The sequence below is a fragment of the Dipodomys spectabilis genome, unplaced genomic scaffold (assembly GCF_019054845.1).
Source record: "Dipodomys spectabilis isolate Male_0828 unplaced genomic scaffold, ASM1905484v1 ptg000414l, whole genome shotgun sequence".
NCBI lineage: Eukaryota > Metazoa > Chordata > Mammalia > Rodentia > Heteromyidae > Dipodomys > Dipodomys spectabilis.
In genome coordinates, this window is record NW_024871091.1 from 2,479,377 (window position 1) to 2,747,143 (window position 267,767).

Here is a 267,767-nt window from a genome sequence, read left to right on the forward strand (position 1 = left end):
CCATTTTGTCCAGTGGCATTATAAGCAATTGGCTTCCTTATATTCTTAAATTTCCAAAAGTATCATATATATCATATATGTATTCACCTTGATCTTTGCTTCTTATAATGCTTTCTTTACGATTAGAAAGAAAGGAAGCCGGGTACTGGTGGCTCACGCCTGTAATCCTAGCTACTCAGGAGGCTGAGATCTGAGGATAGTGGTTCAAAGCCAGCCCAGGCAGGAAAGTCCATGAAACTCGTATCTCCAATAAACCACTGGAAAACCAGAAGTGGCGCTGTAGTACAAGTGGTAGAGTGCCAGCCTTGAGCTGAAGAGCTGAGGGACAGCACCCAGGCCCAGAGTTCAAGCCCCACGACAGACAAAAAAAAAAAAAAAAGCATACAATTTTTTTGTAGATTGGGGGATATTTTTTATATAAACTGTCATGAAACCTGAAAATAAGGGCAGTTTTATTTCCTCCTAATATGTGCACGTGCAATTTCCATTTCTTGCTTTATTAAGCTGACTAAGGCTTCTACTGCTGGGATAAATAAAAATAGAAAAAGCATAGATCTTTGCCTTCCTCCCAATCTTACGGGAAAAACAGTCTCACCATTAATTATAATTATAGCTGCAGTATTTTTGGGGGGGAGGGGGTCTGGTTGTGGGGCCTGAACTCTGGGCCTGGGCACTGTCCCTCAGCTCTTCAGCTCAAGGCTAGTGCTCTACCACTTGAGCCACAGCGCCACTTCTGGCTTTTTTCTTTGCTTATGGGTGCTGAGGAATCGAACCCAGGGCCTCAAGCATGCAAGGCAAGCACTTTACCACTGAGCTACCTTCCCAGCCCCAGCTGCAATACTTTATAAATGCTCTTTACTAAGTTGAGAAGGATCCCCTATATTTTTAATTTTCTGAGAGCTCTTTTAAGAGCCTTGTACAAACTAGGCAAGCACTCTATCACTGAGCTATACTCCCAGTCCCTCTGGGATTTTTTAAAATTATGAATGGGTGAAACATGTTGCCAAATGAACGTTCTGTATCAATTTGTTATTTGACATAATCATGCATGTTTTCTCCTTTGGCCTCTTGCCATGGTACATTACCTTTATTTTCTAAAATTGAACCAGCTTTGCATTCCTGAAACATAAATAATGTAATCATGGCATATAATCTATTTTATACATTACTTGATTATATTTGCTAATATTTTGTTGAGAAATCTGACATCTAAGACCAAGGTAGCTTTGAATTGTACTTTCCTCTTTTTTAGGCTGTCTTTATCTGGTTGTTATTAGGAAAATATTGGCTTCACATGATTTGACAAGTGAATCATCTCATTTTCAAGAAAAATTAAATCTCCAACAACAAATCCTCAAAGAAACAACTGCCCGATAAACAAGTGGGCTAAAGACTTAAAGGGAAACTTCCCTGAAGAGGAAATAAGAATGGCCAATAGACACATGAAGAAATGCTCAATCTCTCTAGCCATAAAAGAAATGCAAATCAAAACAACATTGAGATTCCACCTCACCCCCGTTAGAATGGCTACCATCAAGAAATATAATAACAACAGATGCTGGAGGGAATGTGGCCAGAAGGGAACCCTACTGCATTGTTGGTGGGAATGTAAACTTGTTCACCACTTTGGAAAGCAGTATGGAGATTCCTCAAAAGACTCCACATAGAGCTCCCCTATGACCCAGCAATCCCACTTTTGGGCATTTACCCAAATGATCACAAACAAGACCACACTAAAGCTATCAGCACAACTATGTTTATTGCAGCATTATTTACCATAGCTAAGATATGGAACAACACAGATACCCCTCAGTAGATGAATGGATCAAGAAAATGTGAGATATATACATATATATAATGATATATTATATATATATATATATATATATATATACATATATATATATATATATATAATGGAATTCTATGCCTCCATCAGAAAGAATGACATTGCCCCATTTGTTAGGAAATGGAAAGATGGAAAAAATTTTATTAAGTGAAGTAAGCCAGACCCAAAGAAACATAGGTCCTATGGTTTCCCTTATTTGCAATAACTAGTATATGTCTGGGACAAGCAGAAAAGGTCAAAAGCTATGTATATTATGACCAGATAAGATGATGTTAAGTGAAATGAACCCCAAGATAGGGACACAAGTGGGTTTTTTCTTTCTTGCTATTGTTCCTAATGTATTTATAATGTTCCATTGATTTTTTTTTTTGTTTCTTTGTATGTTCCTTCCCCATAGTATAACCCCTGTTTTCATTGTATTTGATATCAGTGCCCTGCATCTTGTATATACACTTCTCTAGCTTGAGGGAGGGGAAGGCAAAAAACAAAATGCTTAAGTAGGGATACAGGTTGACCCATTTTAACAATGAGATATACAAGACACTATGTTGAAAAACAAACTTTAGCGGGGCGCCAGTGGCTCACACCTGTTATCCTAGCTACTCAGGAAGCTGAGATATGAGGATCATGGTTCAAAACCAGCCCGGGCAGGAAAGTCTGTGAGACTCTTATCTCCAATAAACCACTAGAAAACTGGAAGTGGTGCTGTGGTTCAAGCGGTAGAGCGCTCGCCTTGAGCTGAAGAGCTGCAAGACAGAGCCCAGGCCCAGAGTTCAAGCCCCACGACCGACCAAAAAAAAAAAAACAACTTTACAATTTAGGCTGGGAGAGGGGGAAAGGGGGAAGGGGGGAGTGTAGTTGTGGAGGTGAGAGGGAAGGAAGGGTAGGGTAAAAACAAAGGAGGAGGTAACAATGCTTGGTAGGAAATGTATTCATTACCTTGCTTGTAACTGTAACCCCTCTGTACAGTATTTTTACAATAAAAATGTATTTTAAAAAATTTTAAAAAGAAGAGATAGTGAAGAATTAGTACCATGTATTCTTAAATGTTTGGAATTCTTCAGTGTAATGTTTTTGTGAAACCTCTTTTGTCCAGTGTTGTAGACTATACTCAAGGCCTCAAGATTTTAAGCAAATAATCTATCATGGAGCTATGTCCCCAGTACTTGCAAGATTGTAAAATATAATGTAATTTCTTTAATTATGGTAGGAATGTCCATATTAGCTATTTTGTGTTGTTTGAATTTTTAAGCTATTTTGTGTTGTTTGAATTTTTAAGGGAATAGAGTCGTGGTTATATTATTCCATTATTCTTTAACAGTTGAAGGACCTCCAGTAATATTGTTTCATTTCTGATAGTCAATTTGTATGTCTTCTCTCTTTCACACTCTTCCTTCTCTTTTCTTTGTTCTTTGAAATAGTATATACAAGGCTGGCCTTCCACTGGCAATCCTCCTATCTCACCCTCCCAAGTGCTAAACTTAGACATATGTGCACCTTACCTGATATATCTTATTTCTTTTTATCTTTTTTTGGATTGCTACTTTTATTTACATTTGTTTTATTGTTTTTATTTTTATGGTTTTCCTGTTTTCACTTTCATTTATTTTTTATGTTAATCATTTCCTGTCTTGTTTGCCTTGGATTTAGTTTTCTTTTCTTTAACTTTGTGAAGTGATCACTTCCAACATAGACTTGATGTCCTTCCTCTTTGCAATTTTAAGTATTTGATGTTATGATTTTCCATCTCAGTACAACTCTGCATACATCTTTGTTTTCTCGTGTTCATTTTCATGATACTGTAGTATGTTATGAGATTCCTACTTTAATGGCGCCCTCTTCTGTCAGCACAGTAAAGTCCACATAGCTAGTAGGTTTTTTGGGTTTTTTGTTTTGTTTTGTTTTGATGATAGGAAGTGTATATGTGTTTTCTTATATTGTAACTCACTCTCTCCCTTCTCTTTTTCTGTGTGTGTCTCTCTCTCTGTCTTTCTGTCTTTCTCTGACTCTCTCATACACACACAGAGCTTGAGCTTAAACCTAACCTCTTCAACTCCACCCTGTACATGTTAGGCAAAGATTACACCATTAATCATCTACATCTCCAGACACTGTAAACATTTTTAAAAAGGTATTTGAATAGGGGTTTTGTCTTTGGCTTTTTATCATTCCATCATTCTATTTCCAAACTGTTCTTTATTTTACCTTCTTTCTGATAATCTATCTTTTACAAAGATTACTGCTTCAAAAATTGCACATGTCTTCACATGTCTAATTCTTTGTCTTATGATCTATGTTGTGACCCATCTAGACACTTTATTTTTTTAAAAATTAAGATGAACTAAGTCTGTCTTCTGATGGTGGCTTTACATATCTTTAGACCCTCTAGCTATTTTCCCTTCACTACAAAGCCTTTTAACAAGGCAAGTGTGAGGAGGGAGAGAATAGGAGTGATAACTCACTATAATTTGGTGGCACTTCTTTAATTTAGACTTAGTTTGAAGTTTGGATATTTTTCTCAAGTTTGATTTTGTATATTGCTTTCAGAAGGAATATTGGGAAATAGGAACCATTATTGTCTACTATCCAGAAATTCCCTATCATACACAATTCTAAAAATAGACATATATTATTGCTGATGGCTATGACAATTTTTGATATAAATACATTTTAATTTATGGTAAAAATAGACAACAAGCTAATAAATACGTGGGAATAATGTATAATTTTCCAGGTTTCCTGCTTCTTCCAACAGCAATGTTTTGGTTAAAAGACAAATTCTTCCTCCTTCCTTAGTCATCTTCACTAACTATAATACATCAAGAAGCTAATATGCAAATTGTTTTATTTGTATTCTCCAAAATGAAATTAAATCATGTAAATATCAACGTCTCTATGTTCTGACTTAATTAAAACATTTCAAGGGTAAATTGCAGCGTGCTTTGTTATTCTAATTAAGAGCATTTGCTGGATTTGGAAAGATAAAAAGCCCAGAATACATTCCAAAGTTCATCCATTTAGATCCTAGTACCTCATCTTTCACAGTCACTTTTGGGGAGAACTTAGTTTTTTTTTGTTTTGTTTTGTTTTTGTTTTGTTTTTTATTGTGCAAATACCTTACAGAGGAGTTACAATTACATGAGCAAGGTAATGAGAACATTTCTTATCAAGCATTGTTGCCTCCTCCTTTGTTTCCCCTTCCCAACCCTTCCCATCTCCCCCACCCCACCACCCCACCCCGCCCTCACCGGAGAACTTGTTTACTACAATTATGAGCGTGAAAAAATAAGCCTAAAGATGTCTGGTTTCATCATGGCCATTGTACAACATTATACTTTTTTAAATGATGCTCACTAATAAAATTTGAAATAGTTTACTGGCCATACTCTCTTTTCACCTTTTTCAGAATGCATGACATCAAAGTCAATATAAGAGATTGGAGTCAATAAAAGGTGGTAGTTAAGAGGCACAATTCACATAGGCAGAATCCCCAGATTAAAAAAAATCCAAGTTCTGCCACAGTCTATATGTGTGACCAAGTTACTAGACACATCTATAGTAGAAGAGATAGTAATGCTATTAACAGCACCTATGTCAGACAAGGCATTGGTGGCTAAGGTATATAATCTGAGCTACTCAGTAGGCTAAGATCTAAGAATAAAGTTTGAAGCCAGACCAGGCAGAAAAGTCCCTAAGACTATTATTTCTAATTAACCAAATAAAAACTTTAAACTATATCTACTGCTGAATAATTGCCACAATTTCACTGCCAAAAAGAACATTAATTTATTATCTTACTATTTCTGTAAGTCAGAAATTTGGCACTGAGGGATGGGAAGGTGGCTCAGTGGTAGAGTGCTTGTTTTGCATGCATGAGGCCCTGGGTTCAATTTCTCAGCACTACATAAGAAGAAAAAGCTGGAAGTGGTGCTGTGGCTCAAGTGGTAGAGTGCTAGCCATGAGCTGAAGAGCTGAGGGACAGCGCCCAGGCCCAGAATTCAGGACCCACAACCGACAAAAAAAAAAGAAAAAAAAAGAAAAAAAAAGAAATTTGGCACTTAACAACTGAGTGTTCCTTATCAGATTCTCTCATAAGCTAAAATCAAATTATTGATAAAGGTGATGTCCTGTTTTCCTGAAGGTATAGGTAATATTTAGTTCCCTGTGATCTGTGAAACCCATGGCTTCAGTTTGTTAAGATCCTTGTCAAAATGGTTTCTTCAATACGGTAATGTCTTTCATCAAAGTCAGTAAGATAGAGAATGCTAAAAAGCAAAGTCAATAAGATAGAGAATGCTAAAAAGACAGAGATTACTGTCTCTTATAACCTAATCACAGAAGCAATAACCATCATCTCTGCAATAGTCCATTAGTTAGAAATAAGTCACTAAACTAGCCCCCACTCCAAAAGAGTAACAAACTGGATTCAGGGATTGCTGAATAACATCTTAAAGGCTATCCATCACAATTTCTTAAAAAAGAATATATTATATATATATTATAATACGGCACATATGTTTGAGAATATTGATTTTTAAAATCAACTTACCTAGATTTATATGCTGAATGACTTTGAGCAGGTAAAAATACTTCAGAGTCTCAGTTATTTTATCTATAATATGGAATAATAATAGTAGATAAAAGATATTTTAGGGAGAATTAAATTGTGAATATTTACTTTGCTTTAAAATCAGAGTACTTAATAAATAGTAGTTTATTTTACTCCCAAACTGACAAGACTATTAACTTAACCAGCTAGTATGTTCCATACACCACTGATCAGATGAGTTAGAAAATATAAACATTAAAGAAGACCACTTAAAACTGTTACTTGCCGTGCACCAGTGGCTCACGCCTGTAATCCTAGCTACTCAGGAGGCTGAGACCTGAGGATAGCGGTTCAAAGCCAGCCCAGGCAGCAAAGTCCATGAGACTCTTATCTCCAATAAACCACTAGAAACTGGAAGTGGTACTGTGGCTCAAGCGGTAGAGTGCTCACCTTGGGCTGAAGAGCGCAAGGACAGTACCCAGGGCCAGAGTTCAAGCCCCACGACCGACAAAAAAAAAAACTTGTTACTTTTCCCTCTTAGGACCATTTGTGCCAGACACTGGTGGTTCACCACATCTGTAATCCTAGGTACTCAAAAGTTGATCTGAGGATCATGACTCAAAGCCAGCGTAGGCAGGAAAGTCCGTAAACAATAATCACCAATTAAAACACGAAATAGAGCTGTGGCTCAAGTGGTAGAGCACTAGGCTTGAGCAAAAAAGCTTCAGGAACAGTGTCCAGACCCTGAGCTCAAGCCTAAAATAAATAAATGAAATTTGTCATTTCTGCATATAAATGAATGAATAGAAAATAAATGAATGAATGAATGAAAATTGTTACTTTTGCCTAGATTCTCAGCTCAATTTTAGTGTGTATGATACTAAGACCCAGATTAATAATGACAATTCGACAACTACATATATCATATGTAGTCAATATGTCATGTACGTCAGTTTCAATCCAACTAGGCATCTACAATGTATATATAAATTAAGAGCTTTAATTGAAGAATTGATCTTGTTTTCTTGATTTTTACTGTGGTTATTGAAATCTTTCTTTTTTATTTTTAATTTTTTATTGTAAAAATACCATACAGAGGGGTTACAATTACATGAGCAAGGTAATGAGTACATTTCTTTTTTTTTGGAGGGGGGTCCAGTCGTGGGGCCTGAACTCTGGGCCTGGGCGCTGTCCCTCAGCTCTTTAGCTCAAGGCTAGCACTCTGCGACTTGAGCCACAGCGCCACTTCAGGCTTTTTTCTTTTTTCTTATGTGGGGCTGAGGAATCGAACCCAGGGCCTCAGGCATGCAAGGCAAGCACTCTACCACTGAGCCACCTTCCCAGCCCCGTGAGTACATTTCTTATCAAGCATTGTTGCCTCCTCCTTTGTTTCCCCTTACCATCCCTTCCCATCTCCCCCACCTTTCCAGCCCCACCCACCAAAGTTGTAAAGTTTGTTTTTCAACATAACTTCTTGTACATCTCATTGTTGCAATGGGTCCACCTTATCCCTATTTAAACAATTTGTTTTTCCCTTCCCCTCCACAAATTATACCAACATCAAATACAGTGAAAACAGGGGTTATACAGGGGGCGGGGGGGGGGGGCAGGGGACATACAAAGCAACAAAAAATCATCTTATAAATATGTTAGAAATAATAGCAAGAAAGAAAAACCATTTGAGTCCTTATCTTGGGGTTCATTTCACCTAACATCAACTTATCTGACCTATGAGCTTGTTTTTTGTGTAACTTGGAAGGATATGGTCCCTTACTTCAAAGAGCTCATAGTCCTATGGAGAAACAGGTAAGCCTGGGTAATAGTAAAAATGTAACACACACACACGCTGTGGCAGAAGTTGGCATAGGATATTCTGGGACACGGAGGAGAGGGATCAACCCAATCTGGGGGAGTGAGAAAAGGTTTTCTGGATCTAAAACTGAAGGTGTCCCTTTCAAACAGTTCTTGGGAAAGTTTTTGAAAATTATAAAGCAACTGTGCCTCACAGACGAAGTGCTTATTACAGGGAACTAAATAGACAAAGCAGCATTCCTGCTTGAGCAATTTGTATAAACACAGAAATAGCCTGAGGTGAAAATATATGTGGGTTCTTGAACAGTGGTCAATGGCTAACCACCATCTGTCTGGGGCCTGGAAGGAAAGGGACTAGAAGATCAGAGACATGTAGTTCTGCACAGAGGAATGTGTACTGACACATGGGAATGGATGTAAATAGGCACCACAAAAGTGGCACTGGAAACTAAGCAAGTAGACCAAATAACTTTGCCAGACAGCATTAGCCTACTCCAGAACTTGTATCAGAAACATGAATGCAATGGTCATGGCAGAAAAAAAAAACAACTATGTATGGACCCAGCTGAACATACCTCTATTTGCTAATCCAATCCACTATTAATGCCTTTGAACTCAACTTGTTACAGCAGAGGTGAAACACTGAGTCTCCCGTATGGTAATATATCTTGAAAAGATCTACTGGTCTCTTGATAGCAAGTTGACTATATTTGGCCCTCTCATGCTGGAAGGGTCCACAGTTCAACCTTACAAGGACAGATGTTTATCCAGATGTTTGCCTCAGATGTTTGCTTTTCCAACTTGTAGAAGCTCAGCCAACATCACTATTTGTGAGGACTCTTATCTTACGGAATTCCTGGCGCATAAGTCTAGCATCTGGGAGAAAAGTGTGATCTCCCTTTCAGGATGTGAGGAGACAATAGAGTCAACTTCCTACAAAGTGGCCAGTACATTTATTTCAAGGAATAGCAACTGTACCAGAAGCTTGGTCTTTGAGTTGTTCATGCTGATGCTGAAAAGAGATCACAAGAACTCAAACATGTCTTCACTGTTCAGAGCATTTTCTTCATATGAATTTTAGAACTTTACTTCAGAGTGCTATCTTTAATGCTACTACTTTCACATGAAAATATTGCTATCTACTATCTCCCTGATATCAGTTTCTTCATGTCAGCTTTGGAGTTGAAAGCCCATGCCCATGCTCTTTGATACCAGTCACAGAGAAGGCAACATTTACTGGGAATTTTCTCAGTTACACGCTTATACCCATAGTTCTTGTCTTCTATTCTAGACAACTGTCTTGATGCTAGCATACTAGTTGATTTTTTGCATACTAGCTGCTGGTGTGTTTCTTCAGTCTTAACCATTTTCAGTGCATATATAGGGAGTAAGCAGAGACTCCATCAATCTCTTCTTCCTCTGTGCTTTTTTCCCCCTATTGTCAGCGCTGTTCTAGCATGGTTGCATATAAAGCAGATAGGGTTTATTTTTCTGCTCTAAATCAAACAAAATAATCTGGTAGAGATAATCTTTAAATGTAACTGGACCTTGTAAATTCTTAAATACTTTGAGCTTGAATGGAGTAATTATTAAACACATGTTGACAGAAGTCAGAGGACTGAGGGCTGAGAAGGAAGCTGACAGAACATTTTGTCCACCCTCTTCATTTTACTTATGGAAAAACCAAGGGACAGAATAGGAATATCACTGGAGCAAGGTGACAAAAGCCAGGCTTAAAATCCAGAGGTTGTCTTTTCTCAAGTTAATGTTCATTTAACTGCACCATAATTTCTCCCTACTGACAATTTTTCACGTTGTAATTTATAGAAATATTGTTGTGTTCTTGTAAATTGAATTAGGTCGTATAAAAATAAAGCTTTTGGCAAAAATGATTTAACAGCATTATAGAAGCTTTGGAAAGCACAGGGAAAACATAAACCTTCTTGTCCTAATGCAGCATTTTGGTAGTGGCTCAACAGTGTCATAATTTCAGCTGTTGTAAGCATTTCACCATGCATTCACTCTTCATGTTTTCTCTCCTTTCCTTCCTTCCTTCCTTCCTTCTTTCCTTCCTTCCTTCCTTCCTTTCCTCTTTCTTTCTTTCCTTCCTTCTTTTTTGCCAGTCCTGGGGCTTGAACTCTGGGCCTGGGCATTGGCCCTGAGCTTCTTTTGCTCAAGGCAAGCACTCTATCACTTGAGCCACAATGCCAGTTCTGACTTTTTCTGTGTATGTGGTACTGAGGAATCAAACCCAGGGCTTCATGCATGCTAGGCAAGCACTCTACCACTAAGCCAATTTCCCAGACCCTCCTTTTCTTAAACTGGTTCCTTCTGCCTGACTTCATTTTTAGCTTAAGTCTGCCCTGTGTGCACATTTCACACTTCTCTATACTAAAACTCCAAGTCTTGGGCTGGGAAGGTGGCTCAGTGGTAGAGTGCTTGCCTAGCATGCATGAGGCCCTGGGTTCGGTTCCTCAGCACCACATAAGAATAAAAAAAAAACGGAAGTGGTGCTGTGGCTCAAGTGGTAGAGTGCTAGCCTTGAGCTGAAGAGCTGAGGGACAGGGTCCAGGCCCACAGTTCAAGCCCCACGACCGACCAAAACAACAACAACAAAAACAACAACAACAAAAACTCCTGGTCTTAATGGGGCACATAAGGCCCACACCTTCACATTTCAAGAGAACATTAAGGATGGGTGAAGGTGGATAAGGAAGGAAATACATTGTAAAAACACTGCTAAGGTAGAGCCCACGTCAAATCCCAATTGGTTCCACAGTGATGCTGCTCTACTTTCTCCTTGTTGAGCACAGCCACTATCAATACCATCAGGATAAATATTATTCTCATGCTTCAAAGATTCAGGATAGGAATTTAACACTTGGGGGGTATATCAAGCCTTGAGGCAAGAATGAAATTGTTTTTATTACTAAAATACATTTGCTTTGAAATATTACATTTGTCCTTGTTTTTAAGAAAACAAAAAATTGAAATTGCAGAACAGAATAGTTGAACTGCACTGTATGACCATTTTACATAGTTCATGAGAACTGTGTGCTAAACAAAGCATTCCTTTACTGGGAAAACAAGTTATTTTTAGAAGTGAGCTGCATTTAGAAGGAAACGAACTTTAGACAACAGACCTCTGAAGCTTTGCCTCCATAACACCTCAGGAGACCACCTGTCCTCCAGAGCATTTGCTTTCCTCCTGACCCCCTCACTTCAGCTCCCAATACTAATCCCCTCTGAAGACAGTTTACTTGTATGGCTCCAATAGTCCATTAATGAAAGAATTCTATGCCCTTGACACGTGATGAGAAAGGGCTTTGGGGGCAAGAAAGCCTTCCAGGTGTCCCTTACAGCCCACCATCCTAAACCCTTGCCACTTCCTTTCCTGAGACTGGTCTTCAAACTCCTACTAAATGCGGTCAGACTTTGGAAAGGTACTTTGAGATATGACACAATTTGCAGGCTATCCAAAATTGTTTACACAATTTCAAAATAGCTCTTTCAGTAAGGCTTGTGTAAAGCTTCAATGTTATCTCAAATTCCACTAGAACGTTCTTAGGAAACCAAGCAGCCAGCAATTAGCTTACAGGTTTTTTTTGTTGTTGCCCAACAATCAACTTTGGTGTGTTTGTTTATCCGTTTGCATCTAGGGTAACTGGCCTTTGAGCATGAAATTAAAAACATGTTACAAAGCAGTTAGGCCTATTTCACTCATTAGCACTGTGACCTGACAATCCACTTTCTTAACAACAACAAATATGGAGGCAGACATAAATCTAAACAAATTCTCAAGTTGTTTATCAAATAATCATCCAATGCCATACTTTAACTAAAAATGTGTTAAACAAGTTCCTGCTCTCCTTCTAATCTATCTAAGTGATTTCTCTTTTTAAGTAGGCCTAGCAGGAAAAGGAGAAGGTATTTTAAAAGAAAAGAGTTAATTAAAATATGAAGTTTACAGACCTTCATGATGAATATAGTGAAAATATAGCAACGATCTCACTGGCTCTAGCATGTATCAGCCAAACCATTTACAACCTCTGGGACCCAGCTTTTACTTCCAAATCCCTTTCAACGTCAAAAGTCTATGTTCATTACATTGAAACCCACCTTGTACTGCTGATACATGCTAATTTTGAAAATTATGCCATTCTAAGTACTGTTGAAGAGAAAGCTATTTCTGAGACAAGATTTCTACATTTTCTATATGGTTCCCAATGTCCACCTACTCATTCCAATAACAATTCAGAGAGAAGTACTGACATTTCTGACAATCGTGATTTCTCCTTGTGAGAAATCCCTTCAGTTTTGTCTTCTACCTTTTGGACCTCTTTTCTTAGATGCATGAACATTTAGGATTTTTATTTGCACTAAAGTACTTGACCCTTTTAGCATTTGAAAGGATTTCCTTTTTATGTAGCAATATCTTTGCTTTGAAATATATTTTGATATTAGCATGCCTCCTCGGGTTTTCATTTGATTAGCATTATCCCAGTATAGTCATATATCATTTAAAGACAGCTATAGTTCTCAGAAGTGTGTTGTTGGACAATTTTTTCATTGTATGAATATCACAGAGTACACGTAAACAACTAAGATGACCATATCACTAAATGATAAACTATGGGGCACATGGGCAGCAAAGATGGCACTGAGAGGAAGTTGAGTGGGCAGAGCCCGAGTTGTTTATATTAAAATCTGATTGGATACCATGATCAGGTGAAGTGACTTCAGTGGGTGAACAGCTCTTGGACAGCAGGGAAAATATTGAAAGCTTAGGTACATGATATAATGATTGGTTGGTCCCTTTTCCTCCCCTTTTATGTTCCCAGGTTTTTTGCTTTAAAAATGCTTGCTGTGTGATAATAAACGAGTTCCTGCTTGACTTGACTCCCGGCTGTGTCTCACTGTCTCCGAGGCTTAGGGAGGCTGGGGAATGGGTGAGCGGCACACTTACCTTCTTTCCTCGGACCCTGTTCTCCTTGGGACGGACAAAGACCCAACAATAAACTCTTATAAAACCACCATTGCAGGTGAAGTCCATTGTTTTCTAAAAGCTCATGATGTCCGCTGGGTACTGGTGGCTCACACCTGTAATCCAAACTACTAAGGAGGCTGAGATCTAAGGATCACGGTTCAAAGCCAGCCCAGACAGGAAAGTCTGTAAGATTCTTATCTCCAATAAACCACCAGAAAACAGAAGTGGCACTGTGGCTCAAGTGGTAGATTGCTAGCCTTGAGATGAAGAGCTGAGGGACAGTGCCCAGGCCCAGAGTTCAGGCCCCACTATTGACCAAAAAAAAAAAAAAAGTTCATGATGTAGCAAATAACTGTACATCATTTTTCACCATTTTACTGCTTTTCTGGCTTTGAGGTATAACTGAAAAAATAAAAATTGTATACACTGAAAGCATACAGTATCATGTTTTGCTATATTGTATATATTATAAAATAATTACCATACTCTAGTAATTACCATACCCATGTTCTCACATAGTAACATAGTATGTTTGGTAAGAATACCTAAGATCTACTTTCTTAACAAATCTCAAGTACTTAATGTAATACAGGAATATTAATTATGGTCACATAACTACATTCACATAATATGGGTCCCCAGAACTTGTTTGTTTATTTATTTGTTGTGCCAATGCTGGAGCTTGGCTTTTTCTTGCTCAAGGGTGATGCTCTATCACTTGAACCTACAGCTCCATTTTCAGCTTTTTGGTGGTTAATTGGAGATAAGGGTCTCTTAACTGGAGATAAGTGCCCAACCCGGCTTTGAACTGTGAGGTGAGGCACTAGTACCCAGCCAAAACTTATAACTGCAAATTTTCACCCAATGGCCAACTTTTTCTCATCCTTTTACTTTTAACTTGTTGTGTCTTCATATAAAAACAGGTTTCATATGGAAGAATAAAGTTGGTCTTTGCTCTTTTTTTTAAAATTATTTTATTTTATTTGTGAACATACTGTACAGAGGGGTTACAATTACATGGGCAGGATAATGCATACATTTCTTACCAAGCATTGCAGCCTCCTCCTTTGTTTACCCTTCACCTCCCTTCCCAGCCTCCCCCCTGGTCTTTGCTCTTTTAAGCTAGTATTTTCATCTTTACTTTTAATCAAAACATTTAAGCTGTGTGTGTGTTTATGTGTGTGTGTGTGTAATGTGGTTACTGATGTACTTGAGTTTAATTGTATCATCTCATAGAATTTTTTTCTCATTTGTTCTTTTTCACCTTTTTATCTTTATCCTGCCTTATTTCAGACTGTTTATTTATGATTTCACTTTATATCCATGAGACTTGTTTCATTGTTTTAGCCACTGATTGAATTTATTAAACATATCTTCTTACCAAAGTCTAATTCTGATTGTTATTATACCATTTCACAGGTAGTAAAAGAACCATACAATAGTAAACCTTTATTTTTCCCTTTATGCCCTTGGTTCTTTTTTTTTTTTTTGGTCGGCCATGGGGCTTGAACTCTGGGCCTGGGCGCTGTCCCTCAGCTCTTCAGCTCACAAGGCAAGCACTCTACCACTTGAGCTACAGCGCCACTTCCGGTTTTCTGGTGGTTTATTGGAGATAGGAGTCTCACAGTCTCTCCTGCCCGGGCTGGATTTGAACCGCGATCCTCAGATCTCAGCCTCCTGAGTAGCTAGAATTACAGGCGTGAGCCACCAGCGCCCGGCTATGCCCTTGGTTCTTTTGCTATATATCATACTTCTACATGCATTATATAATCCCACAGAAAGTCTACCTATCTCCCTGTGTTCCCACATCATGCAATGTGGCTTAGAATCTTTCCCAAGATACCAAGCTAAGACATTTTAGTTTTCATGTTTTTTCATCTCCCAGTTTTTTATTTCCTGTTTTCCTACATCTTGAGACTAGTGTTTCATATACTTTGCTTTTCCCCCATTTCTTCACATGAGAGAGTAAATGCAGTCTATATAACTTCATATTACTTGGAAGCTGAAGTCCAAAGGTTTTATTGGTACTAAGCATGCAACCCAGGGCCTCATACATGGTTGGCTCCTTTGTAGAGCTACACCCTTAGCCCCTTAATGTACATTTTTACATGTACACATGAATTCCCCAACTCTTAAAGAGACCTTTTGAGTCTGGTTGGTGAGCCTGTTTTGTCTCAGGACCAGATTAAAATTAGTATGTTGATTGATGTTAGACAAATAAGTGAAAATTTTGTTTCAGCTAATGACAGATGAGTTAAGTCCCAGTTGTGTGAAAGAAAATTAAGGGAAATGGCTTGTTGCTGAGCATGAGCAGATCCATAAATAACATGCAAGACCTGAGTGACACTGGCCAAGGATTACAGGAGAAGTAGAGTGGTAACAGTAACAGAAATGAAGGGTGATTCCTCATACCATATAGAGCTAAAAGCAAACTTCTCTTACATCATGGCTACTCAAATCTTTATCTTGTTTTTAGTAAGCTCTGTTTTTAGTATCTGTATGTTGTAGTTCCATGGGCAAAATCTGAGTTAGAACACCAGACTCAATGAGAAGTTAAACCTCTCAAAGGAAAAGGTCATTCTAATTTACAACCAGGGTCTCTCCCTGTACTAAGCCAAAGAAATAGAAGCTGATTTTGAGTTGCAAAGTTTCATTCCCATACATCTTTAGAAGTCTGTTAGAGAGCTCAAATGCATCTCAAAAAGGAATTTTAGGGTTGTTAGATTATCAAAGAAGAAATGACAATGGGCCACTGATAGCATGGTAAGAAAAATATTCTGAAATAACCTTCTGGAAACTCATCCAAGTATGAAAGCTAGGTGATAAAAGATGAAAAGTTATGAGACCCAGTTTGAGCCAGCTTGGTTTCACCATAACATATGGTGCAATACCTGAAGGCTGGTCAGAAGAGGTCAAGAGTGGCAGGTGAGTTGTAGCAGATGACACAGGTTAACTCAGGCAAAATATAAGGAAGCTAGAGGTGAACTATCAAATGCAAGGATAAACACATTGGGCTCCATCTATGCAAGTTTGGCTTCTGTTCTAGTCAGGCAATGACCTCTGCCTAATGCAGAACCCCTCTTGTAGTGGTTCTTCCACTTGGAGCTCTGTCCTACAAAGTAATTCAACTTAGTGCCACTAAATTTAAAGTTATACAAATTTGACAAACTCCTAGAAAACCACAATGGCATGCCATTGTATGTTGACTACGTTGGCCAAAATGTAAAGTTCTAACAACTTTATTTTTTACTCACCTTTAGGATTTGAAACTTCTTTTTTGGTCGTTGTAGAGCTTGAACTCTGGGCCTAGGCGCTGTCCCTGAGCTGTTCAGCTAAGGACAGCACTCACCACTTGAGTCACAGCACCACTTCTGGTTTTCTGGTAGTTAATTGGAGATAAGAATCTCAAGGATTTTCCTGCTCTGTCTGGCTTTGAACTGCAATCCTCAGATGTTAGCCTACTGAGTAGCAAGATAACAGGTGTGAGCCACTGGCACCAGGCAGGATTTGAAGCTTTTTATTAGCATCAATTAGTTGTATAAGGGCATTTCATGCTAAACAAGTAATCTACAACTTGCTATACCTCAACCCTCCATTCTTGTATCTTTCAGAATCATGCAAAACTAGTACTATAAGCCTCTGAGATAAAGCATCAATAAAAAATTAGGAAATGAAAAAATACGTCAGGTGAATGGCTATCCAAGGGCAGAATGGCAGGAGTATAGAATAAGGAGCACACAGTGAGATTCTGTGGTATTAAATGGTATTCTCTAGTTATCTGGAAGGTTCATACATATTCATTTAGCTTTATAAACTATATATATTTATCTACAAATTATATGATACATAAATACATCATCAGTATGCATATAATCTATATTTCATTAGGAAACCTGTGATGTCCTAATGAAAGTTTTTATTTTATATTTTCAGTTTACAGTCTATTTATTTTCCAAATCCACTGGCTCTGCTATTTATAGCTGTGAGAACTTGGACATGCTACTTAGCCCCTCCAAGCCTCCATAGGCTTATCTGTGAAATGAAGATTGTAATACAAAGGTAATGCCTACCCAGCTAGCTATTGGAAGGATTGCTGTGAAAATTTCATATCTAGCATCCAGTGAGGGCTAGCTTCTCTGAGGGGCATTGCGTTTAGACTAGCAAACCCTCTAGCCTGAACCCGTTGTAAAGATTTAGTGAAAGCAGTCTGTCATTCTTGATCTGTGGCTCAGTATTTGCCCACTTCTACTCCGCACTCCATGCAAGGAAAAACAGATCTATGAGAGCCCTTTTCAAATGTAACCTTGGGCTGGCACTAGTGGGGCTCATACTTGTAATTCTAGCTACTCAAGAGGCTGGGATCTGAGGATCACAATTCAAAGCCAGCTCAGGCAAGAAAGTCTGTGAGACTATTATCAACAGATTAACCACCAAAATGCCGGAAGTGGAGCTATGGTTCAAGTGGTAGAGAGCTAGCCTTGAGTAAAAGAAGTTCAGGTACAGCGCCCAACCCCTGAGTTCAAGCCCCAGGACTGGTGTGCACATATGTGCATAAACACACACATAAAATTTATATATATATATATATATATATATATATATATATATATATATATATATATATATATATAAACCTTGGATTGTAGTCTCCTTGGTGCTCACACAATAGCAAAATAGGAAACGAATTGTGAAATGGATCCTTCTAATGATGGTCAAGACCTTCTAGAAAGCAACCTATTACAATGCTATTAATGTCAGTCACTAAACAAATTAAGACTAGAAATGGAACAACAGTTCATTCAGATCCAACTTGCTTCTCACCATTTATATGGTAATGACTAAAATATACAGACACTTCCCAAACTTATTTTCTAGTAGTATGGAAGCTTTCTACAGGTTCTTATCCAAGAATTATGCCTATATGTATGTGTTTGTGGAAATACTTGAAGGCACAAATGTATACATGTGTGAGCATGTGCAGACAAAAATCAGACATACCTTTGCACTTGTTGGCTAAGCACAGGAGCATAGAAGGCAAATTGTCCTTGGCCTTCTCACTGACAATGCTCAAGCTTACCAAGGGGAGGTATACTGAATTCCAGTAAACATAGTGCTGTGAATCTATCTATAGATTCCTATATCTCCTCTACTTTTTCCTTGATAAAGGTAAAATACTAGATTTGATTGGCAACCCCTCACTTTCACTTCTTGGAGCTTTCTAGACTGATCCTCAAATTCCATTCAGTTCTTGATTGTTGCTTTTAATTTCCTAAGTATTACATTCCTTTAGAGTGTCAATAAAATGGGCCAACAATAATACCTATTCTGTGTTCCTTTTTCTTTTGTAGACAGGGTCTTGCTAGGTAACCTAGGCTGTTCTAAAACTATGTAGCCTAGCCCTCAAACTTCCAACTATGGGATTAAAGATGTAATCACTAACTGCTTATTTTTCCTTCTCTAAAATGAATAAAAAAGGGCTGGGTCTGGGGGGCTGGGAAAGTGGCTCAGTGGTAGAGCGCTTGCCTTGCATGCTTGAGGCCCTGGGTTCGATTCCTCAGCACCACATAAGCAAAAAGAAAAAAGCCGGAAGTGGCGCTGTGGCTCAAGTGGTAGAGCGCTAGCCTTGAGCTGAAGAGCTGAGGGACAGCACCCAGGCCCAGAGTTCAGGCCCCACAACCGGACCCCAAAAAAAGGGCTGGGTCTGATAGTGTATACCTGTGAGCTCAACACTTAAGAGGTTAAAATGGGGGCTGGGAAGGTGGCTCAGTGGTAGAGTGCTTGCCTTGCATGCATGAGGCCCTGGGTTCGATTCCTCAGCACCACATAAGCAGAAAAAGCTGGAAGTGGCGCTTTGGCTCAAGTGGTAGGGCGCTAGCCTTGAGCTGAAGAGCTGAGGGACAGTGCCCAGGCCCAGAGTTCAGGCCCCATGACCGACAAAAAAAAAAAAAAAAAAAGAGGTTAAAATGGAGGTTTTCTAAATTTGAGGCCAAGCCTAGGTTACATATGAAGTGCTAGGCCACCCTGAACTACATAGTAAGACCGTATCTCCAAAAAGGGGGCTTTTAATACATATTCTTTCATAAATAATCTGGCTTACCCACTGTAGACTTATTTCTAGCTATAGACCCACACTTACCACTTCTTGGTTTTCCCTCATGGAAATGACATTCCTTCAACCATGCTTTAAACATACTGACTTGTTTGTCTGCAGTACAGTCTTTACTCTCTCTTCTGGATTCAAGGAATTCCTACTCATATTATAAAATAAATAATCCAGCCGGGCACTGGTGGCTCACGCCTGTAATCCTAGCTACTGAGGAGGCTGAGAGCTGAGGATCGAGGTTCAAAGCCAGCTCAGGCAGGAAAGTCTGTGAGACTCTTATCCCCAATTAACCACCAGAAAACTGAAAGTGGAACTGTGGCTCAAGTAGTAGAGCTCTTGCCTTGAGCTGAAGAGCTCAGGGACAATGCCCAGTCCCAGAGTTCAAGCCCATAACTGCCAATAATTAATTAATAATCCACCTCGCCTCAAGAGTTGACTCAACCAAAAATTGCCAGTGTGAACAGGCACTCTTTTGGTACACTGCCATGGCTTGCTGCTGTACCCTGTGATACCATGTGGCATACCCTCAGGGCCTGGTGATTGCCTATGAACACTGCTTCCCCATTAGATCTCAAGCTCCTTAAAGCCAGGGGCTATATGTATTTGAGTGTTCACTGCTAACACAATGAAAGCTTCCTGAACAGCATTATATTAAATCAATGAATCAGATTTCCCTTTGTGTCCAATAACCTATCCATCAATAAGTTCTGTTCATTGAACTCACAAAAGATTTTTCAAAGAAATCCATCTTCTTTTCTATCCATACCATTTCTACCCTGCTTCAAGGCTTTGTCTTATCTCACTTAAAATTGTAATGCCTCTTAATTCTCTTTGCTACTTCTTTTACTTGGGCCTGTCCACACAATTCTCCATACTATGGCCATGGTAGTTTTTCTCAAGTCCTCCTCTTATTATATCATTCCCAGTATTTCCCCAATAGTCTTAGAATGAAGTGCAATGTACTGAACTTGGTTTATAAGACATAAAATTCGCCCTGGGAAGGTGGCTCAGTGGTAGAGTGCTTGCCTTGCATGCATGAGGCCCTGGGTTGGATTCCTCAGCACCACATAAACAGAAAAGGCCGGAATTGGCACTGTGGCTCAAGTGGTAGAGTGCTAGCCTTGCGCTGAAGAACTGAGGGACAGTGCCCAGGCCCAGAGTTCAAGCCCCACGGCTAACAAACAAAAAAAGACAAAATTCTCTAGCTTCAAATCTCACATTTTTCTGGTTTCTCCAAGTTAGCACTCTCCTATCACAGTGCCTTTGCATATTTGCCTCCCTCACTTAATATTCTCTATTCTCATTCTCAAAGTTCACTTTTTCTCATCATTCACAACTCAGCCTCCATATTTCTTCCTCTGGAAAGTATCCCCTGACCTTCTTGATGACATAAAACTTGTTATTGTCAGTTCTCCCAACACCTTTAATATATACCACCAAGTTTTACTTTACTATTGTTCCCTCCCCTCAGCTGTGACTACTACTGTTGGAGGAACATAGTAAATCCTCAATAAATACTTGGGAACACTGGTCATTCACAGTGAAAATTAAAAGAGTTAGTCCATTGGGATGCCATATGCTTTCCTTATTGCCACATACCTGTCAGTTATATACACCTTTGCAGGGAAAATTTCTTACATGTAGGTTGTTCGTATGTGTTGTGGAAGCTAGGACTGGCCTTTGCTGCCCTTCTATTGGGTCGGTTTTGCTCCCTCCCTCTATGGTTTCTTCTCTGCTTTTTCTTTCTGCCAGCTCAACAAAGGTGAGCATAATCACTGGAGAGAAAGCCTTTATTGGCCCTGTTTGTTGTAACATCAGGAGAGAGGTAGGAACGAGAGTATCTCTCAGGTTTTCCCAAAGTGAGTTGAGCAGCCTACTTAGGCACTGCGCGGAGGGGGGGGAAGGGGGGGGCGGAGGCAATCCCCATTTGCACCAAATATGGTATGGTCCATTATGCAAATGAGTGTTTGTGTTTGAACCAATCACAGGTCTCCTTCTGGGCTGAAATACTTGCTATGAAGGTAAAATGTTTAAAACTCACCTGACACAGAGAAATACATGCTTCTCCATGGTGACATTATGTATCAGAGTATGATGCAAATTGGTAGTGATGTCATAAACCCCAACCCACATAAAATGCAGTAGCCACCTTGGCACCAGAAACATTGGACAAATAACTGGACATGAATCTTTATATTTTGTTTTTATTTTTGCCTATTTGGACAATCAACTGTTCTGATACTAACCAAAGCGATGCAGTGTCTTACACAGGTACGTTCCTAACCTTAAACTTTATAAATTAGAATCTATTATGTTAGTAATTCAAGGACTTAATTTGAAAACCTAGCCGAGTTTATGGGTACTACGATTAGTAAGTCTTCAAGAATTTCTTGTACAATAGCTAATATTTTTATTTCTGTGTGAAAAATCTAAAGAAAATACGAGCCTAAAGAATACAGACTTAGTATCTTCTTTCCTGTATTTTCTTATTCACTGTCCCAACCAAATCCTATGAATCTGGCATAGGATTTAACGAGTAGTAAGAGGGTACTTTTTTCTTTTTTTGTCTGTTATGGGGCTTGAACTCTGGGCTTAGGCCCTGTCCCTGAGCTCTTCAGCTCAAGGCTAGGTTTCTCCCACTTGAGCCACAGCGCCACTTCCGGCTTTCTGATGGTTAATTGGAGAGGAGAGTCTCACCGACTTTCCTGTCTAGGCTGGCTTTAAACCGCAATCCTCAGATCTCAGCCTCCTAAGTAGCTAGGATTACAGGCGCCAGTGCCCAGCTTGTTTTGTTTTGTTGTGTTGTGGGGTTTTTTGTTGTTTTTCTGTTTTTTTGTTTGTTTGTTTTCCTGAGACAGGGTTTATCCATATTGCCTGGAATGATCTCAAGTTCATGGTCTCAAGAGATCTGCCTCCGTGTCCTGAGTAGCTGAAATTTGTGGGTACATACAATCATACCTGACCAAATAGTATGTTTTGATAAGGATTTGTTCTTGCCCCATTCTCTTTTCTATCACGCACAGTAACAAGTGTACTCACAAATATCCATCGTATACATGTCAAAACACCCTAGGAACTGCACTGAACAAACCATGAGGTGGGGGTAATGCAGATAATTGGACAGATTGGCCAGAGATACATCTCAGATTTTACTTCCACACTGTGGCTGGGGATGTGCTCAAAATCACAGTGAAACCTTTATCATGCTTTAAAAAATAATTGATGGGGCTGGGAAGGTGGTAGAGTGCTTGCCTTGCATTCATGAGGTGTAAGAGAATTCCACACATCCACCCCAGGGGACTACGCAGAAGCAGGCAGGCACAGGAGAAAGATACAATTATAAGGTTTATTAGAGGAGCCATATTTTCCCCAAGAGGGAGCACATGGCCTCCGTCACCATCCAGGTAGCAGGAGGGTCTGGAGATAGGAAGTGAGGCAGATGGGAGTTCAGGTGGGTCTGGGCAGAGAGAAGGAGGGGCCAGCTGTATGGGGGGAACTCCAGGAATGGGAAGGGGCCCAGGTGTGGGAGGAGCCGAGGACCAAAGGTGAGCATAATACTAACATGAGGCCCTGGGTTCAATTCAAGCCGGAAGTGGTGCTGTGGCTCAAGTAGTAGAGCGCTAGCCTTCAGCTGAAGAGCTGAGGGACAGCGCCCAGGCCCAGATTTCAGGCCCCACGACCGACGAATAAAAATAAAAATAATTGATGAAGCTGAGCAACTGAGGCTTATACCTATAATCCTAGCTACTCAGAGGGCTGAGAGCTGAAGATCTCAGTTCCTAGACAGCCAGGGCAGGAAATTATGTGAGGCTTTTATCTCCAATTAAGTACCAAAAAGCTGGAAATGGAGCTTTGTGGCTCAAGTGGTAGGGTGCCAGCCTTGAGCAAAAATGTTCAGGGACAACACCCCGGCTCCAAATTCAAGCCCCCAGGACTGGAATATACACATAAAATATGTGACTTTGGGTTGTAGTCTTCATTGATGAAGAGATTTTATTTTGACAGAGTGGCAAACTACTATCAAGGTGGTAGGAAACCTGGTTACCTAACAAATTGATGATATAATCTCTTTGCAGGAACTGAAAGCTCCATGCCAATGCCGTCAAAAATGGATGATTTTAGGAAACGCTTACTAATTTTCATCATTGGCATTATGATAATAGCCTTTGTGTTCACGTGTTTTTGTTTTCTTCACTACAATTGTATGGTCGATGATGCTGTCAGCTCAGACATGTAAGTATTACACCTTTAAATATAAAATGTAAATAATTTTAATACTTTAAGTTTCATTTTAAAGTTTTATGCCTTTAAATTAAAAATGTGAACCTCCACAGTGGAGGTTTCCTTATTTAGAGTACTTAAGATTAACTTGGGCTTGGAAGGTGGCTCAGTGCTAGAGTGCTTGCCTTGCATCCATGAGGCCCTGGGTTCCAGTCTTCAGCACCAAATAAGCCGAAAAAGCCTGAAGTGGTGCTGTGGCTCTAGTGGTAGAGCGCTAGCCTTGAGCTGAAGAGCTGAGGGACACCGCCCAGGCCCAGAGTTCAGACCCTACGACCAGCAAAAAAAAAAAAAGAAAAAAGAAAAAAAAGATTAACTTTAGACTTTTGAAAGAGCCACCAACCTCCTATGAATAGATACATTTATTTAAATTACAGCCTTCATAAATTTGTCAAATACTTTCTCAACTTTTGCCAAAGCTCTCTTATTCAGGGTTCATTTTTTTTCAAGTTCTTGTACTCTCTTTTCCTAAACTAAATGTATAATGAAAAAAATCAGAAGGAAAAGGAGAGAGATGGGAGCTAGGCTTCCATTTTTTCAAAAGCCATAAAGCATTTTGGGAAACCCATCATTTTAATATTTAATGATACTATTACCTTCATAACTTTAATTTTTGTTTTCATATTAGAGGATTAGGCTGGTCCTTAATACTGGTGTCCTAAATATTTTTCAGTCTAAAGACTATGGACTAAATGTGGTCCCAGTGTTTCCAATACTTTTTAGAGGAACATTGTGAATATAAATACAGATAAATAAATTACTTGATGTTGTAAAGCTGATAGGAATGGCTTTGCTTTAAGAGTCTTACAGTTTTTTCAGTTTTAATAAAAAAAGGTTGGGGCTGAGAAGGTGGCTCAGTGGTAGAGCACTTGCCCTGCATGCCTGAGGCCCTGGGTTCGATTCCTCAGCACCACATAAGCAAAAAGAAAAAAGCTGGAAGTGGCGCTGTGGCTCAAGGGGTAGAGCGCTAGCCTTGAGCTGAATTGCTGAGGGACAGCGCCCAGGCCCAGAGTTCAGGCCCCACGACCGGACCAAAAAAATAAATAAATAAAATAAAAATAAATAAAAAAGGTTAATTTCTGAAATGAGAGGATCTCTCTCTACGATTGTATGTTAGATATTTAATATTTTATCTATATTTATTTATCTAAAATACTCTTAAGGAAAAACATTTTATATAAATTTATATTTGTGATATGAGTTATACCTTTTTCCAGTTCTTATGTTTAGTTATTTTACAAGAACAAGAAAAGTCCAAACCTTTTAGTTGACTTAGTACCCTGTTGTTTCTGTTGATAGTAGTAGAATTGTTTTGTTTACATTGTTACACTCCAAATTTTCTGCATTTTAGGGAAAACAGACCAGGTATTTCAGCTATGTCATCTTATCAATCCAAAATATTAGCTGATGATTTCAAGATAACAAATTCATACAGTCTAGAAAGATACCTAATGATGTCTGCTGGAGAAATGTTTTCTCCACCTCCAAGTGCAGAAATACTGTCCCCACCAAACAGTAATGAAAAGATAATCGCATTCCCATGTCCAGAAAACATATCCATACCATGCTGTGCCGAAATATTAAACAGACCACCAAGCGACAAAATATCATCCAAGTCATCGAAAAAATCCTCCAGGTCACACCACCTGGAAAAAGCACATAGGACACAGAGTCTAGAAAACTTACCCAGTATCCATAAGGTAGACAGCTCAGTCTATCCATATAAGCCATTCGAATTACCTCCTGTAACTAAACCACATTCATCAACCCGGTCAATCAAGTTACCTTGCCTTACTCACTCACGAAATCAAATCTTGTCATGCAAACCATCCAAATCAAGGAAATCAGCTAAGTCACGCAAACGTTTTCATCCTAAAAAATCGAGTATACAAAATGCAGCCATGCTATCGCAACCTTTATTATCAAAAAGATGCCAGTGTTTTAAGGAAAGATGTCTTGTTTGTAACCCTTCTTCAGAATTATTGATAAATAACATTTCTGCGGCAATGAAGAAAAACACACTAAACTTTTATGTTTCGAGCAAGAGACAGTATTATTCTATATTCTACCCTGAAGTAGACTCCAACAACGAATCATACCAAGAGAGCATGAGTAACGATGATTCCATGATGTATGATTCAGATGATAGTGATGCAGAAATAATAATTCTGTGCAATATAAACCGTGATGAAGTTTTCCCCAAACGCAGCAGAAATGTTTAATGGCTCAATAAAAACAAAATCCAACCAAGAAGGATCAAAATTCTACCAACTCTTGTATCTCATCATCATTTCAGCTTAGTTATGGATACAGAGAAAATTCGTCTGTGATCAATAGAAAGATTACATCTATCCATCTTGGAGGCAATTTGTTCTAAAATTAATAAATACACGGCATAACATATTATTGGTGTATTTTTCGTTGTATTTTATTTTATTGCTGGTACTGGGACTTGAACTTCTTTTGTGCTCAAGGCTAGCACTCTACCACTTGAGTCACAGCATCACTTCTGGCTTTTTCAAAGTAGTTATTGGAGATAAGAGTCTCATAAACTTTCTTGTATGGGCTGGTCCCGAACCACAATCCTCAGATCTCAGACCCCATGAGTAGCTAGGATTACAGGTATGAGCCACCAGTGCCTGGCGTCATCATATTTTAGATGCACAAGGTTCTCTCTCTCTCTCTCTCTCTCTCTCTCTCTCTCTCTCTCTCTCTCTCTCTCACTTGCCCGCTTGCTCTCACTCTCTCTCCCTTCCTTCTTTCCTTCCTTTCTTTATTTTTCTTTTCTTTCTATTGGTCCTGGGGTTGGAACTCTGGGCTTCAGTGTTTTCCCTAAGCCTTTGTGCTCAATTCTAGCAGTCTAATACTCAAGCCAGAGCTCCACTTCCAGCTCTTTGTGGTTAATTGGAGATGAGTCTCATGGAGTTTTCTGCCCATGGTGGCTTTGAACCATGATCCTCAGATCTCAGTCTCCTGAGTAGCTAGGATTATAGCCATGAGCTAACTGCACCAGGTACAAGGTTCTTTCCTTTTTAGATATGGTCACTTGAATAGAAACTATAAACATGAGTTCCCATACAAATCTAGCGACTTGCCAAATGAGTACCCTAGAGTCCTTCCCTGGGCTTATCTTTGGATTGAAGCCCCAATCCAATGAAGTTTATGCTTATTACTTATTTTACAGTGCTGAATATTAAACACAGGGCCTCACACATGCTGGTCAGTTGTTCTACTATTAAGCTACATTCTCAGCCTAAAGTTTGTGTCTGGTGTGTGTGTGTGTATCCATATATATATATATAAAATGCAAGGGATTAAACTCAGGGCCTTATGCATGCTATACAAGTGTTCTACCACTGAGTTATAGCCCTAAGCCCTCAAGTCATTTTAATTTTTGTGGTGCTAGGTATCAAAGCAACCTAGGGCCTTGTGTTTGCTAGATATTCTACCACTTAGCTATATGCTTGGTTTTATATTTTAATATGGAATCCTCATAGTTTACAACTGTCTCTTTTAGTGCTTACTTTTTTTTTTTAATGCTTGCATTCACTGGGCTGCTCAAATGAGATTGAAAATTAATCCCTTATATGAAAGAATTAAGAGGTAGGCTTGGGAGGAAGGGAAGGGCCCTGGTGAATGGGATTTGTGCCCTTATAAGGGACTGAAGAGCTCACCTGTTCAGCTATGTGACACATGGCAAAAAGACTCCATGGATGAACCATAGAACTACTCCTTATTGGACACTGAATCTGTTGGTGCCTTGATCTTGAACTTCCAAGAGTTCAGAATTTGTTGTCTATAAGCCATTTTTTGGGGGAGAGGTCTGGTTGTGGGGCCTGAACTCTGGGCCTGGGCACTGTCCCTCAGCTCTTCAGCTCAAGGCTAGCGCTCTACCACTTGAGCCATAGCGCCACTTCCGGCTTTTTCTTTTTGCTTATGTGGTGGTGAGGAATCGAACCCAGGGCCTCAGGCATGCAAGACAAGTGCTCTACCACTGAGCCAACTTCCCAGCCCTATAAGCCATTTATTTAAAGATATTTTGTTTTGCAGCACAGAGTATGACATTTCACATGCTGATTTTTAGCTAAACTAGAGAACTTCTCAAAAAATCATTTCTAATATTACTTCTTCCAAAGACAGGCAGTAAATGTGAAGGTCTGGCCTGCAACACACACACACACACACACACACACACACACACACACATACATCACAAATACATCTGAGAAGCACCATACATTAGTATAAGTGTTGTCCTCTTTGGCACCCTCCACAAGGCTTCTCGTTGTTTTTGTCACTTCAGTACTGCAAAAGATTTTTCCATGGTGTGTACTCTGAAAAGGTCTCAGTTGGAGTTCAGGGACCTCCATTCATTTACCCATTTTTACTACAGTCAGCAGGGGTAGAAGAGCTGGATAAAATTTTGGATCAGATAGTCTAACTTCCTCATTGATTAAGGTTATACTTGCTTCTTTCAAGGGCATAGTTGAGAAAAGCAGACAAAGTTCCTGCATTCTCACCTTGTCTGGTTGTAATTGACTTGGCAGGTGCCAGACCAGGGCCTTGAACAAACACCTCCACCCCCATCCCTCCCTCCCTTTCTCCAGCTGTGACCCATTTTGCATGTCATCTATGTGTCACCATATCTAAAATATACTTGGAACTCAAAAAATTAAATCCCCCAACAACAAATCCTCACCATTAGTTGTTTTCTTACCAACCACCACCAACTTCTTATGAACCCACTCTAAATATCCTACTCTGTAAGAGTGAATCTTTAGCTTTAGCTGAATAAGCCAGAGCTGGTGTTGAGCCAGCTCTCTATTCTCTGAGCCTTTTTTTCCCCTAGTCAAACAACATCTAACAGGTACATACAAAGTGCCAAAATGGCAGGCATTGAATGTGTTAGGCACCGTGCTAGTCCTTTTACATGTCTCAGGTCATAAAGCTGCCTTTTAAGTTTGCTGACTCACTGGAAAGGACTCACAAGAGTCAATAGTGGCTTATCCTCATAGACAAGGTTGATTAGAATAAAAGACTCTAGACCAAGAGCATTAGGAAAAGGCTATGTATCAGGAAGTATCCACAGCATTCAGACATACATAGTCTTTTCGCTATTTCCACATCTAGGGCCACACATGTGGGCATGAGGCAGGACAGATTAAGGAAAATGCATGATTAATAGCAGCCAGGAATTATAAAGCAAATACAATATTTAGAAATATAGAAGTGGGGCTGGGAAGGTGGCTTAGTGGTAGAGTGCTTCCCTTGCATACATGAGGCCAATTCCTCAGCACCACAGAAACAGAAAAAGCTGGAAGTGGCACTATGGCTCAAGTGTAGAGTGCTAGCCTTGAGCTGAAGAGCTGAGAGACAGTGCCCAGGCCCAGAGTTCAGGCCCCATGACTGACAAAAAAATTTATATATATATATATATATATATATATATATATATAATTATATATATATATTCTTTCAAATGTTTAATGAGCAGGTTAATCTTAGAAACTCTGAGCCCAGATAATAAAAGTGTGTAACACCAGGAGTGATTAAACCATGCTAGAAGAGAAAACAAAGAAAAACACTTACCCTACAATTACTTGAAGTCAAACCCTGCCTTTATCATATATATGCCCCTGCTCTCAAAGAGCTCAAAGTGTCTCCCTTTCAGCACATACCCTCTGTTAGAGCTTGCCTGTGCCTTTCTGCTTGCCTCCTTTTCTCCATATTCAATCAACCTCTGCCATGTTTGTCTGCATATTCAAAGCACTCTGCCACGTTTCCTTACCACTGTGACTTGTCTGGAAATTCTTATTCTGGGATCAGTCAAAGACCTGGGAGGGAAACGTCACACACCCTTTCCTGGAACCAGTGACAGGCATGAGTACAGTGTATCTGTCCAGAGAAAACTGTCCACATCTGTGGATCTGAGGCTTTAAAGAATCAGTCACAGAGACATCAAGCCAGGGCAACTGAACTGTACAGTCCTAACAATGAAATCAGATGCTCATACTTCATGCAATGCAATCTTGATAAGCTGAAGCAACTTCATTCATTGTTCTAGGTGCACAAAACATAACCATTAGCCATTAACAGAAGCACATTCTAAAAGCCACATCCCTAGGGTTGGACAAAGGTCAATCATGGTTTCAGGTTCCCTGGAAATATGCAAGAACTGGATAACCACACCTTGTGAGTAAAAACTTCCACACAAATTCTGGTTAAATTCCAACAGTCTCTAATTATATGGATACACTGATGGTTCTTACCCGTAAGTGAGAGTGAGTCTCTAGCTTTGGGAGACAATCTAGCTTTGTCTGGAGGCTCCCCTCCACCATTTTTTTGTTTTTGTTTTTCTCAATACAGCAAGGTCACAGCTAGTAATTGGTTCCACTGAGATTGGAATGTATGCCTGGGTTGTGTTTAGTCTTCCTTTATGTTGTACTGTCTCCACACTATCAGCTACTAGGTGCGGATTATCTACAGATTAGTCTGGTGTGAACAAAATTCTGCCTGACATTAAATCAGTGGGAGCCATTCTTCCAGCCTGATGGGGGAATGGTTTATGCTTGTGCATTTCAGATGTCCCCATGGGCTGTGTCTCTGCATAGAGACTTCCTTCAGGTCCATGCACATAAGATCAAATAGAATTTTCAGATGGCACAAAGTTGCTGCTTATGCATGAAAGTTGCAAAATACAACATATTCATTTTTTAAAAAATATTGTAGGAGCTATAGACTTGATTTTCTATGGGCATTACTTATTTTTTAAAAAGACAAACTATAGGAATAAATAAAATGCAGATTGTTTTCAATTAGCAAATCTCAGTCTTTTAAAGTCACAGACATAAACGTTCTGGCTAATTTTTTTTTAATAGTCTCAGGCTGGGCTCAAAATCTTGATCCTTCTGCCTTGTTCTCTGTAGAGCTGGGATTACAACTGTATGCTACTACTTCCCAATACCAACTTCTTGATAAAAATTTTTAACTATTTAGCATGGAAAACTTTAAACATATTAACAAGTCTAACAAGTAGTGTAATGAACCCCCTTTTAACCATTATTTAGGTTCAATAATTTTGAGTGCAGGTTCATTCTTGTTTGGTTTATGTTCCTATCCACTCCCTGTCATATTGTGTTTCTAAAAGATAAGGTTTTTAAAAAAATACACAAACATAATTTCATTATTTCACTTACAAATTAACAATAGTTCCTTAATAACAAGTATATATTTGTGTTCAAATTTGCCTTTGGCCTCCTAACTTTACTACATTTGCTTTATGTAAATGATTTGGAGCAGTGTTTGAAAGCATGTAAGATTAGTTCTATTAGGCCAGTGTGGTACTTTATTCTTGCAATCCCAGGTACTTGGGAAGCAGAGATTGGGAGAATCCCAGTCCAAGGCCAAAAGAAATCTAATTTGAAATGCTATTTCCTAATTTGGCTTCATATTTTAGGATCCTTTTGGTAGCCTGGAAAAGAACAAAAGTTTTAATTGTGTAGTTTACAGTTTAAATTCAATAGACACCTTGGAAGACAAAGCCAAATAACCTGAACATTAGAGTTTTCCCCATTTTGAACCTAGAGACATGTAATTCTTGAAAACCTGCAAATATTAATCTCTAATAAAAATGACTGAAAGGCACTAATAATGAATGATGATGACATCTGAAGAGCAAGTTACCTGCATGAGTATGTATGTTCCTTTTAAAACAGCACATAAAATTGTGGAGTAGGAGTCTACAGAATATTTGGAGCTCATTCAATATGCAAAATTACAGTGCATTAATAATGACTTCATATATGAAGCCAGTATAGGATATGTAATAAAACATACGGACCAGAAAGCATGGAAGAAACTTAGGAAGGATAAAAAGAAGGGAGAAGAAGGGAAGGAAGGATGATATCCCACTATAAACTTGCTCAAGGCAATAATTTTATATATTTTCTGGCTACCACAATTAATAGTCTCTAAAACTTCTTAGAAAGTCCTGTTTTATGTAAGAGAGTCTTAAATTTCTACTTCCTGGCTTACTTGTAATATTGCCTTACCTCTTATAATACCTTAATACCTTCCCTGCCACTCTCCATTTTTAAGCTTGTTAGTAAGATTCAGGGACAAATGCTGCCTGACTACTGCTTTTTTCCAGTTCACTTAGCTTGGGAGCTTTGTGAAGCAGGTACGGCTCTTGCCTCTCAGACCAGCCCCACCATCTTTCTTTTGAATTAACTTCTTTATGTTCCTCAGCAAAACTCATACTCTGCTCAAAATACAATCCTGTACAATCCTGAAAAGGATTGCATTTTTGCTTCTTTTATTTAGTTCAACCCTTTTAAGAAATCCATTACTTCTTTTTCTAAGGCAAGGCTTCAAATATTTCTCTTTTATGTTTTATATGACATTATATAAGTATCTAGTTGAAAGGAAGCTTGCAGACCCTCAGCTTCATCCTTTTGTGGGAAGGAGGGCTGGGAAGAGCTGGAAAGAATGGTCAGTCAGACCATTTTATTTTTAAAAATCAAGGATGGGGGATGGGCTAGCAGTGGCATTGAGATATTAGACCTAAATTTAAATGGCAACAGGGAGCTTATACATCAGATGTGGGCTAGTTGTAGTAACATCAAGCAGAGATCTACTGTCAATCTTCAGCTTTCTCAATTCTTTCATTTTTATAGTCCCTGTCACACTGTTGGAAATCCCTAAACATCAGAAACAGCAGCCAGGCACAGTAGCTCATGTCCAGAACCTAGCTACTTTTGAGGCAGAGATTAGGGAATCACAGTCTGAGACAATCCCTTGCAGACCCTCAACCACCCAAAAAAGTTTGCCAGACTCCATTTCAACCAATGGCTAGGTATAGTAGGGCAGGCCTGTCATCTCAGCTACTCAGAGAGGTACAAATAGGAGGATCAAGGTCCAGGCCAGACCAGGCTTTGTAAAAGTAAGACTCCATCTCAAAAACAGTTAATGCAAAAAGGATTGGCAAAGTGGTTCAAGTAGTATAGCACCTGCCCAGGAAGTAGTAGGCCCTGGAGTTCAAGCTCTTGTACTAGCAAAAAAGTAAAAAAAAAAAAAAAAAAAAAGAAAGAAAGAAAGAAACAGCAAAAGTAAGGAAATCAAAGTAGGAAACAAGTTCTATGAGAGCACGGGCCAAATATCTTCTTTTGTTGTTGTTGTTCTTGGGGCTTAAACTCAGCCACTTGAGTGTTATCCTTGAGATCTTTTGCTCAAGGCTAGTGCTTTTTGAGCCACAGCTCTACTTCTGTTTTTTTTTTTTTTTTTTGGGTCCGGTCGTGGGGCCTGAACTCTGGGCCTGGGCGCTGTCCCTCAGCTCTTCAGCTCAAGGCTAGCACTCTACCACTTGAGCCATAGCGCCACTTCCGGCTTTTTTTCATTTTGCTTTATGTGGTGCTGAGGAATTGAACCCAGGGCCTCAGGCATGCAAGGCAAACGCTCTACCACTGAGCCATCTTCCCAGCCCCTCTACTTCTGTTTTTTGAGAGGTTAATTGGAGATAAGAGCCTCATGGACTTTGCTGCCTGAGCTGGCTTTGAACTGCAATCCTCAGATCTTAGCCTCCTGAGTAGCTAGGATTACAGGTGTGAGCCACTGGCACCCAGCTCAAATATCTTAATTGTAACCCATATACAACTAATTGAAAAGCACTGACAATATTTTTATCTTTTGTAACCTTAGAAAACAAGAATTAAACATGATTAATTAGTTTCACAATATTTATGTAATACATAGGAATAATCTTTAAAATAAGCAATGGTTAGTTATACCTTACATCAAAGAACTTTCAATTTTACTTATCCATTTGTGTACTTGAATCAAAATAAGACACTGTAAATATTACTGAAAGAAAACAAAATAAATCAGCACTAATATATCATACATATCTAATGCACTTAAAAATCAAACAAATGAATAACATGGACACTTGCTCTGAGCAACTGAAATTTCTTTTTTTTTTTTTAAATTTTATTTTATTTTATTTGAGAACATACTGTACAGAGGGGTTACAATTACATGGGCAGGATAATGCATACATTTCTTACCAAGCATTGCAGCCTCCTCCTTTGTTTACCCTTCACCTCCCTTCCCGGCCTCCCCCCTCCCCCCACCCAATCATACCCCCCCCCCCACACCGACATTGTAAAGCTGGTTTTGACATGACATTTTGTACTTCTCATTGTTGCAACAGGTCCACCTGAATCCTTAAACGACTTGTTTGTCCCCATCTCCTCCACATGTTATACTGACATCAAATATAGTGAAAGCAGGGGTTACACTGTGGGGGAGGGACATACAAAGCAACAAAGAAATAATCTTATAAATGCGTTAGAAACACATGCATGAAAGAAACAAAAACATTAAAATACATATTTAAGGGTTTGTTTTCCTAACAACACATTATCTGACCTTTTCCGCTTGACTCATACCTATACTAGATATTGCAAATAAGGGAAACCATGGGACCTATGTTTCTTTGGGCCTGGCTTACTTCACTTAATATAATTTTTTCCAAGCCTTTCCATTTCCTAACAAATGGGGAAATGTCATTCTTTCTGATGGAGGCATAGAATTCCATAGTGTATATATACCACATTTTCTGGAATGATGTATGAGCAACTGAAATTTCTGACTATAAAAATTTCTTATATATCCTCTATCATAAAACTCTTCCATTATTCATATTTTCTCACAGCAAAATGGACTATTTTGATTATTGTATTCAAATGATCAAAAAGCAAGTAATTGGACAGCAGAAAAAAAATAATGTCATATCATAATCCACAATATAATGTTTAGCCCTGGAAATATGGAGAAATAACTATATCTGTCATATATGGACTTTCTCTAACATTTTGCTAAATGAGAAAACCAATGCCAAACTATTTGACTGCAAGTTGAGACACAAGAAATTGCTTGCTCAGATTCATCAAAATGATAGGAAGCTGCTTATAGAAAAGTTAAGTAAAATTCTTAAATACTAAAAGACGAATGGCTTACATTTAGATTATTGCAATAAACCCAGTCAACTTCTTGAAAGTGATACTTGTTTAAAAAAGGAATGTATCAGTGACCTGTAAATAAGGTTTATTTATTTATTTTTGGTGCAGGTACTGGGGCTTGAACTGAGGGCCTGGGTATAGTCCCTTAGTTTATTTTTTGTTGAAGGATGCTGTATCATTTTAGCCACAGCTCCACTTTGGGACTTTGGTGATTAACTGCAGATAAGGGTTTCAGTGATGTTTCTGCCTGGACTGGCTTTGAACCACGATCCTCAGATCTCAGCCTCCTGAGTGGCTAGGATTGCAGGCGTGAGCCACCAGCATACCCATATAAGGTAATTCTATAAATCTTAGGTTCATTAGTTTCATTGAGAAAGTGGGATTTTTAAATTTCCAAATAAGGCTTTCCATTCAGGTCTCTTGTCATTACTTAAAAAGCCAATAAAATTATATTCCATAGGCAGTTTAAACAGTAGAAGTGGGAGGCAAGGAAAAAATATAGGACTTGAGTGCTCATTCTAAATCCAGTGGCTTGTAGCAAACCAACATGGAGTATGTCAATCTAGTTCATACCACTTTCCTTTTTATTAATCACTGTTATCAGCAAAAAGTCTAAAACAGGGGGCTAAGAATTTAGCTTAGTGACAGAGTGCTTGCCTAGCAAGCATGAAGCCCTGGTTCAATTCCTCAGTACCACATACACAGAAAAAGCCAGAAATGGTGCTGTGGCTTGTGGTAGAGTGCTAGCCTTGAGCAAAAGAGGCTCAGGGACAGTGCCTAGACCCTGAGTTCAAGCCTCAGGACTGTCAAAAAAAAAGTCTAAAATAGGAACTTATGGTTTCTTGGAGCTTTAAACCTGTTAGGTTGCACCTGATTTCCCAAAGAATATAGTTCCTTGTTCATTAACTGGGTACTGGATGCTGGAGTGGAGGGGAAATATATATATCTATATCTCTCTCTCTATATATATATCATGTAATAATATATTATATAATATAACACCAATATCATATATTATAATAAGTATAGCATAGTATATATTATATAAATATATTTTCCCTCCATAATAAAATATATATTATATATGTAATGTGGTCATGACATACTATAGGTGATAGGTATACATGAGGTTTTTTTCCTTTTTTTTAATTTTTTTTAATTTTTTTTTTGGGTCCGGTCGTGGGGCCAGAACTCTGGGCCTGGGCGCTGTCCCTCAGCTCTTCAGCTCAAGGCTAGCGCTCTACCACTTGAGCCACAGCACCACTTCTGGCTTTTTTCTTTTTGCTTATGTGGTGCTGAGGAATCGAACCCAGGGCCTCAGGCATGCAAGGCAAGAGCTCTACCACTGAGCCACCTTCCCAGCCCGAGAATTCTTTTTTTTTTTTTTTTTCCGGTTGTGAGACCTGAACTCTGGGCCTGGGCACTGTCCCTCAGCTCTTCAGCTCAAGGCTAGCGCTCTACCACTTTGAGCAACAACGCCACTTCCAGCTTTTTCTGCTTATGTGGTGCTGAGGAATTGAACCCAGGGGCTCATGCATGCAAGGCAAGCACTCTACCACTGAGCCACCTTCCCAGCCCCTCCTTTTTTTTTTTTTTTTTTTTTTTTGCAAAGCTCACATTTTGTTTTTTTTTTTTTTAATATTTTTATTGCTTCTTTTGAACTGCAAATGAAACTCTATTAGCTTGTATTTTAGTGACAGTTATAGCATATGTGAATTTCTAGAAACTTTCAAGAAATCTCTATCATGTTATTTATGTCATATTGTTTTTTACCTCTTTTATACCACAGCTAGTATGAATAAGGTTTTATTTGATTATATAAAGCCTCAGAAGGCCTGCCACATAAACATCCATGTTCCAAATATTAATTTAAAAAAGTACTCAGGCTGGGTTCCAGTGGTTCACACCTATAACCCTAGCTACTCAGGAGGCTGAGATCAGAGGAGCATTTTTTTAACTCAACCCCTGCAAAAAAAAAAAAAAAAGCCTGTGAGACTCCTATCTCTAAGTATCCATCTAAAAGCCAGAAGTGGATCTGTGGCTCAAGCGGTAGAGCATTAGCCTTGAGCAAAAAAATCTCAGAGACAGTGCCTAGGTACGCCCAGGAGATGCTATAAGGGATAGTGGTTTAGGAATGATAGAATTCACCTTCACATTATATGTGTCCTTCTAGTGTATACACTGAAATTTTCTTTTGTGGTAAGGCCTCACTACATAGACCAGGTTGGCTTCAAATTTATGATCAATCCTTTTGCTTCAGTCTTCAAGTACTGGGACTATAACTGTGCACTACTATACCAAACAATTAGTTAATATTTTAACCTCCAGGACCTTCAGAATGTGTCTTTATTTGGAAGTAGTGTCCTTGCAGGTGTAATCCTGCAGGATGAGGTCATGTTGGAGTAGGGTGGCACCTAGTCCAGTATTACCAGTATCAATATAAAAAGGGGACACTTGGATGCAAATACACATAAAGAGGGTGTCACTTGAGTATTGGAGCTCTGATCCCACAAGCCAAGAAACAACTGTAAGAAGCTAGGATGAATGTCTGGGATAGGTCCTTCCCTAGTACCTTCAGAGGAAACATGTCTCTTCTGACACTGTGATCTCAGACTTCTAGCCTCCAGAGAAAAGATAATAAAATGTTATTGTTTAATCCATCCTGTTTGTAGTATTTTATTATGGTACTAGGAACATACTACACTTGGTGAGTTTGTTATTGTCTTAGAAATAGCTAAGATCAAATAATAGAAAAAAGGAGATGTTCTAGAAAAGGAGGGATTTATCTTTCGTCTTTCATTCATACTACTAAGGCCTCCATATAGAAAAATGAGCAATTAACTTGACTGTAATTTTTTTTTCTTTTTCCTTATGGTGCTGAGAATGGAAAACCCAGGGTCTTGTGCATGGTAGGCAAGGATGGTAGTTTGGATCGACCTTGAACTCATGACCTATCCATACCCCTTTGATCCTTCTGCCTCTACCATCTGAATGCTGGCACTACAGGCATGTACTACCACGCCCAACTTGATTGCATACATTTTAATGTGCATTAGGTTACAGTTCACCAGTAAGGTCACTGCCTTGGAGAGTGATAAATGTTTGTCTAGTTTTCCATACAATCTATGAGTATGTGAAGTAGTCCTGGGAATCTCATCTATTTTTTCTAAAATCCTACTTGGTGGAAGTGGCACTACAGCTCTGTGCCTGGGCACTGTCCCTCAGCTCTTCAGCTCAAGGCTAGCACTCTACCACTTGAGCCACAACACCACTTCCAGTTTTCTGAGTGGTTTGTTGGGGATGAGTCTCATGGCCTTTCATGCCTGGGCTGGCTTTGAGTAGCTAGGATTACAGGTGTGAGCCACCAGTGCTGTGCTGAAGTGATCCTCTTGTATCAGCCTCTCAAGTAGCTGCAATTATACACACATGCCACCATGCCCAGCTTACTTAATTTACCTCCTTTTTTGTTTTGAGACAGGGTCTTGCCCTGTATCACAGGCTAGCCTTGAACTTGTGGTCCTCCAGACTCAGTGTCTGCAGTGCTCAGATTGCAAGTACAATTTCCCTTATTACAGTACCTCTTGGTTAGTTCTTGAGTTTCAGCCAGGTATTTATGAATAAATCAATTCTTTGTAATCAGTATTTTTTCATTTGGTTGTAATTATAATTGTTGCTGTTATTATTATTATTATTATTATTATGTCATGGAGCTGTCATTTTGCATTAAATGCTGTTATTGACAAACGTTTGTTGTAAGTACCCTTTTGACAGGTGCTTTGGCTCAAGGAAAAACCAATTGTGATAACTGTCACTTCCATCCAGATCAGGAGCTAAGGGCACTTTAGTCCTACAGAAGTCTTGTGATTGGTTCAAACACTATCTTTCATTTGCATAAAGTACTGTATTGATTGGTGCTAGAATGAAGGCTCTGTTAAGATTGGTATAGATACCCTTGTCTCTACCCATTTCTGGCTAAAATACTTTAGGTTGCTCAATCCACTTTACAAGCAGCTAGAAAACACTCCTTACTGTCTTTCCACCCCACCACTTTATGTTGTAACATAAGGTCCAGTAAAGGCATTCTCTCTAGTGGTCTTGCCCACCTTTGCTGGGCTGATAACAGGAAGAAAAGGAGCAGTGGATGCAGGGAGAAAGGTGGTCTGGAAGCAAGGAAGCAGTAAAGCTGCAGACTGACAGGAGATGGGGGGGGTAAAGTGGTGGCTGACAACAGAAGCTATATACAGGTAATGGAGATCTGTAACACTTAGGGCCTCACATCATTTGGGGTATGGGTTTGATTGTCAAAGAGACCCTTCTCCTTGCTAGAGTTGTACTCTTAAAGAGATTCTGGTCTTTTGTCATCCCCAGCTGTCAGGGGCTTGGGGCCAGAATCAGGAGCCTAATCCTCGAGCTGGCACCTAAGCTACCAGGAGCTTCTGATTGAACCTCGTGTCACTGCCCCAGCTGTTAAAGGCCAGGGCTGACTGCTGCTGCTGACCATTGGCATCCAGTTCACTACCTGCACGTACAAGAGTGACTGGAAGAGGTTCTCTTCTTAGACACTATTTTTCTCTGGGTAGAGCAAAAGAACCCCGACCCACTTGTTTGTATACTAGCAGCCTCCCTTAATCCCTTGGTTGGGCTCCAGACAGAGGATAGAATTCAATGAGCAGCAAGTCACATTCCAGGCAGACCTTGGGGAAGGCTGGTTGCAGATACCAGTGGGGGTCTGGGCTTTGGATGATGGTCTGGGTCCTGACAAACCCTGTACTGTGGAAACTGTGGGACTTCAGGCATCTGAGTCTCCCTGTCTCTCTGGCTCCCTGCTGAAAAAGCCCTAGGCAGATCAGGAGAGCTGCTTTGGCTGTGTACGCAACTTTGGGCCATCAGAGCTGCTTGTGGCCCTGAGCCTCTGTCCAGCCTTCTAGCTAAGTTGAATTAGACCACCTGCATTTTATCTAGCAACATTAACCAATGATAACAAACAGGAGAATATAGGTAGCAGCTTAATATGTTGTGTTTATAGTTCTTACATTGTATTCCACACTCATAATCACATTTTATTGAGCCAAAACTAGATACAAATCCCTAGGAGCATATTCGTCAGCTGGCCATCAATAGTAATTTCTTGAGAATGTTCAATAAAAGACTTACTCTATGGAGAGAAGTAGAGAATGGTGTAAATATTTGAATTCAAATATGTAGAACAGAGGTTGAGAAGGCATGATAAATAAAGAGTAGGACACATGAGTCAAAACAAAAAGAGGACAGAGAAGTTCTGAAAAACGGGACTACATAGCTGAGGCTGGTGGCCACAACTATAATCCTAGCTACTAAGGAGGCTGAGATCTGAGGATCACAATTCAAAGCCAGCTCAGTTAGGTAGGAATGTCCATGAGACTTTTATCTTGAGGAAAAAAGTAAAAAAGCTCAGGGACAGGATCTAGGCTCAGAGGTCAGACTCCAGGGCAGGTACAAAAAAGAAAGAAAGAAAAAAAGAAAGAAAGAAAAGAAAAAGGAAATAAAAAGAAAAGTTAAGTGTATGCATCAACTTGTCTGAGCTAAAGGGTTCCCAGATCGTTTATAAAATATTTCTAGGTATATAGGTTAAGATGTTTCTGAATTTTCTTAAGTAATCTTATTTAAATCAGTAGATTAAGATCCACTCTCACCAATGCAGATGTGCATTATCCAATTTCTTTGAAGGCATGAATACAACAAAAAGCAGAGAGAAAGGGCAAACTCTATTTTTCTTTAGAACTATGATATTCTTTTCCTGTCCCCAGAGAGAGTTCTGATTCCCCACTGTTCTCAAGCCTCTGACCTTTGAGTAGGAATTACCCTCATATTCTTCTGGTTCTCATGCTTTCACAGTTTTATTTAGTGCCTTTCCCAGGTCTCCCTCATACAGATGGCAAAACACAGATAAGGGGATTTCTTGGTCTCCATAACTGTATGAGCCAGATTCTAACATCTCTTTCCCTCCTTTTATATATGTGTATGTACACATACATATATGTATATATTCGTAGACATATACATATATTCATAAATATCTACTCATATAGATACATATTCATATTGGTTCCTTTGCTCTGGAGAACATTGACCCATACACAGAGAAAATGCAGTCTCAGCAACTAATTGTCATTCAGTGACCTAATTTTATTCCATAGTTCAGACATCCATAATAGTTTGTTGTAATCTTAATAAACCTCCCTTTCTTAAGCTATCAGTCTCTAGTCCTTCTAACGTCTGTTTCTGAACTAAGACTACATAAAATATAACTTCTTAAAGTGAGACTATGAATGACAAATGGATTTCATCTCAGGTGACATTTTGATCTATTGACATGATGTTTAGAGGGCTAGACTGAAATGATGTAGAATAATTTCCAAGATCTGTGACAAAGATTACAATGAGTGCATAGCACTATTTGCTAAAAGCTTGGAAATTGGAAATGCTGATTTATGTGCCATATATTTACCATCTCTGCCATTGAAGAAAACAATTTAGGGCTGGGAAGGTGGCTCAGTGGTAGAGCACTTGCTTTGCATGCCTGAGGCCCTGGGTTCGATTCCTCAGCACCACATAAGCAAAAAGAAAAAAGCTGGGGGGGGGTGCCGGGGGGGGGGGAAGGAGAAGGATTGGGATTAGGGGGGGAGGGGGGAGGCTGGGAAGGGATGTGAAGGGTAAACAAAGGAGGAGGCTGCAATGCTTGGTAAGAAATGTACGCATTATCCTGCCCATGTAACTGTAACTCCTCTGTACAGTATGTTCACAAATAAAATTAAATTAAATTAAAAAAAAAAAAGAAAAAGAAAAGAAAAGAAAAAAAAAAAAGAAAAAAGCCGGAAGTGGCGTTGTAGCTCAAGTGGTAGAGCACTAGCCTTGAGCTGAAGAGCTGAGGGACAGCGCCCAGGCCCAGAGTTCAGGCCCCACGACCGGACCCCCCCCCCACCCAAAAAAAAAGAAAGAAAACAATTTAGATAGTTATATATCATCTAAGTTATGTATGGCTGGGTGCTGGTGGATCACACCTGCAATCCTCTCTACTCAGGAGGCTGAGATCTGAGGATCATGGTTTGAAACCGGCCAGAGCAGGAAAGTCTGTAAAACTCTTCTCTCCAATTAACTACCATAAATCTGGAAGTGGATCTGTGACTCAGGTGGTACAGTACCAGCCCTGAGCACAAAAGCTGAGAGACATTGCTCAGTCCCTGAGTTCAAGCCCAGGACCAGCAAAAAATAGTCAAATGTCAGTGTGTGATTGCATTATGGAAATATGAGGGACACAGAAAGATCCAAAATACGTATTATCTTATGACCTCTAATCATATCAGTTAGCTTAACTTTTGCCTGATACACCCATTCTTTTTACATTTAATCCTTAGACCACCAATGGAAATGAACATGAATCAAATATTTTCTTGGCAGGCATCATTTAAACTATGTTGACATTTAAACAGCTCATGGAAAATATGTCAAAGCTAGAAATGAGTTTTTGTACATTAAAGATCATGAATATTATTTATTATCTGGGTCAAGAACAAAAGAACAAAAGCCAATTGAGAAAATTACCATATATTCCTGATGCAAGCAGCAGTCAAAACCAAACAAGATACTGACTTTTCCCACTAAATAAGAGCCCAGTATCAATATGGTACATTACAGACTGTCAAAAAGTGAAGATGTCTCCACACATCCAAATATGTGCACCATCCCTAAAGTAGAAGCACGACAGAAATTAGTAAGAGTTCTGTGCTTTCGGGAATACCCAGGTGGTAGACTAAGAAATAACTCGGGAAGGCAGTGGAAAAGAGATAAAGAACCTAAGGGTTAGGCTTAAAGAGAAAAGAGGAAAATGTTAATTGGCAAAGCATAAACACAATTGATCCATGAACTCCATTCCACCGTTTTGAGGCGCTTATTTCTCTAAGCTAATTATATTTGGGCAGCAGTGTTGAGAGAGGGAGGGGCTAGGTCTGCTAGAGACTCAAAATGATTAGAGTGGCTTAAACTTCTCGCAGATGCCCGGGTGTCATTGGAAACCTGCCCGGCTCCTAATAAAATACAACTGGCATGGAAGACTGCTTGGCAGTCGAGGGATGTCAATTAGCAGAGAAATAATTTAATTATTAATTATGACTACGGCTGAGCAGGAGTTGAGACATTAAAAATCATAGTCTTACCAGTATTTTGCAAGAGAAGAGGTAATTAACTTTTTGTGAAGAATGACAAAACCATTGTCCCTCTAAAGTCCAATATATTATCTGGTTGCCTGGGTGATTGGAGGCAATCTATATGTGTGCATGTGCATACACACTGGAAGGAAGTGGCTTTATTCAGAATTTTAATGAACTGTATTATATAAGTACTTATTTGATGGAGTTAGTCTTTATTTTAATATTGAAGAATCTCTGATTGACTAGGAAGAGCCTCCCAAACCACTGGTGGTGGTAGCACAAAATGGGGAGGGTGGAATAAAGAGGAGGTATTGAATATTGGAAGGCAGGCCAATTGTAGGAGAGAAGAAATTTGGCCCTTCCCACAGCTGTAAATCGGAATATATTGAGCAGAGTAGTTGGTAAGCCCTTACAAGGTATGATTTGAGAAGACCCTAAAAGTTCACCTAGTGATACTTAAAGTTCTGTCGCTATAGTCTTATTACTTTGACTCAGCATTGCTCCTCCTTTGTGTCTCTTTGTAAACATCTAAGCAATTTTAGAAATTCTTAGCTTGAGCTTGGCACTGGTGGATCATGCCTGCAATCAATCTTAGCTACTCAGGAGGCTAAGGATCTGAGGATGGTGGTTCAAAGCCAGCCCCTGCAGGAAAGTGCATGAGACACTTATTTCTAATTAACCATCAAAAAAGCTGGAAGTAGAGCCATGACTCAAGTGGTAGAGGACTAGAAAAATGCTCAGGGACAGTGCCTAGACCCTGACTTCAAGCTGAAGATAAGCACCAAAAAAGAAAGGATTGAAGAGGTTTATGACATCTCATTCTCTCATTCATAAAGGGAGGACTGTAGAAGTACCCTCGGCATTAGAGGCAGGGTTTAAGAGAAAGCCAGTGATTTCAAGAAAACAGGCTAGAATCTGAGCTAGATTTTCCTGGTTTGCTGATAGGTTCTACTGGAAATTAAATGACTGACCAGGTGAGGATAAGACACAGCCTGTTCATTACCAAGTGAATGTTATAAGACATGCCAGGCCATTTAGTCTGGTGTGCCCAGGAATATATCATCACCATCTTCATCTTGTAGAGAGTGACTGTGTGGAATGAGAAGGCTAGGAAAGCATTAGTTTGATGAATAAGTGGTCCAGACCCTATAACAAGGCTTCTTATCCTATGTGGATGCAGAGTGAGTTACCTATGACCAACTGACTGAAGATAAAAAAGAAATATACAAGCCTGGATTACAAAGAACATGGCATACTGTAAGTCTGTACCATCTAAAAATGGATGACTATAGCACTGCACTTCCAAGGTGAGGCGCACAACCATTGGCTTACTCTTGTAATCCTAGCTACCCAAGAGCCTGAGATCTGAGGATTACAATTCAAAGCCAGACTAGGCAGAAAAGTCAATGAATCTCTTAGCTTCAATTAATCAACAAAAAGCCAGAAATGGATATGTGGTTCAAATGATAGTGCCAGCCTTAAGCACAAAAGCGCAGGGACAGTGCATGGACCATGAGTTCAAGCATCAGAACTGGCATACTGGCGTGCGCGCGCGCGCGGCGCACACACACACGTACACACACACACACACACACACACACACACACACACACACACAAAACACAAGACAGAGAAACCTTTCCAGAGGACAGAACATTGAGCACATTTGGTTGTCTGTCATACCTAAGGAAGATAACCAAAGGCCAAATTTACTCCGATTCTCAGGGAATGAGTTGGCCAAAGATTTAATAAAAAAATTTCTCATAGCAATCTAAACATTGCCATGTAGAATCCTGATATTATATATGCTTTAAAATGGCACGTAAGGCTCATAATGTTTCATGCTACGTGTAACTCAAGAACTTGGAAGTGGAGGCAGAAGGACTAAGAGTTCAAAGCAGCCTGGGCTGGATGCTAAGTTTGAGGTCAGCCTGAACTGACTCCTCCCCGCCCCCCTTCCCGCTGTTACTGGGGCTTGAATTCAGGGTCTGGGCACTGTCCCTGTGCTTTTTGCTCAAAGCTAGTACTCTACCATTTGAGCCACAGCTCCACTTCCATTTTGTAATTAGTTGGAGATAAGAATCACATGGACTTTTCCTTCCCAGTCTGGCTTCTTTCCGTGATCCTCAGATCTCAGGCTCCTGAGTACTTATTACAGGCATCAGTCACCAGGTGACCTTCCTAAGTGGACATTTTGAGACCCTGTCTCAAAAACGTCCCTAGAATTATAGTCAGAAATAATTTCATAAGCCCGGTGCTGATGGCTCACACCTGTAATCCTAGTTACTCAGGAGGCTGAGATCTGAGGGTAGCGGTTCAAAGCCAGCCCAGGTAGGAAAGTCTATGAGACTCTTATCTCCAATAAACTACTAGAAACCCAGAAGTGGCACTGTGGCTCAGGTGGTAAAGCGCTCGCCTTGAGCTGAAGAGCTGAGGGACAGCACCCAGGCCCAGAGTTAAAGCCCTGTGACCATCCAAAAAATAAAAAAATAATTTCATATGTCAGCCAATCCCTTAATTTTCAAATGGGGCAAGAAAGGTTCGAAATGTGTCCTTTGTCCAAGAACAAACCATGGTGACAACTACAATGGACAGATTTTAGATCTTGGTTTAGAGCTCTCCTCCTAACAGCACATAGATAATCATACGCTCCTTTGTCAGCATTTCCTAAGATTCAACAATGTGCCATGTTCTTTCTTGAAACACAGGGACTACAATAAACAATACATTATCCTGGATTACAAATAACTTTTATAGTTTCTGCTGTCAAGAAACTCTTGTGTTCATTCTATGTTTTATGCATGTTGTTGGGTTTTTGTGAATGCTGTTACTTGTGTGCATAGCTACACCCTGCAATAAGAAATAAGTGGAACCAAAATGGCAAATACTTTTGCAAGCAGGCCAGACTAAATGCTTGCTGAAGGGTGCCAAATGGAATTATAAATGCTAGAATCTGAGCCAGTAAGAACTATATGACTTAAAAATAAAACAGACACCAACAGAGAAATTAATTACTTCAAGGTTGGATTTGATTGTTAAGGAGAGGTTGCATCTCTATTGCTGCTGGGAGTAGAGCCATTTTTAATGGATTTTGATGGCATCCTGCCTGAGTCTCAGAACCTAAATGTTGGCCTGGATGAGATCAAATTTGAATTAATTGATCAAGAACGAACACTGGAGGATGGTGCAATCTGCAATTATTTTAAAACAGTACAAAGTAGTTGAAATAGGACAGTGGAGTACCCAAAAGATTCCCTAAAGTGGCACTGTGGCTCAAATGGTAGAGCACTAGCCTTGAGCTGAAGAGCTCAGAGGCAGCCTCCAGGCTTGGAGTCTAAACCCCACGACTAACACACACACACACACACACACACACACACACACACACACACACACACACACACACACACACACACACACACACACACTTTCCATTATGCCAGACTCCTGTGGCTCACTACTGTAATCTGAGCTACTGAAGAGGCTGAGATTTGAGGATTGCGGTTCAAAGCCAGTCTGGGCAGGAAAGTCTGTGAGACTCATCTCCAATTAACCACCAGAAAACAGGAAGTGGCGCTGTGGCTCAAGTGGTAGAGTGCTCACCTTGAGCTAAAGAGCTGAGGGCAGCACCCAGGCCCAGCGTTCAAGCCCCACGACCAATCCCCCCCCCCAAAAAAAGAAAAGCTTCCTTAAATTTATCCATTTATTTATTTGGTGGGTCGTGGGGCCAACTCCGTCCCTCAGCTCTTCAGCTCAAGGTTAGCGCTTTACCACTTGAGCCACAGCCCCACTTCCGACTTTTTCGTCTTATGTGGTTCTGAGGAATTGAACCCGGGGCCTCATGCATGCAAGGCAAGCACTCTACCACTGAGTCACCTCCCCAACCTAAGGTTCCTTAAATTTCAACTCTGAACCTTTGATTCTTGATGAAGAGCTCCTTCCACAATTGCCTATTCTCACAAAAACTAAGCTTTGTTGAAAAAGTCCACTCACTCCCATACACTCTCATTGCCTAAAATCATGTTTTCATTCATTTATCTTTGTCAGCCTGCTTTCTCGTCTTTTAAAAAAAGGGCTCCTTTCCCCTTTCAGACATGAACCCTGCCTTCTCCAGTTTACCCCTTTGTACTGCATCCAATCCTTAGCTTCTCTCTTCTACACAATTTTTTCCTCTCTCTTTTTCATTTGTTGGCTTTTATTTATTGTACTGAAGCTGGAACTCAGAGCTTTAATCTTGGTACCACTTGAGTCACACCTCTATCTCTCTCTATTTCAGTGCTTTTCAAATTGGGTCTCCATTTTTGCCAGAGCTAGCCTGAACCAAGATCTTCTTACTTGAGTTTCCTACATAGCTGGGTTTCTTTTTTTAAATTGTCACTGTAAAGGTGATGGACAGAGGGGTTATAGTTACACAAGTCAGGTAATGAGTACATTTCTTTTTCTTTCTTTTTTTTTTTTTTTTGTGGTCGTCGTGGGGCTTGAACTCTGGGCCTGGGCGCTGTCCCTCAGCTCTTCAGCTCAAGGGGAGCGCTCTACCGCTTGAGCCTCAGCGCCACTTCTGGTTTTCTAGTGGCTTATTGCAGATAAGAGTCTCATGGACTTTCCTGCCCAGGCTAGCTTTGAACTGCGATCCTCAGATCTCAGCCTCCTGAGAAGCTAGGATTACAGGAGTGAGCCACCGGCTTACATTTCTTTTTAAACAGTGTCCCCTCTTCTGTAGTTTGCTCCAAGTTTTGCCCTACCGACCCCCCTCCCCTACAAGTTGTATAGCTGGGTTGCCATTTGTGCACTACCACACACAACATTTTATTGGTTGAGATGAGGTCTTGAGGACTTTTTGCCTGGATTGGCCTTGAACAGCAAGTCTCCTGATTTCCCCTTCTGAGTAGCTAGGACAAGCATGAGACACTGCTGCTCAGTTTCCTCTCTATTTTTAAATATGTACGTGTCTCCTTTAGCTTGGAAAAGAAAAGTTGCTTATTCCTGAAGGCCCTCATAGCTATTAAACAACCTTTTTTCCCTTCCACTATCAAATATTTACAAATGAATGGTTTACACCTAGAAACTCCTGCTATCTGGCTTCCAGCCCAACTACCATTGAAACTGTACTCTGAAAGCTCAGGTAGGATTTCTGAACCATTAAATGAAATTGCTTTTCTCAATTCTTATTTTCTGTGATGAGGAATAGGTTTTTGAAGTTTAAAAGATCTTATACCAAGCGTTAATACCATATTTTCTATGCATACTGGACATTTTTATTTGAGCATCCTCTTGTTACTCCAGTGTAGTTAAAAATGAACTCAATTTCTCTGCTGCTGCCCCCTGAAGTATTTATTGTATGGCCCATTGTGTTCTCTCTCTCTCTCTCTCTCTCTCTCTCTCTCTCTCTCTCTCTCTCTCTCTCTCTCTCTCTGTCTCTTTCTCTCTCTCCCTGCCCAGCTTGATGATTCATTCATTGAACACTTGCTACATGCCCGGCACTGTGCCCCAAATTTTATACACAATTTGTGTTGAAATGAATGATCATTATTTTCCAACTAAGGAAGCCTTAATTCCTTAGTTATTTTGGATTCACCAATCTCTTTTGCCCTATAAGTGAAATCAGCCACCTCAGTTATATCTTCAAAATGCAGTGACCAAAAGCACAGATTTGAGCTGAGTGTGGTGGCACACAACTGTCACTTCAGCACTTAGGGAGGGTGAAGCAGGAGGATGGAGAATTGGACGCCAGCCTGGGCTACATAGAATAAAAATAAAAGCAGTGGTTTAGAGTCAGATAGACCTCTTTAACTCTTTTCTACTTTCTTCTTGGTACTATGGGCCAGTCCCATACTGTTAGTTTCTTGATCTATAAAGTGAAAACTAATAGTTGTACTTATCATTAGCAGGTTAGTGAATATAAATGACAAAATGTGAGGTGAATTTGATGAAAGTACAGTGTAGAAACATCAAAATGAGATCTCTTAGTATGATTAATTTATGCTAGCCCAAAAGAACCAGAAAAGCAATATAAAACAAGAAGTAAATGAGATAATGCGTATGGAGTGTGTCACAGAATACCTGGTAAGTAGCTAGTGCTCAGTAAATGTCTGCTATCACAGGTGACTGCCAAAGTGACCAATGTGGAGACATACTCCTCTCTGAGGAAGTCTATTTAGTATACCTGATGTCTTTACTGTTTCTCTTGGCTACAATGCTCCTCTTCTTTCTCCCCATTCAAAATGTTATTTCTTCCTTTGGAAGTTAATTCTTTTGTTAGTTTTGGGCCTTGAACTCAGGCTTTTTGGCTCAAGGCTAACACTCTACCACTTGAGCCACAGCTCCACTTCAGTCTTTTTGGTGGTTAATTGGAGATAAGAGTCTCTTGCATTTGTCTGCCTGGACTGGCTTTGGATCTGGATTCTCAGATCTCAGTTTCCTAAGTAGCTTGGATTACAGGTTTGAGGCACAGGTGCCTGGCTGGAAATTAATTTTTATTCCTGGAAAGTAATTCATATTCAGAATAAAATATTAAATAGATTTAAGATCCTTATAAATAAAAGAGGAGATGACTGTTCCATCTTTCCCAATTTCTGATCTACACTCTTGGAGGAATCAGTTCTAATAATTGTAGCTTTCTAGTACTTATTTCCATATTTCTACATAATGTACTCACAGAAATGTGTTACTCAGTTTTACATCACAGTGATCAAATATATGAGAGAAATCAACTTAAAAGAGGAGAAATTTATTTTGGCTCATGGTTTTAGTCCATGGTCAGCTGGCTCCATTACTGTGGTGAGGTAGAGCACTGTGGTGGAGCTATGCAGCCAGGAATCAGCAAAAGAGAGACAGGAAGAATCAAGGGACAAAATAACCTTCAAAGGCACCCTGTTTCCCCAGTGACTACTTCTTCCAATCAATCACCTCCCAAGAACGCTATCAGTTTATGAATCCATCAGTAGATGAACTTAGAACCCTCACAATTTATTTACCTCTCAATGATTGGCCACTAACTGGAGAGCAATTCTTCAACACATGAACCATTCAGAGGTACTTCATATCTAAACCAATGTGTGTTCCAGTCCTGGGGCTTGATCATGAGGGTTAGGTGAAGTTCCCTAAGCTTTTTTTTTTTTTGCTCAAGGCTAGCACTCTACCACTTGAGCCACACCTCCATTTCCAACATTTTGCTGCTTAATCTGGGCTAAGAGTCTCATGGACTTTCTTGCCTAGGCTGGCTTTGAACCATGATCTTCAGGTCTCAGACTAAAGCAAGAGGATTACAATTCCAGTCCAGCCTGAGCTATGTAATGAGACTGTCTCAAATATATAAGAAAAGTAAAAATAGAAGGGGTTAGGTGCAATCCTTCATGCCTGTAATTCCAACTGTTCTATAGACTGAGATCAGGGAGGTATTTAGTCTACCAAGTGTTAGGATTACAGATATGTACCACCATGCCTACATTCTTGTCTTTCATAAAATAATTGTCTTCACCAGGTACTAGTGGCTCATGCCTGTAATCCTAGCTACACAGGAAGCTGAGATCTGAGGATCATAGTTCAAATCTGTCTAGGCAAGAAAGTCTACCAGATTCTTATCTCCAATTAACTACTAGAAAAACCTGAAGTGGAGCTGTGGCTCTAAGTGGTTGAGCACTAACCTTGAGCAGACGAACTCAAAGACAGCACTCAGGCCCAGAGTTCAAGCCCCATGACCTACAAGAGAAAAAAGGAAATCGTGATTGTTTCTTCTGTCCCACTAATTTTTTTTTTTTTTTTTGGGTCCGGTCGTGGGGCCTGAACTCTGGGCCTGGGTGCTGTCCCTCAGCTCTTCAGCTCAAGGCTAGCGCTCTACCACTTGAGCCACAGCGCCACTTCCGGCTTTTTTCTTTTTGCTTATGTGGTGCTGAGGAATCGAACTCAGAGCCTCAGGCATGCAAGGCAAGCGCTCTACCACTGAGCCACCTTCCCAGCCCCCACTAATTTTTTTTAAAGATCTTTTATCTGGATGTACTGTTTAAACTCAGAGCCTCTCATTTGCTAGAGGTTCTATCACTTGGGCTATGCCTGAGGTGCTTTTTGTTTTCTTTATTTTTCAGTTTATGTTTGCATTATTCCCACCTCTGATCCTCAGCTCCACCCAGACTTGAGCTCCTCTTTGCCCTACAGTTCTCTGCCTTACAGCTGGTCACTCAGAGTGGTACTCCCTCCCTTTCCCCATCCAGACCTACCTGTGCAGCACCTACCTCACTACTGGCCCCAGACCTACTTGCCACTTGGATAGGGACAGAGTCCATGAACTCCCTCTGCTGAGAGGAAGTTCTAAAAAACTTTATAATACTCTTTCTCCTGTGCTTGCCTGCTTCCACATGGTCCCCTGGGATGGTCGTGAAGGATTTTATTTTTCATTTTTCATTTTAATTTTTGTCACTCGTGGGGCTTGAACTCTGGGTCTGGGTGCTGTCTCTCAGCCCTTCAGCTCAAGGCTAGCACTCTACCACTTCTGGCTTTGTTTCTGCTTATGTGGTGCTGAAGAACTGAACCCAGGGCCTCATGAATGCAAAGCAAGCACTCTACCACTGAGCCACCTTCCCAGCCCAGTCGTGAAGGATTCTTACAGGTTATGGTTTCAAGTTTTTTGTTGTTGTTGTTGGTCATGGGGCTTGAACTCTGGGCCTGAGTGCTATCCCTCAGCAATTCAGCTCAAGGCAAGCACTTTACCACTTGAGCTACAGCACCACTTCTGTTTTTCTGGTGGTTAATTGGAGATGAGAGTCTCAAGGACTTTCCTGCCCAGGCTGGTTTGAACCACGCTCCTCAGATCTTAGGTTCCTGAGTAGCTAGGTCTTAGACCACAGTCCTTTTACCTACAACTTCCTTGTGTAGCTGAGATCATACTGCCCCACCACAAATCCTTGATTATTGATTGAGATGTGGTCTTGCAAACGTTCTGCCCTGGCTGATTTGAACCTTCATCTCTCTTATCTCCACCTCCTGAGCAGCTGAGACCACCGGCATGAGCCACTATGCCCCACCAAGTATTTCTTTTCCTTTCCCACCCTCCCTCCCTTCCTTCCCTGTCTCTTTTTCTTTCTTTCCTCCCTCCCTTCCTTTCTTTCCTATCCTTTCCTTTCTCTTTTTCTTTCTTTGAAATCAAACCCAGGCAAGCTTTCTATCACTGACCTACATCCTCAACCAGCTCCCATCCCATCCTTTAATGGGCAGTTTTAGAATATTGCCTGCCTTTGATACCATGATTACTGGAACACACCTACTTCCCTCTTTTGAAAAGAAAAAAAAAAGACAATATTAGATCATCCTCTATCTATCCCCTTGGACTTGTGCCATTCTCTATGATTACTAACCTCATCTGTCAGTTCCCTAGGATGTAATTAATATAGGCTATTTGGAGCACAATAACAGGGAGCCCTGATCTCATCTGAGGAAATGACATTTAAGCTGAGATCTGAAAGATGAATAGCCTAGGCAAAGCATTCTAGCAGAGACTTTTGCTTACACAAAAGCTGTTAGAAGTAGCTTTAGGAATTCAAGGAATGAAAGGTAGGTAATAGAGTGGAGCCTGGACCCAAAGGCCAGAAATCAAAGAATTCAGGACCTTGTCTATGGTATTAAGGCAGGATTTTTTACTTTCCCTTTTCCTTCCTTTCTTTTCTTCCTTTTTAAAAATATTGGATGAAAGAAATGACACTTCTCCCCTGTCCATTCGTGCCGGATTATGGTTTTGTTGACCAACACTGAAGCAGTTTACACTCCTCTCAGCAGCCTGGCCTAGATCCTATGCCCTAAGGGTGTTTCAGCCTGTCTGCCCTAGGTGAGATTTCGGAGGCTTTGATGTAGCACACCAGCTAGAGCAAAAAGGCAGGGAGTGGAAATGGGGAAGGGCCCCTTTGGGGCCAGCTCAGAAACAAAGCAGCAGAATCAAAAGGTTCCCAATACTCTGTTACCTCCAAGGGCAGCTAGCCTTATCTCTAGTCAAATAGATAATAAAGAGACCACAGTCCCAGTTCCTGCTTCTCACCAGCTGAAGTCTTGGGTTTCTAATACAGTCAGCAGATACATCTGAAGAGTAGTCATAATGTGCTAGGAATCTGGCAGGAGGACATGAGTTTTTGCAGCTCTGTTTATGGAGTTGGTCAAATGAATATGTTAGATGATGGTCTGCTTTTCATAGTCTTCTACAACAGCTTTTGACAACACCTGGGTTTTCTTTGGAATGTGTGAGAAGGCATTAAAAGGGACAAAAATAAGTTCTGCTTGTCTTTGAAAAAAATCTCAAAGAGTGACTGTGAAAGAAAGGAGAGCAGTTCTAATTTCAGGTTCAGTTTGTGATCTCAAAAAAAGTTAACTTTGCATCCATCCCAGGTTTTGCTCAGAATACTTTGATCTGGATGGAATTCCATTTTTGCAGTGGAGCAAATGGGACTTGAGAATAGGTGTTGTACTAGTAGGAAAACAGACAGTAAAACTGTAATAACAAAGGACTATCTGAGCAAGAATTCTATCTCTTGAGGGATCTTAGAAATTACATTTTAAAGTTGCAGAAATGTGTGTGAGAGTAAAGTGAACAAGAAAATTGAGTTTGTAATCTTTTTTCCAAAATTGATCTGTTTGAATTTATAATCAGAATATTTTCTGTGATTTGTTTAATACAATTGGATATGAGAAGATACTATTTTCTACTGGGCACTTGCATTTCCAATATATACATTATTATCTATTTTTTTTGTTATTATTGTTGTTGGCCATGGGGGCTGCTGAACTCTGGGCCTGGGTACTCTCCCTCTGCTCTTCAGCTCAAGGATAGTGCCCTACCACTTGAGCCTGAAGTAGAGGTGACTTGAGCTGGTACAGCTTCTTTCCAGGCTTTGCCTTTGTTTTAGGGATTTTAGGAAAAAAACCCTCTAAACAAGGTTAACTCGACCTAGACTCCAACCAGCCCAGTTCTAGGAATGGAAAGAATGCCTCTAGGTCCCCCTCCCCTTAACAACCTAACCCATCTTGATTGTTCAGTTTAGGACTGACCCATAATAGGTTGTAAGGTGACTCCAACTGGCAACACCACGTGCTTATGGTAAACCTTGCCTTTTGCACATGCTTAAGGTAAACTCTGCCTATTGGCCACCTGTGTGGTACGACTGTACAACACTTTGTGTGATACAATCCCATTGGTCATCTACGCATGACCAGACTAGAACTCATGGATTTTGCCCTAAAAAAACCAAAGAATGGGGGCCGCTCCGGGTCGCAGTATCATCTCCCGAATCTGTGCTGCGGCCCTGGCCCGTCAGTGTGGGAACCTTCTCAATAAAGTTGCTTCTTTATTAACAACTTTGTTGTGGTGGGCTCTGTCACTATGGACGACTAGGTGGGCTTGCCTGCCTGAGTAGGGGTCTTCCTACTACAAGTCACAGCGCCACTTTTGGGTTTTTTTTGCTTATGTGTTGCAGAGGAATTGAACCCAGGGCCTCATGCATGTGAGGCAAGCGCTCTACCACTGAGCCAACTTCCCATCCCCTATTTTTCTACTGCTTTTTTTTAAATTAATTTTTTGTTGTTGTTGGTCGTGGGCTTGAAATCTCGGCCTAGGCTCTGTCCCTCAGCTCTTCAGCTCAAGGCTAATGCTCTACCATTTGAGCTACAGTGCCACTTCCTGTTTTCTGAGTGGTTTATTGGGGATAAGAGTCTCACAGCCTTTCCTGCCCGGGCTGACTTTGAACCTGGATCCTCAGATCTCAACCTTCTGAATAGCTAGGATTACAGGCTTGAGCCACCGGCGCCTGGCTATTTTCCTTCTTCTGCTTCTTCTTCTTTTTTTTTTTTTTTGGGTCCAGTCATGGAGCCTGAACTCTGGGCCTGGGTGCTGTCCCTCAGCTCTTCAGCTCAAGGCTAGCACTCTACCACTTGAGCCACAGCTCCACTTCCGGCTTTTTCTTTTTGCTTCTGTGTTGCTGAGGAATCAAACCCAGGGCCTCAGGCATGCAAGGCAAGTGCTCTACTAGTGAGCCACCTTCCCAGCCCACTTCTTTTTTGTTTTTTTTGGTCGGTCTTGGGGCCTGAACTCTGGGCCTGGGCACTGTTCCTCAGCTCTTCAGCTTAAGGCTAGCACTCTACCACTTGAGCCACAGTGCCACTTCTGGCTATTTCCCTAATTTTTTTTAATTGTGAAAATACTGTACAGAGGGGTTACAATTACATGGGCAAGATAATGAGTACATTTCTTATCAAGCATTGTAGCCTCCTTCTTTGTTTCCCCTTCCCTATTTTCCTATTTCTTATTGACAAGAGATTCTAGATTGATGCCTAGAATGAATATCAATAAGCTCATCCATCCCTCAATTCCACTATCTAGTACAGTGGCAGCCATGTGATGTTTCTTCAGTGCATAATGATTACGTGAAATTTAATTAGTTTATGTACTCAATAAAAAGTAAACATGGAAAATAAGTTCCATTTGAAAACAATTTTTTTTTTGCCAGTCATGAGGCTTGAACTCAGGGCCTGGGCACTGTCCCTGAGCTTTTGCTCAAGGCTAGCACTGTACCACTTGAGCCACAGGACCCACTTCTGGCTTTTTCTGCATATGTGATAATGAGGAATCAAACCCAAGGCTTCATGAATGCTTGGCAAGCACTCTACCACTAAGCCACATTCCCAGCCTGAAAGCATATCTTTGAAGAGAGCAAAACTTTAGATCACCTATGAGCAAAATCAAATATCCTAACATGATTATAAATTTAACATAAATTAAAACTCAGTAGATATAGCCGACATAGCGTCTAGTGGGGGCAAACACGAGGAATCATATTGGGGAAAAGACAAATTCCAGTTGTAGAACTAGAGGTTTTGTCTGCAGACAACTAGGACCCTTTGGGAGGAAAAAAAAAAATTCAGGTCTCCTACAGTTCACTTTATTGAGAATAGAGTCCTGGTTGATCACAGAATAAAGTTTAAATTTTTATAGCTCCTTTTTGAAAATCCTTTTGGATTTTATGGTGTCTATCCATAAGCCCTGAGCGATTATGAGAACTGTGAGTTCTTTTCTTAGGATGACCAACACTTTCAGACTGACCTTGCTTACTATCCCGGACTTTACCCTGTTCGCCCTTCTAAAGCCTTCCCCCTTTAATCTGTTTGTGGACTTGGTCAAATTTCCAAGTTGTCAGGAAAGTTTCCCAGAAAAATTTCCCCAACCATTTCACATTTTGATGTGTCCTGTATCCTCAGGAAATCGCTGTGATGGGCTGTTGGGACAGTGGCTTTGACAAAGAAAACACCCAGTAAATGATTTGTGGAAATGAATGTAAACCCCAGAGGGCAAAAGGAGAAGTATATTTTGGACCCTAAAGGAGGCCCAAGTGCAGCTGAGACTAACCCCAGACTGGCTGGAAGAAAATATTACTCAACTTCCCAGTTATTTATTTTTCACTTTTAGAGGAGGATCTGCAAGCTGTCCTACAACCTCGCTTCCCCCCTCCCTCCCTTCCTTCCCCTCCCCCTCCTCCGGCTCTCCCCCCTGCTACTGAGGGCAGTGCGAGAGGAGAGGGATATGCCACAGAGTTGGCAGTTCTAGATTCAGCTTTCATTTTAGTTTATAAACTTTTCTGATATTTCACTTGTTAAGGAAGGGGCTGAAGGGTATAGAGGATTTCCCGGCGCGCCGATTTTGCATTGTAGAGAACGTTTCAAGTATTACGGGGCTTAGCCTCATTTATCATTTTCACGTTTCTCACAGCTAAAAAAACCCACCGACTCTTGCAGATCTAAGCACGCTGGTGCCGAGAGGCTGCTTGTTTGGTTCCAGTGGTCTGAGTCGCTTCCTCCTTCAAACCCTGTGGGCAAACTCGGAATGGGCGTATGGGGGAGCTCCCGTCCCACAGTAGCTAGCGTTTGTACGCCCGTTGGACTACAACACCCAGCATGCTCTGCTAACGTTGCGAGGGCGAGGGCGTGAGAGAGAGGGAGGGGGGGGTAACAGGGAAATCCCGCCCTGCTGCGCAGCAGCAACGACACAAAGCCTGACTTTACAACCTTACAGAGAAAGTGGAAGTAAGAGCGCATAGGTGGGGAGCCAGCAACCACACCAAGGGGGAGGGGGGGGGGGCAGTCGTGTAGGTGCATACGGAAAGGGAGAGACCCTCATCTTTCTCGATGAGAAGGGGGCGGTTTGACTAACGAATCCCCTCCCTCACCGCCCCCTCCCCTTTCGCGCCCCGCCCGCGGTAGGGTCTCCAACGTGCCTCAGCCGTTATCCCTCGCGGGGAGCGGGTGTTCTCCCGGCGGGGAAGCGGGCGGTCCCTCCGCCTCGCAGGCTCCGGACGGGCCAGCGGGCTATGCTGAGGGTCCTCAGCCCGAGTACGGGACGAAAGCGCGCGGACGAGGAGGGGCTGCGAGTGAAGCCGCGCAGCCAACGAGTTAGGGCCGGAGTGAGGACGGCTCCTCACAGTGACCAGGGAGTAGTGTCGGGCTGTGGCGAGGTGAGGTGCGGGGAGCCCCAACTAGAGTCCCCTGTGTCCCTACTGGGGACTCCGCGGCGGCTAGTGGGGAAGAGGGCGGGGGAAGCTAGCGTCGGGAAGAGTACACACAGCGGGGTGCCGAGCCCGAAGGTGGCTCAGAGCTCGGGGCGGCCCCCCTCCCCGCAGGAGGAGCCTCGCGCTTCTCCGCCATCCCTCCCCCGCGCGCCGGGGTTCGCTTCTCGGCCGGCTGCTGCCGGAGCGGCGGGGCTGGGGCCAGATAAGGGGGAGCGACGGGGCCGCCGCCCCCAGGACGGGCGGGCGGGCGGGCGGGCGGCGAGTTAGGCGGGGCGGCGGCGGGGCCTCGGACGCGGGGGCTTGGCGGGGCGGGGAGCCCGGAGCCGCGAGGAGGGCAGGCGGCCGGCTGCTGGCGGGGCAGCCCTCCTAGCTGCCCGCTTTGCGCCGCCGGCCCACGCCGCAGTGTGTTTTGTGGACGGCGCCTTCCCAGACAACCCGGTAGACGCCAGCGGAGCTCGTGGCCGCCTTCGACGCGATGTTTCGCCGGAGCCTGAACCGTTTTGTAAGTACAGTCCCTGTGCTTCCCCGCGTGCGGCCGCGCCATCCCCTCCGCGGGATCCCTGACAGCCCGTCTCCCAGGTTGGGGGAGGGGACTGAGCGATGCCATCCCCCTCCCCCTGACTATTTCCCCAGTACACGACCACCCGGACGAGTGGCCGGGGGGCCGGGGCAGGCGAAGGCTCCGGCCCCCCACCCTCCCCACCCCAGGACAATTTCATCTGGGCTTTCGCGGGCCGCTAAGAACTCTGCCTGGTGATTGGGGTGGGGGGTGGCTCGTCGAGGGGTGATGGGGGGGATCACCCAGGGGACCCCTCCATGTGCTAATTACTCGAAGATGGCGTTTGATGATCTCCGAGGGAGCTTTCTTTTGTTTCCCCCTGCCACGAGCACATGGAGGTAAACCCAGACCTGTCACCGTGGCCCAAAAAGAGGAGCCTGGAGCCCGGGGAACGGCAGACTGGCGCTGGGCTCAGCCTGGGCCGGGAATGTGTGTTTGTGGGGAGAGGGGGGAGGTCGGGGAGACAGGCAGCTGGTGATCCGAGGCCAGACAAACTTTGGGGAACCAGCCTAGGAAGCGCACCCTTACGGAGCTGTAGAAGCCAGGGCTACGGGCTGCGCGGGCTGGGGGAGGCCGGGACGCCCGGAGGCTGCGCATGGCGCTGCCTGCCTGCCGGCGCCCTCGCTCGTGGAGGACCAAACTCCCCAACATCCACCCCGTGAGAAAACGCAGACTGCGGCGGGGCTGCTCCGATCGTGTCTCTTCCCCACCCTGATTCCGCCTTTGGCCGTGGGGGAAAGCGATTTCGATCTACTGACTTTTTTTTTTTCCAGTGACCTGTTTACTCCTAGAGGGCTCATTAAGAATGAAGCAGAGTCGGAGTGGTTTACTTCCATGCTGCTATTTGTAGTAACTTCCTTAATTTCCACAGGAGGTGGCGGGAATAGGGTTTTATTCTGCCAGCGGGGTAACAGAACGAGTTCCTCTACACATTTTGATTTTTTGTTTTTTGTACTTAAGCAAAAACGTCGAAGACTCAGCGCTTCTCCTTTCGCTCAACACTTGAGAACTGTTTAGTTCTCTTAATGCAGTTTTTCCTAATCAAAACAATGCACGTACAGTTTTCATAGGTTATATGGGTTTGCTCTCATTTTTCCTTTACATTTCTGTACCCTAAGTAAAAGTCATATTTGTACATCCCTCTTTTATGATATCATCATCACAATCCTACTGTTTGTCCCCCCCCCCCCCAAATGTTTACTTCACTCTGAAACATGCATGAAGTTGGGGACAGATAATTGCTGGTGGCACATAGCAATAGTTTGGAAATATAAAAGATCTTGAAATCCATGGAGAATAGCTTGAATGCTTTGCTGCAGCGAGTGACCAAAATTTGCTTCTTACATCTAGCATGAGACGGTAAAACAGCGTTTTACTTCATAGTTCTGTTTCACATAGGTTCTTGTGATTTTGAAGTGTTGTTTCAGGGTGACAAAAAGGGAAAGGTGACAGGAGAGCTAATTCTAATATTTAGGATAAGGATTATCTTTTCCCATACATACCACTTTGATGTTGGAAAATAAATGGGCTCTGAGCCATATTAAATTCACTAGTTGAACATTGAGGTAATGAAATCTCATTTTTGAAAGGATGTACACATTTGGAACCAAGGAACCCAAGCTTTGCTCTAAAAGCCCCCTTCACTTTGCTTTTTTTCTGAAGTGATCTGCATTGTATCAGAGCCTAGTAATTAAGCAGTGCTGGCCCATGAAGCTAGGGCATGCAGTAGAATATGCAGCAGTTGCTGAGGTGCCAGCTTGCAGATTTGAGGCTAGTTCTTTTCATCCTCAACCCAGATATCCGCAGAGAATCACTTTTCCTCATACTGAAAGGAGATTTGACCTCATTGTTTCACCTGAGATGCCCAGATGCCCACATTTTCCTGCACAACCATGAGTATGGTAAGTCCTAGCAATTTGTGCTAGTGCAGTAAGCTGGAAGGTTCTTAGGAGTTTTATCTGGCTTTTGTCTTAAGGCAAGAATAAAAAAGAAACAAGCCCCTTGGTCTGAATGTATTACATATATTCAAATTCTTTTTCTTAAAACTTGGCTATAAAATTTTGGAGGGGCAAATTTTAGATCCTTCAGATCAGTAAACCACATCCTATTCTCGTCTTTTACCTGGCACAGATTCCTTGAGGGGCATTCCCAATTAAATTACTAAAAGGCTAAAATTAAAGATTTAGGTGGGACTTTGAGACCTGCAAACTATATGTAGTTCACGATGTGTACTGTCCTTTTGATTCTTTTAATATTTTAAAGACTATAAATTCCTTCTAAATTCAATTGTGTTTTTTAGCAGACTTCCACAGTTTTGAAATTAGCTTTGAATATTAAATCACAGTAGTGTTAATTGTAGTTGTCAGCCATTGAAAACTAGAGGATTACATAATAGAAGAGAGCTTATTTTATATTTCAAATCTGATATGGAAATTTAGAATCTTATCTTCTATAACTCATTTGTGTTTGTGGACTCATTTTAAAATGTCATTTATTTCTCTAGTTTTACTAGTTTCAAGCTAAAAGAAATAGTAAAGAATTTCAAGTTTTAAAGACATGGCCTTGACTTCTTTCTTCTTGATAATCATGTTTTCCCTTTCTGATAAATTATAACTTAGCTGTTGACAATAATTTTTTGAGACAAAGTATTGCCCTGTTGCTAAGGCTGGTCTCAGCACTCTTTGTCCTCTAGCCTCAGCCTTTCTAGTTCGAGGATTAAAAGCAAGCCTTACTGTGGCTTTTTTTTTTTTTTTTGGGTCCAGTCATGGGGCCTGAACTCTGGGCCTGGGTGCTGTCCCTCAGCTCTTCAGCTCAAGGCTAGCGCTCTACCACTTGACCCACAGCACCACTTCCGGCTTTTTGCTTTTTGCTTATGTGGTGCTGAGGAATCAAACCCAGGGCCTCTTCCCAGCCCTGGCTTTTTTTTTTTTTTATGATATTGGGGCTTGTGTTCAGGGCCTGGGTACTGTCCCTTAGCTCTCTTGGTCAAGGCTAACTCTACCACTTCTGGTTTTTTGGTGGTTAATAGGAGATAAGAGTCTCAAGGACTTTTCCTGCCTGAGCTGGCTTTGAAATGTGATCCTCACATCTCAGCCTCCTGAGTAGCTAGGATTAAAGGTCTGAGACATCAGCATGTAGCATGTCCAAGCTGTGTGTGTGTGTGTGTATGACAGTTTTGAGGTTGAAAAAGATTGGTGAATTTGCTGTACAGCATTTTAGGATTTAGGCATGTGGGAAGTGTTTTGAAAGATTTAAAAGTTGCCTGCCTATGAGTGGCATAAGAGCGCTGTCTGTTCTTAGTCAACATCTCCATAAATACAATAAATTGTAGCTTTCTCTATAAAATTTATGTCTGACCAGGCACCGGTGGCTCATTCCTGTAATACTAGCTACTCAGGAGGCTGAGATCTGAGGATCGTGGTTCAAAGCCAGCCCTGACAGGAAAGTCTGTGAAACTCTTAATCTCCCATAAACCACCAGAAATCTGCAAGTGGCACTGTGGCTAAAGTGGTAGAGCACTAGTCTTGACCTGAAGAGCTGAGGACAGTGCCCAAGCCCAGAGTTCAAGCCCCATGACTGACAAAAAAAAATTATTTTATTTCCTTGAAAAGCGTATTGACAGCATAGACTAGTTGAGATTTGAGTCTCAACTAGACTTCTTTGCTATCCTTTTATTCTAATTAAAATTCCTAATGAGCATAGAAATTTTTTAATCCTATGTAAAACTTAAAAACCTGTAGATTTATTGACAGTCTTAAGAATTTTTCCCTTTTGAGTGATTATGAAATCATTTCATGCTAAAGATTCAAATAAGACATTTTTGTGTGTGTTTCAGTACTGGGGCTTGAAATAAGGGCCTGGGCTATTGTCCCTTATTTTTTTCTCTCTACCACTTGACCCATAGCTCTGTCTCTAGCTTTTTGGGAAGGGGGTTGAAGTTATTTGGAGATAAGCATCTTTTAGTCCTTCAGCCTGGGCTGGCTTGGAACCATGATACTTACATGTTGGTTTTCTGAGTAGCTAGGATTACAAGCACTAGCCACCAGTGCCAGACTCAAAGGAAACACATCTTAGTAAGTTAGGGGCCTTGACCCAGAGGACATTGTAACTTTCACTTGTCAGAGGGTGCTAGTTCATATTGAATTTCTAGGTGGTTGACAATGAAAGCTTATTGTGTCCGTGAAAAACTGTAGTAAATTTATCTTTCTGATTCTGGAAGTTCTCAAACTGCTTTGGTTCCTAAAGGTTGTAGCTTAGTAATATCTTATAGAAAATGTCTTACCAAAGAGACTTGAAAGAAATTAAACTGCATAAGGAAGAATGGAAATTACAAATAAGACTGAAAATGCAAAATAAGAATTAATGAACTAAGTAGCTAATTTATTACTTTCAGTCCAACTCAAGGCCACTCTAATGAAACAGTATATGGAGGTAATTAACAAAATAATTCAGGTAATTGCTTTTCTTCTTCCCGAAGCAGGAAAGTTTTTAATTTATTTCTTCATTAAATTATCAGGGTAATTAAACATTTTTTTCCTGTTTAATTCCCTAATAACCTTGACCTGACATTGCTGAGTGTGGAAATTGTTGATTTTATTTTGTTGCGATTGGAGGTAAAGCTGCATGTGTATATTAAAATGTTTTTACATTTACACAATGTTTTTGCATTTACAAGGCTTCTACATCTTGGCTCCTACCAGGTAGTTCAAACACTTGTAGGTTTAACAGTTGAACTTGACCCTACCTAAAAGCAACCTTTATATCTTATTGCATTATAATTGCCTTTTAACTTGTGTAGCTCCCTAGACAAGTCTTTCCCAAGGGGAAGACATTATATGTAATTAATTGCTTTCCTACACACCTGGAGGAGGAGCCCCAATTGAGAAAGTCTGTTATAGTCTGAAGGGAGCTGGAGGCAGGGAAAGTTCATAGTATATCCTTAGCTTCTAGTACAGTACCCAGTGCCTAGTAGGTATTTAATAAATATTGAAAAAATATTTTATATTACTTAGTGATCTGTAGTAGACATGACTGAAGAATGGATTTACTACTTTTGTAAGAATTAGAATAAATAAATCTAATGCTCAAGCCATAGTGACCATGGCATAATCTTTGTTAGATGATTCAGGTGTTTGTGTTTTTGGGAGCAGTATTTCACTGAACAAATATTTACTAAGCACAGATTCCTGTCTTCATGAGCTTTATTGTCATTACATTCACTGCTATAGATATAAAAGGTGTGATGACAGTATGTATCAAATAAATTTGTGATACACAACAAAATTCAATTTTCATGAATTCATTACTGGTATATACTTGTCTTTTTTTTAATGTGCTGCCCCTGAAGCTTGAACTTGGCCTGGATGTTATACCTTAGTTTGCAATGTTTTTGCATTTACACAAGTCTTACAAAGGTGTCCACATCTTTGCCTCCTACCATCTTGGCTTAAGACTGGCAGTCTGTCACTTGAGCCACAGCTTCATTTCTGGCTTTTCTGTGGTTAATTGTAAATAAAGGTCTCTCAACTTTATGTGGAATGGCTTTGAACTTCAATCCTCAGATCTCAGTCTCCTGAGTTGCTAGGATTACAGTGGTGCCCTGCTTCATTTATCTTTTTTTTTGTGTGTGTGTATGTGTGCAAGTAGTAGGACTTGAACTCAGGACCTATGTGCGCTCATTCTGCTTTTTTACTCATGGCAGGTGTTCTGCCATGTGAGACATACCTCCACTTCTTGCCCTTTTCTGCTGTCTTTCTGGTCTGTCTACCTCATTTGGCTTCGAACGGAGATCCTCAAATCTCAGCTTCCTGAATACTTAGGATTATAGGTATAAACCACTGCCTCTCAGCTTCATTTGTTTTGCTATTAAAAACAAACTGTAAAGTGTGCCATTTTCTGCTTTGGATGTCAGATAAAAGTGGTTTGCTACATTTGATACCTTTGGTTTTATGTACACATGACATGGCATTTTGCTCTTTTCAAATAGATGCTAGGCTGACCTTCTTCAACATAGGAACTAACCACTACAACTTGAAATCTTTACATAAACGAAAGAAGTCCTCATTGTGCCCCCCATCTTATTGTTGATTAAGCAACATGAAACTGATTCTTTCCCAAGTATTGTCAATAAGGACTTTTTGCTTGTTGTTTTTGTTTAAATATTGCTAAGAATTCAGCCATTTAGTGCCTATTGTTGAGTGCCTATGTATGTATCATATAATTTTAAATGTTCCTAATGGTTTTCAATGTTCCTAATGGATTTTTAGCTGAAGTAAGATTTCAGCAGGTGAAGTTGGCCATTTTCATACTAATGCAGCTGTTTAGATGAGCTTATTTCCTTTACCTAAGCTGCTATAATGTGGCCAGAGGCCTGGAGAAAAGCTTCAATCTCCCTGTGTCTGTTTGATATGCAAAGAACTGTAGATGCAAATTCTGGTTTATTGAATAATGGAAAAAATCATCAAGGCTAACTACTTGTCTAGCATGGTTGATCAGTTCTCTCAACATGCATAGGAAACAAAACAATTTTTTTTTTTCCTTCAAGGTGCTAGTTTCCCCATATGTAATACTTTAGGGGGCACTTTTTCTTACCCTTTTCTGTGGTGTTGGGATGTAACTCAGAGCCTTGGGTATGGTAGATAAGCACTGTCTGGAGTACTTTAAAGCCTCTTATATCTGGAATCCTCGAGATTGGGGCAGCTTTTCTTGTATAAAGTTCTGGGCTTTCACAAGTGAATTATTTATTTCTATTTACATCATATTTACCTTCTTGGCCTGGTACAAGTGAAGATAGAGGTGATCATAAAGCAAACGTATTAGTATAGCTGCTGCATATGTTCACTGCAGCTTAATGATGAATGAGCGCACAGCACTGCAGATATGGGCACAGGATGGCCTATGCCAGCATGCTGGCAATAAGCCCCTCAATTACTGCAATATATGGATGGATTGCTGGTTTGGCTGACTTCTTTATTATTGAGGAAGATGTGGTTTAGATGTGGGTTAGAAATGGTGTTACACTAAGGATGTCCAAATTTATTTGAGTAATTTGTATTTCTGAGGTAAAGAATATCACTGATTTTTATGCTCCATACTAGAATGGGAGAACTGGTGAGAACAGGTATCATTTGTTTTTTAGGTTCTACTGTATATTGTCTTAGTATTAAACAGGCATTACTTTGCAATTTCCTTTGTCTTCACCAAGGTTTTCTTAGAAGAACCAGAACAGTGTTTTTGACAATGATTTTATAGCTAACACAAAATCAGGCAAACAGTAGATGCTCAGTAAGTACCTGGCAAATGTTTTTGAAAACATAGGTTTAATCAGTAATAACAGGTGAAAAATGATCAGTTTGAAAGTAGTCACCAAAAAGCTTCTGCATTTTAGAGTAGGTTGCAGAAAAGTATGTAGCTCTGAAAATGACTTCTTTTGCAGTGGAAAAATATTCCACTATTCATATTTTCAATGAGAAAAAAAATTATATGCTTAAAAAGTGATCAGGGACGTGTGTGTGTGTGTGTGTGTGTGTGTGTGTGTGTGTGTGTGTGTGTGTACACACATACATGTGTGCTCCAGTATTGGTGCTTGAAATCAGGGCCTCCTGTTCTCCCTTAGCTGTTTTTGCTTGAGGCTGGTGCTCTGCCACTTACTTTTTTTTTTTTTGTCAGTTGTAGGGCTTGGACTCTGGGCCTGGGCTCTGTCCCTCAGCTCTTCAGCTCAAGGCAAGTGCTCTTCCACTTGAACCATAACACCACTTCTGGTTTTCTGAATGGTTTATTGGAGATAAGAGTCTGATGGACTTTCCTGCCTGGGGTGGCTTTGAACCTGATCCTCAGATCTCAGCCTCCTGAGTAGCTAGGATTACAGGTGTGAGCCACTGGTGCCCAACTCAGCCACTTATTAAGACACATGTACACTTCCAACATTTCTCTGCTGATTTGGTGATAAGAGTTGCAGCAACTTTGCTGCCTGGGCTTTCTTTTCTTTCTTTTTTTTTTTTTTTTTTTGGCCAGCCAGTGAACTTAGGGCCTGGGCACTGTACCTGAGTTTCTTTTGCTCAGTGCTAGCACTCTACCATGTGAGCCACAGTGCTACTTCCAGGTTTTTCTTTTGATGTGGTACTGAGGAATCAAACCCAGGGCTTCATCCATACTAAGCAAGCACTCTGCCACTAAGCCACATTCCCAGCCCTGGGTTGACTTTTGATTTCATTGTTAAGATCTCAGCTTTCTGAGTAGCTAGGATTATAGGTGCAAGCCCATCTTTTCTATTCACCACGATTATCCTATTTTTTGTCGATTCATAGCATACTATAATTATGATACTATCTCCACCTTCTAGAATTAGAAGGAAACATACTCACTTTGTTAAATGCAGTTGATGACACTTAGTTTTCCTGTTACCACCAGCACATCAAATCTATTTTGAAAACCAAAGCTTGTATTGTTAATTCTCTTGTATTGTTAATTGTTTCATTTTGTGACAAGATCTCACTATGTAGGCCAAATTGGCTTTGAATTTATGATCCTCCTGCCTCAGCCTCCTTAGTAGTAGGATTATAAAGCATATCCCACCACAGTCAACTCATTTATATCACCTGACTCATTGTGCTATTTAGGATGCTATTTAGTTTTTGGTACTGGGAATGTAAGGTACTTTCCTGTTTGTACCAGTTACCATTAAGAGGATGAATACCTATGAAAAGAAGGCTACGATCTTCAGAGTTTGAGGGATTTAGAAGAACCTGTGTGTAAAGTGCGCATCAACCTTGTTAAAAGTTCATGTAAATCCTACTTCTGCCATTTACTACCTAGCTTGATAAAACTATTTCTCAAAACATAGTCCTTGTGCTGGTGGCTCATGGCTGTAATCTTAGCCACTTAGGAGGCTGAGATCTGAGATTGCAGTTCAAAGCCAGCTCAGGTAGGAAAGTCTGTGAGGTTTATCTCCTATTAGCTCCAAAAAAGCTCCACCAAAAGTGGAGCTGTGGGTCAAGTGGTAGAGCACTGACTATGAGCAAAAAAGTTCAGGGACAATGCCCAGTCCCTGAGTTCAAGCCCCAGGACTAGCACATGAAAAACATGGACTACTTGTAAAAAAGTCATCCTAGATACTTACTGTAAGTACAAAAGTCATCTTGGATACAGATTTTGTAGCCTCAAACCTACTGAATGAATCTAAGCTCCAAAAAATTATGTATTTTTTGTTTTATTTTTCTTGGTTTCAGGGATTGTACTCATCCTCACAGTTGCTTAGCTTCCTTGCTGGTGCTGTGCAACATGAGCCATGCCTCCACTCCAGCCTTTTGCTAGGTATTTGGAGATGGAATCTCACAGACTTTTTTCTCCAGTCCAACTTTGAACTGTTACATTCTGATGTCAGCCTTCTGAGTGGCTAGGATTACAAGTATGAGCCACTGGTGTATGGCCAAAAAATTATGTTTTTAGCAAGCCACTGCAAGTGGTTCTTAAGGTCACTAACATTAGGTTACACCCATTTGCCATATAGTAAACACTGCCGTATTCATTTTCTGGCACACTCATTGTTCACCTCTGTCCTTGAGCTTCTTAGAAACTGTATTATGACCATCTTAAAATGGCATAATACCTGCTATACAAGGTTGTTGGCAAGATGTTTGCTGTGTTATTCAATACCATACCCAAACCAAATTCTACCCTCGGGTTTAATGGTTTATTCTAAGACTTCACATATATTCTTACTACTGCTAATACAGCGAAAGGACACAAAGCAAAGTCAGCAAAGGCAAAAGATGTAAGGGGCAAAGTCTGGAGGAACATCACGCAAGCTTCCAACAGTCCTCTCCCACTGTCAACTGGGATATACTTAATTCCATCAGTATAAAATGTTGATAAGGACTTTTCCACTGCTTACTTGAGCAGTCTACACTTGGTATATACCAGAATTTTACTTTCCCAGAAGGAAAGCAGGTATTCAGCATAAATACTACTTATACAGATGGTTTAGGCACAGCATATTACTCTTGTTAGGGTGATAGGAACTCTCTCTGAATCTAAGTCCCTAGATACTAGCCAAGGACCAAATTGCTTATAATCACCTCATTCTCCCTCCTCCACTTTCTGGTGGCACTGGAGTTTAAACTCAGCTTCACATTTCCTAGGCTGGTACTCTGCCACTTGAACTACTTCTGCAGCCTTTTGTACTTCAGTGGGACTTTTTTGCCCAAGGCTGCCCTGGATTGTGCTCCTCCCAGTTATACTTCCTGTGTAGATGGGATGACAGGTACACACCACCACACCCACCTTATTATATTAGTTGAGATGCAATCTCAGTAACTGTGAGCTACCCTTAAACTGAAATCCTCCTGCTCTCTGTTGGGATTATAAATGTGAGTCACTACGATTGGCCTTGTTAAGAGTAGCAATCTCAGGCCTGCTATTAAACTTTTCCACACTATTTCTATGAAATAATTGGCATCAAAGGGAAGTGACTTAGCTAATTGGCAGCTAATCCTACCAGCAACACACCTTCCCATTTCATTGCTGCCCACAGCCATGCTTATGGACCATTTCTTTCCATCTGTTGACAGCATTCACTCTTTGTCACTTGCAGCAGAGGAGCAGCCTGCCTGTGTAAATTGATGCACCCAGTGGGGGAGCCAGGAAGTATTGATGTTTCTGCCAGTTTAGCGTCAACACTTGCTGGTTTCCTCTCTGGAGCATCACCAAGTTCGTGGATTTTCATTTTTCTATCTTTTGGATTTTTGCTACTACCAAAGTCCCTCCTTTACTATACATTTGTCCAGATTTTCAGTGTTCGTTTTCACCATTACATTATCCTATTCTATATGTGACTCGCTCTTAGCAAATACGATGATAGGTAGGTAGCCAATACAAAGATACTTTGGGCTAACACAATTCCATATAGTGGGAATACTGAAGAGGATTTTTTTTTGGGGGGTTCAGTCATGGGACCTGAACTCTGGGCCTGGGCGCTGTCCCTCAGCTCTTCAGCTCAAGGCTAGCGCTCTACCACTTTGAGCCACAACGCCACTTCCAGCTTTTTCTCCTTATGTGGTGCTGAGGAATTGAACCCAGGGGCTCATGCATGCAAGGCAAGCACTCTACCACTGAGCCACTTTCCCAGTCCTTTTTTTTTTTTTTTAAGGCAGTTTAGTAAAAGATACATGGGCTAATAAAAAAATAAAGTTTATGGTTATATTTATATTTTATTATAAGATTTTTTTGTCTTATAATAAGAACTCCCCCCCCCCCCCCGCCCCGATTATTCACAAGTTTCAGTCTATTTTACTGTTCAAAAGTAAAATTAGTAATTCTATTAGGATTTGGGCAAGGAATACAGAAACCACATTGGAAGACGCAGTAATCCTACAGATCATTAGGGAGCAGAAACCAGAAGGGAACTGTCACAAATAAGTAACAGCTGGATAGAAGAGATTATGTAAACTACACCTGTTGTGTAAGCAGTGGGAATGTCCTTTAAGCTTCCCAATTAATGTAGTTTGCAATAATGCGGATTAAGGACTGTATAGCGTAGTGCATAGTTCACTCTGGCTCCTTTCCTTTCTTTTTTTTTTTTTTTTAAGGTGTCTTAGTCTTGCAAGTCTTGACTTGTTACTCAGGCATTTTATTTATTTATTTTGTTGATTGTGGGCCTGAACTTTGGGCCTGGGCGCTGTCCCTCAGCTCTTCAACTCAAGGCTAGTGCTCTACCACTTCAGCCAGAGAGCCACTTCGGGCTTTTTCTGCTTATGTGGTGCTGAGGAATTGAACACAGGGCCTCATGCATGCAAGGCAAGCATTCTACCCTCCCTCTCCCTCTCCCTCTCCCTCTCCCTCTCTAACTCTGGGCCTGGGCGCTGTTCCTGAGCTCTTCAGCTCAAGGCCAGTGCTTTATCACTTGAGCCACAGGGCCACTTTGGGCTTTTTCTGCTTATGTGGTACTGAGGAATTGAACACAGGGCCTCATGCATGCAAGGCAAGCATTCTACCCTCCCTCTCTCTCTCCCTCTCCCTCTTCCTCTTCTTCTTCTTCTTCCTCTCCCTCTCCCTTTCCCTCTCCCTCTCCCTCTCCCTCTTCCTCTTCCTCTTCCTCTTCCTCTCCCTCTCCCTCTCCCTCTCCAACTCTGGGCCTGGGCGCTGTTCCTGAGCTCTTCAGCTCAAGGCAAGTGCTCTATCACTTGAGCCACAGGGCCACTTCTGGTTTTCTGGTGATTAATTGGAGATAAGAGTCTCACAGACTTTCCTACCTGGGCTGGCTTTGAACTGTGATCCTTAGATCTCAGCCTCCTGGGTAGCTAGGATTACAAGTGTGAGCCCCTGGCTCCCGGCTTCTTTTTGTTTCTTTCAATATTTTTATTGACATAATTTTGCTGTGCAGAACACACAATCCACAGTTTGTAGAACGTTGGAATTAAAGGTGTGTCACCAACTTGTCTGGCTCTTTCTCAGCTTTTTAATTGTCTATTTATTTAGTCTTCAAAGTCTAGAAGTGGATTCTGGTTATACTGTTTTCCACTGGGGGGGTTCTTCCATTTGCTCTTCAAGTCTCCAACTCTTGATTGTTCATTGAGCTATACTCTGTGCTTAAGAGAGAGATCAGGAGCATCATGGTTCAAGGCCAGCCCAGGTAGAAAAAAAAGTGTGTTGAGACTCCATCTCAACCAATCAAAAAGCTGGGCACCTGTCACCCCAGCTTTATGGGAAGCATAAATAGGATTCAGGATGGCCTTAGCAAAAAGCTTGAGCCTGTTAGAAAAGTAGTGAAAAGGACTGAGTGTGTGGCTCAGGGTAGAGTGCTCACCTTGAGGCACAAAGCTCTCTCTAATACTGAGAAAAGGAAAAAAGAGTCATGACCAGGGAGCTATTTCATGAAATGGATTGTATAAATAAAATTTATTTTAAAAGTCATCATTTGTTGACTTAGGTTAGACATTAGACGTTGGTGAAAACAACCAGGAGAATATATATATATATATATATATATATATATATATATATATTCCAGTTTTGAAATGAAAAGCTGTGCAATTAAAACCCTCTTCTATGAATTCAGGTGTATTACTTGTCAAAGATACTAATGAAGTGGTGTAATCCAAATAAAATCAAATGTAATCAAATCAGAACCCTTATAATTGATTTATAGAATCCATGTTTGGAATAATTCTAAGTAATTATGAAATTTATGTTGCATTAACAAATGTCTATTTGGCTTCTAATATATGCCTAAACTTGAAGTTTTTGAGGTATGAGATCAGATACTTCTTTGTTAAGATGCCTCCAGTAAGCAGCAATATAGCTTTTGGAACAGTCACTAACATTTTAATTAGCTGTCTAAGATGTAATATTCAGTACATATAAAATATAAAATAAAATGCATAAAATCATTTGTGTACCCATTGTCCAATTTGAAAATGAGGACATTAGAAATTCAGTTCTGCTTACCTATGTATTCTGTAGCTCATTCCCCTCCCTCCCTGACATCCTGATAATGGTTAGCTTTAGTTTTGTTAGAATCGTAATGCTTTAAAAAAAATGAGTTTTAAGCCATACATGGTGGTACATGTTTGTAATTCTAGCACTTGGGAGGCAGAAGCAGGAGGATCACTAATTTGAATCTAATCCTGTACCATATTGCAACTTGAAGGGCCTCCTGAGCTATATAGAGATTCTCTGTTAAAAAGTATTATTTAAACTGTGTGCTGGTACCTCACAGCTGTAGTCCTAACTCTAAGGTCTCAGAGTCAGCTTGCCAATTAAGTCCCTACCCTGTGTCCCTACCTGTTTACAAACATCTGTTAAATTTCTATTTCCCTGATGCTGTATTGTTTTCCTGGTGTGACATACAAATTCCTGCCCCAGTTGCAACAGTCTCATTACACTCCTTCTTAGAATGTGTCTCTCCCCTCAATTCTTGTAGCCCACATAACACCTTTGTAACACCTTCTTGACTCCCTCCAGAATGCCCACAGTCCACGTAATGTGACCCATGTGACTGCCCATATGATCCATGTGACTGACCCTAAAATTTTGCTTAAATTTCGCCCATACCTGCCCATGGCTGCTGCCTCCATTCCTGCTTAGAGCAACTCAGCAGTTCTGTCCCCTATTGAAATCTTAAGCCTGGATTCTTCACTCACCTCTCATTTCTTACACTAACTACTCAGGAAACTGAGATTTGAGAATCGTGGTTTGAAGTCAGCTTGGACAAGAAAGTCTGTGAGACTCATCTCCAGTTAACTGCTAAAAAGCCAGAAGTGGAGTTGTGGCTCAAGTGGTAGAGCACTAGCCTTGATCACAAAAGCTCAGAGACAGTGCTTAGGCCCAGGACCTGAGATGATTACTTGGGTTTTTTTTTTCATTTTGATCTTTATCAACATGATTTATATACTTTTTTTTTTTTGCTGGTCGTGGGGCTTGAACTCTGGGCCTGGGCATTGTTCCTGAGCTCTTCAGCTCAAGGCTAGCGTTCTATCACTTGAGCCACAGGGCCACTTCTGGCCTTTTCTGCTTATGTGGTGCTGAGGAATTGAACCCAGGGCCTCATGCATGCAAAGCAAGTACTCTACCACTGAGCTACTTTCCCAGCCCTGGTTTATATACTTTCAATGCAACATTTTTTAGGTTCTTTGTAAGATTTATGTGGTATTCATTTGTTGCACCAGTGAATAATATTTCACTTTGAGAATATACTAGGAATATCCATTCTTTTAATGGCCTAGTTGTTTGCAGAATAGCTTAGGTGTTTGAAGGCTTTTTTGTTGTTGTTGTTATGGTCAGTGGTAAACAGTATATCAGGATATATGTGTGTATGTGTGTGAGACTTATAGGAGATACACAAATATGAACATTTTGGCTCATACAGACATTGAGATATAACAATTGAAGTATCATATGCGTTGGTAAAGGTAAGTGCTGAACTTTATAAGAAGTAAAATGATTCTGGAATGGTTATACTAGTATGCTTTCCCAGAGTGTGAGTTTTTATTGTTTCAGATTTTCTCAGCACTTGCTGTTATTTGACTTTTTTCTTTTGGCCAGTCTTGTATGTAATGATCTTAATTGTTGAGTTTTTTTGATGACTAATGACTGCATATGTATATGGTCCATATACTTCCCAGGTTAAATACTTTTTTAGTCTTGTCACTATTTCCACATTATTCTGGATTTGTCTCAAGGGTGTTTCTGGATTGGAATAACATTACATTAGTATCCTTATATATCTGCCACCTTATAGGCATGTGCCTCCAGGCTAGGCTGTGTGTGTGTGTGTGTGTGTGTGTATGTGTGTGTGTGTGTGTGTGTGTGTGTGAGTGTGTGTGTGTGTGTCCTGGGACTTGTGTGTGTGTGTGTGTGTGTGTGTGTGTGTGTGTGTCCTGGGACTTGAACTTACGGCTTGGACTTTGCCTCTAAGTTTTTTCACTCAAGGGTAGTATTCTACCACTTAAGCCACAGCTCCACTTCTTGCTGGTTATTTTTAGTGGTTCACTGGAGACAAGAGTCTCAGACTTTCCTGCTTAGGCTAGCTACAAACCACAATCTTCAGACATCAGTCTTCTGAATTGCTAGTATTACAGGTGTGAACCACGGCACCCTTAGAGTTTTGCTAACTTTTGCCCAGTCTGGCCTCAAACCACAGTTCTCCTGTGTCTGTTTCCTTACATTGATACCTTTCTTATATTAACTTGTCCATTTTGTACTCAGAACACTAGTTGTTTATTATTTGGTTTGTTTTTTTTTTGTTTTTTGTTTTTTGGTCCGTCGTGGGGCCTGAACTCTGGGCCTGGGCGCTGTCCCTCAGCTCTTCAGCTCAAGGCTAGCGCTCTACCACTTGAGCCACAGCACCACTTCCGGCTTTTTTCTTTTTGCTTATGTGGTGCTGAGGAATTGAACCCAGGGCCTCATGCATGCAAGGTAAGCGCTCTACCACTGAGCCACCTTCCCAGCCCCTAGTCGTTTATTATTTATATGTGCTTCAAATATCCAAATATATTCCCTAACTTATTGCAGTTTGTGTGTGTGTGTGTGTGTGTGTGTGTGTGTGTGTGTGTGTGTGTGTGTGTGTTTTGTGTGTTTTGGCTGTGTTGAGATGGAATCCAGGCCCTTGTATATACTAGATTCTTTTTTTTTTTTTTTGTCGGTTGTGGGGCTTGAACTCTGGGCTTGGGCGCTGTCCCTGTGCTCTTCAGCTCAAGGCGAGCGCTCTACCACTTGAGCCACAGCGCCACTCCTTGTATATACTAGGTAAGTACGCTATCACCTAGCTACATCCCTAGCCTGTACTGAGCTTTTTTCTTTTTGGTCATGGAGCTTGAACTCAGGGCCTAGGCGCTATCTCTGAGCTTCTTTTTGCTTAAGGCTAGTCCTCTACTACTTTGAGTCACAGTACCACTTCCGGTTTCCTAATGGTTAATTAGAGTCTAGGGACTTTACTGCCTGGGCTGGATTTGAACCGTGACCTTCAGATCTCAGCCTCCTTACTGAACTTTTTTGATTTTTTTTCATGAACAAGTTTTTAATTTTAATTTAGTTAAACTTTTGGGACTCTTTCTGGTAATACTTTATATATTTTGTTTAAGCAGTCTTTTCCTGTGCCAAAGTTGAAAAGCTAGTTTCCTGTTTCCCTTTTCTAAGCATTTTAAAGTTTGTTAATGTATTTTTTAGCCTAAGTTTTCAGATCTTGAAATCACAAGGGTTGAACTAAATGTTCCACAACAACCTTTTAGTCTTTGCCATTGTGATTTGAAGTAGATTTAGGATATGTAAGTATGTTTTCAGAGATTTCAGTGTTTTTTTTTTTTAAACAGTAGTAGGATTGAATGCAGGGATCATACTTGTTAGGTAAAGATTCTACCACTTGAGCCTGCCCCAGTCCTTTTGTTTTGTGCTTTATTTTGTTTTTCAGATAGATCATCTTACTTTTTTTCTGGGTTAGCTTTAGACCACTATCCTCATACATCTGCCTCCCAAAGAACTGAGATTATAGTATATGCCACCAGACTGGGGTTGTTTTTGAGGTAAGGTCCTGCTACTTTTTGTCTAGACTGGCCTCAAACCACAATCCTCCTGTTATCTGAATAACTGGGATTACAGACATATGTTATGACGTCTGGCTCCTTTATTAGCTTTTTATGATTTGACAAGGTACTATGCTAAGCAGAGGGGTCTGAGGGAGTGAATAAAAACAAGGGTCGTTCATATTGTTACAGACTTTGTAATTTAACTTACAATTTAAAAACTCATATGCCACAAACACTCATTTTCATCAACGTTTTGAATGAAACAAGAGACATAAAAATAGTATATAGAAACGGATATAGAGAATTTGTTTTGGATAGGGTGGCCTGAAAGTTCTATCTGATCAGATGACATTTAAGTGGAGAGATGAAGGGGTGAGGTACTCCTCCTGCAAAGGAAGTTGGGAGTAGATACTAGAGCAGCTTACACAAAGGCCTTGAGTTGGGCCAGACCCAGGCATATTGGAGAAACTACAAGAAGGTTAATGTGGCTGAAGTGCACATACTGTAGAGGAGGGAGGCATGGCAGTGAATGTGATATAGCACCTTGTAGAGTACTCTTGGTTGGATCTTCTTAAGTCAACTTAAAATTGATTTGCTGATATTGAGGGTGTAATAACAGAATCGTGTTTCATTAATTTGTACTTACTGAGTTCATAAGGATGCACTGGTAAGTAAAACCAAAATCTCTTCCCTCATTTACCTTGCTTGCTAATGTGTCCAAAGGTAGTTTCTTTCTTTTTTTCTTTTTGTTTTTGGGTCTGGTCGTGGGGCCTGAACTCTGGGCCTGGGTGCTGTCCCTCAGCTCTTCAGCTCAAGGTGCTGAGGAATTGAACCCAGGGCCTCAGGCATGCAAGGCAAGCGCTCTACCACTAAGCCACTTTCCCAGCCCCCAATGGTAGTTTCTTAAAGGGTAAACTGATGTAACAAACTCCAGTGGACAGAAATATGTAGTGTTTATTTCTCTGATAATTCAGAACAGTAATTTTGAGCAAATTGGCAGCCTCTATCCATGCATTTATCCAGGGTTCCAGGCTGTGGTAAGACCTGTCTTGGGAATCTAGCTTTCAGGTTCTAGCCAGTAAGAAGGAAATGAATCTAGGTAAGCTTCTTTAGGAAAGTTTAGCAAAGGGATGAGAGATCATATTGCATATATGCCTTTGGGGAAATGTTAGTCATATGGCCCTCCCTTGTCAGAAGACAGGGAAGTGTAGGAGACATGGCTCAAATGGTAGAACACTAACCATGAACAGAGAGAAACACAGAGAATGGATGAGAGAAAGAGTTTGTAGACGGTCAGAACGCAATCTAAATAAAGTATAACATCCAGCAAGATCAATAAGTGTAACATTGTGTGGAAGTCCTAGTGTTGTATGATAAAGGGAAAAATCAAATAGGGAAAGAAGATAGAAAATGTATAGGATGGAGGTTGCAGGTTTTCATAGGGTGACAAAAGAAAGCCTCCTGATCTGTTATTTGGACAAAACCCCAAATAAAGTCTTCTAAGAAATGCCAGTCCAGTTTGGAATAAAGCCTATCCCAATGCAGGGTAGTTTTACATTTCTGAATCTTATACCATCTCTAAGAGTGCTTAGTTAGTGGAAAGCCACCATTACACCATAGTGTCACTCACAGCAAGCAGTAAAAAACCCTACTTTACACAAAGAATGCATCCATACAATATTTTAGACTTGAGTTTTTGTCTTGGCTATTTAAAGTTGATAAGAATACTTCTCAAAGAAGGAAATTACTAAAACCTTTATGCAGCACACATTTCACACTGTTACATATCTGTGATTTTTATGAGTATGATGGGAGTACATAGATTTCAGTGTTAGAAATTAGTTTTGGTCTGAATCTGCTAAAGAACTGTAGCTAATTTTAGTCATTTTCAGTGAGGTTATACCAACTTATTTATTTATATATTTATTTTTATTTTTTGGGGGGGTCTGGTCATGGGGCCTGAACTCTGGGCCTGGGCGCTGTCCCTCAGCTCTTCAGCTCAAGGCTAGCGCTCTACCACTTGAGCCACAGCGCCACTTCCGGCTTTTTCCTTTTTGCTTATGTGGTGCTGAGGAATCGAACCCAGGGCCTCTGGCATGCAAGGCATGCGCTCTACCACTGAGCCACCTTCCCAGCCCCAGAACTTATTTATTTATTTGTAGAGATCCTGGGATTTGAAGTCATTCCGCCATTTCAGCCATGCTTCCAGCCCTGTCAACACGGTTTTAAGGATGCCCTTGATTATCCACATGTTCATTACTATTTTATAGCTCCTTGCTATTTTCCTTAATTCTATTTGAATTCTTCTTTAAATATATTTTAACATAATATACATAAGCATATTTTAAAGACTCTTATTCTTCTAAAGATATGTGCAATAATTTTCTGCCTATTTTTCTTTAATGTCTTTTCCTACCTCTAGCACCCTACCCCTGGGTTGGAGTACGTGGATTACTTTTGGGGTCTTTCTCTCCCTCTCTTTTTCTCTCTCCTTTTGCTAGTAGCAAGGTTTGAACTCAGGGCTTTGCACATGCTTGTCTTTGCTAGTGCTTTACAACTTGAATCATACTGCCCATCTTGCTTTTCCTGGTTAGTTGGAAAAGGAATCTTGAGGATTCTTCTGCTTAGGTTGGTTCTGGACAACGATCCTCCAGATCTCAGCTTCCTGTCTAGGATTACAAAGCCACTGAAACCTGCCTTATCTTTGGGTACTCATTTTTGTTGTTGTTGTTGTTGTTGGTAATGGGGCTTGAATTCTGGGCTTGGGTGCTGTCCCTGAGCTCTTAACCTCAAGGCTAGCGCTCTACTGCTTGAGCTACAGTGCCACTTCCAGTTTTCTGGTGGTGAATTGGAGATAAGAGTCTCACAGACTTTCCTGTCCAGGCTGGGTTTGAACCATGATCCTCAGATCTCAACTTCCTAAGTAGCTAGGATTATAGGTATGAGCCACCAGCACCCAGCTGGGTACTCATTTATTATTTTTTTATTTTTTTTACTTTGGTATATGAGTTTTGTTGAGCTTATCCGCTAGAGTGGAAATAATGTCTGTACAAAACCAAATGTTGTTACTATAACTTCTGCATCACAATTAAAATCCAAACAGTTTTTCAAAAACAGTTAACTCAATCAAAACCCACTACTTCAGAATCAATAGCTTCTTTGAAGCCACAGTAACACTTAAATATGGTTAAGACTCGAATGCAGAAATTTGGTTGGTTGGAAAGCTAATTAAACTTTCAACCTGCTCAAATAGAATTACAAAAAGGCAAAATTGTGTTTTTTCACTGGAATCACCAACACTGGACAGCTGTTAAGAGTATTTAGAGTTCTGAGATAACAAGGAATCCAGGCATCCTTTAGACAATCTTCTGTTGTCCTTTCTTCCCAATAAGAGACTTGTGGATGTGGGGGATAACACCACTACCAGCAATTGTAGCCTTGATGAGAAAGTCCAATTCTTCATCTCCACGAATAGCAAGTTGCAAGTGACGAGGGGTAATATGCTTTACCTTTAAATCTTTTTTTGGTCCAGCTGTGGGTCTGAACTTCGGGCCTGGGCACTGTCCCTCAGCTCTTCACCTCAAGGCTAGCACTCTACCACTTGAGCCACAGCACCACTTCCACCTTTTTTTTCTGTATATGTGGTGCTGAGGAATCGAACCCAGGGCCTCATGCATGCAAGGCAAGCGCTCAACCACTGAGCCACCTTCCCAGCCCTGCCTTTAAATCTTTTGATGCATTTCCTGCCAATTCAAGTACCTCAGCGATGAGATACTCCAGGATGGCTGCGCTGTACACCGCGGCAGTCGCTCCCACACGTCCATGGCTGGTTGTCCTAGATTTCAGATGTCGATGAATACTGCCAACTGGGAACTGCAAGCCGGCTCTCTGTGAGCGGGAAACCACCTTTGTCTTGGCCTTTCCGGAGTCCTTCCCAGCCTTACGACCAGCCATCTCGAATTCTGCTGAAGCTCACGCAAGCAAGGCAGAGAAAAGGCTAGTCGGACACATGGTGAGGCCTCGAACACCTACTCTGTCATCGCACCGCGATTCAAACTGCTCATTTTTTTATACTAATAATTATGTTTTATTAGAGAACTTACAGTTTAGAGAGGTAAGATCTATATATGATGAAAATACAAGACAGAAAGTGATAAATGCCATTACAAAGCTGAAAAGTAAGAGTCAGAGAGAAAGGGCCAAAATGAGTGTCATCTTTGCTTTCACAATTGTGAAGGAAGACAATATGTTAACTTTGAGCTTCATATATCATGCTCTCAAAGGGAATTTTCCATTCTTGGAAAAGAGAAGTATTTGATATGTTACCCTGCTATTTTAAGTTTCTTTTTTTCTTTAAGCCTAGTCTTTTCTCAGGCACAAATAAAGTTCTTTTTCTTTTTCTTCATGTTATCTCAGGGTAAATTTTAAGTCAGACCATGAAAGCATTACTTGACAGCATTTTATAGAACCCTGGAAGTTAGCTTTGAATATTTTTTCTCTTACCAATTTACCAAACTCCAAAGATTGTATCTCCTGAATATATTTAATATCCAATCATAATCCATTACTATGAATTATTTTGGATAATTCTTTTTTTTTTTTTTTTTTGCCATTCCTGGTGCTTGAACTCTGGGCCTGGGCACTGTCCCTGGGTTCCTTTTGCTCAAGGCTAGCACTTTACCACTTTGAGCCACAGCACCACCTTTGGTTTTCTGGTGGTTCATTGGAGATAAGATTCTCATGGACTTTCCTGCTTGGGCTGGCTTTGAACCATGATCCTCAGATCTCAGCGTTATGAGTAGCTAGGATTACAGGCGTGAGCCACTGGAGCCTGGCTGGGATGATTTTGTGTGTGTGTGTGTGTGTGTGTGTGTGTGTGTGTGTGTGTGTGTGTGTGTGTGTGTGTGTGTGTGTGTGTGTGTGTGTGTGTGTGTGTGTGTGTTTTAATGCTTCTTCTTAAGTCATACTAAAAATCCTTAGTGGGTCCCTTCACACTTTGAGAGTAAGATTCAAACTCCTGACTGCCTGATAAACCCTGCCTGCCTATGTAGTACTTCTGACCTCGTAGACTGCAGTCATGCTGACCTCCCTCAAGGCTCCACTCTGCAGTTACTGCATGCTGTTCTCACGGTACTTGTTCCCACTATATGGCATACTCGCTGGAGACTATTCTACTACTTCTGAACTATACTCAAAGAACATTTGGTTAAGGAAAGTCTTTCCTCCACTTACCCTTGACCACTCAATCTCATGAGGTCTCATAACACCTTGTTCTTCTCTTAATGTAGTTCTTTCTGCAGTTATAATTTATAATAAATCAAATCATGGAACAAGATCTTAGCTGCTTCTCTACAGCAGGCTCTAAATGGGCATGTATGTTTTTATTCGCTAAATGGGGCACTGGAATTAATGCTCAAAAATACTTTGTTGCCTTGTAAATCTGGTTTGGGATTTTATTTAGGTCCTTACATTAGATCACTTATTGTTGGAATGTTTACTTATTGTTGGAATGTTTACAGAAGACCAAAATTGTACACCCAGGATTTATTGAAAATACAATTCTCAGTATTTGGCTTAATTGTTAGAGCATTAATCTTTAGTGGAAAAACTCTAGGACAAGTGTACAGGCCTTGAGTTCAAGCCCCAAGACCTGCACACAAACAAAATGGTTTCTTATTCAAAGACAAAATGATGTTTTTCTTACAACTTAGGATAGTATAGTTTCTGGCTTTATATCTTTTTTTTTTTTAATTTTTTTTTTTCAGTCCCGAGGCTCAAACCCAAACCCTTAGGCCTTTTTAAATTAATTAATTAATTAAAATTTTAAAATATATTTTTATTGTGAAAATACTGTACAGAGGGTTACAATTACGTGGGTAAGATAATGAGCACATTTCTTTTTTTTTTTTTATTGTAAAGATACTATACAGAGGGTTACAGTTACATGAGTGAGGTAATGAGTGCACTTCCTCTTGAACATTGTTACCCCCTCCATTGTTTTCCCCCTACCATCCCCTCCCTCCCTACCTTCCCCGATGTTCTTTTTTTTTTGGTTGTGATTAAGTGATTACATAATTTCCGGAATTTCACAGTATTGTGGAATAATGATGCTCATTTAAAGTCACAAGTTCATTCGAACTTTCCTGGAGCAAATTGTCAGTCTGTAACATATAACCGTGTTCACATGTTATACACCATACATGTGATCAGCAGTATGGGGATATTTAGTAGTGGTTTAACCAGATGAGTGGGAGTTCTTTGTTTCTTACATCCTGTTAGTTTTGTCGTATCACCTAACATTTTGGATTTAGCATCCACTTGTCAGGGAGACCATGTACCGTTTGTCTCTTCGCTCTTGGCTTACCTCGATGAGCACATTTCTTATCAAGCATTGTAGCCTCCTGCTTTGTTTCCCCTTCCCAACGTTGTAAAGTTCGTTTTTCGACATAACGACTTGCCTTTTTAAAAAAATTTATTATTATTTTTTAAAATTTTTGCCGGTCATGGGGCCTGAGCTCTGAACCTGGGCACTGTCCCTCAGCTCTTCAGTTCAAGGCTAGCACTCTACCACTTGAGCCACAGCGCCATTTCTGGCTTTTTTTTTCTTTTTGCTTATGTGGTGCTGAGGAATTGAACCCAGGGTCTCATGCATACAAGGCAAGCACTCTACCACTGACCACCTTCCCAGCCCCTGGCTTTATATCTTAAGAAGTAAAACATTCACAGAGTTTGCATGTTTATATATTCTTGGCTGTGTAGAAGTACCAGATCTGTGCTACACCATGAAGCTGTTATTGCTGATGTGTTGGCTGCACTGTTAATGGTCACATACCCTGGTTTTTGGTTTTTGGTTTTGTTTTTGATTGACTCTGTATTTGCTTCATCTTTGACTCAGAGGCACTATTTTGACAAAAACTTTTTTTTTTAACCTGGATACTGTTGGGTGACCCATAGAAAATCAATTATGTTTCTTTTTCATACAACAGGTATCCAAGAATCATTCGTTGATTTCTCACTACTTGATTAGAAACATAGGGCTAGAATGAGGAAGGGAGATAACCAAGAAAAGATATTAAATGTTAAAAAATTAAAATATTTTAGATTTACAGAAAACAACCATTTTCTATATTACCAACAACTTTGCACAAGTGATATACATGTGTCACACTAAGTGAACCAATGTTGATTTTTTTTAATATAAAGTCCATGTTGATTTAACTTCCTCTGTTTTCCTGTCGTATCAGGACCTCATCCAGGATACCATATTATATTTAGGCACCATGTCTCCTTAGCTTCTTTTGTCACAGTTTCTCAGACTTTATTTTGGTGGTTTTGGCAGCTGTGAGAAGTGTATGGACATATTGTAGAATGATACTAAGTTGCAATTTATGTACTTTTCAGAATTAAGAGATTATTGGGTTTTGAGAGGAAGGCTAGAGAGGAAAAAGGCCATTTATACTACATCATATCAAGGGTGCATATCACAAGAATGGCTTAACCACTGTTGACCTAATTACCTGTTTGAAGGTTTCTCCATTGTAAAAATAGTTTTTCTTTTTTCATACTATATTCTTTGGAAACAAGTAACTAAGCATAGCCCAAGAGATTGTTTTCTAAACAGCAGGCTCCAAAAACATCTTTCTTGCTGAGGGAGAATTTCTCCATTGCTTTTCAATTTTCAGTTTTGCTTTTACGTTTTGATTTAGATAGGAGGCAAGTATGTACAGTTAACATGTTTGTTTCAAATGTTTAAATTGTGAAGTATGTTCTGTTGATAAAAAGATTTGAAATGAAAATGAGTATTTTAGTGAATGGTTATTCTGGAACACAACAGGGGACCCTAATGTTTTTGCAAATGCTCCTATGTCTAGCATTGCTCACCCCCCAGCCTCTATAGCCTCCTGTTTGTCTCTGTCTCCTGAGTTGTAATTGTCTGGTAGCTAAAACGTCTATGGAAATATTTGTGTAGATAGAATGGCCCAGTGGCCCAGGATTGTTTTGGTTGGCAAGAACTCACTTTCTAAAATGATTTTTAATGTGTTTGAGCCTCTCTACTGTGTTTCTTTTGCCAAGGTAGATGTAGCTCTAAATATTTGCTTGCCTTGCTAATTCTTGTCTTAATATTTCATAGCTGTGACAGTTCTATTGATCAGAAGAGACAACAACTTGATATGGATCTTTTCCAGATTCTGTTATCTTTAAGAACTGAGAGCTTTGAAGAGAACATTGCTGTAGGCTGTTTTGAACCAAATAATATATTGCCTGTATTATAAAGTAACTGCATTCCTAGAAATCATCATTTTGAAAAATGTTAAAAGATGAAGGAGAAAGATTTCACACAAGTGACAATATTTAAGGACTAATGGCCAGGGTGAGTGCCATAGGGACATATATCTAATAGCCCACTTACTCTTTCCTCCCCCCATCCATAATTCATGCTTTTGGCTCCTAACATGCACTTAAAGCCCTTACCAGAAAGTTGATTCCAAAAGGAAAGGCAACACAGGAAGTAAACAACATTTCACCAAAGTTGACTTTAATATATTAATTCATTTTGAATTTCATTTTGATACAGTAGAGAAAATAGTGAACAACATACTTCACCTTGTTTAGAAGTATTTTAAATAATTGGAGATAATACATCTATCATAAAAAGCAGATATGTATTTTTTCTATATAAACAATCTAAAGTATGGCTAAGGATATCTAAGGAGACTCCTCAATTTTAAGAAATTTACTAAAAAGCTGGGAGTGGAAAGATTATTTAGGTTTACATTATTGCTTTTCAGAGTAGCTCTTCAGTAGCTCATGTATGTGTTTCCCTTGTAGAAGAATGTATTCATTTAAAAATTATTTTCAACTTTTATTAATAAACTTAGTAGAACATAGTTTCAAATTTAGGAAATTTGCAAAGCTGGTACTTAGTATTCTCATTATATACAATATATCTAGTTTCCTTTATTATCATCTTACTATGTTATTAGGGCATATTGTCATGATTAAGGAACCCATATTAATACAATATTAACTGAACTTTATACTTTAGATTTCCTTAGTATGTATGTATGTATGTATGTATGTATGTATGTGTGTATGTATGTATATATGTTAGTCAGTCCTGGGGCTTGAACTCTGGGTCTGGGTGCTGTCCCCTCAGCTTTTCAGCTTAAGGCGAGCTCTCTACCACTTGAGCCACAGTGCCACTTTATATTTTCTGGTGGTTTATTGGAGATAAGAGTCTCATGGACTTTCCTAGTCTTTAATATTCTTTTGTTTGGTTATCTTTGGTTATGATGATATTGATGTTTGTAAGGAGTACTGGTTAGGTGTTTGGAAGAATTTACCTCAATTAGGATGTCTGATATTTTTCTTGTGATTATATGTGAGTTTTTTTCGGGGGGAAGGGGGTAGAGGTTCGAGGAGACCTGAGGTGAAGAGTCATTTTCATACATTATATCTATAGTGCATAGTACCATTTTGACTTGACACTGATTAGATTAAGATCAGTACCTCTCTAAAGTAGTGTTTGTTGCCTTTCTCCCTATAAAGGCATTTTTTTTTTGTCGCTCCTGGGGCCAGAACTCTGGGCCTGGGCACTGTCCTTCAGCTCTTCAACTCAAGGCTAGCCACTCTACCACTTGAGCCACAGTGCCACTTCCGGCCTTTTCTGCTTATGTGGTGCTGAGGAATCGAACCCAGGGCCTCCTGCATGCAAGGCAAGCATTCTACCACTGAGCCACCTTCCCAGCCCCTGCATTCTTTTTTAAAATAGAGAATTGTACTGATTTTCTTGTTTATTGTTCTGGGACAGAGATGTTTTGTGTCATTTATTTATTCAACATAATTTATTGTGAGTTAAATAAAATTCTGTTTATTGTAAATGAGCATTATTAATAACATTTTCAGATATTTTAACAGTTCAGTTATTTGTGATTAATGACTCATATTCTCTACTTTTTTGTTTTTGTTTTCTGCAATGCCAGGGATCCAAGACAGGGCCCTGTAAATGCTGGACAACTGTTCCATCACTGACCTACATCCTCAGCCTTCTGTTTATTTTCTATGCTTTCTTGTGAATATGTTATTTCCCTAAATGAGACCTAGTCTGTCTTCCCTTTTTGTGGTACTGTGGTTTGAACTTAGAGCTTTGTGCTTGCTAGACAAGCACTCCACCACTTGCGGCATACCCATCCATTCTAACACTTGAGCCACAGCCCATATCTTCCTATTTTTATTTTTTATTTTTATTTATTTTTCTTGGTTGTGGGGCTTGAACTCTGGGCCTGGGCACTGTCCCTCAGCTCTTCAGCTCAAGGCTAATGCTCTAACATTTGAGCCACAGTGCCACTTCTGGTTTTTTCTGGTGGTTGATTGGAGATAAGAATCTCGTGGACTTCCATGTCTGGGTTGGCTTTGAACTGTGATCCTCAGATCTCAGCCTCTTGAGTGGCTTGGATTACAGGTGTGAGCCACCAGCGCTGGGTTCTTCCTATTTTTAATATGCTGCAAATACAAAGGATTTTTATAGATTCTAGGGTTTGAACAACCTTCTGCTTATTTACATTTTCTCAAATACTAGGCACAGAAACAGATGAATCTCAGGAAGTACTAGGAAAAAAACTTCACAAGCTTGTTTTATGTTGATTTTTTTTTTTTTTTTTTTAGGGAAGCTTTCTGTTTTTGTTTTTAGGATTTTATTTTTGGTCAGTTCTGGGGCTTGAGTTTAGGACCTTGTTACTGTCCCTGAGCTTTTTTGCTCAAGGCTAGCACTTTACCACTTGAGCCACAGCTCCACTTCCAGCTTTTTGGTGGTTAATTGATGTCTTGTGAACTTTCCTGCCTGGGCTGGCTTCAAACTACAATCCTCCGATCTCATCCTCCTGAGTAGCTGGGACTACAGGCTTGAGCCACCAACGCTCATTTCCGTTAAGGAGTTTTTGACCCAAAAGAATAAATTGGCCACATAGCAGATGAACCTTTATGATGAATTTGATTAATTCTCCACAACAGCAAAATCAGATGGCCTTGCTTGAGGCCTTTTTTGCTTTGGAATTGGGTATCAATTTACTTAACCTACCTAGCAAAGTTCCATTCCATCATCTATCAAAGATTGTGTGTGCATGGGCTGAGAAGGTGGCTCAGTGGTAGAGTGCTTGCCTTGCATTCCTGAGGCCCTGGGTTCGATTCCTCAGCCCCACATAAGCAAAAAGAAAAAAGCCGGAAGTGGCGCTGTGGCTCAAGTGGTAGAGCGCTGGCCTTGAGCTGAAGAGTTGAGGGACAGCGCCCAAGCCCAGAGTTTAGGCCCCACGACCAGACCCAAGGGGAAAAAAAAAAGATTGTGTGTGCAGATGGAAAGAGATTTTCTGTTGTACTATGTATGAGCTCAGTGTGAAGAAGTCAGAAATATGAGTGAATGCATTTAGCTGGTTTTTACTTCCCAATTATAAGAATCTCTGCCAGATTTAGTGCTGCTACAATGAAAGGAGTAGAGGCCATCTGGGTTTCTTTGCTAGCTCTGCCACTGGTTTGTTGTGTAACTTTATTGTATTTTGTTTCCTCAGTGGTCTTCAGATTTTTATGCTGCAGTAAGAGTTATATATAAACCAGAGCATTGCTTAAACCCTTTAAGATTTTTTTTCTTTTGGGTCGGTTGTGGGGCCTGAACTCTGGGCTTGGGAACTGTCTCTCAGCTTTCAGCTCAAAGCTAGCGCTCTACCACTTGAGCCACAGTGCCACTTCTGGCTTTTCCTGCTTTGGCGGTGCTGAGGAACCGAACCCAGGGCCTCCTACGTGCAAGGCAAGCACTTCTACCACGGAACCACCTTCCCAGCCCCCCCTTTAAGACTTTTAAAGTACAAGCCACCCTTGCAATTAATGTTGTGTTCACAGTAAGATATGTGTCGTAAAAATAGTAAAAGACATCTGATTTTCCTATAAATTATATGTAGTTGAGGGGCATGATCTTGACTTGATGTCAAATGTTAGTTTTTCTAGATATGCCACAAATATAGAAATATATCAATTTTGGGGTAATGTCTAGTCTATAAAGCTTTCTAAAATAATGTATTCTGGATTACAGAAGTGTTAAAAAGCAGAAATCTCTGTATCTTGGATTTTGTTCTATTTCCTTCACTCTTTTTGCTTTTCATTCATATTTTTGGGCAACTGTGTTCTATTCACGGGCTTGCTTCATTCTGTCTGATGGTGGAAGGGCTATGAGGGCCCACTGATTTTCTTGTTTACATAGCTTTTCAGTGCAAAGAGCTGGGCCAGGTCAGCCTTGAATGAAGCTTTGGACCCCAGCCTGTCTTGAGTTGAAAGCAACTTTGAGAACCTTGAGCTTTCAACTTAGCAGTTCAGCATGTTTCCTTGTGTCATTCTTACTTTGTGCTCATGTTTTTGTGGGTTTGCTCTTCACTAGCTCCTTGTGACTATGACTAACTAAGCCTTGCATTTTTGTGCCAGACACTAGTTCTGCCTTGTGAAGTTTCAGCCTGGGTACAGCAGTTCCTCCAATGATAAGGAAGATCTTTTAGCTAGACCTCTTAGCATTTGAGCAATGTCAAGACCATGTCTGTGGTTGAGTCTTTGATGCCCAATCCAGATAATGGTGATGTCCAGCAACTACTTGCATTTACAACTTTATTGTTTTATCTGCTTTCGTATTGCTGTGTATCCTCATGTACACTGCTCACCTGTCTGAGCCACTACTCATCTCTCTGAGACCCTACTTTTTGTTGCCTGTCTTCTAATTGTGCATTCTTGTGTGCTTGAGCTTTCTTCTAGGCATTGCTTTTAGGTCCACCTCTGAGCACATTTTCTCCCAAAGTTTCATTAGTACTTCAGAACCTTGAGCCATGCCCTCAGCCCATCTATAGTCTTATTTTGTAGTTATATTTTTCTTGGGGCTCTCAAAATGATTGCTAGTTAAGTGACTTCTATTATTCCTGCAAACCCAGGATCGTGCATACTAGCTTATCCATTCCTGAAGATCTGCCTGCAGCTGTCACTGAATATAACTGCTAAGCAGAAAGAAAGATCCTTTGGGATTTTGGACAACTCTTTACTTCCTCCCCTCCTGATGCTAAAACTAATGTCTACTGTGTCTCTTCAGAACTCTGATCAAGAGAAAGAAAATACACAAAGTGCTTCTTCTATACTCTTCAATGAGAACACTTGTAAAGTGAGGAGAGTTAATACTTGAATAGGTTCTTCTATCATTTATCAGTTCTTTGAATGAGTCATCTACAAAATTAAAAAATTAGTAAGGACAGATAGTGGCTATTTATTATCTTACCCAATAAAAGTACTTTGGTTCTAAATTTCACATTTGTCGCCTTCTTACCAAAAACCTCTTGTACACAACCATATTAACTAACAGTGAGACAAAATTTTGATGACCTTTGTGCCCCCATGCATGTCTTGTTGTCCTTTAATCATGGATACTTGGTTTTTATTTGTTTTTTGTTTTTTTTTTTGGTCGGTCGTGGGGCTTGAACTCTGGGCCTGGGCGCTGTCCCTCAGCTCTTCAGCTCAAGGCGAGCGCTCTACCACTTGAGCTACAGCGCCACTTCCGGTTTTGTGGTGGTTTATTGGAGATAGGAGTCTCACGGTCTCTCCTGCCTGGGCTGGCTTTGAACCGCGATCCTCAGATCTCAGCCTCCTGAGTTGCTAGGATTACAGGCGTGAGCCACCACCGCCTGGCTTACTTGGTTTTGATTATAGATTTCTGCCTAAAATAGTTGGCCATTTCTGAGATTAAACACAATATTTCATAATTGTTATGGTTTAGTTTATATTTTATTTCTTATGATTTTGACATTTCTAGAATTTCATATTGGTGGGATCAAAATGTGTGTCTTTTGAGTCTGGTTTATTTTACTTAACATAATGCTTCTAAGAATGATCTGTGTCATCCCATTTATCCAATTTGCTGCCTTAATTGCTTTGTAGAGACCAACTATAAATGTACTACAATGTGTCCATTTACCAGTTGGTAGGCATTAAATTGTATTCAGTATATATAAGATCAGTGTGAACATTTGTATAGGTCTTTCTGTAGAAGCCTATATCTTTTTACTTAGGCAAATACATAGAAGTAGGATGACTGGTTTTTGAAAGAATGTGTTTATAAGAAATTGCCAATCTGAGTTGGGTACCTCTTTGACTTCAGGCTCACACCTGAAATCAAAGCCAACCCAGGCAGAAAAAATCTGTGAGACTCCATTTCCAATCAGCAATCAAAAATGCTAGACAGGAGAAATGTTTGTTTTCTGTCCAGGCTGGCTTCAAATTATGATCCTTCAGATCTCGGCCTCCTGAGTAGTCAGGATTACAGGTATGAACCACAGATGTCCAGCTGAGGATGGGTCTTATTTTCCCTTTGTGAAGGAAAGTCTCAGAATGTTCCTGATGACAATAAAGCCTACAGTGATTATTGTTCCTTATCTTTCCTAGAAAACTTTTAATACATTTACTTGCTTTATAACCCTACCACCTATTGCAGGACCAAACATCTGATACTCAGGAAATATTTGTTGAACAAATGCATTGGTAGGACATAGGTCCAGGAGCGACATAGTTGGGACCAAATGAACTAGATGAAGAAGGTTCACTGTGTAATTTAAAAGACATCTTTTCTTAATCTCCATTTAGGTAATTATATATTTGGAAGTGGAGGTGTGGTTCAAGTGCTAGAGGCTTGTGTGAAAAAAGCTAAAGGAAAGCAACCTGGTCCTGAGTTCAAGCTCCAGTACTGTCACCAAATTTTTTTACCCCAATAAGTATATAGTTAATAAAGGAATTTATATATATATAAATTATATATATATAAAGTATATATATATATAAATTATATATATATAAAGTATATATATATATACTTTAAGGAAAGTATATTGTGATGCAAAATAGTGGGGGGAAAGGAGTATCATACTAGCAGTTGAATATGGGTCATGTTTGAGACCTTAGTTGAGAATGTTGTTTGAGTATTTGCTGAGAGACTTCTTTCCTGAGAGGAAATGGAATTTTGTTCTTGCCAGGAAATGTGTGATAAAGATCACATCTCATACTATTACTACCAGAATAGAAATTTCCATAGAGCAGAGATTCAGAGAGTCAGCTAATGGTTCATATGTATTTGGTATTCAGTGAAGCTGAACCTGAACTGTTATTCTGTAATGGAATCTGACCAATTTTGACAAGCCAGTTTGTAATGTTTAAATTAGTGAAAACCCATTCATCTTAATATTTATTGACTCTGCTGGGTGTTGGCCATATTTTTGGTATATTTTATTGAATATTTTTATTATCTTTAAGTAGCTGTAGAAAGGAGTTGCATTCGACAAAGCAGTTTATAAATACAGCACATCTTGATTGGTTTCACCCCTTTCAACATTCTTGCCCACCTCCTAATTTTTTAAGGTATGTACTGAATTGTTGTTTGCCAGTTAAGAAAGTAGTTTATGTATACAATGCATCTTGATCTGTGTCATCCCTTCAACATTTTCCTTTGATGGAAAGGAAAAAAAAAACAACTTCTGACCAGGATCCCAAATCTTAGCATCAATTCCAGCTCCCTACCAGTGTCACATGGCACAGAAGGTAAACATGCTACAGATAAGGCCTGAATAAAAAACCTTGTCTTTATCCGGAACTATGGATTTGATCCCTGATCACCATGAAATGTTCTACTCTCCTGAAGTTGGACCACAGTAAGAAGGATGGTATTCCTGTTGTCCAAACCTGAATCTGTTCTGTACTGTGCCCTTCATGTCTTGTTTCCTTAGATTTATCACCTGAAGAGAAGCAAGTTTCTCTGTTGTAATGTGCGGGTGAATAAGCACATCTCTCTCGGGCTCTCTGTGGGGATTCAGTGTGAGAAATACATGCTGAATAATTTGATTGTGCCTATCATAGACTTCTCAATAAGTGGTTTTATTGTTGAATATTATCAAAGCTAAATGATTTGCCTGCCGTGGACCATCTAATAACCTTAAACATATAGTTGCTGATACCTGTCTCATCTCTGAGGTAAGGACATCATTCATGGTTTGTAGATAAGCAAAACTACTTGCCCCTCCACTTTGCTCTAACTTCTTCCTTTGCTTCTAACTTTGCTTCCCTTTCTCATTGACTTATCTCTCTCACTGATTTGTTGTAATTCTTAAAATTTCACATGAATAACTTAGAGAATCCTAAGTGTGAAAATTGAGTATATGATACAACCCTTTCTCTTGTTTTTGTTTTTCCTGATAAGGTCAAGCAACTGTTTGACCTAAAAGCTTTGGCCTTCCATAACCTTTTCCTTTTTAGCAGAATAGTTGACATGGGGTATTTTCCTGCTTTTGCTACAAATACATTTTCTCCATAGAACCTTTTGTGTATCTATACACATCTCTTTCTTTTGCACATCATGATGCTTTTATTCTTTTTCTTTATTACTATTTTTTAGATGTGTGTGTGTGTGTGTGAGAGAGAGAGAGAGAGGAGAGAGAGAGAGAGTGGGGGGGAGAGAGACTGACTTGGGTTTGGACTCAGGGCCTTGTTCTAAGTAAGCACTCTGCCACTTGAAGCACACTGTAATCCCCACCCCTTCTACATTCTTCTCCCTCTCGTCCCTTATCCTCCTGTTTTTGCTGGCTTGGGCATTGTCCCTGTTGTTTCATTCTCAAGACTATCACTCTACCACTTTGAGCCACAGACACAACCTCATTTCTGGCTTTTTGATAATTAATGGGAGATGTCTTACTAACTTTCCTGCTTGGGCTGGCTTCAGACTGCAATCCTCAAATCTTAGCCTTCTGAGTAGTTAGGATTACCAGCATGAGCCACCAGCTCCCAGCCTCTTTAAAAAGTTTGTTCTTCAGATAGAGTCTTTCACTTTTGTCCAAGCTAGCCTTGGACTGTGTAGCTAGGATTACTGGCATGTACCACCATGCCTAGCTCTTTTTTTTTTGTGGTTGTGGGACTTGAACTCTGGACCTGGGCACTGTCCCTGAGCTCTTCAGCTCAAGGCTAGCACTCTACCAGTTGAGCCACAGTGCCACTTCTGGTTTTCTGGTGATATATTGGAGATCGGAGTCGCAAGAACTTTCCTGCCGGGGCTGGCTTTTGAACTGAGATCCTCAGATCTCAGCCTTCTGAGTAGCTAAGATTATAAATGTGAGCCTCTAGTGCCTGGCTGCCTAGCTCTTTAAGCTTTAATTTTTTTTTAAAGTACTAGGCTTTGAATTCAAGGCTTTGCCTTCACTTATCTGGCTTATTCAGTTGGCAATATACCACTTGAGCATACCTCCAACCTTGCTTTTTGCTGATTGTTTTAGCATTGGAGTCTCATAGACATTTTTTTTTTTGCCATGGCTGGCTTTGAACCATGATCCTCTGGAGCTCAGCCTCCTGAACTGTGCTAGCACCCAGAAAATGAAATGCTGCTTTTTGGTTGTAGTTTTTGGTGACGCTGAGATTTGAATTCAGCCCTATGCTCTCACTTGGTTTCCTTGCTCATGACTGGCACTCTACTATGAGCCATTCCTCTAGCCTTACTTTTTGCTAGTTAGTTGGAGATTGAGTCTTGAGGACTGTTCTGCCTGGACTACCTTTGAATATTGATCCTTCAATCTCAGCCTACTGAGTAGGTCGGATTACAGGCATTGGCTTCTGATGTATTTTATTTTTTGGAGTTTTCATTCCTTCTATTCCCTAGTGAAATCATAGGTCAATTCAATATCACTTTAAAAAATTGTTACTGTCCACAAATAAAATTAAATTAAATTAAAAAAATTGTTACTGTCGAGTTGATATATATAGAGGAGTTACAGTTACATGAATCAGGTAATGAGTACAATTCATTTTGAACCATCTCTCCCCTTCTGTCACTTTCCTCCCCACACATAAGATATACAGTTCATTTTCTACATAATGTTGTATTTGTTACAGGGAAAGAAGAGACATTTTTTAGTTGCCATTGTTGCTGGTTTTGTTTTCCTTTATTTTGGGGGAGGAGTGTTGGTTATGGGGGCTGAACTCTGGGCCTGGGCTCTGTACCTCAGCTCTTCAGCTCAAGGCCAGTACTCTACCACTTGAGCCACAACACCACTTTCAGCTTTTCCTGATTATGTGGTGCGGAGGAATTGAACCCAAGGGCCTCAAGCATGCAAGGCAAGCACTCTACCACAGAGACACTTTTCCAGCCCCTGTTTGTTTTCTTTTCCTTTTGTGTGTTTGTATTTGGGAGGGTAAGGGAAGGCACATAAAAGGTGTAAAAGGATGATCAAATGTCACTTTTATGTTTTGTCCCCATCTCAGTTTCCTCAGATAGCTGGAGCCTGATCACTGTGCTCTGTGTTCACCATAGCATTTTTACATGTTTCTGATCCTTTTTTTAATATTTCATTGTATGTAATAAATTCTTTGACCTAAAGTAGGTACTCAAATCTTTGGTGAGTTATCCAGTCTATATAATCCATCTTTAAAACTATTTAAAATATCTAAAGTTTTAAGATTGGTACCAAAACCTCATATTTAAACATATGATCAAGCTTGTTTTTCATTTAAAATATTTCTACTTCACACAAAACAAATGAGTGTTAATTTTTATTTTCTATCAATAAACCATATTGCCTCTGTTTGTGTTTACAATTTTATTCTTCGTAAATGCTTGCTATTTCAATCACATTATTGCTAAACATAGGCTCTTGTGGACTTTTCTGGATACTAGTGCCCTGTTTTTATTATTCCCATAATAATACCTAACATTATTGAGTACTGCACACTGTGATGTCTTTTCTGAGTATTATTTACTGACTTCTTACCTGAATTCCTTACTAGATTAACTTTGCAGGTAAAAAAGTAAACTTTAGAAAGTGAACAAAGTCATAAAACTAAAAATACGTAGAGCTAAGATTCCAATTTTTAGGGCCTGTAATCCTAGCTGCTTAGGAGGCTGAGATCTGAGGATCATGGTTCAAAGCCAGCCTGGGCAGGAACGTCCGTGAAATTCTTATCTCCAATTAAAACCACCAGAAAACCGGAAGTGGCATTGTAGCTCAAGTGGTAGAGTGCTTGCCTTGAGCTGAAGAGCTGAGGGACAGCGCTCGGGCCCAGCGTTCAAGCCCTATGACCGACCAAAAAAAAAAAAAAAAAAAGATTCCAGTTTTTAGACAGTCTTGACTATAAAAGTAATACCTCTGTTTTCTGAAAGTACCGGTCTGTTACTTATTACTAAGAAAGACACTGGCTTTCAGTAGTAGTCTTTTGAAAGACAGTACAGTAGTCTTTTGAAAGTGCCCTGTGGAAGTGTACTATCCATTATATCACTGGACTCTAGCCCGTTTTTAACATACTAATTCCTTCTCTAAATTGTTTCTATGCAAGGCCCTGTACAGCTCTACCAACATTAGGTGTATATATCTGTGGTAAATTGGTGGCAGTTTGGTGAGCCATAGATAGGAAGACTGCTCTTGTCATGTCTCTTCAATCACATAGATCATGATTGCTACCTTAAGGGTTAAGGGTTGTTATAACTTCAACTGATGAACCTTGTGTCTACCAAGTTTCTAAGCTGTGTCTTTAAAAAGAAATTGGTCAATAATGTTAATTTTCTTTCTTAATTTCCCTTTGAAGTGCTAAGACAAAATTAAACTAGTAACAATGGAAGAAACAGTTAAGTAGAATAACAACAGGATATATATCACCCAGTGGATGATATGCAGACCAATGGGAGAAAAACCTAGACAGGGACTCCAGGGAATTGAATTTAATCTAGCAGCTGTGGAGCCTTAGACATTTGGAGAACCATTGATGGCCATAGTAGGTGGGCTTGGTGATGATGTCTGCTCTTACATATGTGTAAATGGCATAACAGTGTTGGTTCAGTTTTCTAAATTAGTATGTTAGCTCTTGCTGGGTAGAAGCTGTAATCTTTCTTTTGACCCTTGGAACTGTGAAGCATAGATATGGCACTGCTCACGTGCCAGCCTTTCTTGTTTATTTAAAGTAATTCTCTCTCATTTTTTGGTGCTGGTCCTGAGGCTTGAACTCAGGGCCTGGGAGCTGTCCCTGAGCTTCTTTATCTCAAGACTAGTTAGTACTCTACTACTTTGAAACTGCGATCTTCAGATCTCAGCTTCCTAAGTAGGAGCACAAGTGTGAGCTACCAGCTCCATGTTACATTTTGGTTTTAAAGCCAACATTCCAATGCTACAAATTGCCAAGGTTTATCTAAAATATTTGTGTAAAAGCTTATTCCATGTAATTATTTCTTGAAACTTAACAACAGCAGTAACAGGAGTTAATTTTTTGTTCCCCTAGCAAATGCCAGATGTTGATTTTCAAACAATGTATATACACTTCCCTCCTGGGGTCTTCTTAGAAGTTATTTGAAGTAGGCACTATCATTATCCCTGCTGTCTAGCTCAGGATACATATGGGTGTGACTTGCAATGTGAGACTTTCTATTCTAAAAGAATTTGCTATATTAGGATTTGAACTGTTTTTGTGCCACATTCATTTACTTTGTAAAGGACAGATGAAAAGTATCAGTCAGGTTGGGAGGGTCTTTCTAGTGATAGTGATTTTTCTCTAAAGTCAATTATACATAATCATTTGAAGGAGAAACCAGCTGATTTTCTCTCTTCAGTTCTCAAACTCACAGTGATATCTTTCTATTGAAACATTCATCAGCTTTTTGTTTTGTTGTGTTTTGTGTGTCAATATTGGGGCTTAAACTTAGGTCCTAGGTGCTATCCCTTAGGGTGTTTTTTTCCCTCAGGGCTGATGCTATATTACTTGAGCCACAACACTACTTCTGACTTTTTGGTAGAGATAAGTGTTTCATAAATTCTCTTTCTGGGCTAGCTTCGGAATGTGATCTCACCCTGATGAGTAGCTAGGATTACATGTATTAGATAGCTATTAGTGTCCAGCTCAAGCATTTTTAATTATATGATTCTGCAGAATTAAGTACCTCCCTATCTAGAACTGTTTCCATTTTGCAAAATAAACTGTACACATTAAGCAATAACTCCTCTTCCCTTTTTCCCCTAATTCCTGGCAAGCACTATGCTACTTTCTGACATTATGAGGAAACCAGTCCTTTTTTTATGTTAAGGGCATACTATTAATCTTCAAAATTAATACCTTTCTATTTAAAGTTTTACATTAAAAATATTACAAATAAAACCAAGATTTACAAACATACACACAGAGTTGAAGTAACAAGTCATAAACATTTAATAAATTCTGTCCCTTGAAGTACTTGAAAGCTGACTGATCTAAAAAAGTAGGCTTGTATTTGCAACTTACATATAAGATAGCGTCACTGAAAGAAATGTAAGCCCTACTTCTTGGTGGTTCCTTCACTTGAGAGAGGGCATCTTCTTTGGAAAGTAAATACTTTTCTTGTCACATGAGCTAAAGCACATTGCTGCATCAGGCTAAAATTCCCATTATGCTCAGTAACTTTTAAGTAGAGTTCTATATTTTGAGATGCTTTAGTTACAAGAAAGCATTGTATGCAAAAAATGTTGATGACAAAGTTAAAACTGCTTTACTTTTTCCTACCAAGAAACTTCTTTTACAAGCAGCTTCTAAAGAGTACATTAGATGACACTACAGTAGAATTATAGGAGAGTCTTTGGGAAGAAAGTGTACTTGGTAGAATGTAGATTACTATTACTGTAAGTTGATATTTCTACCCAGTATCTTAGAGAGTTTTCTAAAAGTTAACTTGATGTAGGAAATTTCTTACATTGCCATTACTCAGTAAATAACTGTAGTCAAAGTCACTTTTTTATTTTTAAAGTTGGACCACTGTGTTTTAAATTGTCAAGTTTTGTTAAGAAATCTGAATTGTGTCAAAGAGCTGGAAGGAGACTTTATAAAGTTTAGATCATTACAAAAATAGATTTCCATCTGTTTATTTTCTTGCGTTAGTGTGTTTGTATCTGGGAGGGGTTATTGTTTCCTTTCCACACATATTTACAATGTATTCCAATCAGTCTCATCCTCTCTTTAGCTTTTTGAGATACAGGCCATATAGCTCAGACTGTTCTTAAATTCACTATGTAATAGATCAGTTTTTATCTAATCATGAAATCAGCAAGTCATTTCTTTTTATTCAGGACCACTATATATCTCTTTTGTTTTGTCTTGCATTTCCATTTACTGTTACCAGGTAAATATTATTGAGCAAAAATTTTCATAGTCATTAGGAATTGTTTCAATTGAAAAATACATGTAGTATAAATTTTTTGCAAAAAGCATAAGAAATTTTTACCCAACTCTAGGTTATTCTAAGTTCTGTTATTCAGAGATAACCACTGCTCATTTTCTTACCTATGCTTTCTGATAATTTTTATGTCTCTATAAGCATATATGTAAAATTAATGCATATAGCTTTATTTTCTACTCCATAGGGATCATTATAATGCATACTATTTTTCAACCTAATATGTTTCTGATGATTAATACTTACAGACCTACTCACTTTAACAGCCACACAATATAATCATTTTATTGTGTGTATCACCAGCATCCATCTCTAGAATTTTCCATTGTTTGCTTGGATAGTCCACAGTTAATTTAAACAGTCCTCTCCTAATGCATATTTATTGGAACTGTTGGGTTCCAATATTTCTTATCATTGTAAACAATAGTATTAATAAACATTCTTCTACATTTTGTTTACCTTTTTTTGTGCTCATTTTCAGGCTTGAACTCAGGTCCTCAGCTTTTATACTCAAGGCTAGCACTGTGCCATTTGAGCCACAGCTTCACTTCTGGCTTTTTGATAGTTAACTATTTCATGGACTTTCTTTCCTGGGCTGGCTTTGAAGTGCAATTCTCTGATCTCAGCTCCTGAGGAGTTAGGATTAAAGTTGTGAGACAACACCCAACCTTTTTGTTTACTTTTTATTTGTAGAATCCTGCAGCAGTTTTTTTGTGCTGGTCCTAGGGCTTGAACTCAGGGCCTGAACACTGTCCCTAAATTTTTTGTTTTTTGTCGGTCATGGGGCTTGAGCTCTGGGCCTGGGCATGCTGTCCCCGAGCTCTTTTTTTGTCGGTCATAGGGCCTGAACTCTGGGCACTGTCCCTCAGCTCTTCAGCTCAAGAAGAGCGCTCTACCACTTGAGCCACAGCACCATTTCCAGCTTTTTCTGTTTATGTGGTGCTGAGGAATCGAACCCAGGTTATGATACCTTCCTAGCCCCATGAGCTCTTCAGCTCCAAAGCAAGAGCTCTACCACTTGAAGCATAGCATCACTTCTGTTTTCTGAGTGGTTTATCAGAGATAAGACTTTCCTTTCCAGCCATGGCAGCTAACTGAAGATACGAGTCTCACAGACTTTCCTGCCCAGGTTGGCTTTGAACCCAACTCAACAGATCTCAGCCTCCTGAATAGCTAGGATATAGGCATGAGCCATCAGCACCCACCCTTCATATAACAAATTTTAAAGAAAAACTGCAGTAGTTGATACCCTCTTCTTTTTTTTTTTTTTTTGTTGGTCGTGGGGCCTGAACTTTGGGCCTGGGCGCTGTCCCTCAGCTCTTGAGCTCAAGGCTAGCACTCTACCACTTAAGCCACAGCACCACTTCTGGCTTTTTCTGCTTATGTGGTGCTGAGGAATTGAATCCAGGGCCTCCTGCATGCAAGGCAAGCACTGTACCACTAAGCCACCTTCCCAGCCCCCCTCTTCATTTATTTTGAGAAGGTCTTGCTTTGTAGCCCAGGCCAGCCTTGGACTTGTGATCCTCTTGCTTCCTGAGTGAATAGGCTTCTGTAACACTACCCATTCATGTTTTCTTTATACATTTGGTATTGTTGCCACCTTGGCTGTTGTAAGTATTGCTTCAGTGAATATGGAAGTGCACCTGTCTCCTCAATCTTCTGATTTTAAATTTTTGGACACATATCCAGAAGTAGGATAGCTGGATCATATTGTAATCATAGTTTTAATTTTTTTGAGGCGCTGCCGTACTGATTTTTTGCAACATCTGTATTACTTTAAATTCCCACTAACTATATAGGAGTTTCACTCTCCTGATAACCTTTTTTTGTTCATCTTGGGGCTTGAACTCTGGGCTAGGCCCTGTCCCTGCGCTCTTCAGCTCAAGGCCAGTGCTCTACCACTTGAGCCACTGCGCCACTTCTGGCTTTCTGGTGGTTAGTTGGAGATAAGAGTCTCAGGGACTTTCCTGCTCCACCTGGCTTTGAACCACAATCCTCAGAACTCAGCCTTCTGAGTAACTATGATAACAGGCATAAGCCACCAGCGCTCGCCCAATATCCTTTTGAACAGTTGTTATCTTTGAGCTCTTTGATAATACCCATCCTAACATGACTAGCTTGTTATGCCTCTGATAGTGATGTTGGAACTTTTATTTTTCAGTGCTGGAGAATCTTGCCAAGAATTCTTAGCAAGCATTCCAAGCATTTTACCACTGAGGTGCACCTGAGCCCAAGCACCTTTTAATGTATCTGTTATTAGTTTTTGTGTCATCTTCAGATAAAAATCTATTTAGTCCCTTTGTCTCTTTTCCATGTTTTTTTTTTTGTTTTGCTTTTTTTTGTTTTTTTTTTTTTACTATTGTTCTTTAGAGGTTTCTTATCGAGTTTGGATATTAGCCTGCTGTCAGATGGGTGGTTTCCAAATATTATCCTCTATTGTATTCTGTTATTTTGTTTCCTTTGCTGTACAGCTTTTCAGTTTGAGATAGTCCCACTTTTCTCTTTGCTTTTGTTATCTTACATTTGGCATCATATCACCAAAATAACTGTCAACACCAATGTTAACAAGCTTTTCTCCTGTGTTTTCTTCTGGACATTTTGCAGTTTCAAGTGGTAGGCTTAAAGTTTAATCTACATTGTGTTACTTTTTATGCATGATGTGTAAGACAGGAGTTCAGTTTAATTCTTTTGTATGTCGATATCCATTTGTTGAAAAAAATTCTTTTTCATTGTATATTCTTTCTTTGTGTGTTGGGAAGGGGTACTGGGTTTTCAGCTCTGGGCCTAGGTGCTGTCCCTTTGCTTTTTTCCTCAAGGATAACACTCTACCAATTGAGTCATATCTGCACTTCTGGCTCTTTGGTGGTTAATTGGAGATAAGAGTCTTGTTGACTTTTCTGTCTAGTCTAGTTTTGGATTGGGATACTCAGATCTCAGCCTCTTCAGTAAACTTGGGATTACAGCCATTAGCCACTGGCTTCCCAGCTTGTATATTCTTTTATTGTGAAGATACTTTTTAATTTGATGCAGTCTTATTTGCGAATTTTGTTTGTTTTCTGGACAATTGGAGTCTTATTTAGAAAATATTAGCCTGTACCTATAACTTTCAAAGTTTTTCTGTAATAGAATCAAAAGTCTGAGGTCTTAGGTTGAATACTCCAATCTATTTGGAGTTGGTTTTTGTACAGAGTACCAGAAACAGGGATCAAGTTTCAGTTTTCTGCATGTGGCATACCAGTTTTGCCAGTACCATTTGTTGAAAAGGCTAACTTTTCTCCAGTGTATATTTTTGGCTTCTTTCTTGAAAATTACATAGATGTAGCTGTAAGCTTTTGTTTCTTGGTCTTCTGTTAACATTGTTTTATAAAATGTCTTCTTTGGTGCCAGAACCATGCTGGTTTTTGTTCTGATCTGTAGTATAATCTGAAGTCTGGTATTATAATACCTTCAGAATTGTTCCTTTTACTCAAAAATTGCTTTGGCTATTCAGGATCTTATACCTCTGTATGAATTTTTTTATTGATTTTTCTATGAAGAATGACATTGGAACTGTGGGGGATTTTTTGTTTTTGTTTTGAATTTGTAGATTGCTTTTGACTGTGTGGGCATTTTTTTTTTTTTTTTGGTTCCGGTCATGGGGCCTGAACTCTGGGCCTGGGCGCTGTCCCTCAGCTCTTCAGCTCAAGGCTAGCACTCTACCACTTGAACCACAGCGCCACTTGCGGCTTTTTTCTTTTTGCTTATGTGGTGCTGAGGAATCAAACCCAGGGCCTCATGCATGCAAGGCAAGCGCTCTACCACTAAGCCACCTTCCCAGCCCCTGTGTGGGCATTTTTAAGATAATAATTTTGATAACCCATGAGCATGGAAGTCTTTTCAACTTTTGGTATCTATCTATCTATCTATCTGCACATATACATATATATAGTAGATGCTTTTATTTGTTCCTAATATATAGATGAGGGGACAGATAAAAGTTTAGGTATTGGTCCAATATCTCACAGAAGTTTTAACTAGGGCTGGAGTGTAACTTTGTGGGAAATTATATGTTTTAAGGCTCTGGGTCTGATTCTAAGCACACCATCACCACACACACACATTATTAATATCCTTTTCTTGGAGAGTTGGTCTTAAGTGTCACCTAGTATATCAGAACATCAATGGATCCAAAGCCTGACCTGTTATTGTACAGTTCCAAGTATCAACTCTTTTTAAATTATTGAATGGAATTTATAAACAAAACATTTTTAAAAATGATTCTTTTATCTTCTTTATAATACTGTTTTTTTTGGTAATTGTAACATTTTGTATTTAAGTTCAATATGTGAATAACTAAAGGAAAACAATTTGTATAGAAGTAGAAACTTCAGTGGGGGGGGTAGGGGAGAAACTGGGAAGAGATGTGAAGGGTAAACAAAGGAGGAGGCTGCAATGCTTGATAAGAAATGTACGCATTATCCTGCCCATGTAATTGTAACCCCTCTGTACAGTATGTTCACAAAAAAAATTAAATTAAATTAAAAAAAAAGAAGTGGAAACTTCAAAACGTTGATCTTTATTAAAGCATAAATCTATTCAGCATGTAAGGTTTGAATCCTCTTGAGTCTGTGCACTATGAACACTAAACAAAATTGGTCTTGACTTTGTGGATCTGACCTACTTAAGACCCTTTTTCACGCCTTGTTTCATTTTTACTAGCTCTAGAGCCCTTCATTTTCTGCAGCCAGGAAGGAAATTGTTCCAGACCTGTAAAGACTAACATCTAATCAGGATAGGCAGCTTTACAAGTTACTTGAAATTTGATACAGTAAATGCAGAAAGCTTCTTGTCTTAGTCTTTTGGAAAATGAAACTATGTATATCTATCGTGATCCATCCTATTTTTTAAAAGTAGTCTTTCTTTAAGTAATATTAGCATGTTTTTCAGGAAAGATGGTGCAGATAGTAGAAATGGAAATGAGCCTGAGTGTCAGCTTTGGGTTAGGAATTACATGTTAGTTGGGTTAGTTTTAGGAATATAGTACGTCTCCCTTTACACATAAGGAAACAGGCATAGTGACCTTAAAAATTGAGTTTTGATCCAAGGTTTTTTGACTTACTATTTTTCATATATTATTACTCATTTGAATTAAAAAATGTACCATTAAGTTGGTATGATGACAGGTTGCTATAATTCAAAGCAGGCCAGCCTGTATGTTACAAGACAGTATAAAAAAATGTACCATTGTTGTTCATTTCCAGTGTTGAGAATTTCTTTTTTTTCTCTCTCTCTTTTTTTGTTTTGTTTTGTTTCTGATTTTGGGCCTTGAACTCAGGACTTGGGCAATAGTACCTTGAGCTTTTTTAATTTTAATTTTTGCTCAATGCTAGTGTACTATCTCTTTTTTGGGGGGGGGGGGGTCCGGTCGAGGGGCCTGAACTCTGGGCCTGAGCGCTGTCCCTCAGCTCTTCAGCTCAAGGCTAGTACTCTACCACTTGAGCCACAGCGCCACTTGCGGCTTTTTCCTTTTTGCTTATTGGTGCTGAGGAATCGAACTCAGGGCCTCATGCATGCAAGGCAAGCGCTCTACCACTGAGCCACCTTCCCAGCCCCTTGAGATTTTCTTAAGTTTAAAATTTTTTATTATCTTTAAGTAGTTGTACCAAATGAATTAACCATTCAGCAAATCTTTTTTTTACAAGTATATTGCATCTTAGTTGATATCATCCCTTTCATTATTCTCTGTTGTCTATCCCAACCCAGACCCTCCCCTCAGATTTTCTAGTTTCATAGAATATTTATTGACTATTATGACTGCATTTTCCCCCTTCTCTTCATTCCTCTACTCCCTTCCCCCTGAACTCCCTCCCACACTTTTCAAGTACCACTTTCTGATAATCAGATTGTTGGACTCTGAGTTAATTTTTTCTAAGAAATTATACCATTTGAATTTTTTATGATAGTCCAGTTACTATGTTTATATGCTTGCATATGGCCCTATATGCAATTACTTGCATTTTATAAATAAGATGTAGCTTTCACATATGAGAGAGAACGTGCTACCTTTGTGTGTCTGTGCCTGATATATTTTATTTAACATATGTTTTTCTAGGTCTCTATATAGGTTATATTGTTTTTAGAAAATTTGGCACCAAAGGCTGAAGTGGTAGATCACTTGCCTAGCCAGTACCACTAAAAAGCTTTTTGGCATAAACCAGGCATGGTAGTGCATGCCTGTAATCCCATTACTCCTGAAGCAGAGGCAAGGAGGATTTGTGCCTATCCTGGGCTACTTAATGAGCTTTAAGTCAATATGAAAATTATTTTGTGGTTGGAAGTATCTTTAAAATGATTATTTTATCTTTCTGTTCTATGCTTTATAGCTAAAACTTTCTTATTTAAAACTTTTTAAGGTTGGGCATATGGCTCAGTGATAGAGCACTTGGCATATCAAACGCTCTGGATTCCATCGTCAGCACTGAAAAAGTGCTTTTGAGGGTTCTTTTTTCTTACGGATTCAACATTTGGGGGAATTTTACACCTCCTGGTAATGTGATTTTCCTAGTGTCTATTCTAACTGGAGCAGTATTTGTATTTTCACCAGTCATTTACTTTTGAATTAAGCACCTTAGTAATTGCATACCACTTGGGCTGTTGTGTGGCCCTCCTGAGGGCTATTTTATACAGTTCTCAGGAAGGATGACAACAAATGTTATTTTCTAAGTGATAGAATTAATAGACAAAAATCACTTTGAAATTGAAGTCCACGGGTAACACAGAATTCTCCCTGAACAAGTCATTATGCAGCATATGCTATAATTATCATCTATCCAACTATATTACCAATAAAACTTGTGATGTCAATTCTGTGTCCTCTTTGTCTTCTCCTCTGGGATATTCTTTTCAAAGTAAGCCAAAATGAAGTGTGTGTGTTGCTCATCCTCAAGAATTATTATTTTCTGTGGTAACTGTTTATTTCACACACAGTTGTGGCAGTAGTTACTCTCCAGGTACCATCTGCTTAAGGCCTTTTAAAAGCTCTACTTTTTTCTCAGGGTAATACTGCTCTCTGGAAAGACTATTTATATAGTGATTTACTTTTTTTTCAGTGGTTTTAGAGCTAACATTTCTTTTTAAATAATATTTTTGTTATCTTTAAGTAGTGATTCAAAGGGGTTATCATTTAACAAATCATTTAATAAAAGTATAATGCATGTTGATCACTGTCAATACCTTTCCTTATTCTCCCCATCTGCCCCAACCCAACCCCTCCCTCAACTCTTTTATTTTTGTTGGTTGTGGGGCTTGAAGTCTGGGCCTGGGCACTATCCCTCAGCTCTTCAGCTCAAGGCTAGCGCTCTACCATTTGAGCCACAGCACCACTTCTGGTTTTTCTAGTGGTTTATTGGAGATGAGTCTCACAGACTTTCTTGCCTGGGCTAGCTTTGAACCATCATCCTCAAATCTCAGCTTTCTGAATAGCTGGGATTACAGGTGTGTGCCACTGGCTCCTGGCTAACTTTTCTTAATTTCTTAGAATATACATCTAATATTATGACTGCATTCTCCTCCCTCCATTCATCTATTCTTCCTTTGGCACCCACCCCCACCTTTCAAGTGCTAATTTCTGGTATTCATTTTGTTGGACCGTGAGTTTTTCTAAGCAATTACACTATTTGAATTCTCTCCTGCAAATACCATATTTCTGTTAATACATTTGTGTTCTCTTGCATACAACAATGAATGCATTTACTTGTATATTTATAAATTAGATCTAGCTTCCATGTATGTAAGAAAACATGTCCTTTGTCTCTCTGGGTCTGGCTTACTTCACTTAACATAATTTTTATCTGGTCCATTCATTTCTTTGCAAAATGATGTAATATTATTTTTCCTAATAGATGAGTAAAATTCCGTTGTGTATATATACCACATTTTCTTGATCCATTCGTTCATTGAGGGGCATCTGGGATGATTCTATATCTTGGCTGTGGTGATAGCCTTACTATATTCTGATTTATAATCTTTTGGATAAATGCTCAAGAATGGTATTGCTGGATCATAAGTACTTCTATTTTTAAGTTTTTAGGAATTAGAACTGAAATTTCCAATAGAGGAAGAAATGTAAGCCGGGTGTCAGTGTCTCACGCATGTAATCCTAGCTACTCAGGAAGCTGAGGTCTGAGGATTGTGGTTCAAAGCCAGCCCAGGCAGGAAAGTCCATGAGACTCTTACCTCCAATGAACCACCAGAAAACTGGAAGTGGTGCTGTGGCTCAAGTGATGCTCTTGCCTTGAGCTGAAGAGCTGAGGGTCAGCACCCAGGCCCAGAGTTCAAGCCCCATGATGGACCCCCCCCCCCCCCGCCAAAAAAAAAGTAAGACCAATTTGGTGTTTTTGTTTTTTTTTTTAATTTTTGGTTGAGTTTTTGTTTTGGAGATACTAAGTTTTGAATTCAGCCTGGCTGCTTGTTAGGCAAGCACTTGAGTCATGTCACAGGTTTTTGTTGTTATTGGTTTATATTTTGTTTTTGGATAATGCTGGGACTTGAACTGCCTGGGAGGTAAGAGTTTCATGGGGACTTTTCTACTAGAGCTGGCTTCAAAACATGATCCTCAGATCTCAGCCTCCTAAGTAGTTAGGATCACAGGCATGAGCCACCAGGGCCTACCCGTAGTTGTTATTGTTGTTATTTTTGAGACAACGTCTTGCTGTGCAGTCTAGATCATTACTGAACTTGTTGATCTCTTGTCTTCACTCCTGAATACTGGCATTGCAGGTATGCACCATCACACTCAGCTTCAATTTGTATTTGTATTCTGGCTCTACCACTTAGATAGAAGAATGAGTCTCTGAATTGGGAATGACAAAACCTGCATGATAGCATTGCTGCGAGAAATGTTATCCATAATTCTGCAAACCTGATTTATTGTTTTGTTTGAGACAAAGTAATATTGTGATTAAATACAACTTGAAGGTCAGTTAAAATACACATCTTGGCTCTGCTTTTCAGATCCCCTTGATCTAGTTTAAGCCTATTAACTCTTAGTTCCCTAGTTTCCTTATCCATAAAATGAGTAAACGAATAGCTACCTACTTTACAGTATTGATAGAAGGATTAAACAAGTCAATGCATCTGAAATGTTTTGAGTAATATTACATTTTCAAAAGATGACAACCATTATTAATGTTGCCTTTGTTTATTATCACTGTCATTATTTCTGCTTGTCAGCAAACAGTATCAATGTTCATTGAACCATCTCACTAAACTGAATTGTCCTTGAGAGGCTGAGTCTCGTATTTTGGTACTTAATTTAAAATGTTTGTGGAATCAATGAATTAGGGAGTAGAAGAATACCCTCATGTTTCTCAGATCTACCCTTTATTTCCCTTTGCATTTCTTTTGAAAACTAATGTCTTTCTCTTATGACTCATGACCCTTGAAGCTAGACTGCCTGTGTTTTCTAAAATAAAAATTCGACATTCTTAGTCTAAAAAGAGGACAGTCTTGTTGGGTTCGATTTATGCTGTTTTGTTGCAGTCTGATTTGCTTTATTACATTTGTGTCCTCTCTCCTACTTAACTGTGAAGCAAGGAAAGGATAGTGTTTTCTTCTTTCCTCCCTACTTGGTCCTCAGCATGCACCATAGTCTGGGCATAGCAGTGCTTGATAAATTATCATTGACTTGAGCAAAGTATCTAAGGGATATGCTAGGGAATGAGTTACATCCTTATACCTTCTCAGATAAAGATAAAGAGATGCCTGTTCACAGAATGTTTTCAAGATTATTAGGAGCAGTGGAATCCAAATCCTATGTATCTTAACTAGAACATTTCAGAACTCAAATTATCCCAGAGTATATGAGAGTAAAGATCCAGGAAAAAAATTTTTGAAAAAGAATTCTCCTTTGCAGAGTTGGATACAGATGATTTTCTTCAGTGTCTATTCTTTTTTTTTGTTTTTGTTTTTGTTGGTCATGGGGCCTGAACTCTGGGCCTTGGCGCTGTCCCTCAGCTCTTCAGCTCAAGGCTAGCACTCTACCACTTGAGCCACAGCGCCACTTCTGGCCTTTTCTGCTTATGTGGTGCTGAGGAATTGAACCCAGGGCCTCATGCATGCAAGGCAAGCGCTCTACCACTGAGCCACCTTCCCAGACCCTTCAGTGTCTATTCTTTTTTCTTACTTCTTAAAACTTATATATCTGTTTTCTTTTGTTCTCCCCTGGTCTTTTTCGAGTTCTTAAAAGATAAAATAAATCGGAAATAACTCATTAGTATGTTGCACTCATTGAATAAGGAAAGCTGCTGCGGTTTTACTCTTGCTGTTTCTCCACACCTGGAGTGGAATAGAAATAAATTCCTTCTTTAATTATAGTCATTAAAGGGCTAATGAACTCTTCTGTTTTAGAAAGCCTTTTCCATTTTCTTTTGTTAAGCACTTTCTTTTCATTTGTGCCATATGCACTATTGATTATAACCATTTATATATCCTTCCAGTTTCAAACCATCTTCTTTGCAACCAGACACATTATATATAGTGAAAATGGTGCTTATTAGGAGAGGTCCTTGTTTTATTCAGTCCCATAAAGGTATTCTCTTAAAAAAAAATACTTGTTCATGTGAAAGTTCAGTGTGTTTGCCCTCTGGTAGGCAACATACCATAGCTATGGTATTTGTCTTGGAATATTTAACTTTGTCTTATTCAGATTTTGGTATATCATATAGTTAAATTTAATCCTGGTGGAAATCTCCCCTTTCATACACAAAAATGATTGTCTTTTGTCTTGTTAAATTAATACATATGCACCTATGAAAATAACAAAAAAACACCCAGGTTTGCCTTGATGGCTTAACACAATGCTTGAATAAAAATGTCACTTTATCAATTGTACATACAAGTGAGATGCAGTTTGATATGTCCACACATGTGCGCCAATCAAATCCAACTTCCCTTTCCTTGCTCTCCTTCTCAAAATTTTCTAATCACTATACTGAAATCACTGTGACTGAAAGGCAGGTCAGTTTTTTTTTTTTTTTTTTTTTTAGCTTCACTGTATGAGGGAGAGCATACACTACTTGTCTTCTGCTTAGATCATTTAACATTATGTCCTCTGGTTCCATCCATTTTGTTGTAAAAGGTAGGGTTTCATTCTTTATGGCCAAATAGTACTCCACTGTTTATTATACACATACATTTTTTAAAAATCTATTCATCTCTTTATGGGTACGTAGTCTGATTCAGTAGCTCAACACTCACATATATTACCAATGGAGTACTGCAATTCTGTTGGGGTGACAGAAATATTCTAAAGTAAGATTGTGGTTATTGCTACAGAATGCTATCAATATATTAGAAATCCTGTGAATAAATTCTGTGGTATATTCATTATATATCAATAAAGATAGTTCAAAAAAAGTATACTCATCTCTATGCTTCTGCTCTAACATTTACTGGCTTAATATTTAACATTGGATAAACTTCTTTCTGTGCTGTACCTTGGCTTTGCTGTCTGTACAATGAGGATAATACTAAGAAAGCCTTTGTTTTGGTCTATATGTAAGGTGTAAACAAGTAAAAATATACATATAACAAAATTGTGCTTTAAAACATAAATCCTCAAATGACACTCAGTCATTGTTGTTTTTGTATTGTGTATAGAGCTTAGAAAACCTGGTGATTGAGGTACATACTTTCAGTATCATTAGCATATGAATTATAATGATTAGATTTCTCAGGGTAACGTAGAACCAAGAACTAAGGAAAGGAACAGCCTCTAGTATTTAATATTTAGTATTTCTAGGAAAATACTAATCTTTAGTATTGGGTCATGACAAGATCTGGCAAGAGAAGCTCAAAAGGAGTCTCCAGAGAAGTAACAGAGATGTGTTGCAGAAGCAAAGGAGAAAGCAGTCCTTCAAGAGGGAAAATATGACTAATGATGTCAGTATCTGAAAGTAGTACTGACTGGGAATTGGGACTGGGATGTGGCTCAATAGTAAAGCACTTGCCTAGCATGACCCTGATTCCATCCCCAATCACTGCAAAAAAAAAAAGACTAGGAACAGTACATGCGTTCACTGTTTGCATTGTGGCAGTATAAGGGCCACAGACATTACATTGAGAGAGTGAAGACACAAGGAAACAAATATAGTGAGTATACTCTTTCTGAATGGTAGTGAGTTCATCAGTAATTATTTGTTGAGGTCCTACTGTAAGAAATTTCTCTTTTCTTTTCCTTCTTTCTTTCTTTTTTTTTTTTTGGTGCCAGTCCTAGAGCTTAAATTATGGGCCTGGACACTGTCCCTGAGTTTCTTTTGCTCAAGACCAGCACTCTACCACTTGAGCCACAGCGCCACTTCTGGCTTTTTTTCTGTTTATGTGGTACTAAGGAATTGAACCCAGGGCTTCATGCATGCTAGGCAAGCACTCTACCACTAAGCCTCATTCCCAGATCCCTATAAGGAATTTCTCTGGGTGCTGGTAGTATACCAATGAACAAATGAAAAAAAATGCTGCCCTAAAGGATAATCTCCCTTTACACTGAGACCTGTAGAGAAAGAGTACGAGATTAGAAAGAAGGTCCTTTGCCAAAGAAGTTGTCTTTTTTTTTTTTTTTTTTTTAAGAAAAGAAATAGAGGTGAAGTGGTTGACAGTGGGGTGTAGGGCTGGATAATACAAAATGTTGGGAAGGTAGAGATCAAGATGTTCTTTATCATCAATCTTAGCGGGAGAAGAGTTTCTCTTCTTAAATTAGAAGGAACTGATACATGTACACTGGGACAAATGAGTAAATAACTGATTTTCTAAGGGGTGAGGAGTGAGGTTACTCATATGAAGAAAAGAGTGTTATAGGGCACTTGGGAGACTCACAAATCTCTGAAGTGGGTTCTTTAAGGTAGGTGGAAATTATGATTAGAGCAAAAGAATTCTGGGACTTGAAGTCTAGGTTTCTGGATGTTGGGTGGTCCATATGGATGATGGAATTTTGAAGTACAATGCAAAAATTGACATAGAGAAGAAGACTGAAAGCCAAGTTTCAAAGTCTTGAAACTGCCAATAAGTGACCTAGAATGTGTGTTTGATAGAGATGATGATGGTGAATGGTAAAGGTCACTAGTGATAAAGAAATACAAGAACTATAGGACTTGACAGTTTCATCAGATGATGGTGAGAGGTGAAATAGACTTGCCAGTGACCTACATGAGTGGAGGGAAATGTTTAGCAGATGGGTATAATAACCCTGATAAGAACTATAGAAGCTAGCATCTCTACATGTATGAGCCTAAAGAGATGAGGTAGTGAGATTGGATTTGTGGACTGTATAAGTAATGGAGAGGAAAGAGGAAACTAACCCTGTGAGATGTAGACAAAGGGTTTATGGGTAAAGAACTGTCTGAAGAGAGCCACAACTCAGAAAATGTGAGTAGTTGTAGTGAAGGTTTTCTGACACATTAAGAATATAAGAAGTATGAGGGGCTGGGAAGGTGGCTCAGTGGTAGAGCGCTTGCCTTGCATGCATGAGGTCCTGAGTCCGATTCCTCAGCACCACATAAGCAAAAAGAAAAAAGCCGGAAGTGGCGCTGTGGCTCAAGTGGTAGAGCGCTAGCCTTGAGCTGAAGAGCTGAGGGACAGCACCCAGGCCCAGAGTTCAGGCCCCATGACCGGACCCAAAAAAAAGAAAGAAATCCCAGAAGATGAAGAAAAGGGAAATGACATTGGAACCTATTTCATAAAACAGTGGCTCAGGCCAAGCACCAGTGGCTCAAACCTATAATTCTAGGTACTTGGGAGTCTGGGAATGGGTGGATCACAGTTCCAGGTTAGCACAGACATAGAAGTTCACAAGACTCTTCCCAACCAGTAGCTGATAACAGTGATACATACTGACATCCCAACCTAAGTGAGAGGCTGAGATTGGATCATGGTGTCAGGGCAGCTCCATGCATGAGACTCTCTCTCCATGGAAGAAAGCTGTGAACACTGTGCGTATTTGTGATCCTAGTGACACTAGGAATCCTAAAAGTAGGCAGGCTAAGGGTCAGAAAAGCAGCAAAATCCCATCTTAAAAACATTTAATGATTACAATAAAAAAAAAACAAAAAAAAAACATTTAATGAGATGTATAAGACACTATGTTGAAAATGAATTGGAGAGGTGGGGAGGGAAGGGATAGTAGGGGAAAAATAAAGGAGGGGATAACAATGCTCAATAAGAAATGTACTCATTACCTTACTCATGTAACTGCAACCCCTCTGTGCAGTATCTTTACAATAAGTATATATTAAAACAACAACAACTAGCCAGGTAATGGTGGCTCATACCTGTAATCCTAGCTACTCAGGAGGCTGAGATCTGAGGATCAAAGGCAGCCCAGGCAGAAAAGTCTGTAAGACTCTTATCTCCAATAAACCACTAGAAAACCGGAAGTGGTGCTGTGGCTCAAGTGGTAGAGCACTAGCCTTGAGCTGAAGAGCTGAGGGACAGCATCCAAGCCCAGAGTTTGAGGCCCATGACCGGACCCCTCCCCCCAAAAAAAGAATATAAGAAGTATGATTAACATGATGGGTTCTACAGTGCCTAGTGTAATCATGAATGGAGGAGAGGGATGGAAGAGGGAGGAGTAGTGTTAAGAATATGGACAGAAAAAAGGAACAACAATAAGAAGACAAGGAAAATAGGCAATTGGATGAAAATCAGCTAGTTGAAATCAGCCTTTAGGTTCCATTCTCACCCACCCTGGGCATCTTCTGTAAATGCCACGAGAGTAATGTGAAGTATCATAAGGGCACGTGATAATCACTCCCATTAATCCTTTCCCTTTGCAGAAGGAAACACACACACATACATAGAGAGGAGGAGAGGGAGAGACACACACAGAGAGGGGACTGTTATTCAGCCATAAAGAAGAATGAAATTATGTCATTTTCACAAAAATGGATAAACATTAAGGCTCAGAAAGGACATAATTCATTTTTCTCCTTTTTTTTTGGTCCGGTCGTGGGGCCTGAACTCTGGGCCTGGGCGCTGTCCCTCAGCTCTTCAGCTCAAGGCTAGTGCTCTACCACTTGAGCCACAGCGCCACTTCTGGCTTTTTTCTTTTTGCTTATGTGGTGCTGAGGAATCGAACCCAGGGCCTTGAGCATGCAAGGCAAGCGCTCTACCACTGAGCCACCTTCCCAGCCCTCATTTTTCTCTTATATGTGGTTGTTACCTCTAAAATACAAACATCATAGGTAAAACATATAGGATTATATGCATATTATCAGCCTAAATAAAACAGGATGTGTGCAAATATGAGTTGACCAGTTAACAGGCAGTGTAAAAAAGAACATCAAAAAATTGTCTGGACTGGGGTATAGATTATGGTTGCGGGAGGTGAATGGAGGGAAGGAAAGAGGGTGATTATAGTCATAATAATCTATGTCCATGTATGAAATTGGGAGAAACGTTCATAAGATTGGTTGGAGAAGGGAGCAGGAGGGAGCAGGTAAGTGATCAAGATGCTTTTTGTTCATAAATGGGCTTCTTAAAGTGCAGCACCCTTTAACAATTGATGCTAGTAAAAAAATGTGTGTATTCTTACCAGTGAGTGGAGACCATTTCTTTGTAATATTTTTATGTATGTTTTATATTTTTTGGAGTTTTTTTCGAAAACATTATTTTATATGATCATATGATAATAGCTATTGAGACTTTGTGAACCTCTCCTAAGAATATCCTCCTTTGATCTCACTTGTGAATGTTCCAGTGTATTTCTTTTTCTTTTACCATCTAGTGTGTTTACTTATGGATTTATAGGCACATTATAGTTAGCACATTATAGTAATCATGCAACCTATGTTTCTTTGTGTCTGGCTTACTTTACTAAAATATTTTTCCAGGTCTTCCTATTTCTTTACAAATGGTACAATGTCATTCTTTCTTTGTAATATTTTATTGTCGACATTCAAATGCAAATCCACCACCCAGTTGCTTTCACATAGCTACTGGATAAGGTTGGGTATTTACCAATTTTTGTATTTATAAAATAAAAGAACATTGGCCAAAGTAAAGCAAATGAGTTGCACAGTGGATTATATGCCTTTGCTGTGGACAATTGCTCAACCTAATCTTACTTAAACATTTACAAAGCTGGTTTTGATTAATTCTTTAATCCTGATTATCATACTCCAGTATACTAAACCAAGTCCAGAGGTGATCATTACTTGGATTTATAACCACTGACACCACAATGTGTTATAATTTAGGTGTTTGAGAATTCTTTGTGGGGAGGAATTATTTAAAAAGGAAATTAAGTGTTTACCAAGTTGGAAACAACTGGGGCATTAGTAAAATTGGAGGCTCTTAGCAAATCCTATTCCATTTTGTTATATAATGTACGAGGCAATAATCAAAGAATGCCTGCCTGATTTCATACAAGAGGCACTGTTTCTGATTGTAAAGCAAGGCATGGCTCTTTGATTATAAAGCTTTAAATGTAAATGTATAAAATAAACTTAATTTTGGAGCCTCACAATAAAATAAAAAAATCTGTAATTAAATTTATTTGATTGAGAATCCTACAACAGCAATCTCTGTAGTGATCCACAACGTCCCTCTTACTGTGGCAGTTTCTTCGATTTAATTATTCCCAAAGTAAATCCATTCAAACATCTTAAAAAAAAAACCTGGGGAAATATTTGGCAAGCATAAGCATATTTAAAGTGATTGCAAAGATTTTTTTTTGAAGTTTAGGTTGTAATAATGATAAAGACTTAGAAAAATAGGGAATTAGCCAGAGTTCTTTTGCCAAGAGCAGTTATTTGGAAGTCTGCCATGGGCCTTATAGAAGGAATTACAGATGAAACCTGTAGTTCCTAAAGGCGAATATACAGTTACCAAATTATCATCTTTATGAGAATTATATGTAATCGTGATAGAGCACTTAAATGTTTAAAAGCTCCACTTAATATAGTTTGTACTTAGTATGAAACATCTTGAGGTCTCATTTTTCTCTACTCACCTGAATATGTGATCTATATTCAGATCCTCCTACTGTTCCACCCCCTACATTAATAGACTTTGTTCTGAAAAAAAAAAAATCCTTCATCTCTTGGTATTAAAAAAAAATCACTTTAATTCTTTACTATTAATAAATTTATAGCAGTTTCTAAATTTCTTAAAACCAGAAGGTCTGGAGGAGTTCCTGATTTAATTCTGTCCCACATTGCCCTCTGAGAACTAAAGTCAAACATGGAGCCACTTCTGTTTAGGGAAATGGGATTTTAGCAGTGCTAAAAGGCAGACTGTAGGCTATGGGCCCCCAAAGGGAGTGGGAATAGCTCCTAAGGTCTAAGGCTGATAGAAATTGGGTGAAAGAGTTGGATCTAGCCCCTGGTAAGGGTTGGTAGTCAGAGAAACTAAGGAGAGGTAAGTAAATGTGTCTACCACGGTGGGTCACAATCTCTTCTTAATCATTTTTATGTATGCTTCTTATTGTAAAGATACTGTACAGAGGGGTTACAGTCACATGAGCAAGGTAATGAGTACATTTTCTATCAAGCATTGTTGCCTCCTCCTTTGTTTTTTTTCTCAATCATTTTGCATTCATAAAAAAGCTTATTTTTTTGTTTTTGCTTTTGCTGGTCTTGGGGCTCGCTCTCCCTTAGCCTCTTTGTGCTCAAGGCTAGTGTACCACATGAGCCACAGCACCACTTTAAGCTTTTTTCTTCAGTAGTTTATTGGAGAAAAGAGTCTTGGGGACTTCTCTGCCTGGACTGGCTTCACTCCTCAGATCTCAGCTTCCTAAGTAGCTAGGACTACAGGCATAAGCCACCAGCACCCGATTGCTTATGTTCATTTGAGTGAGCAAAACTATCAGGTCCCACTTTGATTCCTGGTCTTGGACCTAAAATATGATTTTGTTTTGAACATTCCTCCTTTAAAGTTCTAACTTGGTAAGTTTTTGCTAAATCTGGAGAATAATAAGTACCTACAGGACACTTCTGTAGGGTTATAAACGTGACCCCCACGTTTTATAACTAGGAAAACTGAGAATCAAAGAACGGAGCTGAGATTCAGAGTTGGCTTTGCAGTAAAATAATGTTCCTAATTTAGCATGGAAATGGTTCTTATCTGTGCTTTGCCCATTCCATGTTCTTTAAATATTTATTTTAATTATAAGGATTGGGTCTTTGGTTTAGAGAATTTCACAACTACACATGTCTCTATGCACAAAGATTATTTGATTGGGATGGAATGATAGGAGGTGAATGTCTTTGGTCCACTAGTTCTGGTTCTAAACCTGTGGCCCTTTGTCCAAAACCCTTCATTTCTCTGATGACCTTTTCTAATTGCCACCAGGGCAGGATGGGACATTTCTTCCTGTTGTCTGCCTGTCTGTGGACTTTCCTCTCACTGTCAGCTCCCAGCCTTCCCTGCTTGGCAAGCATTGCAGAGCCACGTGATATACCAGGCTTTGTACATTTGATTACACACACTGTCTGTTTCTGCTTTTAGCCTGTTCCCTACCAAGAGCCCTTTGCTCTGCTGCTGTACACATGCAGCCCTGAACGGAGTCATTTATCATAACCTTTGAGGAGTTTTTAGAAGTTGGTTTTCATTCCCTTTCAGCAAGTATTTTGGATGTTCCATTGAAGTCTTGAGTGAAGTCACATTGTACCATTCTGTCTTTTGTTCATATGCTAATTGTCATCTGGTTAGAGTGACATAATTCATTTACAGAAGTATTCATAAACATTTTTATACTTTTTATTGGCTTATATCAGTTATACAGAGGACTGATTTCATTGTTACATCCACCCCAATGTTTCCACTGTATTCTAATTTCACTGTCCCCAGCCCCCTTCTCTGCTCCCAGCCCCCCTGCAAAAATAGTATCCTAATAGGTTCCCTTGTTGTGTTCATAGTTGTAAATAATCTATTTCTACTGTACTCAGCCTTCTTTATCCTCCCTACCCGAATGGTCATTTTGATTTTGTAAGCTTACCTCCCTTTCTGTTTGCTTTCATTTCACAAAGATTATGTCTCTTGTTTTTATTTCAGTTAGAAAAAGATTCCTGCTGATGTCATTTGTGCTCTCTGAGTTTCAAATGTAACAACCCTGCGGCTGCATTTCAATTATTTATATTAATGGTTACCTTTTTAACATAGCCATTAATTTTTTATCTGTGTTGAAAACAATTGAGTATTGCCAGCAATAGAATGTCCTGTTGTGCTGTATAACAATAATGTACTTTTGAGTATTTATTATGGAAAGGTAGTATTTCACATTCACTTAATAAGTCATTAACATCATCCCCAATTAGATGAGTAGGAATCAGAGACACCATGTGGTTAAGTAACTTAATCCTTTTTGTCTCTTTGTGTTTAGTTATCAGTGTGATACAAATATACTTCTGTGTTTCTTTCACGTATGCCCTACTTGAGTTTTTTTCACCCCCATATGCTTGTACATTGTCCATGGGAAGAGGTGATACACCCTTAGTTTAGAGGTCAGTGAGAGCTAGCATGTAAGGAAAGGAGCAAACTAGTCAAACTTTGCCTCTTATTTGCTAACTGATGTCCTTCCACGTGGTTGAAGGTGAGTAAGTGAAAGGAACATCTGAGAGATGACTGAGTGGTAACCTTGGAAGGCATCTAGAAGCCAAGCTTATGTATTCTGGGCAAGGCCTAGAGAACCATGGGCCTGCCAACAGTTATAAATTGCTATTTTCTTAGTAGCAGGAACATAGTTATACAGGAGAACTGAAAAAAGAATAACTTTACTTAAGAAAACCACATTTTAAAAATAATCTTCCTAAGTTCTGTTATATATGTCAGCTCCAGAGTAAAAAAGTACTTATGTATGTATATGGATATATGTGTAATTTGTGTGTGTGCATTTGTTCATCCTGGGATTTTAATTTAGGATTTTAATTAGTGCTGTTCAAGAGCTTTTTTGTTGAAGGTTAGCACTCTGCCACTTGAGCCACAGCTACACTTCTGAATTTTGTTGTTGGTGGTGGTGGTCGTGGGCTTGAACTCTGGGCCTGGGCGCTGTCCCTGAGCTCTTCAGCTCAAGGCAAGTGCTCTACCACTTGAGCCACAGTGCCACTTGCGGTTTTCTGGTGGTTAATTGGAGATAAGAGTCTCACAGGGCTGGGAAGATGGCTCAGTGGTAGAGTGCTTGCCTTGCATGCATGAGGCCCTGGGTTCGATTCCTCAGCACCACATAAGCAGAAAAAAAAACCGGAAGTGGCGCTGTGGCTCAAGTGGTAGAGTGCTAGCCTTGAGCTAAAGAGCTGAGGGACAGTGCCCAGGCCCAGAGTTCAGGCCCACGACCGGACCGCTCCCCCCCCCCCAAAAAAAAAAAAGAGTCTCACAGACTTTCCTGCCCAGGCTGGCTTTGAACCATGATCCTTAGATCTCAGCCTCCTGAGTAGCTAGGATTATAGGTATGAGCCATTGGCCAGCTTGTGTGTAATTTTATTTATTTATTTATTTTTTTGTTGGTCGTGGGGCTTGAACTCTGGGCCTGGGTACTGTCCCTGTGCTCTTCAGCTGAAGGCTAGCACTCAACCTCTTGAGCCACAGCACCACTTCCAGTTTTCTAGTGGTTTATTGGAGATCAGAGTCTCACGGACTTTTTTTTTGGGGGGGGGCGGTGGTGGGACCTGAATTCTGGGCCTTGGTGCTGTCCCTCAGCTCTCCAGCTCAAGCCTAGCACTCTACCACTTGAGCCACAGCGCCACTTCCGGCTTTTTTTTTTTCTGCTTATGTGGTGCTGAGGAATCAAACCCAGGGCCTCATGCATGCAAGGCAAGCGCTCTACCACTGAGCCACCTTCCTAGCCCTCTCATGGACTTTTTGCCCGGGCTGGCTTTGAACCATGATCCTCAGATCAGCCTCCTGAGTAACTAGGTTTACAAGCATGAACCACCAGCGCCCGGCTTTATGTGTAATTTTTTAAAGAAAACTTCTTTGTTTATATTATCTTTTCTACTGAAATGGTGCCAGAAATTTAGTAGATGCAATTTTTGGTTCCTTGGATCAATAGGCATGCTACCCACAGTTCTCTTTCCTACAATACACCATTCTTTAGAAGGTTCTTTCTTAGAAGAAACACAAAATACAAACAATTTTTTGACTTAAAAAAATTGTGCTGGTCCTAGGACTTGAACTTCTCAACACCTGGGCCCTGTCTGTGTGCACTTTTTTGTTCAAGGCTGGTGCTCTACCACCACCACTGGTGCATCTGTTAATTATTAAGACCTGATGCCCTTAGTTGTGCTAAAAAGTGCAAGCATACTTTAATTTTCATCTTGCAGAATACTGGAATTCTGTTGGGGTTCAGCCAGATTTTTATCCTTAATGTTAGAATTAACTTTCTGATGGTATTCAGAAACTTTTATGTTATGTTTGAGTTTAAAAGTAGAATAAGAATGGACATATACACAGGCTTAAAAGGAAATTGGAGTGAAATACATTGGAATCAAGAGAATTGAGTCTTAAGGAGCATTAATGTTGAGGCTTGGTCATAACTAATCTGCTTGCATTCCACTAAACAATCGCTTAATGAAGAAATCTGTGACTACTGTGTTGGTTCATGATTTAGCTGAAAGAATTTTTCCTATTCAAAGCTTGCCAGGTATTTTTAATTTTGGCTTTAAATTCTTGTAATTGTTCCAGATACTCCCATGTGTGCCTTAGAAATAACTTACTGCAGTTTTCAATTAAACACTTGAATGGAACCCTAAACTTCTATTTGTCCCTATTTGTTTAAAACATTTGTTTTATGAGAAATTGTTTGGAAGCAGTTTGGCCTTTTGTCTGAGCAGTGATTGTTTTTGAGAAGTCATACATTTTGACTGTGTCCAGTGTAGTAAAAATTCTTACCAGTGGTTGTTATTTCTTAAAATTTTATAGCAGAAATCCTGTGTATAAATAAAATTTGTAATTCTATGTAGTTCATTATTTTTAAAGATTGCCCTTAAGTCAATCCTAACCTGTTTTAAATAGCAGTTGTTTTTATCTTGTTTTGGGGGCATGACTTTCATTCTGAGTCTCCACATGTCCCTTCCCCCTGCCCTGGGTTACACGTTTCTTTAGAGTAACAGTCACATTTGTGAAGGCATTCATTCTTTTACACCTAAAGGTTACCATTAAATAAATTGTGATGCTTCTAAATGGGCCTTATAACCTGAGGAAGCCATTGTACCTTCTAATATGCCAACATTAGCATTCTGAAAGATATTCATCTCACCATTTTGTACTTTTAATATTTTCAAAAGACATTAGCAAGCCAGGCGCCAGGGAGTCACGCCTATAATCCTAGCTACTCGGAAGGCTGAGATCTGAGGATCACAGTTCAATGCCAGCTCCAATTAAACACCAGAAAACTGGAAGTGGTGCTGTTGCTCAAGTGGCAGAGCACTTGCCTTGAGCTGAAGAGCTCAGGGATAGCACCCAGTCCCAGAGTTCAAACCCCATGACTCACCAAAAAAGGAACAAAAAAATAAAAAGGCTGGGAATGTGGCTCAGGGGTAAAGTGCTTGCCTAGCAGGCATGAAGCCCTGGGTTTGATTCCTCAGAACCACATAAACATTAAAAGATGGCAGGGGCACTGTGGCTCAAGTGACAAAACACTTGCCTTAGCAAAAGAAGCTGAGGGACAGTGCCCAGGCTCTGAGTTCAAGCCCTAGGACCAGCCAAAAAAAGAAAGGCATTAGCACTAAGCCTTCTGGTTTGTGACTTTACATGTTTTATTTCTCCTTTTTTTTTTTTTTTTGCTTCGAAGCCTGCAAATAAATTACAATATATCATCTCAAATGTATTTGTGAACTATGTTTACTCTTTGTCCTTTTTGTTTGGTAGTCTATTCCCAGCTGGTGGCCAGTGGCTCACCCCTGTAATCCTAGCTACTCCAGTTGCTGAGATCTAGAGGATCATATCCAAAGCCAGATGAGTAAGCCACAAGGATGAGTTCAAATCCTAGTACCACCAAAAAGGAAAAGTTGACTGTGCCTCTTCTGTATAGTCGTAAACTTTCTTGCTTTTGGTTCTCTTTCTTGATTCTAGTCCAGTTGCTGGTTTGACTAACTATAATTGACATATGTGAACCTCATTCTTCATATTAGTAGTTGGATCATTTAAAGTGATCTTTGGATGTTTGTGTGAACTCTACTGTAAGCTCCCTCTTTAGGTTATGTGAGTTTATTTTAAGGATAAAGAAATTGAGACTAAGCTATTTTCTTCAAAACTCATGTTGAAGAAAACACAGGTACAAATAAACATTTTCCAAGGTACTCTTTTCTTTGCTTTTCCTGTCCCTTCTAATCCTTGCTGTGAAATTCACCTATACAGAAGATTTGTTTTTTTCAAAAAGTAACATTTCATGATTGAATTGAAGGCTAGCAGCACTTCACCAAAGAACTTGCTGCATTTTAAGGGCCAGAAATCAGCTATTGCAGTGAAAGGTTGCTTTATTTTCCCCTCCCAATCCCATCTTGCTGCTAATTGAACTGAAGACCTTGTGTGAACCAGAAAACTTCGTTTTACTTTTTTGTTGGGGATTTTGAAAAATAAGCCAATAATAGTCTGAATGTGCTTCTCAGATTATCTAACTTGAACATTTCTTTTCTTGCTAGTGTGCTTTCTGATATTTAACAATTTACCTGGAAAAAGCACTAGTTGGTTTTACAGGACTTGATCCAGTGTATATTTCAACTGGTAGGTCTTTCTAGGAAACTTCTTAACATTTTTATAATGCTGACTGTCACTGAAACTGGAAATTAAATCTTTTCTGGCCATTAAGACACCTCTTACAGTATTAATTTACTTACTATATTTAATTTAATTAATTAACTTACTATAGCCAGAGCTTCATTGTGCTTGGTAGGCAGGCACTCTACAACTTGTGCTATGCTCTCAGCCTTGTTTGCTTCAATTGTTTTTGAAACAGATTCAAGCCCAGCCTGAACCACCATCTTCCTATTTCTACTTCCCACATAGCTGGGATGACAGTTGCATGCTACCACAATTAGCTTTTATTCGTTGAGATGGGATTGTGTTCCCTTTTTGCCCAGGTAGCCTCTCAGTCTCTGTCTGTAGTACCTAGTTCTTATGACTCTTCTAATACTATAATACTTCTGATAATATGAAAAGTACTTTTTGCATGAAAATTTATTTTATATCTCCTAAGTGATGATATTTGTAAAGACATTATCTTCCTCATATCCAGAGGCTCTTTTGTTTGCCATTATTAGATCTGTTCACTGCTGAGATAACAATTCTAGCCTTACAGGACATTTTCACAGAAACTATCTGCTTAAGTCCTTAAATATGTTTTTTGAAGCTTCATTGCTTAATATTTGTCATAAGCAAATCATGCCAGAAACAGAATTGGACATACTTGTATCTTTCCACAATGTCAGAATTTACTTAATAACAAATTCCCAAGCTAAGTCAATTTCATTGGCATTAACTCACCAAGTACTATTGAGGTCACTTGATAGCTTAGGCCCTTGGCAACACAAGTTCTTTATTCTACTTCAACTATTAATATTAACTTTCAGGTCACACACTACAATAATATAGAGGTTACTAGCTAACAAAGCTTTTTAGGCTGGCCACAGGGCTCAAAGAAGCCTTGCCTAAGGGCAAGAGGTAGGGGTAGGGAGGTAGGAGGTATGGGTAGGAGGGGGCGGGGGATGAGATATAGATGCAAAGAATCATTATAGGTGGACAGATAAGATACTAGTAAAGAGTCCAGTCCCAGAGTTATTGTGGCCTTGCCTGGTGTTAAAATGTAGAGTGTCATGCTGGTTCTAGGTGCTGAGCTGATTTCAGGCACAGCTTTGATTTTGAGGCTTACTGGATCCCGACTGAAGGCGATTGAGTGGGTCATGTAGTCAGAGGACGGAGCGAGCTGTTCTGAAGTTGAAGGTACAGAGTTTGGACTTTGTCGTCTGTTCATCTTTGATGTAGCATACACTTCATGGTTTGAGGATAGGGTGGTGTGTGCCATCTCCTATTGCTAGTGTCCCTCCTTTTATGACTCAGCTGGGAAGTTGCATAAATCACTTGATTGATGTTCAATTTCTGGGCCTTGTATTTCTAATATGAGTTAATATTTTTGCCAGTGTTACTGTTGGCATGAAAAAATGATAATTTTGTGTCACATGATCTTCAGGCAGATGATATAGTTTACATGTATAAACAAGATGTAAAGTCATTCAGTTTGGGCACCAGTACTTGGAGTAGAATGGCTTAGTCAAAAGCATTGCTTTACAAAATGGAGTCAAGGCTAATCCAGCCTTAAAGCTGCTATTTTACACATCATAGAGAAACCCAGAGTGAGCTCCACCTGTTCTCTTTAGTATTACAGGCACTTTTGTGGAGGGAAAATCTTCGTGTATCATAATAAATACCTGGATCATATTTTTCCCACTTAAGGTGTTTGCCAATCTAAAATGTTCAATTCAGTTGAACTCTGAAGGTTAATGTGTAGCCCCACTTCTTACTCTTGTTTATTGTAGGTAAGGTAAAGAAATAACGTTTACTGCAGGTAGGGGTAAATAAGTTAAAAAAAAAAACAGACCTTTCCAAGATGAGAAGAGTATACTAAGCTGTGCAAGAAACTGATATTATACAGTAGTCACACTTTTAGCACACAAGAGTTCCTAAATGCAAATTCAGACCTTTGAACTCTTTTGGAATTGACTTAAGTCCTCTGATGCTTCCTTTGCCACTGCCTGTGGAAGTACACAGACTCCTTAAACCACCCAGCTCCCTGGCTGTCTTCCCAAGTTCTTGAAAACTTTGCAAGAAGCACAGGGGTTAGTGCAAGTTTCTTGATAATCTGCAGCCTTTTCAACCACTTAGCAGCCTTAGCATATTTCCACATCAGTATGCAGAAGGTCTCTTCTTTCCCTTCAAGCTCTGAGGTTTGTAGTCTATATATTACTCTATTTTCTTTTCAGCTCTGTTTTTGTTGAAGTTTGGTGTGTTTGTGGGGGGGGTGGGGGGGTTCCTTATACTTGCTTTTGATTTGGATGGGTATTTTTATCCATTTCCTGAGGGCAGTGGTTAATGCTTAGAGCTGGCTTGTCATTTAGCCTTTTTGTCTCTCCTATCTTAAAAGTTAAGAACCTCCTAATTTAGAATTTTATGGCTTGTTAAGTATATGGAATAAAAGGTGTTTTTATATGGTTATACTAAGAATAAAAGGTAAATTTGAGACCTTGTAGGCTTACATGCTCTGTTCATTACTAGATAAGTTTGTATGCATTTTGTGAGGCTGTGGGTTAGGAAAGGTACTGTTGACATTGGAAGTGGAGTTGCTGAGTCCCGGTAGAATGTTGAATATCTAAGACAGGTTACTTGCTATGACTTAAAGAACCAGTAAAATTAAACCATACTGTAGATTGCATCAACATAATGAAAGTCCCAACTCTGAGCTTCCAGAGAAAGTATTGTTCTTATTCATGTTAGCATGACCAGTGCTTTTTTCTAAGGTTTGTTTTTTTTCTTTTTCTTCTTTTTTTTTTTTTTTGCTGTTTATGTGAAGCTTAGTATTTATTCCTATAGCAACTGTTTATTCAGTTAAATGTGCCACCAGTGGCTACTGCCTAATTAGAGACAATCTTTGTGTCTGGAGAAGAATTTTCTGTATTTGTCTTTGATCAGATGTTTAAGAATCCAGTAAATGTGACCATAATTAAGCTTTGAAGACAAAACAACTCAAAACATCCTGTCTCAATCTTGCTTTGCTTGCTCTGGCAAAGGAGGGAGAGACCATTTAATCACTTAAGTTGGGTAAAAGCAAAATCTGAAAAGTGCCATTTTAAGTATCATCTTTGAGTTAGGACTATAAATTGAAGATCAGTATTATTCATGTTAGCTTCCTATTATGAAATGGACTTGGAAACCTCAGCAAATTGATCACTGAATACATTCAAGTGATGTTAACCAAGAAGCTTACTACACTGGAAATGTTCTCTAGCACCGTCTTACTCTCCTTCCTGCACTCCTACCCCCTCCCTTAGGATGCTAATCAGACTTTGAGGGTATTTAAATAGGCATATACAATTTTGATGAAATGTTCTTTCCTTAAATTTTGAATTCATTTGTCCTTTTGGGGACTGATTTTACTAGTGTGTTAAAGAAGAAAATAGCTTTGGGTTTTGGTGTGAAAAGTTTTAAATCATTGCTAAGTCTTGAACTTTTTTTTTTGTTTGTTTGGTTGGTTGGTTGGTTGTGGGGCTTGAACTATGGGCCTGGGCGTTGTCCCTGCACTCTTCAGCTCAAGGTCAGCGCTCTACCATTTGAGCCATAGCACCACTTCCGGTTTTTTTCTGGTGGTTAATTGGAGATAAGAGTCTCACAGGCTTTCCTACCTGGGCTGGCTTTGAACTGCGATCCTCAGATCTCAGCCTCCTGAATAGGTAGGATTACCTGCATGAGCCAACGGAGCCTGGCAGTCTACAAATTTTAATAAGGTCATTTTGTTCGCTTTTATTTGCTACAGAAACTCATAGATCAGTTGATGACCAATAAAAATAATACCTTAATTGTCAAGGATAACATCAGTTAAGAGGATCTACTGATATAAGGCTTGAATTATATAAGAGCTTATAATTTTAATTATTAATGATCTAACTAATTAATGAGCAATTCAGCAATTGTAAAATGAAACTTCAAAGGAGAAATTCATTTTGAACATCTTAAAATGACAGTTGGGGCCACTATTTGAGGACCATTTATATTTTAATCTATTGAAAAACAAATGATTTAAATTAAAGAAAAAATAAAGTCAGGGGGATTGTGACTGACTTCAAAGATGTTAGTTAACAGTGATCACTGTTTCCAAGAGAGTGTTGCATATTTCCCAGTCCCGGTTGCAAATTGTCACCAAAAGAGGTTCCAGAAAAAATAAATATTGAATATTAAATTAAATATCAAAGTATTAGTTTAAAGCCAGTGTGTAGTCAGGATTAAAAAATCATAGATCTGTGGTAAAGTGAAACATTTAAGTCTGCCAATACTGGGAAAACACTGAAAAGTAGGCTTTGTTTCGGATCCTGGGCCAACTTTAAGTCTTATATTGTGGTGTCTTTTTTCTCAGTTCTTATCTGATAGAGGATCTGGAAGCAATCAGGGTGCAAATTATGCTTCCAACAGCTTTCCATTTTTAATAACTAGCAAAGACAAAGGATTTTAACATGGTAATACTTGAACAGAAATACCACCTTACTGAATTTTCATGAGAGGTTATATGTTATTATAAATCATTGCTTTTTAAAAACAATTCATTTTTATTCTATGGAGGTTTAAATCAAAATCACTAGAGGGTGGTTTTTGTCTTATTTCCATGTTAATTCATATGTTTTAGTTATACTTTAAAATATTTTTGATACTTATGTAATGTGTAACGTGTCATTAAATAGAGTTGGTGCTAGCATATTTGAAGTTAAAAAGGTATAATTCCTTGCTGGGTGCTAGTGACTCATGCATATAATCCTAGCCGCTCTGTACCCTGATATCTGAGGATCAAGGTTTGAAGCCCATCTGGGTGAGAAAGTCTGTGAGACTAGTTCTCTAATTAACAACTAAAAGTTCCACAGGTGAAGCTATGATGGATGTGGTAAAGGGTAGCCCTGAGTGGAAAAGCAAAGGGACAGCATTCAGGCCCTCAAGTAAAGCTCAGCACCTGTACATGGGTGATATGTGTGTGTGTGCGCAGACACACTCACAAACACACACACAACATTGTTACTGAGGATATGTGGATGGAAATCAATCCAGCATAGTTTGGACTCCTAATAAATTAAAATGCGTTATGAAATGTCAGGAATCATATATCTGCCCTCCAAGACAATGTTGTCTTGTCATCCAAACGGGATTTTTTTTAAAATGTTACTGGAATTTCTTTGCCTTGGCAAAGGCACCCATGTGATTCCAAATCACAGGAACTAATATCACTGTTTTAACATTCTCCATTAGTAGCACGTGGAAAATTACAGTGAATTTACATGAAATCAGAACTGCCATTTTTATTGTGGGCCAAGCATTTTAAAGTTGCAGGAAATTCTATCAGAGCTTATAGATTCATCAGATTTTAAGGTGAAACAGGCGTAGAAAAGATATCTGTTTCATACCATCACACCGATAATCCTCATGTAGTTCTAAACCTGCCTAGGTATGTCTTACTTTGAAAAACAATCAGAAGTGGACATTCTACAACTTCATTCTTTCAGACCCCTATATCTAACAATATCATTTCCAGGATCTGCACTTCCACAAATATCTACCCGCATGATAATTTCAATCCATTTTCTCCAATTTCTGGTGATGCGGGTCACTTAGGCCTTATTCAAAAGATACAGAGATAGAGTAATATATGAAGAAGCCTAAGTAAAACTAAATGACTTTCAAATTTAAGGAACTCATAAAAGTATGTGCCTGAACATTGATTGTGCTTTTCTTCCGATATTCTTTGACACAGAAGTTGAAGACAATTTAGAATTGGAAAGAACTACTTCTTTTTTGTGTGTGCCAATTGTAATGCTTACTTAAATACAGGTCTTGAGCAATGTTTGGGTTTTTTTTTCATTCAAGGCTGGCGTCCTACCACTTGAGCCACAGTTCTACTTCTGGCTTTGCTGCTTCTGGCTTTGTTCTGGCTAATTGGAGATGAGAATCTCTGGGATTTGTCTGCCTGAGCAGTCTGTGGGTGAACCTCAGTCCTCAGACCTCAGCCTCCTGAGTAGCTGAGATTTTAGGTGTGAACCAGTAGCCCATGACTTCTCCAAGAAAATTTAATTTAAAATAATCATATTTAGCCGGGTAGCATATTTTAGAGTGATTTTTCCTCTGGCTTTCTTTACATTCTTTCTGTAATCATTTTAGAATTTTCACTATTGGCCTTAGAACAATTGGTTCAAGCAAGGGTTTTCCTAATTTTTACTAAGTCAGCAACTAAGAGGATTTTCAATTTCCATAACAAGGTTTTCTTCCTTTTTGCTACTTTGTTTTTCCAGGTTATAGACAAACGTGCTCAAACAAGGTTTGTAAGCTTGAGAAAAACATAGAGAAGTGTGATGAAAAGCTGACTTTTCCCTTTTTTCTCTTGGTCAGTGTGCTGGAGAAGAGCAACGAGTTGGTACGCGCACAGTGTTTGTTGGCAATCATCCAGTTTCTGACACAGAAACGTACATTGCACAGAGATTTTGTGATAATAGAATAGTATCATCAAAGGTAAGTTTTTTTTGTTAACTCAATAGATGTTCATATAGTGAGTCAGCTATTCTGGATGTATGCTTATGAGGAAGCTGGTACATTTATATGTGCATACATGGTTATGCATGCCTGCAAATCATATACTAACTCTGGTAATTATTCCCCTGAGAGATACTTTACTTTAAAAAAAACACATCATTTTGTCCTGTAACAGCTAAAACACATTCACTTGTCTTCCATTATGATGTATACTGCCTTTTGATTATGTATATTATTTAAACCTTAAAAGCTAAGTGGTGGTTTTGGCAGGGAAGGAGAGAGAAGAAGGAGGAGGGCAGGGAGAGGGAGGGGGGAGATAAAGGCAATGGGGGGGAGGGAGGGAGAGAGATAGAGAGAGAGATAGAGTATGACCATGTGTGTAATTGCTGTGCAAAGCTTACTGAGTTGCTTTTGAATGCCTAATTTGCATTCTTTTGGAATGTGTTATTCTGGTAAGACTATCACTTGTATCCTTTCCCTCGCTTTCATTGCCTCAGACTTGAATTGGTGAGCCCTAAAAGGATCTCTTCTACTCAGTCCACTGTTTGACTTAGGTTCCATTGATCTTCTTTCTGGGTAGTGTGTTAAGAGCAGTGGCCCGGAAGTTGGAATACCTGCATTAAAATCCTGGCTCAACTGTTTACTAGCCATGTCTAATTGGCCAAATTAATCATTCTAATTTGTGAAATGGCTAATATTCTATATATGAAAACATCTCTTATAACTCATAGTACCCAGTATTCATTTTGCAAGTATTAATTTGCTAGTCTTTACTGCTGGCTAACCAGCAGTATCTAGCACCTACGCAGTGCTAGATTGCTGGCTCATGGAACAGATTTTGACAATATCCCCTTTTTCATATAACCTAACAAAGGAGATCTTTTAAAAAATGTTAGTTCAGTGAACATTTGTCATCGCTTAAGATATGAAACACAAAATTAAATAATTTATGCCCTTTCTTTAAAAATATAAACTTGCCTAGTATGTGCAAGTTCAATCCCCAACATGTATACATACATTAAATACATATAAAGCCAGGCGCCAGTGGCTCACACCTGTAATCCTGGCTACTCAGAAGGCTGAGATCCGAGGATTGCTGTTCAGAGTTTGGCTAAGCAAGAAAGTCTGTGATATTCTTCAATAAATTACCAAAAAAGCCAGAAGTAGAGCTGACTCTCAAGTGGTAAAGTGCTAGCCTTGAGCAAAAGAAGATCAGGGATAGCACCCAGGACCTGACTGGCCTCCCCCGCCCCCCCAAAAAAAGAAGAAAGAAAGAAAAAGAAAAAACCCTAAACAATGGATCTTTCCTATGACCCAGCCATACCACTCCTAAGCATCTATCCAGAACATCGCAAGCCAGAATACCATAAAAATGCTTGGATATCCGTGTTATTTGCTGTCCTTCACAATAGCCAAATTATGAAAACAGCCAGATGCCCTTCAATAGATGAGTGGATCCAAAAAATGTGGTACCTGTCACAATGGAATTTTACACAGCCACTAGAAAAAATTATATAATTATGTCATTTGCAGAGAAATGGATGAACCTAGAACAAATCATGTTAAGTGAGGTAAGCCAATCTCAGAGGCACAAATGGCACATGTTTTCTCTCTTACCTAAGCTAGATCTAAAATACCTGTGGATATAATAAGTCATACATGACTCTAAGCATTCACACACAGTGAAACCAAAGAAGCATACTCTTAGGGGAGGAAGACAAAGGTGCAATGCCTATGTCCCTATCACCATATAAAATAATATTTATTGAAATGAATTCCAGAAAATAGAAATAAGAGGTAAAAAAGAAATAAAGAGGAAAAGTGAAAATTAAGTAGCCTAATGATTATATTTGTAGACCTGTAGAACACTTGTGGTATATTTGTGTAAAGAGTCTGTTTCCTTTTAATCATATACTATATGCTAAAAGTTTTATCCTCAGCCTGAGTTTTCTATACTTGTGCCCAAAATAGTAGTCTGTTCACTGGAAATTATGGCTTACCCTATAGTATATCTGACTAAAAAATCAAAAGTAGACCATAGATTCTGAATTATAGATTTATAGAGCATAAGGTTTTAAGAGGTTATCTTGTTCCACTCATTGACTTACAGATGGGGAAACTAAGCCCTAGGAAACAATGTTCCTGGCATGGTCACAAAGTAGTTAGTAATAAAACCAAGAACAGAAATACTTAATAAGGCCTGGTGGCTTTGAAGGTAGAGTTCTGTTGGCATTGTGTTTTTTGAATTCCTTTCTTTTTTCTTTCCTTTTGCACTGAAGTGAAATATAAACCATTTTCTAAGGAATTACTGTTTATACAGTGTTTTGTATGGAAGTTGGTCAAGTGACCAACTGACACACTGACAGTGTGACTATTAAGATAGTTAATTTGTTAATTTAATACTGTATGTTATCCATGGAACATTCCTCAATACAATAAAGGCTGTATATGACAAACCTACAGCCAGCATTATACTCAATGGTGAAAAACTAAAGCCATTTCCTCTTAACTCAGGAACAAGACAAGGATGCCCACTCTCTCCACTTCTCTTCAATCTAGTATTAGAATGCCTAGCTACAGCAATAAGACAAGATGCAGACATAAAGGGGATCCAAATAGGGAAAGAAGAAATAAAACTCTCCCTCTTTGCAGATGACATGATCTTGTATTTAAAGAATCCCATAGACTCCACTCCCAAATTACTCAAGCTGATTCAAAACTTTGGCAAAGTAGCAGGTTATAAAATTAACCCCCAAAAATCAATGGCTTTTCTGTATGCCAACAATGAGAAAAGTGTGGCTGAAATTAGGAAAGCAACTCCATTTGTAATAGCCCCACAAAGAATAAAATACCTAGGAATTAACTAAAGAAGTGAAGGACCTCTATGATGAAAACTTTAAAATCTTGAAAAAGGAAATCAACACAGAACTTAAAAAATGGCAAAACCTCCCATGCTCCTGGATTGGAAAGATTAACATCGTGAAAATGGCAATACTTCCCAAGGCTATCTACAAATTCAACGCAATACCTATCAAAATTCCAACCTCATTCTTCAAGGAAATAGAAGAGACAATCCAAAAATTCATATGGAACAATAAAAGACCCCGAAGAGCAAAAACGCTCCTCAACGGAAAGAACACTGCTGGAGGAATATCAATACCAAATTTCAAACTCTACTATAAAGCCATAGTAATCAAAACAGCTTGGTATTGGCATAAGAACAGACCTCAGGACCAATGGAATAGAATTGAAAACCCAGAAATGAACCTACAGACCTATAGCCATCTAATCTTCGATAAGGGAGCTAAAACAATAGAATGGAAGACAGACAGCCTCTTCAGTAAATGGTGCTGGCAAAACTGGTTAACTACATGTAGAAAACTAAAGCTAGATCCTTATATATCACCCTGCACCAGAATCAACTCCAAATGGATCAAAGACCTTGAACTCAAAGCAGACACTCTGAAAACATTACAGGATGGAATAGGAGAAACCCTGGGTCTCCTTGGCTCAGGCCGAAATTTTCTGAATAGAGACCCGGAAACACAACAAATCAAAGGAAGGTTGGACAAATGGGATTGCATAAGGTTGCAGAGCTTCTGCAGGGCAAATGACATAGCTAGCAAGATCAATAGAAAGCCTATGGATTGGGAGAAGATCTTTACTAGCCATACAACGGACAAGGGTCTCATATCTAAAATATACTTGGAACTCAAAAAATTAAACCACCCAACAACAAATCCTCAAAGAAACAACTGCCCAATAAGTAAGTGGGCGAAAGACTTAAAGAGAAGCTTCTCTGAAGACGAAAGAAGGAAGGCCAATAGACACATGAAGAAATGTTCAACATCCCTAGCCATAAAAGAAATGCAAATCAAAACAACATTGAGATATCACCTCACTCCAGTTAGAACAGCAAAAATCAAGAACTCTAACAACAACAGATGCTGGAGGGGATGTGGACAGAAAGGAACCTTACTTCATTGTTGGTGGGAATGTAAACTTGTTCAACCACTTTGGAAAGCAGTATGGAGGTTCCTCAAAAGACTTCACATAGAACTTCCCTATGACCCAGCAATCCCACTTTTGGGCATTTACCCAAATGTTTACAAACAAGACCACACTAAAGCTACCAGCACAACTATGTTTATTGCAGCATTATTTACCATAGCTAAGATATGGAACCAACCCAGATGCCCCTCAGTAGATGAATGGATCAAGAAAATGTGGTATATATACACAATGGAATTCTATGCCTCCATCAGAAAGAATGACATTTCCCCATTTGTTAGGAAATGGAAAGGCTTGGAAAAAATTATATTAAGTGAAGTAAGCCAGGCCCAAAGAAACATAGGTCCCATGGTTTCCCTTATTTGCAATATCTAGTATAGGTAGGTATGAGTCAAGCGGAAAAAGTCAGATAATGTGATGTTAGGAAAACGAACCCTCAAGTATGTGTTTTAATGTTTTTGTTTCTTTCATGCATGTGTTTCTAACGCATTTATAAGATTATTTCTTTGTTGCTTTGTATGTCCCTCCCCCACAGTGTAACCCCTGCTTTCACTATATTTGATGTCAGTATAACATGTGGAGGAGACGGGGACAAACAAGTCGTTTAAGGATTCAGGTGGACCTGTTGCAACAATGAGAAGTACAAAATGTCATGTCAAAACCAGCTTTACAATGTCGGTGTGGGGCGGGGAGGGGGGCTATGATTGGGTGAGGGGGAGGGGGGAGGCTGGGAAGGGAGGTGAAGGGTAAACAAAGGAGGAGGCTGCAATGCTTGGTAAGAAATGTATGCATTATCCTGCCCATGTAATTGTAACCCCTCTGTACAGTATGTTCTCAAATAAAATAAAATAAAATTAAAAAAAAATACTGTATGTTTCACATTTTAAGACAATCTGATTTGCTTTAATTCTCAATCTTTTCTTTTTGGTTGTTTCTGGTACTAAACTTGAACTCAGGGACTGCCTGAGCTTTTTCACTCAAGGTTAGTGCTCTTCTATTTGAGCCACAGCTCCACTTTCAGTTTTTTGCTGGTTAATTGGAGATGAATTTCACGGATTTTCCTGCGCAGGCTGAATTTGGACCCCGATCCTCAGATCTTAGCCTTCTGAATAGCTAGGAATACAGACGTGAACTACCAGCACCTGGCTTAATTCTCAGTATTTTGTGTTTAATTGAATTTTTCCAGATTTTATGTAGATTCACTTTTGCCAGTATTAAAATAGTAATAATAGTGAAATAGGGTATTTAAAAAATAAGAGCTTGTGGAGCAACTAAAATTTTGTTTCCAGAAATGTGAAACCTGGATAAAGAAGTGAACATTTCTACACTGTTAGCCTGACACCTTTTTTTCCTCTGAATATTACATACTTAAAGTTTTTCTAATTAACTACTGATTAACTAATCTACTTTTTTTTTTTTTTTTTTACAAAAGCTGTTGAACTGAAAAAGAGGAACTGGCAATATAGTAATTTCAGAAAAAGAACAGAACCTTAGCATTGTATTCTTAGTATAAATGAATAATTATTATGATCCTGTACATTGTAATGGTGAAGAGATTCATCCCTTGAGACAGAAGATCTGGATTAGAAATTAAAGTTATTTAACTTTCATTGAAATTTTCTTATGTATAAAATAAAGGGTATTAATAGTTTCTCCTCCATGGGATTATAGTGAGGATGAAATAAAATCCACATAAAGCATTTATCATTGTGCTTGCTATCTCAATAAATTATAACTATTGTGCTTCTTTAATTATTTTTGGGTATGTGCCAGTCCTGGGACTTGAACTCAGTACCTAGGTGCTACCCCTCAGCAGTTTTTTTTTTCTTCTCAAGGCTATTGCTGATAAGAGTCTGAGGGACTTTCTTGCCCAGGCTGGCTTGGAACCTCTTCAGATCTCAGACACCTGAGTTAGTTAGGATTACAGGTGTGAGCCACCACCACCTAGTATCTTCTGTGATTATTATTGCAGTATTGCACTAATATAAGTATTTCCTTAGGCTCACATGTTTGCTTTTGTTTTGTTTTTTTGCTGGGAGCAGAGCCTGGGTGTTGCCTCTTAGTTTTGTTACTAAAGGCTAGCCCTCTACCACTTGACCTACAGTTTTCCTGGGTTAATTGGGGATAAGAATCTCCTGCCTGTGTCAGCTTGGAATCTTGATCTTCAGATCTCAGTTTCTTACCTGTGCTAACAAGTGCTCTGAACTAACTTCCCCACCCTGATGTGTTTTGAATGCCTGAAGTGCTTTTTCTTAGAAAGAGGCCTACAGTTGAACTCTGGAGAGACTCATAAATCCATATGTGGAATTTTTCTTCTTGTTTTATCTTTTGATAGCTTATATTTGTATCAGTGTTTTAACTGAGGAAATGTATAATGTATAAAACATGTTAGCTACTTTCCAACTTTGTAGCAAGTGCTGATTTTCTTTATCCTTCAATGATAAAAATAACACTGAATTTGGGTGCTTTATTTACCAATTCTGTCATAAATGTCAGTGCAACCCTGGAAATGAATGTTAGTAATGCAGGGAACAGTGAAGACAAACACTTTGACCTAGTTTAAATTTTATTTACTCCTAAAACTAATTTTCTCTTTTTTTCCCTAGGAGTACAAATAATTTCTTTAGAATAAAAATGTCCTCTGTTCACTTACTAGTTGAATGTACTCTGCAGGGACCTTTGGCAATCACCATATTTTTGTATAAAACTTGGAAATTCCATCTTTAGCAAAAGAAGCAGTGATTGCACCTGCTAAAATGTTTGTGATCTTTAGTTTCCATAAAGTTCTATTTCTTCTAGTTTTTTCCTTAAACATTTCTGGACCTCATCTTGAAGGCTTGTTTCTGTTGGGTAAGAATAAGCAAGTCCCACCTAATTAATTTTGAAGACATGTGCTCTGCCACTTGAGCCACAGCTCCCATTTCTGGCTTTTTTTGGAGTTAACTGGAGATAATTGTTGTACAGTCTTTGTTGCCCTTCAAACTGCAAACCTCAGCTCTCCACCTCCTGAGTAGCTAGGTTTACAGGCATGAGCCACCAGTGGCCCATTTCAATCTCACTTTTAATGAGAAGATTCTCTAAAAAGGTTTCTCTTGAGCCCAGTATTAGCACAACCTTATTGGTCAAAAACAACAACCATTATGATTGACTTAACAGGATTGAGAAACAACAAAATGTGTTCCCTCTTTATATGTTATTACCATCCTTCAAACTCTTTCCTTAATACTTGTTTAGTAAAAATTTTATTTTGAGAACAGAAGGGCAGCCCTCCCAAGGTTTAACTGTTGTTAAAATTTAGCTTAATCTTTTGGAAAATTGGTTCCAAGTGATTGCAAGTGTTAAGTGCTAGTCTGGACCAAGACAACTTTAAAGTTACTACATCAGTGGTTTTGAATGGGTTTTATTTATCATAAGCTGCATTGGAAATTTCATGGGAAGTATGGACTCCCTTTTGCCCAGATAATGAATATTCCTGCTCAATTTGGCACTTGCTTTTGAATAGGAACTCCCTAAGACACTTCCATGGACCCTAGGGAAAAATCTTGAGGTAGCTAGCTAGTGTTTGTAATGTAGCTGCTGCTTTACCTCTGTTTGTCTTTATTCTCCTGAGATGATCTGAACTTTGAGCCCATATAAGCTGTAAATTCCCATAAGCCTGTCATTCACTGGCCCTTTGACTTATTATGGACAGAGACTTTGGTTCAGTAGTTTGACAAAGAATTCTCTCTTCTGACCATGTGCAATATGACGCAGAAACCTTTACCAGAGTCCAGTGTGGTTTTTGTTGATTGAAGTAAAAGACCTTTATGACCCAGGGTTATATGTGCACCTTCTCAGCTGTGTACACATTCTCAGCTATCATGAAGATGGTTTTATCTCTAGCAATGATCAGGACTCTGGAGGTTACCTGACTCAGGGAACTAATTTGTTCATTTATTCATCCAAATGCTTCATTGTCTTAATTTGTACAAGGCCCTTTGGTAAGTGTTGAGGGAAAGGACATAACCAATACATAAGAGCAGTTTGCCTCTATATAAGTCATTGAATATTGAGGCAAAAGCTTAATGAAAACACATATTAACAGTTCACAGTAATAAGAATAGTTATATACTAAGGTAGTATGTATTGGATGATATGAGAACATAATAAGGAATCTTTTGGATTAGAGAAATAAAAATTATGAAACTTCATAGAGATTAATGCTCAGTGAAGCTTCATTTTTCAAAAAGTTATTCTATACCTCTGAATATAAACAGGCATATGTGTGTTTGGAGTTTCAAAGTATTGTATCTAATATATGTTAAGTATATTAAACATTACTTTATGTTTATATTTATGTTATATTAAGTATTACTTTATATGATAGTCTGGACCATATGAGTAATGAGTTAGGACTTTTCTTTTTATTAATATTTTTTTCCTTTCTTCTTTATAGTATACACTTTGGAATTTCCTCCCAAAGAATCTGTTTGAGCAGTTTAGAAGAATTGCCAATTTTTACTTTCTCATAATTTTTCTTGTACAGGTAAGAGTTCCATAAATACCCAAATTCAACTCTGAGAAAATTACATCAAACAATTTCTAACATTAAAAATAGCCTTGTGATTAAAAACAGATAAATTCTAGGGCTTAATATGACTTTATACAGTACAAATTATCTTTTAAATTTTGTATGACATTATAGGTTTATAAAGCCATGGGGTTTGGGAGGTTTTTTTAAAAAATCTCTGTGTGTGTGGTTGGGGGTACTGGAATTTGTGCTCCTGCTTGGCTTTGTTGGCTTTCTGCCACTAGAGCCTCACTTCAAGCTCCAACTTTTTGCTCTTTATGTGTCTATCCTTGTTGACTTCAAACCATGATTTTCAGTTATCAGCCTCCAGAGTAGCAAGGATTCTTTTTTTTTTTTCTTTTTTTTTTTTTTGTCGGTCGTGGGGCTTGAACTCTGGGCCTGGGCGCTGTCCCTCAGCTCTTCAGCTCAAGGCGAGCACTCTACCACTTGAGCTACAGCGCCACTTCCGGTTTTCTGGTGGTTTATTAGAGATAGGAGTCTCACAGTCTTTACTGCCCGGGCTGCCTTTGAACCGCGATCCCCAGATCTCAGCCTCCTGAGTAGCTAGGATTACAGGCGTGAGCCACCGGGCGCCCGGCTGTAGCAAGGATTATTATAGGCTTGAGTCGTCACGGGTATCAGGCTATAAGGTTGTGTTTTATTAGGAAACCTGTGGAGACTTTATTTCATTACTTTCTTTAATTTTTTTTATGGAATTTATTATTTTGTTCATCTTAGAACGATATGTACCATTAAATTTTCTAAATTGAAAATAGTTTAATAGTTTACTTTGTTTGATACCAGTTTCAGCCTGACTGAAGACATCACATCATGTTGATTATCAGTTTGGCTCTTCCCCATTCACTTATTCCCATGAAGTGGGAAAGTCTAGTAGATAAATCTGCTTCTCATTTCTTCTACTATTTTGTTTTAATTTTAGACATGTTAAACTGTGTCTTTCATCTTTAGGTCTATATGCTATTAAAATCTTTCCCTTACCATAATTTCTCCCTAAAAATTTTCTATATTAAAAGTAATTGTGTTCTTATTAGATTTTTCAGAAAAATCTCAATAAAATTTTCTAGATGCTTTGTTGATATTAAGTGCTTCTGTTTATCCACCTTTAGTAGAACTATAATTGAATTTAAGCCTAATACTTAAAACCAGTTATGGGATATCATATAGGAAAGGACCCAGTTTCAGTACTGAATTCAGTTTTAGTTAAAGCACTTAAAAAGATGTCTTATGCCAGATGCCTGTGGCTCACACCTGTAATCCTAGCTACACTGAAGGCTGAGATCTGAGGATCATAGTTCAAAGCCAGCCCAGGCAAAAAAGTCTGTGAGATTCTAATCTCCAATTAACCACCAGAAAACCAGAAGTGGTGCAGTGGCTCAAGTGGTAGAGCGCTAGCCTTAAGCTGAAGAGTTGAGGGACAGCACCTGGGCCCAGATTTCAAGACCCACAACTGACAAAAAAAAAATGTTTTAAGAGACAAACTATGAGGTAGATTCTGCTTACAAGAGTCATTCTGCTTGGTGGACAGTAGTGCATATCCGTTCAATTCAGTTAAGTATATACCAAGCACCTACTGTGTCCCTTTCCATGGTCCAGATAACAAAAATAGTGGCCGGTACAATGAAGATAATGACTTTTTTCTACCCTTAAGGAATTTGTTATTGATGTGAAGAAATATGTATTCATGTACTGTATTAAAAGGCATTCAAGCAGCATGAACAAATAATATTGAGTATATAAAGTAGAAGTTCAGATTTTTTTTCTACCCCAAGAGCTTAAGAAAGTTTCAGAAATTAAGTGATACCTCAACTGAGCCTTCAAGGATCAAAAGAGGCTTACCTGGTGCAGAATTACCTTCACAGCATCTCAGTGATAGGGAAGAGGTTGTACAAAGGCAAGGTGTCAACTGTTTCATGTATATACTTCTGTGTGGCAGGGGCAGGCCTGGCTGGAGGTTGGAGTTGAGAATCAGTGAGTTGTGAAGGCAGACAAATTTACCATCCCTCTCCCTTGAATCTTCTTTTCTTTCTGTATTTCCTATTTCAGTGAATGACAAGACCCACCCAGGCATGTTAACCAGACATCTGCAAGACATCTTTAATAAATACTTACATCTAATTACTTACCAGTTCTTCCATTTTTACCTCTTAAATAACTTTGGCCCTTCTTTGGCACAAATCATTATCTTTCATCTGGATTATAGCAATAGCCTCCCAAATGGACTATCTGCCACTAGTCTTATTCCCTCCAACTTCATCTTTCACAAAGCTTTGAGAATGCTTTTTTCAAGATGCAATTCCATTCCTATGGTCTCTTCCTACATAAAACCTTCCCAAGGACTTCCCATTATTTTAAAGGATAAACAGCTTTCTCTGGCCTACAGGACCCTGCACAGTCTGGCACCTGCCTCCATCTCCAGTTCCAAACACTCCCTCTTGCACAGGCTTTCTTTATTTCCTTACATATTCTGTTCTCCCTCCTACCATGGAGACTGTGCTCTGGACCTAGAAAAGCCCCCTTTAATCTATTTACCTGTAGATGCCTAGTTGTTGCTATTATTATTATTTGGGGCAATACTATAATTTTGATCTTATGGCTTTGCTCTTGCTTGGCAGGCACACTAACACTTGAACTTTATTTCCAGCTCCTTTCTCTTTTATTATTTTTCAAGTAGGTTTCACTTTTTGCCCAGGGCCAGACTATTACTACCTTGCCAGTAGCTGGGTGACAGATACACACCAACATGCCCAGCTTCATTGTTTGAGATGAGTCTTGTTGCCTGGGTCTCCCTTGAGCTAAAGTCTTCCTAATCTCCACCTTGGGGTTAACCAATGCAAGCTGAAAACTTTTTTTGATGTTATTGTCCCTGTAAGCTTCCAGCTACATGAAGGCAGGAGGCAGATCCCTAGAAACTAGACGACAATAGTGCAAGGGCTGACATAGGTGTATTTCAATAAACCCATTTAAGTAAAGTATTTTATCCAACTTGGGATGAAAACTAAGCCTGAATTTTCTTTAACTAACTACTGTGTGGATTGCTTTTGTTTTAATGAAAATTAACATTCACCTTGCTACTAGAATGTGTTTTGTCTGTGTTTGTGTCAGAAATATTTGCAACATGTGATTCCTTTAAATTAGTGGCTAATTTTTATGTTGCTTTCAATTTCTTTTCCTAGGTCACTGTAGATACACCAACAAGCCCAGTTACCAGTGGCCTTCCACTTTTCTTTGTTATAACTGTTACAGCCATCAAGCAGGTAAATTTCTTACTTGTACTTACATCTTCATTCTAATACAAGCTGGTTTTGAATTGTGTTGACTAAGGCTGTTTTTCATATTTGTCTACTGTGGGTAATATCCTTGGTGGGTTTAGTTTTAAATGTGGTTTCCATTGCAAATCTATTAAAATGATAGTAAGGCACATCTTTATTTTATTTTTTCCTCCTGTGTGGGACATAAAGAGTAGATAGGAGGTGCAGCTCAGATGGGAAATGGGAAGTAGATTTTTATTGTGCACTAATTATTCCAGTGTGTTAGGTCTAACTAAAAATTTCTCATTCCAGTAGATTTTTTTTTCTTGTGCTTGCCTATAGCACAGAATCAGGACCACAGATATTTTAATTATCTTTCCTAATGCTACTGAAGGAGGTGGTGGGCAAAGGGACTTTTATTACTATTTCTTATCAGATCTGAACTGCTGCAGACTGAGACGGATGTCTTTGAAGTATTTTGAACATTCTGTAAGCCAGTACCTTTGTAAACTTCCAGATGAAACTGAAAATGTAAACAGGAAACTGGAGGGGCCACAGGGTGGGGTAACATATTTATCACATATTGAGACAGTCCCTAGATCTGATTATTTTTGAACAGACTTTTAGATACTCTTTTATTATCAAAGTGCCTTTTCAAAGTACCCCATGGTACCTTGCTGAATACCTTGCTTGAGTGAACACTTTTGGAAATAAGGTTACCTTTCTGCTTGGGGTTATCTGGTCTTCTATCTTGCCTACCAGGAACTGTAAGAATATTTTATCAAGTGTTCTGTTGCTAAATAAAGACTTTTGGAATGTTCTTTCCCTGAGGCTGTAGGGTTTATTTTCTTTAATATCATAAAATTACCAGTTCCAAGAATAGCATGTACAGTTTACAAAGGCTTTTACGGATTCATTCTTCCCCCAATAGTAGTTAATATTTGGCCCTTCTTAACCACCTTCACAGAATGTAACCTATGAAGCATTGTCATGAGGAACATCAAAATAGGAATGGATATAGCACTGGGGGTAGCTAGTGATCAAGAAATTTTCTTAGACTATTGAATTTTAAAAGGCATAGACCTTTTTATAACAAAATAAAGAAAGCAAATGGGTACAAATAAAGAAGAGGAGTTCATGCTTAAACAAATGAATACTTCCTCCCCTCATTGGGCCTGTCCTGGGGCTTGAACTCGGGGGACTATGCATTATTAATAAGCTTTCCTGGTCAAGGTTAGTTCTCTACCAATTGAACCACTGCTCTACTTCTTGCCTTTTGGTAGTTAATGGTAGATAAAAGGCGCATGAGCCTGCATGCCAGTGGCTCACGACTATAATCCTAGCTGGTCAGGAAGTTGAGATCTGAGGTTTGTGGTTCAAAGCCAGCCAGGCATAAAAGTCCATGAGACTCTTATCTCTAATAAACTACTCAGAAAAACCTGGAAGTGGATCTATGGTTCAAGTGATAGAGTGCTAATACCTTGAGCACAAAAAGGCTTAGGGACAGTGCTTAACCCCCTGTGTTCAAGCCCCAGGACTAGCCAAAAAAAATTCTTACGGGCTTCCTGCCCTGGATGGCTTTGAACTACCATCCTCAGATCCTGGCCTCCTGACTAGCCAGAATTACAGGCATGAGCTACGAGCACCCAACTTTTAATCACCAGTTTATCTTATTGTTTTTTAACCACCAGGTCAGTGGAGATAAGCTGTTTATCTGTACAATGTTTTATAAATTCTTCACCAAAAAATCCTACTTTTTTTCTCTTTTCTATACATAAAGAGAAATATTTCCTTAGAAATGATCAGGCCAACAATCTATAAACATACAGAATAATAAATTTCAAGATTATTTTTATGGGAAAATAAAAGCTCAGTACATTTCTTTTACAAATTGAATAAAGCAGTGAGCATTAATAGTAACTTAGAAAAGTGGAGAATTAGAAAAATAAATCATAGTGTTTTACAGATGAAGAATAAATATTTAGACTAATGCCTGTATTTTATTAATATTTAATTGAGGAGTCTTTTAAAACAATAGGTCATTACTTGTAGAATATTTTGAAACAGTTGCCTGAATTTACTCTTAAAGATAATATTATAAAGATTTGCTATATAGGGTTATAGAAGTTTTTTAACAGCTTTATTTCATTATCTGAGCTTGATAATACATTGATTTTTTAAAATAATTATAGGGATATGAAGATTGGCTTCGACACAGAGCTGACAATGAAGTCAACAAAAGCACTGTTTACATTATTGAAAATGCAAAGCGAGTGAGAAAAGAAAGTGAAAAGATTAAGGTACTATCTTCACTCTTTTTTAATTGTGGTAGAAATGTACATTTTAAAATATAACATGTCGGGGCTGGGAAGGTGGCTCAGTGGTAGAGTGCTTGCCTTGCATGCATGAGGCTCTGGGTTTGATTCCTCAGCACCACATAAGCAGAAAAAGCTGGAAGTGGGGCTTTGGCTCAAGTGGTAGGGCGCTAGCCTTGAGCTGAAGAGCTGAGGGACAGTGCTCAGGCCCAGAGTTCAGGCCCCGTGACTGACAAAAAAACAAAAACAAATAAAATATAACATGTCATTTAGTATATTCACAGTGTTGTACACCTATCAGCATGAGTATTTTCAGCACCCAGAAAGAAACACTGCACCAATGAAACGAGTCACCTTAAATTACTTTCTGTACCCAAGCCCTGGTAACACTAACTTGCTTTCCCTCTCTATGATTTACATACTTAATATATCATATAATGGAACCATATACTATATGACTTCTGTGTCTTGCTTTTTTTTTTTTTTTTTTTTTTTTTACTGAGAATGTTTCCAAGATTCATCTGTTAATTCCTTTTGGAGACTTGAGTAATTTTCCATTTTAAGGATATATCACATTTTATTTACTTGCTAGCTAATGAATATTTGAGTTGTTTCTACTTAGGACCTCTATGTGTGATGCTGCTATGAACATTTTATTTGAACTTCTATTTTTAATGTGGTAGGGAACATACATATGCTAGGTAGAGAATTACTAGGTCTTATGGTAATTCTGTGGCTAACTTTTTAAAGAACCACCACATTTTTCCACATTGGCTGTATAATTTACATTCTCCAAGCAATGTATAAGAGTTTGGGGCTTGAACTCAGGAGGCCCACACATACTCTCACATGACTTTTTCCTCTTGTGGCTAGCACTCTATCACTTCACACTGCCACTTCTGGCTTTTTGATGAGTTTCAGAGTTTTGTGCTTGGACTGGCTTTGAACCATGGTATTGAGATCTCAGCCTTCTGATTAATGGCGATTGCATGTGTGAGCCACCAGTGCCTGACCAAGGTACTAATTTTTAGTACATCGGGCAATTCATGTTTTTGTCAAATTATTTGCTATTTCTCCTAGGTAAGACCCCCTGTTAAATAACATTTTAGAATTTCCATATCAGACATTTTGTTTCCCAGGAGATTTTTTTTTAATTAATACATTACTTTTTAGGACAGTTATAGCTTCATAGCACAGTTTAACAGAAAATACAGTAAGGACTTATTTACTCACTGCCATGCCACACATGCTCAATCAGTGTCATGGCTGAGTCATAATATTCATTCCTTTAATTTTCTTGGTGTAGTTGTACAAATGGGTTTCATTTCAACATGTCAATTTTTGAGCACATCTTGTGACACTTGTTCTTTACCTCTCTCCTTTACTTTCCCTTTTGCTTCTGGGGAAATCTGCAATCCCCTAATGTGATGATTTGGCTTCTGCTGTTTTACCATTTACTGTTTGGTAAATGTGAGGACCTTTATATTTTGTGTTGAGGGGGGAGAAATGCTCTTTTGTCATTTACTCAACAGTGCTCATAACTCATTTTCTGAGCTCTAATGAATATTTCATCTTCTAAGATGTTAGAAGGAGAAAAAAAATGTCACTTTTTCTGCATATGAAGCATGGATTGTGGTTTCATCGTAAGCAACATTAAGTTTATGTAATTGAGGAAGAAAGATAACAAGGAAATAGTATTTGCAAATTAAAGTTTAATTGTTGATGCTGTTGCTCTTGGCTACCAATTAAAATTGGCAAGTAAAATAGTTCCTAAATAGGTCTTAAATCTTTGTCTTTACTTATCAAATTAGACTGCAAAAGAGGACTGGCATATCATATATTAGTTCAGCATTTCACAGCCAATTTGTCCATGTCAGTATGCCATATGTTGACATCCTCTTAATGTGGGTCGGCTTTTACCATCAGCACCCATCTCTAGAGAAGGTTTTGTGCCTGAAGGAGTTGTACAAAAAATCGTATTTATCATTTTCTCTGTGTAGTATGCTATGAAAAATGTTGGGAAGGACCCCGCCTGGGAGATTTCTTAATATTCCTCCCCAAGGTGTCTAAATATTCACATTGAGATTAGAGTTACATAATATTAATAAAATTAAAATTAGCCTCAATCAGATGGTTAATATGTGCCAAGAGCTTTGATTACTGCTTTCTTTGTATCATCATTTCATAGATACATCAATCTTCTGAGATAGTTGGAATCATCTAGGACACTTATTCTGACGTTAAATAGTTAAGTGACAGAATTGGTATATCAACTCAAACTTAAAAGTCCAAACTCTGTTAACTTATGATTTGTTTCCTGCCTTGGACTAAATTATTCATGCTTTATTTTCAGTTTTTTCTTCTTCTTGAGCTCTGGATACTTGATGATAAATTATTTCTCATTGTTACATTCATTCATCTGATAACAAATTAATTTTTGGAAAATTGACCTATATGAAGTGCTTTTTTTTCTTCAGAAATAGCATGGGGAAAAGTTGATGACTAAATTTTTGCAGGGTATTTTTTTTTTGTTGGTTGTGGGGCCTGAACTCTGGGCTTGGGCACTGTTCCTCAGCTCTTCAGCTGAAGGCTAGCACTCTACCATTTGAGCCACAGTGCCACTTCTAGCTTTTTCTGCTTATGTGGTGCTGAGGAATTTAACCCAGGGCCTCATGCATGAGAGGCAAACACTCAACCAAGCACTCAACTGAGCCAACTTGCTAGCCCCTGATGACTCTAAATTAACTGTTTTTTTAAAAATTACTTTAAAGAAGAAATTGTCACTCAGCAGTCATAGCTGTTATCTTACTGCAGGCAAAGTTGGTAGAAATATGCATGATGCAAAGTGAGATTGTGGTTACTAAGTGGTTATGAAGTGCCTAAATTCAATACGTGTAGATTTCCTTCCTTCATTCATGCAGTGATTCTGGCCATTGGCTTATGAAACATTGGTGCCAGGAATATAGAGAACACATGGGCATCAGAACTGCTTATTAGGGATAAAGATAAGGACTTATTCTGTGATCCCAAGGAAGAGTTTTGAATGTTGAATAATCTTTCATTTCTTTCACATGCTAAGATACTCTCAAAACCCCAAAACTGAAAACATCTGTTACTACTGTTTTGACTTTAGTGTGGGGTGTAATGAATTCTTTGTTTGGAATTTAAAGTATTTATATTAATTGTGCTCTTTGTTTTAGGTTGGTGATGTAGTTGAAGTACAAGCAGATGAAACCTTTCCCTGTGATCTGATTCTTTTATCATCCTGTACCACTGATGGAACCTGTTATGTCACTACAGCCAGTCTTGATGGGGAATCCAATTGCAAGGTAGACCAAAACTGGCCTAAATATTTTAAGCTCATGATCGTTAAGTTATACAGTGCTGTTTCCCAATATTCCCTCATTTCCTTGTTTTTCCTAATCAATGTAGAGGCAGGCATCATATAATTATCTTTTTTTTGGGGGGGGGGTCCGGTTGTAGGGCCTGAACTCTGGGCTTGGGCGCTGTCCCTCGGCTCTTTAGCTCAAGGCTAGCGCTCTACCACTTCAGCCACAGCGCCACTTCCGGTTTTTTTCTTTTTGCTTATGTGGTGCTGAGGAATCAAACCCAGGGCCCCATGCATGCAAGGCAAGCGCTCTACCACTGAGCTACCTTCCCAACCCCATATAATTATTTTTAACTTTTAACTAAATACTGATCTTGGGGGTATAGGGTGTTGTTGGGTGGGGGAAAACAGCACACACCAAACAAAAGCTACCACAGTTTTAAAGCTCTACTTAAATGTAATATTGACACAATCAATTTAACATTTTACTTAGGCTTTTTGAAATCCTGGGGGTTGAACCTCAGGCCCAGCACATGTGAATCAGGGACTATAACTTGGCCCAAGGCTTTTTTAAAAATAGGAATAATTGGTAGGTTAAAACAGTATGATTACAGAATGACTGTCTACTTTAACCTTGCAGGTTCATTTGTTTTTTATTCTAAAAGTCATGCAGATATGAATATATCATACATATATACACACACATTTAAAAAATTACTCCTGGGATATAGGAGACCATACCTGGGGTAATTTTATTTCTTCTTTTGATCCTTTAGAGTGTAGTTTAGCAAATGTTTGTTTCAGTACAACTAGAAATAATTTTAAGAGCATTAAATTTTTTCAACATAGGTGATAACTTATTTCTCTGGTACATTCTAGCACACTTACTTCTTGCCTCTCATCTAGACCTCCATAGAATGTGAAGATGTGTCTTCTGTGCTGCTTTTAAGCAGTAATTATAATAATGTTCTCCCCCTGGGTATATCCTTGTAGGGCTTCTCTATTCCCTGTAAAGTTGAGGAATCAGTATGTGAAAGAACAACTTTATCTGTTCTATATTTTCTGATTCTGTATTTCAAAAATATTGCAAGAGTCATATTTTAGGGGAATGTCAAAATAGCAACAACAAATCTACCTAAATGTTCCCTAATATTGAAAACAAGGTTTAGAGGAAGGAAATTTTTTGATAGTTTTCTTTTTATATTAATGTGAGATTTTCAAAAATCAATGGATTGGTATAAATATAGCTCAGGCAGTTCCATTTTACTCCCCAAGGACTGTGTCAACAGGCCTTCCCTTCTGTGTAAGCAGTGTACTTCTTAAGTCTGCATTAACTTTTGTTTAGATCTTTGTAAATGGGTTCATTGGAGCTTGAGTTTTGGATGAATCAAGTACATAATAAATACTAAAAAATATTTCTCTCTAACAAGATACTTCGTTTTCTTACCCCTCCACAAAATATAGCCATTCGTATAGTGGAATTATTAATGATTTTTTGTTACTGTTGGCAAAATTTTTGCAGTTAAGACTAAAATTATTCTATTCAGTTCAGGTGTGTATATTGGCATTGCTCTACACTACAGTGGGCAAAATAAGAAATCTCAGTTCTGTAAATAGTAGAAGGAATAAATGTATTATATTTTCATGGGGTTTTATATGCATGCTACAAGTACAGTACTGTGAACTCTTAGTACCAAGAAGAGCTTTAGGTTTTTTTTTTAATCTTTGAAATCCCTTTACAACAGATTTACTTTTATAATTATTTGTAATATATTTAAGGATAATACCATCCAACGTATTTGGTTAGATATGTACATCAATATTTGTACTAATCTGCTGAAATCTTTTACTTATATATACATATATTTATAGAAGCATTTGTCTGTACATTTATGAAAAGAAGCACTATTTTTGTATTGGCTTCTTTTGCTTTCATCTAGACACATTATGCAGTACGAGATACCATTGCACTGTGTACAGCTGAATCCATTGAAAACCTCCGAGCAGCAATTGAATGTGAACAGCCTCAACCTGACCTCTACAAGTAAGAATAACCTGCTTTCATTTTACTCCTGTCCGTTGGCTCTACTTTTTGCCACCAGTGTTGCAAAAGAAACACCCACTATTTACCAGCCTACTCTCATGTATGTTTTTATGAGCTGTTCCTCTTTTTGGCAGGGAAGTGACTCAAATCAGGCTTGTTCACTACCAGCTTAAGAAATCAATTGTAGATTCAGGCATCCCATGGTTTTCTCTATTATTTTTGTTACTTGTAAACTGGATATCTGTCATACTTTTAAAATTATGTTATCCCAAACGGCTGATCTATCAAACTAATGGAATACCCAGAGTTAATTAAAACAAGAATAAACCCTTTTACACACTATCCAACATTAATGCAAAAAAAAGGATTGGAGGATGTGCAATTATTAAACACTGCATTCTTTCTTATAGTTATCATAATGAACTGAGGAATTGCAAATAGGTTGTTTCTTCTTCACAATAAATAGTTGATAGAACTGTAAAATGGTATAATTTCTTTTGTTTCACTCTACCCTGGCTCTCTGGAATAGATTTGCTAATGATATAAAATATGAATACATAGAACTGGGGCTGGGAAGGTGGCTCAGTGGTAGAGCACTTGCCTTGCATGCCTGAGGCCCTCAGGACCACATAAGAAAAAAGCCGGACATGGCACTATGGCTCAAGTGGTAGAGCGCTAGCCTTGAGCTGAAGAGCTGAGGGACAGCACCCAGGCCCAGATATCAGGCCCCACGACCAGATCCCCCCCCCCAAAATAAATATATATATACAACAAAACAATATATAAATTTAAGAGTGCTAAATATAAAATATTCATTGTAGATTGTAAAAATTTGGCATTTGATTTTTTAAGTCTGGTTAGTTTAGCTGATTAAAGCATGGTACTGACACTATAATAGTTTTTATCCCCATGTGGCCTAATTAATTTCATTCTATTCCACTATTTCAGATGGCATCCTTTGCTCAGACTAACCATCATGGTTTTTTTTTTGTGGGGGGGGGGGGGGTTGTTTGTTCTTTTGGTCAGTCATGGGCCCAGGTGCTCTCCCTGAGCTCTTAAGCTCAAGGCTAGTGCTCTACCATTTGTGCCACAGCGCCACTTTGGTCGTCTGGTGGTTAATGTTAGGGACTTGCCCTCTGGGGCTGGCTTTAAACTGCGATCCTCAGATCTCAGCTTCCAGAGTAGCTAGGATTACAGGCGTGAGTCACCAGTGCCCGGCTTAATCATCTTGTTGACGTATACTGTTGGTCATAGAACCAAGTTGTTGGATGTGGATTCCTCTAAGACCTAACAGGGAGGAATCTCATTGTGAAAACAATGCCTTCCTTTCCCATCATTCCTTGTTTCCTGTTTTCCTTTTTCTTTTATTTCCATCTTGATCCTATGAACAAGGGCCACAAAGTACAACAGCTATTCTCTGTCTTCAAAGAGTTCACATTGAGCAAAGGAGATAAATACAGGGCTAAGCTTACAGATGACAGGCAAATGTGAGTGCACAGTTTATGGAATCAGAGAAATGGGATATGGATAGATATATCTATAGATAGGTAGATATATCAATAGATAATCAATATATCTACATATATATGTACATATATATCTACATATATAAATCAATAGATATTTATATGGACGTGTGTATATAAATGTATCTATGCAATATATGCATACACACTTTTTTATATTTATAGAAAAACCCCATTCATTTCAGTTATCTTAAATATGAAGGAAAATTTTAGGGCAGACAGACAAGGTTATTTATTATTTATGTCTAATTTCTCTAGACTAGACTGAAGAAGCCCTTTGCAGTATGACTTCAGATTGCCTTGTGCTTCTCTCACCTTAGATGTAATCACTTGCAGTGTATTTGCCTCCTCACTTACCTTTCTTAGAGCAGTCTGTCTGTTTTTGCTTATTACTGGCTCTTCATCACAGTACAGTTCCAAGTTCCAGCACAATGAATATATAATTGATGAAGGAGCACACCTTTATATTTTGTGTGAAAATATTTCTGCTTTTGTATAATGACAACACTGTACTACAAATCATAAAACATCAAATTTTTATTAAAGGGAGTATTAGACCTTTTTATCATGTTATTCAGAAATGCTGTATAGAATGGTAGGGTCAAAGTCATTATTGAGATCAGCTGTAAAATACAGACTGGACAGTTCAAAGATTGTAATCAAGTATTCATTGTGAGGTTAATGCTGTGATTCAAAACGTTGTCCTGAGGCTCACAATACCAATATATCCTGGGAACCTGAATCAGAAGCTTAAGAATGGGACCCAGAACTCTGGTTTGTTAAGTCCTCCCATCATTCTAATGTATACTCAAGAACTGAACTAAATCTTTTGAATGTTGTGGTTTTGCACCGTAAACATTTCTTTGCATGAATCTAAAATAAAAATTCCATTGTGCATATAATGGTGTAGAGTAGAATCTTGTGTGCTTGCATAATGCCAAGCTGAACTTCAAAATTACTATAGAATCTTGGTTTACATTATTCCAATCCATAATATTGTGCTGAAGATTAGACTAATATGTTATTGCTCCATCCTAGCTTTCCCTCCAGAAATACCATTTTGTTGTTCATTCAGAATCTTTTTTTTTTTTTCTGGTCGGTCATGGGGCTTGAACTCTGGGCCTGGGTGCTGTTCCTCAGCTCTTTAGCTCAAGGCGAGTGCTCTGCCACTTGAGCTACAGTGCCACTTCCGGTTTTCTGGTGGTTTATTGGAGATAGGAGTCTCACAGTCTTTCCTGCTCAGGCTGGCTTTGAACTGTGATCCTCAGATCTCAGCCTCCTGAGTAGCTAGGATTATAGGAATGAGCCACCGGCGCCAATCTGTTCATTCAGAATCTTAATCTTGTCCAATATTTCTTTTGTGAATCAGTCCCATATTGGTGGTATTTGGATTTCACCTACCTATTGAAAACATAGTTGCTATTATGTTCTCTTTACAGGTTTGTTGGACGAATCAATATATATAGTGATAGTCTTGAGGCTGTTGCCAGGTTAGTTTTTCTTTTAATCTATCCTTGTGGGAAAAGGGTGGTTTATTCTCATAAAATAACCAAATACCTTATAGAAGAAGATATAAAGATAATAAGTTACTAATCTTGTGGTGGTAGAGTCTTTGTATTAGGGGGTAAGGTGGAGAGGGGATTTTTGAAGTAATACTTAAGGTTTCTAAAAGAGCAGAGCTCCAAATCCTTGATTAATATTGCCAAATCTGATCTAGCTATTTCCTTTATTTTCCTTATTTGTGTAGTAACTGACAAGGTTGGAAACATACCTAGAGAACAGTAGTCTAAGGTCATGTAATTGAGGGATTAGGCAGTGGATAAAATTCTGGAAGAAATACCTGGATTTAAGGAAATGAACTCCTACTAATCATTTATAATGAGATAATTCATACAAAGATGGTTTATTTTGTCATCCAGTTAATCACCCCGACCCTTCCTCTTAACCTTTATAATCACACTTAAAAAGAAGTTAATGAAATTTAGTGTGCCCAATGATTCCCCAAAAGGAGGGTTTATTCTTTATAAAGATGTCAGTTTACCCCACCTTGCTATTTACCTTCCCGTGTGTGTGTGTGTGTGTGTGTGTGTGTGTGTGTGTGTGTGTGTGTGTGTGTGTGTGTGTGTGTGTGTGTGTACTCATCCGTGTGTCTGCGTGACTATGTGGGCATGTACTCACACACCTGGGGCTTGCACTCAGTGCCTGGGCACTGTCTTGAAACTTTTTTCTCAAGGTGAGCACTCTATCACTTGAACCACAGCTCCACTTTTGGCTTTTTCTGGTGGCTAATTGGAGACAAGAGTCTCAAGGAGTTTCCTGCTTGGGCTAGCTTGAACTATGATCCTCAGATTTTAGCCTCCTGAGCAGCTAGGATTACAGGTGTGAGCCACTGGTACAGCCTTCCCAGTCTTTTATCTTTGACCTTCTGTTTCTGCTTCTTACTGCATGCTGCTCTGACCTGTTTTTGTCCTGCTATCCATGATTCACGATCTTTTGATCCCTCTGTGCATTTCTGTACCTCTGCATATTGCTGGCTACTCCTATACTGTGCTTCCATCTGTGCTGAAATGCAAGTCACTTCAGAGGGAGGGATCATTCAGCTCTCCTGGGGAATAAGCATATGGTAGAAATAGAGATACATTCTGAACCCCTTGGAGATAAATGTGTGTCATGGCAAGACCTGATCTCAGAGTTGATAATGGTATATGTTTGGATAAATGCTGCTCATTTTTTTTTGTGTGTAGGTCTTTGGGTCCTGAAAATCTTCTTCTGAAAGGAGCTACACTAAAAAATACCAAGAAAATATATGGTGAACAATATTTAAGATATACTTATGTATTTTGCAAAGCTTGTGCATGTATACTGCATGTTTAAAGGTGACCATTGACAGATATAGTATCATTTCTTCTAAATATATTTAAATGTTGGGAATTTATGAGATGGTAAGCAGAAATGAAATTGGACAAATACTTCATAGAAGTAAAATTAAATCATAAATGACATATTAACTGGAGAGTTAAAAAGGACTTGGAATTGTTTGTAGACTTAGATTTAGAAAACCAAGTGGGTAGAGAGTTCTCTTATAATCTAGTTTATGTTATATTGTTCTGTTATTCCTTAGGAGTTGCTGTTTACACTGGAATGGAAACCAAAATGGCTTTGAATTACCAAGGAAAATCTCAGAAACGTTCTGCTGTTGAAAAGTTAGTGTGTGCCACAATGGTTTGAAATAGTTCTCTTCCCTCCATTGTTCTAAACAACAACCATAACAGAAAAACTTGTTAATTACATCAGCTACCATTCTACACACTTGTTTTTGGTCTAGAAATTGCTTTCAATGATTTATAGGTCTGATTTGACTTAATCATCTGAATGGCTCTGTGGAGTAATTTATATTAGTCTCTCCGCTTTACAAACCAGGAAATGGTCTCAGATATAAGTGACTTACACCAACCTTGAGTATTTCACAGTTGCTTTGCTACTCTCAGTCTTAAACCATGTAATATCCGGAGAGTATAGGGAGATAAACTATACTTCTCTAAAGGTTGAGTAGGTGATTGCCTGGATATAGATGTACCTTTTTCCTGCCACTTTACAGAAACCCTACTAAAGCTATGTTTAACTGGCCTACCTTTGTACTTTGGGGTCCATTCGTGATTCTGCAGCTATGATAGCTGAGGTGCATATACATAAAAGATTTGTGCTATAGTTGCATATATTACATGTAGAAGGTTTAGATAATTGAACATTTCATATTTGGTTGGTATCCAGTAATTAAATGGTTTTAAAATCCATACTGTCTTACTTTCCAGATCCATTAATGCCTTCCTAATTGTATATTTATTCATCTTACTGACCAAAGCTGCAGTATGCACTACTTTGAAGTATGTATGGCAAAGTAACCCATACAATGATGAACCTTGGTATAACCAAAAGACTCAGAAAGAGCGGGAGACAATGAAGGTATTTTGTTTTCTACTGGAAATTGTAACTCTCAGACTTTGTAGACTAGCTACCCCTTACTGAAGCACTGGCTCAGAGAAATTACATATTTTGTTAGCTTTTGTGTTTTAATTTCAGTTTCTTGGTGGCTCTAAGCCATAAAAAATTTCTAAGTTTTAGATTTAATTACTTTTTTAAACTTTGGGCATCTATGCTTATTTTCAACTCTTTAGTTAGAACTTGAAACTATTTGACAAGATCTCTGGCATTTTATTATAAATGAGCTTATGAGATGTCATAGTAGGAACATAATGGCTCTCCAGATATAAATTTTGACCACATACTCATATGTAAAGGTAGAGGGAGCAGAGAACTTAAAGAAGTGAAAGTATACGGCATACATACATATATATTATATATATATATTATAGAGAGAACAACGATAAAATTGAGAGCATTCTCGGATATTCTCAGATAATGTGACAGTTTTCACTACAGTGATATAATGTCTTTTAGAAGTTTGTATATAGTAAGAACAGCATTGGAACAAAGAAAGTTAACCATTTCTTTATATTTATCTGGAGCTTTGTACCTAATTAATATGAATTCTCTTTTTTATTTTAGGTTTTGAAAATGTTCACCGACTTCCTGTCATTCATGGTCCTATTCAATTTTATCATTCCTGTCTCCATGTATGTCACTGTGGAAATGCAAAAATTCTTAGGTTCTTTCTTCATTACATGGGATAAGGACTTTTTTGATGAAGAAATTAATGAAGGAGCCTTGGTTAACACATCAGACCTTAATGAAGAACTTGGTCAGGTTAGAATATAATTTTGTTTACTATAAGTCAACATATTAAAAATATTTTTATGGTTTATATTTCCAATTTATCACCACTTCGTGTTTGGAAATAGGATTCAAAGAACATAATTTTATTGAGACATGTAAGAAAAGGCAATATTTTTGTAGCTATAGCATCATTTCTTTTGCTGGCATTCTTTGAAAAGAATACAGCTTATATATTAAATTTAAATGATAAAGAAATTTTCTCTAAAATTCACCAAATGTTTCTAGGTTATGAGTTAATGCTTTGGAACAAGAAATACGAAGTTTTCATGACTGTGTAATTCTTTTTTGATAGAATAGGGAGTAGTAAATAGAGCTGTTTTTCTAAATGAATGTTGTTCCATAAGCGGAATGCATCAGGCTTGTCCTATGGACATTTTCTTGGTATATTTCTGATCAAATGGCACATGGACCTAGCCTGTCGAATAGTTTACTTCAGTAAAAAAAAAATTAAATGAAGGTAAAATTGGATGGCATGTATTACTCAAAATGCCTTGTGCTTCATATATCAGTGTAACCAAGAGTGTGATCTTGTTTGTAACCCACGAACACTTATTTTCTAATGGGTTACAGTCCAAATACAATTCAAGTCATGACTTCTTAGGTGTTTTTCTCCTTAGTGCTGACAAAGGTTTTCCCTTTGTCTGAATTTACTGTGTCATACAATGATCTTTATAAGCGGAGGGGATTTTTTGGCTTGCATTTAATTCTCATGATATTTAGAATATCAAGGCTGTGGAAATGTCATTTTTGTGGCTGCGAAATGCAAATTCAGCTAATGAAACTGTGTGGATGAAACAGGGCTTCACACTTGTCTTAAATGGTGCTGATTTGCATCTATACTCCAAAAGTCACTCTCCCTGAGTTTAGCACTCCCGCTGCTACCCCACATTCTATTTCTGCTGTTCTCACAGCCTTTGCCTAAAGCAAAGTACTCTCTTGACAACTACAGTTGAAAGGGTAAAAGGACTTTGCAGATAGATATATTTTTTAAGACCTGACTCCAGAATACTAGTAGATGAGACCTTTAAGTCTATATTACACATAAATATTGGAGACACCTAGAATAGAATGAGAAATGAATAAGCTAGTGGCTTTTCCCTTAGATGTTGTTCCTAGAAGATTCTTTAGTTGGTGAATTGAGCTGCCATAGCTGATTTCCAGCCCAAATTTGCATTCAGAGGACATGGCTGAGTAGAACAATGCTAGTCTGTCAGTTTTTTTTTGCAGACTTGCACGGAAAAAAAAAAAATTGAGTCTACAAACTATCTCTGGTAAACCTTTTCCTGACAGCTGGTTTAGCATCTCACTTTGGATGTTGAGTACATGTTCCTGCTCTAGATTCAGTACCTAGTTGTCTGGATAAACAAGGCTGAGTATAGCTAGCCTAGGACTAACTTTTAACTAATACTGAAAATAAAATACCCATTATTATATAGTTGACACAGTGCTCTCCAGAGAAAGACAGGATGCCCAGTCTGTGTTCCACTTGATAGGATTCAGAATGCTTTGTCTCAGATATCCTGTATTGTTAATTCCATATTACCCATGAGAATGCAGTCTTATTCTTAACACACAGACTATATTAAGAATGTAGATAGTAAAGTAGAGCATTGGGTAATGATCTGGTAAATGTGATTATGGAAAAAGAAGTTCTAGTTTTTGTTTCAGCTACCATTCCTTTCTCCAAATGAACTCTGAATTTCTGGCAGAGTTGGCATTTGGCCAAATCACTAACTTAATAGAAGACCACCACTTCAGTTAAATATTTATATATTACCTACTTTTATGTGTAGATACTATCTGAATGGAAAGGCAAAGAAGTACTGAAATCATTTTTAGGTTGTTTAATAAATTCAGTGGACCTATACATCCAAAAATAAGGCTATCAATTTTGTCTGAGAAGTTATAATTTAAGACTTATAGGGCTTTTTCTGGTTAATTTAAAGCAGTATCAGTTCATTCCCATCAAGATCATGACAAGCATTCACTTAACCTTTTCAGAAAATAACCCACTGGGCTAGGCATAGTGGATCGAACCTTGAATCCTACCTACTTGGAAGGCAGAGATGAAGGGATTACATAAAAAGTTCAGGCATAAAATTTGTAATACTCCATCTTAGTAGGCAGGGTGATGTGCAACTGTGAACAGCTTTGCTACAGTAGTAAGACTGTCACCTCAATAACCAGCAGAGATATAAGTAGGATTTCAAACTAGGCTGACCCAGGCATTAAATCAAGACACTATCTTGAAAAAGACACTATCATGAAAAGGAACTTGCAGAGTGCCCAAGTGGTAGAACTCCTGCTTAGCAAGTGTGACGCCCCAAGTTCAAATTCTGGTACTGCACAGTAAAGTACCTAATAGTATTTAAGCAAAAAAAGGGACAGAAATACATGGTTAGGAACGTTTTTGTGAAAAGGAAATAGACAGCTAGAAAGTAATGGGGTCTTTTATAATCAAGTACCAATCTTTATATAACCAGAGTTTCAGTCTATCTTGAAAAACTATGGTACTAGTCTCCTTTGTCATATTCCCCTCTCAATCTTGTGACTATGTCTATTGGACTTTATCATCTAAGCATATACTCTCATTCCAGTAATTCAATCCAGTGGTTGTTCATTCAGTTTCTTTACACTTGTAAGCAAGAAACCCTAAACATTTTACTGTCTACTTAGGAAAACACACCAGACTTAATTATAGCAATGTGATCATAAAATAAGGATTATGGGACAATGGAAACCATTTAGTACTGTGTGGTTTTTGCCAGGTGAACTGCAATGACAGTCAGTATCTATATAGTACCTTAGTTTACAGAACATCTATTGAGCTTTGTTTTTAATCTTTTAATCTTTATTGTCTTGTTTAGCAGAGATTATTCTACAACTAAAAATTAAGAAGATATTTTACCACCATCACCAAGTTGATAGGTAGAGCCAAGACTGTTTAGTCCAAATGTTCCTTTAGGCTAAGCTATATGATAATTTTTTTTAACCCATTTTGACTTGCAGTTTCATGGGTTCAGCCTATGGTTAAAATCACTTTCTAGCAACGATAACCCTTGGGAGGCATTTTCAGTGATGGACTAGACTAATTATTGATGGATGGGATTGCAGTAATAGACCAGTATATTTCAGTTGTGTATCAAAAGGATGTAATGGACCAGTGTTTATTGGGGTAGGCTGTGATGTCATTAAATATGTATTTGATCTTAGTCCCAGTTTCCTGCCATACATTTTAAAACCTTTGGAAATTTTCATAGAGATAAGAGGTTCTTTTGTATGCCAATGAGATGATTGGTAGCTTCTGGATAGGGGCTGGGAAGATCATGCCATTGTTAAAAGTTTGGACCTTTCTACTTATACCACAGCGTTTGGGCAATGAGGGCTTCTATTCTTAATCTTGTTATGCCACAAAAGCCTGAGTTGTTTAGGAGAATGTCTTGCTCCATCTTTTTAGGTACCTAGTATAATTGAGCTCTCAGAGACATTATCATCTCTTGATTTGAGTCCCTTTTTAAAGGTATTTTCTACACCTTCAGACAATATAGCCACCCCATCTGTGAGATTCAGTGTTTGCAGAACTAGACTGCCCAAACTGTTTCTTGCAGACAAAGGAATTGTACATTGTACATATATATATTTTTTATATATTTTTTTTGCCCGTCATGGGGCCTGAACTCTGGGGGTCTGGGTGCTGTCCCTCAGCTCTTTAGCTCAAGGCTAGCGCTCTACCACTGGAGCCACAGCGCCACTTCCAGCTTTTTCTGCTTATGTGGTGCTGAGGAATCGAACCTAGGGCCTCATGCATGCAAGGCAAGCACTCTACCGCTGAGCCACCTTCCCAGCCCTTGTACATTGTATCTTGAAACTGCCATCTAAGATATTTTTAAAAGAGATCTTGAGTAGGGTAATACCCAAATGCAGGACGTAAAACAACCAAAGACAATCTTCACATGAAAATGAAAGTTAATAATTTTGATAAAGCTAAAAAGCTCCAAAGAATTCTTTTAGGTGCTGGTACTCAAGGCCTGGTCATTATTTCTGAGCTTTATTGCTCAAGGCTTGTGTTCTACCACTGGAGCCACAGCTCAAAAGATTTTTTTAAACTGGAAAAATTTAAATGATATGTAATGCCACTTGGATTAATATAAAGGAGGAATCCAAATTTGGCTGGTTAATAGGGGGAAAAAAAAGATTGGAATGCTCCATTTGTGCCAGTGCTGCTACTATGAAAAGCTTTGAAAAATAATTAGAAAGCAACTACTGCTGAAGTTCATTTCATTCTCCCTTACATAATAAAAACCTTAATCTTGTGCTTGTCCCTGTCAACCCATAATTTTAACTATTTAAACATAAATTGCCAAAAAAGGATGATAAAATTGTGGGTTTCCAAAAGCCTGATGTTATAAATAGAAGAGATAAAAACTGAGATAAAAAAGAAATGTTCAAAATGGTCTATTTTAATGGAAAACTTAGCTTATTTTCCATTATTTATGAATATATATTTTATACTTGAACCTATCATTATGAGCTCTGCTTTTTAAAAGAATTTGGAAACTTTTTTGAGGAGTATCTGAAAATATACATAGTATGTGGAAAGGAATTTCTGTTAGGCTTTTATTACTACTGACTTGAGTCTCCTAATTAAATAACCTAAGACTTCTATTCTTCTGTATATATATTCTGTAGTTCTTATGTTATACATTTTAGTTTAGTGTAGTACTTTTATATAGAAAATTGTGCTTTTCAAGGGGAATGAAACAACCATCAGGTTTTTTTTTTTCAAAAAAATGCTTACATCCTAATTTAATTCCTGTTAATCTTTTCCCATTGTGTTATGAACATGCCAGCATGTAAGGTGAGACAAAGAGCCAGGTGTAAATGGGCAGTATAATCTTAGAAAATTAGCTTTTTTTTCCTGCCAGGTCTGGGGCTTGAGCTCAGGGCATGGGCACTGTCCCTGATCCTTTTCTAGCACTCTACCACTGGAACCACAGCTCTACTTCTGGCTTTTCTAGTAGTTAATTGGAGATAACACTCTCAGGGTTTTCCCTACCCTGGCTGGTTTTGAATCTTGACCCTCAGATCTCAGTTTCCTGAGTATCTAGGATGACGAATATGAGCCACCATCACCTATCTAGAAAATTTACTTTTTAACTGTGTCTTCTATACATCAAAATATATCAAAATACTAAATTGAAGGTATCTTAGTATGGTAAAATAGTCACATTTTGCCTTCCTGTTAGTATTCTACATATGTCTTCTATATTTTTTCCTTTGTATTAGTCTTCTAATTTGAGTAGGTCTACTTCAGATATGCAATACTATTTTTTTACATTTATCATTCTGGTTTTCTTTATTTTCATTTTTAGTTGTATAAAAGTTTCCATTTAACACAACATTTTTTTTTTTTTGGTCGGTCATGGGGCTTGAACTCTGGGCCTGGGCGCTGTCCCTCAGCTCTTCAGTTCAAGGCGAACGCTCTACCACTTGAGCTACAGCACCACTTCCGGTTTTCTTGTGGTTTATTGGAGATAGGAGTCTCATGGTCTCTCCTGCCCGGGCTGGCTTTGAACCTCGATCCTCAGATCTCAGCCTCCTGAGTAGCTAGGATTACAGGCGTGAGCCACCAGCGCCTGGCTTAACACAACATTTTTGATAGAATGCATCTTGATCAGTGTCAGCTCTTAAACCATTCTCAGCCATCCCTCCCCAATCCTTCCCTCTTTATGAATTTTGTAGGCTATACATTGAATTCTTTTTTTTGAATATTTTTATTATCTTTTAAGTGGTTCTACAAAGGAGTTTCCATTTACAAAAGCACTTTATGAATACAATGCATCTTGGATCAGTGTCACCCCTTTCAATATTCTCTCCCACCACTCCCAACGCACCCCTTCCCCTAGTTATCTTTTTTTTTTTTTTTTGGGTCCAGTCGTGGGGCCTGAACTCTGGGCCTAGGCATTGTCCCTCAGCTCTTCAGCTCAAGGCTAGCGCTCTAAAGCGCCCCTTCTGGCTTTTTTCTTTTTGCTTATGTGGTGCTGAGGAATCGAACCCAGGGCCTCAGGCATGCAAGGCAAGCGCTCTACCACTGAGCCACCTTCCCAGCCCCCTTCCCTAGTTATCTTAATTTTAGCTTATTTATTGAATTTTTGCCATTTAACAAGGCACTTTTTGTATACCATGCATCTTCATCAGTGTTACCACTTCAACACCTTCACTCCCTTCAACTCACCCCTTCCCTTATATTCCTCAGTTCTGTGGTATATACAATGAAGTCTCGCCTACAGTTCCCCCCCCCTTAATTCTTCTACCCCTCTTCCCTTGGCTTCATATTACCCTCTTGCTGAGTGTCCATTTTATCGTACTTATTTTTATTGGATTTTGATTTTAGTCCTTCTACAGAATGATACTAATTGCCCTCCCATAGAGTACATTATAATTCAGTTAACTCATTTATAACTGTTTGCATACCACCCAGTGTATTTACTTGTAGATTTATAGGCACAGTCTAGCTACCGTAAATGAGGGAAACCATGCCATCTGTGTTTCTTTGGGTCTAGCTTACTTCACTTAATATACATTTTCCAAGTCTTTACATTTCCTTAGGAATGATAAATATCATTCTTGAATTCTTGACTGCATTCTTCCACTCTTCTCTTATTTGTCTACCTCTTCCCCCTTGATACCACCCCAAACCTTTCAAGTTCCTGCTTCCTTGTGTTTGCCTTTCTAAGGAATTCTAGTATTTGAGATAGTGTTTTGATGTCTTTAAAAGTATTCTGTAGCTGGGAAATGGTGGCTCATGCCTGTAATCTTAGTTACTGAGGAGGCTGAAATCTGAGGATCACTGTTCATAGTTAGCCCAGTCATTAAATTCTGTGAGATTTATCTCCAGTTAACAAACAAGCCAGAGGTGGAGCTATAGCTAATTGATAGAGTGCTAGCCTTGAGCAAAAAAGTCAGGAACAATGTTCAGACCCTGAGTTCAACACACACACACACACACACACACACACACACACACACACACACACACACACACACACACACACACACACACGAAAACTACTCATGCCTTATTCATTGATAACATTGCCTGTATAATTCAGTAATTTGACAAGAAATCTTAGATGAGGTAATTTCTCTAGATATGAAAATAAGTCTGCTTTATACTTAACCAAAAATTAAGTGCCAGGGAAATGGGTATGTATATTGGTATTTTTGTTTTTTAGGTGGATTACGTATTTACAGATAAGACTGGAACGTTAACTGAAAATTCCATGGAATTCATTGAATGTTGCATAGATGGGCACAAATATAAAGGTGAAATTCAAGAAGTTGATGGATTATCTGAGACTGATGGACCTTTGACATACTTTGACAAAGCAGATAAGGTGATATTTTCTGCATTACTATTTTACCTGAAAAGTTATTTTTTATAGGCAAGGGTTATTACTACATAGTAGAAATCTAATAGGTGCATGATACCCACTTGATTTACCATTTGTTCTTTTGGCTTCACCTTTTTTTTATTTTACTAACACTTCTGGATTAAATAAATAAATAGAACTTACAAGTAGAGAGGATTATGGGGAGTAGCATTTGAGTAGAACTTTAGTTTGTCTATCTCTATGATCATAATTAAAAAAGTATTAGTTCCTCCAAGAATGATGACTCTTCAGGTCTTTAAGACCTTTAATAAACCAAATTCTCCCTATATCTGAGCCATGGCTGGATTTTGAATTAATTCTTTTAGGCCAGGAAGTCATTGTGTTGGTGTAGGTGTCACTATAGTAGCTTGAATGAGTTAATATATCCTCTAGTGATGTTAGCTAAGAAGCAGGAATCATTTTAGATACTAGGGACTCATTTGAATATTAGAAATTTATGAATTTGTATTACTGTTTGTTAGAGGTTATAAAATTCTCTCACATTAATATATTTCTCTGTTCAGTGCCTGTCTAGTGATCAATGTAAAAATAATACAGTTCTTATGTTTCTGTTTAACAGAATCGAGAAGAACTCTTTCTGCGTGCCTTGTGTTTATGTCACACTGTAGAAATTAAAACAAATGATACTGTTGATGGAACTACAGAATCAGCTGAATTAACATATATCTCCTCCTCACCAGATGAAATAGCTTTAGTGAAAGGAGCTAAAAAGTAAGCATGTTTTATACTTCTCCCGAGAAAGGGAAACCACAAGATATCAGAGTTATTTTGGTTTTACCCTGTTTGCTTCAGTAAATCTATAATCACCCTCTTGTTATTTAATATAAAGCCAGAATACTTTTTGTAAAAGTTCATGAAAAAAATTCAGACCTAGGAAATGTCTCAAAAGAAAATGGGGATGCATTGATATAACTTGCTTTATTGTTTGAGCATGCTAGTAACAAGTTCATATTTTGAAATTTTCATATTTTTAAAATCATGTTAACAGTGGCCACTTTTTTATAGAACCTTATTTCTCCAGTGCTCCTAGTAATTTTGATTTCATCTAATAATTGACAGTCTACTTTACCCATGAGCCCTAAGATAATTAGATGACTAAAAGGTTTCGCCACTATGTTAGCTACAGAATTGGAATTACCAATTGTTTCTACTACTTGAGTTACGGGCATTGACGTGTTCTGGGTTATCAGCATATCCAGGAAAGGGAAGTGTAGTTGTAGATGGCAATCTTATGAAAGCAAAGAATTGGCATGTATGAATAGCGCCAGTGTAAGGGAAATTAATTATTCCTTAGAGATATACAAAGGTCATTTTATTTATTCATTTTTGATAGGTACGGGTTCACATTTTTAGGAAATCGGAGTGGATATATGAGAATAGAGAACCAAAGAAAAGAAATAGAAGAGTAAGTAGCTCTGTATTTTGTCACTTCCTAACCCTATAGTTGGATTTAAATGGATTCAAAAAGGGCAACAAGTTGGGGCTGGGAAGGTGGCTCAGTGGTAGAGCGCTTGTCTTGCATGCTCAAGGCCCTGGGTCCGATTCCTCAGCACCACATAAGCAAAAAGAAAAAAAAGCCAGAAGTGGCGCTGTGGCTCAAGAGGTAGAGCACTAACCTTGAACTGAAGAGCTGAGGGACAGCGCCCAGGCCCAGAGTTCAGGCCCCACGACTGGACCCACAAAAAAAAAAGGCAAGAAGCGAATCTGATGGCCCTATAAGTATGGAACTGTGTTCTTTCAATTCAGAGTTTTATATAAATGTAATTAGAGTAGGAGAAGTAATTTTTCATAATATGGCAGAAGAAAATTTCCAATTTGGTTCACATTTGAGTCCAGTATCCAGAATGTGAGATTGCTTGGACTCTTTCTGAAATTGGCATGCTAACACATGATACAAAACCAATCAGGCAACTTGTATGAGACTTTCTGTTGTCCAGAGCCCAAGCAATCACTCTGAAATTTCAGTGGTAGTTTTGGTGTTCCCTGGAATCTTTGTCTTTTTCTTTCATGTTTAAGTGTGAAGCTCAGGGCAAGTCCTCCAACATATCCAAATATTGGCATTTTTTATTTTGCTACAAAGACTAAAAGGACAAAGCTTCGTTGAGTTGGTGGCAGATTTTAAATAGGCTCTAAGATTAATTTGAATTCCTTCTGAAATATAATTATCTTCTCTGACTTCCATTCTGGCCCCTAGGATCCTGTGAAACCTATCTCAAATTGTATATTACATGGGGTAACACTTGTGTAATATTCTCTCTTAAGGACTGGATGCTCCAAAGCCCAACATAAAATGTGGATTGCTTATGTAGATGCCTTGTATACAGCTCCACTCCCCAACAGAACCTAAGGGCCCATTTATTCCTACCCAGGATAAAATATATAGTCCATATTTTAGTGTTGAAAATATGTGTCTGCGGTATGTTTTTCAAGGAAATACTCAAGCTTTTCTAATAATTATTTTGTAATACATATTTTGTATCTTCTCATCAGCTACCTCCAAACCAACTTGATCTATATCGCAATGCCATTCTACTGTTGCTGTTAGGGGAAAATGCCAAACTTCTAAACCTACAAAGTCCCATTTCAATGCCTCCTTCCCTTGCATCATCTTTTTGCTATTCTCCTATTGATGAATTTTCCAGGCATGATGCTCTTGGTCTATAAGTTATCATGCTACTGGGCCTCTGTGTATTTTCTTCTGTCCCCAAAGCCACACCCCCCATCCCACCCCACCCCTCCTTTTTTTTTTTTTTTTACCATATTCTTCTTGAAGAACTCAGTTGTAGCTTAATGTTTTCCAAGAAATTTTCTTTCAGATGGTTTTCTTTTGTACTTAACTCTCTTCCTTTTGAGTGCTTTTATATCCATGTTTTAACAGATTACTAGTAAGTTACCTTATTGTCTTTTGACACTCTTAATGTATGGTGATGAGCTCGTGAAACTTAAGCAGATTTATCCTAAAACCTAGTACAGTGCCTGACCATTCTAGTAGTCCCACTGAGCCCCTCCAAATAGGGACTGGAGCACTCTCCTAACTCTTTTAAGTAACAATAAATTATAAAAATAATCTTTACCCAATGCTGACTTTTCTGCAGTAGATTCTACACAGAGAGCTTCCAAAGAAAAGAGTATTTATCAGTCGTACACACAGTAAGCTGTTCTTACCCCAAAAAGAACTATCTGTTCATTTTAAGATGTTAACCTATCTTCAAATGTTTCTAATGTGTTTTATTTTTCCCAGTGTGCCGCAAGTATTTTACTTTTATTAATTTCTATTTCCTTAAAGGTATGAACTTCTCCACACCTTAAACTTTGATTCTGTCCGTCGACGTATGAGTGTAATTGTAAAGAATGAAGGAGGTATACATCTTAATTTTTTTCTATTGGGAGGTTTATATATTGTTCAGCTATTTATAAATCGGACAGTTTCATGTAGTAGTGTATGATTGGTCTTGGAAAGCAGTTCCTTTTTTTTTTTTTTTTTTTTGCCAGTCGTGGGGCCTGAACTCTGGGCCTGGGCACTGTCCCTCAGCTCTTCAGCTCAAGGCTAGTGCTCTACCACTTGAGCCACAGTGCCACTTCCAGCTTTTTCTGCTTATGTGGTGCTGAGTAATCAAACCCAGGGCCTCATGCATGCAAGGCATGCACTCTGCCACTGAGCCACCTTCCCAGCCCAGCAGTTCCATTTTATAGCTACACATTTTTTTTTGGAAATATGTTAAAATTTGCTGGATTGTCAATGGCAGAATGTCTGGAATGACAGTAAATGCATTTTCTTGGAAATGAAACTGTTCTTCTACCCTGGCTGTTTAGTCAGGAACTAAAAGGGTAACTTTTGTGTGGTTCTAGGTACTCAGCTCTGAATACATTCAAGGTGCTCATTTCTTAGTACTGAACTGTGAATGTTTCCCAGGTGCAACAACCATACTCATTACTTTTTAGCACCAATAATCTTATGGTATAGTAATTTTACAAAGAAAACCGCTCAGCAGAAGCCTAGAGTATAGAGAATTGCTGCTTATCCTCCCTGACCTTGGGACTTTTGCAACTGCTTTACATTCCCTGGAAGCAGATGAAGTAAAGATGACTAACCCAGGCTTCTGGGAAAGGGTATTCTGGCTTCATTCCAGAGCTCAAGACTCTGACAGAGGGAAGCTTCCCCTTTACAGGGGAAACGGCACCATCCTCTCAGGCTCCCCTATGTCTTTGGGAGGCATCATGTAGGTTTGCCTTCTGCTCAGATTCTGAAAAAAACCCAGAGTAGTACTGCTGCATTATTCACAGGCTCCTAGATATATTTGTATACCCATGTATGTTTGGTTTTGTTGTTGTTTTGCCAAGGAGGTTTGATTTTTATAATATCCCTGATTTGTTTTCTACTCACTTACTTTTAAGTATTAAATCTTTTTCAATATTTTTTAAAATTTGAGATGGAATCTTGTGGTGTAGCCCAAGCTGATCTGGAACTCAATATCCTTCTCCCCCTTCCTCTGAGTGCTGAGTGCTGTGATTACAAGCATATAAAACTACACCCAGCTTTAAATTTCTGCCTTCTTCCCCCCCGCTTCCCTTTTCCTTCCTCTCCTACCCTTTCTCAAGTGTACTGTGGTTTCAATTCAGGACTTTGCATTATTTAAGCAAGTACAGCTTGAATTCAGGACTTCGTGTTATTTAAGGAGATACTCTCAGCCATGCCCTATTCCTTTTTTGTTTTCTAGTTACTTTTTCAAGTAAACTCCCATGTTTTTGCAAAGGGCCAGCTTCCAACTGCAGTCTTTCCCCTATGGCCTCCTCCATCTTTTTTGTTTTTTAGATTTTCAACTAGAGTCTGTGTTTTTGCCTAAGATCAGCCTCAGACTGCAGTCTTTCATACCACTATGCCCAACATTTTTGTTTATATGGAGGATCTTGCTTTTTGCCTCAGCTGGCCTTGAACTGCAATCCTTCTGATTTGTGCTGCCCTAGCAGTCCAATTTCTTCATTGTAAAAGGATGGAGACAACTCTTGGAAGATAGATCCCACATTAATCATACTCTGTGATGTGACTGTGAAGTCATAGAATTGATTTTGTCCATGGATTTTGTTTATGAATTTCAAACACTTCGAATGCGTATTTCGCACACAATTTTCCCTCATGGGAAAATGAAACAGGCATTTAACATTTTAAATGCTCATTGATCTTATATGTGCATACCTTACATACTTGTTTGAAAATGCTCAAGTATCTAGGAAAATGATCTGTGAAGGCCTGTGACCTCAGAGGTATACATTTTAATTTAATGAACTGAGCTCTTTTGTTTTTTTTTTTTTAGTACTCACCTATTAAAATTTGCTGGGTACATGAACTGATCAAAAGCTGCACTTGGACTTGCATTCTCAAAAGCTGCTTTTAAAATCCTAATAAAACCATTCAGACTGGTGTTTTAAAAGCTAATTGTGTAGTTTATTCAAAATGACTTCAGCCTGTTCAAACTTGAGTTTGGCTCTTGACACCTATGTATACTGTAAATTCCAGAGAATTCAGCTACAGGTGCTTGACACAAGCCCAGTTCTCCCTGATGGAGGAAGGCAATCTGTCTTTTAGCAGAGGTGCATGTTGAAAATTTTAACTCATTTCTTGTAACCATAATGGTGTGAAGAGATGAAAACCCTCCAAATGTCTCATTTCAAGTGTGCAAAGCATACTGGAAATACGCAACAACTGGATGAGAGAGGGCTTAATAGCTATCTCAATATTCATCTTGTTTATAAATCCAGCGCTTTTTTTTCTTTAAATACTTCCTTTTTTAAAAAATAATTTTTTTATTGTGAAAAGACCATACAGAGGGGTTACAATTTCATGAGCAAGGTAATGAGTAAGTTTCTTATCAAGCATTGTTGTCTCCTCCTTTGTTTTTCCTTTACTATCCCTGCCCTCCCATCTCCACGACTACACTCTCCCCCCGCCAAAGTTGTAAAGTTCGTTTTTCAACATATCATATTGTATGTCTCATTGTTGCAATGGGTCCACCTGTATCCCTATTAAATCCAGTGCTTTGTGTTTATTTATTTATTTATTTATTTATTTTTATCTTAGGAGACATCATTCTGTTTTGTAAAGGAGCAGATTCAGCAATTTTCCCCAGGGTTCAAAACCATGAAATTGAGTTAACTAAAAGCCATGTGGAACGTAATGCAATGGTGAGCCTATGCCCCTCTCCTAATAACTAAATAGAGAAATACTAGAGATTATCATGTTTATGGGATTGCTATTTAAATGGATGCTTAAATGAACTTTGATTTTATAGTCTATTGTATATAATTTTTTAAATTTTATTATAAAACATCCTGAATGATGGGTTTGTTTCAGATCTGGCTTTGGTTAACATTTTATGGCTCTTTTTTAAATCTTTTCAATCTGGCATACTGCTATTTGACCTTTTGCTAGCTATTTCATCGATGGCTCTTTTTGCTATAGGATATGGATCATTGTCAGAACTTGATTGGAGGGGTCAAAGAGATTGTGTCTGTTTTAAATCTGTTTGATTTGAAGAAGGACCAAGTTTTATGAATGTCTTACAATGAAATTTTCTTGTACTGATTTGTGTTCTATTGTACCACTATTTTTTGAGGATTTTGCACAGTGTAAAATGACATAATCATAGATTGCTATGGTTTAGGCTGTATATACAGTGAAAACTATGGGTTTTAAATGTTTGGGGAAATTCCGATGGAAAAAAGAGAGACATGTAGAAGAACCTCTAACAGGGTTAATGTGCATGCCCAAGGTCTTTTGAGATTTCAGTGTGTAAATTTCCTTTTAGCTTACACAAAAATAAAATAATTTAAAAGAAAAAAAATAAAACATCCTGAAACTGTTCTGTTAAGAATTTGCAGCATTGAAATGTCTCAAAAATCTTGGTTCAAGGATGGGCATTGATGGCTCATGCCTGTAATCCTCAGGAGACTGAGAATTGAAGATTGCAATTTGAAGTCAACTCTAGGCAGGAAAGTCTTTGAGACTCTTTTTTCCAATTAACTACCAAAAAAGCCAGAATTAGACCTGTGGCTCAAGTGATAAGAGCACTAGCCTTGAGCAAAAAAGTTTAAGAGGGGTCTGGGAAGTGGTAGAATGCTTGCCTCACATGCATGAGGTCCTGGGTTCAATTCCTCAGCACCACATAAGCAGAAAAAAGCCGGAAGTGGAGCTGTGGCTCAAATGGTAGCGTGCTAGCCTTGAGCTGAGGAGCGGAGGAATACCGCCTGGGCCTAGAGTTCAGCCTCCATCACGGACCCCCTCCCCCCCAAAAAAAAGTTTAAGACCAGTATCTAGGCCAGAGTTCAAGCTCCAGGACCAGCCAAAAAATATTTTTTAAAAAAGGATCTTTGTTAATCTAGATGCCAGTGTCACATACCTGTTGTAATCCTAGCTTCTCAGGAGGCTGAGCTCAGAGGATCATAGCTGAAAGCCAGTCCAGGCAGGAAAGTCTGTGAGAAAGAATCATCTCCAGTTAACCAGCAAGAAGCCAGAACTGGAGCTGTGGCTTAAATGCCAGCCTTGAGTAAAAAAGCTAAGGAACAGTGCCCAGGCCCTGAGTTCAAGTCCCAATGCTGACACCAAAAGTAAAAATCTTTAAAACGACTGTTATTTTCTTACTGTAGATATTAATTAAATACAATTTTTTTAGTTGTAGTCTGTTCTTTCAAAAAAATTAAATATGTCAGAATTTCTGCTTTGTATGTGTAACTATCTTTAAAAGCTAAAGGATTTGGGACAACTAGTTCTGCTTTGCTTTTAGGATGGGTATCGGACACTCTGTGTAGCCTTTAAGGAACTCACTCCAGATGATTATGAGAGAATTAACAGACAATTAATTGAGGCCAAAATGTCCTTACAAGACAGAGAAGAAAAAATGGAAAAAGTTTTTGATGATATTGAAACAAACATGAATTTAATTGGAGCTACTGCGGTAGAAGACAAGTAAGTAACTAGAAAATGATATTATTTTAATGCTCAGTCATGTAGGGTGATATCTGCCTATCTATTAGTAATTTATTCACGTTTTGATCTCTGGTTTAACTTTGTTTTCTGTATGAACTTAGAGATTCATTCATTTTCGCAAGTATAAAAACTTCTCCCAGGTTTTGAACTGTTTGTTAGAAAGGGTTTTAAGTTAAATATGTATAACTTGGAAAAATAAATCAGTTATCAGTAGTCTGTTTTAAATAGTTACTATGCTATCCATATGTGTAGACATTTATAAAATAGTTTTGCCATGTTTGAGTCATCATTTGACCTGTTGCCTGGAAGAATAGATTAAAATTTTGACATAGAGATGTGCAGAAAGGAAATTGAGGGTAGATTGAACACTGCAAGAATATAATGTAACCTAATTTAGCTGGAGTATATTTTTTGCATACTTAGAAATAATATACTTTAAATGTACAGGCTGATTGGCCTCTGCTAGACATGATTTAGTCTGACACTGATCTCCTTAAATTTTAGATTTTCAGTATTTTAGGAGTTCTCTAAGAATTATTGCCAGTCTTGGGGATTGAACTGTGGGCCTGGGCACTGTCCCTATGCTCCTTTTGCTCAAAGCTAGTGCTCTACCACTTGAACCACAGCACCATTTCTGGCTTTTTCTGTGCTAAATTGAAGGTTAGAGTCTCACAGACTTTCCTGTGTAAGTTGGCTTCAATCTGTGATCCTCAGACCTCAGCCTCCTGAATAGCTAGGATTATAGGCAGGAGATACCAACCCCTGGCTTTGAAATTCACTTTAAAAAGCAAAACTTTTAAGCTGAGAACATGGCTTTAGTGGTAGAGTGCTTGCCTAGCATGCATGAGGCCCTAGGTGTGATTCCTCAGCGCCATGTAAAAATAATAATAAAATTGTATTTTAAAAAGCAAAACTTTGAGCAGGGTGCCGATGGCTCATGCTTGTAATCCTTGCTACTCAGGAAGCTAAGATCTGAGGATCATGGTTCAAAGTCAGCCTGAGCAGGAAACTCCATGAGACTCTTATCTCTAATAAACTACTCAAAAAAGTGGGAAGTGGCATTGTGGCTCAAGTGGTAGAAGCTCAGGAACAGTGCCTAGGCCCAGGGTTCAAGGCCCAGGACCAGCAACAACAACAACAACAAAAAAGCAAATGTTTGGCCTTGTGCTGGTGGATCACGCCTAGAGTCATAGGCAATCTGAGGATTTGAGTAGGAGGCTAAGATTTGAAGATCATGATTTGAAGCCAAACCTGGGCAGGAAAGTCCATGACTCTTACCTCCAATTAATCAGCACAAAGCTGGAAGTGAAACTGTGTGGCCCAAGTGCTAGAGCACTAACCTTGAGCAAAAAGCTCAGGGACAGTGGCCAGGCCCCCAAGTTCAAGTCCCAGTATTGGTTAAAAATAAAAATTTTTGCCAGAGACAACCCTGTCAAGAAAAGTAAATGATATGTAAGAGAACCAACTATAATAAGGACTCTATAATTGTTGGGAATTATAAAAATGCTTTCTCTAATAAGCCTTGCAGAATCTCTAAAAGGACTTCTGAAGGTTAACAAGATTTCTGTGTTAACAGGTTACAAGATCAAGCTGCAGAGACCATTGAAGCTCTGCATGCAGCGGGCCTGAAAGTTTGGGTGCTAACTGGGGACAAGATGGAGACAGCCAAATCCACATGCTATGCATGTCGCCTATTCCAAACCAGCACTGAGCTTTTGGAGTTGACCTCAAAAACCATTGAAGAAAGTGAAAGGAAAGAAGATCGATTGCATGAATTATTGATAGAATATCGTAAAAAGTTGTTACACGAATTTCCTAAAAGCACTAGAAGCCTTAAAAAGTAAGAAAGTACATCAGTTTATTATATTTACACATTAGGACCAGTGTAAACAATTGATGCTTATACTGAATTCATTTTCTATAATTTATCATTCCAATTATAGGTGTTTTACTCTTTAATTTCAATCCTTCCCTGAGGACCGAGCTAATAGCCCATTTGAGATTGACACTTTGATTTTCCCTCTGTTTTAACTTAAAACTACATTTTTCAAGGCTTAGAAAAAATAGTACAAGCTATTACCAACTTAGTTCCTCTCTTCCTGATTATGTATCTGGAAGCAGGCACAATCTTTACCCACATTACACAGGCTTCACATCCAGAACCATCTTTGCAGCTTCTACTCCTTTTCCCCTTCCAATTCCTATCAGTTATCAAGCTTTAGCCATATTTCTATTCTTACTAGTAGCATACCACATCAGTACCTTAAGCCCTTCTGCTAGATGAGTGATTTTAAAGTCAAACTATCCATATCACAACCCTATTCAGAAACCTTTGGTGGTTTTCCATTACCCTCATGTGATCTTCATATAACTAACTAGTTTTCCCAGTATGCTCCAACATACATTTTCTCCCTTCACTTCTTTTGTCCCTGACTTCATGTCCCATTTTAAATACTATACCTTACAAAGAACACACTAGCGGCTGGGAAGGTAGCTCAGTGGTAGAGCGCTTGCCTTGCATGCCTGAGGCCCTGGGTTCGATTCCTCAGCACCACATAAGCAAAAAGAAAAAAGCTGGAAGTGGCGCTGTGGCTCAAGTGGTAGAGCGCTAGCCTTGAGCTGAAGAACTGAGGTACAGCGCCCCAGAGTTCAGGCCCCTGGACAAAAGAAAGAAAGAGAGAGAGAGAGAGAGAGAGAAAGAGAAAGAAAGAAAGAATGGAATATATTAGGCCTTCATTACTCAAAGACTGGCTTATAGTATAGCATTTTTATTTTCACTGGACTGCTTGTTTGAAATACAGAATTTTAACAACCTCCCTAGTTGCTCTTGTCACATTAATTTCTTTTCTTATGCATGCTCATACTGGTGAGCTTGAAATCAGGGCCTGAGCACTATCACTTAAGGTTCTTTGCTCAGGGCTGGCTCTCTACCAACAAAGCAAGATCTCTAATCACCAACTTTTTGGATTAGAGTCTCACAGGCTTTTCTACCTGGGATGGCTCCAAACCTTGATCCTCAGATCTCAGTCTCCTAAGAAACTAGTATTACAGGCATGAGCCACCCACGATGATTGCATACATTAAATTTTGAGTAGTCTTAAATTTAGACAACTGAGTCTATAATTGGAGTTTTCTTGTATCTAGTACTTCCACTGTGATAACTCAAAAGAATACCCAGGATATATGAGAGAGAGAGAGAGACAGAGAGACAGAGAGAGAGAGAGAGAAAGAGAGGAGAGAGAGTCCCAGGCTATATGTGTCCTGGGGCTTGAGTTTAGGACCTGTGCTGTCCTTGAGTTTTGTTTTCTGTGTGTGTGTGTGTGTGTGTGTGTGTGTGTGTGTGTGTGTGTGTGTGTGTGTGTGTGTGTGTGTGTGTGTGTGTGTGTGTGTGTGTGTGTGTGTGTGTGTGTGTGTGTGTGTGTGTGTGTGTGTGTGTGTGTGTGTGTGTGTGTGTGTGTGTGTGTGTGTGTGTGTGCCCAAGATTAGCACTCTACCATTTCAACCATAGTTACACTTCTGGCTTTTTAGTGGTTAATTAGAGATGAGAGTCTCACGGACTGTCCTGCCCAGGCTGGTTTCAAGCCTTTATCTTCAGATCCTTAGCCTCCAGAGTAGTTAGGATCACAGGTGTGAGCCACTAGCACCAGCACCAGCACCTGACCCCACCATATCTTTCTGATGCATTGTCCTATTTGAGAAGCTGTGTTCTACAGATAGATTTCATCAAACATATTAGAGAAAGGTCTCCCATGATTTGTTTACCCCAAAGCCATTTTGTCTTTTTTTCATTACGGTGTTCTTAAGGAGTTTCAGATTAATTGATGATTTGTCTTCATATTTAACTAGTCTGATGGAATGATTGATGTGCAAGTCCCAAAACTGAGCATTAATTTTTTTATATCCAAGAAAACTGCATAAACACCTTTATTTTTGTACTTTTCAGAATTTACAGTAAACTATATGGGCAACTTAATGTCTAAAACTATAACTGAAAGATGTGCCATTAGTAGAAGCAGTTGCTCATTTGGAATGAACAAGTCAACAAACCAGACTGATAACTTATCTGGGACACTCCCCTCTGCCATTTCAAAAACCAGGATCCTAGATAAAAATGTTTAATAGATTCAAACGCAGGAGTAAAAAAAATCTTTTTCAGAACATGGACAGAACATCAGGAATTCGGATTAATCATCGATGGTGCCACACTGTCACTTATCCTAAATTCTAGTCAAGACTCCAGTTCAAACAACTACAAAAGCATTTTCCTCCAGATCTGTATGAAGTGCACTGCAGTGCTCTGCTGCCGGATGGCACCGTTACAGAAAGCCCAGGTAAGTGAATAATAGGTGATGCTCCATTCTGGGTCCTTCTGGATAAATATACAGTTTCCTTTCCAGCATTTCCTTTCCATTTTCCTGTGATCAAACTGAAGAATCTTCCCAATTGATTAAAACCTGTGCTGTACCTTATCCCCTCAACTTTGCTGTCCAATTCCTCAATTTCTACCTTTCTTTAATGAGTTCTTGGTATCAGTTGCCTGCATCCACTGTTCCTTGCTCTCTATGACATTGACCCCATGTGTCCTGTTCTTTCTGCTTTTGTCACTACACTGCCTTCCGTATGAGCAAGCCTTGCCCTGTCCGTTGCATCCTCTTCATCCTCTTCCTTACCTCTCCACCTCAGTGGACACTATCAATTACATTCTCTCAGCCTTTGATTTCTGTAATGGTACATAGTCCTGGCATTTCTCCCCTTCTTTGGCATTCTACTATCTTAATTTTTTTTACCTCTTATATCTTCTCTTCACTTTCTTTTCTCTAAAGTGAAGGTTCTCCTTTGACTAATCTCTAGATTAGCACCTCTACTTTTCTGTCTTCATTGATTATCTCTGTCCCTGACATTTTCTTTATGTTTCTGATTTGTAGCTATCATATAGATTTTCTGCAGTTACATTAATTTCCAGTGTGAAAGATACATCTCCCTCTCCCCCCCCCCACACGCACCCACCCCCTACCCCCAGTTGTGGGGCCTGAACTCTGGGCCTAGGCGCTGTCCCTCAGCTTTTCAACTCAAGGTTAGCACTCTACCACTTGAGCCACAGCGCCACATCTGGCTTTTTCTGCTTATGTGGTGCTGAGGAATCAAACCCAGGGCCTCATGCATGCAAGGCAAACACTCTACCACTGAGCCACCTTGCCAGGCCAAAGATACATCTTATAATTTACTTTTGCTCCCAAATCTCACAACTGCCATTGATTCTTCTTCTATTGCTTAATATGTAATTGTCATGTCCTGTTGATTTTTTTAGCTCCCTTTTGTTATAGCTCTCATTTTCATGCATTGTTTTGAAACTTTTGACTCTAGCCTAGTACAAATTCTATGCAGACTATTTCATTTATTCTCTTCATTGATATATTGCTCTTACCATTTCTCTTCAGCCTTTTCCCTCCATACTCCCAAATTAAGCTTGTTAAAACACAACTTCCTCCCATCATATGTTCTGTTTTTTGATATATTTTCACTACTTTCAGGCTGCCTTAGAGTGGAGTACTGCTTTATTAAGACTAATAAATTCCTAAGTAGGTTTTGTAGTTGGCATAACAAGTAGTGATTTATGTAAATACACTCAGTACACTTCCCACAAGTAACTGTCAGAAGATTCTTTTTTTTGGGGGTCCAGTCGTGGGGCCTGAACTCTGGGCCTGGGCGCTGTCCCTCAGCTCTTCAGCTCAAGGCTAGCGCTCTACCACTTGAGCCACAGCGCCACTTGCGGCTTTTTTCTTTTTACTTAATGTGGTGCTGAGGAATCGAACCCAGGGCCTCAGGCATGCAAGGCAAGCGCTCTACCACTGAGCCACCTTCCCAGCCCCTGTCAGAAGGTTCTAGAGAACCCCAAACCAAAAATTTTTTAACATGAGAAATAACATTCAGTACTTGCCCAAAACACTGCACTGAGCTATACAGTATTACTTGTACATCTAGAAGAGACATGATACAGTGACAGGCTTTGTATGCATATATTGGGCATCTCTCTATAAATATAATATCCTTTTAAGATGTCCTTTTTAAAATGTTACTGCTTATAGGAGAGAGTGAACCATATTTAGTCGTGGGATATTTAGTAAAGACTTGGCTTCCATGTAGGCGTAAGAATTTAGCACAAGTTCCTAGAATAAGAGTAGGTCACTCCTAGGAGAAGTCAAAATGTCATCAGAGAGGAGAAAGAAGTAACCAAAACATTGTACTCTTGATTTTCCACCTTTAGTCTATGGTCTTGTGCATCTTAACACAAACCTTTCTGGCATTTACTATCATATATTCATCATATGATCTGGTAGGGTCCTTGAAGTGATGGCAAAAGAAGGAAGCATCTGATAGCTAATAAGGATGGTAGATAAGGTTTTTGAGAGTTCTTGCATGTACAGAACCAGAAACAAGTGGGTAACGGTGTTACATTTTGAATGGGTATGTTCCTCTGATTCTGATAGTTTAAGTCTATGGTACACATGCACAAATGACCTTTCTGTTTACAAAACCTGCACTTCCAAGTATGAATGAGGGGCTGGGAAGTGGCTCAGTGGTAGAGTACTTGCCTTGCATGCATGAGGCCCTGGGTTCGATTCCTCAGCACCACATAAGCAAAAAGAAAGAAGCCGGAAGTGGCACTGTGGCTCAAGTGGTAGAGCTCTAGCCTTGAGCTGAAGAGCTGAGGGACAGCGGCCAGGCACAGAGTTCAGGCCCCACGACCGGACCCCCCCCCCCCAAAAAAAAAGCGAAGTATGAATGAGGTATAAGCCCCTAATTATAGTCCAGTGCCACATTCTTCTTTGACTTTTTCTATTCTTCTTTTTGTATTTAATGTTTAGATTGTCAGAATGGTGAAGAATTTAAAAGGCAGTCCAATAACTCTGTCCATAGGTGATGGTGCCAATGATGTTAGCATGATCTTGGAATCCCATGTGGGAATAGGTAAGAAGCAGCAAATGAGGTGCCAGCTATAAGTTATCAGTATTGCTTTTAGGTAGAATCTTTTATATTCTAGAGAAATTGTTTTGGTTGTTTGAATTGTCTTGAATTTGAATTTGGAAATGATCATTATCTATCTAGTGAAGGGCCTTATCCTGACCATCTCAATGTATGCTACCCTGGTGGAAATAGGACAAAAGAGACTTAGAGAATGTTTTAAGTAAGTCAAACAATGTGAATTTCTCAAACCCAATAGCAACACAATTGATGGTTTAACTCATTTTGACAGTATGCATGAAATTTCATTTATTTATTTTCCCCTGTTGGCCAAACTGTTTGTGTTGTTGCATTATGTGTATTAAGATAGTTAACTGTTGGGGGTTAAGAAATTATAATTAGCTTGTTCCCTCATGGGAGTATCTGTAGGTGATTTGTACTATAGTATTGAATTTATATATTGACATGTACCAAAAAGCTTTTCTGCCACCTGCACCTTTTTTTTCTCATGTCAGGCTGCTATTCGACAACAGACCAGTACCCCAACATTTCTCTTGGCAGCAGTTTAGTATAATGTATCAAATTTTACTATCTTGGGAATTTGGATACCAAATTCCCCTTCCAATTTAGAAGCAGACATATTTAGCATAGAAGTCTAATCTCTGCTCATTTGTTATGTGGAAGTAGCATAAAGCTTTTTGAGCTTATAAAATTGATTCTTTAGCAGATAGATTCATTCAATGAAAGAACTTCACTATCTTCCCATTAAGCTTCTGGACCATGAAACATATGTTTCTGTGTTGCCTTAATGTAACACCTGGCTTAGTGTCATGCACAATTACGCACTTGCTGAGTCCTTTAAAAATAATTTTCAGAAGTACTCTTTTAACTCCCATTTCCTATGAGGGAAATCATCTCTCTGTACTTTATCTTGTTGTACTGAAGTATGTCCTTGCTTAAAAATAAAGTAATAATTTTCAGGGGTAGGTTTCCTTCATATGGCTTTGCTTTATAATGATTAAAATAATTATTCTAGTTAATTATTTTATGTTGTTACAAATAGCTAGTTACCAATTTAACTTTCATTTGATCTCAGTATCCCTGTTGAAGAAAACCCTTTTTGGTTAATAAAAGCTGAAGTAGACAGTTGACATAGCATTTAATCAATGTAAAAATGTAAGAGCAAATCAGAAGGTTACTTATATAAAATACTCACTCTATAGAGATACTGTCTTTTTAGGGATTAAAGGTAAAGAAGGCCGCCAAGCAGCCAGGAACAGCGATTACTCTGTCCCAAAGTTTAAACATTTAAAGAAACTGCTATTGGCCCATGGACATCTGTACTATGTGAGAATAGCACATCTTGTACAATATTTCTTCTATAAGGTATGTGATAAAATATTGGGAATTTTACTTCTGTGTTTAATCCTGTAAGGCTCAGCTTGATCATAGTTCCCCTTCCCTTTTCATGTTTCTTTTGCTGTCTTGAAATTTGCCCTTAGCTAAGCAGTGATGGTCTGTTTAATGAATCAATATAAAACATTTATTTGTATGAAGTTTGAGATTAATATTTAAGTCAATTTACCCATTAAAATATACAGATGTAAGCAAGCACCAGAGACTTGACTTACAACCAAGGAGGCTGAGATCTGAGGATTGTGGTTTGAACCCAGCCTAGGCAGGAAAGTCTGTGAGAGTCTTATCTCCAGTTTACTACCAAAAAAGCCGAAAGCGGTAGAGGTAGAACACTTGAACAGCAGTGACCAGACCCTGAGTTCAAGCTGCAGGACCAGCACACAAAAAGTATGCAGTTCTAGAAGTTTTGACTGCTTTTTTTTGTTGTTGTTGGTAATGGAGCTTTAATTCTGGGCATGGGTAAGGTAAAAAAAAAAAGTACATATTCTAGAAGTTTTGACAGGTGTATGTATTCATATAACCACCACCTTCAAAAAAAATCGGATCTGATTTATATTTCACCACACATATATGTATAGTATATGTAAATATACATATGATCGATGTAATATAAACATTAGTTTTACCTGTCCTATGGCTTCATATAAATAGAATCATGTCCTTTTTATGTCTGGCTTTCTGCACTTATATTTGAGCTTCATGTTGTATGATGGTATCAATAGTTGGTACTACCATTTTCAACCTCCAATGATGAAGTTTGAACCCAGCTAGGGCTCAAACTAGGTCTTGCTAGGTAAATGCTCTTACACTGAATTCCAACTCTCAATTATTCATTTTAGTAGCAGAATCTGTGAAATTTTACAGATAAACCAGACAGAGGAAAATTATATAATCTGAACCAGGGCTGTTTGCTTGCTCAACAACCTGTCCTGCGCTACAGCAATCCATGAACTTAGTTTAACCATTTAATGTACATATTTAATATAAATAATTTAATGTACATTCAGCTGGGCAGCCATGGAGGTAAAACAACTAGTATAAAGTATTTAGATCAAAAGAGAATATGAGTCAGAATATTATCTCCTGTATTCTGCAGAGGGGCTTTAATTTTTTTTGGCTTTTTATTTTGAAATAATTTCTAGCTTTTAAAATGTTTCAGATTTAACAAAATTATTCTTACATACCCTTGGCCGAGCTTTATCAACTGTTATTGCCTAAGAAAACACACAGCATAGTTAATCAATGGAAGGATAATAATATGATGAATGAAGAATATAATGATCATGACATTCATAATTAATCTAGTAAGTGTTAAGGTACTTTGTTGCTTGGCAGAAGCACTTAATTTTTAAAATCTAATACAGTTCTCTATGAAGCAAGTAATATTATCTTAACATGCTAGTCAAATGTGGAAACATTATTTTTTTAATGTGAAAAGGATGCTCAGAAGGATGATATCACTTGCCTTAGCTTCTCTGCTTAGGTGATATCAGCTATATTCTCACACTAGACTTATTAAGTCTAAGTTTCTTTCTAATGAATATCTAGGAGTCTACTGAGTTTTGAGTAACTGGTTATTTTCTCTTATCTTCAAGATAGTAGGAGGCCCCCAAGAGGATATGTCATACAGCTCTGCCTGGTAATCTGACCCTCTTCCACAAAACTGTAGGATTTTGGCCTGCAATTCAGGCAACTGCCACCAGATGGAAGGAGTGATCTGTTAAAGAATAAAACAAACATTAACTTGGCAAATACTGATCAGAAATTGACATTGCTGTTCACAGTGTAGAGGGGTTGGGAATTACGTAGATGATGCCCTATTCATTAGTATTTCTGTGTCCATCATCAGCTTGAATATTGTTCCTGTTTTTGTGGTTGGTCATGGGGCTTAACCTCAGGGCCTAGGCACTTGAGCTCTTTCACTAAAGGCTAATGCTCTGCCACTTTGAGGCATAGCTCCACTTCTGGTTTTCTGGTGGTTAATTGGAGATAAAGAGTCCCACTGACTTCCCTTCCCTGCTCTAACGTTGAACCCTGATCCTCAGATCTCAGCCTCCTGAGTAGCTAAAATTACAGGCATGAGCCAGCAGCACCTGGCAACACTATTCCTTTTATATTGCTATCTTTTGTCTGAAAAAGTTTTCTAGTGTTTTCAAACTCCTTTGACTAGGTAAGAAGTCTTTTTTGCTTGTTTGGGTTTTTTGAGACATGATCTCAGTATATATATAATCTAGGCTAGCCTCAACTTCATCATTCTCTGACCTTGGCCTCCCACCGAACTCAGCATGACAGGTGATCATCTTTTGAGGAGACATTTTATTTTCAGAACCAGTCTCAAGTCTGTTAGAGCTAAGGTTGGTGAATCCACTAAGAGAGAATATTTGATGGAAGGAAGGACACTGGTACCCAGTATCAGAAATAAACACTTGAAAGCACTTGCTGAAGAGAAATCAGACACATGAACAAATGACAGCAGGACTTAAATAAGTTTACTTTGAAGGATGGCACTTATTTGAAAGTTCTAGTTCTGGTAATTTTGCCCGAAAATATTTTGGTATTTGAGACATACTTGGTGACATTTAACTGCCTAAGGAATTCCTACCATGCGTTTTTCCATTTGTTTGTTTTTAATATTCCTCCAATTAAATGTTCCTTTAGGAAAAAGCTTGTTCTTTTTACCATCATCAACAATGCCATCTTTGCATGTAATAGATGCTTAACAATGTTATTTTTGAGGTAGCAATAAAGGCAGCAAAGCATTAGTTGATAATTCTTGGTATCAAGTTAATCCATAATTTCCTGACTTAATAAATGTAAAGTTAATAAGTATAAACTTTGAGACATACACCTATGGAATAATGTAAATCTATGATTATCTTGAAATTCCAGTTAATTTAAGGTATATTGGTCATTAAGTGTTCATATTGCATGAGCAAGAGGTTCTCACAGAGTAAGTGAAATCTAGTTCTATCTTGGTAAAGCTAAACTTTGTCAATATGAATTAATCATTTGATTCTTAGTTTCCTTACATCTTTAAAATAAAGATTTCTTTCTCAAATTAGAATGATTTAGGAGTAACTATAGACTGTTGGAGTACTGTTTACTATTTTAGTTTAGAAACTTGATTTAAGAGTAAACACTTGTCTTAACACTTGTCTTAATTTTTTTTTCAGAACCTTTGTTTCATTTTGCCACAGTTTTTGTACCAATTCTTCTGTGGATTTTCACAACAGGTTTGTGCCCTGAGCTATGTTTTATAATGTAGTTTACATTTGCTGCCAATACATTAGATAAGTATCTTCAAAGTAAAAGGATTTTTTTTTTCTTTAGTAGTTGGTCTTAGACTGGATTTTGGCAGAAGCAAAAGTTATTATCTTTGATTTGCTCATTTTCACATTCTCTTGCAGAAGTTTTTGGTATATTTTGTTAAAAATGAGATTAAAAAGAACAGTAAAATAATATTTGCATAATACTTAAAATATTTAAAATGCATTAAAATATTTCACATTTTTTTGTCCATATACAAAATGTATTCTAATAGTTCTAAAGTGTTAAAAATCCTTCATTCATCAAATAAAATCCCACAGCTTTTCAGAATCTCAGGTTGGTTTTAAAGAAAAACACTAGTTTTAAATTTGGTCATATAGCTGTAATTCTTTGAAGGTTACTTAAATCAATTCTAAATGTTGGGTATCTATTGTTCTGGACATTTATTACATAAAGTATATTCTGTAATTAACTAGACACATAAAAGGTGAGATGGATATAGGCCATTGTTTCTAATGGAAGTATAACCAAATAAAAGAAACATTATACTAAGCAACTCAGGAATTTTTTAATCTGTGAAGAATTCAATGATTTTGTCAACCTGGATTACCACATTGTCTCTAATATTTATTTATGTAACCTGGGTGCCGGTGGCTCACACCTGTAATCCTAGTTAGTCAGGAGGCTGAGCTCTGAGGAGTGCGGTTTAAAGCCAGCCTAGTCAGAAAAGTCCCTTGAGACTTTTATCTCCAGTTAACCACTCAAAACTGGGAAGTGGCACTGTGGCTCAAGTGATAGAGCACTAGCCTTGAACACAAAGAGGCTTGGGGACAGCACCTAGGTCTGAGTTCAAGCGCACAAAAAAACTGAACTTATCTAATACTTAATTAATACCACAGGAATTAGAGACTGAATTTGACTTGATTTCTCGTGGTAGAAAGTGATGTTTGTTTGTTTTTTCTGAGTATTCGGCAGTATTCAAAGTCATAACAAGTCTCTTACCTTCATGCAACTTCCAGTATTGTAGAAGGGAGAGACAGACAGCAATCACATATATGATGAGAGGTACCTAGTATGTGCTGTGAACAATATAAATCATAAAGACAGAATCTGACTTAGGAAGAGGGTTACTTTAGAAAAGATCATTTGGAAAGATTCTCAGATGTGACAACATTTGGACAGAGAGTGGAAAAGCTGAAGGAAGGATTATTATGCACACACTTTAGAAGAAATCTGTCCCTACTAGGTAAAAGGGAGGTCTTCCTGAGATGACAAATCTTCATCTTTTTTTTCTATGGTGGGGATTGAACTCAGGACCTTGCTTATGCTAGCCAAATCCAGTGCTACATCATTAGCTCCCCAAAAGTGTTTGTTTTTGCCTTTGGCTTATATTAATGCTGAAAGTAGCAGCCTTTATTGTATCTTTGGGGTACATGTAGCTAGTTGGTCTTTTTCAGTACGGAACCATATTAGGTATTCTCTGGAACTTGGAGAATAGACTATGAAGAATGTACAAATGGAATTAACATTCAAATTAACCAACAGGCATCTCTTTCTTTAGTAAAGCTAAGATGGTGTTTGTCTTTATTCTGCCATGACAAAAGATACATTTATAACAGGTTTAACAAGAAACAGTATTATCGACTAAACCTGTTGTTTGTTTGGGGACATTCTGTCTCCCCTAATTATGCATCTAAGAATTACAATTATCTCTCATGTAACCTTAGAGTACCATAATGAAACAAAAGTAGATTGATCCTTTTTTGTTTAAATGAAATTCAAGACTAAATTGCACACTAGTCAATCTAAGTTGTTGTTTTAATTTACTCATTAGTGAAAATGAATAGTTTCCAAAGAAAATGTACTGTTGTTTGCCACTGACTACTGTTCTTACTTGAGCAGTAAAAGGAATGTAGCACCTTCTTTGAATGTTTTAATTCATTGAAAATTGTTTTTGCTGCGTCAAAATATTTGTTTATATAGAAAGTATGTGAGAAGCACTTCCACTATCCATTTTCCTTTTATCAAGACTGTGGCATGTATTATCTCTTGCCTTTTTTCTGTTGAAAGCAAGAGTTGTCATTTCCCCTCCCAGAGCCTTCCTATGCCTCATATACCCCTTAGTCTTTCTCCCTGTCTCAAGTTGGAACTCCTTGATAGACAAAGAGGAATCATCTCTGTCTCTTAATACTTGGCACCTAGTAGACATTCAGTAAATGTTCTGAAGACAGCTATGATATGAACCAATGCTCTATTTGATTTGTTGCTAGCAATTTTAGTCAGTTTCCATTATGGTAGTAATTAGATCTTTAGTACTTAGATTAAAAACAGATCATTGTATTAATTGGTGTCACATTTAAATGCATTTTATTAATCTAATGTCAAAAATGCACATGAGTATGTTTTTCTTTAATGATTGCATGACAACATCTAACAGTGTCTAGCACATTGTAGATACATTGAACTCAATAAGTACTTTGTAAGATTGGAACAATCCTTTATAAATATGTTAGTGTCTGATCTGTACTCATTCTCTCATCCTGTATTTATTGAAAGTTTTCTGTATGCCAGGTTCTGTTCAATAAGCTCAGATTGTCAAAGCCCTCCAGCTAAAGTTGTTCAAATTAAGTTCATTATGGCCTACTATATGATTTGTTAAAAAGCTAATTGAAAAATCTGTGAGATACTAACAAAAAAGTGCAGTACTCTGTTTAGTGTTTTCTAAGGAATTTTATACCTTTTTTGCTGGTCATGAGCTTTGAACTCGGGGCCTGGGCTCTGTCCCTGAGCCTCTCAATGCTCAGGGCTAGAGCTCTACCACTTGAGTTACAGCACCACTTCCGACTTTTTCTGTTTATATGGTACTGAAGAACCCAGGACTTCATGCTGCTAGGCAAGCACTCTACCATTAAGCCATGTTTCCAGCCCGCAACTGATAATCTTCTGAGGGGTTTGTTGTTAATTTCTATTAGAGCTTATAGCATGTAAACATTCTGAATAAGATCCTATATTAAAGGGGACCATGTATTATGTGACACATCACAAAATGTTAATTTCTTTTTTACAGATGCCAGGGAGAATGACTTTATTAATGAAGTTTTCTTTGCTATTCCAAAAGGCATAAAAAGGGATTGTCTTGTTTTAATGATTTTTACAAACAGATAAAATTGCATCTTGTAGATTACTGCCATCCATTTCTTTTCTCTTTTGTGTGTCATTTCAGCCACTATATGATGCTGCTTATCTTACAATGTACAACATCTGCTTTACATCCTTGCCTATCCTGGCCTACAGTCTGCTAGAACAACACATCAACATTGACACTCTGACCTCAGATCCCCGATTATATATGTAAGTTGAACATGCAACTTACATCCTGTCAGACTTTCTAAGCTGTGAGTTTCAGTTCCTCTACAGGTGGAAAAGAGAGCTGCTTATTGGGTTCAATTACGTGGGTTTGTTCTGAATTTTTATCTTGATATGTTTCCTAGGCATGGGTCCTCCACTTGAATGTATGTGAGGCGTTTAATTAAGCACGAATTACTACAACATGGCCCTGCATTGTTAAAGTTTTCTAGTATCTTACAGAAAGACAGTATTTTAAAAACCCAGAAAAGAAAAAGCGCAGAAAGTTTTTTTTTGATAGTATTGATTCTGACTAGTAGATTGATCTGATGAGTCTCTGTGACCCTATTTTCTTATATACTGTTCCCCTTTGTGAGCCCCATTCTAAATAGTTTTGTTCAAGAAAATAATCAACTCATCAGGCTGTTGAATTCATTTGTGTAAGTTGGAAATTGATCCCTTTTTCTATGGATTAGAAACTTGGTGGTTTATGAGATGAAAATGCACAAATTTAAGGGGTTTTCTTTACCCCTGTAATACTCATAAATGTGTATTTAATAACTTACAGTTATACAGATTTTTAAGATCCCTCATAATTTTAAAGCTATTTACTAAGAAAAAATATAAAACATGCAAGTATATAGGGAACATTTTTTCTGTTGCATAAAACATAAAAATTGGACATAATAAAGTAGTGTCTGGTTCTATACTATACATTGTATAATCTTTAAATCAGATTAGACAAACCTAGCATCTCAGTTGTCTCACTTCTTCATGCTAAAAACATTCAATATCATTTCTCTTGGCCTACTGACATGTATAGTACACAGTTGTTATCTACAGTCACTCCACTGTGTGATAACACATCAAGACTTCTTAATCTTAACTGTAACTTAGTACTCAGTGACCAACTTTTCCCTATTCCTTTGTTCTCTCTCTCTCTCTCCAACCTGTTCTCAGCTGGGGAGAACATTCTATTCTCAACTTTCTGTTCTTGACTTCTATGATAGCAGCTTTTTTAGATTTCATATAACTGAGATTGTGTGCTATACTTACCTAAGTTTAGCATAATGATCTACAGTTCCATCTATACTGTGGCAAAAGATGACATTTCATTGGATTATTCAATATGTTCTGCTAATTCTGAATGTGTTGTAAATGGATAATTTGATCTAGAGGATTATCATAGAAATTTTGGTAGAAATCTTACAGAACTCAAATTCTGCATTTTCTTTGAAAATGAGAAACTAAGGTCTAGAAATTATTTATATAGAAATTACTTATATAAGAGTACTTACTGTGTGTATGTGTGTGTGTATATATATATATATATATATATAAAATATATATAGTGTAACCAGAGGCAAAATGAAGATTAAAATTCAGCTCTCCTGATGACCAACCCTGTGCTCTTTTAAGACAATCCCTGAAGTGAAATCCAATGGTGTATGAGCTCTGGTTAAGTGGGGCTGTGAGTCAGTGAGCAGAATTCCATCTATCCAGTGCCACCAAAAGCTCAGGCTTAACCACCTTGTTTGAGATCTTACCTCTTATCACTCGTCACTTACCATGTTACCTGATATATAGTTTAGTAAGATGTGCTTCTATGACATCTTCAGTAAGATAGGTCAACAATAGCATCTAATGGCAAGGGTTTTATGAGGATTAGACAAGTCACTATATTTAAAAAAAGAAATGTAAAAAACAGTACCTCACACATGGTAAGTTTTCAGATAGCTGATAGTTTATCTTGCGCTAATGTCCTCCTACTTACTTATACCTTCTGTTTAATGCTGAGCAACATTTAGAATGTTGAGGACCTGAAAAAAGATACTAGGTAGAACATATAATAAAGATTTCCATGAAGTTTTATTCATGATACTGCAAGTGTATATTGCGAGTTCATGAACATTTTTGCATAGAGTGTATATTTACCATATCTCATGAGAAAATAAAGGCAATAGCATACCTATTGTCAAATGGCTTTGGAAAGTAGTGTTGACCACTTTGATCAGAGATCCTGTTCTCCCCTTCTCCCCTTCTTCTTTGACCATGAACTCCTGGTCTATCTGTGATCCTACAGTATACCACTTAGTTTGAGCACTGGCATTAGGTAGCATATTGCAAATTTTAACTTTGGGATTTAGTGACAGCATTTTCAATAACTTTGGTATGAAACAAGATAATTTCTCATTTCATAAGCAACATAAAAAGTGTATTTGTTACATGGAAAGAAAGGGTGTCATTTGTTTCTTCTGCAACTTTAAGAGACAAAAAAGGTGTTCTGGTATACCTGCTGCCTGTTATTATATGGTGGTACACAGGCTTGTACTGTTGGTCAGCCTTTCTCCAGATCTTCATTCACATTCATTCTTTCCTTTATGTTGGTTGCTCTTTTCTGAGTTTCCAACAACTTCTTCCAAGTACAGCTGGAAAGCTTGAAATGTAAGTCAACATACCATGATCCCTTTATCATTGGTCCAACAGATGTTTGTTGTAAAGACCCATTTTCTGTTTTTGCACTCTTTACCTTAGCCCAAGTTAGCAAAAATCCACATTGGCTTGCAGTTGCTGGACCCTCCCCTCAAGGAACTCTTAAGTGGTACGTTCCCTGTATTTCTAGTTGCCTTGGAAACATGACTTACTGGCTATGAGGAAAGCTTGTTTGTGAGAAGCTGCCACCTCTTTCTCCTAGCAGTTCTCTGGGAAAAATAGTATCACCAGCATTTCAGATTTCGGCATACCTGAAAATTCCAGTAGATAAAAATTGTACAATTGCCATGTTTTCAGGAAACTCCACAGTACTCAGTACTAACTAGCCTTGGTTGGTTATCTCTACATTACAATACATACAACCCAGTGACATTTTCAAAGATGTTATCAAAGGTGTGTTATTTGATGTGATATGTTTAGATACCATTTGATAAATGTTAAGAGAAATTTGAAATAGAAGCCAAAAACAATGTGTCTAGAAACCCATCTTCATTCTGTAGCTCTGCTTCATTAGAATTGATCACTTTATTTCATTTTTCTGACTGGCGCTGAGACTATTATGCTATTGATATGAGGACCATGGTGGAAACTCAGCCCAATTAGGAAAGTTCATGAGATTCTTATCTCTGATTAATCAGCCAATGGTAGAAATGAAGTTGTGGCTCCAGTGGTAGAACAACAGACTCTGAGCTCAAGCCTCAGTACCAGCATGCATACACGCACGCGCACACACACACACACACGCACACATGCACACGCGCACACATGCACACATACAGTATATAGTGGTAACATTTGCAGATGGAAAACTTGGTAGCATCCTTAAGAACAGATGCTTATAAAGGACTGTCTCTTAGTAATAAGTGAAATTTACCACTACACTAGTGGTTCTGAGACTCCAGTGCACACTTAGGATGCTTAAGAAGCTGTACAAATACTTTAATGGTCTGGTTATGCTTCATAGAAAGTTAATGAGAATACTAATGGTCACCAGACAGCAGTATTTATTTGTTTGTTTATATATTTATTTATGTACCAGTTCTGGGACTTGAACTCTGGGCCTGGGTACTGTCTCTAAACTCCTTTTGCCCAAGTCTAAAACTTCACCACTTGAACCACAGCACTACTTCTCACTTTTTCTGTATTTAATTGGAATTAAGACTCTCACAGAAGCCTGGGCGGGCTTCAAAACATGATCCTCAGATCTCAACCTAATGAGTAGCTAGGATTACAGGCATGAGCCACCCTTGCCTAGTTTTAATTACTTTTAATTGACATATAACAATTCTATTTAGAGGATTAAAACAGTACATGTAATGATCAAATCAGGATAATTAACATGTCTATCATTTCTTCTTGATGGAAACCTTCACATTCTTTTCTACTTATTTTAAAGTGTATAATTATTGCAGACTATATCCTATCTCTCACTAACTGTATTTTAGTACCTATTGTCCATTCTCTCATTAGCACACATACACAGACAAACACACTTCCTAACCTCTAGTGACTTCTACTTTATTTTTTTGCGATTAATATTATTCATTTCCACAAATACATACATATCTTTCTAGGCATCAACAACTTTTAAAGATTCCCAGGTGATTTTATTGTGTAACCTTTGGGAACCATTATGTGAAACTTTCCTTAAGTTCATAGTTTGTAAATGAGAATTATAATAATTCCTATTTCATGTAGATTTTATGTGGATGAAAGTAATTATGTTTGTGACTATATGTGTATGTATACAAAACTCATATCAGATCCTGTCCTATACTGAATAATTTTTAAATGGAAATTATTATTAATGATACTGTTGTCAGTAGCCATAGAAGTGTTGTGAAGTTTATTCTAATACCTTAGGGGGGTGATTACCTGAAGATCAACTTTTGGCTTAATGACCTTAGTTCATCAGGAATAATGCCCTTGATTGTAGTAAGGTTCAAACTTATACCCACCTTTGGTGTTAATGGTATTGTTAATAGCTAACAGATTTATTAACTTGTTTTCCTCCATTTCTGTAGGAAAATTTCTGGCAATGCAATGCTACAATTGGCTCCTTTCTTATATTGGACATTTCTGGCTGCCTTTGAAGGAACTGTGTTCTTCTTTGGGACATACTTTCTTTTTCAAACTACATCTCTGGAAGAAAATGGAAAGGTAAAAGAATATGTTGTTACATCTTTTTATTATAAGCATGAATTATCTTGTTTTCCTAGGCACTGTGTTTGTGTTACATATAGCTTGCGAACTTTTTTCTGAAGATACTGTGTTTCCTCCACTTCTTTAAAATAGTGTTATATAAGAAATCACTTCTTTTGTGCAAGGGTAATTCAATTGTAATTTTTACATGCTGAATAGAGTTCCTGAGACTTCAGACTTTGGAGTTCTGCCTTTTGTTGTGAGAAAAAAGGGTTTTCTTGTTTTAAAACAAAGTCTGGGCCCAGTTACTTCTCATTCACAGTGACATTCAATGATTGGAGTTGTAGGAGGGTAGCTGCTAGATCTTTGGAGTGTTAAACCAAGAGGTTAAGAGAAGGAATTCTTTTTTTCCACTTCTTTTGTGGTGGTTCTGTAGCTTAAACTCAAGGCTTTGGTTGCCGTCCCTGAGCTTTTGTGCTCACGGCTAGCTCTCTACCGCTTTGAGCTACTGCTCCATGTTTGGCTTTTTTATTTGTCTGTTTTGTTTTGTTGGTTGTGAGGCCTGAACTCTAGGCCTGGGCGCTGCCCCTCAGCTCTTCAACTCAAGGACAACACTCTTACAACTTGAGCCACAGCACCACTTCCGGGTTTTTCTGCTTATGTGGTGCTGAGGAATCGAACCCAGGGCCTCATGCATGCAAAGCAAGCACTCTATGACCGAGCCACTTTCCCAGCCCTGGCTTTTTTTTTTTAAGTTAATGGAAGATAAGAATTTCAGGGACTTTCCTTCCTGGGCTAGCTTTCAACTGTGATCCTCAAATGTCAGCCTCCTGAGTAGCTAGGATTAGATGTGAGTCAGCAGCACCTGGCTAAGAAGGAATTACTTTTTGTCCTTCTTTCCTTCCAAATTGGAATGTAGTATTTTCTACAAAGATTGCACTGGTTCTCCCTGTATCTTCTAAGCAGCTGCATTGGGATGATTTAACCCTACCTGCACTCCAGGAGAGAATTATTGATGGGGAAAAGGAAGGCAATGTGCAACTACCCACTGAAAGCTAAATGTACTGCCTTGCATGCTGCTCTCATTGATGTTTTCCTTTGCCATTTCTGGTATTCTTCTTTTATGGTCATTCTTACAAGTCATAATGTGAAACCAGAATCTAAGATTCAAAGATAGTTTACTGAGTACAGTAACTATGTCTAGAACCCACTCAATTAACATTTCTTAGAGAAGTGATAGGTTCAGTTTGAATGGTACTTTGAAATTAGGTACTGTGGTCAAAACCTCGAATTTGGTGTAACAAATCATTTTAAATCAATTTATTATGAATCCATGAAATTTTTAATCACAAAGTAACTGTTGGGGAAGTGAAGATTTACTTTAGAATAGATATATGTAATACTTGGCAAAGAAACTGCCTGATAAATTTGGGGTATTCTTGGGAATATCTATTAATCTTCCAAGTCAGCTTCACCCATTGCTAGGAAGGGATTCAATTTTCGATCTCTCAGATCCTTTCACTTTATAACTGATTCTGTAATATTTACTTTTTGTTTATTGGACCATAAATGATAATATAGCTACCTGTTCCTTAACAGAACATCTAATGGGTTGGTAGATTGGCTGCCTAGTAAGAACAAGGCCCTAAGTTCAAACTATGAGCACCATAAAATTAAAATTAAATAAAACAACATAAAATAATTGACAAGCTGAGTGTGGTGACTCCCAAGTACCTGGGAAGCTAAAGCATGAGGATTGCAAGTTCAAGGCTACAAAGCAACTTTCAGGTCAAGCTAGGTTACATAATGATATGGATCTGAGAAATAGGGGAGAGTAAGTGGGAAAGGAGGAGAGAAAGAAACAAAATGCTAAAGTAGATGGATAGTCTCTTGTAGTCCTTTTGGTATGATTTATTAGCTCAGAGTATTTTTCAAGTGTTACATAAGAAGCAGTAGCTCAGCTTCTCAACCATTTTGAGTTGCTGGAGTGCAGATTAATAAGGTTTTTACTGTACATATCACTGTCTTTTTAAGTTTTTGCTAAAACTACATTATGTGTAAGAACTGCTATCAGCAACTAAACATAACACCCACGTATGATTTGGTTGAATCCTTTTTTGCTTCTATTAACCTTAATTTTTTGTTTTTATTTTAAAAAAAAACGTTTACATCTCATTTTCTGTTTTAATGTTATGCAATCAGATCTTGACAGCATTTGGTAAGCATATGTGCCATTCATTGCCATCATTTGGATTTATACATGGTATCTGTTTTTCTTTGGTGTGCACATGCTGACAGCTCTAGTATTTACAGTCAAAAGTTACACTCACTTTAAAAATGTGATTTCATTTGTCTGCAAATTACTACTTATGCAAGAGTTTTAGTTATATCTACAAAAACCCATGTCAAACTCTTTAGTGACTTGAATCAAATGACTTATTTTGATGAACATTGCTATTAGTAGAATAGTTCTATTTTGGGGTTTTCTCCTGATTTTATCAAACTAGTAACTTCCTTGTTCAATACTGCATGGAATAATGGAAATGTATCCTACCAGTCACAGATACTATATGCCTGTCCATGAAAATTTAGTCACAGGAAAATCCAGCATTGTCACTTGATATTATTGACCATTATTTTCATAAATCATGCTAAAATCTTTGCCAATTACATGCAGTATTAAACTTGATTTTTAATTTTTATGCAAGCTTATGTCTGTTTATAGTACATGTAATTGTTAAATGTTTTTCAGGTATATGGAAACTGGACCTTTGGAACTATTGTTTTTACAGTCTTAGTATTCACTGTAACTCTGAAGGTTAGATTTTTATTTATTCAAATACATTTTATATCATTTTCTCCTAATCTTTATTTTTGTTGATATTTATCATTCAACCTTTTATTTAAATGCTTATTAAAATATGTATGATGCTAGAAATTTACACATTTGTTTACTATTTGTGATTTTCCCCCATGTATCTTAATTATTGTTTTGAAGGCATTATGTGACATCATCAGGCTGTGAGTGTGTATGCATGTATGTTCACATGTTAAGTACTAGCACCATTGTTTAAAATGTATATATTGTGTACAGAGTCCTGGCCTGAAAGGAATTTAGACATGTAAGACAGTTAAACATATGTTCATGAGTAAGATATGTATGCAAAGGTATTTGGTAGTGTTAATCTTATTAGTCAGTGAAATTTACTCTTTTAGTGATGAGTTACATAAAGATGTGCAGCAGGTAGAAGAAAGATAATTTTGGAAAAATCATTGATATTGACATGCAACCCTGTAATAGCAGTGAGATCTCACAGAATTTTATCCTTGAGGCTCATGAACTGAGATGCTTAGAGTTGTAAACAACTCACTTAGGATCTAAGAATGACTACCTTTAGCTGAATTGCAGCACATCCAATGGTCAATGCAGAATTCAGAAGTTTTCAGGTTATAAGCCTTGTCTGTCTTCTCTTCAAATCTTTGTTCCCATTTCATTTTTCATACCAAAAGAGCTAGTAGATGCTTGCATTGTTTCAGTGATATCGGACATTTAAAAAAATGCTATAATTCATCTCAGTTTAACCACTTAATAGTTGTATATCCTTGGACAAGTGGCTTAGCTTGTCTATAATTCAGTTTCCTCATTTATAAAAAGGTACCATCCCTGTCTGAAAATTCTTTATGAAATGAAACAAAACATTAGAATGATGTCTGGCACATAGAACATGCTCATTATAATAGATGCTAATTGTTATATATTTTTATGATTCCCAGGGTCATGATTTTGAAGTGGAACCTGCCCCCCCTTCTCCATTTTTTTCTCCTGTACTTAAGACCATAAAGTTTCTAGGTGCTCTTTACAGTTATACTCAGCATTACTGCAGAATCTCTCATATATTCCTCTAAAGACATCCACTTCTTCCTTTTGTCTGACTGTTAAACTATGACATTTTCCTAGCCATCCAGAATGGGGGGATTCACCATTGGCCTGCATTAGCAATGTTACAAACATCTTGTTTATGAATGAGAAATTATAACAGAGGATATTAGCTTTCGTGAGAGAGAAGTTTTAAACAAGTACAGAAAGCCATTCTTTTCTATTAGATCACATTTGGAAAACCTCAAGCACAGTAACCCCAAAACACAATGAATCCTTGTAGAAACATGTACACGTTAAAATCTTTATGTCAACAATTTATTAATTTAATGGAATAGATATAGTTATTACAATGAAAAGTCAAGTCCATGATCCATTGCTATATGATTCAAGATATAAAGAGCTAACTAGCTCATCTGTTGTGTGAGCTTTTGTGATCTCTGTATTCCCGGGTACCCCTCTCCTACTTTTTTTCAGCATGCCTACATTCACCAGCTGAAAATCATAGGCCTTGTCCTTTTTGTCGTAATCTGCTTGACTTCCACTTGGGGCCCCATACTCTTCAATAGTCCCCCTCAACATTACCATTACCACATCATTCCTTGTTTATCACTCGGTACAGAGACATTTGCAGTCCTGTGCCTACTAGATACTTTGCTGGACCACACTGCCTATACTCTTAAAATTGAGGCCTCAGGGCAGAGCTCAGGTTTCTCACCTTACTTAGGTCTTTGAAAAGCCTGCATTCTTATTAATCTTTTAATTCCATTCCCTTCTGGCTCTGTGGCCAGAGCTAGATCCTCCCATATGTATCGTATTTGTACATATTATCAGATATTATAGTGTATTACTTGGTGGTTTATGTCCATCATTTAGTCTTTTGTGTTGTATCTTTTCAGCTGGCCTTGGATACCAGATTCTGGACATGGATAAACCACTTTGTGATTTGGGGATCATTAGCCTTTTATGTATTTTTCTCTTTCTTCTGGGGAGGAATTATTTGGTAAGCAGTTGTACATGTGTAAGCAATATATATATAGCAATATATATATATATATATATAGTTTATAGAGAGTACATGTAAACATTCATTATACTTTTAAAGGTTTTATTATATAAGATGTCAGAAGCTGGGAGCCAATGGCTCATGCTTGCAATTCTAGCTATGTGGGGAGGCCCGAGCCAAAAGTTCTAGAGCATCACAGCTGAAATTACCATTTTATTAATTTTAGATGTAAGGAGGTCGATTCTACCACTTATTCTTAAGATTCATTCAGTTCATCTGGGTTCAGTAGATGTGTGCTCAGAGTATATTTTATTCATAATACTTTTGGAGAAATAGCAATGAATAAACTATACCCTGCCTCAAGGAGATAAAAAGTCCAATGATGCACATATAAGCTGTGATTTATTGGAGTTGTAAAAGACAAAAATATAATGAATTGTAACTACTTTCCTTATTCTCAGAGGTCTATATTTTGCTTTTAAATATCAAACTTGTTTTTATTAATCAATGGCTAGAGGCAAAGCTAGAATAAGCCAAATGTGTAAGAGTCCAGAATACATTACTTTTGTTCCTTTGAGCAAAATTTTACAATTCACAGAGATGTGATGATTTTGTTTATGTTGGAACTTCATTAAAAGAAACTTTTATTTGGAAAGCTTTTAAAAGTAAAAGCCCTAAGAAATAAAAAAATAGGAAAAACTTAATCACTTCAGGTAGTATTGAGTCCAAAAAGTATAATTGGATCATATATTTGGTACCTGTATAAATATTGATTGAGGGCTAACTTGCAAGTCTCTGTTTTCTTGAGTAATATACAAATAAATCGAAGTTGATTTAAACTCAATATGCAATTGTATGTCTGCCCATAATTCTGACTTGTGAAGTCAATCAAAATATGAAAATTTCCACAAGCATAGACTATTTCTAGCAATCTAAATGAGTTTCTAACCTTATGCAGACTTTTCCTTATTGATTAAAATCAGTCCTTGAAATTATTTAATTACATGTATATTATATAATTATTTATATTCGTTAGGGATACTAAAAAGAATACAACGGTCCTCCTTTATCCCAGTTTTTGAGGTTTTAGTTTGTCAGTCCAAAAATTATAAATGGAAAACTTCTAGAAATACCTAATTCATAATTTTTACATTTCACTCTTCCAAGTAGTATGATAACGTCTCATTCTATCCGAGATGGGAATCATTGTTCTATCCAACTCACCATTATTCACATAGTAGCTGGCACACAACTGTGCTTATGTTTAAGTAATCCTTATTTTACTTAGTAAAATCTCCAAACAAATATGAATGATACTGTCAGTTTTATTACAATATATTGTTATAATTGTTGATGCTTATTATAATTAAACTATCATAAATAAGCATTACAGGAAAAAGTCACAGTGTGTGTGTGTGATGTGTGTGTGTGTGTGGAGAGAGAGAGAAAGAAAATGTTATATTTTACTTTCTGCAGCTTCAAGCAGACAGTGGGAACAAATCCGTTTTATTTTGTTGTCCAAAGTACCTTTTCTAAGTAGAGTTATCCAAGTTGAACTACTACTACATGAATATAAACTTAAAAGTGAACAACAAAATGTGACTAGAATCTATGCAAAACTGTAGCTGAATGCTAATTATAGTTAATGTTTCTGGACATTCTGGCTCTTTTGGGGGGCTTGAGCTATGGGAAAGTTTGATTTTTTTTGAAACTCAATGCAAAAGTAATTGTTTCTGTCTTTTTTTGTAGCCAGATATATTAATCAGAGAGTATTGTGAGTACAATCAGTATAAAGGAACACCCTGTGGCTATATGTCACTTTCCTATTGGCTCATTGTTAAGGCTGCATTAACTGCCTAAAAATTATTCAAAGTAATTTTCAAAACTAAGGTAGGGTAGAGGTCTACAGAAATATTTGTATGGTAGACTTTCTAGAAAGCCTGTCAGGTTCTGGCCCCATGAGTTTCTCTGCCTCCCTCTACAATCTACTCATTATATGTAAAAATTCAAGCCACAAGCTTGTTACAAAAGGGAATACAAACATAAAATTTTAATGAGAAACCAGTTTACTTTCTCCAAGTATGATGCATGATCTGTGACCTAATAAAGATCCAAGTACAATTCTTATCCTAGGATGATTTGGTGTTCATCCTGACCTTAAGTAGCCATTTCCTTTCTCTCAGCTTAGAAAAAAAAATAAAGTAGCACTGTGAGACTCTATGCAGTGAACCTCAGACAGTGAAAGTGAGGCTGTGCTTCTCAGTGTCTACTTTGCTCATAGAGTAACTTGAAATGAGATCTAAGTTTAGAATGAGGAATTTGCCTGGATTTCTATTTCTTACTATTTTAGTGAAAATCAATCTACTTGATATACAGTTAATACCTATTTGCAGATACAAATGGCATATTCATTTGTGAGAAATTATAAACTCTATAGTCCTTTTTATATTTATATGGGTTTTTTAAAAGAGGAAATGGTTATATAAATGCCTTTTGAATTTCCAAAATAGGGCATAAATCCATCATATTAATAAAACATCTGAAGAAATAAAATGCTTGTTAGCATGAAAATTAACAATTTCTCCTGAATGTTTGAATTGAAGCTCTATCATTTCTAATGCACATAAATATTCACAAGCTTCATAGTTGATTGCCTGATGTTTTTGAGTCAGATAAATTTTATCATTTTTTCCTTTTCTTTCCAAACATTTGGTAAATGCCATTTGTTTACTATTTATGGGACAAAATTATTTTTTTTAATGTGTATAAAGTTCTTTTTAAGTGCAAAAACAATTTTAATTAAGCTTTTTTATTTTTTGATAGGCACTGATTTGTTTTTCCTTTATGTATTTTCTTTCCACTCCAGGCCTTTCCTCAAGCAACAGAGAATGTATTTTGTATTTGCTCAAATGCTTTCTTCTGTATCCATATGGTTGGCCATAATTCTTCTAATATTTATCAGCCTTTTCCCAGAGATTCTCCTGATAGTTTTGAAGAATGTAAGAAGGAAAAATGCCAAGGTAAGAACTAAGTTTATATCACAAATTCACTTTTGAAAGGGGCTTCGGTATGTGCCATGAACTAAAAACCTTATTTAGAGAATTGCATTAGTTAAAGCATGTTAAACCCCTCCTTACAGGTTCATCACTTAATTTCCTCTTCTGCATAAAAAGTATAGTAAAAACTTCGTTACCCAATGCAGGTGGTAAGTAGATTCCTCAATAGTGTTCTGTGTGACCTTTAGCAATCCATATGGAGTATCTCATGTGCTCCATATGGAATTTTAAAAGGAAAAATGATTTTATTTTGTATTTAGCCCAGAATTTTCACACCAGCTATTTCCACACCAACATTTCAGCATTAACCTTAGTAATTTCCATGTGAGCTGTTTGCAGATTTTTTTAAGTTGATAATCTCAATTTGCCTTTTTCAAACCTTTCCCCTTCCTTTAATTATAGTGCTGCTTAATCTCTGTGTTGCTTCTAGCCCTTTCTCTCTAGCCATATATTTTAATCAAAGAGAATTCCCTGGATGTGTTTTTTACATCCATATCTTCTGAACACACTAGTAAAAATTCAAGGTTGTTTTTAGGAGTGTTTTTATTTTTATTTATTAAATCATAAATTTCTATTGGGATGAGAAGTTATTTCCATCTGTCAGACTATCTGATATTTTCTGAACATTTCTTTCAAAACCTTTAACGTAAAAGAGGTAGATTAGCCTAGAAAATAAACTTCTGCTAGATTTTGTCTAGCAAGTTAATTAATTATGTCATATTCCTGCCAACACGAGCTCCCTTTTGCCAAAACAAAGAATAGTTTCTGTGATATTGTTACCAACTAGATTATGTAGCACCTCTAAGGGTAGTAGTATAAGCCATGTTTTCCTCATTTCTTTGATCAAATTTGCTAGCCAGATAAAACCCCAAACTGATTTATCACGTTTTGGGTTTTTTGGTTTTTTTTTTGGTACATTGAATTGATAGGACTCAGTGCTTAACGTTAATGTAGATACGAAGATTTAAAGTCATTACAATGAAAAAAATCTTGAGCTAGGCACTGGAGGCTCATACCTCTAATCCTAGCTATTCAAGAGGTTGAGATCAGAATTCTGAGTTTCAAAGCCATCTTAGGCAGAAAAGTCAATGAGACTTTATTTCTACTTAACCAGCAAAAAAGCTGGATGTGAAAGAATGGCTCAGGTGGTATAGCACCAGCTGGTTCTGAGCAAATAATCTAAATGAGAGCATAAAGTCCTGAGTTAAACCCCAGTACAAAATAATCATGTGATTAACAGGTCCATACCAACAGGTTTCTCCAAGACGGGCTCAAGTGGCAATTCACAGAAAGCCAAATAAAAAAATGTTGCACTAATAAATTATTTGGTTCCTTTTTATAGTAAAGAATTTGTAAAGGAGGACCTCTGAATTATTCTTCCATTCTCCCTGTTTGAAGTGCTCTTTAGGGTCCTCCTAAATGTTCTTTTATTTGGGATATCTAACTCCAACTTCATGCTCTAAAGATGATACCTACTATCTCAGAAATCAAAGTCTTCAGACATATCCTCTTCTTATGCCTACTCCTTAAAAGATTAATAGCTACAATGTTTAGTGATATTTATATAGGACATTAAATGGATGGACACTACTCAACACTCAAAAATACATAAGCTTAGATGCTTTCTTTCCACACAAATGGCAGTGAAAGTACAGAGTTGTGGGACTGCAGACTTTTTCACTTAGCAACATAAAATGTTACCAGGAGTTCAGCAGGAAATTTGTTTGTCATGGGTTCTATCTATGATAGAAGGAATTCTTATGTCTGTATTGTAGCTTCGCATGCTAATGTGCTAGAAACAACTAGGAATTTTTCATAACCATTTTCATTCATTCAGTCATTCATTCATTTAGTCCTCCCCTCTCAGAACCAATAAACATTTATTGAACCACCTACTGATGAACATCTCTCTTTTTATCCAATGTCTGAAAAGCTAGTTGGTTTTTCAGATGCTGTGGGATTTTCAGAGCTGCAAACGAGGGCAAACTAATTATGAGCATTCAGCAGCACTGCCTTTTTTTGTATGAGAAAATGCAAGAGCAAAGTAGTATACAAGAATGTATAAAGACCAGCTAAATTATGGCAGCCATAGCTCTTCTAATAGGTCGTATCTGCTTCCATAATGCTCTATTTGACCATATCAGAGAAGCAAAGATGAACTTGTAAGTCAAGTTGAATGAGTATCTTACGTTTGCCAAAAGGCTGACATTCTCAGTGATTTCTTACTTTGGTATTCCTTGGTAAAGCAATGGCTTCATTTGAAAAAGAAGCAAAGGGTCCTTTTACACTGTGTCTTCCTCAGAGTCTAACAGATTCTGTAATGGGGTAAAAAATGTGTCTAGAGTAGAAGATGTATGTTCCTGACTTGAGCCAGTTAAGCACCTGTGTATTGTATACATTTGGCTGGAAATGCCCTATGACAGAAGGTAGCCAGTGCTAACCTTCCTGTGTGTCTTGGCAGCTGCTTTGAAACGAAGACATTGTAGTGAGTAGTGACATGGCTTTGGGTTTTGAGAAAAAAAAAACTAGGCTATTTATATTTAATAATTCTGTGAGCAGCTTTAGAGTGCCCACTATTCAATTTGATGTTTATTGACTGAGGGTCCACTGTGAGTTAGCTATTATAGTAGGTGTTGGGAATTTAGGGATGAGTCACATATGGCCCAGCTAACAGGAACTCTTGCTCTAGTTAAATTAAAGGGCATTCATATGGAAACCTTCTGTAAGCAGGTATAAAGCAGAATAGTATAATCAGTTATAAGACTTGTTACACAACACAACTGAGCTATTTTAAGGCCCAAGTCATCACCTCCTGAGGCCTTCAGTAGAAATGCTTAATATAGAAACCTCAAGCAATTATAAACAGAATTATCTTCAAAAAGAGGCCCTCATAGTCATTTAATTCATATCCTTCAACCAAATTTTCTTTTTGTTATAAAACTTAATGTTTAAGAACCATAGAGCTTTCCTCTAGTTTATAAAGTGACAGACCTGATAGCTGTACTGTTGACAGTATGATAGAACTACCATTGAGCACTGAATAGTGAAACAGCAAGATAATAGTTTAAAGGGAGTTTGAACTTTAAGATTGTGGTAATTTCAAAAAGCTATGTCTCCTTTATGCACAGTCATTGCCTGCCTGTAAATCACTCAAGTATATCTGGACCTTCTAACCAATGGTAAATACCTCTTCAATTCCCAGTAGGGGGAGTTTTCATTCTTCCTTATGTACTGTTTTCTTCTAAACCACAACAATCAAGAGAGGTTGGACTGCCTGCTAGACAGCAGAAAAAGAATCTAGTAGGAAGGGATCTAGCAACAGGGCCATCTAGTGTGGATGTCTATATACATGGAAAGAAATACATTGTATAGGAAGCTCTTTAAAAATCAAAGACATGGGGCTGGGAAGGTGGCTCAATGGTAGAACGCTTGCCTTGCATGCCTGAGGCCCTCGGTTCGATTCCTCAGCACCACATAAGCAAAAAGAAAAAAGCCGGAAGTGGCGCTGTAGCTCAAGTGCTAGAGCGCTAGCCTTGAGCTGAAGAGCTGAGGGACAGCGCCCAGGCCCAGAGTTCAGGCCCCACGACCGGACCCAAAAAAAAAATAAATAAATAAAAGTCAAAGACAAGCAGGGCACCCACGACTCTTGCCTGTATTCCTAACTATTCATGAAGCTGAGGACTGTGGTTCAAAACCAGCCTGGGCAAGAAGCTGTGTTACTCTTATCTCCAAGTAACTATCCCCAAAAGCCAGAAGTGGAGTTGTGGTTGAAGTGGTAGAGTGCTAGCCTTGAACAAAGAAGCTTAGGGACAGTGTCAGCACCCTGAGTTCAACTCCCAGAACCAGCACAAAAAAGAAAAAAAGAAAAATGAATTGAAGATAGGAGAGAAAATGTGTCAGCTGAGTAAAATTCCCAGAGAAAACACCAAAGACATTTTGAAAAGTACAACTTAACCATTTTAATAGTAATTATGATAATGATAGCCATTACTGTAATACTTAGTTTCGTATACAACCTTAGGTTAAGAGAATAATAGCCTTGTAAACCGGATTAGACCAAATAGTTAAATCCTATTGTCGTGGCTATTGAATTCATTGGCCTCTTTGACAAACTGCCTATTGAGATGGTGTCAAAGTTCTCTAGATGACTGCCAAGGAATATAGAAATTTCATACTGTTTTTGTTCATTATCTCTTGTCCTGCTCAACCCCCACTGCAATTCCTAGCTGTTTTTGTTTATTGCTTTAAATTTTCTTTTCTTGCTTTCTAATACTTTCTGTACTTTCATATTTCCTTTATAAAATAATTCTAACACCTAATCTCTTAACCCCTAAAATTTCTCCTTCATAGAATAATTGTATTTCTGATGGTAGGTATCAATTTTTGAGCACACAAATGTGCTTACCATTATACTCTTAGATATAGGCTTCTACATTAAACATGGGGTAGAAGATATTGTATCATGTTAATCTTGTAGGATTTTTGCCCACAAAATAGAAGATAGAAGCAATAAAAAAATATTTTCTCTAAGTCAGGCAACAATGGTTCATATCTATAATCCTAGCTACTCAGGAGGCTAAGATGTGAGGATCATGGTTCAAAGCCAGCGCAGACAGCTAAGCCCAGAAGACTGTTGTTTCCATACTACCAAAACAGCTAGAAGTGGAGCTGTGGCTTAAGTGGTAGAATGCTAGCCTTGAGCAAGGGACAGTGCTCAGGCCCTGAGTTCAAGACCCAGGACTGACACAAGAAATATTTTTTTGTTACTTGGTCATTTTCATGCTACCTACATGTGACCAACATTATTTTAAATGTGAAGAAGTAAAAGTAGTTGTGTCAAAAACTGAAGAAATGGAAGTATTTTAAAAGTTTATGTGACTGCTGAATACATATATTACCTGATCTGCTTTATTTTCCTAAGACTAATTTCCTTAGTCTCTTAAGAAACTAGTATGGGTAATTTTGATTAGTAAAGTTGATTACTAAATCTCCATTTTGTCTGGGCAGTGACAAAACCAAGCCTGTAAATAATCTTGTCATTTCAGGTACAGAATAAGTAGGAGGAAAACCTCTTAGGTTTTCTCAGTAAAGTTTATCAACTTGGATTTTCGACTTTTAAAAAAATTCATACCATATCTTGGAAAAATTGAGCCTGATTTTTTTTAAAAGAGGTCTCTGTAAGAAGAATAGTAAAATTGATCAAATTACATTATGATAGGAAGTTTAAGCATTAGTTCAGAAGCAAATGGCATCGTGCATCACCAGATGTTTTACCATTATATAATATTGACTAGATTTTTAATGAAAAATTTGCACAAAGTTCCATCAGTGTGTCTATACAATTGGATAATGGAGATATAATTAGTTCAGAATAGATTGGTGACTGGTGACAGATTGGCCCTGGACAAAGCTTTCTGACCAATGGAATTTGGACAGATAGAAGGTAGTAAAATTAATGATCAGAGATGAACCTTACTTTAGTAAGGTTCTTAGAATTATTTTATCTTAAAATTATTTATAAAGTAATTCATATAAGTTTATATAATGAATATTTCCACAACATTCCCATTAACAAAAGAATTTTAAGTGGTTGTACATAGAAATAATAGCTGGCACATATAATAGACTGTTCCTAACTCTATTTTTACTTCAAGAAGTAACGTCTTCAAAACTAACATGTCATATCTACTTCCAATTCTCAAGGTTTCTTTAAATGTCCTACATCTAAGAGAATATTTACTTTTTCTTTTTTTCTTTTCTTTTCTTTTCTTTTTTTTTTTTTTTTTGGTTTCTGCATTTCTCTTTTCTACTGCAATTTTCCACCTTTTGTGCAATTGTGAACAAGGTAACGAAACGCCTCCCTTCCTCAGGAACATCTACTATCTTCATGCTTTCTCAAACTTCCAGCAATCACAGTTTCTCTTGGAGTGAATAAGGTGATTTCCTTTCTTAATGTACTGACTTGCTTGCCATTCTCATTGCCTGACACCATTTTCTGATTCTTTACGAAAAATTACTTCTCATGACTCATTTTTATATCTTCTATTGATACTTGTTATTTTCTTTTATTCATTTGTTCACCTTCCAAATTGTCACATGGAAGAGAAATAATCTTCAAAAGCTTGGGAGATATATTTATATATATGTACGTATATGTATATACGTACATATATATGTATATATATGTCTATAGTCTTGCTGATCCAGGTTATGCCATAGTAGCCATGTGTTAGAGGTAGAATGTTCACCAGGACAAGAATATTTCGTGCAAAATTCTGTTTGGCATGCTCACAGTACCAGCAAAACTGTTAAGAGGTGTTCACCAAAAGGATGGTAAGGCTTACTAATCAAACCATACTGACTCATCTTACCATATAACTTACCAGTACCATTTCAAAAAAACCAACTTTGCCACGTACCACTAATGTCTATTTACTTCTACTACAAAAAAAATTGAGTTGGAGACTTTCTTAGGTCTTTAAATGTATTCATTTGAATGTTAATGCATTTACTCTATAGTATAATCATTTGTACTTTTGGCCAGAAAGTAGCCTTTAGGAAATGATTTTTGCTTCTCCATTTTTATCATCAGGTAGGTGAAAATCTTCCAGTGCTTTAAGTATCTTTGCCTCACTGTTACAGAAAAATCTGAACTGTAGAAAGGCATCTGACACATTATCCGCCAGACCTTCAGTCAGACCTCTTCTTTTACGAACATTCTCAGACGAATCTAATATATTGTAACAGGTACCTAGTGTTAAACAAGTGGGCTGGCTTTAAAGATACAGATTAACAGCATTATAAAGAAAAAATGAAAATATCACTCTAAATTTTCTCTGTTGTTGGTGTGGTGAACTTTATACTATTCTTTGCAAAAAATATAAAGATGCATTACTTGGAATATAGAGAAATAACATTTTAAATTTACTGAACCCACTTAACTCAAGATTGTGGCTATTTTTCAGCACTGAATGGCAATGTTACATATTTAATTTGTAAGGGGCAAGTTGTAATTTTGGTGCCACTGTGTGAAAATACTCATTGATACTGATCAAGCATAGTTTTTCCAAAAGATCATTTGGAAAGTTGAAAATAAATATTCCAAAATTGCATCTATATAATATCAAATCAGTGTAGCATTGCATGTCTTTTGAGAACTATGTGAAAATAATCAAATGTGTTTGTACCTTCTTGTGCCGTGTCTGTGTGTTTTCAGGTATACACTAGTGTTTGTGTAAATGTCTGATCCCCAAATATGTATTAATGTACCATGCTACTCTAATCATAACTTTTAATGTCAAGTTTTATTCAAGCTAAATGTTTCAACTTTCACAGGTAATCTGTTTCCTAGCAATTCAGGGGGATGCATGACTAATGATATATAATGCTTCATAACTCATGTTTCCAAAAATGAGTAAATTTATCTTATAATTTTGTTTCATTTGCTGCAAAACATTGGGGAAGAATTTATATATCCTGATGAGGAACTCTTATCCTTACAGTGGCTTCTTTAATGTATACTTTGTATATCCCACTGCAGGGACCTCTGGTACCCAAGAATATCAGAGGTCTTTTATCCATCCATGAAAATTGAGAGTAGCAGTTTTACACAGCTTATGACAGAACCTTTTTTACACTTGAATAAAATTAATGATGATCATGAATAAAATTGTGGGTCAGCTCACTTTGAAGCTTAACAACTGTGAGTCCACCTTAAGTCCATTTTTTCCTCAGTTACCAATTCCTCCTCCAACTAGCAAAGACTAAAAATTAAGCTAATGGATTGGAATTGTTGCTTTTTACATCCTCAGTTCACCACAATCTATTTATAGAATTATTTTGAAAGGAGGATCTTTTTGCTACAATCAGCATCTTTTTACACACTTTTTCAATGACTCACCTGCACGTGTATCCTCTCAGTAATGACATTTGCTTCACAAGTAGCCTTCAAAGTCTTTGAACCTTCTTTCCCCAGATTGCTTTGTCCTAAGCTGTCAGAAAAGTTTTAGCTTTACTGTTTGTAGTTAATTTTGTATCCCCCTGGATTGCTTTCTTTAGCTTGGTCTGTGGTTGGGGGACTGCTGCTGCTTTTGGCCTCTCCAGGGCCTTAACTTTAGAACTGAAGATTTTAAAACAAGTATTTTTAGTTTTAGTTTATTTCTCCTGTAAATTGATTTTCAAGTGACATTATTTCTTTTTGAAGGAAAATATTTGGCAGTTTAGGCCACTGAGTTTCTTCCTTGTTTGGTAAGGGAGTTACCTGACTGTTTTTATATTCTCGATATGAATGGTGACCTTTATGTTTGCTAAGGTCATGACCCTGCAAAGATACTTGAAGACTGATTAGTGGTTTTCGGAGAATGTAGAACATTAATAGACATGAGTTCCACAATGGAAAGAAAATAGTCCTCTCCTTAGGGCCTTTCATTACTACCATTCAAAATGCTTGAGTTTTAGAATGGCAAATCAAAGTTAGACTCCCTCCCATACAACTTCTGCTTCTCAGCCTACATGAGAACAGAGAAGAATCTATAGCTTCATTAATAAATTATTGCTGTCCCTACTCTCTATACTTGATGACTAGAAAAGAACTAGTTAACTCAGTACATGACCTGTCCCCACCCCAAAAAAATAACTTCAACAGAATGAAGGTATCCTTACAGTAAAGGAAGGGTGTTTTCATACAAATCTTCTAAAACAATATATGCTCAGACTTCTGTCAAAACTCAGATATCAGCCTGGCACCACTGGCCTGTAGTTCCATCTACTCAGGAGGATGAGATCTGAGGATCATAATTAGAAGACAGCCCAGGCAGAAAAGTCTTTGAGACTACTACAAAAGCTGGAAGTAGAGCTAAGGCTCAAGTTACTACTTGACTGCTAGCCTTGAGCAAAAGAAGCCCCAGGACAGTGCCCAGACCCTGAGTTTTAAGTCCCAGGACCAGCATAGGGGGAGGCAGGGATGGATCCTCACATATAAAAAAAAAATCCAAAACAAAAAACAATGCATTGCTGGATGCTAGTGGCTCATGCCTGTAATCCTTGCTAGTCAGGAGGCTGAGATCTGAGGATCAAGGTTCAAGCCAGCCCGGGCAGAAAATGAGATTCTTATCTCAGGTTAATCACAGAAAAAGCCAGAAGTAGCACTGTAGTTCAAATGGTAGAGTGCTGGCCTTGAGCAAAAAGTTTAGGGACAGTGCCCAGGCCCAGAGTTCAAGGCCCAGGACAGCAAAAACAAACAAAAAACAATCCTGCATGAATTATGAATACATTCAACATCTGCTCTGTTCAGGAATTAGTTCACTAGACTATATGTGAACGAAAAGGGAAAGATATAATGTCCCTGTTTTCAAGCAACTCCTCATCTATAGGAAGGAATTGTATGGAACTCAGCCTCTGCTGTGGTAGGTAATCCCAGTGGTTTGTTAAAATAGTGTTAAGGGAACCCTGGAGCAATCCAAAAGCAAAGAGCAAACCTGAACTTCATCTGACAAATGAAAGGATTAAAATCTGGTTATTGTGTCCCTCCTTTCCTCCCTCTCCCCCCCCCACCCCCCGCATGTGAATAAAACTTGGCGCTTTCTTAAAATAGTTGCTTTATTCTCATAACAAAATTTACTACTTGGTTTACTTTTTTATGTTAAACAGATGGTTTTATATTATTTTTTTAAATAATCCTTTTAATTCTCTATATTTTAAATTTTTCAGAATCCGAGTGTTGAACTGCCTATGTTATTGTCCTACAAGCCTATTGACAGTTGTTACAGCTAAAAAAGAAAGCATGAAGAAACAACTACAAAAAGTTATCATCTCAGGATACTTGATATGCAACTAAACCACTCTCATATGTCTAGGGTTCAAAATAAATGCTCATTACAATGCCAAATGACTCTTCTAAGCATTACAGTTATCCATCCATGGCCAAAGCTCTAAGTTAAAAACTATATGAAAGTTGAAAGCAAAAATACTTAGAATTCTGGCTTTAGATAGAAAATGCAATAACCCAATGAGTGTTCTTTTAATTCATTGATTTTGTGAATGGATTTAAATAACAGAGTGTCAAGTAGAAGTTATGTAATTGGAATGATTAGATTTTACTAATACAGTATAACTTCTTTGCCTGGCAGAAGACATAGGCTTTTTCGGTCACATTTCTTGTTTCTAATTAATGATTATCTTTTCTTTTGAACACACAAAACAAATACTTGAAAATATAGAATGAATAAATGGCACCAGTGTATCAGACAAGATAATTCATAATCTACTCACCTAAAGGCTAATTGTCTTAACTAGAACATCTTTGCCCCAAAAATACCTTGAACACTTGTGTAGGAAGTTTTAACTGAGTATTAAGTGGGAGTGGAAAAAAACAGTTTTTCTTTTGAATTATGGGTAGGTAGGTGTACGGCTACTAGGCTTGAAATTAAAACAAAAGATTTCAGTCACCTTGTAACCCCTCAACAAGGGGAATAAACAGGTTTCTCCAGTGTCACTTTTACTAGGATCTGAGGTAAGATGGGTTAACCCAGATTTATATAAAAGTAAAGACAATTCTGAACATCATCAGCCTTCTATAATTTTACATGTCCAGGAGGAGGAAGTTTGCTTATTTTGAACTATAAACGGTTTTTTATTTGGAAGAGGTTTTGTTTGTGCATATATGCAGCACTTTTTTTAACTTGCCAATTTGGGAAGAAAGCCATCCCAAAGTAGTTCAGCCTGTAGAACCATGACTGCCAAAGTGAATATTGTCTCTTGTAGCTAACTTGGCCAAGACAATAGACTAATGCAAAACCACGAGATTACCCTTGGTAAAGTCTACAACGTGCTGGTGTAGAATGAGGTTTTAATGCTCTAGTGAGGTCACTTAAAGCTTAAAATAAATGTGAAATGTCATCATTTAATGTTAAAATTGAGCAGGTTTTGGGATATAAATGAGCATATTTGACTACTAGATTTGAATGGTCTTTAACTATGTTTTTATGTCAATTTCCATTTTTGTCTTTCTAGTATGACTGTACTATTAATGTTTATGGTGTGTGTGTGTGTGTGTGTGTGTGTGTGTGTGTGTGTGTGTGTGTGTGTGTGTGTGTGTGTGTGTGTGTGAGTGAGTGTGCGCATATCCATGCATGCATGTGCCAGTCCTGGGGCTCTACCATTTGAGCTACAGCTCCACTTCTAGCTTTTTGGAGGTTAATTGGAGATAAGAGTCTCATGGATTTTTACGTCCAGGCACCATGATCCTCAGATCTCAGCTTCCTGTGTAGCTAAGATTACACGTGGGGCTTCAGCACCTGGTTTATGTTGTCTCTTGATATGGGAAAGGTTTGGATTCAGTCTATCCCAATGTATTTATGTAGTCCATATGGCACATTTCATTCTTTGATTATATATATATATATAAATATATGTTTATACTTATATATATTTATATATAATATAGTATGTGTGTAAAGAGATACAATTTTTCTTAGATTCCAGAAAAGACGTAATACCAGTTTTCAGAAACCATTACATCATTATCAATCACTTTTCATTATTTAATTTGTTCTCATCTATCAGTATTATTTTTTAGTCATTTACAACTTAAGTATGTTATGTTCTGATAGCTTGTCTTTGAAGTGATCTGCTGCAGGCAAAGTCTTTAAATTCTTTGCCTACCCAAAGAGTTAAAAAGACCAACCCAGGAAAGCTTTTGATGTTTTGTTGTCATTCTTGTTTGTGTTTAAATAGTTGCTGTTGTATTATTACTGACGTTTTTATATAAGAACTATAGGGACTGTGAATAAAAATTGAGAGCCAAGATAGAGATATAATTAAGAACCATTTAAAAGTTGATATAATCAGATTATCCAGAATAGTAGAAATAAAACAGATAACATGTAAAATGTGTATCAGGAAGAATGTAAGGTGAGGTGGAAGAAAAATGTAGAGTTACATCATAGCTACACACTACACTGTGCTATAGGTCAAATTCAGAATGGCAACAGTGTGTACCACATTTCAGCCTAGATCCTTGAGAGGAATCTGGATTTTCTTTTTGAAAAATGTTATTGCTAATGATCTAACAACTGACTAGTTTGGGTCAAATTAACTTGAAATTAGTCATCCAATATTGCTCTCACTACAATTTAACCACCCTTGTGATTTGAGAAGAGGATGAAATATACTAATAGGACCATATTCCTATAATTTGAACATTTCTGCGCTATTAAAATGTCTTTGTGATTTTCATAACTGTTGTCCATTGTTTGAGGATGTTACCTGTTAAATTAAAAATATTCATTCCATATCTACCACATATACACCAGCAGTGGTATAAATATAAGCCTAAATTTGCAAACTTCATACCTTAGTGTTGGGATTTTTTAAATAACATGCAGTGTGTAAATGTGCAGAATTTATGCAAATGTTGACAAAATCATTTTTCAGCTTGCAAAATGGAACTGCAATACTATACTTTTCACTTAAGTGATTTTTTACACCTATGTTGTTGCTTTCTAAATGAATGTGAATGCCATCTTTTATGAATGCAACTTGCCTTTTTCATTACAGAAATTTTTGTTTGATGTAATCAATAAACTTTGGTATGATATGATGGATATTTAAGCCTCTTTTTTTGGAAGATTTGAATTTGACATCAATTTGGGGATGGGAAATAAGATTCTAATTTTCTCTTTGCCTATATAGTTCACATAAGGTGGACTTCCTACGTGAATTCAACTGATAGTTTATGGCAGTGCCTGATTTGTGGAGGTTAAAATGTCTGTGGGAGTTTTTTGTTCATTTGTAAGGCTGTGTGTTGTTATTTTAAAAAAAAAATCGAGCCAGGGGGCTTTGGTGCTTAGTGGTAGGGCACATATTAGCAAGGTCCTAAGTTGAATCCCTAGCACTTAAAAAAAATTAAAAAGATCCATAAAGGCTAAGGTGCTTTCCCATGCACATACTGGTGGCCACATTGGAAGGACTGTGATGTGTATATGTGTCTAAAAGTCTTCAATTCAGCTGGGTACTGGGTCGAAAAATTGTTTCTCAAGAACATTTTTTTCCAGACATTCCAGATACTCTGAACTTTGCAATGGCATCATCAAGATACTGTCCCTCACAGGAACAGTGCCAGGTGCCAGTGGCTCACTCCTATAATCCTATAATCCTAACTACTCAGATCTGAGGATCCAGGTTTGAGGCCAAGCTGGGAAGAAAAGCCCGTGAGACTCATCCCTGCAATTACCCATACTCAAAAAAGCCACAAGTATAGCTGTGGTTCAAGTGGTAAGAATGTTAGTCTTGAGCAAAAAACTCAGGGACAGCACCTAGGACCACACACAAAAAAATGAGGCTATATAGACAGACTAGTAGAGCCAGATCTAGAATCCAGGTATCCTTGCTAGTGTTTTTGCTCTTAACACTGTATTCCTGTCGTTATATGAATAAGGAAAGCACCAAAATATTAGCCATGTGAAAACACCAGAATTGTAGTGTATTCTGTACAACAAAGTTATTGTCAAAATGATCAAGATCATGAAAGACCAAGACTGGTGAACTATGCCAGATGAAGGACATAACGAGGACATGACAGGTGTGCAGCATGGGATCTTAAGTGAGCCCTAGAGTAGAAATGGACATTAATGGGTTAATTAGCAAAGTTTCATTATAGTATATAGATTATGTTTGAAGTCACCCTGGTAATATAATAGTATATTTGGGTGAAGTCGAGTAAACATTAATATGTGTTCTATTTTTACTTTTATCGGAAGTTTTCACAATTATAAACTAGAAAAATAAAGTTGTTAAACTAAGGAAGCATAGAATATTAGTGGGAAAGAATATTACCCTAAACACAGAGGACTAAATTACAGGTACGACACTAGTAACTAGGGCCTGTAAGCCTCCTTAGGAATCTCAGATCAGAGGATTGCAGTTTGAAGCCAGCCTGGGCAGGAAAGGATGTAAGACTCATCTCCAGGGCTGAGAAGGTGGCTCAGTGGTAGAGCTCTTGCCTTGCATGCCTGAGGCCCTGGGTTCGATTCCTTAGCACCACATAAGCAAAAAGAAAAAAGCTGGAAGTGGCGCTGTGGCTCAAGTGCTAGAGCGCTAGCCTTGAGCTGAAGAGCTGAGGACAGCGCCCAGGCAAAAGATTCCTCCAATTAACCACCAAAGAGCCAGAAGTGGAGCTGTGGCTCTAGTGGTAGAGCATTAACCTTAAGAGAGAAAGCTCAGAGAGCAGTACCTAGACTCTTGAGTTCAAGCCCAAGTCCTCACTTATATGCACACCTGAAAGATAAAAGTATCAGAGTCAAAGATGTATGCAGTAGAGTTCACCAGAATATGTTTTTGGGAAAATCTCTACTTTTCCAATAATTAAACTCGTGAGCTACCAGAGGACAGATGGCACTGCTATTTTAAACATAACCTTTAAGGATGAACATGTACTATTGAAAACTAAATTTACTCTTCATTTTAATTGAATAGTACTATCAGTTAATAGGTAGAGCTAATGTGATGGACTCAGATTCTTTTAAATAAAGTGAGAATACATCTTAAGTGGCAAAAATATTAGTCATGCAAGGTTAATTTATACAGTTTGTCAATATTTTTGGAAGCTTTTGAAAGACCTTTTCATGACATTTAAATTATCTATTTGGAACTAGAAAGAAATGACAGATTTTTGTTTTCTGTCCATATTTTAAAGTTGGTCTGTATAAAATTTGGATGGTTGTTGATACATTTTTGTCAGTCACCAATGTGCTATCATATATGATCCTGTTGACGTTTGACAAATTTAGTATTCCTCTCCCTAAGATCCTACTTTGGATTATAAGAAATCTTCAGACCATTGCATTGAATCGCTGTCTAGTCCAATGTTTTATACATTTGGATTTTGCTTATATATAAAAAAGAACATTGACTCTTCCTTATGACATTGAAATTCAGTTTTATCTAATTAGGGTGTGTGTGTTCACACGTAGGTGTGTGCACATGCATGCAGGCATGCACACACATACACACGTGCCCCAGGAGTCTTAAAAGTCACTGCCTCATGTTCTCACTTGGCCTTTTCACTGAACGCTGATGTTGTGCCACATGACCCACACATTTCAGCAATTCTTAATTGGTGATAAGAGATGTGAGTCCCTAGTGGCTGGCTTTTGGAGAATTTTAATGCCGGAGGTATGAAAGAACAAATTGTGGGAATGTAATCTGTTAACCTTATTTTGACATTAGTTTGATACTGAAAGCCTAGACATGTTTTGCTTCACACTTACTAAAAAGCTATTGTCAGTGGGTAATGAGTAGGCTTTAAGGTTTACTAAAAATATTCAAAACTATAAACTATAATTTCAAAATGGCTGAGAAAAGAACCTAGTGTTGATTGTGTCTGCCACTGGGTAATGTGATTTAAGGCTGGGTTTTGCTTTTCTGTTTTTTTCTGCTTTCCCATAGTTTGTACATCTTTCACAATGCTTTTGGGTGGATCTTATATTAAGCAAAAATAACTATGTAGTGCTCAAAATATAAATTCTATTGAGTTTAAAAACAACTGATTATTCCCATCTTCTAAGACATTTTTAATCTGAAGTTAAGTATTGTGTGAGTGCTCTCTTTTCTAGCTAAATACATTGTTGATAATCAAAGTTATTCTTAGTACAAGAGAAATAGAGAACATGGAATTGTTTTTTTGTTTTTGTTTTTAGTAGTCGTACTGTCAAAATTTATTGAAATCCTGCTTTGAAGACCTTATTCAGTATTTGTGAGGGCAGAACTAACATTTTATTTTTAACACTTGGGGCAGGGATTGTTATTCTTGTGTTCATTAACAATTGCATTTTCAAAGATAGTGAGTTGATGTAATAGAGTTAACGACTGCCTGGATATACACAAAAGAATGCCTTATTCACATCACTATCTTCACTATGTTTTAGCAAGGTAATGTAGATGTGTGTGTGTCTGTACGCACACACACATGTATACATATATGCACTTACATATATTCAGAATTTTATATAAATTGTGTTATACTGTTTTGTAATTGTGTGTTTGTGTGCCAGTCCTGGGTCAGGGCTTTGATGCTGTTCCTGAGTTTTGTGCTCAATCACTTGAGCTATAGCTCCATTTCTGGCCTTTTGTTGACTGGTTAATTGGAGATAAGAGTCTCATAGACTTTCCTGCACAGACTGGCTTTGAATGTGTATTTCAGCTTCCTGAGTAGGATTACAGGCATGAGACATTGACATCTGTCTAACATATTGGTTTGTGGGACTGGGAAGGTGACTCAGTGGTAGAGTGCTTGCCTTGAGCTGAAGAGCTGAGGGACAGTGCCCAGGCAAAGAAAACAAAAAAGTGAAGAGACAACCTGTGGAATGACAGAAAATATTTGCAACTTGTGTTAATACTCCAAATATATAAGGAATCAGATAGATAGATAGATAGATAAATGATCTCATCAAAATGGGTAAAGGATGTCAACAGACATTTCTTAAAAGAAATGATACAAGTTCCTAGAATCTATATGAGAAAGAAAGCTCAACATCACCAGGGACATGCAAATCAAAACCACAATGAAACATTACTTCAAGGCTGTTAAGATAGCTATGGAAAAGACAAAAGATAATTGTTGGTGAGGCTGTGGACAAAAGGGAGGCCTTGCACACCGTTGGTGATAATAGGAATTAGAACAGCTATTATGGAAATCAATATAGATGTTCCTCAAAAAGTAAAACTAGAGCTACTGTAAAACCAATAAATCCCATTCCTGGCTATGTATGCAAAGGAAGTGAAGTCAGAATGCCGAAGTCAGTGTCCACTGCACTCCCTTGCTCACTGCAGCACTATTGAAGAGATCCTAGAAGTAGAAATGAAACAACAGGAATATCCCCCAACTGATGAGGGGATGAAGAAAATGTAGTACACATTCATAATGGAACCATGCAGACAATCAAGATAGGAAGAACAAAGGAAAGGTTTATGCCAGTAAAGGGACCACAAGAGCCCTTCTCACCAGGTGACAGGAAGTGAGAGGTGCTGTTGTCTCAGGTGACCTTTTATAACCTCCAGGATTTTGGGGATCTCACTGCCTTATATGGTCATAGTTATCCCAACAGGGTGCTCTCTCAGGGAAAGGAGGTAGGGATTGATCATTTGCTGCATTTACTACATGGGCCTAGTGTTGCCTAGGGAAAGAGCATATTAAATTACAATGAGGGAGGAGGCTTCTGGGCTAACAAGTAGTTTTTAGCTGTGAAAAAGGATAAAATCGAGGTGCTGGTGGCTCAGGCCTGTAATCCTAGCTACTCAGGAAGCTGAGATCTGAGGATCTTGGTTCAAAGCTAGCCCACCCAGGCAGGAAAGGCCATGAGACTCTCATCTCCAATAAACCACCAGAAAACCGGAAGAGGTGCTGTGGCTCAAGTGGTAGAGCACTAGCCTTGAGCTGAAGAGCTGAGGGACAGCGCCCAGGCCCAAAGCTCAAGCCCCACGACCGACCAACAAAGAATAAATCAATAAAAGATAAAATCTGGTCATTTGCAGTAATATGGATGAACCTGGAAGACAAGCTAAGTGAAATAAGCCAGGCACAGAAAGACAAATACTTCATGATCCCATTTATAAATGGAAATCTTAGCAAAAAGAATTGAATTGAAAAAACTAGAATCAGGATTTCTTTGATAACATACTTCGAGTTCCAGCTACTGAGCAGGCTGAGGCAGAAGGATGGTTTGCATCTAAAAGTTCAAAGTTCCCCTGGGCATCATAGACTGTGTCAATAAGGAGGAGAAGGAGGTGACAGAGAAGAGAACAAAATGGGAACAGGTGGAGAAATGTTGGTCCCCTCCTAACTCAGATAGGAGAAATAAGTTTAAGAAATTGATTCTAGTTGGAGCACCAGTGGCTTATGTGTATAATCCTAGCTACTCAGGAGGCTGAGATCTGAAGATCATGGTTCAAAACCAGCCCAGGCAAGAAAATCCATGAGTCTCTTATCTCCAATTAAGCACCAAATAACCATCAGTGGAGCTGTCAAAGACATTGCCCAGGCCCTGAGTTCAATCCCCATGACTGACCTAAAAAAAATGATTCTATGTCATGAAGATTATAGTTAATAACATTAAGTGAAATTGCTGTGAGTACATTTTATGTTCCAGTCATATTAAAAATAATATTTATGGTAAAGAATGTAAGAATTGGCTTGATTTAGTCATTTACATGTATACATATAAAATTTCAAGTTCTACATTATGTGTGATTTTTAATTTAAAAAAAATATTATATTAATAAAGACCCTGGCTGGGAAGGTGGCTCAGTGGCAGAGCGCTTGCCTTGCATGTATGAGGCCCTGGCTTCGATTCCTCAGCACCATATAAGCAGAAAAAGCCAGAAGTGGTGCTCTGGCTCAAATAGTAGCGTGTTACCCTTCAGCTGAAGAGCTGAGGGGACAGCGCCCAGGCCCAGATTTCAGGCCCCACGACTGACAAAAAAAAAAAAGATCCAGAAACAACAAATCAAAGAAAGGTTGGACAAATGGGATTGCATGAAACTGCAGAGCTTCAATAGAAAGCCCACAGATTGGGAGAAGGTCTTCACTAGCCATACAATGAACAAGGATCTCATATCTAAAATATACTTAGACCTCAAAAAATCAAATCCCCCAACAACAAATCCTCAAAGAAACAACTGCCAGATTAATAAGTGGACTAAAGACTTAAAGAGAAACTTCTCTAAAGAGGAAATAAGAATGGCCAATAGACACATGAAGAAATGCTCAACTTCTTTGCCCATATAAGAAATGCAAATCAAAACAAAATTGAGATTCCACCTCACCTCAGTTAGAATGGCTATTATCAAGAACTCTAATAACAACAGATGCTGGGGGGCACGTGGCCAGAAGGGAACCCTACTGCATTGTTGGTGGGAGTGTAAACTTGTTCAACTACTTTGGAAAGTAGTATGGAGGTTTCTCAAAAGACTCCACATAGAGCTCCCTTATGACCCAGCAATCCCATTTTGGGGCATTTACCCAAATGATCACAAGACCATCCTAAAGCTACCAGCACAACAATGTTTATCACAGCATTATTTACCACAGCTAAGAAAGATATGGAACCAACTTAGATGCCCCTCAGTAGATGAATGGATCAAGAAAATGTGATACACACACACACACACACACACACACACACACACACACACACACACACACACACACACACACACACACACACACACGGAATTCTGTGCCTCCATTAGAGAGAATGATGCCACCCCATTTGTTAGGAAATGGAAAGACTTGGAAAAAAATTGTACTAAGTGAAGAAGGCCAGGTGCAAAGAAACATAGGTCCCATGGTTCCCCCCCCCCCTTTTTTTTTTTTTTTGGTTGGTCGTGGGGCTTGAACTCTGGGCTTGGGCGCTGTCCCTGCACTCTTCAGCTCAAGGCAAACACTCTACCGCTTGAGCCACAGTGCCACTTCCGGTTTTCTAGTGGTTTGTTGGAGATAAGAGTCTCATGGACTTTCCTGCCCAGGCTGGCTTTGAACCGCGATCATCAGATCTCAGCCTCCTGAGTAGCTAGGATTACAGGCGTGAGCCACTGGTGCCCAGCCCATGGTTTCCCTTATTTGTAATAACTAGTATATGTCTAGGACAAGTAGAAAAGGTCAAAAGCTATGTACATACGACCATATAAGATGATGCTAAGCAAAATGAATCCCAAGATAGGGACACAAGTGGTTTTTACCTTCCTTGCTGTCATTTTTAATGTATTTATAATGTACTATGTGATTTTTTTTTTTGTTTCTTTTGTATGTTCTTCCCCCATGGTATAATCCTGTTTTCACTGTATTCGATTCCAGTGCCCTGAATCTTGTATATACATTTTTCTAATTTGGGGAGAGGAAGGGAAATAACAAAATGCTGAAATAAAGACACAGGTTGACCCATTATACAATGAGATGTACAAGACATTTTGTTGCAAACGAACTTTACAACTTCAGAGGAAGGGGGAGGGAGGAGTTGGGGAGGTGTGGAGGAAGGGATGTTAGGGGAAAAACGAAGGAGGAGGTAACAATGCTAGATAGGAAATGTACTCATTACCTTACTCATGTAACTGTAACCCACTGCACAGTATCTTTACAATACAAATATATAAAAATAAAAAAATTATTGTAAAGATGATGTACAGAGGGGTTACAGTTACAAAGTAAGATAATGAATATCTTTTTGAGCAGTGTCAGTCCCTCCCTCATTTTCTCCCAGTTTTTCCTCCACTTCCCCCCTAACTCCAAGTTGTATAATTCATTTCCAACATAGTGTCTAATGCTGAATTGGTTACCCTTTGTCTTACCCTTTCTGTGCTTCTCTTTCTCTTCCCCAAATCAGATAAACTTAAACTTATATAGAAGACAAAGGGTACAGAAATAAAAACCTCAACAAAAGAGAATATAACAAAGGAGGAAAAAAGAACAAACAGTACAATAAAAAAAACTTCATTTCCATTTCTTGGAATTCATTTTCATAAACATCATTTTATATGATCATGTGCATATAGCCATTGAGCCCTTGTGATCCTCTCCTAAGTATATTCTCCTTCGGTTTCACTGTGTGAATGTTTAGAGTCTTGTTTATCATGTAATGATTTGTCTTTTACTATTCATTGGGTTTACTTGTAGATTTATAGGTACATTCTAATTATTACAAATGAAGGAAACCATGCAGCCTATGTTTCTTTGGTTTGACTTACTTGGCTTAATATCATTTCTTCCAAGTCTTTCCATTTCATTATGAATGGGCCAATGCCATTTTTTCTGATGGAAGCATATTATTTCATTGTGTATATATACCACATTTTCTTATCCATTCCTCTACTGAGGGGCATTTGGTTCCATATCTTAGCTATGGTAAATAATACTTCAATGAATATCGTCATGCTGGTAGCTTTAATGTGGCCTTGTTTGTGGTCATTTGGATAAATTCCCAGAAGTAGGATTGCTGGGTCATAGGGGAGCTCTATATGTAGTCTTTTGAGAAACCTCCATACTGCTTTCTAGAGCGGTTGAACCAGTTTACATTCCCACCAACAATGTAGTAGTATTCCCTTTTGGCCACATGCCCTCCAGCATCTGTTACTGTTAGTTTCCTTGATAATGGCCATTCTAACTGGGGTGAAGTAGAATCTCAATGTTGTGTGTGATCTTTGTCAATTTAAAATATATCTTCTGCATTTAGTGTAGGCAAATTTTGGAAGAAGTTCATTTCTTCAGATTTGTCCTTGTAAGCAAAACAATTTTAGGTAATCTTTCTGTACTATGATACAGTAAACAAAACCAATCAATGTCATCTTTGTCCACTATGATGTGTATAAAATTTGCTTGTTTGAATCCTGAAAATCAAGGTTTCTGTAAAGTATTAATTGCTGACATCAGCATAGGTTTGAGACTTATTTTTCTTGTTCAGATTTGAAACTAAGAACAAGAACATGTCTGTTCTCAACTGTAGCAGAAATAGAACAGATAAAGTAGACTGCGGGTTCTTCTGACTGAGCAGACACTAAAAAAAAAAACAGGGCTATCTTACTCAGTATGAACATTTGGGACCAAAATTTCTTTACCTTAGATCAATGTGTGAAAAACATTGTGACACGAGTGAATCTGTATTACAATATTCCTACATAAAATGCCATCTACTATGGGCAGCCATTTCCATTTCCTTCATTAGCATTTTCTCCAGTTCTCCACAGTTATAGGACCAATGATTCGTTGAACACAGTGCAGAGCAAGTTTTATCCTTCCCTATAGACTGCAGTAATATGTTTCACTTAACTCTAAAGTTTAAGTGCCTCCTATAATAATTGGACACTTAAAGGAAAAGCAAGAGGGAATTTTCCAGATCTCAATTAGATGTTCATTACCAGTACCTTGGGATTACTGGCTCTTTGTACATGCATTTCATAGGATGGATGGATGTTGGTAGGAGTCCTGCGGAACCTAAGGGTCATGTTCACTCTTTTTCTTAGATTCCCTTTACATTGGGTGAGACGTGACGGTCACAGTTTTACCAGAGAAACAGTGAGTATTATAGGTGGGCAGATTTCTTTATCCATATGTATAAAATCTATTAGACTTTCCTCTGAATACAGTAGTTGTGAAGTTTTTATTCAGCTACAATCCTATCTCAAGTCATACCAAAATATCAGTGTTCTATTATACTTGAGAAAGCATTTATCGTTTGCATCTCAGTGGGACAGTGCATTCCTCTTTCAAAGGGAGGCTCAGATGAGGCTGCTCTGTCCTGCATTGAGTGCCTGCTTCTAGATAGGGCGAGACTGAGAAAGTGCTGGTCAAGCAAATCATCATAGAGGAGGAGGCATATGATCCTGAGCAGTGAGGTCTGACCTGGATGAAAAAGGGAGCAAGAAGCTAGGGGGATTTAAGGCAAAGAAAAGATAGTGATCAAGCGCAAAGAGGAAGGGGTTGAGTCTCTAGGCTCTCATCTCATCTTTCCCTTATTGTCATCCTCCATCACAAGTTTACTCTCACTCCTCTTGTTTTTAACATATTCCATCCTATGTTTACTCTATCAGCCGCTTCTGGAAGCAGACCAAAGGCACAAATAGAGCCTGAGGGAACTGATAGATGACTAAGAAACAGAAAAAGATACTTGGCCACACATGGAACCCACAATTGGCCATTTCATCCACAGTGAGTCTTTGAAAGAATTGTCCTCAGAACATTTTCAAATGAGTAGACCTTTTGTTTGAATTTATAATGCAGACTATTTTCTGTGTACATCTCCAGATTCAATTTCAGAAATAAGTGATAGCGTTCTTGAGAGAGAGAAAAATTGTTATTTTGACAATATCAAAGCCTGAGGTACATAATGAGACCCTGTCTCAGCAACAAGAAGGTCAAGGTTTATATATATATATATGATAAATAAATTGAACATTTAAACCATGATAAGAAAGAATCCAGTCACAAAGGCCACAGATTGTATGATTCTATTCATGTTAATCTCTAGAATGGACAAATTCTTAGAGGTGGTCAGTAAATTGGTTTGGGAATTCTATCTCAATAAAGGCATTATCTGGGAAAACATCGTATTCTAGAATACTAGACTTTAAAAGTCACATTGCAATTGCTAGAAGGAGAATTTCTTCATGGTTCGGAAGACTACACATAATGTGTATGAAGAATCATAGGAAGGCTGAGAGTTCCAATTTTGGTTGGGTACAATATTTTCAAGCCAGATCTGTGAAATCGTATTTTCTTGGTGTGATTTTCACTCAGTGGTAGACCATGTGCTTAAGCATATGAAAACCCCTGTGTTTGATTCCTAACACTGTTTTTGTTTTTTGTCAGTTGTGGGGCCTGAACTCTGTCCCTGAACTCTGGGTCTGTCCCTCCGCTCTTCAGCTGAAGGCTAGTGCTCTACCACTTGAGCCACAGTGTCATTTCCAGCTTTTTCTGCATATGTGGTGCTGAGGAACCTAACCCAGGGCCTCATATATGCAAGGTAACCACTATACCACTGAGCCACCTTCCCAGCCCCCGAACACTATTTTTTTAAGCTGGGATTTCAGTCAACAAACATACAGCCAAATTCTACTTAGGCTAACTACTAACAGCATGACCTTGGGAAATTCTTATCATCCTTTCAAAACTCAGTTTTCTTACCTAGTGAGTGTGGGTAAAAAAATAACAAGAACCGGGCATCTCTTGTATGTTATCTAGGGAGGATCAAATGACAGAACAGACCAAAGACTGCTGCTTCTATAGGTCAGACAAAGAAACATAGTTTTACTATTAACTTTGTTATTATTAATCATAATAGCAACTCAATATCAGGTTAATCTGATAATCTGATAATGACTTTTCTTTCTTTCCAATCCTGGGGCTTAAACTCAGGGCCTTGGCCCTGTCCCTGAGCTTCTTTTGCTCAAGGCTAGCACTCTACCACTTGAGCCACAGCAGTACTTCCAGCTTTTTCAGTTTGTGTGGTACTGAAGGATCAAACCTAGGGCTACATGCATGCTAGGCAAGCATTCTGCCACTAAGCCACCTTCCCAGCGCTGGTAATGACTTTTCTTAAAATTTTTTTCCCTCATATGAAATATAAAACATGTCTTACATAGTAAGTCTTCTTTGTATATTTTGTATTGGTTGTGGTTACTAAAGAACATATTTTTTAAAAACACAAGTAGTAGGTACAATAGGGTCTTAGCTTGGGTCTATTATTTGAATTTCTTTCATCCTCAGGAGTTTGATGAAACTGGCTTCCTTAAATTAAGCTGTTTAATACAGCCACTTTGTTCAAATGCCAGTCTTGAGTTCCAGTTTCTCCTACTAAACATTTCATTGGGTAGGACAGACATTAGCAGTAAAGCCTATATTCTCATTTCCTTGTTTAGGTCTAAAGTTTTCATAGCTAATATACTACCCAAGGCAAAAGTTAAAGGAAGAGGGACTAGTGGAGTGGCTTAGTTATAAGTTGAGTTCAACTCCTAGTATAACCAAAACATTTAAAATAAAGAGTTGGGAAATTATGGCTCCAAATTTCTACTCTAGAGGATATTTTACTTCAAGCAGTTAACATTTGTGTTTCCAATATACCTCGTCATTTGATCAACTACTCAGAGCATTTTATAAAAGGACTGTCAACATTTATAGATGTAGTTGCTTGCATTGAAAAAATTATTAACAAATTTAGCCAACAGAACAGAACAAGTTTGAAGGGAGCTGTTTGTAAAATGAACATCAGAAATTTTCTACCTGTGAAATAGTGTCTTTGTCTGAATGCAAAATTTGGCTTTTAAAATGACAACAACAAATGGAAAAAAAGTTTTTTTTTGGTCAGTCTGGGCCTAGGCGCTGTCCTTCAGCTCTTGTGCTCAAGGCTAGTGCTCTACCATGTGAGCCACAGTGCCACTTCTGGTTTTTTCTGCTTATGTGGTGCTGAGGAATTGAACCCAGGGCCTCATGCATGCAAGGTAAGCACTCTATAACTGAGCCACCTTCCCAGCCCTGGAAAACTTTTTTTTTTTTTTTTTTTTTTTTGTCGATCGTGGGCCCTGAACTCTGAGCCTGGGCGATGTCCCTCAGCTCTTCAGCTCAAGGCGAGCACTCTACCACTTGAGCCACAGCACCACTTCTGGTTTTCTAGAGGTTTATTGGAGATAAGACCCTCACAGACTTTACTGCCTGGGCTGGCTTTGAACCGTGATCCTCAGATCTCAGCTTCCTGAGTAGCTAGGATTACAGGCATGAGCCACCAGTGCCTGGCTCCGGAAAACATTTTTAAATGAAGACAAATGAAAATGTCTTCTCAGAAATTTCCTGAAAAGGGATAAATATAAAGTCCATGTCAGGGCCTGGACTCATTACTTATTTCACTAATTTCTTTGTGACACTTAATGCCAGGGTGTCAAAGTGACTCTCTTGTATTTAACATTTTTCTGAATTTATACATACATCTGGAAGGGTCTAACATTAAATGAGATTCTATACTAAAATAAGATTATATATCCCATTAGTAGTATTGTGTTTGTTGGGATTCTCTTAGTTGCAAATGTTAAAACCCAAAAGTGAAATCAGTTTTATCATAAAGCAAAATGCAGTGATGTATACAACTAACTACCTGTGAGGGTGGATATTTCTTTAGTCATGGCTGAATGCAGATGTTTCAATAATGTCATTAAGAATCTGATTATACATGTCAGTTCTGTTCTCCTCACATTGGTTTCATTCTCAGGCAGGCTGTCTTTGCAGCCTCAGGCTCACCCTGCCTGCTCTTACAACTTGCAATTCAATGCAGAGAAGTTCTACTTTTCATTGGTTCCATAAAGTCCTGGGATTGTGTCTCATTGGCTAGGGAAACAGATTACACTGCTTTTCTAAACAAGGGCCATCCTACCACCCTGAAATGGGAGTTTGCTGGCAGTGTGGGATATAGAGGTTCTCTGTGAAGTACATAGATGCTCGCTATGCCAGCAAAGAATGAGAAATGCCTCCCCAACCCAATACATGGCATAGATCCTACTAAAATGTGAAAGTTGATATAAATTTTATCATATAATCACACATCATTGCACAAATTATGCAGTTGCTATTGTACCTATTGTACAAATCAGTTTGGTTTTGACAACCCATTCACATGTCAAAAAACTTCCTGATTTCTGCAAACGCTTTGCAAACCAAAGGGAGTAAAGATACCATTTACTTTTATTGTCTCCCTCCAGTTTCATGATTTCAATATTCTGGTTTCTGCAAATCTGCACAGAATTTACGATAATGAAGCCCAATTTCTTGTATACTATTTAGACGAGGCAATATTTATGTTAGGTGAGTGGGATGAAACTTTATTACATCCCTGGCTAGAGAAAGGAAATTGAAGCCGGGCGCTGGTGGCTCACGCCTGTAATCCTAGCTACTCAGGAGGCTGAGATCTGAGGATCGCAGTTCAAAGCCAGCCTGGGCAAGAAAGACCGTGAGACTCCTATCTCCATAAACTACCAGAAAACCGGAAGTGGCGCTGTGGCTCAAGTGGTAGAGCGCTCGCCTTGAGCTGAAGAGCTGAGGGACAGCACCCAGGCCCAGAGTTCAAGCCCCAGGACCGACAAAAAAAAAAAAAAAAGAAAGTTAATTGATAAAAACTTATTCCTCCTTAGACTTCAGTCCAGGGCATTAGTGAAATATCCAAGGCCTTTATTTCTAAAAGTCCTAGTTACATTGTAATCCCAGTGGCTAGGACCCCAAAGACCAAAACAATTTAATGTACATTGGATCTGAGTATGTTATATAAGTTGGAAACGATGGTGTTTTTTATACTTTTAATTGCTGTAACAAAACTCCTGCACCCCCCCCCCCAAAAAAAAACCCCAATAAGAGTAATGATTTATTTTGGCTTATATTTTCAGAAGTTTCAGTCCAAGGCTGGCTGGACCCATTGCTTTGAGCCTGAGGTGAAACAAACATGGGGACGGGGCCTGGAACACAGTATATTTCTAGGCCTTGCCTCAGTGAACTGTTTCCTCCAACCAGGTTCTGTAAGGTTTGCTCTGGAAAGGCGAGACAGGTTCTTGGCTAAGTCTCTGCCCAGTACCTGTGTCATTTAGGTAACTGGCACACCTGGAGGTAACATCCTCAGCTGCCCCTGCTCATGCTTCCCATCGAACCAGGGGAGGGTCCCAGGCCCTGAGGTCACATCTACATCCAGTGTGGCCACACCCTTCCCTCACATGGCCCCACCTTCTGCCTGCCCTTTCCCTACTTAAACCCAGGTCAGACCTCAGCCCACCCCTTTCCACTATGCACAGCAGGGGGGATGCAGTGCGGTCAATAAACTTCTTTTCCTGCCTGAATAGAGTTTGGTATTCTCTTCAGCAGCTACCTAATGAAATCTACCTATTTATATACCTTACATATGGTGCTGTGACTCGGATGCCTTTTTTGAGTTGGAAATGTTAGAATTTCCTGACCATCCCTTTTCCATGAACCAAACTGCCTTGAGACACCACGCGAGACTTGTCACCAAAACCATTGCTGGCCTTCACATCCACATCCACACCACTTCTCTACTCTCCACAGTTCTCTGTTGGTCAGTCTCTGTCCAGATGTGGCACCATGCCAGAGAGCTCCTACGGCCTTTAGCCAAAAGGCCGGTCACCTCCGGAGCCAAGGACACTTGGTTTTGGGGGCTTGGCCATTTCTCTCTAGAGGGCTTTGGGGGAAGTCGGGACACCACTTCTGCTGGTCAGCTCTCCTTCACTCACCAGACTGACTCTCCTACACATTTAATGGGGTGCTGTGAGTCACGCCTGAGCCGTGAGCCGTGAAACCCCTTTGAAATGCCTCCTGCGCTCCCTGGAAAGCCAGAGCAACTCATTTTTATGCCATTCTCAGATGTACACAGTTTTTGACGCTGCAATGGTAAGTGGTCAGAAGTCTGTTTACTTTCAGGCCCTCTTTGCTCTCTCTCTGCCAATCATGCCTAACTTTCCCTATGTCTCCTTTTCTCTCTCCCTCTTTCTCTTTTCTCCAACCTTTTGGCTGGTTCCCTGAATACTGCGATGCAGGCCGGGTCCTGGGGACCACCCTCTAGATTCCCTCTCAAAGGCTAGCCATTCAAGGTTTGAAAATTGTCAGTTTCCATATGTTCAGGTGTTCTTTGCCTGACCTCTGCCTCCTAGTCATCCTCTCTAGAAAGGTAACTTTCCTTGTCTTATAGTTCAGTCTCTCTCTCTTTCCTTGAGAGCACCCACACTGTTAGAGGGTGTCCCACCTTTTCTGCTTCTTTGCCTGCTTTTCTACATGCTTGATTGTTCAATAAAGCTCCACCAAGTTTACTCACCATCATGACTTGTTCAGAAATTGGCCATCTTGAGTTTGCCATCTTGGCCACACAGTGGGTTAAGGGTTTGACGTTATCTGATCCTTACCCATCCACCAAGCTTAGTCCTCCTACACCCATTTATTCTCATGTGCCTTGCTAACAAGGCCTAATATGCCTTGCTGTTTCTTTTCATAGGCCTTGGAAACTGAAGTCTGACCATCCGATGTGCTTTGTTAGCAAAGATGTCTAAACATATTGTTGTCAAAAATGTGGTGTTTTGAGTTTTGCTTTTTTTGTTTGGGTTGCCTATTCTAGCACTGACCATGTGGTTCTAAAATATTGGGCAAAATAATGTCATGTTACTGCTGGAATTCCAAGAGTCTACAGCTATTATTCATTTTTGCATGCTGTAAAACTTAATGAGCACAATGTGTGTGTATATGTGTGTGTGCACATGTGCCTATGTGTGTATGTCTGTGTCTGTTGAACTTGTTATCTGGCATTGTAATCAAGTTATTTGGCTTAAACGGTCTGAGATTCCTGAAGTTTGTTCAATTTGGATTTGTATGTCAGTGCCAGCCAGTCTACATGCAGTTTAGATCCACTCCATCTCTTCCAACCTGGAAGACAGGCCTCACTCCTGCCTAGACCATCCTGACTACCTCCACCATGGTAAAAGTAGACTGGAGTCTCGCTTGGCTCTATCACACGCAGCTGATTCCTGATGAAAGACTGCTTTGGATTTGCAAAAACTAAATCTCTTGGGTGAAGGTCTTTCAGTAATATTAGACTTATAAATCTTATCCTGCCTGACCCAGAAAATGCTGGCTATGTTGTTATGCTAGTAAAACAAGTGTAGGCCGGGAGAACATCTTGTGAACTTTGGTTAACTTAGGCATTGTTAGGGTCACCAGAAATCAATCCTCTATCTGTGCTAAAACTCTCATCACATCTACCGAGTTTTGTCATTGAGGAATATTTGTTGTTTCCAGCCTTTTGATAATTATGAAACAGGGTGCAGATTCTCTCTGGCTACTTCCTGCTGGCAAGGGGGCATCAACATTTAGGGGTAAAAGGCAGAGATGTGGCCCTTGAGAGAAGGCAGCAGGCAGCAGCTGTCCCTCGGTGGTAGTACTTGAATGAAATCTGGAAGAGGTCTCATGAGGCAGAGGCAGGGCAAAAAATGAGAGAGCACATACATGTTAACAAAGGAAAGAATGAAAGTTCCTGTCCAGTTAGAAGGTAGACAGGAATGGACATTAGATGGACAAGCTTATTCCTATTGACCTCCTGGTTCTGTTTAGTGTTGAAAGGGCAGGCACAAAGTGGGTGATGTAACATCATCTCCTCTTACTCCTCTCCATAGTCCCTTGTTTCCCAGACTAACTAACTCCCAGGGGGTCTTGGTTCTTGTTGCTTGTCCCAGTTGGCATCCACAGGCTTTGAACTCAAGGCCTGGGAACTGTCCCTGAGCACTTCTGCCTGAGGCTAGCACTTTACCACTTTGAGTCACAGTGCCACTTCCAGCGTTTGGCTGGTTAATTAGAGATAAGAGTCTTTTGAGCCATGTCTCCAGCCTGGCTCCTTGCTGGTTAGTTGGGAGATGGAGTCTCAGAGGAATTTTTCTGCCCAGGCTAGCCTTGAACCTGCAATCCTAAGATCCAAAGAGTCTTTGCCACAAACCCCTTTTTATTTCCAATTAAAGAACAGGAAACCAACAGAAATAATGAGCAGGGCTTCCCTGTAACTTGATAAGAATTGACCAACACGTATTTGTCATAGGTATTTCTCTGTGAGTCTGCCTAGATACTGCAAGGAGGAAAATCTGTAACAAAACTCCATGGACACCGGGCGCTGGTGGCTCACGCCTGTAATCCTAGCTACTCAGGAGGCTTAGTTCAAAACCAGCCTGGGCTGGCTCTTATCTCCAATAAACCACTCAGAAACCCCAAAGTCACACTGTGGTTCAAGTGGTAGAGCGCTTGCCTTGAGCTCGAGAGCTGAGGGACAGTGCCCAGGCCCAGAGTTCAAGCCCCATGACCGACAAAAACAAAAACAAAAACTCAGTGGATATGAGTTTTAACTTACACTGAGATCAAATTAAATAAAATGATCTACAGTCCAGAAGGAAGGGGGACGGGTAGAGAAATTGAAAGGTGAACCCTAGAATGGCTAGGTTTTGGGAGGGAACCTAGAGGGGGATGCTCCCCGGGACCCAGGCTGCATCATGCTCTTGTGGGCCCAAGCCAAAAGGCTGGAGAAAAGAAGGAGAGAGCAAAGAAGAGCCTGAAAGTAAACAGACTTCTGAGCATTCCATTGCAGTGAAAACTGTATCTCTGAGAATATTTAGGCCAGGCCTCATGGTGATGGCAAGAGGCGTGATGGGCAGCACCCATTAAGAGCACAGTTGGGAATCAGTCTGGTGAGTGAAGCAGTGTGAAACCAGAGAACCTGCAGAGTTCATTCAACAGAGTAAAGAAAGGGCGTGGAAGTGGATGTGGCAATGGTATTGGTGAAAAGTTGGGTTTGCCGAAAAGGGGTGGTCAGGAATTCTAACAAGTTCCACATTATACTTTTCAAATAGCATCACTAGGTATGGGCCAACCCTTTGACACGTGAGTCACCAAGGACAGTTGATATTAAAGATTAGAAGCCGCACGTTGGTGGCTCATGCCTATAATCCTAGCTGAGATCTGAGGATCATAGTTCAAAGCCAGCCTGGGCAGGAAAGCCCATGAGATTCTAATCTCTAATAATGCACTAGAAAACCGGAAGTGGTGCTGTGGCTCAAGCATTAGAGCACTCGCCTTGAGCTGAAGAGCTGAGAGACAGCCCCCAGGCCCAGAGTTCAAGACCCACAACCAATAAGAAAGTGTCTTGCTCAGGGAAGACGTTGTTATTTGTCATGACTACAAAATTAGCCACTATATGGATGACAGAAAGAGCTCATATAAGCTCAGTCTCTTTCTCCTCTTGCTCCTTCCCACTCATACTCATCTATCTACCAATCATATAGCCAGTCAATGTTTCTTTCACCATTCTTTCAATACTTAGAGATGGCATGCGGTTCAGATTATGCTGCATATTCATCTTGCATGCAGATAATGCAATCAATATAAGGTCATGCATGTTTTCTCATGTTCTTGAAAATACATCAAGAATATCATTTAAGAGGATGTGAGTGCTCCGGAAGTTATAGGTTAGTAAGAAGCTGTATGAAATCATACTGAGGGATCCTCTATACCCTCTGGCCCAGTTTCCATCCGTGATGACATCATTTTGGGGGGTACCAGTGAGGAATCAAGTGGCTCACCCATGCTAAGCATACAAAGCCACCAAGCACCTCTTTCCTAACCTTAGTGGCAATATCTATAATAAATAAAATAGTACAGAATATTGTTTTTGTTTATTTATTTATTTTTGGTCAGTCATGGGGCCTGAACTCTGAGCACTGTCCCTCAGCTTTTCAGATCAAGGCTAGCACTCTACCATTTCAGCCACAGCACCACTTCTGGCTTTTTCTGCTTATGTGGTGCTGAGGAATTGAGCCCAGGGTCTCATGCATGCAAGGCAAGCACTCTACCACTGAGCCACCTTCCCAGCCCGAGAATATTCTTATATATACATCTTTGCCCAAATCTCTATTTCTCTAGGAGATATACTGAGTCAGAGGATGTGTGCATCTTAAGGTTCTCAATGCTGATTGCCAAAATTGCTTCCTAGAAAGATTATACCAACTCATGCTCCTGTAGTGCCTGAAAATGCTTGGCACATTATGTATACCAAAGAAAAATGCTTAAAAAATGTATTTATCAATCTGTTGAGTGAAAAGTGGATTCATAAGTCAGGTACCAGTGGCTCATGCCTATAATCCTAGCTACTCAGGAGACTGAGATCTAAGGATCGTGGTTCAAGGCCAGCTGTGCAACAAAGTCTGTGAGACTCTCATTTCAAACTAACCACAAAAAAAGCCAGAAATGGTAGAGTACAAGAGCTTGCAAGAGTGTCCAGGTCTTGAGTTCAAGTCCCAGGACCTGCAAAAATAAAAAACCCAAAAAACCCCACAGAAATTGATTTTTTTGTTTATGTTTATAAGTATTGCATGTAAATACTTGCATGTATTAGATTTTTGTAATTTTTTCTTTCTGAGAATTATTCCATCTTTTGGTTATTCCCATTGCATTTTTATTAATTTAAAAGTACGGTTTATGCAGTAAATAACTTACTCTTTAGCACTTTTTTTCAGTGCTGGGGATTGAAATCAAGGAAGTTCTTTTGCAGGCTAAGTACATACTACCACTAAGCTATCCACCCGAAACTATTTTTAACAGAGTTTTTGAAATGAGAAATTTAAATACCAAACATTTCATCTGTTTATATCCTACAATTCAATGTATTCATTCTAATAATGTCTGCAGAGTTGAGTGTCAGCACAACTTTAGAACAATTTATTAAGTCAGAAAGAGATTCTGCTACCCTTAGCTATTACCCTCAATCATTCCCTCCTCTCCATTTTCCTGGGAAGCATTATCCTTTTATATATATATACATATATATATATATATATATATATATATATATATAGTCAGCTTCCCTGACTATGTTAGGTTTTTAAAAAGAGGTGGCTGAGTAAGAACTGCACCATGCACGTGGTATTCAGATAAGGGATAGATAGTTTTATTCATTGTTCAGGCTGGCACCAGGCCATTTTGGTCCTCCACGTGGTGGGGAAAAGCCTGGGAAAGAGAGCTGGGAAAGAGAAGAGAAAGAAAGAGCTGAGAAAGAGCTAAAAAAGGGCAGAGAGAGCAGAGAGCTAGAAAAGAGAGAAAAAAAGCTAGAAAAGAGAAGAGCTAGAAAAGAGCAGAGAGAGGGTGTCTGGGCCTGGGCTAGGCCTTATCTAGGGTATGGGTGGAGAAAGGTGTGGCCACATCAAATTCAGATGTGACCTCAGCGGATGCAGATGTGACCTCTTCCAGGTGTCCCAGTTGCCTAGGTAACGCAGGTACTAGGTGGAGACTTTGCTGTGAGGAGGGTGGAGTCTGCTCGCCATCCAGGAGCAGACCTTACAGACTATTATGGACATTTCAGAGGAATGGAATCATAAAGTGTATGTGTGGTCCTTTTGTGCCTACCTCTTTTAATTAGCAAATCACTTTCAAAGTTCATTCATGTTGTAGCATGCATAAAAACTTACTATGGCGGAGTAATATTCACTGTACCGATATACCACATTTTGTTTTTGCAATCATGTGTTGACAGATATTTGGATTGTTTCTATTGGCTCTAATGGATCATGTTTCTATACATGTTTTTTGCACAAGTCTCTGTGTGGAGATAGGTTTTCATTCCTTTAAGCTGGGAGTGGAACTCTCGCATCATTTGGTAAGTGTATATTTAAATCTTTGAGAAAGTGCTAGATTATTTTACATACTCCCTGTACCATTTAAGACTACCATTGTTAGGCATCAGTGGCTCATGCCTGTCATTCTAGCAAGCTAAGGAAGCTGAAATCTGAGGATCACGGATCAAAGTCAGTCTGGGCAGGAAAGGCTGTAAGATTCTTAGTTTCAATTTACTATGAAACAACTGGAAATGGTTTGGTAGCTCGAAGTGGTAGATCACTAGCCTTGAGCACAAAAGCTCAGGGATAGTGCCCAACCCTGAGTTCAAGCCCCAAGGCTAGCGTGCATGCGCACATACAAAACTACCATCAGTATTTCCCCACATGCACGCATACAAAACTACCATCAGAATTTTCCCACATTTCTTACCAATACTTTTTACTGCCCATATGTTTTTTACAACCATGTTTGTGTCTGTGAACTGCATCTTATTGTGTTATTGGCCTACGTTTCTCTGATGGCTAATGATATCGAACATTCTTTCATGTACTTACTGCATCTTCTGATTATTCAGGTATCTTCCTGCCTATATTTTTCTTAAAACTGGGTTGTCTCTTAGAATTGGAACAATCATACATATACATATGTATGTTCTGGAGACAAGATTTTGTTAAAATCAGGTATATGATTTTCAAGCATCTTCTACCATTTTGTGGGCTGTATATTCACTTTCCTAGTCGTGTCATTTGAAGTACATTTAAACATTACTATCACATGTGGCCTTTAAGATCCTGACTCACTTACTCGCATAGCAGATCTTAAAGTGGGAGTATTGGCTTAAAGAGCACTGACATTTTTGTGGAGTTTCCTATGAATAGCCAAAATGTTTTACAAAAGGACTAGATTGAAACACTAGAAAGGGGATAGCAATGCTAATTGAGGGCCACCAAGAAAGAAGGGGGCCACTGGTTTCATCTGTGGTCACTATTCAGAGTTAATACTCCCTGAGGAGAAGGAAGACAGTGTTTATTTCAACTTGCATTTTGAAAATACTGGCAAAGCTACTTTCATATTTCTTATGATTTTTTCTTTTGAGTTATCTATTTCTTTCCTTAAGCGCATCTTATCTGTATGTATACCCTATAATAAAAATCGTAAATAAAAATTATGCTGTTGTTTTGGTTCTTTTGTCTTTTGTTGCCATAGTTTTAGTATGATGTGTTCAGAAACCACTGCTTAGATCAATGCCATGAAAGTCTATTCCTATGTCTTTCTAAGGACTTAATATTTTAACCCTTCAGATCACTGATGTCCTCTGAGTTCAATTTTGCATAAAATATGAAGTTACAGCCCAGTTTCATTGTTCTCGTGAGGTCACCCGCCTCTTATTATTTATATTGTAAATCTTCTAATAGCTTCCCAAACCTAACTTTATTTTTTCTCTTGGTAATATACAGAATGGGGAACTCTCCATAAGTAGATCAATGTCATTCTTTTCTTTATTAGATTAAGGAATGTCTTTCTTGCCTGTCATCTAGTACCTTTCAGAACGCCATTCATTTGTGACTTAATTTTTAACTTATTTTACAACTGTAACATTACTGAAATTCCTTTTAAAAAAATTATTTTTGTCCCCGTCCTGGGGCTTGAACTCAGGGCTTGGGCATGGTCTCTGAGTATTTTTTTTTGGGGGGGGGTCGGGTCATGGGGCCTGAACTCTGGGCCTGGGCACTGTCCCTTAGCTTTTCAGCTCAAGACTAGCACTCTATCACTTGAGCCACAGGGCCACTTCCGGCTTTTTTTTTTCTGCTTCTGTGGTGCTGAGGAATCAAGCATGCAAGGCAAGCACTCTACTACTGAGCCACCTTCCCAGCCCTGTCACTGAGCGTTTTTTGCTCAAGGCTAGTGCTCTACCACTTGAACCACAGTTCCACTTAATAGCTTTTTGGTGGTTCATTGGAGTTGAGTTCTCAGGACTTTTCTGCCTGGGCTGGCTTCAAATCCTGGTCGATCTGTTTCCTGCGTACATGGGATTACAGGTGTGAGCCAACAATAGTGAAATTCTTAATGCCATCTTTTCCACAGTAGTGGGGAAATTCTAAGTTGTTGTTTCTTTGTCCTCTACACATTCATGAGAGAGTCCTGCTAGCTATTCTGTCAATGGCTTGCAATCAACACATTCAGACAGCTGAAAGGTTGGTAGAAAGGAAGGGGGCGGTATGTTTTCATCACCCAATTTGCTCAGGTATAACTCAGTATTTCCCCACCAAATGCTTAAAAACATCCACTTGGAATGATTGGCATAAGTCTCCTGCGGGAGATTTTGGGAAAACATATTCAAAAGAAGGCACTTAAAGTTCGTGCCTTCTAGTAGTGGAGTAAAATTGGGGCGAATCTGGGATCGGGTTTCAGACCTTGGCGGATTTAAGCTGAGAGCCAGAGGTAGGGATCTGCGGATCTTCCAGGCAGAGCTCTCCAGCCAGGTCCATGCGGACTTGAGGTCCAGGCTAGCAAAGGGTTCCTGTGGTTTCTCTCTTTAAGAGATGCCTTCAAAAACAAAAAGAGTTCTCAGAAGTGGAAAGGAAAATGTACTGGAACCTTTCATGTTATGACGCTTACATTTGTTTCACTTGAGGAGTTTAGCTCACCTGTTGAAACCTTTATAAGTAATAACTCCATAAACCTAGGGTTGATTAATTGATTGCTCGCTCTAAAGCAAGTGAATATGCCAAGTACATCAGGGATGGCCGTCTAGGCTAGATCCCAGGGCGTGTGAGAATCATGGATGTGCAGGAGGGGGACTGGGTACCCCCTAAACCTCCGAGATGCCAGTGTTCGTGGGGGGAGGCTAGGAAGGACCCATTTCAGCCTCAGCCTAGGCCCTTGGGGGACGACAGTTCAGCGTTTGTCCCTTCTTGCCGCCAGCTAAGACAGCACCATGAGGACATCTTGTGCCTGCCCTGCGCAGTGTCCCCTACTCCCTTTACCCGCCTCCACAATTGTTAGGTCCAGTCCTGGCCGGGAGGCTAAGGATCCAAGCGCGCAGGAGTTGCCAGGAGAGTGCACAGCCGGGTCGTGCTCCTCCCACCACGTGCGGCGCCCCGCGGGCCCCGGCCTTCCCTCCCCTGCCCAAGGGCGTCTCCGCGGGCTTTCTCCCTTTTCCACGGCTCCCGCGCCGGCTCCACCCTCCAGAAGCTCGCCGGGGACGTGGGTGTGCACCCAAAGGCGCTTGACCCCGCCGTGGCAGCCGCTCCAACAGTTCAGCCCCAAGTCCGAATTAAGTGTGTGGCTTCTGGGAGCGCCGCGGGATCCGGGGCATCCGTCCCGGCTAGCGGGGGCTCAAGCCCGTTGGCCAAGGTGGCGCCATCGCAGCAGGGCGGAGTCCTGGCTGAGGCCGGGACCCCGCTGCCACCTTTGGGGGGCCATGGCGCGAGCCCGGCCGAGCCGGGCAGCGCGAGGACTAGGAGGACTGCCCTGGTCCGGAAGCCGCATATAAGGATGGCAGCTGCACGGAGCCGACCCCAGATGCGGTTGCCCGAGCCTCCAATTCGGGATCTCCAGCAGGAGGTCGCCCCCGAGCCCCCCGCCCGGAGCCTCCCGCCAGCGCCAGATGACGGCGCGCCCGTGCCGCTCGGGCAGGTGATCCCTCTGCAGGTGGACATGGCTATGGCCCTGCAGCGTATACGGATCGCCGACCAGTACGGCGTAGACTACCGGGACCTCCGGAAAGCGGCGTACTTCCCAGGTACGTCTGTCCGCCTCGGGTTCTTTGGATTCACGCGCCACTGGGCGGCCGCGGCGGTGCGTCTCTTCTCACCCGCTCCCTCCCCTGCCGCCGGCGCAAGCGCACGGGGCGCCAGAGCCTCGCTTCCCAGGCGCGCGGTGCCCGCCGGTGCAAGCTTCCTGGTCTTCCCTCTCTCCGTGCCATCACCACTACGTGGTGCAACCCAGAACTAAGCCCCCCGAGGGGGACCAGCCCTGAAAGCGTCCCTCAGGTGGAAAATGGGACCCCCCCTTTCTCGCTTGCTCGCTCTTTCCTTTTTTTCTTTCTTCCTTTTTTCTCTCTTTCTTTCTGTTTCTTTCCTTCCTTCATTCCTTTTGTTCTTCCTTTCTTTCCTCTTTCCTCCTTCCTTTTTCTTTCCTTCCTTTCTTTCCTCTCTTCCTCTTTCCTTTTCTTCCTTTCTCTTTCCTTCTTTCTTTCTTTCTTTCCTTTCTTTCTTCCTTTCCCTTTCTTCCTTCCTTTTCTTCTTTTTCTTTTTCTCTTTCCTTCCTTCCCTTCTTTCCTCTCTTTCTTCCTTTCCTCTTTCTTTCTTTCTTTCTTTCTCTTTTTTCTTTCTTCCTTTCCTTCCTTCCCTTCCTCTCTTCCTTCCTTCCTTCCTTTCCTCTTTTTCTTTCTTCCTTTCTTTCTTTCTCTTTCATTCCTTCCTTCCCTCCCTCTCTCCCTCCCTCCCTCCCTCTCTTTCTCTCTCTCTTTCTTTCTATGTTTCTTTCTTTTTTTCTTTCTTTCTTTCCTTCCTTCCTTCCTTTCTCTCTCTCTTCTTTCTTTTCCTTTTTTCTTCTTTCCTTCTCTTTCTTCCTTTCCCTCTCTCCGCTCCTCCTTTCTTTTTTTGCCCTTGGCCTTTTGTTGTCAAAACAACCCTTGTGGAGCGGAGTCCTCGAGGTGCTGGACGCTGGGATTTTGAAATCCCCCGCGGGCTGCCTGTGGAGGCGGCTGCCGGGTTCTGTCCAGCACTGTTCCTCACCAAGCATCTTGTCTCTCCACAGTGTGGCCCAGGCGTCCTCTGTCATTCCACATCCTTACTACAAAGACACACAGCCAAAGTTCACAAAGCTACAAAACCCTTAGTGACGCTGGCTGCCGGTTTGTTTGTCTTGTTTCTTGGTTAGGTGGTGTGTGATTTGATGCCTGCATATTGCCCCAACGTGGGCTTTGTCCAGCTTTGGCGCTGGCTCTGCAGGGCTGGTGCAGTGCCCCTCATGATCCATGCTGACGGGGGCAGGGGTCGTTGGCCACGTGCTATAGTAAATGGACCTGCACATCTTCTGCTCCCACCAAGCTTGGGGCTCACCACAACTTCCTTGGCAATAGGAAAATTGATAGTGAAAAAAAGTACACTTGGTGGCAACGTTTCCCAGATCCGGTAGCCACATGCATCTCATGCTCCAGATGTGGCACCTGAGTCGACAATATCCATGAATTAGAAGGAGGCCACATGCACCCCTTTCCTTAAGCCACAGGAAACAAATTAATGCTGCTTTTTGTTTTCCTGACTTGCTTGGAGGCAGTCAATGTTATTTTCTACACATAATAATAAATCATCAAAGGGACTGTGGTTGTGGAGCACAATAACCTCTTAGTCTTAAGGGCAATTGAAATACTTTTCGGAGGCGACAAAACCTCATGGACACTTTCTGTGCAGAGCAGGCAAGTATTATGTATTGTTCTCACTTACCTCTTGTTTCTTATTTTATTTATTTATTTTTGGTCAGTCCTGGATCTTGAACTCTGGGTCTGGGCACTGTCCCTGAGCTCTTCAGCTCAAGGCAAGTACTCTACCACTTGAGCCACAGCTCCACTTCTGGTTTTCTGGTGGTGTATTGGAGATAAGAGTCTCATGGACTTTCCTGTCCAGCCTGGCTTTGAACCGCGATCCTCACATCTCAGCCTCCTGAGTAGCTAGGATTCCAGGCATGAGCCACCTGCTCCCAGCTCTTGAACTATAATCTTAAATGTACAAAAGGATTTCATATATATTCAAAATGTTCATCTATCTAAAAATAGGTTTCTCAAGCTTTCTTTTTTAGTACAGAGCTTTCTGAAAAAACTCATCATCTCATCACAAATGTGCATACAGGATTTGTCCTGGGCTTTGTTTAGGTATGGGGAATACTTCATGAAGAGAGGGATGGTTGAATCATCACATGCGTTAAAAATTCCCAGATAGACAAGAAGTAGGGGTGGGGTCAGTAGAGAATAGGGTATATCTAGCAAAGAAAATAAGATGTGCAATCACAAGCAGAAGGGGGGGGCAGGTTGGGAGCATAGTAGATTTGGATACCTGTAGATACTATTAAAATGCTTCTAGACCTGTAGTACTAGGTACTTGGGACCCTGTAGCTTGGGGATCACATTGAGCCTGTGAGTTTATGACCAGCCTTATTTAGAAACTAGAACAACTGACATAGTGGAACACATCTGTACTTTCAGCATTAGATAGGTTAAAGCAAGTATATTATGAGGTTGGGTGTTGTAGTGAGACTTTATTTCAAGAACAGAGGACCAAAACAAATAGTGCAAGATGATTTGTCGAAAGTACAGAAGGGAGAGGAGAAAAATAAATTTGGAGAGATACTCAGGCACCATATCAGGCCAAGCTTTATAAGACATGTTCAAGAGTAAGCCAAGCTCAGAGAGACGCATGTTTTCTTCATAGGCAGAAGCTCAATCTACAAATCATGGGGACATGATACATTATACAAGATTCTAGGCATTCACACCTAGTGAGGCCCAAGGAAGATTCTTTTGTTTGTTTTTTTTTTTTGGGTCAGTTGTGGGGCTTGAATGCAGAGCCTGGGCATTGTCCTTGAGCCTCTTTGCCTTAAGGCTAGCGCTCTACCACTTGAGCCACAGTGCCACCTCTGGTTTTTGAGTGGCTAATTGCAGATAAGTGTCTTTGGGGACTTTTCTGCCAGGGCTGGCTTGGAATCTCGATCCCCAGATCTCAGCTTCCTGAGTAGCTAGGATTACAGGAATGACTCACCCGTTTCCAGCTTTAAAAAGCATTTCCCAAGCTGGGCGCTGGTGGCTCATGCCTATAATCCTAGCTACTCAAGAGGCTGAGATCTGAGGATCATGGTTCGCGAGACTCTTATCTCCAATTAACCTCTAGAAAACCAGAAGTGGTGCTGTGGCTGAAGCAGTAGAGCGTTCACCTTGAGCTGAAGAATGCAGGGTTAGCGCACAAGCCCAGAGTTCAAGCCCCATGGCCGACAAAAAAAAAAAGCATTTCCCAAAAGATTTCTTGACCCTGTTGACTCTTGACTCCGCAAAGAATTGCATCCTGTCATGATGAAGTCGGATTGCCCTATAATAATATTAGTTTCTTGTGTGCTGTCTACAGCACTGCCTCTGGGGCTTCTGCATGATGGTTGGCCTCAAGTTTCCTGGGCACTGATTGCTCTGCCTTTTAGTTAGCAGTGCCTGTTTTTCCTCTTTGTCTTTCTTTTTGTGTCTCTAGGTGAGCTGTCCTTTCTTGGGCTGTTAACTCTTTCTACCAGCAGCTCTGATTGCCTCATCCTATCTGCCATTATTCTCCGAAGATAACCAAACTAGTTAGAACTATCTGACTATCTAGAACTATCTCCAGTAAACCACCAGAAAACCGGAAGTGGCGCTGTAGCTCAAGTGGTAGAGCGCTCGCCTTGAGCTGAAGAGCTGAGGGACAGCGCCCAGGCCCAGAGTTCAAGCCCCACGACCGACAAAAAAAAAAAAAAAAAAACAAAACTCTGCAAACAGGGGAACTCTCTAAGATAAGTGATCCTTCTTTGTGCACACCAAATTTTATAGTGTAAGGCATTGCATTTATGGAATAACTATGATGAATCTTTCTCTACCTTATTCTTTCTTCAGTGGACCTATTACAACAGCCACAATTGCTTTCTAATGGACAGGATTTTGGTTCAATTACCTCTAATTTTCAGCACATGATACATTTTTCTTTCAAATAATCATGCCTCTCAATAGAAAAAACAAAGACTGACAGCAACTTGGAGGTGGGGGATGACCATTTTACACTCAGAGAAGTTTTAAACTTGCCAAATAGCTCAATTGTAGCCTTCTAAGGTGTCCTGGACAGTAAATATAGTGACAGTTTCATATACCACTACTCCAAACAATAGATTATCTTCTGAGTTTCTGTCAAATATTTCTGTGAAATATGAATGAATGCTATTGTAACTTTCTCCATGAAAAGTTAACTGGCCATAATCCTAGCTACTCCAGAGGTGGACACTGGCATGATCAAGATTTGAGGCTAGGTTGAAGCAAAAAGTTCACGAGACTCCCATGTCACCCAGTATAAAACTAAGGAGGGCCATGCACACCTGTCATTCCAGCTATCAGCAAGTATAAATAGGAAGATCACAGTCCAGATCATCACAAGCAGGAATTCAAGAACCTATATAAAAACTAATGAAAATAAGAAGGGCTATAGCTCTGGCTCAAGAGTTCTTGGTCAGTTAGCAAGAGGCCCTGAGTTCAAAGGGCAGTACTACAAAAATGTTGTAGGCATGCAGTCTATCTATATTAATGCAGTAATTGGTAAAGCATGTGCTGAACATGTACAAGGCCCTTGGTTTGATCCTTAGCACCATCCAAAAAAGAAAGGAAGAAGGAAGGAAAGGAGGAAAAGGAAGGAAGGAAAAAGAAAAGGAAATGAAAGAGAAGAAAAAGAGAGAAAAAAGTTATACTTGGACAGTTGCTGGAAATGAATACTTTTCTTTTTGCAACAATCAATATTTACATATGCGTATTTTATCTTTGGAGAATTATGACCCAGCATACTGAAGTATGCTCTATCTCCAGGTAATTATTTTGCACCCATATGAAAAGGGAATGAAGCATTTTTAGAGGAACAGGAAGGAGGGTTTGTTTGTTTGTTTTTCTTTGTTAGGAGGAAGGCAAATGGGAGAAACTGAATCCCATTCTACTTATATCTGAGCATCTTTTAAGAAGTTTTTATTAAGATAATTCATATACCAATTAACCTATTGTGATTCTGCGTGTGTGTGTATGTGTGCGTGTGTGTTTGTGTGTGTGTGTGCGCGCCTGCGTGTGTGATCCTGGGCTTGAACTCAGAGCTTTTTTTTCCTCAAAGGTAATGCTCTACCAGTTAAGCCACAGCTTCATTTCTGGTTTGTTGGTTTGCTTGTGTTTTTTTTTTTTTAATAGATATTGGAGATAAGAATCTCATGGACCTTTTTCCTGACTAGGCTGGCTTTGAACTGTAATCCTCAGATCTCAGCCTCCTGAGTACCGAGAATTACAGGCATAAGCCCAGGTCCAATCAACCTATTGAATGTTTTCAGTATTATCATAGAATTATACACCACCACCATAATCTCAACATAGAATATGCCCATTATTCCCAATGGAAAATTCACTTATATTTTCTGGGACAGCACTTTTCTCTGGCTCTTGGAAGCCACTAGTATTACAGCTTGTTCTATCTGTACATGTGTCTATTTTTGATATTTCATATGGGTAGAATCATACTTTTGCCCTGGCTGCTTTTACTCAGCAGAGCATTTTCAAGGTCCCTCCATGTTGTAGCATGTATATGTGCATCATTCTGTGGGGTAACTGAATATGATTGCGTTCTGTAAATATACCATATTTTAATTATCCATTCTAAGTTGATGGCTACTTGGATGGTTTCTGCTTTTTGGCTCCCATGAATGATGACAGTTCTATGAATGTTATTCCACAGGATTTTTCTGTTTTCATTTTTGTTTAGTGTATATCTAGGAGAGGAAATTCAGACTCACAGAGGACTGGTGTGCTTTGTCCTTTTTTTTTTTTTTTTGCCAGTCCTAGGGCTTGAACTCTGGGCGTGGGCACTGTCCCTGAGCTTCTTTTTCCTCAAGGCTAGCACTCTACCACTTGAGGGACACCACTACTGGCTTTTTTTTTTTTTTTTTTAAATAGCTTATTGGAGATAAGAGTCTCACAGACTTGGGGCTGGGATCCTGGCTCAGTGGTAGAGCGCTTGCCTTGCATGCATGAGGCCCTGGGTTCGATTCCTCAGCACCACATACGCAAAAAGAAAAAAGCCAGAAGTGGCGCTGTGGCTCAAGTGGTAGAGCGCTAGCCTTGAGCTGAAGAGCTAAAGGACAGCGCCCAGGCTCAGAGTTCAGGCCCCACAACCGGAACCCCTCCCCCCCCAAAAAAAGAGTCTCACAGACTTAACCGCCCAGGCTGGCTGTGAACCATGATCTTCAGATCTCAGCCTCCTGAGTAGCTAGGATAGCAGGTGTGAGCCACCAGCATGCTGGGCTGGTGTGCTTCTTTAGGGACCTCCAATTCTCTTTTTCTCAGAAGAGCCACACTGTTTTTCATTCCCATCTTCCATATTTGAGGGTTCTACTTTCCTCCCAGCCTTTCTAGTACTCCTTAACCTCTCTTTTAATGCTAAAATTTCATGTATGTGTATTTAACAAGCTCTAGTCAGTCATTTAAGAAAGGTATTCTCAATATGGATGAATCGGTAAATGATTGTTGCCCTGCAAGGATGAGTTGGAGATTTATTGCATGTAGTTAAGTCTGTGATGTACTTTATGAATGCAGCAATATAATACTTCCTCATGCCTTTATGCCAGTATCAGCGCTATCTGCACTGTGCATCCACTGATTTAATCTCTGTCTTTTATACTGTAGCCATCTTAATGGGTAGAAATTGTTTCTCCTTGCATTTCCAGAATGGCTGTTGTGGGCTCATTTTCACGTGTTAATGGCTCATCTGGATGTTTTCTTTGGATAAGTATCTATGCAAATTCTTTCCCTCTTTAATTTTATTTTTCCCTCTTTAATTTTAGATTAACCTTTTTTAAAATACTGTTGTGAGGTCTTTGTATGTGCTGCATTTAAAGAGAGATACTTATCAAATATTTTATTTGCAAAAATCACTCATTCTGCTATTATATATATTTATTTTCTTTTTTCCCCCAGTGAGCTTTCCATATTCTTTTTTTTGTTGTGTTGTTATACATTTTTTTTTTGTTATACATTTTTAAAAAATGAGCTGGGAGCCACTAGCTCACACCTGTAATCCTAGCTACTCAGGAGGCTGAGATCTGAGGATTGCAGTTCAAAGCCAGCCCAGGCAAGTTTCTTTTTTTTACATTTTTAAATTTTTTTTATTGTTATTGTAGAGTTGATATTTGTAAAGGTTACAGTTACATGAATCAGGTACAATTCTTATTTATTTATTTATGTTTTTGATCCAGTCGTGGGGCTTGAACCCTGGGCCTGGGCGCTCTCCCTCAGCTCTTCAGCTCAAGGCTAGCACTCTACCACTTGAGCTACAGCGCCAATTCTGGCTTTTTTCTTTTTGCTTATGTGGGTGCTGAGGAATCGAACCCAGGGCCTCAGGCATGCAAGGCAAGCGCTCTACCACTGAGCCACCTTCCCAGCCCCACTTCTGGCTTTTTTTGTGTGCGTATGTGGTGCTGAGAAATTGAACCCAGGGCCTCATGTATGCTAGGCAAGCACTCTACCACTGAGCCACCTTCCCAGCCCAGTCCTGAGATTCTTATCTGCAATTCACCACCAGAAAACTGGAAGTGGTGCAGTGGCCCAAATGGTAGACCACAAGCCTTGAGCCATAGAGCTCAGGAACAGCGCCCTGGCTTGAGTTCAAGCCTCATGACTGAAAAAAATAGTTATTGTAAAGGTGGTATACCAGAGGGGTTACAGTTACATGTCAGGTTATGAGTATATTCCTGTTTGATCAGTGTCACCCCTTTATTATTTTTTTCTTGATAGTTCCTTCAAAGCAAAAATATACTTTTAACTTGATGAAGTAAAAATAATCTATTTTGGTATTGTCACTTGCCACTTGTGGCCCTAAATATTGAAAAAGTGTTTTCTAGTACACGGTATCAAAGAATTGCAATGATATGGTTCTCTCAGAATTTTATAGTTTTAGCTTTTACACTTAGGTCTCTGACCCATTTTGCATTGGATTTTGTGTATCGTGTGAGTCAGGGATCTAACTTCAACCTTTTGCTTGTGTGCATCCAAGTGTCCAGTGTCATTTGTTGAAAATAGTATTTTTTTGCCCACTGAAATATCTCAGCATCCTGGCTGAAAATATATTGACTCTGAATAAAAGTTCATTTCTTGAGTCTTATTCTAGTTCACTGACCTATATTTAAGTCTCTCAGTATACCTGTCTTGATCATTGTAAACTTTGTATAAAATTTGGAACTGAAGGGCTGGGAAGGTGGCTCAGTGGTAGAGCGCTTGCCTTGCATGCATGAGGCCCTGGGTTCGATTCCTAAGCACCACATAAGCAGAAAAAAGCTGGAAGTGGCGCTGTGGCTCAAGTGGTAGAGCGCTAGCCTTGAGCTGAAGAGCTGAGGGACAGCGCCCAGGCCCAGAGTTCAAGCCCCACGACCGACAACAACAACAAAAAAAATGGAACTGAAGAAGTGTCAGTGCTCCAGGTTTATACTTTCTCCATCGTTTTGGTTGTTCCCAGTCCCTTGCATAATATTTTAAGATTAATTTATCAATTTCTCTGTAAAATATCAGGAAACTAGCCCTTGAAATGTGTGGAGAGGAGCAGAGGAATGAAGAGAAGACAGGGAATGAAGCAGTCATAATATCCAATGCATATGTTATGTAATTAAGGAAATCGACGGAAGGGGATGGTTTGGTTTGGGGGGAAAGGGGGAGAATAATGAAAGGGATGACATGGACCAAGATGCCACTTTTTTTGTTTGTTTTTCAATTACTTATGGATGAGAAAAGATACAGCTTGAATTTTGCTTGGAATTCCGTACATTTGCCTTCTGTCCATCCATGCTCATATTGGATAGTTATTTATCTTTTTTTTCCCATGAATTTAGTAGGGTTATAAGATGTTAATTCATTCCGGTTATGAAAATTATTCCACAGACCTGGCTAGTCTAAATAGAAAGTAGCAAAGGAAAACACAAATGAAAATAAAAACAATAATTGAAACATCAGTGACTCTGTTTCTTTTGCTTTCACGGTTCAATATTTGCCAGGCAAGTCTTTAGGATGGAGGTTGGGTGAACTAGAAATAATACCACACTCACCCAGAATCTGCAAAGAACTTTTCAGGTTGGACAAGATGACAGGTGGGCAGTAGGTTGTACTGGCGAAACAAACAACACTACATTAGCCAGCACGATGGTGAATTTGTCTGTACTGGAGGAAAAAAAAAAACACACGTGATTTACTCAGTCTTAATTTTACATATGTTAAATCATCTCAGTGGGTAGTTCTTTATACAACTCTTCAATCCTTCTCAAAATTGATTCTATTTTAGAATTTTGAGTAATACGTCATTATCTGTGATTGCTAGGCTATTTGCTGGAAAAATCTGCTGTGTCCTGTGTTGCTCTTGAGTCTGAAAAGGGATGAAGGAAAAGGTTTCTCTTTTGGGTGTCATCCTGATGCTGGAATTCAGGGCCTGGGTGCTGTTTCTGAGGTTTTTTGTTTGTTTGTTTTGTTTTGTGTGTGTGTGTGTGTGTGTGTGTGTTTTGTCAAAGCTAGTACTCTGCCACTTGAGTCACAGTTCCACTTCTAGCTCTGAGCCACAGCCCTACTTCCAGCTCTTTGGTAGTTTATTGGAGATCTGATTCTCACAGATGTCTCTTCCCAAGCTAGCTTTGAACTGGGAGCCTCAGATCTCTCCTGAGTAGCTAGGATTGCAGATATGAGCCACTGACACTCTGCTAGATTTAATATGCAACTTAATTTTATTTTGCTAATCCGTAAGTGTTCAAGTCTTTCTTGGTAGACCTTTATTACAGAATAAAAGATTGCATAGTTTGTTGTACTGTTTTCTGATGGGAATCTATTGTGTGATCATTTCAGAATTACTTTCTGCCACTTTTTAAAGTGTAACATTGGTCAAGGCAGCACTTCAGTTTGTTGTACATGCTCGGTCATCACTGATTACAGATGGTATGAAGTATTTATCATTAAGATTGACAGGGAAAAATGACACCGAGAGAATCCCATCTGCCTTGCAGCAGGATTTAAGACATACAACGAAACCTAATTTTATCTGTCCTACCCATCAGTAATAGGGATCTTTCCAAGAGATGATTACTAAAGGTAAGTATCCTTGTTAAGAATTTCAGGCTGGGAAAAAAGTAAAGTTTCTTGAAAATGTCTAAGAGTTCTTGATATGAGAAGAAACCCATTGTCATGAAGAAAATGGAAGATTATAAGGCCATGTATACGTCATAATTTGCATTTGATTGCCTTTCTGAAGGTTAAAGAAGTATACAGAGTTGATCCTATAAAAGCTTTTGTCGCCGGGCGCTGGTGGCTCACGCCTGTAATCCTAGCAACTCAGGAGGCTGAGATCTGAGGATCGCGGTTCAAAGCCAGCCTGGGCAGGAGAGACCGTGAGACTCCTATCTCCAATAAACCACCAGAAAACCGGAAGTGGCGCTGTAGCTCAAGTGGTAGAGCGCTCGCCTTGAGCTGAAGAGCTGAGGGACAGCGCCCAGGCCCAGAGTTCAAGCCCCACAACCGACAAAAAAAAAAAAAAAGCTTTTGTCTTTCAGATTGGCATTTCCTACTAGACTCTGATTTAAATCCAGACAGTGCCTGGCAATTGGCATTTGTTCCATGTGAGATTTCTGAACGAGTAAGTTTAGAAATGATAGGCTCTCTGAGTCTGTCTCTGCATCTGTAAGATGAGGGCTTCAATATCCATCTTGGGGGAGTATCTCTAAGACTAGTGCCTGGCAAATGCTGAGAGTTCTGTAAATTAAATCCATTGTTAATAGGTAGATTTCTGTTCTGTTTGAATTCAGGGCCTAGATGCTGTCGCTGAGCTTTTGAGCTCAAGGCTGGTTCTTTAACACTTTTTTTTTTTTTTTTGGGTCCGGTCGTGGGGCCTGAACTATGGGCGTGGGCACTGCCCCTCAGCTCTTCAGCTCAAGGCTAGCACTCTACCACTTGAGCCACAGCACCACTTCTGGCTTTTTCTGCTTATGTGGTGCTGAGGAATCAAACCCAGGGCCTCCTGCATGCAAGGCAAGCACTCTACCACTTGAGCCACAGCACCACTTCCGGCTTTTTTCTTATGTGGTGCTGAGGAATCGAACCCAGGGCCTCGGGCATGCAAGGCAAGTGCTCTACCACTGAGCCATCTTCCCAGCCCCTGGTTCTTTAACACTTTGAGCCACAGCTCCATTTCTTTCTTTTTTCTTTTTCTTTTTTTTTGGGGGGGGGGGTACAGTCGTGGGGCCTGAACTCTGGGCCTGGGCGCTGTCCCTCAGCTCTTCAGCTCAAGGCTAGCGCTCTACCACTTGAGCCACAGCGCCACTTCCGGCTTTTTTCTTTTTGCTTATGTGGTGCTGAGGAATCGAACCCAGGGCCTCAGGCATGACAGGCAAGCACTCTACCACTGAACCACCTTCCCAGTCCCCCACAGCTCCATTTCTAGCTTTTTGGTGGTTAATTGGACTTTCCTGCCTGGACTTGCTTTAAACCTCTATCCTCAAATCTCAGCCTCCTGAGTTGCTAGGATTACAGAAATAAGCCACCAGTACCTCTCCGCTCTTGCTCCCCCTAAAATATAAAAATAAAAGCAAAGCAAACACCACTACTACCACCACTACCACCACCTTTAACAACAACAACAACCTCTATGTTTCTATTTCCTGGAGTTAATTTGGATAAATAGTATTTTAATGTGCAGAGAGGTTACACCTTTGTGTTCCTTCCCTAAGTGCGTCTTCCTTTGGTCTCACTGAGTGCTAGTGCCTAGAGTCCTGTATAATTGATCATATCCAGTTACATTTTAGATTTAGCTTCCACCTATGAGAGAAAACATGCACCATTTATCTCTCTGAGCTTATTTTACCTCACTTCACATGATTTGTTCTAGGTCCATCCAGTTCCCTGCAAATGGCATAATGTTATTTTGTTATTTTTCTAATGGCTGTGTAAAATTCTACAGTGTATAGGAACCACGTTATTTTGGACCCACTCTTCTATTGTAGGGCATCTGGGCTGTTTCTATAGCTTGGCTATTGTGAATAGTCTAGCAATGAATATGGATGAACAAGTGTCTTTACACTATCCTGACTTGTAATGTTTTCTTGATAGATGCTCAACAGTGGTATGGCTGGGTCATAGGGAAGATCTATGATTATTGTTTTTTTTTTTTTTTAAAACAATATGAGAACAGAAGTGATTACTCTTTTCAGCAGTTTGTTTGCCCTGGCTCTGTAGTGCTTGGGCATAGTAGCACACATGGTTCAGAACTTATGTTCTTCTATCCTGTATGAACTGAGCCTCAAAGAAGTGCAAATGAACACGAGAGACTGTGACTGAAAGAAAAGCCCAGGGGTTTGGAGTATTGCTATTATATTCTAGGATCTGAAGTAACATTCTGCTTTCTATAAAACAGGAAAGCATGTAGATACCAATGGACTGAAGTTTTTTTTTAATTTTTATTTATTTTTTATTGTGAAAATACTGTACAGAGGGCTGAAGTTTTAAAATGATCGTTTTCAGAGCTGGGAAGGTGGCTCAGTAGTAGAGTGCTTGCCTTGCATGCGTGAGGCTCTGGGTTTGATACCTCAGCACCACATAAGCAGAAAAAAATGGAAATGGTGCTATGGCTCAAGTGGTAGAGTGCTAGGTTTGAGCTGAAGAGCTGAGGGACATCGCCCCCCCCCCAAAAAAAAAGATTGTTTTCTTCTTTGGAGTCATTAATGATCTCAGTAGAATTGAAACTTCCTGCAATGGTGATCTACACTCCATTTATGGAGACATAAACTCTTGGAGAAATAAGACCCAAAGGTTCCTGATTTCAAAGGTTCCTGATTTCAATCCAACTAAATGCTTGATTATCCTCTAAGGACCAGAGCTGCTTAGCCTTTGTTTAAACTCTGCTTTGTGATTGGAAGGGACTCCCTTACCTTCTGTGGCAGTCATTTTAGGGATAGTTCTGCCATTTTTCACATTTTTAAATTTAAATTTCATTGTAAAGGTGATGTAGAGGGATTGTAGTCACATGTCAGGTAATGTGAGCATTTCCTTCGAACAATGTCACCCCTTCCCTCATTTCCTCCCAGGTTTTCCCCTTCTGACCCCTCTCTCCCCCAAGTTGTACAGTTTATTTCCAACATGGTGTCCAGTGAATATCACTGCTGCACGGTTCACCCTTTGTCCCACCATTTCTGTGCTTCCCCTTACTTCTGACATTTAGAACTAAGTATTTCTTCACATGAGTCTTGAGCTGTCTCTGTTGTTTTTGATTGTCTTTTAAAAAATTAAGTAATTTTGGGGACTGGCTTGAACTCAGGGCCTGGGCATGGTCTTTGAGATGCTTCTGCCTCTGCTGCCACCACCACCACCACCTCCTCCTCCTCCTCCTCCTCCTCCTCCTATTCCTCCTCCTCCTATTTCTCCTATTCCTCCTCCTCCTCTTCTTCTTCTTCTTCCTCCTCCTCCTCCTCCTCCTCCTCCTCCTCCTCCTCCTCCTCCTCCTCCTCCTCCTCCTCCGCCTCCTCCGCCTCCTCCTTCTTTTGCTCACTGCTAGCACTCTACCCACAGCTCCACTTTCTGGCTTTTTGTTGGTTAATTGGAGATTCGAGTCTCATCAGACTTTCCTGCCTGGGCTGGCTTCAAACTGTGATCGTCAGCCTTTTGAATAGTTAGGATTACAGGTGCGCATGACTAAGTCCCAGTTGTTTACCTCCTGTTTTGAGGAGAAAACCCAACTAAACTCCCAGTTGTTTACCTCCTGTTTTGAGGAGAAAACCCAACTAACCAAACATGCATCCAAACCAGTCAACTAAGGCCAGCCAATAACCAATCAACCAACCGAAGGAATACTCAAATAGGTCTAAAATGGATTATGCATGTAGCCCATATCCAAGGGCTTACAATGTGTCATATGTATCATGTGTTTGCTGGGAAGTATTATAGTATGCTAACTCTTTCATGTTCCACAAAATTATTTGATTATGAGCCTTTTTTTTTTAGCTCAGAACATCTGTCTAGGAATATTTGGAATGTAGTAGGTGCACAATAAATATTTGTTTGAAAAGTGAGTGGATGCAAATTATACTTTTATGAAATTTAAAGCATACCCTTTATCAAGATAACATATGTCAGTGCTTCTCCGAGTGACACAATCAAATTAGAACAACAAATTGGATGGTTCTACTCTCCTGTCTGGGAATTGTCTCAAATATATTAACTCAATTCCTTGTTGACTTTAAAATTCATATTTGAATTCTGAACTTATGTCCTCATTTGAGCAACTTCCTTTTCTAATTCACTTTTATATTATAAAAGATATATTAGTGATATGTATGTTTGCAATATATAATCAAGACTAAAAGCTTGAATCATTTATTTATTTATTTGTTTGTTTGTTTGTTTGTTTTTGCCAGTCTTTGGGTTTGAATTCAGGTTCTGGGCACTGTCCCTGAGCTTCTTTTGCCCAAGGCTAGTACTCTACCACTTGAGCCACAGCACCACTTCGCTTTTTCTACATATGTGGTACTGAGGAATCAAACCCAGGGCTTCATGCATGCTAGGCAAGTGCTCTACCATTAAGCCACATTCCCAGCCCTCTTATCATTTTTATAGAGTGGAGGATTGGACACTTTTCTCATTTTCTGGTTTTCAGTTTTGTACCTGTTCCTATTTGAATATGCAAGCACAAGGGTTTTCAATGGAGCTCTCAAATGAAGATCAGTTTCCTTAGGGTGTTTTAAAGGGTGTTTGTCACATTATCTAGTGATCTACAGCCCTTTATTTGTCTTCTGAACCATCCCTTTTGGACTTAGCAATTAGTTTAAGTAAGCAGAATGCAGAACATTTATTTATGAATAATTTAACTTTCCTATGGAGAACCTTGACAAACATTCTATGAAATGGGCATCTGATCAACAGGAAATACTGTAATGTGGACTTTGTCCAGTGTTGATGAGATAGCCATACACACACACACACACACACACACACACACACACACACACACACATATGGCTATCTCATATACATATATATGTATATATTGCTGGTTTGCTGGTTCTGGGGCTTGAACTCAGGGGCTGGGCACTGTCCCTGAGCTTCTTTTGCTCAAAGCTAGCACTCTCCCACTTGAGCCACAGTGCTACTTCTTACTTTTTTGCTGGTTAATTGGACAAACCTTCCATTCCAGGCTGGCTTCAAACTGCGATTCCAGATCTCAGCCTCCTGAGTAAGTAGGATTACAGGCATGAGCCACCACCACCCAGCCCAACCTTGCCATTTTTCATGCTTTATCGTAAAAGAGTTTAAAGTGTCAGCAGGAGAAACATTATAAGCAAGATTTCTGTTTCTGCAGGAAATCCTTGTGGAAAGGCAAGAGGGTCAGAGATAAAGCAGGATGTATCTCAGTGTCACGACCTTTATTTAATTTTAAACTAATCTTGGTCTCTCTGTTTCTTCCTCTTTTCTTGACACTTGGTTTGAACTCAGGTCCACATGCCAGTACTTCTTTGTTTCTTTGTTCTTGGCAATAGTTTTACCTAGTTCTCAGTGATAGCTCAGTGATAACCCCTGTGCCTTTCTTGTGAGTTAGTTTCTCTACCTTCAGTCTATTTCTGATGGAGAGCATTATTATTTCTAAGTGTCATGACATCTTGTCTTGCTTCCTTTTTTTTTTTTTTTTTTTTATTTTTATTTTTTGGTCCAGTTGTGGGCCAACTCTGGGCCTGGGCACTCACTGTCCCTCAAGTCTTCAGCTCAAAGCTAGTGCTCTACCACTTGAGCCACAGCGCCACTTATGGCTTTTTTCTTTTTTGCTTATGTGGTGCTGAGGAATCGAACCCAGGGCCTCATGCATGCAAGGCAAGCGCTCTACCACTGAGCCACCTTCCCAGCCCTCTTGCTTCCTTTTCATTAGTCTGGGATGTTAATTTATTGACTCAATTGTGGTAACTGTCTTAGGATTGAACACAGCAGTGTCTTTTGTCATGTTTTTTCTTGTCCTTTTCCCTTTTTCTTTTCCTTTCCATGATTCTTCCCCTCCCCCTCATATACATTCTCTCTTTCCTTCCTTCCTCCTGAGGAACCTAAGCAACTCCATTTCACTGAAGACCCCCCATCTCAGTTCTGCAACTTAACCCTTGACACACTGCAGCCCCAATGCTAGGAATTAGGACAGCAAGCCTTGCACAAACAATTCTCGGAACCACAGATGATGTTTTCTCAAGACAGTAGGTCAAGGTATCTGAAATTCCAGAGCTGCCCCTCCTGGGGTCTGGTGACCATTATCTAAGCCAGACACCCTGCAGTTTAGCACCTGTCCTCTTGAGACTCCCCTGTGGTGCAAGCCAACCAGTTTAAAGTATGTCAGCCCCCTTGATCTAACCAACAACTTGTTTTTGGTCCTTTCCTGCTTTGTAGTACGCCAATCATACTATAGAGTTGTTTTATGATTTTCCCACAGTTCGTAGTCATTTGTTACAAGAAGTTATGATGTATGCAAAGCCCCTGCCTTCCCTAAAAAATGTCTAAAAAGTGCTGTGACCCTGGGCTCGGGGCCTCTCAGCGTCATGGGTTGCTGCCATGTACGTGGGGGGACCAAGCTCGATCTTGCAATAAAGACTCCTTTGCTTTTACATTGGTGATGGTCTCTGGTGGTCTTTTGGGTAAGGATTTCCGAATTCAGCTTTTCCTTCCTCCCTCCTCCCTCCCTCCCTCCCTCCTTCCCTCCCTCCCTCTCTCCCTCCCTCCCTCCCTCCCTCCCTCCCTTCCTTCCTTCCTTCCTTCCTTCCTTCCTTCCTTCCTGCCTGCCTGCCTTCCTTCCTTCCTTCCTTCCTTCCTTCCTTCCTTCCTTCCTTCCTTCCTTCCTTCCTTCCTTCCTTCCTTCCTTTCTTTTCTTTTCTTTTCTTTCTTCCTCTCTCTTTCTCTTTTTCTTGTTCTCTTTGTGTAGTTCTATGAAGGAGTTTCAATTCAACAGGCCCATTTATGAGGTACAATACATCTTGATCAATGTCACCCCTTTCATTGTTCTCTCCTTATATATCTCAACCTCACCCAGGCTTTCAAGTTACATGGTTCTGTTTTATTGGTGCTGGTCTTGGGGCTTGAATTCAGGTCCTGGGAGCTGTCCCTGAGCTTCTGTACTCAAGGCTAGTGCTCTACCACTGGAGCCACACCTCCACTTCTGGTTTCCTGGTGTTTAATTGCAGATAAGAATCTCATTGACTTTCCTACAATTCTCAGATTGCACCCTCCAGAGAAGCTAGGATTACAGGCATGAGGCACAGGTATCTGATTTTGAATGTTCTTTTAATTAGCCATAGAGAATTTCCATTTTTGGAGGTGTGGAGAAAAGAGCCACTTCTAGTCCTTTTTCCAATTTCTGTTTGATATGTCTCCATGGCGAAAATATATATGACACTAGTTGTTATAAACATATTCTTTAATCTGAGGATTAATGAGTGTGCCATTCCCTGGGATATGCCAGGTCTCTCTCTCTCTCTCTCTCTCTCTCTCTGTTAATTATATGAAGTGTTTTTTGTTAATTAACATTTTTTTTGTGAAAATACCATACAGAGGGGTTACAATTACATGGGAAAGATAATGAGTTCATTTCTTATCAAGCATTGTTGCCTCCTCCTTTGTTTCCTTTTCCTATCCCTTCCCATCTCCCCCCCCCCGCCCCGTACCCCCATCAACCCCCCACACCCCCCAACCCGCCAAAGTTGTAAAGTTCATTTTTCAACATAACGACTTGTACATCTCATTGTTGCAATGGGTCCACCTGTATCCCTATTTAAACGTTTTGTTTTTGTCCTTCCTCTCCACAAATTATACCAACATCAAATGTAGTGAAAGCAAGGGTTATATCCTGGGGGGGGGACATACAAAACAACATAAAAATCATTTTATAGATATGTTAGAAATAATCGCATGAAAGAAAAAAAAAACATTTGAATACTTATCTTGGGGTTCATTTCACCTAACATCAACTTATCTGACCTTTTCTGCTTGACTCAGACATATACTAGTTATTGCAAATAAGGGAAACCATGGGATCTATGTTTCTTTGGGCATGGATTACTTCACTTAATATAATTTTTTTCCAAGTCTTTCCATTTCCTAACAAATGGGGCAATGCCATTCTTTCTGATGGAGGCAGAGAATGCCATTGTGTATATATACCACATTTTCTTGATCCATTCATCTACTGAGGGGCATCTGGGTTGGTTCCATATCTTAGCTATAGTAAATAATGCTGCAATAATCATAGTCGTGCTGGTAGCTTTAGTGTGGTCTTGTTTGTGATCATTTGGGTAAATGCCCAAAAGTGGGATTGCTGGGTCATAGGGGAGCTTTATGTGGAGTCTTTTGAGGAACATCCATACTACTTTCCAAAGTGTTTGAACAAGTTTACACTCCCACCAACAATGCAGTAAGGTTCCCTTCTGTCCACATCCCCTCCAGCATCTGTTGTTATTAAAGTTCTTGATTATAGCCATTCTAACTGGGGTAAGGTGATATCTCAATGTTGTTTTGATTTGTATTTCTTTTATGGCTAGGGAGGTTGAGCATTTCTTCATGTGTCTATTGGCCATCCTTCTTTCCTCTTCAGAGCAGTTTCTCTTTAAGTCTTTAGCCCACTTATTTATTGGGCAGTTGTTTCTTTGAGGATTTGTTGTTGGGGGATTTAATTTTTTGAGTTCCAAGTATATTTAAATATGAGGACCTTGTCCGTTGTTTGGCTAGTGAAGATCTTCTCCCAATCCATGAGCTTTCTGTTGATCTTACTAGCTCTGTCCTTTGCCATGCAGAAACTTTACAATTTCATGCAATCCCATTTGTCCAACCTTTTTTTGACTTCTTGTGTTTCTGGGTCTCTATTAAGAAAATTTCGGCCTGTGCCAAGGAGGCCTAGGGTTTCTCCTATTCCATCATGTAATGTTTTCAGAGTGTTTGTTCTAACTCCTAGGTCTTTGATCCATTTGGAGTTGATTCTGGTGCAGGGTGATATATGAGGATCTAGCTTTAGTTTTCTACAATTAGTTAACCAATTTTGCCAGCACCATTTACTGAAGAGGCTGTCTTTCTTCCATTCTATTTTTTTAGCTCCCTATCAAAGATTAGATTGCTATAGGTCTGTGGGTCCATTTCTGGACTTTCAGTTCTATTGCATTTGTCCTGAGGTCTGTTCTTGTTCCAGTACCAAGCTGTTTTGATTACTATGGCTTTATAGTAGAGTTTGAAGTTTGGTATTGATATTCCTCCAGCACCATTCTTTCTGTTAAGGATAGTTTTTGTTATTCGGGGTCATTTATGGTTCCATATGAATTTTTGGATTGCCTCTTCTATTTCCTTGAAGAATGAGGTTGGAATATTGATAGGTATCGCATTGGGAAGTATTGCGATTTTCACGATGTTGATCTTTCCAATCCAGGAGCATGGGAGGTTTTGCCACTTTCTAAGTTCTGTTTTGATTTCCTTTTTCAGGTTGTTAAAGTTTTCATCATAGAGGTCCTTCACTTCTTTGGTTAAGTTAATTCCTAGGTATTTTGTTTTTTGTGGGGCTATTATGAATGGAGTTGCTTTCCTAATTTCAGCCATGCTTTTCTCATTGTTGGCATACAGAAAAGCCATTGATTTTTGAGGGTTAATTTTATATCTTGTTACTTTGCCAAAGTTTTGAATCACCTTGAGTAATTTGGGAGCAGAGTCCAAGGGATTCTTCAAATACAAGATCATGTCATCTGCAAAGAGGGAGAGTTTTATTTCTTCTTTCCCTATTTGGATCCCCTTTATGTTGGCATCTTGTCTTATTGCTGTAGCTAGGCATTCTAATACTAGGTTGAAAAGCAGTGGAGAGAGTGGTCATCCTTGTCTCATTCCTGAGTTAAGAGGAACTGGCTTTAGTTTTTCACCATTAAGTATAATGCTGGCTGTAGGTTTGTCATATACAGCCTTTATTGTATTGAGGAATGTTCCATGGATTCCTAATTTTTCCAAGACCTTCATCATAAAGGGGTGTTGGATCTTGTCAAATGCTTTTTCTGCATCTATTGAGATAACCATGTGGTTCTTATCCTTGCTCTTGTTGATGTGATGAATTATATTAATTGATTTGCATATATTGAACCAGCTTTGCATCCCTGATATGAATCCTGTTTGGTCGTGGTGTATGATTTTTTGGATGAATTGTTGAAGTTGATTGGCCAAAATTTTGTTGAGAAGTTTTGCATCAATGTTCATCAAAGAAATCGGTCTATAGTTCTCTTTCTTTGATGAGTCCCTGCCTGATTTTAGGGTGAGGGTTATGATGGCTTCATAGAATGAGTTCGGTAGTGAACTTTCTCTTTCAATTTCATTGAAGATTTGGAGGTCTATTGGTGTGAGTTCTGCTTTGAAGGCCTTGTAGAATTCCACTGTAAAACCATCTGATCCTGGGCTTTTCTTAGATGGGAGGTGTCTTATTGCTGTTTCCATTTCAATGCTTGATATGGTCCTGTTAAGGTGGTTTAACTCATCTTGGTTGAGTTTCAGCATGTCGATATTTGCTAGGAAAAGGTCCATTTCTGCCAAGTTCTTATTACCAAACTTATTACCATAAAGGTTTGAGAAGTATTCCTTTATAATGTTCAGAAACTTGGTTGTGTCTGTTGTGGTGTTTCCATTCTCATCTCTGAATTTATTTATTTGGGTGTGTTCTCTTCTTTTTCTGATAAGATTTGCTAATGGTCTGTCAATTTTGTTAATTTTTTTGAAGAACCAACTCTTTGTTTTGTTGATTCTTTCTATGGTTTTTTTTGGATTCTAATTCATTTAATTCTGATTTAATTTTAATTATTTCTTTCCTTCTACTGGATTGGGGTTTATCTTGCTGCTCTTTTTCAAAGAGGTTCAGATGTCTCATTAAATTGTTGGTTTCAGATCTCTCCAATTTGTTGATGTAGGAACTCAGAGCTATAAACTTGCCTCTGAGTACTGCCTTAGCTCTGTCCCAGAGGAGCTGGTAATTTGTGTGCTCATTTTTGTTGAATATCATGAACATTTGAATTTCGTTTCTAATCTCTTCCATGACCCACTGGTGATTCAGCAGTGTGTTGTTCAGCCTCCATGTGTTACAGGACTTTCTTTGGTGGCTTTTGGTGTTGAATTCTAATTTTATTCCCTTGTGGTCTGAGAGAATGCAAGGTATAACTTCAATGTTTCTCAATTTGGACAAGTTTGCTTTGTGACCTAAAATGTGGTCTATTTTGGAAAATGTTCCATGTGCTGCTGAGTAGAACGTGTTTTCTGATTTTGCTGGGTGAAATATTCGGTAGATGTCAGTTAAATCTAGTTGATCTTTGCAGTTGTTTAGGTCTGCGTTTTCTCTGTTGAGTTTTTGCCAAGTTGATCTATCTAGTGGGGATAGTGGTGTGTTAAAGTCCCCAACAATTAATGTCTTTGGATCTATGTGGGATTTGGGAGAAAGTAGTGTGTCTTGGATAAATTCGGGTGCTCCTTTGTTTGGCAAATAGAGATTTAGAATTGTAATATCCTCCTGAAGGAGAGATCCCTTTATTAGTATGTAGGGAACTTCTTTATCTCTTCTAACTAATTTTAATTTGAAGTCTGTTTTATCTGATATTAGGATTGCAACTCCTGCCTGTTTATGGGGGCTGTTTGCTCGGTAGATTTTGTTCCAGCCTTTAACATTCAAAACATGTTTGTTTTGATGGGCAAGGTGTGTCTCCTGAAGGCAGCAGATAGAAGGATCTTGCTTGTTAATCCAACTAGACAGTCTATGTCGCTTAATTGGAGAGTTAGGCCATTAATGTTGAGAGATAGGACTGAGAGGTATTTAGGAGTTCCTGCCATTTTATCCACCTTCTTGGGGGCTGCAGCCACTGGGTTCTTCCTATGGTTCTTGGATTCTCAGTTTGGGTGTGGTTTCTTGACCTTTATTGTGGTCTTGTTGGTTTTCTATGTGTAAGACATCTTTTAAGTATCTTTTGTAGGGCTAGTTTGGTGGAGATAGATTGTTTCAATTTTTCTTTGCTATGGGAGGTTTTTATTTGACCTTCGGTTATGAAGGAGAGTTTTGATGGGTACAGTATTCTTGGTTGATAGTTATTTGTCTCTAGGGCATGGCATACATTATTTCAGGCTCTTCTTGCTTTGTCTCTGCTGAGAAATCTGATGTGATTCTAATTGGTTTCACTTTATAGGTGATTGATCTTTTCTACTTGACAGCTTTAAGGATCTTTTCCTTTGTCTGAATTGATCCTGTTCAGATTATAATGTGATGGTGGGATGTCCTGTCCTATTCTGGTATATTTGGGGTTCTAAGAGCTTCTTGTATCTGAATAGGCCTATCTTTTTGCATGTTTGGGAAGTTCTCTGCTAGGATTCTCTTAAACAAATTTCCTAGACCATTAATTTCTGTCTCTAGGTGCTCCTCTACATCCATTATCTTCATATTAGGCCTTCTGATGGTTTCTTCCAAATGTTAAATAGATGTATCATATTTCTTGGATTTGTCTTGGATAGTAGTATGTTCTTTCTCTATAATATCTAGGCTGTCTTCAATCCCTGAGATTCGATCTTCTACATGGTCTAACCTACTGTCAAGACTTTCTACTTTGTTTTTTATTTCTTTTCCTTCTAATTGGTTGGCTTTGGTGGCTTGAAATTCTTTGTTGGAGCTTTGTTTTAGATCTTGTATGAACTTGTTTACTTCCTTAATTTGGTGTTCATTGTTTATTCTCAAATCACTTAGTTGATTGGTTATGGTTTCCTTGGACTCCTGTTCCTTCTGTTGGGCTCCATTCAGCATTCCCTTTGTGGTCTCCCTGACTTCTTTCAACTGTCTGTTTATTGATTCCATGAATGCCTCTATTGATGTTTGTCTATTCTCATCCCACTCTCACAATTCCTGTATTACTCCCTTTTTTTTTTGGGTCCGGTCGTGGGGCCTGAACTCTGGGCCTGGGCACTGTTCCTCAGCTCTTCAGCTCAAAGCTAGCCCTCCACCACTTGAGCCACAGCGCCACTTCCGGGTTCTTCATTTTGCTTATGTGGTGCTGAGGAATCGAACCCAGGGCCTCAGGCATGCAAGGCAAGCACTCTACCACTGAGCCATCTTCCCAGCCCCTCCTGTATTACTCTTTGATTAGCTTCCTCACATTCACACAACTCCTGTAGTTCTCTTTGGCTGTTCTCAGCCTGCTCCCTCCATTCCTTTATTTCTCTTTGAGTAGCTTCCTCACTCTCATGAGCTTCCTGTATTGATGTTTGGTTTGCCTTCTCTCTCTCCCTATGACGCACACACTGAGACCTTTGCAGGTTTTCATTCACCATGTTTACCAGTAGTGTTTGTATAGCTTTTTGGGAACTCTCCTCTGGATTATTCTTTATCTGTTCTGTCACCTGATTATCATGAGTGGGACTTGAAATACCTGGACTTGCCATTTTTCTTGTGTTTTTCTGGCTTGTTCTGCCCATTTGGTATGAAAGTAACACCAGTTTTGTGCTAGAACACTATTTTAAGGCAAGCATCAACCAAAGTCCTGTAATTGCACAGTCAAAAGTCTGCAGATACAATATAGTTCAACAGATACAGTCTATTCAACATCAAATAACTGTGTATTAATGGGCTAAGAACAGCAGAGAAGAATTTAACAAACCAGAAATTATCAGGTTTAGAGAGAAATGTGGGGAAAAATAGGGTTAGAGGGATGTGGAAAGCTAAAAGGAGAGTGAAATTAACCAAGTCCTAATCTCAAAGAGGGAAATGGATTGGACAGAATGATAGGAGAGAGAGAAGAAAAAAAAGAGAAGAAAAAGTGGAAAAACAAAAATTTAAATTAAAAAAGTGAAAACTTAAAAATTATGCAAGTGAAAAGAAGTAATATTGAGAGAAGAACGGGGATAAGATGAGAGGAGACATGAAAAACAAAAATAAAAATACTTATAATATTGTATAGTTATAAAGAGATAATACTGTATTTAAGGAATTTAAGCCTAAAAGGTTTTGAATTGAGTAATAAATTTCTGGGTACACCATGGCGGATAAGGGCTAATAATCGATGATGGGTATAGCTGAGGATGAGCAGAACAGCAATTAAGTCACGCAAAAAAGAATGAAAGAGAAGAAAAAGTAAAAAGAATGAGAAAGAAAGAAAAAGTACCAAAAGGTCAGTAGAGATTAAGTAAAAATTACACACATATACACCTAAAATAAAAGTTATAAGAGGAAGAAAAAAAAGATTAATTGAAAATAATTTTTAAAAAAACTGATAAAAAAAAGAGTTCTTTGATTTTTTTTTGGGGGGGGGAGGGGTGGATGGGAAGATCCTGTATCTCTCTTGTGTCTGTAACCAGTCTCTTGGTGGAGTCTCTGGTCTGCTTGTGGTGTTTGGTTTTCCTGTGGCTTGATTGGTTTTTTTAAGTCAGTTTGTTTGGGCAGGCAGAAAAAATGCTCTGCTTTACCCAGGATTTTGTGATCCTCCTCCCAGGCTAGTTCAATGGGAGTGGGATCTGCTTTGAATATCACAAAAGAGGGAGATGGCTGTTTTCTCTAGCTTGGAGATGCTGTGATGAGGCTAGGTTCTGGGTAGAGTTGAGGCCTTTCAGCAAACAGTAGCTTTTCCCTGAGGGACTAGCTTCTGAGACACTCCCAGAGCCCAGCCTGGAGCCATTCTCAGGGTTTACTTTTACTGAATTTCAATTGATTGTCTAGGCTTCTGTAGGGAGGGGCAGCCTCTGGCTCTGTTTACCCAGTGAAGAAAGCCACTCCTCTGGGGGCGGAGCTCCTTCTGCCTGGGCTGGGTGACTTTCCCCTGGTTGGAGTTGAGCCTGGCAGTTCAGGGCAGGTTCCTGTGACCTGCTAAATAACTCTTCTGTTTTCTCCCAAGGCCTGAGTTGGCGCTAGCAGCTCAGCCAGGCCTGTGTCAGTATCTAAGATCAAGATCTCAGGTAGTGGAGGGGGGAGTGGATGGCCTTCCCTCTCTGCTCTCTGAGAAGGTGTTGGTTCCTGGGTTGTTTCTGGTCTGCAATCTGCAGGATGAAGATGTCTGCTCCTTGCTAGTTCTTGCTGGTGTTGAGTAGAATCCGCTCGCCCACAGCGTCTGGTGCCTTTGTCCCGGACTCTCTGTGTTGCAGGTATGGCGGCTATGGCCGCTGCCACCGTTGCAGCCACCGCAGCCGGGGCTGCTGGCAAGTGCTCAGATCTGTCTCTTTGCCTGGATTTTCCCTCTCTGGCCAAACTGTACTGTGATGGCACACTTGGTGTAATTCTCTAGCCTAGGACTGTTCACTGGAACACTAAATCTGCTTTGTATGCGAGAGCTTGTTTAGCCTCCAGCTTCTCCTCCGCCATCTTCCTGGAACCTGAAGTTTTAAGAATTAATTTTTTTGTGCCAGTCCTGGGGCTTGAACTCAGGGCCTGGGCACTGTTCATGAACTTCATTTTCTCAAGGCTACCACTCTACCATTTGAGCCACAGCTACCCTTCAGGCTTTTTGGTGGTTAATTGGATGAACTATGATCCTCATATCTCAGTCTCCTGAACAGTTAGGATTATAGTCATGAGCCACTGATGCCTAGCAAGAATTAATTTTTATGGTCTTACCAATTATAGGTTTCTAATTGCTAATATCTTATGAAAATAATTGTGGCAATTAATTGCTTTAAGTTTCAATGGCAGGCAAAGGTTCTTAAATAGAATCCTTGTTCTATTGCCTGTTATGACTCATAAGACCTGTTTAAGACACCATCAGACTAGGACTTCAAAGGCACTTTTATTTTAATCATGAAGAACAGGTAGAAATTATAGCATCCATAAGAAATGTGGAAGCACAAGCAGTAAATCCAACAATCCCAAATAGCCTGGTTCAGTGACCTCTTTTCTTTTAAAATTATCCTTGTTCATGGACCAAAGTCAGATAATGGAGTTTGATTTTTGACCTCTATAGAATTCACTAAATTTGAATACATTAAGTTAGCACTTAATCTGGGACAACTAAAACATCTTGAACAATGCAGGGATAGTTTCATATCTAGTGGTTAAACGTGTTAACATGCCATTCTTTATTGAGCATCTGCTGTTGACAGCTATTATAGCGTCTTTTGTGTGTGTGTTTGTGTGTGTGTGTGTGTGTGTGTGTGCATGCGTGTGTGTGCGTGCTCATGTGCTCATGCACATACACGTGCGCCAGTACCAGGAGTTGAATTTAAGGTCCCATACTTGCTCTTGCTAAGTAAGCTTTCTTGCTCATGACTAGTGCTCTATGACTTGAGCCATGCCTCCAGTCTTGCTTTTGTGTTGGTTAATTGGACAGAAAGTCTCTCTCAGACTTGTTGACCATAATGGCTTTGAACCACCATTGTCCAGATCCCATCCTTCTGAATAACTAGGACACAGCTAGGAGCTGCAGCATCCAGTTTTGAAATAGCATCTTTTGAGGGAGATAAGCCCACAAGGTTAGGATACTGAGGTTCATTGAAGCTGAAGAATTTGTCCGTATTATGTACAGTTAATGCAATAGGTTGGATATGAATCCAAGTCTATCTAGCTCAAAGCCCACATACTAAATCACAACACTGTGCTCTTTCCTCCCTTCATGATGTGTAAGATGAGATGATTCCTACCTCAGGATTATTTTGAGAATCCAATAAGACCAAAAGTCCTAGAAGTGTTAAGAAAGCTTTGTAGAGTACATGCCACCAGCACAAGTAGAAGACAATGTAGTACAATGTCTCCAAATGTTATGTATTACGTATCTTCAATGTGTCCACCTTTTGAATAACCGGATATCCTAATGTTTCAATTGTCCCCGAATTTCTCCTGAGTGAAGAGTAGCTTTTTCCTAGATATAGATTATGAGAAGTAGGTCATTGGTCCTGGGTGCCTGGTGATATTTTCAAGAGCATTCATTTCCTGCAGCTGAGAGAAGATAGAGATTTCTTCTTGGTGTCTGTAGACACAGGCATGTAGGGGCCAAGCTGTTTCGGGGCTCAATGAGAAATTTGGTTTGTGTCTAGCTGCAATTTTAACGTGCCTATTGTGTCTTTTCCCTCTGTGTTTGTCAAAGAAATCAAGGGACTCCTCCAAATAAGGGACATTGGCCATTTCTTAATGCAAGACATCGCCTTTCTGTCTGGTAAGTAAGTTCTCATGTATTTAGCAGGAGATAATGTGTGAATTGATGAGTAGAGTAAGATTGGAACTTATAAATAGTGCTCTGTTCTCTCTGTATAAGCATTTGTGCCATTATACTAGTTTGAGAAGCATTCTTTTTATTTTATTTATTATTTCTTGGTGGTTTTGGGGCTTGAACTCAGGGAATCGTGCTCTTGCTTAGCTTTTGCTCAAGGCTAGCATTCTACTTCGTGAGTCACCACTCCATTTCCGGCATTTTGGTGATTAATAGCAGATAAAAGTATCTCCTATTTGTCTGCCCAGGCTAGATTCAAAACACGATACTCAGATCTTAGACTCCTCATTAGAAGGATAACAGGCTGGAGTTAAAGTTTATTTTAGTCAGTGATAATTTACCCTTTTAGGAACTTATGTGGTTCTTTTCATTTGATATGTCAGTTTGCTTAGATTTTAGATGTTCTTTTCCTGAGATTACTTATCAATTTTGTTACCAAACATATAGTTTTATAAATAGGGAATACATTAAATTAGATATGATATATCACTTACATTATTTCTGTCACTAGCTCTACAATACGCCCTACCTATAGTGGCACTTTTTGTAGTGGAGCACAAACTGTTTTGAGTTCTACAGTTTGTCTATTGATTCCTTGAAAACTTTTTGAGAAGATGCTATTCATTATCTACAATATTTTTAAGCTGCTTTTTAATTCTAGAATATCATTTAGTGAGCATAATCATGTGATTTAATATTTTTCAGTAGTTTCATTTAAAAGATAATTTGGAGCTGGACACTGGTGAGTCATATCTATAATCCTAGCTATTTGAGAAGCTGAGATATGAGAATTATAGTTCAAAGCCAATTAATCATGAAAAACCCAGAAATAAAGGTGTGGCTCCAATGGTAGAACGTTAGTCTTGAGCAAAAAAGCTCAGGGACAGCATCCAGGCCTTGAGTTCAAGCCCCATGACTAGCACACAAAAAAAAAAAAATGGGGGATGAGGACTGTCTCTGAAATTTCCTTTGGTAAAATTTAGGTAAATAATTTAGTTTCTTTCCATGTGCACTCAAGAATAAGCATCTTGCTTTTCTTGAAAGCAGATTTTTTAAAAAAAATCAGCAACAATTAGGTTCACATGCACAATATCTATCAAACAGTGTGAGATGTGGATAGTAAAATTTGTGGTTATCAGTTTTGCTTCATGTATTTTGTAGCCTTGTTATTAGGTACATAAACATTTAGGATTGTGTCCTCATTGATAAATTGACCACTTTTTCATTATCAAACGAACTCATATCTACTGAAATTTGCTTATCTAATATTAGACAACATTAGCAAAGCACATGTTTTTTTTCCTTGTTGTTTTATGTAATTTGTGCATTTATATTAAAGTGTATTTCTCATAGACAACATAGAGTTGGATCTTGCTTATTATTCAGTTTATCTTTGACTTTAGATGTAAAGTCAGGATCATTTATATTTAAAGTCATGATTCATATGATTGAGGTTAATCCTACCAGCTTACTACTTATCATATTTCTTGTTTTTCTCCTTTTCTAATTTCTTTTAGATTTGAGTATATCTTTTCATTCTATCTCATTTGTTATTGTCATACACATGAACATATATGTGTACATTTATACATATATATTTGTTTACATATTTTTATACTGAAAATTAATTATAAAAAGAGTTTCATTATATTTACATAAATTCATATATACACCATTTTCTACTTGCATGTCAAACTTTTAATCACTCATTTGGAATTAGGCTTATAACCCTGATATAGAAATAGTTATTTCTCATTTTCCATTAGTTTTTCTACTTGGAGTATCAACTTTTTATTTAGGCATATTTATTATACATATTATATAATATTTTCTTCTGACTTTACTAATTCATTTTCTTCTCTTCCTATTCTTCATTTTTTTCCTGTTTAGAAAGCACTTTGCCACTTCTTAAACTTAGTGTCATGAGTTTGGTGCCATTTTGGTTTAGATCATCATTTTGGTAGACATCATCATACTTAGAAAGGTTTTGTTGACCTAAAACAATCTTTTAATCACTCTATTTAAGTAAAGCATCCATATCCTTATTTTAGTATCTCATAAATTGTCAATTTGATTATTTTTCTCCCCTTTCAGGTGGCCGAGGAAAAGACAATGCTTGGATCATTACTTTTCCAGAAAACTGTAATTTCAAATGTATACCAGAAGAAGTAATAGCAAAAGTGCTCAGTTATCTGACATCTATTGCAAGGTGCAACATTTAATTACATTTAAAATCTTTGTTTTATATCAAATGCCTATGTGAGTGTCTTTACACAAAAATGACTTAATATAGCTGTTATTGTTACTATTATGATGATAGATGATGCTTCGATTTGACTATAACCGAAGGAAAAGCTGAACACTGTCTGGGTTGCTGTAAAAATTATCCAGGGGTTCTATGGAAACAAAAGTAGAGGTCTGGAAGTATTTGGTGTCATGGAAGAGAACATAGGCTAATGAAGACCAGACGTAAATCTTACCAGCCAAGACTGAGGATAGCTATTCTTTATTTTGTCCAAGGATAAATTAGGACTAGATCTTAAATGGCTCAATAACTATATTGGCAGACACTAGGAGAAATGCCTTAAGATTAAAATAATTTGAAATTAGAGCACTTTATAATGGATAGCTAACTTGGGGTGACCTCTCCCAGATTTTAGTATTTCAAATCTATTTTGTTAACCTTGTTATTACACTGTCACTTTTGTATTAAAAAAATTGACATTAGTATTCAGAAATGAATTTTGACTAGTAAGAAGGAAGACACAGATTTTTCTAAGAAAGGACCTTTGAGAGCTGGGCACCAGTGGCTCATCCTGTCATCCTAGCTACTCAAGAGGCTGAGATTTCAGGATCACAGTTTGAAGCCAGCCCACATAGGAAAGTCTGTGAGACTCATCTCCAATGAAGTGAAGCTGTGGCTCACGTGGTAGAGCGATAGCCTTGAGCAAAATTAGCTTCAGTGCTTAGGAATTCAAGCCCTAGGTAGGAATGGTATTGTTTGTAATAAATTTCTATATCTATAGAGGACTTTGTAATAGGTTTCTATATCCAAATCTGTTTTTAGTCAGGCATTAAATGTAAATAAAATGCGTACATATACGTGTATAGAGGACTTGTACTATTAGTAAGGAAAATATTAATTTTGTTTATCTTGTAGGCAAAATGGGTCAGACTCACGATTTACCATTATTGTGGATAGAAGATTAGATACGTGGTCTTCTCTCAAAATCTCCCTTCAAAAAATCTCAGTAAGTTCCATGCACTGTACATTGACTTCTTGTTTTTGTTTTACATTCTACTTAGTGTTTTGATGGTACCTATTATTTTAATAATGAGAGATGCTATAAAAATAAGTGAGATAATGAGGAAGAAAAGTAGGAAGATGACTTTGGAGAAGAGACCAAGGTAAAATCCCTTCCACTAAATTCTAGTGGGAAAGAACGTGTAATTAGTAGTAGTAGTTCTGTTGAGTGAGCAAAAGACTCATGGTTATACTCCTTTTTTTTTTTTTAATTACATTCTTTTCTTTAAGTACCCATAGTGTGGCTTAAAGTTAGGGCCTTGTATTCTCACTTGGCTTTTCCATCCAATGCTGGTTGGTGTTCTACTGCTTGAGCCATCCCTCCACTGTTTTTGGGTTAATTGGAGAGAATCTCATGGACTTTTTTTTTTGCTCCAGCTGACTTTCAACCACAATCTGTCTCCACAGTAGCTAGGATTACAGATATGTGCAGCACCTGGCTCAGGGCATGATTTATGTTTTTTGTTTGTTTGTTTGGTAGGTTATGGGACTTGAACTCAGGGCCAGAGCACTGCTCCTGAGCTCTTCTGCTCAAGGCTAGCGCTCTACCACTTGAGCCACAGCGCCACTTCTGGGTTTTCGGTGGTTAATTGGAGGTAAGAGTCTCATGGGCTTTCCTGCCTGGGCTGGTTTTGAACTGTGATCCTCAGATCTCAACTTCCCGAGGATCTAGGATTATAGGTGTGAGCCAATTGGTGCCTGGTTGAAGTCAGCATTCTCAGAAAAGTATTTTGTTGGGCATGTCTCTAGATTTGTTTTTCCAAGGATAGAGTTGGAAGGTAAATCACCTGTGGTGGGACTTATCTGCCTTACTGGAATGTTCTCCTCAGCCTTCCAAAACCCTGAGAGAGAAAATTGTTGTCTAAAAAAACACATAAGAAATACATCATTCCCACATCCAAGATGTCTTTAACTTTATTAGACTTAGCAGGATGTAGTGCCGATTTTTGATCTTTCCCTTTTGTAGAAGAGATGAGGAACTTACAGACGCCTGTGAGCTAACAAGATTACAGTTGTCTGTGAAAGTTTCATGGGGACCATTTCCTCCATCAGACCCAAGACGATAGGAAGCTGTATGATTATTTTTAATGATTTCAACTTCATTAGCCATCAGAATTTCTTTTTTTAATGTTTTGACTTTTTATCCATTTATTTTGCAAAAAATAAAACAAAACTCAGTAATATATGATATAGTAGGGAAGTAAATTTATATTTTTAATGGTTATGTAAAAACTATATGTTACTTATGGTACCAAGTGATTTTTTTAATATATAGTCTGTACAGTGTGTACACAAATGCTTTATTTGTAGTGCATAACATAGGGTAAAATTCTCTTTAAGATTCAGTATTTTTTTATGGTGAAAAACATTCAAAATACGGTATCTAATTTTTTTTTATATTTGTTTCCAGTCCTAGGGCTTGGACTCATGGCCCGGGCACTGTCCCTTAGTAGTTTTGTTCAAGGCTAGCAATCTACCATTTGAGTCACATCTCTACTTCTGGCTCTTTGCTCATTAATTAGAGATAAAAGTCTCACAGTCTTTCCTGCCCAGGGTGGCTTTGAACAGTAATTGTCAGATCTCACCCTCCTGAGTAGTTAGGATTTCAGATGTGAGTCACAGGTGCCCGGCTAAAATACTTTGTTTTAGATTTTTGGATTTTTCAATCCTATAATATATTCTCATTATATATACTCACCTTCCTGTACAGTAGCACACTCAACTTCTCTCATCTGAAATTCTTCCTTTGTTTCCTCATGGAGGAGGCTACTCCCACCAGAGAAAATGAAATTAGTTTCAAAGGCAAGAGAAAAATCTAAGTTGTTGGACTTCTCAGTCACTGTTCTTTTTTGGTTAATTTGTCATCAATGTGCATTAAAAATATGCTTGTACACAAAGCTAGATTCATGGGGAAGTCCCTATGATGATTACGTAACCTTTTTCGGGTGGTGTCCTTTGCACCTGCTGCTTTCTAGCGTTTTTTTCAAATGGCTTACCTACACAACTACATTCAGTGATTTTAGAAAACTGCAAAATTCCCTTTGGAAAGGCCAAGTCTATCCCCTGCCCCCGGCCATATACCACTAAACCCTGTCAGTGGGATAAAGAATTAATTGTAAAGACCATTTTCCATGTTTTGACCTTTTTGGGTTGGTTCTTGGGTTTGTTGAATAAGTAGATTGTGTTTTATGCCAATAATCAATTCCTTTATACAAACTGTAACACTAGATGCAATAAAACATCTCTTTTCCTGCCTAGCTTTTGTTTGGGGGCCAATACTGTCCTTGCTTGATTAAATTAATTTTCATTGTCTCTCTGGCACAGGACCACTAGTATTTTGGTCAAGTTTGCATTTTCTCCATTAGGTAGGCTGCTTGAAATAGAATTCATACTTTTGCTAAAACAGAAGTACAAGATTTAGGTCTTGACCTCATTAAATTGAGATCAATAGAAGGGCAGTGACCTATTTTTTAGGGAGTAGTACTCCTTTTTGTTTTCCCAGGACTGTTCATAATAAATTAACCCTAACCATGTTCAGTAAGTGGCTCAGAGCTTGTGTTTTTATTCTCCTAAGTGCCAAACTGATGTGCTAGGCCACAGTTAAAGATCAGGTCTTTTCCCACACTGAAGAGCACATTCATTTCAACCATCAGTAACTGTCTGGCACTGTTTGAAATAAAGGTATTAATAACAGCTAATTTCAAGAACAAAAATGAGCACTGAGCAAGGATTTCTGGTGAAAGTAGCCATTGTGTAGACAAATGTAATTAATTGTCTGTTCTTTCCTTTCTTTCCTTCTTCTCCCTCCCTCCTCTCCCTTCTTCCATCCATCTATCTATTCACCCTTTGCGCTCCCTCTCCCTTCTTCTTTCCCTTCCTTTTTGTGTTCCTAGGGAATTGAGCCCAGAACCTTGTTCTTTACAACTGAACTCTCTTGGCCATAGTGGTCAGTACAAGAATTTGAACTTAGGACCTCTGTCTTCCTAGGTGGAAACTTTATCACTTAGCCTTGCTTTTGTATCTTTGCACAGGGCTGGTCTTAAAACATGGTTCTTCCTGTGCCACCCATGTATCTGGGATTATCATGCTAAGACTGTTGGCTAAGTTGGGATGTTAACTTTTTGTCTATGCTGTCCTTGAACTGCAGTCATTCTGATCTTTACATACCCAATAGCTGGGTTTACAGGTGTCAGCTACCATGCCTGGCCAGCCTCTGTTTTTTTGAGCCAATCTCTTACTACGTAGTTCAGGCTGGCTTTGAATGTGTTATTGTTTTGCTTCTGCTTCCTAAGTGCTGAGATTACAAGCATATACCATCATGTCCAGTATATTATTTTAAATAAGTATATGTTAGGTTATCACACAATTCACTTCGATTGTAATTTCCAAATTCCCAAATAAATAGCAGCAGTTAGGTCATACTTCGTAATTAACAAGATAGTTGAAAAAATATTTCTTGGCATAATATTATACATATTAATGAGGCCATATATGGTCAAAGCAAGGCTACCAAATGTATCATCTTAAACCTTTATCATGTCTTTGAGGTGAAGCGATTCAAAATGATCTCTTGGAGCTATTTGGGGCAGGCCGGGTGGGGGGGTGGTTAGTTTCAGAGAAACTCATGGCCATTAGAAAGTTTGCGTG

General features: G+C 38.9%; 3 protein-coding genes across 7 annotated transcripts; 2 read left to right on the forward strand and 1 right to left on the reverse strand.

Moving 5' to 3' along the window:
* Window positions 1-21,483: 21,483 nt before the first annotated feature.
* CUNHXorf66 (chromosome unknown CXorf66 homolog) lies at window positions 21,484-25,800 on the forward strand. Its single transcript, XM_042667605.1, has 3 exons — window positions 21,484-21,571; window positions 23,377-23,533; window positions 24,930-25,800. Exons 1-3 carry the CDS (start codon window positions 21,484-21,486, stop codon window positions 25,798-25,800), a joined length of 1,116 nt encoding a protein of 371 aa, XP_042523539.1.
* A 31,380-nt stretch (window positions 25,801-57,180) lies between these two features.
* On the forward strand, window positions 57,181-206,077 carry Atp11c (ATPase phospholipid transporting 11C). 5 transcript variants are annotated; one of them, XM_042667583.1, is made up of 31 exons: window positions 57,181-57,259; window positions 57,744-57,815; window positions 127,215-127,334; window positions 135,802-135,891; window positions 139,110-139,190; window positions 141,377-141,484; window positions 144,700-144,828; window positions 146,768-146,871; window positions 149,837-149,887; window positions 151,142-151,206; window positions 151,519-151,600; window positions 152,210-152,360; window positions 152,964-153,161; window positions 160,427-160,588; window positions 161,205-161,356; window positions 161,979-162,050; window positions 163,932-164,005; window positions 166,722-166,825; window positions 168,424-168,605; window positions 170,203-170,466; window positions 172,783-172,957; window positions 175,493-175,595; window positions 176,830-176,975; window positions 180,179-180,238; window positions 183,496-183,623; window positions 188,135-188,270; window positions 191,005-191,070; window positions 193,029-193,132; window positions 196,002-196,155; window positions 202,834-202,938; window positions 205,900-206,077. In XM_042667583.1, exons 2-30 carry the CDS (start codon window positions 57,789-57,791, stop codon window positions 202,933-202,935), a joined length of 3,390 nt encoding a protein of 1,129 aa, XP_042523517.1. In that variant the 5' UTR covers window positions 57,181-57,259; window positions 57,744-57,788; the 3' UTR covers window positions 202,936-202,938; window positions 205,900-206,077. The 5 variants fall into 5 exon arrangements, with proteins under 5 accessions (XP_042523517.1, XP_042523515.1, XP_042523516.1 ...); XM_042667581.1 differs by having other exon boundaries at window positions 57,184-57,259; window positions 57,717-57,815; XM_042667582.1 differs by lacking the exon at window positions 57,181-57,259 and having other exon boundaries at window positions 57,636-57,815.
* LOC122097097 (histone H2A.Z-like) lies at window positions 78,000-78,933 on the reverse strand. Its single transcript, XM_042667585.1, has 2 exons — window positions 78,611-78,933; window positions 78,000-78,399 (listed from the first exon to the last, which is right to left on the reverse strand). The coding sequence occupies exons 1-2, from the start codon at window positions 78,842-78,844 to the stop codon at window positions 78,247-78,249; spliced, it is 387 nt and encodes a 128-aa protein (XP_042523519.1). The 5' UTR covers window positions 78,845-78,933; the 3' UTR covers window positions 78,000-78,246.
* Window positions 206,078-267,767: the final 61,690 nt, after the last annotated feature.

Excerpts from the sequence above, each read along its gene's own strand:
- CUNHXorf66 (XM_042667605.1), top strand. The coding sequence starts at position 21,484 with ATGAATCTTTATATTTTGTTTTTATTTTTGCCTATTTGGACAATCAAC. Across the intron at positions 21,572-23,376 it reads CGATGCAGTGTCTTACACAG|GAACTGAAAGCTCCATGCCA; the intron begins GTACGTTCCTAA and ends ATCTCTTTGCAG. Across the intron at positions 23,534-24,929 it reads GATGCTGTCAGCTCAGACAT|GGAAAACAGACCAGGTATTT; the intron begins GTAAGTATTACA and ends TCTGCATTTTAG.
- LOC122097097 (XM_042667585.1), bottom strand. The coding sequence starts at position 78,844 with ATGGCTGGTCGTAAGGCTGGGAAGGACTCCGGAAAGGCCAAGACAAAG. Across the intron at positions 78,400-78,610 it reads ATGCATCAAAAGATTTAAAG|GTAAAGCATATTACCCCTCG; the intron begins GCAGGGCTGGGA and ends AAAGATTTAAAG.
- Atp11c (XM_042667583.1), top strand. The coding sequence starts at position 57,789 with ATGTTTCGCCGGAGCCTGAACCGTTTT. Across the intron at positions 57,816-127,214 it reads GCCGGAGCCTGAACCGTTTT|TGTGCTGGAGAAGAGCAACG; the intron begins GTAAGTACAGTC and ends TCTCTTGGTCAG. Across the intron at positions 168,606-170,202 it reads GCTACTGCGGTAGAAGACAA|GTTACAAGATCAAGCTGCAG; the intron begins GTAAGTAACTAG and ends CTGTGTTAACAG.